Source organism: Ochotona curzoniae, unplaced genomic scaffold (genome assembly GCF_017591425.1).
Source record: "Ochotona curzoniae isolate NIBS_2020 unplaced genomic scaffold, NIBS_Ocur_1.0 scaffold_3208, whole genome shotgun sequence".
Taxonomy (NCBI): domain Eukaryota; kingdom Metazoa; phylum Chordata; class Mammalia; order Lagomorpha; family Ochotonidae; genus Ochotona; species Ochotona curzoniae.
Window position 1 is genome coordinate 17232235 of NW_024467106.1, and position 285421 is coordinate 17517655.

Here is a 285421-nt window from a genome sequence, read left to right on the forward strand (position 1 = left end):
TCTAACAAGAGAGACCTGAGGATCCAGTAGCTTAGCTCCAACTACACAGAAAATGAGACCCTTTGATTACACATGAAAACAGACTGAAACAGTGTGTTTAGCCATGGATTACATTCTAAGCTTAACAGACTCCAATAAAGCCAGCCTCTCAACAGTAAAGATTTGGGGGCAAGCGGCTGGCACAAGTGGCTGAGGTGCTGCTTCATGTGCTCACATCCCCTATGGTTCCAGTCCTGGTTACTCTGCTGATGTACATCCTGGGAGGCAGCAGGTGATGGTTCAAGCGCATGGTTCCCTGCTATTCACACAAGAAAGCTTGACTGAATTCCAGGTTCCTGATTTTGGCCAGGGCCAGCCCTGGCTTTGTGGACATCTGGGAAACAAACTAACAGATGGAAGATGTCTCATACCAAAAAAAAAAAAAAAAAAAAAGAAAAAAGAAAAAAAAAAGGGAGGCAGGGCGTTATTTGAATGCCCAAGAGAGAATCACCATATCAACCCTTAGTTTCTTCTTCCAACCCTTGCTTTAGTGTGTACTTATTACTATGTAATTCTGACATTCAGGAGATGTATGTTTATGGTGGGAAGAGGTGAAGGTAACTGATGAATGACAGTCCAGACACACCTCGCTGGCAGTCTGGCCTGCATGCAAACAGCTGTCTACAACACTGCTACAGAGGGCTTCTGGAGGGCACAGGACTGGAGCAATCCACACTTTAAAAAAGATCTCTTTGGGCCAATGACTGGGATTCGGAAAATATTTAACCTGAGAAAATAAACCTTTAAGACAGTTTTCAGAACAGGCTTTTACTCTTAGCCATGAGTGAAGTAAAGAAAAAGATATTTATGCTCAGGACTAACCATTAGGAACTTTTAAAATTAGCTTGACAGAAAGTCCAGTCTAATACATGAAACACATCCTTTAAATAACCAGTAGTAAGACTGTACAATAGAGGCACCACTTTGCTTCCTAAAAACTTCACTGACCCCTGATGCAATAGCCTCACTTTAGGGTTAGTACAAAGGATGCTGAACTTCAACGTGAAGTCGAAGAGACTTTCTGACCAGGCAAATGTTCAGTTCTGAGTTTCCTGCTGCTTCTGACGCGGCTGGCATTGCAAGTGAGCTCAGCAGAGTGAGTCACTTCTTTATTGCCTAAAGCATCGGCACAGCTGTGTCGGCGGCTATGTCTCTCCCACTCTAAGGAGAGGAAGGTCGTCCGTTGCCAGGCACCTTCTGCACGTGTCTAGCCAGTGCTGTGGGGAGCGGTGCCTCTTCGAGGGCTCCCAGACTACAGTCCTGGCACTTTGCTCCCTGGTCACATGTGGTCCTGAAACATGGACCATGCCAAAAGCCAAGCTTCATGAATTAACGCACGCAAAGAGTCAGTCACAATCCTGAGTGCTACCAGGGAGATCACAGGGCATTTGAACAAAGGATTAATAAATGTCTACATAGTGTGTGGCAGGGCCTGAGTGTGACAAGTAATTCTCAACAGTGAAATGGGTGCACCTGCCTGCCTACAGTGGAAACTGACACGTAAATCCCATTCTACTGCAGGTCTACACATGGTAATTGGCAGGAAACATGATAGAACAAAATACATTAAAAAAAAAAAAAAGGCTCCTTAAGAGCTTCAAGTTAGAGTCCTTTTTCCACTGTTCTCTGTCTATTCAGCCATCCAGAGCTTGAAGGTCCTGTCATATGAGCAAGTGGCTATGAGCTGCCCATCAGCAGAAATGTCTAGGCCCATCACTTTGCCTTCATGTCCAGCCAGAGTCTTCAGTGGGGACCAGCCGGGGTGGGTCCAGATCTTAGCTGTGTTATCATAGGCACCGGTGAGCAAGAAGTTCCCATGGATAGCTGCAGGAAAAGAGGGGAGACAGTTGAGGGATTTGAGAATTCAAAAGAACCTAGGAAAATAAAGGCAAAAACAACTGTGAAAACATAAACTTTTGCAAAAGGCTATTTCTGCAACCAGAAAAACTCCATGTTGCTTCTGCAGTCACACTAGACTTTCAGACAAACAGGCAGGTGGAGGGGCACAATAACAATCATAGGGTCTTTTTCAGCTCTTTTCCTCACAATCCTTTCAGAATCCTACAAAGGATTTGGTGCTCAGAATAGCCATGGACAAAGAAGGGAAAAGCATTCATGGAGTTCTCCCTTCCTCCCCACCAGCAAGGGATATGCTTTGCCACACCCCTGAGGGCCTCAGGAAGGGAAGCTTCTCCTCCAACACAAGACAAACGCTCTCCTGGGTGAAAGCATGGCCTTGCATCCCTCTGGAGTTCCTTCCTTGTCTGTGTGTCTGATATTTAGACCTAAAACAGGAAGGCAGCTTACGCTCAAACTTGACACCGGTCACCAAGTTCTGATGGGCAGGGATGGTGTAGACACAGCGCCGCTGTCGCAGGTCCCACACTTTGCAAGTGTTGTCACCGCTGCCAGTTGCAATGTGGTAGCTGTGGATCAAATGCAGCACTGCGGTTGGAAACCAAGAGTACCTTCTGACCAAAAGCCCTTTCAGCCCCCTACCCAGTGAGTTTATTATACCCATTGGGGGAGAAATTTATTCCATAGATTTCCTTGAGGTGGCCTTCTAGGAACATGATACAACGTCCTGTGCGCAGGTCCCAAACTCGACCAAATGCATCCAGTCCCCTGTAAAAGAACAGTTTGAATCCAGTTGTCTATGGAACAGGACTATGTATGAGGTGAGCCCACTGTGCTGCCCTGGCCAGGTGGAGAAGGCTTACCCAGTGCCAGCCAAAGAGCCATCTTGATGGAAGGCTATGTCGTACACACCCATGCTGTGGCCTTCCTGGTGCAGGATCTCCTCCTGGGCCTCCAAATCCCACAAGCGCCAGGAACGGTCATAACTAGAACAAAACCAAAAAGAAAATATCAGCAATGAATCAGCAGGTATTTATCCAATTTCTAAAAGGTACAAAGTACTATAAACAATTGCAACTAAAGTTATTCTGTTGAAACTAATCACATAACCCTCTCAGTAAGACTCTTGTTTTTGGCATAAATAATGCCTTAACTCCTAAGTGTTTCTGTTTAGGGGCTAACTGGGAAACCAATGATTATTTTAAGATCAGACTTTTGTTAAGAATAACCCAGTAAAGATTTTTGGTTTTTCTTTCTTCCTCCATTTCATTGTTATAGCCCCACATTCATCAAACATTTATACATTAGTTGGGCTCTAAATTAGATGTTGGAGCTATAATCAATCAATCATACATAAAGAAGCAAACGAATAGAACAGAGGAGGAGATGCCAGTGTTCCCAGCAGGGCACCAAAGCCCTCAGTACATGGTGGGAGAACTGGCTGAACCAGTTCTAAAGTCAAGCAAAGACATACTCACTCAAAGGTTTCTTGGAAGTTTTTAAGAAATTCTACATGGATCTACCCCATGACTAGCAAGTTACTCCCAGGTATTTTACTCAAGAAAAAAGAAAGAAAAGCTGTGTGTACACTGACTAGCCAAAACCTGGAAACATGCACACATGCCCACCACCGGGAGAATGGATAAATGAATGATGGCACAATCTTTTAATTGAATACTCCTCAGCAATAAAAAGGAACTACTGACACATGCCAACAGTAAGAACTGATCTTGCAAATGCTAGAAGCCCTTACAAGTGAGTTCATACCGTATGAACAGAAAGAATTCACTTACGTTGATGAAAATCAGGTCACTGATTGCTTTCAAAGGACAAGAGAAAACTTACTGCTTACTTACTACTGTCTAGTGTTTAGGCACATTTGTCAAGACTCAGTGAGCTGCATACTGAAAACCCACTCCCCTGTATGTGAATTAAACCTCAATGGAAATCCTCTTCAGCAGATGCTGGCCTCACAGAATTTACAGCACCAGAGAGGGAGTCTCACTTATTGGTAAGGACTGTAACACAATGTGTGGCAAAACAACAATAACGAAAGAAACAACCAATTTTAAAAAAAGCACCTCTGGTATCAGTTAAAAAAAGAGAAGCAGCAGAGAAAATTCTAGTTTTCTAGAAATGATGACTGAATTTCAGATTAATTGCAGTCTAAAAGCAATTATTCTTTGCTCAAACTATTTCATAGACTCTTTAAAAAAACTTATTTTAAGACTTATTTAGATGGTATTTGAAAGGCAGGGGGAGATATCTGTTGGTTCACTCTCCACAGTTGCAGTAGCTGCTGGGTCAGATTGTAGCCAGGAGCCCAGACTTCCATTTGGGTCTCCTATGTGGGTGGCAATAACTCAAATACTGGAGCTATTATCTGTTGTTTTTCCAGGGGCATCAGCAGACATCTGGACTGGCAGTGAAGAGCAAAGACTCAAACCAGCACTCTGATATGGTACGCCAGCGTCAAAAGTGGTAGCTTAACCTGAAGTGCTACACCACCCACACTGCACATTCTTTTCTGCTTCTGATTCACTGCAGCCCAAGAAACCCTACATGAAGATCTCTGTTCTTAAAAATTTACCTTGCAGATGATAGCCAGAAAAGGCAAACAGGATTCCATATGCTTGGATGGACAAAACAATAACAGGATGGCTTACCAGGTAGTGCCCAGAAAACGTCCTGATGGATGCCACATAACTCGGGCCACACGCACTGTGTGACCTTCAATATCTGCCACTGGTTCATCACTGAAAAGAATACATCATATGCAAGTAAACAATTTTAGCATATTTACTGTTTTTTGAATTTACTAACTTGTGCATCTCTACCCTTTTTGCACAATTTAAGAGGCTAAATTGTAATACCTATAACTTAAAACTTTTATGTTAGGGCCCGGTGTGATGGCCCAGTGGCTAAATCCTCATCTTGCGTGTGCTGGGATCCTAAATGGGTTTGTATTCCATCTGCTCCACTTCCCTTCCAGCTCCCTCCCTGTGGCCTGGGAAAGCAGTCGAGGATAGTCCAAAGCCTCAGGACCCTGCATCTGCATGGGAGACTCAGAAGAAGCTCCTGGCTTTGGATTGGCTCAGCTCTGGTCATTGTGGCTACTTGGGGAGTGAACCAGCAGATGGAAGATCTTCCTTGCTGTCTCTCCTTCTCTTTGTAAATCTGACTTTCCAATAAAAATAAAGATCTTAAAAAACAAACAAAATAACACACACAAAAAACCCAAAAACAAACTTCTAAGCTAAGAATAATTTAAGCCACTTCCCAAGGTTTTTCAATGATTTGGGACTACTTCATTTGTCCAAAGGACAAGCTGACCACCACCTCACTTTGCCATGTTCATAAATTCTTAATGCTGTAGCATTTAGGATTAGGGAAGAATTATACATTTTAGCCTGATAATTAAAGCAGTCACTCTGCAACAAAGCAATGCACAGATTCGGGAAAGAAAAACATTGTAGTGGACGCCTGGCAGACATTCCAAGAGAGACACAAAGCAGAGGACCTCCTGTGTACGTGCGAGAGCTGTATGCAGGTCGGGAGTCATGAAGACCCGACCCCAGTGTCTGATGTTTTGCTGTCTCTTGGAATGTTGCCTGATCTTCTTCTTCCCACAGGAGAGCTACTTATCTGCCCTGTGCTTGGAACTGCTATACGCCATTCTGACCTTGTAGAAACAGCGAATCTGTACTCTGCGCACCTGCTTTCCCATCACTTGTACTATGTTTTTGTAAAAGTATAAAAACTCACTTTCTTGTTTTGGTATATCATCTTGCAAGATGATGGCTACCCTGCTACAATAAACAAAATTCAGTTCCGCACGACCTCATGTTCTCTGTTTATTCATTTCTAACAAAACATACTTTGGGCAGAGATGTGGGGATACATAAATCAAGCAACTTTCTCCATCTGTAGCCTGTCCAAGGATTCAAACGGAAACAGAAATTCCTAAATAGACAAAGGCTTACTTTCCTTTTGGTGACCATTAAACTGGTACCCAGTAACTACACAAAAAAGGTCTGAAACAGGGGAGAAAGGAAATAAACATAAACCTAATGAGGGCAATTAAGAAGGGAACTTTATCAATGTGCATACACAGAACCAACCAAAGCCCTAAGGGAATAAATACTGCTAAGTATTACCAAAGCCAATTAAAATGTGCAGTGCTCATACTTGAGACCCTATCTGGCAAAGATACTAATTAGCTCCATTAAAAAATCCTGGGATCAAAACCTTCCTGTGTGTTCCCAAAGAGGAAAAGCAGCAACTGATTTCAAATGGCAACAAAATGCTCCTAAAATTTGGAGGGCAAGCAGTTGTCATAACCACACATCTTCCCTGTTGTGGCTGGAAAATATATCCCAGGTAAAGGGCACCCCCACTGGGAGGAGACACCACTTCCTTGGCAACAGCACCAGACAGAACCTCACTTTCCTCTCCCCTGTGGCCATGCCGTAAGAACCAACAGGCTGCCAAGGGGATTATCTTTCCTTCACTGACCAAACAGGGTATTTCTGTTTGGTTAATCTATCCTGTAGGGGGTTAGTCTGGATCCTTCCAGACTAACTGGAGCCAGGAAACAGGGGTCACTTTGCCAGAGGGAAAAATTGAGGCCCAAACTTCATGTCTGATGAAAACTAGTGAGAGAAAGTCTAAGAAATCTTCCATGCCATCTTCATGCTGAGTTACCTAGACTCTCTGGCAGCTGACGTTACATACCAGCTTTTTAACCCTGTGCTTCCAGGGGCCAGCCCAGCAAGTGCTTCGGTGGCGACAGACTGCAGAAGAGAAACCTACCTCTCCAGGCTCCAGAGCTTCACTGAACCATCGGCAGCACAAGAGGCCAGATTGACATCCTTCTGGTCTAAAGACACGGTGGATTTGGGATGGAATACAATAGCTCCTACATTTGTGTTATGGCCTAAAGGAGTGTAAGAAATGAGAGATAAAAGTTACTGCCTCTTAATAACTTGTGTGCAAATTCAAACCATGATGAATAACAGAGAGAGAAAATATGCATGACATATTAGGGATCACATGACAGTAAGTGACTAAAGTATTGAAAAGAACTGCTAATTTAAACCAATATTTAAGTTACATTAAAAAAATTGCTCTTCGGGGTTCAGACACTGTGAAATGCTACAGTACAAGTGGACACAAGAAAAAAGTTACATGAGTATTTGAAGTCATTTGTATTTCAGCCCAATGGTCAGAGAAAGCCAAGCTAATGGAAATCACATGAATTAACAGTGTGTCTCTGTGTGGCAGACAGAGGTCTACACATACTGGGAACTAAAGTGAGATTCAAGCAAGAGTCTCTCTTACCTCGCAGTGTGTGGAGGAGGTTGCAGTCAGGAACAGACCAGAGCTTGCAAAGCCCACTCCTATCAAATACAAAGGAAAGCATCTCAGCCTGGGTAGGTCTGGGAAGGAAAAGGCATCTTGGTAATATCACTAATGGACAAAGTCTTTCCACCCCCAACACACTTCATAGTGGTAGACAGAAAACTTAAGGCTTACAATGCAAAGGGTTATAAAGGAAAAACATGCAGAGCTAGGTCTTACACAATCAGACCATCAGTTTGCAGTTGGAAAGGAAGACAAATTCTGCTAATAATGATACTGTTTTCAGTGTGAATATTGTCTTACCAATACAAACTTTTCAGTTTTTTAAAAAGATTTTTTATTTTAGGAATTTTCCAACAAATGACCTTTCTACTTCCGCTTTATGTCAAACAGACCCTGTAACAGACCTAGGAGGGGGACAAGGCAGGAATGACCATGCCGGTTTTGCAGTGCTAGTGCTTCAGGCTCAAGAACCAGAACGAGTGCTGAGGTTCCTTGGCTTTCTCCTCAACCTGTGTTCTAGTCATGTGCTTTCTGTGTGCTTAATTAAAGTCTCCTCTCTAGACAGCCATGCCCCGCACTGCATGATACGACAATGTGGTTATATCCTAAGAGTTTTCTGCATGTGTGGGAAGTAAGCAGAAAGCAAAATAAAGACAAATGCAACAACCAGCTTGTACGGAGTCCTTACCACAGACCGGGCACTTAGGGGGCAAAAGGCTTTGCACAAACTGCCCAGCGCTTCAGTACAGCTTTTTTTTTTTTTCCCAGTTATGTGACTCCAATGAAGTACTGAATCCCACAGGCTCTGGGCTCCTTCTGTGTGGAGTGGGTGACAGTGTCTGCAGAGCACCCTGCCTTGAGGTGTGGTGACTGTTATACAAGCTGCTCCAATATGCTGGTGTCAAGACCACGATGACCACGACAGATTGTTACGTGTCATGGCTCTGAGGGTGCTAAACAAGGCTTGAGGTGACTTACGGTGGGCTGAGCTCTAGCATCTGGGTTGGCTATGGTCATGCAGGTAGAGGAAGAGGACACAGTGGACAAAGTATTAATGTTTCCTACATATGTTCCCCTCCCCCAGGAATATGTCACTGCAAAATGGAACTTACCAACAAGCTGTGGCCAGCATTTTAGAATTGGGACTAAAGTGACAGTAGGAGATAGGCCGGTCATCTCCAATCTGACTGCAGAAATTATTCAAAGACTTTCAAAAAGAGAAAAAGAAAAAGAGAGACAAACAATGATTATCATTAATAGGCTGCCTAAGGAGTTCCTTGGCTGTTCTACCATTAAAGAAAAACAACCCTGCAGCTTCATCCCATGCCAGACTCTACACTTGGTTGTTCAAAGTCGCTTGTCTTGAAAGGGATCAAGGCTTTGTCCTGCCCCGTTTCCTACAGTCTCAGCAACAGGAGTTCCTGTGTCACAGATAGATCAGTGTGCGACACTGACATATTAAGAGGGAGAATCGTGGATGGAACCATGGGTCTCAGCTGAGTTCACGACAAAGGAAGTTCCTGCCATCTTAAACGAAGGCTCTCCCACAGCACAAGAGCTCAGGTCCGGAGGATTAACTGTAGCTGCCTTGACCTTCACAGAGGTAGGCCCAAACGGAAAATCTACTGAGTGTGGGGGCCCTGCACTGTAATGGACTACCCAGAGGACCTTACCCGCAGAGACTTGTGCAGCTCTTGCATCTGGGAAGTCCGCGTTGTCTCTGGTATCTCTTTATGGAGCCGAGCCTCTTCCAAGCGTTTCATTGCCCTGTGCCACACAAATGACATCATGACGACAAACCAACAGGCTGTAAACAGATGGCACACCTGTGTCCATCCCACTCAAAGGCAGGTCATGCCCATAACCATCATAAAGCAGGTGGTCAGTCCACTGAAAAGGAACAAGAAAAACAGTGCTGCTCTCTTCCCCCAGAGGCTGTCCTCACCTGGGCAGGGAATAGTTGGCGATCCACAGCCTGGCCACCTTGAGGCTGTTGGGTCCTTCGTGGTACCATGTTTGCTGATACTGAAAGCAAATTAAGGGCAGAAATGTTAGGTGGGAAGCATTTGCTCCTGTCCCATGGCTGTCAGTTCTCTATCCTAACTGCCCAGAAAGGTGGTGAGCTGGTTTAGTACCAGGAAGAAGTCTGGCACACATGCTTTCTACAGTTCCTTCTGCTCTTGACAACTTGTTACATGGTCTCTCATTCCTCGGTAAACTGCACAAGAAACACCAGAGCTGTTTTCTTAACCAAAAACTCACTGAGCTCCAGGTTATATGACACATGAACCAGAAACTATCACAACAACTATTTCCAAAAGTTGAGGGCTCAAAGACACTCCTCCACCCCATCCTAACAAAGGAAGTCATTACAAAGTAACACTACACATAGACACTGTGAGGTCAAAGGCAAACATAACTTACCTCTTCCTTGGATTTTTTGGACTTCTCATCATCTTTTTTGGTCTTTTTTAAGGCATCAGTACCAACCACTGAGAGAATATTTCTTAATCTGCAAAACAAAAAGAGCAAAATTCATTTTTAAAGATTCAGGGCCCGGTGTGGTAGCCTAGCAGTTCAAGTCCTCACTTTGCACATGCTGGGATCCCACACAGGCGCCAGTTCTAATCCTGGCAGCCCCACTTCCCATCCAGTTCCCTGCCTGTGGCCTGGAAAGCAGTCAAGGACTGCTCAAAGCCTTAGGACCCTGCACCCATGTGGGAGACCTGGAAGAGCTCCTGGCTCCCAGCTTCAGATCAGTTCAGCTCCAGCTGTTGTGGCCACTTGGGGAGTGAACAAGCTGATGGAAGAACTTCCTCCCTGTCTCCTCTTTTCTCTGTATATCTGACTTTCCAATGAAAAGAAACAAATCTGTTTTTTTTTAAGGTTATTTATTTGAAAGGCAGAGTGACAGAGAGGGAAGAACAGAAGAAGAGAGAAGGGAAGACGGAGGGAGGGTGGACAAGATAGAGATCTTTCGTTTGTCGGCTCACTTCTCAAATGGCATAACAGCTGGTTCAGGCCAAAGCCTGGAATTCCACCTGGGTCTCCCACACAGGTGACAAGGACCAAGAACTTGGCCATCATCTGCTGCCTTCCCAGGTACATTAGCAGAGCTGGATCACAAGTGTGGGTATTCAAAATGTCTATTTAACCCACAGTACCTCAGTGCCCACCTCCAAAAGATCAACACTTAACCATGACTGAGATATGGCCGTAAAAATGTACCGGACGCCTCTCCACTTAAGAATGAAGTACATGTATTCCAAGACCACCAGTGGGTGCCTGAGGCCCCTTCTAACACTGAACGCTATACACATTTTTTTTCTATTTATTTTTTTTCCTATTTATGCAAGGCTCAATTATAAACTAAAATTAGACATAGCAAGAGATAAACATCTGTAAGTAATAACGAAACACAACAACACGGTCTGTCTCCAAACATTTTACCGGATGCTGGATGTCTGACATTGTCTGTATCAGCAATGTCAGGACACACTTCAGCAGCAGAATGATGAACTTAGGACTGCTTATAAAGGACTATACTATTGTAATATTATGGGGGAAATCAGTTGGGGGAGGAAATTTCAGGAAGGGGTAAGGGAAATCCCAGAGCCTATGGAATTATAACATAAAATTAAAAATAAAATAGAAGGGGGGAAAAACTCCTTACTGTACTGTATATGTTAGGTGGATGGCATTTATAGCAAGGACAAACGATTCATGTCTCAAGCAAGATGGAGCAGAACCAATTTCAAACTTGTAAATTTCTGGATTTTGTACTGTAGCTGATGATGAAAAACTACACCTTGAGGAACCATATGATGCAAAACCACACAAAAGGGGGAATTATCATTATACATCTAAGAAGGCAATAATCCACTACCCAAGGGACATAACAATGAATAAGACAGACTTGCTGGTGGAGAAGACAAACCCTAAATGACAATAAATGCATCGTCTTTTAAAAGGCTAATCAGAAAATAAACTGTGACAGAAAATAAAGGACAGGCTTTCTTTGCAAGGGGTCAAGATGCTAGGAAAGGCTGCATTGAAAAAGTGGCATTTATGCTGTAACAAAAGATAAGAGGTAAGAGGGAACAGTAAAAAGAGAATAACTGAGTGGAAATACAAAAAGAATCTGTGTATCTGAACAGGACCAATGTGGCTTGTCTAGTGATTGGGGAAGAGTGCCACAGGTTAAGGCTGAAGACCTTACAGACTGATAATCACAGTGGGAAGACACTGCAGGTTTTTAAGAAAGCAATTAACGTAACACCTTTGAGGTTATCACACCAGTCTTGATGTGAAAGACACAGATGCAGCAACCAGGACAGACTGCAGGTGTATTTCCTAAATAGCACGGACCAGACTTTGCTGACATATCAAAGGAGGCGACATAGGGGTTGCACTGTGGTACATGGTTGCTTGTGAATGTCAGCTTGAGTTCCAGCTGCTCCACTTCTGATCCAGTTCCCAGTTAATGTGCCTGGGAAGGCAAAATGATAGTTGAAGTACTGGCTCCTGCTACCTATGTGGGAAAGCTGGAAGGAGTTCCTGGTACATCTTCACGAGGCCATTTGGAGAAAGGAGTCAGTGGATGGAATATCTGTCACTCAGTCTTTCAAATAACTAAAAAAAAAAAAAAAAGGCAAGGGAGGCTTTTTTTAACCATAAATTGTGTGAATGGTAGTGTGAGGAGACTTGGAGAGGAGTGGGGCACACATTTCAACGTTGGTACCTTAAGTCTGATTCTCCTGTAGGATCTTCAGGCTACAAAGAAAGTTCTAGGAGTCATCAGAATATACAGGGCAGATGATGTTGCGGTAGTGAACTTGGTCACCCAGGGCAAGTGTAGATAAGGGCAAAGAGCTACAGAGAAGGTTAGGCAAGGATCAAAGAGGCTTAGAAGTGTGAGAAACGAGCTGAAGAAATCAGACAAAAATCAAAAGATTTCTACCAGCGAAGAAAAGCCAGTGTTTCAAGCACGGAATGACTGGGGCTGTGGGCTGGTGAAATTAATCAACAACAATTTTATCCTCTGGGTGTGAAGGGTTGAAGAGAACATGAGTTAGGACAAGTTAGGACGTTAAGAGAATAAGCATAAGCAGCCTTTCAAAGAAACTTGAGAAGGGATGAAGGAAGAGATGGAACAGTGGATGAGGGAGTCTTCTACTTGCACATAGAAATGGTCCATCATCAAGAGACTAAGGGGGTTGGCGCTGTGAAGCAGCTGTGAAGTAAAGCCACAGCCTTCAGCACAGGCGTCTCCTATGGATGCTGGTTCAAGTCCTGGCTGTTCCACTTCTGATCTAGCTCCATGCAAATGAACCTGGGAAAGCACTGAAAGATGGCCAAAGTCCTTGGGTCCCTGCATGCATGTGAGATCTGGGAAAAAACCTCCTGGCTCCTGGCTTTTTTCCTGACTAGTCCAGCTCTGGCTGCTATGGCAATTAGGGGAACAAGCCAGGGGATGGAAGATCTCTGTCTTGCTTTTTGTAAGTCGGACTTTCAAATAAATAAATCTTGGGCAAGAGAGAGAGAGAGAGAGAGAACAAAACTCTGCAATCTTAAAATCCAAGAGGTCACGCCTGAGGGTAGTACCCCTTCGGACAATATCCAAAGAACACTTATCATTATGTTTTGTCATTGATATGAAATGCATCTGCTATTTAAAGTTTTCAAAGATCAAAAACAAATGTTTATCCAACTTAAAACTTTACACTGGACAGGGAAGTGTGTGTTAGTACCCTCCTCACAGTCTACACAGAAGTTAGTAGTAGATTAAAAACTGGCCCAAGATTTAGATCATGGGCAAACTATACAAGCATAATTTAACTAGATACTGTTAACACTACTGGAGACACTCTACCGAAGAGTCCGTTAAAAGATGAATGGAACTTTGAAATGAGAACCTTGGGATAGATAATAACAAGAGTCGATATTCAGAAAGGGCACCTTTCTCTTCTTTCAGCTGGGCCCTCTCCAAAGAGTGTGATGGGCTCCCCCAGGGCTCGCAGGCAAGCCTTGACCTCCGAGTCGTCTGTGGAAACATTGATCTGCCGCGCTCGCTTCCTCCTTTCAAACTCGGCCAATACTTCTGCCTGTCGCTCACTGATGTGCTCTTCAATTTCAAATACTTCACCTGTGAAGAGAACAGGCAACACTGACGTAACTACCAGACCGCCTACACACAGAGAGACGGCAAGAATTTCTAACAGAGTCTGCATACATCCTCTCTAATCTACTACATACATTTGATATGGTGACTTTTCAGGGTTTTTTTGGGGGCCACCTTAAGCCTACCTGAAAATATAGCTTAGATGTGCTCAGAATGAAAGAGTACAGAACATCTTTTATAAATGAAATGAATGAAAAGGAAAAAGTTCTGACAGGGGTTGCCACTGTAACGAAGCAGGTAAAAGTAGCCACTGGTGACACTGGTGCCTCCCAGTGGTCCTGGTTTGAATCCCAGCTGCCCTATCAGATCCAGCTCCCTGCTAAAGTGCCTGGTTAAACAGTGGAAGATGGCCCAAGGACCTGGGCCCTTGCCACCCACATGGGAGACCCAGAGGCCATTCTGGGATCTTGGGATAGGTCTGGACCAGCTCTGGCTGGCTGTTACAGCAGTTTGGAGAATTAACAGCAATGAAGGATCTCTTTCTCTGTGACTTTTTCAAATAAATCTTACAATAAAACAAAGAATTATTGTAACAATTGCCAATGGTATTGTCTAAAACAGTTCCAGACTAGAGACACTTATCAAAATAAATCAATTAACTAAAAATAATTACCATGAAAATGAGATTTGCGTTACCATGAGGTTCTGTGTGTTTTTTAAAAAGTAATTTAGCAACTAGTGTTAAAACCCTACAAATAGAATCATTTGCATTTTTAAAAAATGAGAGGTATGGTTTTAAAAAGTTGTTTAGAGGCCCAGCACAATGGCTTGACTGGTTAGTCCTCCAACTCCAAGCGCTGACATCCCACATTCACACTGGTCCATGTCCCAGCTGCCCCATTTCCCATCCAGCTCCCTGCTTACGGTGTGGAAAAGCAGTGGAGGATGGCCTGAAGCCTTGGGACCCTGCACCCTCATGGGAGACCCAGAAGAGGTTCCTGGTTCCTGACTTCAGACTGGCTCAGCTCTGGCTATTGTAGCCATTTGAGGAGTGAGCCAGAGGATGGAAGAGCTTTCCTTCTGTGTCTCTCTCACTGTAAACCTGCCTTTCCAATAAAAATAAATATATCTTTTTTTTTTTTAAAAGAAAGCTATGTTTAGAAACAGCTTAAAAGGTTTAAAGCCACTGATTTAAACTGAAGGGGAGTCTCCACTTTACGCCTTCCTCAGCACCTTAGTAGGACGCATATGATTTTTACTTAGAAAGTAACAGTAGGGGCCGGTGCCATGGCCTAGCGGCTAAAGTCCTCACCTTGAACGCGCCAGGATCCCATATGGGTGCCGGTTCTAATCCCAGCAGCTCTACTTCCCATCCAGCTCGCTGCTTGTGGCCTGGGAAAGCAGCCTAGGACGGCCCAAAGCTTTGGGATCCTACACCCGAAGCCGGGAGACCCGGAAGAAGTTCCTGGATCCTGGCTTTGGATTGGAATGGCATCGGCCGTTACGCTCACTTGGGGAGTGAATCATTGGACGGAAGATCTTCCTCTCTGTCTCTCCTCCTCTCTATATATCTGACTTTCCAATAAATAAATAAATCCAAAAAAAAAAGGTAACAGTAGACTGCTTGTTACTGACATGAGAAGATATCCTTAACAACACATAGAAAAATGCAGGTTACAAAACTATTAATGCATCACAATTTCATTTATGGAAAAAAGCTACGTATTTTATAGCTGTATTCACAATTCCCAGAAGGATGTACACAGACAGATACCAGGAATCCAGGACTTTTTACTTCACACAGTCATACACTGTATCATCTTCTTGCCTCTAGTTTTTAATTTTTATTTTTCCTTTTGATAGGTTCAGAGACAGAGAGTGATCTTTTTCGAGCTGGTCTGCCCTCTTAACAGCCTGAAGCAACTGGGCCATGTCCCTGGAACTCAATCTGGGCATCTCACACTGTTGCAGGAGTTCAAGTACTTGAGCCATCACCTGCTGATGTCCAAGGGGTGGACAGCATTAGCAGGACGCTAGAATCCAGAGTGGAGCCAGAGTGGAGGTGGGAGCTGAACCCGAGTACCCCACTGTCCCAAGTGGCATTGTAACCACTAAGCCACACACCTGCTTACACTGCTTAGCCTATCAGAACGCGAACCATTCCGGCTTCAAACCAAAGCCAGAATTATGTTAGATGTCCATAGAGATAAATGTGATCATTTAAGAAAAGATACATTAAAACTTGTATCAAAGGCTTGGCGTATAGGAAAAGTATGGCTGTACAGATGCAAGTTGCAAGATCAAAACCTTTAAGTATAAAACGAGAACTGTGCAACTTCTGGAAGGTTTTCGCTACAGTTAAGTTGAAGCATTAAAGGTGAAGGCATTCTCAAAACTGTCGTCTTACCGGAGGCGATATTAATATTTCCTGCCTCGATTCCTGCTTTGAGTCCTTCTTTTCCTAAAATTCCGGCTTCTCCTTTGGCCAGGCGCTCCCTTTCCTTCTCCTCCAAGCTTCCATAGTAGATGTGCGGTTTCTTTACCACGGGGGCCACGAGGTCATCAGGTGCCTTCGTCTTGGTCGCCTGTCAAACCCAACACTCAGATGAACTTACAGCTCACTCCGAGATATTCACGAAGCTGGCCCCCAGGACGGGATTCACCCAGTCAATGCTCCCCTAAACAAGAAGGCTGCACGGGGACACCCGGGTGGGCAGGGATTCCGGTCCTTCCATCCCCTAGGTGTGGTAGGTAGGAAGTGAGGTGCCTAAACCTATTGAGGTCCGCGGGGGGGGCATTTTCTCCCATCCAAGTACTAACCAGGCCCGACCCTCGCTTGGGGCATTTTCTTTCCAAGGAATACGATTACTTCCTGCTGCCAGAGTGCAAACTCCTGGGTTTTGTGATTACTTCCACCTCGGAGGCAATACTAAGGGTGAGCGAAAGGGCCAAAGCAGTGCTAAGGTGTTATTAGCAAGTTACAACGTCCCTGCTCTGTCCATCTCGGGCGTTTTCAGACCTGGGGTGCTACAGCAGGTTAGGGGCTGCGAGGCCTCATGCCGCTTCCGAGAGCTGATAAAGACAGCATCCTGGGACAAGGAGGGCTGCTTTTGCACTAGGGGGAGGCGGCGATGCTGCTCGGGGATGTGGTCAGATACCTGCGCACAAGTTGCAGCACACGGACCCGCTGCAGTACCAAGAGAACGCAGCTCTGCCACCTCAAGACCGAGTACCGCAGCCGTCCTCTCCGCCCACCACCCTACGAGCCCAGGCGGATGCTTCCCTTCGGGCACCGTCCCCACCCATCCTCTCGGCGCTGCCTGCACGAGTGGACCGAGACCCCGAGCTCCCGTACCGTGGAGGAGCTTCGTGACGAAGCCATGCTGGGGCTCCAGACCCGCCGAGCCCCAGAAAGAGCCTGGCTCTACGCTTCAGACCATCCACCGCGCGCGCGCCCAGCAACACGGAACTTGCGTCAGAGGCCGGAAAAGAGTCGAGCGGCGCGAAGCAGGATGGGAGTCGTAGTAGTTAGCATTCTAGTCGCGTGCAGGGGCGAGCCCTCGTAGAACCAGCGAGGAAAGCTCGCGGGAGCCGAGGAGCTGCGGGCAGAGGGGGCTCGAGGCATTCTGGGAAATGTAGTCTAGTTGGCCTGGCCATCGTTTCGTGGTGGGTGCCAGGATTCCTTCCGGGAAGGGGCTGAGCAGGCTTGGAGAGAGGTAAGTGAGTCGGGTCGCGAGGCCCCGGGCTGAATTCTGGAGCGAACCGAGGCCTCTGGGAGGCTTTACGGCGTCCCGCGGTGGAGGACCGCGTTGCCATGGAAACCCGCGCCCGGCCCGGAGAGTGTCGTCCTGGTGCTGGGCGAGCGCGGCTCTCGGGCAGGGAAGTCCTGCGCCCAAGGGCCACGTCTGAGCTGCGTCCGATTACGGTGGCAGATGCGGCTCAGAGAGCCCTCTAGCGTCCAAAGGGAATGAGGACGAGGGGAAAGGTTCGGCCTGGTTTTTATTTTGTCCTCTTCAGCCGCGTCTTTGTGCCGGACTGAGAGAGAGAGAGATGAGGGCCAGGAAGGCGCCGGATAGACTGCAGCCGGTGCTTTGCTGCAAAGCCTTGTGTCCCGCTGGGCGCCGCGGGGCCTCAGCTGAACAAGGCATGTGGTGGTGGGTGGGAGATCAAAATATTCCAGCTCCCGGAGCTGGACAGACCCTCCCTCCCCATCCTTGTCTTCTGGATCCTCTACCGACCCCCCCACACCCCCCAGAACAACAGCAATAATAAATAGCTGTTACTTGCTGAGTGTTTGCTAAATGCCAAATTGTGGATCAGGAGCGTAAACTGCTTTAGGCTGTTGAATTCAGACAGCAACAGACGAGAGGGCAGGAAATGAAAGACTAGTGAGAGATAAAGTGGATTATTAAAAATCGGTAACTTACTGGGCCGGCGCTGTGGCAGGCAGGTTAAATCCTGCCTGCCGTGCCATAAGGGCACCTGTTAGAGTCCAGGTTGCCCCACTTTGAACCCAGCTCCCTGCTAATGCACCTGGGAAAACAGCAGCAAAGGATGGCCCAACTGTCTGGGCCCCTGCATCCGGTGGGAGACCCGAAAGAAGCTCCTGGCTCAGGCTCTGGGGGCCTTTTCATGAGTAAACCAGTGATGCAAGACTTTCTCCATAATTGTGACTTCCAAATAAATAAAATAAGTTAAAAGAAAAAAAAGGTTCCATGACTTAATGGGATTCGAGCTTCTATCTTTTTCTTTCTAGAGCCAGCACTTTTACTGTTCCTCTGTCTGGCTTCCTAGCACCAGCTTTGCATTGTGCAGTTTTTCTCCACCGTGTGTTGACCTTGGAATCCGATAGATAGCGTCTGATTGAATGCAGAGCAACTTGAAGTGTCCTGTGCCACTGTAGTGTGACCACCGTGTCTGTCGCAAGCTTCAGGGGAGAAGGACACATCTTGCTTTTCATATGTCTCAATCCCTGGTTTCATCTTAGGACCTCCACTTGCCTTCACTCATGTCATTGAATCCTCATGACTTTAATGAGTGCATAATTGTTCACAGGAGGCCAAAATTATGAACCAGACTGAACAGTTTGATTTCTTTTGTCTGTAAAAGAGGGATGAATTTAGCTTCACAGGGGTTTATATCAAAATCAGAAGATAAGGAAAGGTAATGGGAAAATGAGCAGCAGATTGCCACTCACACACATTCATTTGTATTCAATCTCTCCGTTTTTCAGCATTTACTAATTGCTTAATAGTAATATAATAAAAAATCTGATTAATAGTAGATAGACTCTGTGGGACAGCATGAAGAGATGCAAATCGATGTCAAAAGTTTAAATAAGGTGCCGTTACAGGTATTAGATGTGATTGGGACGGTCTTGTTTGCTCAAGGAATTTTTTTTTAAAGATTTATTATTTTTATTGGAAAAGCAGATTTACAGAGAGACAGCGAGAAAGTTCTTTCATCTGTTGATTTACTCCCCAAATGGCCACAACAGCCAGAGCTGAGCTGTCCCGAAGCCAGGAGACTCTTCTGGGCCTGCCACATAGGTGCAGGGTCTCAAGACTTTGGGCCTTCCTCCACTGCTTCCCTAGGCCACAGACAGAGAGCTGGATGAGAAGTAGAGCAACTGGGACATGAACTGGTGCTCCTATGAGGTCCTGGTGCTTACAGGTGAAGTACTAGCCAGTTGAGCCGCTGTGCCAGCCCATGAAATGATTTTTAACGTTGTTTCCTAGACTCAGACTGTTCTCTTGAGCTTCTTTATACGTTTTTTCTCTGTGTATGCTCTTTCTACATGGACTAAGACTTCATTTAGATGTCAGTTCCTGCCTCGTGCTGTGCTGAGCATCCCTGGCCACCACGGCATGCCGGCATGCTCGCTCCAGATCTCACGCTGGTGTGCTTGCCAGGGTGCTACCCACAGGGATGGTCTTACTCCATAGTTATCTCATCCCTTGCCTGTTTTTCCCACAGGTTGTGACTGAACCTTTAACTTTGTAGCAAGAGCACAAGAACTCTTTGTCCATGAATGATTTGCCTGGTTGATTTAGACACTGAAGATAATCTTGTGTATTGGTGAGTTGGCAGGAATTTCATGAGATTTAATGAATTCAGCGCTGTGATGGCTCTCATGTCATGGCTTTTACTCTTGCCCCAACCACTGAATTAAGATGTGATTATTCCAGTGTTTTAGCGAAAATATTTCTTTGCATATGACTGGAGCATGGAGTTCATGATTATTGCCTAAAATTCTTTTTTTTTTCTAAAGATTTATTTTTTTTTATTGCAAAGTCAGATATAGAGAGGAGGAGAGACAGAGAGGAAGATCTTCCATACAATGATTCACTCCTCAAGTGATTGTAACAGCCGGTGCTGTGCCAATCCGAAGCCAGGATCCAGGAACTTCCTCCGGGCCTCCCACACAGGTGCAGGATCCCAAGGCCTTGGGCTGTCCTCGACTGCTTTCCCAGGCCACAAGCAGGGAGCTGGATGGGAAGCAGGGCTGCCAGGTGCCCTGGGATCCTGTGCCCATATGGGATCCTGGCATGTTAAAGGCAAGGACCTTAGCTGCTAGGGCACACCGCCGGGCCCTAGAATTCTCTTATAGGCAGCTTGCTGGTCTAACTTCTTTCAGAAAGAGGTTTTTAGAATGACTGAGTGTGGACCTGTGTCATGTAACATAAGTATAAGAACTGTACAGCTGAGGACTTCAGGAACTTTTGTGTGAAGCCAGCACTGTGCTTTAGAGGGTTAAACCCAATCTTGCAACATGGCATCTTGTATCAGTTGTGGCTGTTCTGCTTCTGGTCCAGCCCCCTGCTGATGTGCCTGGGAAAGCAGCAGATAATGGCCCAAGTATGTGAACCCCTGCCACCCATGTTGGAGACCTAGATGGAATTCCTGACACCATCTTCTCCCTAGCCTGGCCCCAGCCACCATAGCTATAGGAGTAGTGAATGAGTGGATGGAAAACCTCTCCCTTTCAGTCTATTTCTCTGTCACTTTTTTAAATTTAAAGATTTATTTATTTTTATTGAAAGGCAGATATATAGAGAGGAGGAGAGACAGAGAGCAAGATCTTCCATCTGTTGATTCACTCGCCAAGCGACTGCAGGTGGTACTCCCCAAGCGATGCTGAGCCGCTCTGAAATCTGGAACCTGGAGCTTCATTCAGGTCTCCCACGTGGGTGCAGAAACCCAAGACTTGGGACTGTCCTTGATTGCTTTCCCAGACCGCAAGCAGGGAGCTGGATGGAAAGTGGGGATGCTGGGATTAGAACCTTGCATCCTGGTGCATGCAAGGCAAGGACTTTAGCCACTAGGCTACTGCACCAGGCCTATCACTCTGCTTAAAAAAAAAAAAAGCCAAATGATCTATGTGTGACTCCAAGTGAGTTTTTCAACTGTCTTCCTTTAGCATATATGCTTACAAACTGACCTGATGTTTGTAATTGAAACTAATCCCATCTTATTTTTAACTTTTCTTTGTGCTTTTTAATAGCTTGTAGTTTATTGGCTCCAGTTCTTAGTGTGCATTTCAGTATGCTACGACGAAAACCCACGCGCCTGGACTTAAAGCTTGATGACATTGAAGAGTTTGAGAGCATTCGAAAGGACCTAGAGGTAAGAGGACAATTTTGCCCAGGGACTTGGACCATCTTCTGCTGCTTTCCTGGGCCATAGCAAGGAGCCGGATTGGAAATGGAGCAGCCAGGACATGAAACAGTGCCCAAATGGGATGCTGGCACCATAGGTGGAGGATTAGCCTGCCATGTCACTGTATTGAACCCCAGACTCTTATACCACGAGCTTATTTGAAATTCCTGTTTGGATGCTCTATAGGCATCTCTAACTTTTTCTGTTAGTTTCTTGTGGCCGGGATAACAAACTAGCATGAACTCAGGGACTTAGGACAACAAGTTTATTCTTGATTCTACAGACCAGAAATGGGAAATCTGTTTCACTGGGCACAGATCAACGCACTTTTGGCTTCTCATGGCTACTATATCCCCTGGCTTGTGGCCACATCAGTTTGAGAGGCAGAGAGAAGCACCACGCACACACCACCACTACTACCATCACCCCCACACTCCAAGGTGGATTATCCAGAATTTTTATACACACACACAATCACGCCACTCCATGATTCATTATCCAAAAGTCTTACATACACACACATTTTATCCAAGTCTTACACACCTGCATACGCACATAGCACCACTACACGGTTCTTTATCCAAAAGTCTCAACAGCTGGGATTGAAGCCTGGCCGTAGAATGTAATCTATGTCCCCCATGTCCCCATGTGCATGGCAGGAACCACAGTTAGTTGAGCCATTTCTGTTGCTTCCCAATTTCTATGTTCTCGGAAATCTGAAGTGAGTTTAGCTGGGATTGGAACACGGGTTTGCTATGTGGATTCCTTGTTTTGTTTTGTTTTAAGATTTATTTATTTTCATTTGAAAGGCAGATTTTTAAAAAAGGTTATTAGCTTTTATTGGAAAGTTAGATATACAGAGAAGAGGAAAGACAGGAAGATCTTCTGTCCAATGAGTTACTCCCCAAGTAACCGCAACGGCTAGAGCTGTGCTAATCTGAAACTAGGAGCCAGGAGCCTCTTCCAAGTCTCTCATGCAGTTGGAGGATCCCAAGGCCTTAAGCCATCTTTGATTGCTTTCCCAGGCCACAAGCAGGGAGCTGGATGGGAAGTGGGGCCACTGGGATTAGAACCAGCGCCCATATGGGATTTCTAAGCATGTAAGGCGAGGACTGCTAGGCTACCGCGTTGGGCTTTGAAAGGCATATTTACAGAGAGAAGGGGAGACAGAGAAAGATCTTACATCTACTGGCTCACTCTCCTAGTGGCCACAGCGGCCAGAGTTGAGGTGATCCAAAGTCACTAGCCAGGAGCTTCTTTCTGGGTCTCCCACGTGGGTGCAGGGTCCCAAAGTGTTGGCCATCCTTGACTGCTTTCCCAGGCCACAAGCAGGGAGCTGGATGGGAAGTGGAGCAGCCAGGACATGAAGTGGTGCTCATTTGGGATGCCAGTGCTTGGAAGTGGAGGATTAGTCAGTGGAGCCGACACATGAGCCCTTATGTGGATTCCATTCCCTGCTCCTGCCATGTAAGAAGTGGGTGTTGTAACCGCTAGGCTAAGTGCTTGCTTCCCTGTACCTTTTTAGTAGGGTCCTAAATGGTCCTTCTGTTTCCTTTTTTGTCTCTTCAAAATACCTGATGATATTTTGAATGAGCCTTAAAAAATTTCAGGACATGTCATTTCCTTACTTAAAACTTCCCAGTGGTTTCCTGCACTTACAATAAAATCACAGCTTCTTACTGGGGCCTGCAGGGTTTGGTCCAGCCCCTCATGTTCCACCTCAAGCCTCTGTCGCCTTGTCCTCCACGCTCTCACCACAGTAGCTTTTTTTTTTATTCCTTTTCATTTACTGGTACATGGAAAGTATTGCCTCAAGACCTTGGCACTTCCCCTGGCCTGGAGCGCTTTTCATTTCAGCCAGCCCTCAGTGACATGTCACCTTCTCAGTTCCAGAGGCTCTTTCTTACTGTATCTGAGTTAGCTGCCTCCATCTCCTAGGCTCTTAAAACATTTTTCTCATAATGTGCATGATAATTTATGATATCATTTATTTATTGTAAAAATCATTTATATTGTAAAATCATGTCTGCTTTACCATTGAATTCCCAGTAGGAGGTATGAACTCAATATCCATGTTTTAAAAAAAATATTTAGTTATTTTTATTGGAAAGGCAGGGTTACAGAATAAAGGAGAGACAGACAGCTCTTCTATCTCCTGGTTCATTACCCAAATGGCCACAGTGGTTGAAGCCAAGCTGATTGGAAGCCAGGAATTTCTTCCTGGTCTTCCACAAGGTTGATAAGTATGCAGTGGAACCAGAGAGCTGTTCCCCTCCTTCCTTTTCTTTCTTTTTAAAAGATTTATTTATTTATTTGACAGGTAGAGTAACAAAGAAAAAGAGAGACTTTCCATCCAGTGGTTCATTTTCCAAATGGCTGCAACAGCAGGGGCTGGGTAAGACTAGGGGCCCCAGTGCAAGGCTGAATCCTTACTTTGCACATGCTGGGATTCCATAGGGTGCTGGTTCATATCCTGGCTGCTCCACTTGCCGTCCAGATCCCTGCTTGTGGCCTGGGAAAGCAGTCGAGGATGGCCCAAAGCCTTGGGACTCTGCTCCCACGTGGGAGACCTGGAAGAAGCTCTTGGCTCCTGGCTTTGGATTAGCTTAGCTCTGGCCGTTGTGGCTGCTTGGGGAGTGAACCAGCAAATGGAAGACCTTTCTCTCTGTCTCTCCTTTCTCTGTGTGGATTTGCTTTTCCAATGGAAATGGATAAATCTAAAAACATATTTGTTTTTTTAATTAAAAGACTGAAGCTAGGACCCAGGTACTTGGACCATCCTTGCTTTCCCAGGTGTGTTATCAGGGAGCTGGATTGGAAGCGAAGCAGCCAGAACATAAACTGGCATTGCAGGTGGCACCTTAATGTGCTATGCCACAATGCTGGCCTCTAGAGCTGTTTGTAGAGAGCAATCTGTAAAGCCTGGTGCCATCCAGCAATGAAGAAAATTCTTGTTGTTTTATTAAAGAAGACACTAGCGAATTGAGAGTCTGCTTTGAAAAGTATGGCATGAGTAAAAGTATAGAAGACAGGCAGAGAGGTTAACGCTCATAAATTTTGATGATCATGATGCAGTTGATCAGACTGTTCAGAAATCACACTGTGTTGGTGCCGGCATATGCAGTAGGTTAAGCTGCACTGCATGTTATGTTGGCATCCCATTCAGAGCACTGGTTACTTCTGGCCCAGCTCCTTGCTAATGCATCTGGGAGAGCAGCATATGATGACTGAAGTGCTCAGACCCTTTATCCACACAGGAGACCCAGATGGAGTTTCAGGCTCCTGGCTTCTGCCTGGCTCAGCCCTGGCTATTGTGGCCATGTGGTTAGTGAGCCAGCACGTGGAAGATCTCTCTCTGTCACTCGGCCTTCAAATAAATAATTCAATCTTTTTCTAATCAAAGGAATACCAAACTGTTAATAGGCATAGTTGTGAAGTGAAAACGGCCCTTTTTTAAAATAAGAGATGCGGTCCACTGTATCAGAGAGGTTGTAGAGGGCAACCTTGGAGGCAGTGTGGGTAATCGTGGCTGTCCTGCAGACTTTGGTGTGAGAGGCAGGAGCAGCAGGACTGGTTATGGAGGTGATGGTGGCAGTGCCAGCAGTGGCCCTGATTATAGTAACAGAGAGGGGATATGGTGAAGGTGGCCAGAATATGGACGCCAGGGCAGTAAACGCGGAGAATATGGGCAGTAAAGGAGAATGTGATAGCTAGAGTGAAGGAGGAAACTTTGGTGTTGGTGACCATGACATACGTAGAAACTGTAATGATGTTGGAAATGACAGTGGAAACAGGTTCTGTGGACAGAGTGATGGCTAGCAGCGGCCTGGGCAGTCATTGTGCTAGTGGATGTGGAGCTGAGGGTTTCAGAGCAGGAGCCGAGGCCTACTGTTTCAGCTGGACAGAGGAACGCACTTTCAGGAAAGCTGCCGCCTCCTCGGAGACAGCCATCCCAGATGCATTGGGGAACAGCTGACTAACGATTTTATTGGTTATAGACCCCGGCCCAGGCCCAACATCCACTTCCATTGGGAAGTTCTGGATTTTAGAGATGGATTTTCTTGCCTGCTTGAGCACTGGAATGGAATAAAATGCCATCAAATTAAAACATTCCCCGGAAAGAACAATGATCACAGGACAGTCACTACAGCTTCAGACAGGAAACGCTTCTGGGTTGGGACTGTAAACTGGATGTCCTCCCCCAAGGAATCTGATCTGTTGTAGCTTTTCACTCTAATTATGTCAGGAATATGGCTTTGTAAGTTGTGGCAGGAATAAAAAATTGGATAATGTTTAACCTTAAAATAAGCTCCACACAAAGAATTCGCAAAACTCAGATCTTTTGATAGCATAAAGCTTTCTGACTAAAGGATTACTTTTAACCTTAGGGGGCAGCCAGGCTGTAGGTTTGGTAGCTATTGTTCTCTTCCCTTGACTGCTATGTGTCATCTACTCTTGCGTGCCTTTGCAGTCACAGCTCTCTGCACCCTCAGCCTCTTTGAGTTTCTTTGGCAGTATAGGCTTCCCTCTGTCATAAGCTCAATCACCCTATCATGGTCTGTTTTCTCATTTTGTTGCTGGATGATCACATCCTGGAGGGTAGGTTAAATCTTTTATTATTGTATCCCCATTGTCCCTGTAATTTCCCTAAACCTAGGACTTCAGTCTATCATTCACTACATTCTAACCTATCCCCTACCTGATGCTTAGTATGTACCTGATAGGTACTACATGAACATTTGCTCATTGAAAGAATGTTGCCTTAATCCTAAACCTTTTCTACTTTCAGACCCGTAAGAAACAGAAGGAAGATGCGGATGTCGTGGGAGGCAGTGATGGAGAAGGAGCCACAGGGGTCAGCAGTGACCCCAAGAGCCGGGAACAGATGATGAATGATCGAATTGGTTACAAACCCCAGCCCAAGCCCAACAGTCGCTCATCTCAGTTTGGAAATTTTGAATTTTAGAGCTGGATTATCTTGCATGCCAGAGCCCTGGAGTGGAATAAAATGATGGCAGAAGTACAAACCAGATTTAGAGAATGGTGCTTACAGTGAAGCAGAATGTTTTACCTCCTGCAGAGAGAAATATTTCTGTAGGAGACTGCTGATTCTTAACTTTTACTCTAAGCTGGAATCCAAACTCTGATTTGCCTCTGGAAAAGCTGACTATAAAAATCACCTGATTCTTGTTTTTAAAAATAAATATATTTTTGGAAAATTGTGGGTATCCTTAATAACATATATCATGGTTGACTCTGGCTTTACAAGGCAACATCATTCTTGTATGTTTACTAAACAATTCTTAAACTAGGAATCCTTCCAGTTGATCTTTGTCACTTCCATTCCACTTATTCGTATTATTAAGTACCTACCAGATACCAATCAAAAAGATTTCCATTCTCTGATTCTCTGCTAACCTGAACAAGCTGTAGGTGCTAGAGCTGTTTATATAATGGCTCTGTAACTAGTGGGGGACAACTTCAAGAGGACAGACCATGGAAAGAAGCAGGAGGAATGTTCCTGGTAGTAGTGTTGTCATACTGGTTTCCCAGTGTGCTCAAGAATTTTTCCCAGTAGGAACCAATGGGAGAAGCAAGTCAGGGCTGGTTAGGAACAGGCCCTATAGTTTTCACTGCTGAGTTCAACGACAGGGATCCCAAGCTGTAGTAGTAACTTCTGAGACCACTAGTTTGTAAAGAGATCCCCTTAGAATCCTACTCAGCTTTCTTGAGGGGATAGCTTAAGGTCTGAGTAGTAAAAATGGGAGAAGCAGGGATAGAAGGGGATATATAATTTGTGCTCCAGTCATTATTCCAGTTCATCTAGATAAGCCTGCTGTCTTGCTGTTTTCATGCAGGTTGGGCCTTTGCCTATGATCCCAGCATCCCGTATGGATACTGGTTCAAGACCTGACTGCTCCACTTCTGATCCAGCTCCCTGCTAACGCACCTGGGAAAGCAGCAGTAAAGACTAATGCTAGAGATACAGAAGAAGCTCCTGGCTTCATCCTGGCCCAACCATGGTCTTAACAGTCACTACCTGAATAAACCAGTAGATAGCTCTGTGTCTCTCCTCCTCTCTAAAACTCTGCCTTTCAAATAAAAAAAAAAAGAAAAAAAAAAAAAAGAAAGCCTCTGAGTCCAGTGCAATAGCTCAGTGGCTAAATCTTTTCCTTGCATGCACTGGGATTCTTTATGGGTGCCGCTTTTATGGCCTGGGAAAGCAGTAGAGGATGTCCCAAAGCCTTGGGATCCTGCATCAATGTGGGAGACTCGGAAGAAGCACCTGGCTTCAGATTGGCTCAGCTCCAGCTGTTGTGGCAGCTTGGGGAGTGAACTAGCACTCAGAGGATCTCTCTCCTCTCTGTAAACCTGCCTTTCCAATAGAAAAATAACAACCTTCAAGAATTAGGCTCCAAATGGGAAAAGCATGTTATTTTAAATGGAAGGGCCAAAAACCAAGCGAAGAGCCAGACTCTGCCTCAGTCTTTGCTTCTAAACTGCCCCAGCTTGAACAGGCACAGACGCAGGTGAACCCTGAGCCCCCAGTCCCTGCTAATGGCAAACACCCCAGGGCTGCTCGTGACTCTATACTGAGTATTTTATCCAAATTATGTCGCTTGATTTTATAGAAGGTAAAATTCGGCAATTATATGGTAGAGCTGAGAATGGAGCCCAGTCTGGTTTTTGAACAAATGCTTCCAAACCTCTTGCTACGTGGCTTTTAATCTTCATGGCTGTCCTACCCAATGGCTAATAGAAAGGCAGGCTGGAGCTGCTTTCTGCAGGGGTAGGAAATGCCCATGCTGTTTTATTCGCAGAGAATGAGACAATTACTAGATCAGTAAAGAAGAACTTATTGCAGCTGCAAGACTTTTTTTTTTGCACAACTGAAGTCACATGCTGTGTTTCTTTGGTCTTACTGTTCACTTCTAGATTACCCAACCTGAGAAAGTTGGCTAGGGACTTGTAAACTGATACCAGCCTTGTCCAGAAGAGCGTACCCTGTGTTTTCCTGCAAGTTGGAGTAACAATAAACATCCTTCTATAGCTGTGATGCCCACTCTGTGCTGGGTACCTTTTTCATATAACTGTCACTGCATGACAATATTTAAGTCAGCAGTGTACTGGGCAGATGACAGCAGACCCTGGGATTTCATCACCCAGTGACTTTTTGGCCATTTTAGCTTTACACTCTACAATGTTAAGTATAACTTCTGGTGTTCAGATGACAATATCCTACTGACAAAGCAATTCTCTGAACACATGCTCGCATTAAGCAACCTGTGACTGTATGTTCTCAATTCAGTGTTTTATTAAGAGGCAGAGGAGGAGTTCTCCCATCTGCTGCTTCACTCCCCAAATGTCAGCAACAGGCAAAGCTGGGAGCTAGGAACACAGTCCAGGTCTCCCATATGGATGGAGAGACTCCTCCCTTGGGTCACCACTGTCGCCTTTCAGGGGCTGCACAGGCAGGAAGCTAGAACCAGGGATCAAACCTAGGTGCTCTTATATGGGAAAAGGGTGTTTTAACTGTTAGGCTAAAAACCAACCCCATACTCCTAACACAGGTAGGTACTATTGCTGCTATTTTTGAAATGAGAAAACTAAGGCTCTTAGGAGGGACTGTTAGAATAATTTCCTAAGATCATATTGCTAATAACTGGTGGAGCAAGATCCAGTTCCACTGACTCCAAAGTCTGGGCTCATCCTGTTACATTAAATGAGAGCACAGAAATGGTGTGGGGTGGCAAAATGCTTACCAGAGGCCAGCAGGAATAGAAAGTAAGTGCCAGTTCTCAGGTACCACCAAATACAAAGGCAGCCACACTGACTTTGGGGAAGCAGATTTCCCAGAGGTTCAGCTCAGAGTCTCCTTCCAGACAGCGTGAACTGAGAAAGGATCCTGGTGTAACAAAAATCAGCTTTCAAGTTCTGGAATCAAGGGCCAGTGCTGTGGTGTATCAGGCTAATCTGCCTGTGGCACCAGTGTCTTCTATGGGTACTGGTTTGAATCCTGGTTGCTCCACTTCCCATCAGTTCTCTGCTAACAATCTAGGAAAGCAGGGGAAGATGGCACAAGTCCTTGAGCCCCTACACCCCACATGGGAGACAAAAAAAGTTCCTATTGCCTAGCTTTGGAGTGGCCCAGTTCTGGCCACTGTGACCATTTGCGGAGTAAACCAGCAGATGGAGGATCTGTCTTTCCTCTCGCTCTGCAACAATGGTTTTCAAGTAAAATAAATCTTACAGAAAAAAAAAAGTCTGGAATTCTTGGTATACTGAAATATTTGCTGCTTCTTGAAGATCCCATCTGTTATGTAAAAGGTCCCAAAATTTCTGGCATGGACTAACTCACCATGTAGGTGGTGGATGAAGGTGAAATAAACATAAAGTGATCAGGGCTGGTGTTGTAACCAGTGCCCATATGGGTGTCAGTTTAAGTCCTGGCTGCTTCACTTCCAATCCAGCTCCCTGCTAGTGCACCTGTGAAAGCAGTGGAGGATGGCTCAAGTGCTTGGGCCCATGTAACCACACAGGAGACCAGAAAGAAGCTCCTGATTTTATACTGGCCTAGCTCTAGCCAATGTGGCCATTTGCAGAGTGAACTAGCAGATGGAATACCTCACGTTTTTTTCTTCTCTCTCTCAATTCTGCCTTTCAGACAAACACATATATCTTAAAACAAACAAACATAAAGCGATTGTACCATATAACATCTTTGACATCTTAGAAACAGGTAATGTCTACATTCTGTGGCCTGTGAAGGGACTAGCTTATTCTGACATTCATTTTGGGTGGAAAAGGATGACATACAATCACAAAATCAAAATATTTATTTTGTTCTTTTGCACATGACACTGTTAAAACATTCTTACTACAGCAATACTGCTCTCCAGGAGCTTACAATCTAAACTAGTCAACATTAATTGTAGACCCAGTGATTAAGGCATTATAGCAAACAAGCCTGGAGATGTGTCTTTTGAAGAAGCAGCTAGAGAGGGCAGAATCAAAATTAAATGACAGGAAAGGGTACCCAATGCCCTCTCTCCTCCAGCTGCTTTTGCAAGGAACATTTTGGGACTAGAGCCCAAGAACAGTCCCCACCGCCTGGAAGGATTTCTGGATAACCCTACTAAAGAGTAGTGAAGAAACTTCTAACTTCTAATCCCATGGCAGATAGAGTAAGGGTTCCTGGTGTGTGGGCAATGAGGGTGTTGAGTTTTCCTCCATCATAGACTGGAGACAGCACCTAGGAGTCTATAACTCTAAGGAGGGTACGAGGTAGCCCTTTTCCCAGACATACAGAAATTTGAGTAGGGCAACTGCTTCTTAAAGCATGCTTACGGTCTCTAACAGCATTATAATATCAACTTCCGGTATTTACATCAATGACGCTGCAATGCCCACTGCATCAGGAGGGCTAGGGTACATCAATAAACTAGACTATGGAGCCGGAGTAGGAGGAAAAACTGAAAGCCAGGAAGGGAAAAGCAGAGCAGAATAAGAGGTCAAAAAGAGGAGGGAGGAGTCAGTCCTCTAATAGTTGTAAATAGGGAAGGAGGAAAAGAGACGTTTACAAACAAAATGAACAAAGACATCAGGCCTTAAATTTCAAAAGAACAGGAATACAAAAATGAATGTCAATGAGATAACTGTACTGATGGCAATCCAATAAGTCAAGAAAGATGAAAAGAATTTAAATATTTTTTCCTTCACTAGTTGCCTCCTTTGGAATCTCTACATTTCAGGTTTCCAGATTATCTTTGTTAGTTTCAGATCTTTAACACTCTTAACTGGCCTTGATTTTTCTTACCTTACTGATAAGGTCCCATTATAGGAAGGGTGTTTTACAGCAGCTTATGCTGAGACGTCTAGAGTCACCACCAACCACTGATTCTTACTTGTTTCTCAGGGTTTTATTAATCCCTGGCTTCTGAGACAGCCACTGGCTAGTTACACCTTGCTGCTGATCTGTCAGCACCTGGCATTCATTCCGCCCATGTTGAGGATCAGCACTTCAAGTTGATGAACAGAGAAAAGCATAAAGTTCTATAGATTGGTTCTTGCATTTTTTTTTTACCCCCGATCTAGTAGGCTCATAACCCTTTCTTGGTTCAAAGCCATAGAAGTACACATTCCTCACTCTCCAATATTTAACTGGCACCCACAGAGAGAGAGAGTACAAACTTCAAAACCATAACACAAACCAACAGCAGAGCTGCATTTTGTCTCCTCTGTCCGAGGCACAGATGGGCCTGGCCATAAGGAAGGTAGGGTTTAGCAGACCAAGCACTGAAGAATCACTTTACCGAGGTAGTTTGGACTGGAACAGGACTGCAGTGTAGATTAACAATGAACAGAATAAAGATCCAATGTGATTCTTCATTGAGAAAAGAGATTTTTGGCCACTTGTGGTCTAATTAAGCCCCCAGGAGTGACAAAGATGGTCATATAGAGGATGAGGTTCTGCCTGGTATGGACCTGGATGTTGGGAACTGACAGAAATTTGATCAGCAGCAGACCACACCCTAGGTCTCTCCAAAGAGAAAGTTGAACTTTCACCCCTCTGCCCTAGGACCAACTGGCTGGTTTACACTGCATATCAAAGATGTCTCTCAATGTTTGAACCCTTCCAAGAAATCACAGCTCTTTAAATATAAGGAGTAGTGATAAAGTACTACTTTATGCATGCTGATAAAACTACTCTGGCTGCAGCCCTTCCTGCAAATGTGCAATGGTGCAGGCACACACAGTTGGAACTGCATGCAAATTTTTGGAATGCTTAAATATTCACCAGCAGCATTTATGACATGAATTACTGCCAAATGTACAATCTACCAATCTGCAATCCAAATGTGCCATGCCTAATACCAGGTGATTCTTCCTTAATTTAACGCAGAGATTCTCAAAGTGTGGGACTCCTGACCATCAGCAGCAATTAGTGTTTCAACGATCCTTCTTGATAATTCTTATGCATTTAAAGCTTGAAAATCACTGGTCTGAAGACAGAAATGTGAAAACAGTAATTGGAAACAATTTGAACACTTTGCTTCATTTGGCTGAGATGAACCAAGGTATAAAGTCAAAGTAAAATGGCAATGTTTTACAATTTTCTTTCTGTTTTTTTTTTTTTTCAAATTGATTGTCTTTTTTTTAAGGGGGGAGATCAAGAAATTAATTCTAATCAAAATGATAAGTGCAAATATCAATGGATGAGTCAGCAACCAAGAATACACACTCTGTAAACCCCTGGGCCTGAATTTCATCTCAACCACCCCTTTGCACACTATATTACATGGGGAGAAAGGCACAGTGTAATTCCCACTTCTTAAGTCCAAAGACTGGAACTGATTTTCTAATGTCAAGTGCTGAGCTCTGGGTTTAGCTGCTATCAACCCTGCTGAAATTCCAAATCTTTCCATCACTGACTCGGGGAAAAAAAAATCACTACCACATTCTTATGTTGTTTGTTAAAAGAAACCCAGAAGATAAGAAAAGGAAGTAGATGGATGATTATGCCATTGAATAAAAAGCTACCCAGACTACACGAGAACATATAACTGGGATCTAAAATGATAAGGGAGAAGACATCTCGGGCAACTTTTCGTTAAGAAAAATGGGAATCTCAACTTAGTAGAAAACAGTTTAGGAGGTTGTCACTTTACTTCAGGGACTGTAAACTAAACCTCTGTTGATCAAGGTGTGTGTATGTGTATATATATATACGTATATATATATAAAGAGGAGCAAGAAGAGATGATTGGAGCAGGAACCATGTCTTCCAGTCTCAAACTGCTTCCCACTGCAATCGTTAAGGCCACGCTGAGAGTCTGCCATCAATGGCAATGCTCTGTGATGTCCACAACCACTGCTTTCTTCCAACTGAACAGAAAGTATCCCGTCCCGGCCCCTGCTGCCACTGCAATGCAGAGGTACCCGTTGTAGGTCATGAAGATGAGCATGAGGAAGTAGCTGATGACCACCTGGATGATATGCAGCACTGTCTGCAGGAGGTGAGGAAAGCTCAGCATCTGCTGCCTGCAGAGCAAACGGGGACATAACAATCAGACTCCTGCAGCTCTGAGAACAGAAGGACAACTCTTACAGCCAGGAAGGCAGCCTCACAGCTCTCCTGGCAGCTCAGGGGCACTTGTGTTTATGGACATTGTATGGTTCCTAAAAATGAAATGCCATAGGCTGCCAGGTTACTAAGCATTAGCCAGATACGGTTATATGCCTCATCAGGAGCAGGATAAAGGAAAGAGTAATCTTGGATCCTGAAAGAGAAGGTTTAGGGAATGCTTGGCCCACAAAATCATTTGGTCTGGCCTTAGCAAGGCAACAACAGATGGGACTAAAGGTCAATATATCCACAGCAACCTGATTTTTAAGTGGATCATTTTGTATGTGAATGAAATAAACATCAAAACGAGCCTTGGCAGAAAAAAACATTGCCAATCATTGCAAAACTCTTCTACACTAATTATCTGAATATTTTTAGGGCTTCCATCTTGGCAAAGTTCATGTTATACAAAAATGGAAACAGAAGAGAAGCCTGGGCAGTACGATAGAAACAACCAAATTAGGGATCAGGAGACATGGCTACTCATTTTTTGTCACCTTTGGTAAGTCTCAATCATTCTGGGCTTTAATAAGATCATGACTGCAATGGGAATAAATAACAACTCAGGAACTTGGTCTTTAGGATTTCTTGAGGTCCAAGCTAGTTTTAAAACCTATGTTCCTATCAAAAGCTCCAAAAACAATACCAGTTTATGGGAAAGCCAAGTCATCCAAATACTTCCTCCAAATACAGACTTCAGTAGAGTTTTTAAAATTATAAACAAAATAAGGATAAAGCTAATTGATGACTTTTATAGAAAGTCATCAATTGCATTCTGTTCTTTTATACCTGAACAAATTTCTTAACTTCTTCACTAGTATTTCAGTGAATATTTGAAAATGTGAGTCAGTGCTTATCTTCTTCTAAAGTGATTACTACTTAGAACAAACATCCATGTTTCCGGACAGGTTCCTATCTTTTCTTCTTGGCCTGCTCATAACCCACAACCCCAAACTTTCAAAGACAGTTTTAATCAAGGTCAGATGGAACCATTAAATCAAGAGCATGGCTGCTGTGAATAAAGTAACTGTTCCGCTGCTTAACTAATCTAGCTTTCTAAAACTTCCATCTGGACCTGTTCAACCGTCTTACCCAACAGTTTTGTGTGTCTCCATAAGGATGGTTCCATTTGGTCCTGGGACAGGCATGGAATTGTAGCGGATGCTGACTTGTGACTTCCGTAGTAGGCCTTCTCGGGCTATCTTGAGTCCCTCATAGAACATTGCTAGAAGAAACACTGCCACAAATGCTCCAGCCATTTCTAGGCAGAAAAGGAAAAGATGGTGATAATATCACACATGTGCAAAGTCACTGACCACTGTAGCTACAAAAACAAGGCAGAACAAGTGCTACCCTCAATTTCTCAATACATTAACATTACTACCTCTTCACCTGCCCAGATGCAAGAACAGCTAAGATGGGGTTGGTAACCACCATCACCTCTGAGAAAGAGATGTACTTTTTGACTGAGATATAGATGAGCATCTGAACAATAACCTTTTGGTTTAGTCATTAAATTAGCTATGATATTGAAAGATGATATAGAATATGGAAATGGAGAATAACATTTTTGAAGTACTAACTATGCTTCTGGAATGGCATTTCAATATTTTCACACTGTAAAGTGCTGGTATGGATGAGAATCTATTTAGATGACTGTTTTTAACATAGTACCTGAACTAAACATTCCCATTGCTCACAAAACAAATGAATTTTGTGGATACAGATATACCGGGAACTACAGCAGTCCAACTAATCATGGATATTGTGTAATTTTAATGTAAAGCTTTTTGTTGCAACAAAATAGACGCATTGATATGGGTAAACAGCTCCTTGCAAACCAGGAGTGTTTCTAACACCGGGCATGCCAAGACTCAGGAAGGATATGGACCACAGTTTGGTACTCTAGTAACAGCACTGGAGGAGGCATCTCCATCTCCTGAAGGCTTGGGTCCTGGACCTTGCTGACACACTAATTTATGTTATTTAGGCCATGCCATTTCACTATTTGAGGCTTAGTAAAATAGACGGAATTGGGTTAGATCAATAGTTTTTTAATCCTTAGGGTTATTCTGTAGTATTTGAATCAGAAAAGTTTTATGCCTAGGAACAACAGCTTATCATACAAGAAAATATTTTGGAAAAGAATAAAAAGAAATTGATTGCAAAAGACTTCTATCAAGCATATAAATTATTTTTCATGTCACTGAAAGGAGGTTTAGTGGAAGATCAAATATTGTATATCCTACCTTCTAGGTGGGAAATTAGAACCAAGATGGTTATGCATTGTGACCTACTGATGCAGTCATTTTGACAGAAAGAGGTGCTGGAATCCTGGCACTCTTGTTACCATTTTTCATAAGACTGACGCCTTCAAACATTGGCTGATGGCTTACTCACCTCCTTCTGTATTGATCACCAACCCGGAAAACAATAGCTCCACATTCTTAAAGCCAAAGTAGAAGCTCATGGGCTGCCAGGAAATCAAAATAAGTCAATTAGAGTTGAATCAAGATCCTAAGTAGGGGAAGGAGGTTAACAACATGAAAAATAGCAGATTTGGGTAAGTAGCAGGAATCTGGGAGAAAAATTCATTGAAGTGGGAGGCTTTCTCCCTCATTTAGCATTCATTCATATCAAAGGCACTGTGCAGGAATTCTCTCCTAGAGCTCCCCTGCCAATTTCTCTTTTCTACACAAGGCACAAAGACCACAAGTTCATTCAGAAAAGACTTAATTTCAAAAAAGAAGCCGGAGAAGCTAGAGTCTGACAAATCCTGGTTTTGATGTAACTCTGCAGCTTACTTGCCACATGATCTTGTGCAAGTCATCTGACTTGATTGCATTTGCTTTTTAATTTTTCCTTGTGGATAAGCTGACCTTTAATGATAATAAACTTCCAGTACTGAGCTTCCATGATTTCTGAAGCCTGAGTAAGAGGGAACAGCCCTGTGTGGTGTCACTCACCATCATCATCATCATGTTGTCGTCTCCTCCGCCATGGGAGTGTGAAGCCGTGGTGGTCATGTGGTCCATATGGTGGGAATGATTCATTTTTCCAGGAAAAGTTCAGAGTCAGCAGAAGAGTTCTCTTAAAAAAAATAAAGAAAAAATGACATATAATAAAGAACATAAAAAATACAATTTTTTTTTTTGCAAATTTGTAAAAGCTTTGTCTATACGGAATTTCATCCAATGAAGTTTACCTGTAGAGTGAAAATTAACTTGTTTTAACTAGGATCACTTTTAGAGACTGTAGCATTTCAGCATCAGATACCTGTCTTCCTTCCTTATTTTATAAAACTGTACCTTCCAGCATTGTGGTATAGGAAGTTAGGCTTCTGCTTGTAATAGTGGCTCTACCTCTGATCTGTCTCCCTGCTGATGTACCTGGGAAAACAGTGGAAATTGGTCTAAGTACTTGGGCCCTGCCATCCATCTGGGAAGACCCGGATAGAGTTCCAGGCTCCTGGCTGCTGCCTGGTCTAGTCCCAGCAGCTATGGCTATATGTGAGATGTACCAGTGGATAGGAGGAGGTTTTTTTTTCTCTTTGTGCCTTTCAAATAAAATAAACCTTTTAAAAAAAGTGTTCCTTTAAGAGACAAGCTTAACATATTCAGGCTCAAAGATAAGAAGAAATGCAGCTGTTATGAGGCACAGGAAACAGACAATGTACAATGTACAAATGGATGTCATTAATATAATTTAAGAGCTCTAAGGCTTTTTAATCATAAACATCAGCAGATAAAAAGCAAGCACTTCAGATAACCCACCTAATGCGCATGGCCTGGGTTTAATCAGGAAATTCAGTTTGCTTATGGACAAGCAACCTTCAGCTAACTTAAATTTGAAAAAGGTCTGCTGCCGCCCTAGGCAAGCAGTATGCTCAGGCCTTGGACACAGCTTCAGCTCTGCAAGGATATTATAGTTGAGAACATGAGAAACAAGATAAAAATTAGATATTCTACATTAAATTAGGTCTAGACACTGGATAATCAGCTTTGTGACTGTTGTACCACATCCAGGTGGTACTATAACAGTCAATGTGGAACATAAACCAAGGAGCATTACCTCCTATGCAGGAGCTGGGTTGGGAGAGTGGGAAGTTGGGGAATATCTGGAAGAGAGTTGTGGCGGAAACCCTATGTGTTCCTCAACTCTAATTTGTGAAAGAAAGAGTGACTTCTGCAATTCCAAGCAGGTTTTCCTGTTCATGAGCCTGGGTATGCTTCTCATTATTCATTTACTTATTCAAAATAAATCAAGCACCTGTTATGTAAAAAAGTCTGAGCCAAGCAAAGAAAACAATCTCACGGTGTGGTTAATGCTGAGACAGAAAAAAACAGGTTGTTGACATAGCAATACCAGGAAGTGAAGGAGAGATACAGTTTAATGGGAAACTTATATATAGTCATGAGTGTCTAATTCAAGATCATAAATATTCAAGCATCTATTTTCCCATCTTTAACCCTTATACTAGTGGTTCTTATTATAAGTTCTTATTTCCAGTGGAATATAAAGCTAATGTCAGATATATTCAAAATTCAAACTTGTTTGTTTGCTTTTTAAGATTTTTTTTTTTTGATAGTCAGATTTATAGAGGAGAGACAGAAAGATAGATGCTCCATCTGCTGGTTTATTCCTCAAATGGCCACAATTGCTGGAGATAAGCCCATCTGAAGCCACGAGCCAGGAGATTCTTCCAAGTCTCCCATGCAGGTGCAGGGTCCCAAGGCTTTGGCCCATCCTCTGATGTTTTCCCAGGCCACAAGCAAGAAGCTAGAATGGAAGCGGTGCAGCTAGGACATGAACCATTGCCCATATGGGATCCTGGTGCTTGCAGGGAGAGGATTAGCTAATTGAGCCATCACGCCAGGTTCCAAAATTCAACTTTGAATTTAACCGGCTGACATTACATTATTCTATAATTATAGATTTTTCAAAAATCTGGTATTATTAATACCATTGTCATAAAAAAGAGATATTTAACAAGGTCTTTGTCCACAGATTTTTATTTTTAGGAGTTTTTTTATCTGAAGGTAGCATTACAGAGAAACAGGTACAATGGAAAGATGTTTGGCATCTCATTGATTCTAAATTAGAATTCCGAAGTAAGCAGATGAAGTGAATTAAGAATGAAAAGACTTTATCCAGCCAGTATATCCTCATGCAGTTAAAGTCACAAGTTTAGGCCAAAACCTAGAAGGGGAAATCGAATGGTCATAATTTTCACTTTGGGACATATGATTTTACATGTACAGGACCATTTAAGAAGCAAGAACACTGTGCCACAAACTATGTAAGAATTGTACCATGCGGCTCAGCATGATAGCCTAGTGGCTAAATCAGCCTTGCATGTGCCAGGATCCCATATAGGCACAGGGCAGTGTTCCGGCTGCTCCACTTCCCTTCCAGCTCCCTGCTTGTGACCTGAGAAAGCAGTGGAGGATGGGCCAAAGCCTTGGGACCCTGCACCTGCATGGGAGATCTGAAAGAAATGCCTGGCTCCTGGCTTTGGATCGGCTCAGCTGCAGCCATTGTGGCCATTTGGGAAGTGAATATGTCATATGTATTTGAGTCATCAATCTCACCTATCTTATTCTCTATAGAATAAATTTACAGGAGGTAGGCTGGTTAATTTTGGTCTCTTTCCTTCAATAACTATTATCTAAAATGACCCACACTCAGTTTCTCTCAGAATAAAAAGGGGGTACTGACATAAGAATAAGTTCTGTATCCAGCGGCACACCAATAGTGTTTTCTCCCCCAGTTTATAACCTGAAGAAAATGGTGTCATCTCATGGTACTAGAAACTATGCTAGTCAATCGTTAGCCTATTCAAGTTTCTCTAAGCTCTACAGCTGACTTCAACTACAGCTGTCTAAGAACTGTTTTCTCTAATTTAGCCCCACCCAGCATCTTTTTCTATGAACAGGGTTCAAGGTCCACAAAGTAGCTGGACTGTACTTTTATGGACCCGAAAATGCAGTTAAAGCTAATGGAATTCGTGGAATAGTAAGTCATGATTACAGCAAGTAATGATGGGTGGAACCTAAGCAAAATCTTTCGCAGAAAGATTTTTGAAGGAAGAAATGTTCTGATTACATGACCTGCAAATGTCACTTGGCCTCTCGGGAGCTGGCTTTCCAGATAAAGGAGTAATGAAATCACACCCATAAAGCACTGAAGCAAAGTGCCTGACAAATGGTAGCTATTATCTTTACTTAGAATAAACCTTGAACAGGGAAAATGCAGTGGGTGCGCTTTGTGGGAGAAGACACTGCTCAGCATGCTAGTGGTTTGTTAGCTTCTCTCCTCCAGAATAGCTTAGCTGACACCATTTTCAAGAAGACCTCTTTCTGCCTTACCCATAAAGTGGTTAATAGCACTTGTGGGTTATTAGTTGTGGGTAACTCACAAGAGTTGCTGTTCCTGGATTTTTAAGGGAAAACATGAGAAAATGGTCCAGGAATTGACGATTAAAATAACAATCATCAAGACCAAGCATGAATTTGTATGGGAGTTAGTTCCTTTAACCGGGAGTTAGTTCCTACGAAACAGTTAAAGAACTCTTTCTCTTGGGTCCAGCATGATGGCGCAGTGGTTAAGGTCCTCGCCTTGCACGCCCGGGATCCCATATGGGCGCTGGTTCTAATCCCGGCGGACCTGCTTCCCATCCAGCTCCCTGCCTGTGGCCCAGGAAAGCAGGATGGCCCAAAGCTTTGGGACCCTGCACCCACGCGGGAGACCCGAAAGAGGCTCTTGGCTTCGGATCGGCATAGCATCGGCCGTTGCGCTCACTTGGGGAGTGAATCATCAGATGGAAGATCTTCCTCTCTGTCTCTCCTCTCTGTATATCTGCCTTTCCAATAAAAATAAAATAAATCTTTAAAAAAAAAAAAACTCTCCAGATTGGCACTCCACTATTCAGTTTCTGGAGAACTTATATCTCATGTCCAGGTAGGTACTTGAATTTGGCCATGTACCAACTTGTTTCTAATGTCCTGCATCCAATCAGATAATGGGAACTGCATTTTGGCTTTGTATTTCTACTTCCTCCTTTCCCACTTAATAAGTATGGTACAATACTTACACAGCTTACTTTAAAAAAAAAAAGATTTATCTATTTTTATTTGAAAGGCTGATTTACATAAAGAAGAGACACACTGAGAGAAAGAGAGAGAGAGGAAGAGAGAGGGATTCCATCCACTGGTTCACTCTTCAAATGGCTGCAAAGGCTGGAGCTGAGCTGATTCAAGGAGCCGGGAGCTCCTGCACCAGCCCCAAGCAGCTACTCGTCTATCTTGTATTTAAGGGTCTAATTCTTTCATGGTCTACATCTGTGGATGATCGGAAAAGTTACCTTGAGTCTTACCTCATCTCATTTATTACAGACTGATTATAAAGCTCAACGGGAGGCCAGGCTCTGTAAAACCTAGACTCTCTAGCTAATAAATATGAATTCTTAACAGCAGTTATGAGATTAGAACAAAGGCTAAATGTAATACCTATGCTGGGTTTTAGCACTGACTTTACTTCTATTAGGTTTAGTCTGAACTTCAAATGCTTTGTTATTTTCCCAGCCTTGCACAAGGATTGGTAAAACATCATAATCCATGGGGACGCAAGAGATTAGATTGCAAAAAAGACTACAAAGAAGTGGTACTACATCTTCCACAAGGCCTCTCTCCTGTAGTTCAGACAGATGTAATCTAGACCTCGGAAAAATCTTTTGGAGACTGCCTACAATCTTTCTTAACTTTGGTGATATGGAAACCAAGGAGGAAAGTTTTCACCCTTAAAACGATTAGGTTCATGGTCCCATCTAGATCTTTAAAAACATTAAGCAAAGAGAAACGCATCAAGCTGTCCTGCTTTCTATAGTCAGTAATTATGATGGATGACACAAGCTTTTGGTAAGCATAAATATGGCAAATTCAAGATCAAAGACAGTACACTATCATAAACAAGGATACATGCTTATGGACTATGTTCACATCATCAAGCAACCCGTTTTACTGGGCTAATTCCTCCTACCTTTTGCTCACCTGTACTAGGTCTGTGTCCCAGCTGCTCTACGCCCAATGAGCTCCCTACTTATGGCCTGGGAAAGCAATAGAGCAAGGGCTCAAGTCCTTGGGTCCCTGCACCCATGTGAAAGACCTATAAGAAGTTCCTGGCTTCTGGATTCAGATCAGCTCAATTCCAGCCATTGTGGAATGAACCAGTGAATGAAAAATCTTTCTTACTGTCTCTCCTTCTCTCTGTAAATTTGCCATTCAAATAAAAAAAATCTTAAAAAATACAGTAAGTAATAATCAACAATAAGAAAACAGATCAGTAACAACAAAAAACTGTAAAGAGGTCTTAAAATCACACACATTCAAACACCTTAGTCTCTGCAGACCGTTGGCACTGCTGAGAAATCGTAAATCACTGTCTACAACTGTAAACTTAGGTGAACAACTGGCAAAACTCACACAATTGTTACCATACATACTTGCACATAGTAAAACCTTTTAGATTTTACCATTTTTAAAAAGTTTTATTTTTTTTTAATTGGAAAGTCAGATTTACAAAGAGAAGGAGAGACAGAGAAAAAGATCTTCCATCTACTGAGTTACTCCCCAAGTGGCCACAATGGCCGGAGCTGAGCTGATCCAAAGCCAGGTATCAGGAGCTTCTTCCAGGTCACTCACGCGGGAGCTGGGTCCCAAGGCTTTGGGCTATCCTCAACTGCTTGCTCAGGCCACAAGCAGAGAGCTGGAAGGGAAGTGAACCAGCCAGGTCACGAACTGGCGTTCATATGAGATCCCAGTGCATGCAAGGTGATGACTTTAGCCACTAGGCTACTTTTGAAAAATTCTCCAATAAAAAAATGGCTGCCATTCACCCTCCTACTTCTTGCCTTTATTGACTATAAAAATAACTTCAAGGGATTATCTACAACAAATTCTCACTTGATGTTTTGCATTGTAATAGTTGAGGTGAGAAAGATGTTGACAGAACTTGCCAAGAATTAATGTAGTGATGATCTGCAGATTTCAATAGTCCTTTCATTTTTTTTAAAATTTTCTCTCTCTCTTTTTTAAATCATAGTCTACACAGGGTTCCGCGAAAACACTTCTCACAAAAAGAAACCAAATTATGCAGAGTCTACAAATTCAAGTAACAGCAGAATTTACGCGGCTGCATTACTCATACATTACAATAATGGGCTGCATCAAAAGTAACCGGCTGCCAGACATATAAAGAGGAAAACTACTTCAAACAATTTCACCTTAAAACTTAAAGAGCCTTCATTTATGAGTGGCCGATGTCCTAGGCAAACAAGAAATGCTGCACCGATTGACAAGTTTCTGAGAGAGTAAAACAGCAGCTATGAATCAGTGCGCAGCTCCTTCGCTCAGAAGTTCTTGGCTAAGACATCGCTTTTAGCCCAAAGGATAAGTCAAGAGCCGCCCTAAGAACCTAATTGTATCTGTATTAGTGCAAAGACAGAAAGCTATGCTTAATTTAAAATGTAATCAGAAAGAGACAAAATCCATTTTGTTCACAGTTCAGTTCACTGTCACCCCTTCTGTCATAATTTCATCTGACTATCTCATGCTATTAAGCTGCTCAGACTAAGCAAAAAACGGGAGAAACCAATAGGGGCAAGACAGATCCTGAAGGGACTGATTCAATGATGAGTACACCATCGAGGGCCATCACTTTGATCAAACTGAATTTTTAAAAAAGATTTATTTATTTTTACTGGAAAGGCAGATATACAGAGAGGAGGAGAGGCAGAGAGGAAGAGCTTATGTCTGATGGTCCACTTTCCAAGTGACTACAAAGGCCGGAGCTGAGCCAATACGAAACCAGGAACCAGGAGCTTCTTCCAGGTCTCCCACGCGAGTGCAGGGTCCCAAGGCTTTGGGCCGTCCTAGGCTGCTTTCCCAGGCCACAAGCAGGGGGCTGGATGGGAAGCAGGGGTGCTGGGGTTAGAACCAGCGACCATGTGGGATCCCGGTCCGTGCAGGGCGAGGACTTTAACCGCTATGCTATCGTGCTGGGTCCCAAACTAAGTTTTTAAAATCCCCATTCTCCAGTCCCTAAATCACCCATGTGAAATATGCCATTACCATATAATGACAACTGTAAGTGAAATATGCCATTACCATAAAAAAAACAGACATAAATGAAAAACAACTGGCTTAAACATGAAAGAGATCATAAATACAATAAAGGGGAAACAGTACTGTAGGGTATTTTCTTTGGCTGTAAAAACAATGAATTATATGATTAATAAACTCGTACATAGTTAAAACCTAATTCTATACTTCTTTCAGATTCATTCCCAGAAGAGCAGAACGTCTCTTTCCCTATCCTTACTTGCTATTAGGCTGTCAGCTCCTTGAAGATCCTGGTATTTATCTTTGTACTCATTCATTTCCTCATATATTGCACACAAAAATAGTAGGTCACAATAACTATTTGAAGAAATAAATTGCTTTTTTCTACATTTCTCCCCCGTCACTTCAGACATGAAATAGTAAACTAAACCTCCGTTATCTTTTAATGACATACTGGGCAAACCTCAATTTCCTCAACACTATCTTAAAAGTCTAAAATGAAAGCTGGGGAAGGGCCTGGCACAATGGCTCAACAGCTAAATCCTCACCTTGCAACTGCCAGGATCCCATATTGGTGCTGGTTCGTATCCTGGCTACTCCACTTCCCAGCCAACCTGGGAAAACAGTGGATGATGACTCAAAGCCTTGGGACCCTGCATCCACATGGGGGACCTGGAAGAAGTCCCTGGCTCATGGCTTGAGATCGGCTTAACTCTGGCTGTTGTGGCCACGTGGAAAGTGAACCACTGGATGGAAGATTTTTCTTTGTCTCCCCTCTCAGAAAATCTGATCTGCCTTTCCAATAAAAATGAATAAATTGTTTTTTAAAAAATGTCACATGGAAGGACAAAAGAGAATACCACAAACTGTGGCATAAGGTCACTTTAAAAAGTTTTCACTTCCTACATTCAAAAGATGAGTATGTGCATGGAATCTGAACAAATGACACTGTAAGAAACACAGCTTGACCATTTGATCTTATCCTTGCAACATCTCTTTTATTCTATTCTTGCAAGCGTTCAAGTAATCTGATCAATAGTATATTAGAAAGCTGAAGAGGCAGACGCCCTTGCTAGGTATCTAGGTATAGTCTTGGGCCATGTTTAGTCTCAATTAAACCTGTTTTACTCTGTACCCAATGTTATACTTTTTTTTTAAAGATTTATTTATTTTTTTTAAAGATTTATATTTTTATTATTTTTTTATTGGAAAGGCGGATATACAGAGAGGAGAGACAGAGAGGAAGATCTTCCGTCCAATGATTCACTCCCCAAGTGAGCGCAACGGGCCGATACTATGCCGATCCGAAGCCAGGAGCCTCTTCTGGGTCTCCCACGCGGGTGCAGGGTCCCAAAGCTTTGGGCTGTCCTCAACTGCTTTCCCAGGCCACAGGCAGGGAGCTGGAAGGGAAGCGGGGCTGCCGGGATTAGAACCGGCGCCCATATGGGATCCCGGGCGTGCAAGGCGAGGACCTTTAACCACTTGCGCCACCGCGCCGGGCCCAAGATTTATTTATTTTTATTGGAAAGGCAGATATACAGAGGAGGAGAGACAAAGATCTTCTGTCCGATGATTCACTCCCTAAGTGACCGCGACAGCCGGTGCTGCGCCAATCCAAACTCAGGAGCCAGGAGCTCTTCTGGGTCTCCCACACGGGTGCAGGGTCCCAAGGCTTTTGGCCATCCTTGACTGCCTTTCCAGGCCACAAACAGTGAGTTGGATGGGAAGCAGGGCTGCCGGGATTAGAACCAGCGAGGACTTTAACCACCATGCTATCATACCAGGCCCCCAAATGTTATATTTCATATCCAATACTTGTCACAATTTTGGTGAATTTTCTTAATCCCCAGCAAATGAAAAGCCTTACCCAGTCTGTGCCTGGATTTTCACCACTGGTAGGTCTATTACTAAGGGTACCCTGCTCTCTGTCCATACTGTCCACACATAGATCAGTAACATTCTACTCCCTGTTAACTTTTCCATTGCCTTTCAACCTCCTTGGTCTGCAATCACAGATCTCTAAAATAAAGGTACCAACTGAGATGTTTCTACCTACTGGAACTTTGTGTTCCAGACAAATGAGTCCACTGGCCAAAGTTTCCAGTATTCTTTGGTACCCCACGCTGTTCTGTCTGATATCTTTGCTCTGTTACTTTCTTCAGCCTGGAATGCCCTTTCCCACAATCTTGAATGTGGCAAACCCTCCCCAACTTCCAAGGTCTGCTACAAACTTGGAACATTCCAGCACCTTGGGCCTTTACTAATAAGCTCTGACTGGGACCAGGTCTTACCAATACCCTGAAATGTTTTTTTAGTGTCTTCACAGTCCATGCCTGCTTCTGTCATTATGCTGATGAAATGGTTTTGAGGAATGAAGAAACAGTTGAATGGGGTTTCCTCCCACTTTCATTAACTGTAAACATCAATGAGCCCTCATGGATGCTACTCCTTCTTGAACCAGCTCAGGAGAGATGTGTGGTTACCACTAGGCCTGGAAGGCTACAGATGAGTCATTTCTTCATCTATATGTAGATGACCTGAAATGGAGACCTGAGCATCCTGCTGTTAATTTATGGGTCACATAATTTCACAAAGAATTGGAATGACCTCAGAAGTCATCGTGTGGATCTCCTGGGTAACATGAAATCCTATAATAACTGAATAACTCCAGGGACTTCCCAGGCAAACATCCCGCTCCTTTCCAGAATTATATAGAAGCGAGTGTTGTTTCCAGTCTAACCAAACACAAAAGATGCTCCACAGGAATCTGAATCTTGCCTTTGATGGTGGTGATGGACAGAAGGACCAACACTCCAAGTTAAACCACTATTTGTCCTCCAAGTACTATTTCCATGTATCTCTCAAGCTGCAACTTGCTTTCCCAGGAACTAATTTCTGCCTGCAAACACTACGAATCTTCATTCCATTGGTGTATTGATATAGAGATTTAAATATCCAGTATTTAAATATCTGGTATTTAAATCTCTCTGTTACAGACTTATCTTGCAGCCTTATCTCGGTCTAAACCTCCTTACATCCCTATCTTCTACTAACACGATCTACCCACTCTTTGTGAATAGGTTTACAGCTTTAAATATTTGTATATTTTGGAGGAGATGGTGTCATTCCCTAGAATTCTTTATCTTCCTCCCATTTTGTGTTATTTACAAATCCTGGCTACTATTTATTTAATATTTCTCATGCACTAGAAACTGCCCGAATTATGAGAAAGCGGCAGCACGGCCCTTGTTATTCAAAGGTAACAATCTAATTTATTCTTTGCTTTGATTAAAATTCCACGTGTTCCATGAGAATTTTCTTGTGTTCCTAACAGAAGACTTCTCTCTTCTAAAGTTCCCTAGTAATTTTCTCATGAAAAATTAAACTTACAGTTCTTAAAATATAAGCTTATATTACGTATACATAGCAAGTTGCTTGTGGTCAAGGAACTTCGTGATTTCTGTTTTAAAAGGATTTATTTATTTGCTTGAATGGTAGAGTAACAGAGAGAGGAAGAAAGGGAAAGAGAAAAAGAAAGGGACAAGGAGAGGGAAAGGGTCACATACATACAGAGAGAGAGGGAGAGAAAGAGAGAGAGAGAACCTGCTGCTTCATTTTCTGGATGGCTGCAACAGCCAAGGTTGAACCAGACTGAAGCCAGGATCCTGGAATTCCATCTGGGTCTTCCACATGTGTGCCATGGGCCCAAGCACTCCGGCCATCATTTGCTGTGTTCCCAGCTACAATAGTAGCGAGCTGGATCAAATTAGAGTAGTCAGGACTTGAATTGGCATTCACATGAGATGTGGTCTTCTAAGTGGAGGCTTAATGTGCTGTGCCACAATGCCAGCCCCAGGAATGTTTTTATTTCTACTTCTTTATAGCATCTAGAATAACATTAAAAGTATTCACTTAAAAATGATTCACTCTTATAAAATCTATGTACATTTTAATCATCTAGAAGGATCCAGATGCAAAAGGGTAAGGCATTTATCTTTGTGAAGTTACTCCAGAGGATGAAATTCTCACTAACTACACAAACAGATAAATATATATAGGTATATGTGATTTCAATTTGTGGTAATTTTCATGGTACCAACCTAGAGAATAATGAAGTAATCTAAGTGGACATGGGGAGAGAGAGACGACAAAAGAGGTGACATTTAAACAGACTGACAACTTATTGGATTTTGATAAAAGGGCAAGGAAGTGCCCTTGAGGTAAGACAAGAAGTAAGGAACAAAAGCAAATATCCTGGTAAAGACAAGAAGAAAAATTTACCCCCAGATTATAAGAGTTTCTCAAATCACATGCCACATTTTACAGGTAAGCACTAAGCTCCCCCAATGCTATTAAGAATTTGGATTCAGATGGTCTTCAATTCTGGCTCTAGCTCAGTCTGTTGTTAACATTTCCTATACAAGCCCTCTGGGACAACAGATTGGCAATACGTCCTACCTAAAGTGGCTACAAAAGGGACTGTATTGATTTCAATAACACTTGGGTAAATGACACAAGTTTGGTATTTGCTCAATGAAGAAATATATAATAACCTCACTTTTCATTGTACCTCCTTCAAAGCAGTAGTCATTAATCTAGGATTTATGTAACTCAGTGTTTAATGCCTTTGCTCCAAGGAAAGTGGAAAACATGAGATTGAGTCCATGATGCATCCTGGCTACAATGATCGCAGTGGGCTCTTGCGTTGAACACCTGCTAAGGTTTCTCAATCTCGGCATTACTGACAGTGTGGGCAGCATCAATCTGTAGTATGAGCCATCCTGTCTGTTGCAGAATGTTTAACAAACATTATCTCTAGCCTCTTCCCATTAGCCATTAGCACTGCCCCAGTAGTGACAATAAAAATGACATTTTCAAAGTCTCCCCTGGGGTTGGGAGGGGAGGGGTAAACTTGCCTCTTACCCTGTAGAGAATCACTTTTGTTATTTGAGTTGTAGTGTCTTGTCTGAAACTCAAGGAAACACGGAGATAATATGTTTTGTCTTCCAGGATTGTTACATAACTCAAATAACATGGGAAAAAAGAAAGATGGAAAAAGGCCACATGTGATTTAAAAGCATTTTTATTACTTTGTAAATCATTTCTTATTTACAGAAAGTATTACAAGATTTAGGTTAAGGCTATGTCCAGTCTAACAGACTTTCAGGTAGGTACTCAATTAATACTTACTGATTAAAGTCTGGGTCCAATCGTAACTTAATTTACTGTTGTGATCTATTCTCAGGCACAATTTTTTCCCTAAGAATTGAAGTACAGCAGTGTAGTGTAGTATGTTCCCAAGTCTAAGTCCATGTCTACTTATAGGTTGGGCCTGGATTAAATGAGTCTGGCCACTCATTTTACAAATAGAAAAACCAAGGTTCAGAGGTTGAGTGATCAGCCAAAATTACAGGGTGATTAGCCCAGTGGTAATCAGTCATTTGAATGTCACTTCTGATACCAAGTCGCATGTTTTCCCTGATATCTGTAGTAGGCGCTTCTATCTGCCTTGTGTCCTTGCATCTTAACACTATATTGGGTTTTTTGGATTTATTTATTTATTTACTTACTTATTTTCCTGGCGATAATCTTGAAAAACTAAGGAAGGAAATACAGCTGCAGTTTCGACAAAAACTTAGAAATGCAGATCTTTTCTATGAAGAGGCACAGTGAGGTGTTTTGTTTTTTGGTTTTGTTTTCAAATTACCAAGCACCCTGACCAGCCTAGGAAATCCTATTGAGTTGTCCAGGAGGAGCTCAGTCTGTTACCTACATTCTGAGTGGCTGTGTCTTGTAGTGCCTTACACTGTGCCATGTCAGCAGACCATGTGTGAAAACTGTTAACTACAGTGTTCTGGATGGCTCCATCTCTAAGGAGCCCTACAGGAGGTGAAGAGAAACTTCTTTATAACTCCAAGTTCCATGTCATATTTCTTCAGCATCTGTTAATAATTCACAGAAGCCCTAAATGCCATTTGACTATACATTTTCAGCATCAAAAACAGAATTTTTGAGAATAATTCATGAAGTTATCATTTATTCTGATCCTTTGGAATACTGGATCACCTCTGATTATTATGCCTTGTGTGAGCTTTCAAACGCTAACTGTCTCAAGTGGCACCATTCCCAATCATCGACACAACAGTTTTCTGGATAATTCTCAGGCAATGTATGGGTTGGAGCTCACCTTAACTTTTATGATGATGACAATTTGAAAAGAACACAGGACTAAAATTTTTAGTTCTAGCTCTAGTTTTTCTATTATATTAAGTAACCTAGCTTTTCTGGTTACAGTTCTTAGTCGATGGATGGAATAATCTATCTTACGGCCTATTTCAGGTACAACAATTGGGTGTATATAATCATTTGATGAGCAACAGATGCATACTTGTCTTTTCTGGACACCGTTAATAACAGAATACACTTTAAACATTCTAGCATTGCAGTGGCTTTCACACTTATCAAACACTCAGCAGAGCACACTGCTCATATCATTTGCTAACATTTTCCTATTCACTAATCTTACACAGTCATCCCCTCTCAGAGGCACGTTGCCTCTCAGAGTTAAACAGTAAGAACAAGAGCTTCCCTATTCCTGGAGTTAGACTGCTGGCTACTGTAGGGGCCTGCCATCGTTGGAACTCAGAACAAGCTACTAAAACTTTGTGAGGATGACACATACACTTACAAGTGGGACGACAAAATTGTACAATATTGTAATATCAAATGTAAACAGACTTACAAATATAATAAGTGCGAATTACTTTCCTCCTAACTCAAGTGTTCTCAAAGTGTGGTCCAGGAACTGCCTGTAGCAGAAGCATCAGGGATGTCTGGCTGAAAATGAAAACTTGTGGAAATTACTTCACACTACTGAATTATCTCCCAGGAAGTGCAGCCTGAAAGCTTGACTATAGGGACAGATATTGTGCCACTGTGTTAGGCTGCTAATTGGTGCTTGCATCCCAAATCGGAGTGCTGGTTCGAGTCTCAGTTATTCCCTGTTAATCCACCTGAGAAGCAGCAGATGATGGCTCCAGTACTTGAGTTGCTGCCACTCATGTGGGAAACCTGGATTGAGTCCCTGCCTCCTTCAGCCTGGCCTAACCTCAGCTGCCGCAGCTAACTGGGAAGTGAAGTGGTAGAAGGACCTCTCGGTCTCTCCTACTCTCTGTCACTCTGCCTTTTAAATAAATAAATCACTCTTTAAAAAAAAATAAACTTAGATATAAATCAAGTGAATAGCAATTCTTGTATATTCTAAAACCTGAGGACTACAGTTCTCAATTATAGAGCTGTATAACACAGTTAATAGTACAGTAGACCTCCCTTGCCCACAATTGATTATCCGGACTAAGGTGAGTGTACTACAGTAAAATACTTTGATAAAGCATATTCATTTACTGTCTATTACATTGCTCCATTTTACTGCTACTTACTGTAATCTCACACTATGTCTAATTTATACATTAAGGATGCACAGGAAAAAACATAATATATATATGGCTTTGGCACTATCTATAGTTCCAGGCATCCATGGGATTTCTTTTCTTGGAACAAATCTGTAGTTAAGCTGTGAGGGAAGCTACTGTGCAAAGAACGCAAGAATTGGTCATTTATCAACTGAGAACTAAAAAAAAACCAAAAAACAAACAAACAAAAAACCAGGAAAAGAAAAAAGCCAAGATTCAACCAAGAACTAAAATAAAGTGTTTATTTTCAAATGCCAAAAAAAGCACACAGCTAGCCTGGTCTCACCTTACAGTTCCACATACCACTAACTAATAATGAAAAGCACTTTTGAGCTAACACTGAGTTCATCACTGAAGTATTCATCTTCAGGATTTGACTGAGTTTCTTTTTAAACCACTGTGTGGGTAAAGTCCGTAAGTCCCAGATGAAGGGGAAACGTTATATTTTTGGTAGTCTTCTTTTTCTAGATTTGTTGTAAAATGCAGGGATTGTATTTGAAAGGGAGATTTCAAACAGGAAGCTGCTCTTTTGCCAAGACTTTGAAATCCGATGTGAAGAAATGGTACTTACAATTCCCAACATGATTAATGAGTTTAAGACTTGTTGTTAGCAGACTGACCACTTCAGGGTCTTTCCCTAACCAACTGCCTTTTAAAGATGACGTTGAGTCCAAAATCCTGCTTATCTCACCCCTAAAAAAAACAAAAACACGCGTGGGTTCCAAAGATATTGTCCTTCTTTATTATGGCAACTTTCCAGACACACAAGGATCTATACTTACCCTCTAACTGGTAAAACTGTACTTACTGGTTGTGGGCCCTTGGGCAAATTACTTAATACCTCTATGCCTCAGCTCTAAACTTGGATAATAAAAGCAACTTATCTCATAGGATTGTTTTGCAAATTATTATCAGGAGTTCACTGAGGCAACAGTGCAGTGGTGCAGAGGGCAAGTTTGTTCCCTCTAAAGCAGGGATGACAAGAAGTCACCTACGTCATGACAGCACGTATATTAAACACTTGCTTAAGCACACAGCCTCAAGACAGTAAGTCCTCAGTGAATACTAATGCTACTTCTTGACCTAATGAGGGTTTTTTTTTTTTCTTCTAAATCTGGCATGGGTACAATCTCCCACATCCATTTATTTGTCCTCTACCAGACACTCCGTAGCTAACCTTTCTTCCTCATCCCTGCTGTTCTCAACACGGGGGTTTTCAGGGCAGTGCTTCTTACTCATGCCCACTTATCTTTACAGGCAGCAAAGTCCCTCAGCTATGTTAAATCATGATCAGTTATTTCCTCCAACTTCCTTCTCGTCTGCATTGTATTTTTCTGCTTGCTTTCTAATTACAAAAAAGATCTGTGTTTTTTTTATCCCCCTGATGTATTTTTACAGTAGTTTCACTGGAATTTGAGGATTTAAAAAATGCCATGTGGAAGAGCAGAAATCATTCTAAGCTATAACATAGCACCACATACCCTGCGGTACTGCAGAAATCACAGCAAACAAACATATTTTCACAGTTGATTTCCAGAAACTTTGTGAGCCTTCTCAAAAGTGTTCAAATAAAGACTTTGTGAAATCTGAAGGCAGAACAAGCCCTGGAAGGCACTCGGTTTCAACCAGCCGGCAGCAATTTTCTATGAGAATCCGACAAGGTGAAAGCCATGACTACTTAGATTTTCTGCATGGCGGAATTTATAATTCTGTTCTGTATAACTTATCAGGATTATAATCCACAAGTGGGTCTGGTTATCTCATATCCTTCCAAGATTATCAGCACAGGGAATTTATGAGTGCTGAAAGCATACCTGGCAGGTTTTTTTATTCTAAAATCAGAAAAACCACCACAGTCACATTGTGCTTTGTAAATGTATACCTTCATTCATTTATAACCTGGAGTTCACATTCATCTATTACACTTTAGTATTTATGATCTGAAACACACAAAATGAGATTTGTGGGAATCACGTTTGAGTTGGATGAGTATATCCCTATGCTGTGCCTATGCCTACTGAGTAAACCTAACATCCATGGGTATCACTAGTGTGCAATTAAATTTAAAAAGCTATTAAAAAATTCTAAAAAAAAAATTTAAATGTATGTGTCCGAAAGCACTAGAGAAGTGGGGGGAGAGATAGAGATATTTTAAAAAAACACAATTTCATTATTTATTTTTATTTCAAAGTCAGATATACAGAGAGGAGGAGAGACAGGAAGATCTTCCATTCACTGATTCACTCCACTAGGGGCTGCAACAGCTGGAGCTGAGCCAATCCAAGGCCAGGATACTGGAGCCTCTTCCAGGCCTCCCACATGGGTACAGGGTCCCAAGGCTTTGGGATGTCCTCCACTGCGTTCCCAGGCCACAAGCAGGGAGCTGGATGGGAAGTGGGGCCGCCAGGATTAGAACCGGCACCCATATGGGATTCCGGTGTATTCAAGGAAAGGACCCTAACCGCAAGGCTACCACACTGGCCTGAAACAGAGATCTTACATCCTCTGCTTCACTCTCCAAATGACTGTAACAACTAGGTCTGGATCAAGCCAAAGCCTGGAGCCAGGAATTCCTTCCCGGTCTTTCACATAGATGGCAGGGGCTCAAGTACTTGAGCCATCTTCCTCTGCCAACCCAGGCCACTTTAGCAGGAATCTGGGTTACAAGTGTAGTAGCCGAGACTTGAACTGGCACTCTGATATGGGATGCCAGACTCACAAGTGGTGGCTAACCAGTTACATCACAACACCAGTCTCAATGGTACAAATTTTTATTGTAGTACACAAAATGGCAGTGGAAGCTAGAAAGATGATGTATACACACTTACAAAAATATATACCATTTTCAAGATCTTTACTTGGTATCTCATCCCTTCCTGTTCTGTATTCTTTTAAAGATTTATTTATTTTTATTGGAAAAGCAGATATACAGAGGGGAGGAGAGACAGAAGGAAGATCTTCCGTCCGATGGTTCATTCTCCAAGTGACTGCAACGGCCAGTGCTGCGCCGATCTGGAGTCAGGAGCCAGGAGCTCTTCTGGGTCTCCCATGCAAATGCAGGGTCCCAAGGCTTTGGGCCGTCCTCTACTGCTTTCCCAGGCCACAAGCAGCGAGTTGGATGGGAAGCAGGGCTGCCAGGATTAGAACCGGCAACCATATGGGATTCTGGTGTATGCAAGGTGAGGACTTTAATCACTACGCTATCGCACCGGGCCCCCTGAACTGTATTAAGTGGGCAAAGGGATAGGTGGAGAGGTAGGTCAGAGCTGTGCAATCGGGCCTGGCGCAGTGGCGCACTGGTTAAGGTCCTCGTCTTGCACGCCCAGGATCCCATATGGGCGCCAGTTCTAATCCCGGCAGCCCCTCTTCCCATCCAGCTCCCTGCCTGTGGCCTGGGAAAGCAGCAGAGGACGGCCCAAAGCTTTGGGACCCTGCACCCGCGTGGGAGACCCAGAAGAGGCTTCTGGCTTCGGATCGGCATAGCATCGACTGTTGCGCTCACTTGGGGAGTGAATCATCGGATGGAAGCTCTTTCTCTCTGTCTCTCCTCTCTGTATATCTGCCTTTCCAATAAAAAATTAAAAATAAATCTTTAAAAAATAAAATAAAAAAATAAATAAAATAAAGAAAGCTGTGCAATCAAAAGAAAGGATATGGGCCTTGTAGGGTAGCACAATTGAGGCTAGGTCCATTTGATATCTACTGTAACTCAAATCAACAAGTATTAACTAAATACCCTCTGTGCCAAGGGCGGAAGAAAGGTCCTAGATGAAAAGGGTGAAGTTCTGACTTAAACTTTCTATCAGACAGAACAAACTTCACAATTTTTTTTAAAAAAGATTTGTTTGTTTTTATTGGAAAGTCAGATTTACAGAGAAAAGAGGAGACAGAATAATAAAAATGCTTTTTAAATAGAAAAAAGAGAGAGAGAGAAAGACCTTCCATCTCCTGGTTCACTCCCCAAGTGGCTGCAATGGCTGGAACTAAGCTGATCCAAAGCCAGAAGCCAGGACCTTCTTCTAGGTCTCCCATGTGGGTGCAGGGTCCCAAGGCTTTGGGCCGTCCTCGACTGCTTTCCCAGGCCACAAGCAGAGAGCTGGATGGGAACTGGAGCAGCTGGGACACAAACCGGTGCCTATATGGGATCCTGGTGCATGCAAGGCAAGGTTTTTAGCCACTAGGCTACCACACCAGGCCTAAACTTCATAAATTATAAAAAGAGAATACCAGAGGGACAGCAGGTTAATAGGATTAGTTAAGAAAGTAGAAGGGAGACTGGTATTGCGATGTAGCAGATTAGGCTATTGCCTGTGACACCACAATTCCTTACTGGAAGTGCAAGTTCAAGTTCCTGGCTGCCCCACTTCCAATCCAGCTTCCTGTTGATATGCCTGGGGAAGTAGTGGAAGATTGCCCGAATATTTGGGCTTCTGCCACCTTAGGTGGGAGACCCAGATGGAGTTCTGGACTCCTGACTTTGGTCTTGGCAACTCGGGTCACTGCAGTCATATATAGGGTGAATCAGTGGGTGAAAGATCTCTTTTTATCTTTCTCACATTCTCAATGTCAGTTTGTCTTTTAAATAAATGAAAAATTTTTTAAAGGTATGGGAAGATGACACAATTCTGACCTGCTTTATGAGCACCTCACCTCTCAAAAGCAGAAGTGACTGTGATGGTATTGCACATTTATCTGATGATCACTAGAGCTTTTGGAAGACAGATACTGGGAAGCAGGGTTGAGAGACAATCTCCTTTTGCTCTAAGTTGAAAACATTCACCTTGCAAATCAGCTCTTGAGTAACATCATACTGAAAAGCACTACACAAATCTACAGGACTGTGACACAGGGGACCTCAGTGATGTCTACAATTAACATAATTTTGATGAGGTTACTTGCCACGCCCTTATTTAAGATTTGGTCTCTGAACAAAAGATAAAAACTAAGATGCTTCCAAGTAAATGATACTTCGTCACTTCTTTCACTCATCCTTATTTAAAGCCTCACAGAACTTCAAGTGTCTTTAGTTCACAGTCTGATGCACATATCCTTGGATCCAGCAGTTCTACTTCTAAATATACTGGCACATATGTGAGTGGTTACATGTTGTTATTCATTACAATACTATCTAAAAGAGTAATATGCTGAAAATGCAATCTAATTCTTAATTAATAGGTCTCTGACTAAACAAATTGTTGTATTTATGTACACTAGAGTACTTTATGGAATATTTTGCAGATAAAAACAAGAATTAGAGGGGCTGGTGCAGTGGCATAACAGGCTAATCCTCAGTCTGTAGTGTGGGAGACCCAGAAGAAGCTTCTGCCTCCTGGCTTCGGATCAGTTTAGCTCTGGCCATTGCAGCCACACGGGGAGGGAACTAGCAGTCACAAATCTTTCTCTTTGTATCTCCTTCTCTCTCTAAATCTGCCTTTCCAAAAAGAAATGAATTAATTTAAAAAATGAAATGATCAAGTTCAACTCCTTTACTTCACAGACGGGGAAACTGAGATCCACATTACTGAACAGCGACATAATACATTTTTTGATCAATGGAATCTATAACATCTGCTGTTTTGATCTACATCTTGCAACACCAATCTAACCCCATTCTTCGACCTTCCTCCCATTTCTCTAGATGATTTTCTGGGAAGCAGCCAAGCAGGAGGGGTTCCTGAGCATCACAAATCCTGTTTTGGTGGCAATAACATAGAAGCTCCTATTTCTCTTATCCACTCCCACCTTCCTGTACAAAGAAGATCAAGTGTACAACTACATTCTTCACAAAGGCCTTTAGAAAAGTTTTTATTTGCCTGGGCCGAATAGGACAACTCAAATTTGATATGTCAAACAAACACACTGAAAAGGTCTTTTAGTTATGCAATGATAGAAGGGCCTAAGTCCAACGGGGAGTGGATCTCTTAGCTACTATATTTCTCTGATATCTCGTGTTGCTGGCTAAGCCACAGCCTGGAATAATGCAATCACGGGATGCACCCTTTCATTTGTCCCTTGCTGGATCTTTGTGTGGTCTTGACACTATTCTAATCTGCTGAATTCAGATTAGACTTACATAAAGGTTTTAGTGTGCTGTATCAGCAGTATGATAAGGGAAGCACTGTACAAGGTGTTACAGGCTGGGAGTTCCAGATTGTTTTCTTCAAGAGAGAGAGAGAAAAATATCTGCCCTGCTAATCTCATGGCATCTTAAAGATTAAGAAAATGTATCAAATACTTTCTCATCTAAGGTATAGTAAATGTAAGCTATCATTAATACCTTATTTGCTCATTAGATGAGAAAAGCAATCTTCAAAAAAAGAGATGTATAAATCAAAGGGATGTATAAATCACTTCCATGTCATCTGCAGTATGCCTCTTAGATCTCATTTAAAGAGTACTAGCTCTGGGCCCAGTGCAGTAGCCTAGTGGCTACTAAAGTCCTCACTTTGCATGTGCCAGGATCCCATATGGATGCTGGTTCGTATTCCAGCAGCCCCACTTCCCATCCAACTCCCTGCTTGTGGCCTGGGAAAGCAATTGAGAAGGGCCCAAAGCCTTGGGATTCTGTACCTGCACAGGAGACCCAGAAGAGCCTTTGGGCTCCTGGCTTCAGATCTGCTCAGCTCCGGCCACTGCAGCCAGTTGGGGAGCAAATTATTGGACGGAAGATCTTCCTTTCTCTCTCTCCTCCTCTGTGCATATCTGACTTTCCAAGAAGGCAAAATAAAACTTAAAAAAAAAAAGTACTAGCTCTGTACATTGGCAATGCATTATTTCATCTGCTTTCCTATTACAATCAAAGCTCCTTCATGCTTAAACTTGCCTTTAGTTATATAAGATTTCAATTTTCAGGTTGCAATGTTGTTTGCCTCATTAACAATATTGGGGTTCATACAGTGTAAGGCAAACACTAGAAAACATTTGAATTATTTTTTTAATTCAGTAGGAAATTGCAATTAAATAAAATGTGAAAGACAATCACCACGAATTAATAAAGCTGTTCTTCAGGTAGAGGTTGTAGAGTAAACTGAGCTAGCAGTTGAGACCTAGCATCTTAGCCTGAGTCTTCAGACGCATTAGCTGTGCGGCTCTGAGGAGCCCGGCTCACTCAGACCTAAATATTTACTGCATAGCTGTGGAACGAAGGCCCTACAGGAACGCCTAGCCTCAAGAAGCCCAATCTGGGTAAGAGGAAAACAGGTGGATAACTGAAGTTCAGCGTGAAATGTACTAAGATATAGGTTATGTGAAGGGTTGTGAGGCAGCTGGCTAAAAAGCCATCAGAAAAGGTAGAAGGAATGGGGAGGGGCACAGAGTTACACAGCATTCTTCTGTCGCATCAACTGGACGATTACCTTCTAGGCATTCCAAACCGCTTCAAACTTCGAAACTAATCAAGTTGGACAACAGCTCTACTACTGATTTAGGGAAAGATTCCACTTGGCTAAGAAAAGTCCTCTAACTTGTCACTGGGTGCTCTCTTTATATGCTTCCTTTCATGTTTACCTTTGAGATAAAGACTTCCATCTCCTTATGCTGCATTGCATAATGTCCCCAGCCTGCAAAAACAGGTTGTATACAAAAGCCTAGAGCCTTTGTGTAAAGGAAAAGAGGTAGGGTGGACCCTACACAACCCTTTCCTTCTCTGCAGGGCTTTGCATTCCTAAGGATGGGCCCCTCCTCTGCTGGGGCATGTTACCTAAATCATGAAGTGATGTTACTCAAAGTGAAGGGACTTCAAAAGCCTTTCCTTCCCAGTCCCTACTATAAGACTTCTTTTGGCAGAGACAGCTCCTTGTAACTGATTAAGTGTCAGGCTTTTGATGACCTGTCATACTCAGCTGCAAACTACAGGGGGCTTTGGAGTTTTTAGAAGACATTGTTATGTTTAGAGCTGAAAGTGGGAATAGAGGCTTTATTCTACTTCCCCCTTCCAACTCCCAATCTGACCTGTTTTGCTAACTTTAAATAGCAGTTATCTGGAGCTGCTGGGTCACTACTTGTCTGTCATCTCTTCACGCAAGTCATCTTGTCACTGCAAACACTTTGCTGGTTTCTGGTGATGATTATTCCATCTTTTTTTTCCCTTGGGGGTAGTTTTGGTGGGGAAGGCACAAGGGAGAAGCACAAGTAGAGGCAATTCAAAAATAAGAGAGAGAAGTGAGAGAAAGGGTGGGGGAGAGGCAGAGATCTGAAGCATCAGATTTTGAGTACAATGGAAATTGCTGCTTTCACAGTAGTCACATCACTTAACTCAAACTCAATCTGGGACCTTTGTTTTTCTCCATTCAAACACCGAGATTATAAGAGGGCATTTAGCCTAGCAGTTAAGTTTCCCTAGTCCCATATTAGAGTACCTGAGTTTAACTCCGGACTCCAGCTTCTCCATAATAAAGACCTTGGGATGAGCAGCGATGGTTTAAGTAACTGGGTTCCTGTCACCCACGTGGGAGATCTGGATTGAGTTCCTGGCTCCTCGGTCTGGCTGGGCCCTGTTCCAGATGGTCTCTGTGGGCATTCAGGGAGCAAACCGCTGATGGGAACTCAGTATTTCTCTCTCCCTCAAACAAATGGATATGGATTTTTTTTTTTAATTTGAAATTGACATGATAATCTGAAGGAAAACTGAAGTTTTTAACAGATGCCCTATGTAGTGTTTAAAATGCCTTAATCTTATTCAACCTTCAAAATAACCCCTATGTTCTAAGAACACGACAAAATGAAAAATGAAGAGGCTACTTACAGCGAGTGGAGGTAGGCAAACTTTTACTTCTTACTTCATATGCTTCTAAGCCATTTGAGATTTTTTTTACATCGTGTCATTTAGCAAAAATGTTCCATTTTCTACAGAGCTAACTACAAAGTTGTCACCGTGCCTTCAAAGTATTTGACAAACATAACTCTACATTCCTTTTCAGTTCTAACCAATTACTTCTTTATGTGTGTTGTTGTCTCAGACTCTTGGCAAACTATCCCACACAATTCTCTTAGCCAACTTGACTGACCACACACTGGTAGATTATTCTCCAACATGAAGGGTGTAACACTTCCGGTTCTCCTTGGTGAAGCTGTGTACATACCAATGATATTAGCTTGTTTGTTCACAAACCAATATATGCCAGTTGAGCTTATTATCGTAAATCTATAATCCAATTAAATCTTATGTAAAGCCAGGAAGTACAGATGAGAAGAGAAAAATGATAGGAGCAGCTAAAACTAAGTTCTTACTACCTGCCGGACACTGTTCTAAATGTTTTCTATGAACTAACTCGCATACTCTTGACAAGAATCCCAGGAAAGGGATACTGTCATCATTCCTATTCTACAAAGGAAGAAACTGAGCAGGATGCCATGGCCTACACAACTTACAAGTAGAAGAGCAATCTGGCTTTCGGGCTTAAGAATTTGGCTACTAAACTTCATAGCCTCTCTGGTTTTTATATTAAAACCGGGTCCATTGCTCTGGATAGATAAAGGCCAGTCAGGTGAATATACACACAGGTCTGACAAATGTAGGGAGGATAACTACACAGGTTGAAAGGAAGTTTAAAAGCACCTAAGAAGATTCTGCACTCAGACTGCTTTGTAAGCGACTGTAAGCATCCACTCTATGTCAAAGAAATCAAACATGATGTAGATCAAAGTTGGCCAACTTTATGGAAGGAGTCAAATAGTAAACATGGGAAGTGTGTGGGCCATGTGGTTTCAGTTGCAACTATTCAGCTCTGCCTTGTGGGACAAAAAGCAGTCAGCGACAATAACACAGTTGTGTTCCAATAAAGCTTGTTTGCAAATACTCATCAGCCAGGCTGAGAGTCCACTGATTCCGGAGACTTACTCCTGAAAAGTCTGAAGCTTTATGTTAAAATAAGGAAGGACATCTGTATTTTAAGGAAACATAAAACGCATGCAACTAACACCCACAAGATTTCCTGCTTTAACTTACGTTTCAATCAACTAATGGCCATAACTGCTAAGAGGGGAACTCTGGCCTAGGAAGAGATGTGTGCCTTCTTTCCTGCTTCACATGTTTGCGGTGCTTACCCCCTCAATTTGGAAACCTTTGATTCTCATCTTCACTGGGATCCTACTCATTTTCAAAGCCCATTATCTAAGAATACAATCTCCTCCAAACAAGATCAGATCTCTTCCTCTTTGGAAATCCCACAATAATTAATTTCTCCTTCTCGTGGGACTGTTTCTATTATAGTTATTTATGTTCTTTAATTACCCCTACTACTTAACTACAAGGACTTCAAGGACAGGAATGCTGACTTAATCATTTTCCTAGCCCTCACAACACCTAGCACAGTGTCTTAAACATAGCAGGCTTCTAGATATCTTTTTAATTGAATTTTCACATTTTTCTACTTTGACTGTGTGAACAAACATATATTCAATTGTTACCCCTTATCATTGTACCAATGATACACAACTTGGTCATAATTTTAAACTATTAATTTTACAATGCATTTCCCAGTACAGATTAGTATGGGGGCACTTGTGCATAAAAATTGTCTTCCGGGTTCGTGAGCTCCGGGGGTGGGGGATCCAACAGGGCTCGAGTCGCTTAGCCCTGGTCCCTTGGCTCACCTGAGTGGTGGGTACTGGTTTTGTGAGCCACCGGGGGTGGGAGATCTGGCGGGGCTTGGGTTGCCTGGCCCAGGTCTTGAGGCCCACATACAAGGTGGGTGCTGGGTTTGTGAGCCCTGGGAGTGGGGCACCTGACAAGGCTCATGTCACCTGGCCGTGGTGCTTAATTCTGCCCATGAGTGAAAAAGGCATAGCTGTAGATGCTGAACCTGATATATGGAGACTATGGCAGTCCATTTGGTACCATCACAGAGGAAGGAGAACAGAGCAAATTGGACAACTACCCCAGCAAAACACGGCAGCAAAAATTTGGGTGAATGGAGACTTGAGGTCGGCTATGGCAGCCAGTGGGCACTGGGAGGACTGCCTTACCTTTGGATTGGTGAAATCGGTAGCAGTGCAGAACTATCCAAACCACTTGACCAGAACCCTCGGAACATGCTCTCTAGTGGGACCCTGGGCTGATATCGGGTGACAGTTCCCCATCCCTGGGTACTAGGACATTTGGGAGGCCAAGTGTGCCTTTCCCTTTTATTTCCCCCCTTCCCCTCAAAGACAAGAAGAAATGGAGAATCAGGAGGCAATGATTTCACCCACTTTTCCCTGATCCTCAATTCTTCCCACCCTGGTCAACCCTGTAATTACCATCAAATAAGTAAAAAACTTAAAAAAAATTGGGGGAGGAAGGGGAATGGAAAAAAAAAAAACAACCTGTCACCTCTGCTGCAAAACTGCTCATCATTTGAAAGGAACTGTTCAAACTGCTGCTGCCCACTCAGACTTCAGGCATTCAATTCATTGCATAAACACATCAAGCTGTGTACTTCAGCAAAATAAATAAACAAAAATGCTGACTTCCAAAGCGCTCGGTCAATGTCTAGGTCTAATCTACTAGTATGAAGCATTTAGAGAGCTTGGCTCAAGCTCAGGGTGTGTTAAAAGAAGGGCTGGGACATGAACTTGGGTTTCTGGATTCCTAGTTCAATATTTCTAGTTGGGAGCTATTCTGATGTTGGAAGGCAATGGCTTTTTCAGGTGCACATAATGATGCGATCCAAGGCTGAAAGCTGAGGCGCACTCACCACATCTCCCTTCCTCAAACTGTCCAGAAAGAGCAGCTGTGTTCCCACTAGTCTGGCTATGCCTCTTTGTGGCATTCCACTGCCCAAAGGTCTGGTTTTAGGCTTTCTATTGTGTCTAAGAAGGCCACTTATCCACCCTGGATAAAAGACCTCCACACAAGAAGGCAAGATAGGTACAATCCACGTTTCCCCATGAAGGACCTCGGTTTGTTCTAGAAAGTGGGGTCAGAAACAGCTATGGTACTTTCCCACTGCATTTTTCCTCTGGAGAGATGGCCAAGTTCACATGCTCTACAGAGCTATGGCAACAGGGTCCAGTTCTGGTGGTGCTGGATTCCAGTTGCGTTATTGCTTTCGCACTGTCAGCTTTCACTGCCTTAATTATCTTAATCCGTAAAATAAACACAAGAAGCCAACCAGCAGCCCCATCCACAGAGGGCTCGTTTACTGAACAAATTATTGTTCCATACAATATTTCTCACTCTCCTTGTCCCTGCTGCTCCAGCCCCTCCCCAAGAACTTTGGACAATAACACAATCACTTGCACTTAAACAATGCAGGCCAAGCAACTCAGATGGTTCACAGCCTGGATGGCAATTCTAATATTTCTAGAAGTTACCTATAAAAGGCAAGAGCCATCTCTGGGATCTCTGAAAAACAATCCTAAGCGAGTAAACTAAGTATTGAGGCAACAAGGATGAATTTGTTGTGTTTGTTGTGTTGTTCCTCCCCACTCCCCCACTCTAAAAGAACTTATCAGATCCCATTATGGACAAGAAGGCTTATCCCTAAGTAGTATATCAACTGCAATAAAGAGCAGAAGAGTGGAAGTGCCCAGAAGTACAGAGTTCTCAGGGAAGGAGTTATCTACTTCCCTTCCACTAAATAATGTTAGCAGATGAAACCAATCACATGAGGGCTATCTGTAGTGCCAACCCAAGGGAGAGAAACCTTGAGTAAAAACAAAAACTCCAGCAATGACATCCACAGAAATGGATACTGCACCTGCGTATTCACACCTGGGCTATGCCAGCGCTACTCCAAGGTTGATTCAAGAATGAGACCAAAGGCAGACTTGTGTAAGACTCAGAGAGGGAGGAAACCGGAGGCTCGCGAGTAGGCAGCAATTGATTTCGACTTAAGGACAGTCACGGGAAGGTTTAGAAAACCTCGGGGCTGGGCTGGGGATTTTCTGGCTCCCAAATTGTCCCCTTGCCATCACTCAGAGCACTCTCGGTCTCCTGCACCTCACCTGCATGGAATACAGGTGGAATACGAGAGGACTTGGCGCAAACTGCATGCCACAGTCTAGCAAGAACCACTCTGTCAGGGCAGCAGTGCTCGAGGCGCTGTCATATTCTCGCGCGCCCCTCAGCTCAATGAATCCTGAATCGAAGGACCAGAACCCAGCCCTACTCTGCCCTTTGCTTCATGTGACCTCGGACCAGTCCCTCTAGAGCTGAAGTTCCTTCGTTTACTTCGCTGGAAACCCTGGGGTTATGGGGAGATCTGAATTGAAATAGCCCCTGACGTTTACAGCTTCTTGACCAACTAGCACGCGAAAGCACTACCAAAACGACCCGTTGCATAGCCGGGGAAACTGAGGCAACGCGCACGCCTGTCCCAAGGTCACTCCGGCTCCGTGGCTGCAGGGGACAGGCCAAAGCTCAGATCCCCAGAATTCCAGTCCTGGACTCGGTCTCCTCCGCTGAGCCGAGTGCGGCGTGGAGGGTCCTTGACCCGCAGAGGACGGCGCCCGTGATTGGGCCCTAAGAGAGGGGCGGGGGAGGCCTTACCTTCCCAGTTCGAGTCCCGCCGCCGACGCCTTCCGCTCAGAACCTTAGCCGGTCTGCCCTCAGGATTCTTCACAAGCCCCCTCCACTGGTGCCCGGCTCGACGTGTCCACCGCAGCCCGAGGCCGCGGATTCCCGCCCCCGCCCCGCCCCCAGGCCGCCCGGTCCAATCCCGACTCCAGACTCGCCAACTCCGCCCCTGGAGAGGCCTTGCGTCACGGGACGATCGCGCCCGCGCCAGCCTCTCATTTGCCTTTGCCCCACCTTCCCGGAGTCGAGTCTCCTCTGGGCCTAGTTACCGTGCCAGAGTTCGCCCTGCCGGAAAGCAGCCCGCCCCCGCGCTGCGGCCTTTTGCGACGGCGGTGGTGACAGGACCCGGGGGGCGTCCGGCTTCCTCTCCGCGCTGCCGGGAGAGAACGGGCGCGATGTTCGGTGCGGGGGACGAGGACGACACTGACTTCCTGTCGCCCAGCGGCGGGTGAGTGGCTGCGAAGCCTGCACTAGGGGGACGTGACTGAGAGGCGGACTGGCGGATGATTGCAGGGGCGGCTGGAGCTCAGGCCTTTTCCGTACTTCCGGGTCCAGAGGATTTTATTTTATCATCATCACCATCATTATTTACTTGTTTATTTTGACCACTTCCTGCGGCCCCACCTGTCTCAGAATCTGGGCCGAGATGACGGCTGTGCTGAGTCCACCGTTCTGGGTTCCGGACTCACCATCTCCTCCTGACACACCTCGTGATCCCGGGGTCCGCCTTTTGCTTTTTGGGTCGTAGTTGCTCAGGTGGAATGAGGCTGATTGCGGATGGGAGTAGGCTTGCCGTGGAGTTTTTACAGGAGTCCGCTGTCTCTGTGGACCTTGGAGCTAGGCCCTGGTGATGCCGCGCCAGCATTTTTCAAGACCAGGCTTGGATGTCACTTTTTTTTTTTTTTTTAAAGTGCTCGCTTTCTCTTCCTTTTTTCCCACGGCGAAGCTTTGTCCATCAAACCTGCTAGGTGCTGAGCTCCGACAGGACAGGAAACCGCAGTGTTCATCCCACAGATGAACAGGTCGTGCCTGTTGAATGAATTTTAGCCACGGAGTTTGACTTTGTCAACCCTCAGAGAGAAGGGTTGTTATCCCCTGTCCTCAGTCATACTGTACGCATGTCTGGTAGATGACTTCCAAGGAGGATGGGGCATTCATCTCTAAAGAATCAGGGTAGCTCTTTTCATGTGTTACAGTACACGCCTTGACTCGTTCCTAACTGGGGACTTTCTGAGCTCCTGTCCTTGTGGAGACTTTCTTTGACACCTGTTCCATAAATTTTGTGCAACCTGAAGCATGCAGTAACGCTTGCACCAGCGTGGGTCTCTAATTCTGCTAAATGCTGAAAAGTTATACTGGCAGTTAAATTACCGTGCCGCCCTCATGTGGCACTGCTGTTGCAGAGTTTGAGACATGAGTGAAGGTATATTCAGTATAGTCGTTGACATTGCTTGGGATGACCATATTCCATATCAGAGTGTCTCCCTGGATTTCGGCTTCCTGTTTGTGTGCTAGTGGGAGGCAGCAGGTGATGGGTGGCCCAGAAGGTTGGGCCCCTGGCACCCACATGGGAAACACTGGGTTTCTGTCTTAGACATTTGAAGGAGTGAACCAGCAGATGCAAGAGCTCTCTTTCTTGCTTCCTCTCTTCCTCTCTCCCTTTCAAAAATAAGAAGATTTTAGGGCCAGCACTGTGACATAACAGGCTAAGTTGCTGCTTGCAAGGCTGGCATCCCATGTGGGTGCTAATTCAGGTGTCTGCTGCTCTGTTTCTGATCCACCTGCCTGTGCATGGGCCTGGGAAAGCAGCAGCAGAAGGAAGTCCTTGGACTCCTAAATCCATGGGGAGATCTTGATGAACTCCTGACTCTTTGCTTCAGCCTGGCCTGGTCCAGGCCATGGAGGCCGTTTGGGGAGAAGACCAGTACATGGGATAGCAATCCTTCTGTCTTTAACTCTGCCTTTCAAATCAAATCAAATCAAATCAATCTTTTTAAAAATGGGAAATGTTAATGAGATCTTTGGACATTTACTGGCTAGCTCTATGTGACATATTTGCTTTTACTTTCCCTGCTGTCTTCCTCCTGTCCACACTTTAAATGGCTTGCTTGGATCCACCTAGTTCTGCTTTGAATCCCATCCGTTGCTCAATTATCTTGAAATTTAGCCATGCTTGTTCTTTCTTCCTGTTCTACCCACAACATTCACTAACATTTTTGTACAGTCTAACTTCTCTGCTTTTGCTGACTGTATATATATTTTTTGAGCTATATTTTGCATTTTTTGAAAATTTCTTTTGAATGTGAATTGCACTTAAAACTCCTGGCTTTGGGGCCCAGCGCGGTAGCCTAATAGCTAAAGACCTTGCCTTGCAAAAGCGCTGCCATCCTATATGGGCGCCAGTTCGTATCCTGGCAGCCCCACTTCCTATTCAGCTCCCTGCTTGTGGCCTGGGAAAGCAATTGAGAACATCCCAAAGGCTTGGGACCCTGCACCCACGTGGGAGACCTGGAAGAGGCTCCTGTCTCCTGGCTTCGGATCAACACAGCTCCTGCCGTTGAAGCCACTTGGGAAGTGAATCATCAGATGGAAGAGCTTCCTCTCTGTCTCTCCTCTGTGTATATTTGTCTTTCCAATAAAAATAAACGACTCTTTAAAAAAAATTCACATTCTAAACTGTGTGAATAGGAATGCTACAGCTTCCATCTCTCGGGCCTCAAGAGGAACACTGCCCACTTAGTGTTACAGAGCAAATGACAGAAATGTGCTCTTTCCCTGCGCCAAGAGAAGTTCCTTAGTTCTTTTTTTTTTTTTTAATTAATTACATTGCATTATGTGACACAGTTTTATAGGCTCTAGGATTCCCCCATCCCCTCTCCGTGCCCTCCCCCATAGTGGATTCCTCCACCTTGTTGCAGTATTGTAAAAATATGGAACGCTTTCATGAATTTGCGTGTCATCCTTGCACAGGGGCCGTGCTAATCTCTGTATTGTTCCAATTTTAGTATTTGTGCTGCTGAAGTGAGCACCCTAAGTTCTTTTAAAATATTTTTTTTTGTTTCTTCCCTTCTTCCTTCCTTCCTTGTTTTTTTTTGAAAGACAGATAGGCTTTCCACCTGCTTTACTCCCCAAGTGTCCACAAGAGCGAAGATTGAGCCAAGCCCAGCTGAGGTCCCAAAATCTAATCCCGGTCTCCTGTGGGCTGGCAGGGGCCCAAGCACTTGAGATACCACCTGCCCCTCCGGGATGAATATTAGTTGAAAATGGGGGAACAAGGTCCTGAACCAGACAATCCCGTATGAGATTGGACACCCCTTGTGGCGCCATTAATCTTTGTGCCAACTGCCTTCCCCTCCAAGAGAAGTTCTTAGTGGCTCCTCTTCTGCTTTCATGAGCCTGTTTATGAAGGCCTGAGATACTTTTTAATTCTGGGCATGTGACTGTTCTCCCAGGCAGAGCTAGCAGCTAATTTGATAAAGACTTAGTACAGAAAATGAAGCAAATCATTAGTTATTGTTCTCAGCTATAACAAGGAAAATGGAATCAGCTTTAAGATCGAGACTATAGAAGGTTTTATCAGCAGCTCTTTCTTCCAGGTTTTTCTGAGGAAGTAGGACACATGACAGTGAACACTGCGGCTGCTGCTCAGTTCCTGTTTTTTAGCTGTAATTTACTATGAATATGCTTGTATGATTTTCACGTCTCTTGACTGAAAGGCATAGTTTACATTATTCTAGTTAGGATATTCAAGCATAATAGAAATAAGAGTATAGGTGCCTTGGGTGGCTGACTAGATGACTGATAATAGGTCTTCCAAGACTGGTTAGTGTTGAGGTAGCAACCAAGGGACATATTTTTTTCTTTTGTTGATTGTGATTTTAGTCCTTTCCTTACCATTGTGACTTGAATTTTTTTTTCTTTATTTAAAATGCAGAGAGAGGAAGACAGAGAAATGTCTTCCATCTCTGGTTCATTCTCCACATGATCACAGCACCAAGGGCTGGGCCAGAAGGCAAGAAGCCTGGAACTCACTCTGGGTCTTCCATGTGGGTAGCAGGGACCCAAGTCCTCGAGCAGTCATTGTCTGTTGCCTGCCAAGATGCACATTTGCAGAAAGCTGAATCAGAAGCAGAGCCAGGAAGGGATGCCTAGAAATAGATGCCCAGATGGGATGCAGGTATCCCAAGTGCGCATCTTAACCACTGTGACAAATGTCTGTTCCCATCTTAACTTTAAAGTGGATGCTTGCTAAGTGCATGTTATTTGGCTTTAGATAATAAAAGTGTGTATGACACAGCTTGTGCTCTAAAGAAACGTCCATTTAAAAAAAAGATTTGTTTATTTTTATTGGAAAGGCAGCTTTACAGAGAGAAGGAGAGACAGAGAGAAAGATCTTCTGTCTGCTGGTTCACTACCCAAGTGATCACAATGGCTAGAGAAACTCATCCAGGTGCTTGGGCACCTGCTGCCCATGTGCGGACTCATGGCTCCGGAGTGGCCTGGCTACTTTGGGAGTGAATTAGCAGGTCAACCTCACTCTCTGTCACTCTGTCTTTCAACTAACTAGATAAATAAGTAAATCAGTAATTTTAAAGAGACTTGCTTATTTGAAAGGCAAAGTGAGAGGGAAAGAAGGACAAGATTCCAAACTCTGGTTCACTCCTCAAATGGCTGCAGTGGCTAGATCTGGGCCAGGCTAAAGCCAGAAGCCCTAGAAGTTCCCATGCGGGTTTCCCATGTGAGTAAAAGGACTCAAGGTCTTGAATTCTGCCACTGTCTCAGGTACATCAGCGGGGAGCTGGATGGGAATTAGAGCAACCAGGACTCAAACCGATGCCCACATGAGATGCTGTGTTTTATGCAGCAGTTTAACCTACTCTGCCACAATGCTGGCCCTTCCATACAGTCCATTTTAACGTATTAACAATACATAGAATTAATGTGTTGACCTGACTTTCAGGGCATCTGTGGAAACACAGATTGCCTGAAATACTTTTATCTTTGAAAAAGGACATTTCTGCAAAATAGCAAGGCTAATACTCTTGGCTCCGGGCTTTGGATTGGCTCAGTGCTGGCTGTTGCGTCCACTTGGGGAGTGAACCAGAGGATGGAGGATCTTTCTGTCTCTCTTCTGTGTAAATCTGATTTTCCAATAAAGATAAATAATTTAAAAAAAAAAAACACTTTTTTCTAAAAAGAAAGAAAGCTGGAAAACGAGAGGTAAAGTCTTTTAAAAATATATATAACACACATATACATTGTATATACGTATGTATGTATATGCATACACACATACATAAACACACATACACAAATGTATTTTATTTGAAAGGCAGATAGGGAAAAAGACCAAGAAATTTTCACTCCCCAAATGCCTGTAGCAGTCAGCTGAGCTAAGGCAAAGTCAAGAGACCAGAACTCAGTCTGTGGCTGCCATGTGGATGGTGTGGATCCAAGCACTTGATCCATCACCTGCTACCTCCCAGGGTGTGTATAACAGGAGGCTGGATTAGTAGTAGTGTAAGGTGTGAATCAAAACAGTCACTCTGATAGGGTATCTAAGAATCTCAAGGAGTGTCTTAGCCACTGTGCCAAATGACTGCTCTGTGGAGAGGTGAAGTCTGTAAAACTGTTTTGTAGAGTTTGAATTATTGTCTTGATAGTATTGAAGAGTCGTTGGTGTTTAGAAAGTTCATGGAGCCAGAGCTTGGCACAGCAAGTAAAGTCTCCAACTGTAGTACCTCCGGCATCCCATACGCTGGTGCTGGTTCAAGTCCTGGCTGCTCTCAGTTCCAATGCAGCTTCCTGCTAATGCATCTTGGGAAAGCAGTGGAGGATGGTCCAAGTGCTTGGGCCCCTAAGCCAATGTGGAGACCAGGAAGAAATTCCTGGCTCCTGGCTGCAGACCAGCCCAATTCCAGCCTTTGTGGTCATTTGGAGAATGTAACAGCAGATTGAAGATCCCTCTTTGTCTCTCCCTTTCTCTCTTTCAAATAAGCAAAATAAATATTTTTTTATTTTATAGAAATAGGAAGGAAGGATGATAGATACATCATTATGGGTACAGTAGAGAGACATAACTTGAAGCAGACAAAACCAAAGCAGATGAATCGGGAAATTGTTGCAATAATTCAAAGTAGATAGAAATGTTAGTGGTCTGAACTAAGGAAATGACTGGATAAGGAGAAGTGAATGTGCTTGCAAAACATTTAGGAAGTAAAATCAAATGGATGTGGAGATTGGGCCTGGCCACTGTGGGGTAGGAGGAGGCAAGGATGGTGCCTGGATTTCAGTTTTGGTTGTAGATATTTGCAAAAAATAGTTAATACACCAGACTCAAGACTGTCACCTTTAGAAAGGACTGCATATGAATTTGGCACTTGGGTGACAACAGGGAACTTACTGCAAACTCTCTACATTGATATAGGAATTTTTTAAATGTTCATAGAAAAATGCATATTGTAAAAAGCTATGCATGGAATGAAAAAATCTTTTTGCACCAAAATAAACATTTGCTTGCCTGCCTTCTTTCCTTCTCTCATTTCTTTGTTCCTTCTTTCCTCCTCTCTCTCTTTCTGCCTTTACCTTGTCCCAAGTTAATTTGTGGACAATGTAGGAGGACACTGGCCTCATGCAGACAGCAGCAGCACAGGAGACACACAACAATTATGTCCTCTCGTTGGCAGTCAGAGGCTGTTACTGTGGAATCTTTAAGGAGGCCAGGGAGAGAGAAAGCAGACAGAGAGATCCTCCATCTGCTGGTTCATTCCCCAAATAGCCACAACAGGCAGAACTCAACTGATCTGAAGCCAGGAGCCTCCTCTAGGTCTCCTATGTGGGTGCAGGATCCCAAGGCCTGTGCTTTCCTAGGCTATCAGCTGGGAACCAGATTGAAGGTGGAGCAGCCAGGACTGAAACTGGCACCAATGTGAGATGCCAGCACTGCAGACAAAGGATTAGCTTCGTCTGTTCCTACCAAATTCAAATTCATCATCACCCCAAATAACCCCCCCCTTTTTTTTTTTTTTTTACGAAAAGATTATTTATTTTTATTTATTTGAAAGACGGAAACGAAGATCTTCTGTCTGTTGGCTCACTTCCCAAATGGCTGCAATGGCTGGGCCTAGGCCAAGCTGAAGCTAGGAGCCAGGAACTTCTTCCAAGTCTCCCATGTAGGTGCAGGGGCCCAAGAACTTGGGTTGTCCTCGATTGCTTTCCCAGGTACATTAACAGGGAGCTACACTGGAAGTGGAGTAACTAGGACATGAATTGGTAACAAGATGGGAAGCTTCTGTTGTAGGCAGTGGCATTATTCACTACATGAGAATGCTAGTCTTCCAAAAACTTTGCAAAGCAGAGTGACAAGAGAGGATGAAACACACACGCACACACATCCTATATTCACTGGTTGACTCTCCAATGCTCATATGTAACAGCAGGTACTGGGTCAAGCCAAATCCAGGAGCCGGTAACTCTGTCTAGATCTCCCATGTGTGGTGGCAGAGTTCCAGAAGAAGCTCCTGGTTCCTGACTTCGGATCAGCTCAGCTCTGGCCATTGCAGCTGCTTGGGGAGTGAAATAGCGGATGAAAGATGTTTCTCTTTGTTTCTCCCTTTCTCTGTATATCTGCTTTTCCGATAAAAATAATAAACAAATCTTTTTAAAAATGAAACAAAATTTTAAAAAAATGAAACAAAATGTCAAAGTCAATCAGCTCACCCATATTGAATGTTGATGTTAGATGTGGTAACGTAGCCTACTGTACCACAAACAAGCCCTCAAACTGGATTTAGTCACAAAGAGGTTATTGGTGACCTTAGCAAGACCAGTTTCTATGGAATGGTGAGGCATAGAATTCCTTGCAGGGAGTGAGAAAAGAATGGTAAGAAGGTCCAGACTTACCCATAGGAAGGTAAGTTTGCAGTATAGTTTTATTCAATGTTTAGTAAGCTAGCAAAAAGCAGGAAGGGGGAGTAATCCGTAGAGATAACTAGAAGCCATGATTTGCTAAAAGGAAGAATGTATGGTTTGAAGAAACTGCAGGTGGCATCTGAACTAAAAACGTTAATTTATAGGTGGAGGAATTCAGTGTAGCAAGAAGACATTACTTTGGCCGGTGGCTCTGCAAAGTTAACTTGTGATGTTCATACCAGAAAGATACAATTTTGATATCAAGGAATTTTTAAAAAGATTTATTTTTACTGGAAAATCAGATTTACAGAGAGGAGAGACAGAGAGAAAGATCTTCCATCCGCTGATTCACTCCCCAAGGGGCCACAATATCCAGAGCTGAGCCGATCTGAAGCCAAGAGCCAGGAGCTTCTTCCGGGTCTCCCACGAGGGTGTGGGGTCCTGAGGCTTTGGACCATTCTCTACTGCTTTCTCAGGCCATAAGCAGAGAACTGGATGGGAAGTGGAACAGCCAGGACACAACTGGTGCCCATATGGATCCCAGTGCATACAGGGTGAGACTTCAGCCATTAGGCTACTGTGGTAGGCCTGATTTCAAGGACTTTTAGCTGTAATTCCTGTGTTGAATCCTGATATCTAGTCAGAGAGCTGTGTGGGTTATCAGGATTCTTTTTTTCCGTAAGATTAGTTTATTTTTGCTTGAAAGGGAAAAATAGAGGTGAAGGGGAGAGATCTTTCATTTGCTGATTTACTCCCTAAATTTCCACAGTAGCTGGGCTGGGTCAGGCAGAAGCCAGGAGCCAGGAACTCCATCCAGGTCTCTCACATGGGAGGCAGGAACCCAAGTACTTAGGCTGTCATCTGCCTTTCCAGGTGCATTGACAGGGAACTGGATTGGAAGCAGAGCAGTCAGGACTGAAACCTTATTCATATTGGATGCTGGCATGGCAGGCATTGGCTTTTCCCATTGTGTCCCCAATACTGACCTCATTTAAGGAGCTTTTATAATGATCCCACATTTAGGTTATAGTAAATGACATTTAATTTTCATTTTCAACAGTACTAGATTGGCTTCACTTTTTGGACTGGACCAAGCAGCTACTGGCCATAGCAATGAATTCTTCCAGTACACAGCCCCGAAACAGCCTAAGAAAGGCCAAGGAACAACAACAACAGCAACAACATCAGGTAAGTTTAAGAGGCATTAGGACTGTGCCTTAACAGTTTAATTTGGCAGGTGAGCATCCTTCCAAAAGTGACTTGCCCAGTCATCCAACTTTGGTCAGTCTGGCCGAGTTCACTGATAGTGGAGGATGCCTCTCTAGGCTCTGCAGTGCTGAATTTTAGCAGCTAAGTAGTATTGGGGACAATGGAAAAGGTAGCAGGCAAACTCTGTGTACACTGTGAGCATTGCCATCCAAGGCGCTCTTAACTAGGCATTGTCAGATGTTTGAGAAAAAAAAAGGAGAATACTTTCGCTTCTTATACCTTATTGACCTAACTGTATACCAGGTGAGTTTTCCCCAGTGAGACCTTGACACATTTCTGTAAGCCTGTACCTTTATTGTGGTGAACATAGGATTCGTTGACTGAGTGAACGTTTGTTAAATGAAAGGAGAAAAATGGAAGCTAGTATTCTGAAATGCCTGTTGCTGTGTGTCTAGTCTCAGGTGCTTTCTATAGGCTCTCTTGCTCTATCCTCGCAGCAATTCTGTGAAATAGGTGGAGCAACCAGCACCATTTTATAGGCCCAGAGGATTTTAGAGGCTTGATCCAAATCATCCAGTGGAGACAGAACTTGACCTGTATTCTAATCTAATTCCAAATCTTTTATTGCCTCTACATTTTGCTCTTTGTGTGAGAACCCACATAGGAATGAAAGACTGATAGTAATAACTCTGGGAAAAACAGCTGACTGGGCACATTGCACTCACATTTGCATTTGTGAAAATCGAAATATTTAGTGCCTTTTACATGCTAGGCACTGTGTTGGCACTGAGGAATTGTCAGGATATTTAGAGTTGAGTCATTCTAACAGATACCGTATAGGCCCACACAAGAGGGAAAAACAGCCATTTCCTTACTGTCTGTTTACTTTCTACATACTTCTGTGTCCCTAGATGAGAGTGAGGTTTTTCCAACACACTCAGCAATTCTCCAGCACAGGCCAGCCAGGCTGGTCTATAATTCAATTAAATTCTGCTACTGTCTACCTGGATATAGTGTTAGATCTCACAGTGAGGTAGGTCCCTCAATCAACAAGTTTTACCCTAGTTCAAGTCTTTACTACCTTGGCTTCTGAATTACTGGCTATACACATGGGTCCTACAGTTCCTTCCCTGATAGGATGGCTCCCAGAACTCAGAGAAACATTTCTTATGTTTGATTTTCTCTTACAAAGATGCAGATGAGCAGCCAGATGCAGAGATAGTGTAGGGCAGGGTTTGGGGAAAGAATGCATGGAGCTTCCATTTTGGGGGTGCTGCATTCTGCCAGCACCAGCCCATGTTCAACAGTGCAGAAGCTTATCAAGCTTTGTGGTAGAAGAGTTTTTACTGAGCTTGATTTCCAGCCCTCAGCTCCCTTTCCTGGAAGCGGGGGTTTGGTGGGGGGAGGTGGTTGAGTGGAAAGTGCCAACCCCTTTGAATCCTGTTTTGGCTTGGTCTTCTGAGTGACTGCCTCCCAGCCTGAGGCTTTTCAGGGGCCCCACCCTAAGTCGCCAAATTAGAGCAAATTTAATTTTAAGACATGATTTGCAGGGGTTGGGAAACACCTCCTTCTATAAAGTAGAATGTTCCAAGGAGTTGAACAGAAGCAGGCTGACTTTATAGACAGTAAAAGGATGAAAAAAACAGAAACAAGAGAAAGTGGCTTGGTTGTTTGAGAATTAGTCTCATTGACAAAGAAGGGGCTTCCTTAGTATGTTGACACGAGGCTGGTTTGCTTGGGGTTGCAAGTGCATTTTCATTTTCTTTAGGCTTTTCTGTATTTTCTACGTTTTCTACAATGCTCTTAAAAGCCAGAAAAAAAAAAGTCCATATCAAAAAACTCTGAAAAGGATGCTTCTGAAAATAAGTTCTTGATTTTTATGTGTATGTTAATATTATCTGTTATTCTTCCATGAGGGCATTCCTTCAAAGGAAATATGCATCTTATTTGCTGTTTTAAAACATTAATATTACTCTACAGATATGCGAAGTCATCCTAATTAGTATCTGCAATCCTAAATTTCCTACCCTCGAAAGTAAAAAAAGCGCAAGAGCTTTATTCTCATTTATCATAGTGATCAAAACATTAGAAAGGAGAAGATAGATGCGCTGTGACCTTGCTGTTTAGATAATGTGTCTTGTCCAGCCTAAAGTCTTAGTTTGAGGAGTATGATTGGAAGTTGAAATTATGAGTTCTAGTAATGAGTAGCTTGCTACTGTCAATGTGTAAGGCACCTGGCTTAAAGCCTGTTCCCTCACCCCCACATTAGATCATAGCAATTCAGTTTTTGCAACATTAATGACAGGGTATAAAAAAGAATTTTGAAGCTACTTTAATTGTTAAAAATCAGTTTCAAGCAAGAAATGCATGATACTTTTATTTTTTTCTTCCTCTTCAGGAAATCAGGCACCACCCAAAGCAGCCCCAACCGCCACTGGCACTTCCACAGTTCTGGGTGCAACAGCAGTGCATGCCTACCGATAGTAAGTGGCTAACAGGGAGTGCCTTCTCAAGATTTTTAGAGGGGAGAGAGGCTGAACTCATACCTTTTCTCAAAAAACAAAAAACCTCTGTATGTTGAAGAATGCTTACTTACCTATTTCACAGGGAAAGTATTTTAATTTTTCAATCTGAGATTTCTGCACATAAAACTTGAAGAGCTGTTATCTGTTGTCTGTAAGAAACATGTGTGTGCCTTTAACAACTCTCTTTTTAGGTTCTCAAAACCACTGCATACAAGTAAGGTATCTAAAAAGTAAAGAAGTAGAAGAGTTTAAATTATAAACTGTTCACCTCTGTTCCTTTCTGAAGGCTGAATAAATTTGTCCCTTCTTTGTGCCCAAAAGGAAAGCTGACTCTGTGGAGCCTATGAGAGTATTAATACCTATTGTTTTTCTTACGTCCATAGCACTAATGGTCAGTATGTAAAGCAGGGGAAATTTGGTGCTGCAGTCCTGGCAAACCACGCGGCCAAAGAGGTAAGCATGCTTTCTTCGCTCATGCTTATTCAGGTGACCCAAAGATTGCCGTGGAGCTGTTTTTGTTTCTTTGTTTTTTATCTGGGTTTGCCCTGTGTCTCTTGTATTGGAGGATTAGGACTATTATTGAATGTGATTTTGTAAATGAATGTGCATATAGTAAATGATCACATGAGTGCTGTAGTGCATGGAAATAATCCAACTACTCAAAATTTTTAAATTTGGCTTCTGTAATATCTTTAAAATTTGTAGTTTTAGAGTAAACCATTCATTAAGAATGTCCTTTTTTCAGGTAGTTAATGAACAGAATGTATTGTGCTACTCAGCATTATCTCTTTTAGCTTCACTAATATCCAAAGTCTATCCTTTAAAAGTTTGTTAAGTTTGAGCAGATGATCACGCTGTAGTATTGATTTGGCTCAAAAAACGAGTTGTGATTAAAGACCCTGAAATTAATTTCTTTCTGTGGATTGTATTTAGCTTCAACTACATAGAAGTTTGGAGAATTGTTGAAATAAGCATAAGAAATTTTAGAATTACAGAGGATCCAGAGTCCTAGAGACTCCAAAGCAAGTAAGATTAACTTTCCAAAGTAACTAGTATAATGGGCAAGATTCATTGCCCATAATAAATAATAAATATACAAATTATATAATATATTCAATGATATAATAAATGTACCACATATAAAATATGTTATGTTGTTATATGTTAACTATATATTAACATAAGTATAATGAAGCAGTAAATAATTCATTAAAAAAGTGAAACACAGGTAAGAAAAGTTGGACCTAAATATTGAGTCCTGAGCTACCCAATAATAGGATCCAAAAGTTATCAGTTTTATTTACAAATTTGCCTTCTTTTTCTTTTATCACTCAGATTACAATGAACAAATCTATTCTATATACTATTTTAATTATAAGCATTAGTATGTTTCTGTAATTTTTAAAAAAAGTTTATTTTATTTGAGTTGCAGGATTACAGAGAGAGGAGAGACAGAGATCTTCCATCCGCTGCTCTACTCCCCAAATGGCTACAATGGCCAGTGCTAGGCAGGTCCGAAGCCAGGATCCAGGAGTTTACTCTGGGTCTCCCATGTGGGTGCAGGGACCCAAGAACTTTAGCCATCCTCTGCTGCTGTTCATGACCATTAACAGGGAGCTGGATTGGAAATGGAGCAGTCAGAAATCAAACTGGTATATGTGTGGGGTGCTAGCACTGCAGGTAGAAACTCAGCTTGCTATTCCACAATGCTGACTCCCAAGTAATTTTTAAAAATAAAACTATTATGCCATTATCACACACAAACAACTCCTTGGTTTTATTTACTACCAGTTAGTGTTCAACTATCCTGGTTACTGTGTATTTCTCTCTCTTTTCTTTCTTTCTTTTTTTTTTACAAATTGTAGATGCAATTATGGTTGGTTTCTGTGCCTCATTATCCATCAGGAGGCAAGCAACATAATTGTCTCTCATTTTACTAATAGCCATCTATGATTACTATCTAGATTGATTAATTCATTAGAGGTTGTCATTGGATTCTTAAAATCTGATATCAACAGACAGCTGGAATCAAAAGGGAAGGAACAGGAATTCAAATCAGGACTCTCATGTGGATGACGGGCATCCCAAGTGATGACTTACCCTCTGTACCCACTGGCCTCTCACAGTCTAGCTCCACTTGTAATTCTGGTTGTCTTACTGTTTCTACCACAGAGCTTCCTTCACTGAAAATTTTTTTTTAAGAATCATTTTATTTTATTGGAAAGACAATTTTACAGAGAGAAGGAAATAGAGAGGGACCTTCCATCTGTTGGTTCACTCTCCAAATGGCTGCAACTGTTGGAGCTGTGCTGCTTTGAAACCAGGAGCCATGAGCCTCTTCCAGGTCTCTCACATGGGTGCAGGAGCCCAGGAACTTGGACCATTCTCAGCTGCTTTCCCAGACCATAAACAGGGAGCTGGGTCAGAAGTGGAGCACTGGGACTAGAACCAGTGCCCTTTTGGGATGCCAGCACTTGTAGGCAGAGGACTAGCCTGTTGAGCCAACATACCAGCACCTTGTCACTGAAATCTTAAACCTTTAAAGTCATCCATGAGGATTGGAATCAGCTTCCAAACCACTGGTTTTATTGGTATTTTCACTTCTTGCTACAAAACATAAATGTTTAGTGGGGAATCTTTTGCAAAACATTTCCAGATCCATCAGAGAAATCATCTCTGGCAGCCAATATGTATCAGTCTAATGGGGGTGCAGTTTGAGGTGCGTCAAAACAGTAACATCAAAGATCATTGATCACAGGTTACCGTACAGGTAGCTAATAATGAGGAAGTGTTAAGAATTACCAAAATGCAATGTAATGTACTGCATTTTTCTCTTGGGAAATAAAGCAAACATACTTGCTCAACACATGCTTACAGAAACTGGGAGATTATCCACAGGGTGTGACATGAGGGAGCTTTTTGGGTGTTGGAAGTGCTCTATATGTTTTCCTCCTCAGTTTTCTTGGTGGTCACATGGGCATTAATGTGTGTAAAATTTCACTTACTACTTACACATTTAGGATTTGAATGAAGTTCTGTATATTCTCCCCCACTTATAAAAAAGTTATGTTTTCTTAAGTAAACAATCCCTGTCTTTTTTAGTCATCGCTCATATAAATCAAAGTACCAAAACAATCAAGACATTGTCAATTACTGTTACGAAGAAAGACCAGGTGTAGACATTTGGCCAAGTGGTCAGGCAGTTAAGATGCTGGCATTCTGTCTTGGAGCGTCTGGGTTTAATACCCAGCTCTGACTCCTGCCAATGCAGACCCGGAAAGCAGCAGGTGATGGTTCATGTGACTTTTTCCGGACACCCATGTAAGAGAACGGGGTGAAGTTCTGTTTGATTGTATCAGGAGGTAAACTATGATGGCAGTCCTCCCTCTCTGCCTGTGTGTGTGCACGTGTATGTATGGTGCTAGTGGTGGTGGTAGGGGTTTCTCTCTCTGCCCCTAAAATAAATTAGTTAAAAATTTTAAAAAGGTAAGAGAAAAACAAGGAGAGATGAAAACAGTGAGAAGGGATAATTTAAAGCATGAGCTGTAAGGGGTTGAATAGACTTACAGCTGTATAAAGCACAGCTTCTGTGACCTTTTGTTGATTTTGGATTGCATTTTAACTTCTGCTCTCTCTCTCTCTTTTGGCCATGCTTGTTTGAGTACAGTATAGGATTCTTCTTTACATCAGTCAGCAGCAGCCAGTCACTGTTGCCAGGATTCATCTGAATTTTGAACTAACGGTAAGACTTCCCCATAATTATAACCTGTAACTGCTCTGGTATAGATTCGCAGGAGAGATTGGTCTGAACATGTTTGATGCAAACTAGCCATTGCCTCAGTTTTGGGTGTCAGTATGAGTATCCGAAAGAGCTAGCTACTCAGAGTGGTCTCTTGTCCACCGTCTGGGAATGTGGAAGAAAGGCTGGTTGGTAGAGGCTGTTGGAAGGGAAGAAATGTCCTTGGAATGGCTCAGTCATGTCTGCTGTGCTACTTATGGTTGAATTTTCTGAACATTTTTCCTTTTCCCAGGTTCGGCCCAATAACTACAGCACCTTTTATGATGACCAGAGACAAAACTGGTCCATCAGGTTTGAGTCTGAAAAAGCTGCCGTGGAGTTCCTCAAACAGGTGACCCCATATCACATTTATTGTGTAACTATTCCAAGAGAAATGTTTGGATTTCCCTTAATTTCAGAAACACCCTGCTGTATTTGCTAGAGACTAGTATGAAAATAACTGTTACACTTGCCACTTGAGCCTGTTGTATGGGTTTTGGAAAATATGAGGATTTGTCAAAATACTCATGAAAAATTAATAACTAAAAAAATTTTAAGATGCATGTGTTTCTTTCATACATGCATTTCTATTTTTTTTACCAACATAAGCTCATATTTTTAATTTCCATATTCTATGAACTTTTTGAAATTCTGTATTTACTCATATTACTTAGAAATAGATATTTTTTAAGATTTTTTTTATTTTTACTGGAAAGTTAGATATACAGAGAGGAGGAGAGACAGAGAGGAAGATCTTCCATCTGATGATTCACTCCCAAGCGACCTCAACGGCTGGAGCTGAGTCGATCTGAAACTAAGAGCCAGAGTGTCTTATTGGTCTCCCATGCGGGTGTAGGATCCCAAGGCCTTGTGCATCCTCGACTGCTTTCCCAGGCCACAAGCAGGGAGCTGGATGGGAAGCAGGGCTGCTGGGATTAGAACCAGTGCCCATACAGGATCCTGGGCGAGGGCTTTAGCCACTAGGCTACCGTGCGGGCCTTTAAATTTTCTTTTTATTTGAAAGGTAGAGTTGCAGAGAGAAAGAGACAAAGAATGAGATCTTCCATCCACTAGTTTACTCCCTAAATAACCAGCACAGCCTGAACTGAGCCAATCCAAAGCCAGGATCCAGGAGCTTCTTCTGTGTCCCCCACATGGATGCAGGGGCCCAGTGACTTGAGCCAATCTCTGCTCCTCTCCCAGGCCATAAACAAGGAACTCCCAGACCAGAAATGGAGCAGCCTAGGACATGAGCCTGTACCCATTTGGGATGTCAGCACCCTGGGTAGAACCTTGGCTTTCTACTCCACAGCTCTGACCCCAAGAACAATGTATTAAAAGAATTTAAGTTACTAAATATTCATTGTAAGAAATTAAAAATTTTACAGGCATTCATAATCTTAATACCTGCAGCAACCACTAATAACATGTTGCCTTTTTTTTCTATGGTAGCACGTAGAAGTAGATGCTCTTTTAAGATTTTTGTATTTTACGTATTTTATTTAACAACGTGTGATGCATCTTTTTCACCTCAAGAAAAAATTACTTGAAAGTGCTTTTGAAAGCTGCACTATGCGGTTGTTGTTTGGTTTCTTTTTGTTTGGTTTATTTGAAAGGCAGAGTAACAGAGAGAAAGAGAAGGAGAGCCCCAGAGAACTTCCATTTGCTGATTTATTCTCCAGATAACCATAAAGGCCAGAGCTGGGCTGATCCAAAGGCAGGAGCTGCTTCTGGGTCTCCCATGTGGGTTCAGGAGCCTAAGTGCTTGGGCCATCCTCTGCTGCTTTCCCAGGTGCATTAGCAGGGAGCTGGATAAGAAGTGGAGCACCTGGGGCTCAAGCTAGTGCCCCAATACACAAAATAACATGAATCTTTCCAAACGTATTTGCTGAATAACATTCGGTATGCTTAGTGTTAGAACAATCTTGTCATTTAGACAAATCAGTGCTGGTGCCTAGGCATCTGAAGCTGGCTTGCTATTATTAGTTGGGGCTTGTCTTGGTGGGTTTCTTATTTTGCAGTTTTATACTGACAACATCAAAGATTTATTGTGATGAGCTGTGCATTAAACTATAAGTTTATGGGCCCGGCGCAGTGGCACAGTGGTTAAGGTCCTTGCCTTGCACGCCCCAGATCCCATATGGGCGCCGGTTCTAATCCCGGCGGCCCTGCTTCCCATCCAGCTCCCTGCCTGTGGCCCGGGAAGGCAGTCGAGGACAGCCCAAAGCCTTGGGACCCTGCACCCGCGTGGGAGACCCAGAAGAGGCTCCTGGCTTCCAATCGGCATAGTATCGGCCGTTGCGCTCACTTGGGGAGTGAATCATCGGACGGAAGATCTTCCTCTCTGTCTCTCCTCTCTGTATATCTGCCTTTCCAATAAAAATAAAATAAATTAAAAAAAAAAAAACTGTAAGTTTAGATCCCATCACTCTAGTTCAGTTGATGCTCACACAGAAAGAATGCCCTCTGTTAAGATGACAGTCTGTGATAGAAGTTTATTAGTTTGTGGGCTAGAAAAGAGGCAAAAGAATATGCCTGGTTTAGCTGTTTGTCTACTTAAAAGTTTTTATTAGTAATGAAATATGGTTCTAGGAATTACATAGGGAAAATTATGTTCTCTTTATGATATCCAACTATGTTTTTTCTGAAGTGGTATTTAATGTTCGTGTTAATTGTATCTAGGAGGTAGGAAATATGTACTAATTTTTTACTTCTTTGCCTTTCAGTACTATTTATTTGTAATAAGCACATATCATTTTCACATAACTTGTATAAGATAAACTATATTAACAATATAAAAAATTATTATATCATTTGATTAGAAGAGCCTATTCTACCCCTAATTTTATACTTTCTTATTTTACTTAGTGATTGTAAATTTACGGAAAAAGAATGTATTTTATTATGTTAAAGTCTTACAATACTAAATTACTTTAATAAATAATTTGTTTTCCTTACCTAAAATGTAAATTTCCAGTACATAAAGTATAAATAATAGTCCAAGTGTGGAAGCTCCAGTGTTTCACTTATGGAAGAGGTATAATATGGTGGTAAGGGTTTTGTTTGTCTTAATATAAAGCACTCTACAACATGAATCAGATCATTATTATTTAAAGCTCTACTCATTCAGTTTCTGTATTTGAGTAGAAGCTCATTAATTTCTGCAGGTTTTGGCTGTGAGACCTGGGAGAGCTTGAATATCTAGAAGTTGTTTGAAACTTTCAAGACTCGTGTGGTTGTTCATTTGATGGTATCCCATAAATCTCTAACACTGTTTTTGGTTTTTCTATTTTCTTCTTTCTTCCTTCTTCCTTTTTTGCTTATTTTTTTTATCTTCAGAAATTTGCCTTTTAGCATAGATATCTTTCTTTTGTCTCACCAAGTGTTTTGTTAAGGCTTTCTGTTTTCTTATTTGACATACTGAATCCTTCACTTCTAATATCAGTTTAATTTCTAATTTCTATTCACTACCTTTATCTTGCAGCAGACCTTTTCAATCATGTCCTGATAATCTTGTGATTATAAAGTAAGGTCAGAGCATGTCATTATTAAAATTAAACAAAAAATAGGGCCCGGCGGCGTAGCCTAGCGGCTTAAGTCCTCGCCTTGAACACGCCAGGATCCCATATGGGCGCCGGTTCTATCCCGGCAGCTCCAGTTCCCATCCAGCTCCCTGCTTGTGGCCTGGGAAAGCAGTCGATGATGGCCCAAAGCCTTGGGACCCTGCACCCTTGTGGCATACCTGGAAGAAGTTCCTGGTTCCCGGCTCCAGATTGGCATAGCACCAGCCGTTGCGCTCACTTGGGGAGTGAATCATCGGACGGAAGATCTTCCTCTCTCTCTCCTCCTCTCTGTCTATCTGACTTTCCAATAAATAAATGAAAAATAAATAAACAAAAAATAAGGGAAGGATGAAGGAGGATAGGGTGGAAAGTGTTATTATGCCTTTAAAACGGTATATGTAATGAATCAGAGCCATGACATATCAAATGAAGTCTCTGTTCAGGGTGCCAGCATCATAGGGATATGGGTTCATTTCCCAGCTGCTCTGCCTTTGCTCTAGCTTTCAGCTTATGGCCTGGGAAGACCGTGGAGGATGGCCCTGGGCCCTGGGCCCTGGGCCCTGCACACATGTGGAAGATCTAGAGAAAGCTCCTGGCTCCTGGTTTCAGATGGGCTCGGCTCCATCCATTATGCACATTTGGATGGAAGATTTTTTCTTTTTTTTTTTTTCCTCTCTGTAACTCTGCCTTTCAAATAAAAATAAATACATTAAATAAAATTAAATCTTAAAAAATGTATAAGAAATATGTGAAATTTATTCCATTAAATTAAATAAAGATTATGTATATATTTTAAAAAGTCATTTAGCTACAAAAAGTGTTTTCTAAGGACTTAGAGCCTGTCATTCATCACTTTGTGCATTCCTCAGTTGAACTGCTTTCCTGCAGTCCACAGAAAAAGTGCAAGATCTGGGCTCTGGAAAGGAATTCCTTCAGATGCCTGCGGGCCTTCTGCCTGCCTGCCTGCCTGCCTGCGTGCCTGTTGAGGCTCTCAGATGCCTGGAAGACCTCAGGCCTCTGCATCCACCTCCACCCTGAGTTGCTCCACCTGCACCAAGGGGGCGATCACATTGGAATCTGGGGAAGCTGGAATCTGAGCTGGGCAGGACTAGGCTGCAAGTGCCACCCCCCCTTCCATAGTTGTCTCATAATACACATTTTTTAGTGTGTTTTAAAGACATGTCCTACACATGAGTTTCAGAATAGTTTTATACCAAATTAGGCATTTTTAATTTCGATTTTCATGAACTCTTATAGGTATTCTTGTGTAAGTATGTGTTCTTTTTTTCCTACAAAATCCTTGCTTATTATTTCTAGAAGTGAATGATTCACTCAAAGAGTCAAGAGATTATTTAAAAGTTTGAACACTTCGGCACACTGCTTTTCAGAAAGGCTATACTATTTCATATATAGTCTCTCACCAAGTCTTTGCTGGCATTTAGAACAATTCGTTTTTTTTCTTCTGGTCTTGCTTGCTAAGAAGCAATGTCTTGTTTTAGCTAGCATTTGTTTGATTACAAAAATGAAAATTTTTAAAAAAGTAGCAAATTTCTATATATACTATATTAAAACCCTGAGTTCAGAATAATTGCTCATGAAGATCTGTCTGATGGGCCCTAGCACGGTAGCCTAGTGGCTAATGTCCTTGCCTGTGCCGGTTCGTATTCCAGCTGCTCCACTTCCCATCCAGCTCTCTGCTTGTGGCCTTGGAAAGCAGTTGAGGATGGTCCAAAGCTTTGGGACCCTACTCCCATGTGGGAGACCTGGAAGACGCTCCTGGCTCTTGGCTTCAGGTCGGCTCAGCTGTGGCCGTTGCAGACACTTGGGGAGTGAGCCAGTGGATGAAGATTCTTTTTTCTGTCTCTCCTCCCTGTAATTCTGACTTTCCAATGAATAAATAAATGAATCCTTAAAAACAAGAGATCTGTCTGACCTTGTTGAGGATTTTTGTTAAGGTAATATGACCAAACATAGGTGGTGGTAATGTGAGTTCTGGGACTGCAACAGGGTACTGTTTTTAGAAGTGCCTTTTGGCATTTTGAGAAGCTCCATTTTATTTCATAGGTTTCCAAATGCTGGAACAGTAAATCAATATAGTAATCATAACTAATGTTTATTGAATATTTACTGTTATTTCACAACTTTGTTGCCAAGTGCCATACTTGTATAAACTCATTTGATTTTCCTAAGCACTCTTTAAGATGTGAAAAGCTGATGTTTTGCTAATGGATTTAACAGTTTGAGAATTATAGCAGTTATTAACAGTAATAGAATGAGAATGATTTATTCTGATGGGGTGTTTTGTCTTACAGGTGTGCATTGCCAAGTGTAACAGCACCTCTTCCTTGGATTCAGTGTTGTCACAGGACCTAGTCGTGGCGGAAGGCCCTGCCATAGAAATTGGAGATTCTTTGGAAGTGGCCTACACTGGCTGGTTCTTTCAAAATCATGTGTTGGGCCAGGTAAGAAAATGTACCCTATAATTCCTTTTGAAATTAAAATGCTGTGAAGGATATTGACATGGAAGGCACTACTGCATATTACTGCTGTTGTAAAGTAGAAATCTTTCAGGAGCCCTGCTTGAGTCTCTTCAGCTGCTCTTGGGGCTTCCCTGTGAAATATTAATGTGTAAAATTGGCTCACTGCACTGCATCTCTTCTGCTTAGGTAAAAGTAGAAATCTATTTTCAAGTATTATTTTTGCTAACTTCATCTGTATATCTTGTTATTTATATGTTTTGAATTTGAATATATTCTTAGTGGATTGAATTTTTCAACTTCTTTGTAGGCAATCATCATAGATCCTATTATGGTAGATACTGTCAATATGCTGGGCAGGTTATATTTTAATACTATTAAACCATCAAAAGCAATATTAAATGATAGATTTTTAGAAGTTTAAATTTTCTACTTTAATTTTGATTAAGTCATTTAAGGTTGTAGGTTTTTGTTTTTTTTCTTATTTATGAGTGAGAGTTAATGATCCTTGCTCTGTTTACCAGCCAAGCTGTTTTTAGTGCCAAATGAGTTAATTTTTGAAAAAATTTTATAGGTGAAAAATGCTTAAATACACTTAAATTTTTTTTTAATTTTTAAGTAAAAATTTAAATTTTTAAATAAAAATGAAAGTGTATTTTATTTTTATCAGAAAAGCAAATGTACAGAGAGGAGGAGAGACAAAAAGGAAGATCTTTCATCCGATGATTCACTCCCCAAACTGCTGCAGTGGATGGAGCTGCACCAATTCAAAGCTAGGAACCTGGAGCCTCTTCTGGGTCTCCAGCATGGGTGCAGGGTTCCAAGTCTTTGGGCCATCCTTGAGTGCCTTCCCAGGCCACAAGCAGGAAGCTGGATGGGAAGCAGGGCTGCCGGGATTAAAACCAGCGCCCATATGAGATTCCAGCAGATACAAGGAGAGAATTTAGCCACTAAGCTATCATGCTGGGCCCTGTTTTTTCTTTTTAAATTGGCTGACCTTATTTACTTTGATGAAATTGCAGGTTTTTGACTCTACTGCTAACAAAGAGAAGCTGCTTCGATTAAAATTAGGATCAGGAAAAGTCATCAAGGTAAAACTCAACTGCTTTTGTACAGTTTTGTATCGGTTGAAATGGACTTAATTTGGAACAAAATTTGTGGCATTTTTAGCCTTTATATATATTGTCTAAGCATCTGGACATGACTGGTTGACAACATGGAGGGGTCAGTATGTTGCATTATCTATGCTCTGAGATTATTACCTATGAGACAGTGCCATGAAGGTGGGTACCTTTGCTTTCTGTAGTTCCCTCCGTTTACTCTTCATTATGTGACTCTGAGGATATTATTACATCCTTCCGTTAGCCTGACAGGGAAGGACATAAAGCTGTTGCATCTAGATGTAGGTCTAATTGGTTAATTCTTATCTGGGTGGCTTTGAATCAGCACTTCCCAGTCACCATAGAAGACAACTGTGACATAGCAAGAGAAGCATTGTAACTGGAATCTGAAGACTTTAACTCAAAGATACAGATTGTTTTTGTACCAACTGTGTAAGTTTTATAAAGGGTATTTTATACATGTTGGTAATCATGGTGTCAGGAAGTGTTGATGCTTTGTGCTGTACTCACTCATCTGTGTGGCTTAAAGGGTTTCTTCATTGCTTTGTTTATGATTGCTCTTCCCCAAATCCCTTGGAGGCCTTAGCAGTGAAGGCATGACCCTTGAGGTTAGATCTAGTGTTGACTCTTAGCACAGCCACCTACATTATGATCTTGGGCAACTTACATAACCTCCACATGCCTTAGTTTTGTCATTTGTAAAATGAAAATAATGCTATCAGTTTTATGAGGTATTTAGGAGAATTAATTAGATGGTGCATGTGAAGCACTTCACATAGGAAAATGTGCCCGGTAAATGATAAATGAATGATAGCTTTTGTTTCTATCTAATGAGAAATTTTTTGTTTTCCAGCTTTTTTAAAACAGAAATTAATTTTATTGATGTTTACAAAGTCCATCAGGGTGGGAAGGATTGAGAGTTAAGGAAAAGTGGGTGTGCTCATTGTTTCCAAATTTTCTATTTCTTCTTCCTGTTTCTGGGGGAAATGAGGAGATTGGGAAAGAGCCATACCCAGTCTTCCAACCATTCCAGTCCCCTGGAATGGGAACGGTCACCCAATATCAACCCAGGGGCTCGATGTGGCACACCCTCCAAAGGTTCTGCCCAGGTGGTTTTGATAGTTCTGAAATGCTCTCCCTCTCCCTGATCCAAGGATGAGGAATCTCTTCCAATGTTCGTTGGTGACATAGTTAACCTTACAGTCTCCATTCGACCAGATTTTTGCTGTTATAGTTTGACTGGGGTCTGCTATGATAACAGATGTCCTCTGCAGGACCCAGTGGGCTGCCGTATCTTCCGTGTGCATCAGAATTTGCCATCCACTGCTCCATCTTTTCCACTGGGGAGGATCAGTTTTCACAGGTGAACACAAGCACCCGGGCCCCACTGGACCTCTGCCTCCGGGGCTCACAGACCTGGCACCTACTGTGCAGGCAGGCCCAATATTTTCCCATTTTCTCTCCTCATCATTTAAGATTAAAGGAGAAGTATTTTTCATCTAACCTCAAATATGCTGGTTTTTGCAGGCAGGTTAGAAGTTGTGTTCTCCATCGTCTGCTAACATTGTGGAATAATAGTTGAGCTTGACCTGTAGAGTCTCTATCTAAACCTGAAAGTGTGGATAAATGAAACTGTGTGCCACTGTACTTCACTCTGGCCTATTAGGTTCTTCTTGCATAATGAGCTTTTGCCCATCTGTTTCCTGAAGGGCTGGGAAGATGGAATGCTGGGCATGACCAAGGGAGGCAAGCGATTGCTTTTCATTCCTCCAGCTTGTGCAGCTGGCTCTGAAGGGATGATAGGCTGGACTCAGTCAACGGACATCCTCGTGTTCGAGGTGGAAGTCAAACGGGTGAGTCTTCTGAGTTAAAGAAAATGAATAAATAGAAATTATGTTTGTCAACCAGATTTTGAAGATACAGATTTCTTAAAGTAGAAATTGTACAGTCAGAAAGAGCAGCAATTTTGGAATCTGAAGATCAAGGTTTATGTTCTTCCTGGCTCTCTATTGAGACTCTAAAAAGCATTGTGACTTCGAGCAAATCACTCCTCCACACTGAGCTTCTGATTATGTGTATAAATAGTGGTTCCCACCCATTGTATATACCTTTTGATGCATTGATTCCATGATTGCAGATTTGTCCTATGTGTATTTTATATGATTATTCAAAGATGCAATATACACATATAAAGGCATATTAAAGAATTCATGCAAACATGAATTAAAAGACAAATTTCTTTTGGTGCCAAATGTTTTTTCCTTTGGTGCCAAATTTTTTTTTTAAATCCGAGCATGCTAGGATATCTGTGGGTAGGTATGTTTTCCTTCCTCTCTCACGTTATTTGTAATAACCAGAAAAACTGTCCATTGTTCAGAGACTGATTAAATTCTGGTATTTTTATAGAGTGGGTTTTTTTTATAGATCTTGAAAAATGCCTAAACTCTATTGTTAAAGAAGCAGTGGCAGAACATTATGTATTGTATGTTCTCATTCGTGTGCCTGTGTACATGAATAGTCATATAAGCATATATGTACACATGTGTGTATATATGTATGTATATATGTGTGTGTGTGCACACACATGTGTCTGTATATTCATAGAACATTTCTGAAGGCTTTAAATGAAATGACTGGAGGGGTGTTGTAGGATATTGAGGTTAAGCTGAAGTCCTTTCTGTTCCACTTCTGATTCAGCACCTTAATAATGTGCCTGGGAAAGCAGCAGAAGATGGCCTAAGTACTTGGGGCCTTGCCACCCACATGTGAGAGCAGAACTCCTGGCTCCTGACTCTTGTTTCAGCCCAGCCCATGCCATGTGGAGTATCTCTATTTTCCTCTCTCTGTAACTCTGCCTTTGAAATTAAAGAAATGAATAAACAAATAACTAAATAAATAAATAAAGGAAAGGTATGGCTAGAAATGGCTTTCTCTGCAGTTCAGAGCCTTTTATATCCTCCTCTTTTTAATTCCCTTTGTGCTATCTAAAATTTTATCATGGGTATATGTATTTCTGTAATATAATAATAGTGACTTACAGAAATTGAATTAATACTACTCCCTTACCCCATGATTTTCTATTACAACTTCATTTTTAGGTTCAACTGTGATGCCATTTGTTACTGTAAGTGATAAAACACGTGCAAAGAATGAACATTTGGTGATAGTCATTTTTGTTTTAGCTATTCTTCCTACAAAAAAAGAAGGAGTATGTTTTCCTACTCAGTGACTCTCCTAATTGAACACTTTTTAAAAAAGATTTATTTATTTATTTGAAAGGCAGAGTTAGAGTGAAATAGAGAGCTCTTTCATCTGCTGGTTCACTTGGGCCATTCAGAAACCAGGAGACAGGAGTATTGTCTGGGTCTCCCACATGGGTACAAGGGCCCAAGTACTTCTTGAGTGCATTAGCAAAGACCTCGATTAGAAATGGAGCAGCTGAGACTTGAACCAGCACACCTATGGATGCCAGTGTCACAGGCGGCAGATTTATCCATTATACCACTGCTCTAGCCCCGCCCCAGAAGACACTCTGCTTAGTTGGACTGACCTAGTCCAGCTTGCTGTTTTCTTCCTCCTTCCCTCCCTCCCTTCCATCCTCCTCTTCTCCTCCCTCCCTTCCTCTCTCTTTCTTTTTCTTTAGCAGTTCTTATATTCTTTTCCCATCTTCCTGTGAGTTTGAAGAATTAATGGCTGGTAATAGATAACAATTCAATTAGAATCTATCAAGATTGGCATTTTTGTGAACACAGGAAAAATTTTCTGTTTTACTAGTAATCAAAGAATTACAAATTGATATTTATGTTAAATTGACAGGACTGATAGGAAATGATAATGCTCAGTGTGGCAAGAGTATTGAGAAAGATTTATGTACTATGTGTATAAGCTAATTTATTCTCTCTGGTAGGAAATTTCAAGGTCTGTATTAAATGGATTAAAATGATCATACCTTCTATCAAACAATTTAACTTATGGAAATTTATATTTTGGAAATAATGAGGATTACATGCAAAGATATAGATAGAAAGATATTTGTAGGGCATTGATTATGAAAGAATTAAGGTGAATGTTTAACAATGAGAAATTTAGGGGGCCTGGCACAATGGCTCAATTGGCTAATCCTCTCCCTTGCAAGCACTGGGCTGCCATTTGGGTGCCTGTTCATGTCCTAGCTGCTCCACTTCCCTTCCAGCTCCCTGCTTATGACCTTGGAAAGTAGTTGAGGATGACCCAGAGCCTGGGGCTCTGTACCTGCGTGGGAGACCTGGAAGAAGCTCCTGCATCCTGGCTTTGGATAGGCTCAGCTCTGGCTGTTGTGGCCATTTGGGGAATGAACCAGCAAATGGAAAATCTTTCTCTGTCTCTCTTTTTCTCTGTAAATCTGCCTTTTTAATAAAAATAAATTTATCTATTTAAAAATAACAATGAGGAATTAGGGAAATCTATTTTGTAATAGGTTGGAAATTTATGACTTATGTCCCCACAATCCATATGAAACTTTTTCCTACAGATCTTAGCAGTAAGGGCATGGTCATTAAGCTTAGACGTACGCCTCAGTAGTTTAAGATAATATTGTAACTTAATATTTAGTGACATGGAACAAAAGCAGGTTATAAAAATATGACTTCATTTAAAAAAATACACATACATGGTGGTTGGATTTCAGATGGTTATCCTTTTCCTACATTTCTGATTTGCCTTCAATGAACATGTGATGGATTGTGTAATAAACAGTAAGTAGAATGGAAGGAGGGCAGAAGGGGCAGGATGTGTGTAGTCTATTCCACCTGTGCCGCCTCCTTCCCTAGGTGAAGTTTGCCAGAGATTCCGGCTCGGATGGGCACAGCGTTAGTTCCCGGGATTCTGCAGCCCCTTCTCCCGTGCCTGGTGTTGACAGCCTTTCTTCTGATCCTGCTGTGTCTATATCCACATCAGTGCCTTTCAAAGCAGGGTAAGATACTGCAGTTATATCAAGCTCCTTTATTGTTCAATAAAATGATTCCTTTTTGTTAAAAATATCTGTTTATTGATTTGAAAGACAGAGTGGCAGAGAAAAATCTTCTAGCTGCTGATTCTCTCCTGAAATGGCCACAATAGCCAAGGCTGATTCAGGCCAAAGCCAGGGTCCAGGACTTCCATTTTGATCTTCTACATGGGTGATCTGTCACATGATGACAGGTGCCTTAGTACCTGGACCATCCTCCACTGCCTTCCAAAGTGCAATCGCAGGAAGCTAGATTGGAAGCAGAGTAGCCTGTACTCCAATTGGCATTCCAGTATGGGAAGCTAGTATCCTATCAGCCTAACCCTCTGCATTACAACATTAGCCTCAATAAAATGTTTCTTGAAGGGATTCACAAATAAGGATATAATTGAAATGAGATAATTTAAAGCAATGGAATAAAACAGTAGGATCAGAGAGTGGGCAGGGTACTTCATCTGATTTTTTTAATGAGAAATTAATATTCAGTCTTTAAAAGCACTAGTTCAAATAAAAATACCTACAGAACTCTGAAAGAAAATTGAGAAAAGAGCATTCAAAGATTATGCAAAGAAGAAAAATCAAAATTGTTTTTTACAGTCATCAAATTGAAGAATAGTTTTGCAAACACTTTGTTTATCCATTATAATCTGCAGTTACCATTATGAAAATTATGCCGATCTCAAGTATGTCTGTTTGCTTTCAGGGAGCCGGCTCTTCGTACCAAATCTAACTCCCTAAGTGAACAGCTTTCAGTCAATGCAGTAAGTGTAAGAGTCTTTGTTTCTCACTCCTAATGTGTTAAGGTTTCATGTGCTTAGGATACAGTAAGTTAGAGAAAAAAAATATGGATTTGGGCAGGAAATCGCTGATTACTCAATTCCTTGTACTTGGGAGTCAGTGTAGGTTAGTTAGCTTTGCTGTCTGTAGGTGGAGCTAGGTTTAGTCATTATTCCTGTATGCATGTGACCTTGAGAAAATGAGCTGATTTCTGTGATCTTCAGTTTCTTCATTATTCCAATGGAAACAATTCTCTCAGCTCCCTTATACAATTCCTTGAGATTAGAGGTATACCTAAGTCTCTGTGCCAAGATCCTGGTACAGCATGTCTTCAGAAAGTGGTAGTTATGATTATGGGGGATGGTGTCAGATTCGGGGAGACCTTCAATTAAAATGCACTTACTAGAGGACTGTCTTTAGTGGTTAATTTTAGGTTCCCTCTGCTACTTATTTTATGTGACTTTCAACATCTTAGCTCCTCTAAACCTCACATTTATTCCCTTGTAAGGTGGAGAAATTTTCTGTCTCAAAGAAAAGTGTATGACTTTCAAATAGAATAATACCTATGGAGCTTTTAGTGTTGTATCTGGCATATTACTCAGTGAATACTGGCTCTTGTTAGTGTCACAATCATGGTGACCCTGCATGTCTTCATCCTTCCGTTCCATCAGAATACTTCTGAAAAGGTCAATAGCTGCTGTGTCTCTCCACAGATTACATGGCCTACATATATTCTATCTTAATAAAATTTAAACTTGAGTGCCTCTAGGAAGGGTGTGTGGGCTGGTTTACTGCTGCGCTGTCCGCTCCCTTGAAGCGTTCTGGGTTTCCTGCATGGGGGAGCCAGAGGCTATTTCAAGATTTTTTTTCTTTTTCTTTTTTTTTTTTCTGTAATATTTATTTATTTCAGAAGCAAAGAACCAGAGAGAAGGAGAGGGAGAAAGAGAGCAAGCACTCTCATCTATTGATTCCAAACTGTGAACTCAGTCTGGGTCTTCACAGGTGAAAGGAAACCAATTATTGGAGTCATCACAGAGCCTGCGAGGTTGTGGATTAGCAGGAAGATGAACTAAGAAGTAGGAGCTGGTTTTTGAATCCAGGCATTCCAATGGGGCCTCAGGTGTCTTGATTGGCATCATGTCTGCTAAGCCAAACATCCATCCCCATTTCAAATTGTAAAACCCTATGACTTAACCTACTGCAGTGGGAGACAGGTACATGTAAGTGAAATTGGTGCTTAATTTCCAACTCTAGTTTTTTTGTTTATATTAAACCGAGTGCAGGACTTATTAAGCAAATAATTGATCTGATATGTATAAAAGACTACTTCCTAAACCTAGATGGTTAAGCCAAAGAGTCAGAGCATTCAAATACTTTTTAAATAATTATAATATTGGATCTTTGAACAACTACAGAAGTTGTTCAGTTTTAGGGCTGGTGTTATGACACACTGCCAGCATTCTGTGTGGGTTACAGTTTGAGTTCTGGCTGTTCCGTTTCTCATCTGATTCCTCTGCTTAATGTGCCTGGAAAAGCAGCAGAGGATAGTTCAAGTACCTGGGTCCTCGCTACCCACAGGTGAGACACAACTGGACTTCTAGGCTTCTGGCATCAGCCTGGCCCTAAGTGAAGCAGCAGATGGAAGGCCTCGCTTCCTCCGTCCCTCTCCCTCTGAAACTCTGCCTTTTAGATAAATAAATAATTCTCAAAAAAAGATTTAAAAATAATCCCATTGTTCCATTGTACTTTCTAATCATAGCTACCCTTGTACCTATTTCTAAGCTTTAGTAAGTTTTGCTTTAATTATCTTCTTTCTCTTATTTTAGACAAAATTTACAGCACACATTAACTGTTTTTATTTTTACTTTTGAGTTTAATTTTTTTACTAGATAGTTACAATCATACAGTTATCAAAAATATATAATAAGATACGTTGTGAAGACTTTTAGTCCATCTCACATCCCTTTGTCACTGCTTTCTTTAGTTTGCTTGTATGTTTTTTCAGTGTTCTTTATACAAATACAGGTCAATAAAATGGATATTTTATTCCTCCCTTTTTTCACATACTCACAGAAGCATTCTTTCTACATTGTTCAACTTCCTCTTTATGTGTGATAGTTGTTTCCATGTTAGAATACAAAGAGCTTCCTCAATGTTTTTGAAAATCTATAGATCTTGATATTCTATTTTCTGGACTTGGTTGGTTCTTTAACCAGCTTTTTTTGTTGTTGTTGTTTATGTACCCATGTAAGTTAAACATGTAAAAATGAGCGCTTATTCCCAATATATGTCTGTTGACAAACTATGCACATGGAGTACTCTGTGTAAACAAACTTAATAATTGTAGTTTAGCAACAGAAGTTGTGATCACTTCTCTGTATATGTTGGGTAGCATCTTGTGTACCTGTAGGCATAGGCACACGCCATTCTAAATACTGCCCTTTGTATTAGTGAGTGGATATTACGAAGTCAGTGCAAAGTCAGAGGTAAATGAACCTGAGTTTAGAACACGGGGATCCTTTGTCCTTCTCCCCACAGCCTGTTCCAAATATCTATACTAAATTGCTATATGTTTGAGAAGACACTGTCATGTTAAAGCTTCCTTTCTTTAACATCTTTTTCAATGTTACATATTTTATTGTGTGCGTTATCAGTGTATATAAGATAATTACTCTTGTGAAGTAGGAATTGATTAAAATTCAAAGGCAGTTGTTAAGAACTGACAGGAATTTATGTATTGTGGCATGTGTGTTGTAGGGAAGCTTTTGCATAAGCTTCAGATTTGGCGTTCCTGACTATTCACTGGTCAGGAGAAGTGATTTGAGAAATTTAAAAGATTCATATGACTACAAAAAGGAACTGACTCTAGTATTTGCAGGGATTTGATTTGAAGGCCTTTCAGTTAGTTAGGAGGCCTTGTGGAGCACTGTACAGAGGACACCGTTTCAACCCTGCAGCTGCCTGGGAAACCTTGATGAGGGTGAACCTGGCCTCCAGCCAGTGCAGTCAAGCTGGTTTCATTATAGCAGCAGTGCTGGAGGGGCCAGAGCTGGCACCCCTAAGAGCCAGTCCGTTTGTCTGCTACCTTAGCTTTTCATCTGTAAATTGAGAATAATTATGCCTGGTGGGGAGATTTGATTGAAGTGAAGTAATATGTATGAAACTACCTTGTCCATTCCAAACATGTAGGGAATTATTTTTGCTGCTATTATTAATTGTGACCTATGCCAGAAATCTTTAAGTCTTATTCTGTGGAGGAAATGGTTTCATATGCATAAGGGAAGAGGGCTCGTTCAAGGATTTGTCATAAGAGCCAAAGGAATAAATCTTACTAAAAGGAATAACCTTAATCGTAATGATTCAATTTTTTTTAAACCTCTTCTCTTTTTAGAGTTCTGATACAGTCAAGGCCAAGTTGATCTCTCGAATGGCTAAAATGGGCCAGCCCATGCTGCCCATCCTTCCACCACAGCTGGATTCCAATGATTCAGAAATTGAAGTATGTCTCCCCTCATTGTGTTTGAAAGTTTGCTGTTCAAAGCTTGATGACTTCTGTTCTCTTGATTGAAATGATTGCTTATTCTACCTCTGGCCCAAAATCACTAGTTAAAATACTTCTATGTAAAATGATGCAGATCGGCATGATGCAGTATTTCTACTTTGATGCAAACAATTCTGTTGTAGTGCAATTGTAAGTAGTTAAGTTAGCCTCCATTTACTAGAACCTGTGCTGTTTGACTGTGGCAGCATGTCAGAGCAGCTGTTTCATTCCTCGTTGTTGATTGGATGATTAGAACCTTTTGGGAAATGGTGATTTTCACACTAGTATTACTACAGGTCTATCTGTTATGTCTTTTGATCTTATGTTAAAATAAATAATACAAATAGAGCAAATCATTGTGTTGAAAAATAACTCAGGATATTAGATTCGTTTGTCATAATTACTCTTGCCCTGTTTCTTGAAATTTAGAGTAATTTAGACCTGTCAGGAACTACAACTGGAAGACTTTTTTTGGAAAAGAATATTAGGGGAAGAAGGGAAGATCTAAAAAGCAGTCAGTGACTTCAGCCCTTGAGCTGCAGTAGAGCGGATCTCAGATGCTGAGTACTGTGTCACAGGATTTTCTGTTTGAAGTGACATGAAGAGTAACCTTGGTTAGCCGTATTACTGTGATTTTATGAAAAAGAAAGGGAAAAAGCAGTCTGAAACTTTGTTATCCAAAACCAGCATGTTGATGAGATGCAGTGAGTCCTGCTCTGACTTTCCTTGAGTGGTGTGAGGCGGGTGGAGTTTATCTGGCCGAAGAGAAGAGGCTGAACTATCCCCTGAGAGAACCCCTCCTCCTTGGTGAGAGCAGATTGAGTCAGTTTTAGAGTAACTGCTGGTTTGGAAAGTGCTACGTTTCAGAAAGCTGTCAGCTTCAGACAATAAAACATTAACAGCTTAGAATGTTTGTGTAAGTTAACTGTATTTAATTACTTGGTATGATTAACAGGGAGCAGTCTTACTCTCATCTGTAATTGAGTGTTTTCTTTCCACAGCCCACACCCTAAACTCTGGGCCTTCTGCTTGCCTTTCCTTTCTCTTGTCTGTTTAGAAACCACGTGCTGAAAGTGGGTTTAAGGCAGACAGTCAGTCGGCCTCAGTCTTCAGTTAAGATCCATACATGGTAACCAGAACCCTTGTGCCTCTTGTAGGAGATGAATGCTGTGCGAGGAGCTGGACAGCCCATGGTGACTCCATCATCCATCCATCCCACTCCTCAGCCAGCCCATCCAGTGTTACCACAGATGACCTCACAGGGTAAGGAACCTCTCGGAGGCTCCGTGGCTTTGAATCGGTTGAGCGCTGATATGATCAGCATTGTCCCTCAGTGTGAATTTACATTGCTTTAATACTGAGGTCTGGACCAGAGTGTTAAGATTCCTCATTTTGTCTTGGGTAGAGCTTCTTCATAGGTGAAGATATGTTTGGCCTGCTACTGTGTTGCATTGTCAGTGTGTGAAATCTGCACTCAGCTATTGAGACATCTCTCTGTGTGTTGTTATTCTACCCTTCTTGTCAGTGGATGGGATCGCGGGTCTGAGTCACATGCATGAGAGATTGCCCAGTTTCCTTCCACTGGCACATTACTGAGACTCCAGCAGAGCTGGTTTTAGGATAGTAGGCGAGGAAAATAGAGGAATCTAAAACATGGCGATGTGTAAGCTGCTAAGTCCAAACTTAGACCAGGAAGCCAAGAATGGATAACAGAGGAAATGTCTTCCTTTATCTTAGCACCCCAGTCATCTGTTTCTGGGCTCCATGCACCCTCTGCTGCCTTAATGCAAGTTGCACCTCTTGATTCCCACTCAGCCGTACCTGGAAATGCCCAGTCCTTTCAGGTAATAATATATTAAACTGTATCAATTATAAACTATCATGTATTATGGTTCTTTCTTGTACAGTTCATACAGCAGCATTTTCTCAAAGTCAAAACTTGTAGTTTTTTTTTCCTCTTTGGATCACTGCTTTTTCATCTCTAAATCAGGCAAAGGATTGCTTATCTTGCAGGTTGTTGTATAGTGGTTGAGTGCAAAGCCAACACAGTGCCTCTTTGATGTCTGGGCCTGGCATATGGTAAAGGTTCAGTCAATGTTCATTTCATTTCCTTTTCATTGCACATACGTTGTCGAGGCATACATGTTCACATCATCTGTGCTGTTTCCATCTAACAGCAGATAACAGGCGGTGTGTATTGTACTCAGCAGGATTACCATCCTGGCTTGAGGGTAGACGCTGGGTAGAAAATACCCATGACCTCTGCTGTGTGAATGTCCTCTAAAAGTAAGCTTGTTTCTTCTTCTCATTGAAGGCAGGGCAGCCACCTGCCTACCTCTGTGGCCTGCTTGCTGCTAGGCAGACTCTCTGTCCTCAGCTTACTTGGTGGTGAGACCAGGTGCTCACTTCCTTGAAGGGAGAGATGGTGGGCAAGCCGGGCCCTGTTAGGGTGGAGAGCGTCAAAACTGAACAAAGTCCTACCCTGTCCTTTTTATGTTTCCTCCCCATTTCCCCATGAAGAACTATGCTACAGACTAGATTGTTGTTGTTGTTTTTAATGGATGTATAGTTGTATCTTTTCCTAGAAACGAGGTGGTTTGCCCTAGTTCAAGGAAAAAATGGTCATCCTCATTAAAAATGATAGCTGTTTATTTAGCATTTACTTGTTGGCAGGTACTTAACTTACTGGCTCTTAAGAACTTTATTATGTCACTTGTTTTACTCATATAGTACCCTATGAAATGATATAATTATCCCTGATCTACAGTTGAGGTGATTGAGTTTCAGAGAAAAATGATATCTTTCAGTCACATTAATAAGCATCAGAATCTGACAGGAGAGAATCATTTTTTTGAAAGCCAAAATATTTAGTTTGGGATTTCAGTAAACACTTCCCCTTTAATTCAGTGGAAACTATTCAAACTTTAAAACTTTGTTTTAAATTTCTCAGACAATGTGCTTGCTAGTAGGGAATGAATTCCTGCTTAATTAAATCGTAACACCAGGGAACTGGGTAGTGACCCAGGATCTCTTTCCTCAATTTCTGCGCAGGGCTTCAGTGACCAGATGCCACGGGATACAGTGACAGCCCTAACTCTGCCGTAGTTCTTACCCACTGCCAGACCACATCTTAGCTGTCTGCAGTTTGGGTCTTTTCCCAGCTTACCAACTTTGTTGCACCAAAGGAGACTACTAAGCAAAAAAAGAGACAGCAGAGTGTTTGTGAAGCAGTGGTAACTTGTCACTCTCTCAGCCCTATTCAGGAATGCAGGGCTACGCATATCCCCCAGCAGCTGCCGTGTCCTCACAGCTACAGCCTGTTCGACCCTTGTACCCAGCGCCACTCTCACAGGCTCCCCATTTTCAAGGTAGGAACAAATTCCTTCCATTTTCCGCCTTCTGCCCTTGCTGTGCTCTCCTTCCTCCCATTTCATTTTCATTTTTGTCCTTACAGCTCTCTGGCCTTTGCCTCTTTCCTTTGTAGCAGCTTTAATGAGGTGTAATTTATGTACCACACGGTACACCCATTCTAAGACTGTTTTTTTTAGGAGAAATCTTATGGAATTGTACATCCATCATAAGGTGAATGTAGAACATTGCCACATCCTCAAAGTTCCTTGATGTCTGCATTCTGTGTTTTGTTTCTTGTATTTTTTTTTTCTAATTCCTCTGTTAGAGGGACTAAAGTATAGGAAATAATAGAAGAGCAAAACATTGGAGGAAATTGGGAGAAAGCATGAACACTGCAATAGTTCAGAATCTCAAAAATGAAAGCCGAGGAGTTAAAACTTTTGAATTCTGAAAGTAATATACTTTATAAAAACATCAAGAACTGTGAAAATATCTACAGGGCAAGGTTATTGTCTTCCTTCGCTAAACCCCAACCCTAGGAAACCATTGTTGACGGTTACTTGAGTTACTCTTCAGGTGTTTTGCATGCACATACAAGTGTGGGTACCTTACAAGAGAAAATTCAGACAGTTGTAATGGTATCCTGCCTGGTCCTGCCTGGCTTGTCCTTTGCTAAGTAATCACCTTTGGTATTTGCACGGTGCTAGGAAGAAGCAAAGATATCCTACAACATGATTTGTGTTCTGAAGTGGTAGTGGCTTCCTGCACACAGCTTTTTTTTTTTTTTCCTGGAAGCCCTTTGCCATCTCCATCCAGAAAACTTTTTATCCTTCTGTGAAGCTTTCCCTAAACTGGTATCATCCTCCTTTCTATCCTCCAAGACCCAACTTTGTGTATTATTAAAGAGTTAATCATGCTCTTCTTTTTAGTGCTTGAGTACCTTGTACCTGGTCCCCTTTTTTTTTTTTTTTTTTGCACTTGGAATATTCTGTTGTAATGATGTGTTGATGTCAACATCTTGATCAAACAGCTCACTAAGTGCATGCTTGTTGATGGCAGCTGATATAATGCCTGGCAAGTTGGATGAAAGGGATGGCATTTCAAGCTGCCAGTGCCATAGCAGCCCAGAGTGAACACGTTTGTGTCCCTGAACCACACTGTAAATCTTGGTCATCTTGGTCATTTTGCAGAAACATGGTTTAATTGTTAGCTTTGGGACTCTGTTGCTTCTACCATACTGTCCTAACAGGGTTTCCTGGCACATAGTCTCCCGAAACATTTCCCAGTACATGCAGACATCCATTCCTTTCTTTTCTTGGCTTGTAAGACTTAGTGACTTTTCCTTAGATCATTTCTTTTGCTCCAGTATTTTTAAGTTTCTTATTGGCTTTTATATGTCTAGGATCAGGTGACGTGGCTACATTCCTTATGACAGAAGCCCGGCAGCATAACACTGAAATCCGAATGGCAGTCAGCAAAGTAGCTGATAAAGTGGATCATCTCATGACTAAGGTAACTGAGTGAGGGTGGGGATACTGTTGAAAAGGAGGGTAAAAAGGGAGTATCCACAACTACAAGTAAACTCTTGTTTGGTAGTAGTCGCTATTTCACCCAGAGGAGGTGTTATTGGGGGATCTAGTGAGTAGGAGTAAACTGTAGCTTGCATTTAGAGATGACCTCAGAAACTCCTTAAACCCCTCACAACGGTAGTCAGAGCTTGAGAAAGTTGCATTTCTTCATATTAAACTTCCTCACAAGATCTGTCTGGCATCCCTTTTGTAGGTTGAGGAACTAGAGAAACATGGTCCTGCCAATTCAATGCTTCTTCCGAGCATGTCAGTTACAATGGAAACAAGCATGATCATGAGCAACATTCAGCGGATCATTCAGGTGAGGGGAATCAGAAGAGAGCTCTCAGTTTGGACATTGCCCTTACTTTCCCCTTTAAAACTTCTACGCCCGAAGTAAAGAGCTTGTGGTAAATGCTACACAGGAAAATCCACTGTGGCTTAATTTGGTCTGAAGTGAGAAATGAGAAGGAAACATTGCATTTTGATTATATTTCAAAATTACAGTAAGTCCATTAGATCTAGTGATTTCAATCCATTGGGAATAATTTGATATAATTTTAACTATTATGTCAATGTGAACATAAGTTAGAGTTTTTCATCTAAAAATAGTGTTGACTATGTCAAATTGACTCCCTTTTCTTTGGCATTTTTTTCTCAAGGCAATTAAATTGCACATTGTGTATTTTGAATTTAGGAAAATGAAAGACTGAAGCAAGAGATCCTTGAAAAGAGCAGTCGAATAGAAGAACAAAATGACAAGATTAGTGAACTGATTGAACGAAATCAGAGGTAATAACAGGTATGGGGCCTGACCAGGATGGACAGAAGGACCACATGTGTAGAGGCCCAACTTAAATGCACGTGTTTGTTTAGGGTAGCTGCTGTTTGTCTCAGGCCTGTCTTGTGAATTACTGCCAGATTTCTGAGAGGCACTTTTGGAGAAAGAGCTCAGGGGGTTGCAATATAAGCCTGTTGAGTATTTGACTCCTGGCTCTCCCCTGATGGATTGCATGACTTTATTTCCACTATCTCTAATTTCTTCATCTGTAAAAATGATGTTAGTGCTTGAAAATGTCTGCTGTCAATATTTCTGTCTTCAGTATGGGCTCACTCTATTTTATCAGCTTGAACTCAGCCAGAATCTCACTGACTACCATATAAAACCCGCATTTAATAAAGGTTCTTTTGAAGCCTTAAGGGGTTGGGAGAACATGCCACGGAACGTGAAGAAAGGCTCATTCTCTTGCATTTCTCTTCTCCAGGATCTCTTGTCTCCCATACGGCAGGATTGGGGGAGTGACATTTTTCTCTCTCCCTTCCTTCTAGCAGCGTTCTTACTCCTGGCTCTCTCCTCTTTTATGACTTGTTAATCACACACTCCTTGCATTGCTCTCATTTTTATTATACAGAGCAACTCACCCGGGTTCCTGCCTCCAACCTTCATTGCTATAGATCGAAGGAAAATAAAATGCTTTCAGATCATTTTTGATGAAACGATAGAGCAGTATTGTGAAGGCTGAACAGATACTGGCTTGTGCTTGGCAAATATTCTTTGCTTATCAAATGTTTTCTTTTTCTATATTTCTTTCAAAGGTATGTTGAGCAGAGTAACCTGATGTTGGAGAAGAGGAACAACTCACTTCAAACAGCCACAGAAAATACACAGGCAAGAGTATTGCATGCTGAACAGGAGAAGGTAAAATAACAGGGGAGAGAAAAGCCCAGATCAGGATGTGCAGTGCTAAGGTGTGGCCCCACATACATACATACCAGATGAGCTTTCAGCAGAATTTTTGCTGTCAGTGGACAGATAACTAGAAATCATTCAACGGATTTTTATATATTCATTGTCCACATATTGCTCTTATAATATGCTTTGTAATAAGTTGACTCAAAAATGATCAGTATACCTCGCAACTTCTGGAGTTTACTTACTTTCTCATGTTCTAGTAACAGTGAAGCTTCCTCATGTATGCCTCATGTATGCCTTATGCCTTATTCCTCATGTATTCCTTATGTATTCCTTATGTATGCCTTCATATTCTCCTGGCCATCGTGTCCAGGCAAATTCTGTCTGACTGATGACACAGACAGGGCCTTGCCTAAACAGCATTGTCCATTACTAACACTTTTTTTTCTTTTGTTTTTAGTATTTTTTTTTTTAAATTGGAAAGTTGAATATACAGAGATGAGGAGAGACAGAAAGATCTTCTGTCCAATGATTCATTCCCCAAGTGGCCGCAATGGCCGGAGTTGTGCTGATCCTAAACCAGGAGCTTGGAGCCTCCTCTTGGTGTCTCATGTGGTTGCAGGGTCCCAAGGCTTTGGGCCATCCTTGACTGCTTTCCCAGCCCACAGGCAGGGACCTGGATGGGAGTGGGGCCACCAGGTTTAAAACCAGCGCCCATATGGAATCCTAAAGCATTCAAGGCGAGGACTTCACCCACGAGGCTACCGCAGCAGGGCCCACTAACCCTATTTCTTTTTATTTTTTTTTTTTTACTAACCCTATTTCTTTCCAATTGCTATATTATACCAGTTTGTTGGTTGTGCTCATTGTAATGCCTGGTTCAAGATCAGCAACCTGTGACATTGATATAAGCCAGTATTGAAGTTACTTACCAATATACTTTTTACAGTTTCTCCTTCTTCTGCCTTTATTTTATGTCTCCTTTTTATTTTTTCCTACCTCTCATGTTGTTCTTTCCCCCCCCCTTTTTTCCTTAGACATATTCATTATCCTCACTGATACTTTTCAGAGAGAAAATGATAACTATAACCACTTTGGTTGTCCCCAAACCCTGGCTGGCTACTTCAGAATCATTTGGGGACTTTATTAAGCTTTACCTGCACAGATTCTAATTTAGTATGTCTAGCTGAGGTTTGGGGTCTGAACCTGATTCCAAGATAGAGCCATGTATAGGAATCACCATTGCTGTTGGTGATTTTACTGTCTCTCTCTGGAGGTTGCAGCTGGACGCCTTTGTTTTCAGTGAAGTTCAGCATTTGACTTGAAAAATGACCATCACTCTTATGTAATCTAATGATACTTTTGTTTACTAAAACAAGTCACAAGTCAGTGTGGCCTATAGGTTGTAGTTAGCTGACCCCTGAATTAATTAGCTCATTTTTCTATCAGATATTTGCATGTTGACAAACTCCAAAGATATCTGGTGTAGTGCTTTGAACCTGGTGGGTGCTCCAGTTATACTAGCAAAGGAAGCAGCAGAAGTGCCAATAACAGCCATAATCATAACCTATGTCAAGTACTCGCTGGGCTTGAGAGATTGTGCTTCAGACACACGAGTCTGTGGGAATCTCCGTAGCTGGTGCTGGTATTCTTGAAGGCTTGAACACTTAGTACCATGTACTTGGCTTGGTCACCTTTTAAGCCTCAACTCTTATCTGTCTGTTACTTAGTGAAAAACCTTTTCCTCATGGTAGTCCATTTAAAGAAAGACAAGCAAGGTCCTTCTAAGTGTGGAGGCAGGTCTATCTTCAGACACAGCTCAGAAAGGTACTGTTAAGAATTCAATCAGGGAGAAAAGGGAAGTGAAGGATTCAGGGAGGTAAGAAACCCTATAGCTATAAAACTGTATCGTGGTAAATAATAAATGTACTTGAATTAAAAAACAAACAGACAAACAAAATTCAGTGAGGGGCTGGTGTTGTGGCATAGCACCTTAAGCTTCCACCTTGGTGCTGGCAACCCTTATGGTGCCATTTCGAGTCCCAGCTTCTCCACTTCCAATCTAGCTTCCTGGATGCTTATGGCCTGGAAAGGCAGCAGAAGATGACTCAAGTTCTTGAGGCCCTGCACCCAGGTGGGAGACCTGAAAGAGGTTCCTGGCTCCTGGCTCCTGGCTCCTGCCTTTGGATTGGCTCAGCTCAGGCCAATACAAACATTTGGGGAGTGAAATCAGTGGATAGAAGAGCTCTCTGTGTCTCTCCTTCTCTCTGTATCTTTGCCTTTCAAATAAAACGAAATTATTTTTCCCGATGATAGGATTAAGAGAGACATGCAGAATGATGGAATAATTGTTGAAGAAATAGTAGAGGTTACTTAGTTTAATCTTGTTTTACAAAGGGACAAATTGAATTCAGCCCAGAGGGTGAAAGGTGACCTGGGATATCACTTCCGGGTAGCTGGATTCTTTTTCCCATGTCAAATGCAATCTGTGTTCAGTGTTGTTGTGTTGTTTTCCTGCTCCTAACTGCCCTTTTCACTTGCTTTTTTTTTTTTTTTTTAACTTCTAGTTCATCTTGTCATTTTGTTTCCCCAGCATTCCTTGTCAACAGTAAAACTTCATCTATCTGGAAATCAGGGAGCCATTGCACCCACTCTAGGTGTTTGGTGTGTTTTTTTTCCCCACTCAATATTGTGTACCATGACTTAAACCACTATGGTAATATATAAACACACAAATGTGTATACATGCACATATTTTTTTCTCTTTTTATAGACTTTTTAAGGATCGACCTTAATGTCGGTTCATTCTAGAAAATTTGGAAAGCCTTAGCCTCCTTCCTGTTTATTTAGTTACACCAGTGTAGGGCTATGTGAGGTTGAGTCATTACTTACAAAGCACCCATGTTTAAAGTGACATTGTCTTTGTTACAACACAGGCCAAGGTGACAGAGGAGTTGGCAGCAGCGACCGCACAGATCTCTCAGCTGCAGCTGAAAATGACTGCTCACCAAAAGAAGGAAATGGAACTGCAGATGCAGCTGACAGAAAGCTTGAAGGATGCAGATGTTCTCAGGTGCCAGCTTGCCAAAGCACAGGCAGAGCTCTCAGGTGTGCCCTCACTGGGGGATGCTGGTGGTTTTAACATTGAAACTAAGGAGTTCATGGATTTTCCTCCTCTCCATCCTTGTGCAGCACCGTTTATGAAGTTTGGGAAGTGGGGAGCCAAAGATTAAGACAGATCAACAGGATTGTTTTAACCTAAAGGAAAACGAAAAAACTGTTTGGGATTGAGTTGACACAGTCTCCCTTTGAGCTAATACCACCTGCAATTTCTTTGGTATCTGTGGTTGGCTTCATATGCCTGGAAGAGTTGACGTGTTGAGTCACAGTTTCCATTGTGCATTTCTACTTCTTAGAGGATGCTGACAGATCCTCAGCCTGGTCACTCCAACTTGGCATATCTTCCATTCCGTTGTCCAGATCATCCTGGCTCGGATTGTGGATCTCTTTGGATCTTGGGCCTTGAGATGTGGGGGCACTATTACATTAAAAAGACACAGGGAACCAAGGGGATAAGGATTTCCAAAGCAAAAAGTATTTTGTGAGCTTACCTTCTGTCCGTTCTATGCAGCTCTCTAAACAACCTTCAAGAACAGACAATCCAGGAGCATTTTGGCTACAAGGTCACTTGGTCTTCAGTTAGACGTAATTTGCACAGTGCAGTAGTTATGACCATGCAAGGGGGTATTCCAAATGCGTGTCTTAGTTCTCATGAACTTGCATTCTTTTTCTAAGCTACAGTTGTTTTCCAAGGATAAAAACAAGCCCATGTGGGAATGGGCCATGAAGTGCTGGAGCAGAGCCTGTTCACTAGGCAACACTCCAAGGGGGCCCACCTGCAGGCACTTGTCTCCAGGCCTTCCCAAAGACTGAAGGCACTCCCAAGGGTCATGGCAGTGGAGGGGGGCGTGCTAATCAGGGCTCAGCACACACTCCTCTGGCCCCTCAGGGTTATATCTGACCATGTCTACAAGCTTGCTGACTTCGCTTACTTTTTATCCAAGTATATTCTTGTATTCTGTGGGCCTGTGGGCTTGCTGTGTTGCTATCACCAATATTTGCTTCCACTCCTCCCCAGAATATGCCTCTTAAGCTTTCTCAGTTTTTTCCTAGAATATTCTTTGAGACCCCTTTATTTCTGTTTTCCCCTTTTGAATACAAGCCCCTGGAAGGAATGGGTGGTGTTTTGCTTGTGTTTATGAAGTTCTTTCCTCCAGGTTAGTATTAGTTCAGTAACTAGCACAAAGGTAGTACTTAACATGGTGCTTGGGTGGAAGAGTTTTGAAGACCAGTATCTTGATTTGTCTTCCTCAGTGTATAGAAATAGATGTGGAAGGCATGATGGGACCACTGGGTGAGAGGAAACTAGTGCCCTAAGAGCTGGATAGAAGCACAGTTCACTTGCCTAAGAGGGAGCTACAAACACTGTCAGTTAAGATGCGTCTCTTGCCCTTCAGCGCATCATATGAGGCAAGCAGGTGCTGGACGGTCTTAAATTTCAGTGCTGTGTAATTTTCTTGTTTCTTCTTTGTAATGTGTTATAATGATTACCTCAAGTTTTTCAACCAAGTGCTGGTGTGCTAAATTTTAAAAATATATATCAAATAGCTTCATATTAGAAGGCATGTTTTGAAAGTAAGCTCTTTGTAGAAGGGCCTAGCTATAAAGAAAGTTGAGAGCATTTTACCTGGGTAGTGAGAAAGGGCCCAGATTATTAAACAAACATCTGGCTGGTGGCATAAGATGTGACCAACATGGAATTGTGGGAGTGCTTGGTTCCAAAGGTGATCTTTGACCGCTTGGACTATTTCATCTTGTTTTGACCTGTCTAGAAGGGCCACATATGTTGCTCTCAGCCTTTTGGCTAAGATGAAGTGTAGAAGGGCCACATACATATAGAGATGGCCAGTCCATAGAGAACAAATGTGGTCTAGAAAACCTTACTGTTGGCCTGCGAAATGATGCTGGGAGAAGCGAGCGGAGGGTGTTTGTGTGGTGATTGTGAGGGATGGAGATGTGCACCTCTCACAGAGCTGCCGGGCTGCCATGGTACCCCCTGCAGCTCTGGTTCCACAGCCCCAGCTCTGCTCTGACATTCCAGAGCTCCAGGACACTTCTGAACAAGCCCAGACCAAATTCAAAAGTGAAAAGCAGAGCCGGAAGCAACTGGAGCTCAAGGTGACATCCTTGGAGGAGGAGCTGGCTGACCTTCGAGCTGAGAAGGAGTCTCTGGAAAAGGTAAATTGCACAGAGTTTCTGTGTTGGCCCTATATATCCAGAGATAGCTGTGAAATAGATGGCATTTGTTTTTCTTTTAAAAATTGTAGTAGTATGTGTTCATTGTACAACATTGTAATACAAGTAATACAGAAAAATGTAAGGTATCTTACCCTTTTACTCTCTAATCTGAGGTGTCGATTATAAACAATATGTGATCCTTTCAGATTGTTTTCTATGTATATGAAATCTCTCTCTGTCTCTCTGAAAAGATTTATTTATTTGAAAGGCAGAGTTACAGAGAAAATGAGAGATCTCCATTCTCTGGTTAACTCCCCAAATGGCTACAACAGCCATGGGTAAGCCAGGCCAAAGCCAGGAACCCAGAATTCCATCAGTGTCCCAGATGGGTGCAGAGGCCTGAGCACTTCAGCCATCTTCTGCTGTTTTTCCAGGCACTTTATCAGAGAGCTGAATCACAAAGTGGAGCAATAAGGAGTTGAACTAGCATTCATATGGGGTCCTGATGTCACAGGTGGCTGCTTAACCCACTGCGCCACAACTCCAGCCCACTTTTCTCATCCTATTTAAACCATTTCATAGCGGTCTGCTTTGAGGTTGTGCCATAATTTAATTATTTACCAGTTTTAGATTTATGTTTCTCATTTTTCATTATTTCAAGTATTACTGCTGTGAATTTCTTCATACTATGTAACTATTTTTGCTAACATACGTTAGGATAAATTGCTTGAAATTATGGGATGTAAAAGAATCCTATAGATTCACATTTTAAAATAAATATTACAGTTTATTCTCCAAGAAGAGTGTGCTAATTTATACTTTTAGTACTGTATCTCTCTCTGCAGTTTTCTAAACTCTACATGTTACATTTTCTAATCTTCATTAGTCTGACAAGTAGACAATATATTGCCTTGTTTTAAGATTTTTTTATTAGTAATAATACTTTTCTATACTTAATATCTTGTTCTTATTCTGTGACTTTTCTCTTTAAAGTCCTTTGCTCTCTTTCTCATTGTTATATTGTATATTTTATTTGTAAATTGTGTTCAGGATATGAATACTTTGTCATACATGTTGGAAATGTTTTCTCTAGTTGGTTATAATTTTACTTTATCAGAAATTTAATATGAAGGTAATACTAGCCCAGTTGAACTGAGTGGGAACATTTATATATTTTTCTGTGTCATAGTGATTTAAATATGAAAAAAGACAAACTGTTCCTGAGGTTTTAAGTAAAACTTTACTTGTAAAGCTGTTTCGATCCAGTCCCTTTTTAGAATGTTAATCTTAGTCTGTGTTTACATTTTCATCTGTAGTTTCTTCAGTTCATTTTAAGCAGTTTCTTCTGATTTGGGGGGTCATTTGCAGCTTTTCATTGTAATAGACACTACGTCAGTAACTCATTGTAATATGTTCTTTATGAATATCACTTACTACTTCCTTAAGATAATTGATCATTTATGGATTTTCTGGGTGTGCTGATTTTTAAAGGCTTTGCGTAGACTCGTCCCGAGATAGCATATGCATTTGTTTCCTACCAGGAAAATGTTGGGGTGCCTGTGCTCCGTACCCCACTAAGGTTAGGATGTTCCCGTCTGTCACTGGACTAGAGACAAAGCTCTTCATGTTTTCATTCTCCTTATCACACTTTCTCTCACCCATTAGCCAAAGATGTTAAATATGTAGGGATAACTTCAGCTAAAAAGTGAACTATTTCCAGAAATGGATGAAGGACCCCGTAAGGTCTTATTAACCGTCACCACCATCTCCATTGTCTTTTGTTCCTAAGAACCTCTCAGAAAGGAAAAAGAAGTCAGCTCAAGAGCGTTGTCAGGCTGAGGAGGAGATAGATGAAATGCGCAGGTCATACCAGGAGGAGTTGGACAAGCTTCGACAGCTCTTGAAAAAGGCTCGCATCTCCACAGACCAGGCTGCTGCAGAGCAGGTGATGGGCGGCTCAGGCACTGGGGAATGATGGGAAGGGTGGAGGACTCGGAGGGAAGAGCTGGTTTCTCCCATTAGGTATATGTGCTGCCCAAATGAGCACGGTTTCTCCTGATAGGATAACATTTCTCATAGCTGGCATTCTAGCCTTGGAGAAAGGTGGGGATGGGGATACACTTAGATGCAGGAGGACCAGGAACTAAATGGGGATGCTTCTTTCCTTTGGGAAACATGATAATATCATAATAAATAAAACATAGAAAAAAATCTCTTTACAAAAAATTCCAAACATGGTAAGGCCAGATGCCATTCTTCAGGTGCCAGATGCTGTTCTTCAGATGCAGACTTTGAAAGAAAGGAGTTACTTACGGTGATCAGGAGTGGCAGCCAGTGATAGTGGCAGGGCACAGTGGGATTTTTTTTGGGGGGGTTAAGATATTCTATTTAATTTTTTGTTGTTATTATTATTTTTTTAAATTATTATCATTTTATGATACAGTTCCATAGACTCCTGGGATTTCCCTTATCCCAGCCCCAATTCCCTCCCCCCCCACCTAGTTCCTCTGTATCATTACTAAAGTATAGTTCTTCATACACAGTCATATGTCCATCATTGCGGGCATGGTCAGTGGCAGAGAGTTCAGCATCCTATTGTGAAGATATAGTAAACAGTTTCATTGTAAGTCCATCTGTGTCTGGAAGTAGAAATGCATACTGCATTGTATCCTCATCTGGATATGTTAGTCTCCATTTCACAGCTGCTGTACATCCCCTCAAATGAAAAATCATAATACAAAATCAACAATAGAAAGAAGAGTAAAAATTTACATTGCCATAGTGGGATCTTTAGTCCATTTGACAAGAAACCATTCTAAGTTTACAATTCATAAGTGTATGTATGTTTAATTAGAGTGCCTCATTCCTTTATTTGATTATCTCTGGGAATTTTGTTTAAAAAAAAAAAAAGAAATTCTGAGCCTATAAAGTGGATGGTCCAGACTCTGAAAAGTGCTGATCTCATCATGGCCTTTCATGGATCTGAAGCTCTGGAGTCATACGTTTGATTGGAATGCCTTTTGGAGTCCTGACAACCAGTGTACCTTCCTGCCTACATATTAATTTTTTTTTAAGATTTATTGTATTTTTATTTGAAAGTCAGATATACAGAGAGGAGGAGAGACAAGACAGAAAGAAAGATTTTCTGTCCGTTGATTCATTTTCCAAGTGGCTGCAATGGCTGGAGCTGCACCGATCCAAAGCCAGGAGCCCAGAGACTCTTCCGGGTCTCCCACGTGGGTGCAGGGTTCCAAGGCTTTGGGCTGTCCTTGACTGCCTTCCCAGGCCACAAGCTGGGAGTTGGATGGGAAGCAGGGCTGCCGGGATACAAACCGGCATCTATATGGGATCCTGGCGCATGTAAGGCAAGGACTTTAGCTGTTAGGCTACCGCACCAAGCTCTACAGTTTTTTAAAAAAGACTTATGCATGTATGTATGTATTTGAAAGAGTTAGGAGGAGAGACAGAGATAGAGATCTTTCATCTGCTGATTTACTCTTCTAGATGGCCTCAATGGCCAGGGCCAGGCCAGACTGAAGCCAGGAGCCATATATGTCTGACACTTAGGTGGCAGGGACCCAAACACTTAGGCCATCCTCTGTGATCTTTCCAAGGCCACCAGCAGGAAGCTGGATTGGAAGTAGAACAGCCAGGATACAAACCGGTACCCATACAGGATGCCAGTGTTGTACATGGCAGTCTTACCTGCTATGCCACGATGCCAGCCCCACTACTAACATTTTAAAAGTACAGTTGTTTTAGATATTAAGCCTAGCAGTCAAGATGACCACATCCAATAGTGGAATGCATTCCCACCTCCCTGCTTTGGCTTAAACTAGACCTCATTGTTGTGGGCATTTGAAAAATGAACCAGCAAATGGGGGCACTCTCTGCCTGCAGTTGAAGAAATAATTTTTTAAGAAGCACACTTCCTTGGAAAGTAATGAAGATCTTTCAAATAGTATTTCTCAGGTCCTTTCAGGTGGGTAACTTATTATTGTGCCTTGGGAAGGACAGGTCTCTCTTCATAGCATAACATTGTTTCCTCTTGACAGCTGTCTGTAGTGCAGGCCGAGCTCCAGACCCAATGGGAAGCAAAATGTGAGCATCTGTTGGCCTCAGCCAAGGATGAGCACCTGCAGCAGTACCAGGAGGTGTGTGCACAGAGAGATGCCAACCAACAGAAACTGACACAGCTTCAGGAAAAGGTAGAGCTTTGTCCTGGGCCATGCATCTTAAACAGTCCAGTTAACTTGAGGCAATGAGCCTTTTGAGTCCAGAGGATATAAATGTCTAGAAAACAAAACCACACTTGTTTAACCATCTATTTTGTTAGTTATCCTTCACATGCTTATTTGAAATGGCTGATCATTGACCTGGAGAAAGAAGAAAGAGCACCAGTGTTCTGGAACGTGTTTCTCATTATTATTTGATTCTTCCTTTATATAAAAAAAAATAATGTGTCAGGTGCCAGTTGTGTCTCAGCAACTCTGTTCTGGAAAGGGCATACAAAACACTCTGCCCTCAAGAATCTCAGTCAAGAAGAGAAACAAAGGCATTCATTAAGTGCTGTGAGTCCCAGAAGAGGAAGTTCTTAGGGGAGTCAGGAAGGCTTTCCAAAGGTGGTGACATTTGAGCAGAAGCAGGAAGGACCAGAAGGGTTGATAAGGTAGAGAAGGAGGTGGCATGTCCTGGGCCAAGGCATTGAGGTGGAATGGAGACTAGGGTATGCTGGGATCATCAGACGAGAAAAGGAGAGAGATGGGACATGGCTTAGGGTCATGGTGGGAATGTCCTGTAACTGGAGGCATTTTATCTCAAAGTGTCCAGCTGAAAACCACTGACCCAGAGATCTGGGAAGCAGGCTTGTGGATGAATAATTTGTTGCTATGCTGAATGTTTACATCTTTGTGATGAGGACTATTTCCACCATCACCACTCTCACATTTATTTCCTTGTTTCTTGATCTGATTAGAAACCAGGCAAGTGACCATGCGGGAAAAGAGAAGTGAAGTTGTGAGTTGAGGTAGTGTGATGAGGAAGTAGAATACTGGATGGCAGCTGATATCCCCACAAAGCCATGTGAGGATCAGGCTGGAGAGTTAGGACAAATCCCCTCTCCCTGGGTTTCCTGACCTGTGACATGTAATACAGGTTCCCCAGGCCCACAGTCTGTTCTTTTGCAGTGTCTGGCCCTCCAGGCCCAAGTTGCAGCCCTCACCCAACAAAAGGAGCAGCACATCGAGGAACTGCAGAAGAACAAGTCCCAGCTCTCTGGGGATAAAGCTGCTGCTAACCCCTCAGAAAAGGTGAGCTGGCATTTCAAAGCAGCAACAAGCCATATCCGTTCAAGAGATGAACTGTACCAGTCACACATTCACAGTGAGGCCAATTCGTTGTGTATGTAGTAGCTATTTTCCTAATGTTAGTGATACACCACTTTTCTGACTTCAAGTTAACCTTTTGGAACTTGACACCCAAATGGCAGACCCAAAAGGTCCCTGTCTGAGACTTTGACATGTTTGGAAAGTGCCTGTAAATCACAGGAGAGAAATAGGTGGAGAGGCTGTACTAACCACTAATCTTCTCAGTCCATGAAGCTCTTAGTGGGACTCCAGGGGCAGCGAGGTGGGGGGTACAGGGAGAGGCACCAATAAATAGTCTTATTTATTTATTTATTTGCTTATTTATTTAAAAGGCATAGTTCTAGAGGGAAAGAAGGAGAGACAAAAAGATTTCCCATCTATTAGTTTATTCCTCAAATGTCTGCAACAGTCAGGGCTGGGCCAGGCCAAAGCTAGGAGCCGAGAGTTTTTTCCAGTCTCCCATGTGGGTGCAGGGGCCCAAGAAGTTGGGCTATTTTCTGTTGTCTCCTTAGGCACATTAGCAGGGAACTGGATCAGAAGTGGGGAAGCCCAGCCTTGAACCAATGCCCATATGGGATGCTGATGCTACAGCAGTAGCTTAACATGGTGCGCCACAATGCTAGCCCCCCAATAGTCTGCAATCAGTCTTGAGCACATATGCACAGCTTCCCTGCCCCTAACAGCGATCTCTCAGGGCTAGCCCTGCCTCCGAAGCACTGTTCATTATTTAATGTCATCCGCTCCCCAGGACAGCCTTCTGTGTTTCCATTCATGACAGACTGTCCTCCCCCTATCGAGATCCAACACTATTTCATTTTAGTTTTCCAAACCTCTTCAGATTTAAACTCATCTCTGCTGATTTGATTTTTGCAACATATATTTTGATCTTCACACAGGTCAAGAAGATCATGAACCAGGTATTCCAGTCTTTGCGGGGAGAGTTTGAGCTGGAGGAATCTTACGATGGCAGGACCATCTTGGGGACCATCATGAATACGATTAAGGTAGAGCTAGCCGGCTCTCAGTTACTGCTTTACAATGGGTGTTCTGTTGTTTAAGTACCTTCTGAGGGAGTGACTTGTGTGAGACGGGCAGAAGCAGTCATTTGAAGGAACTGACCCACAGTTATGCAGATACCTGAGGAACCGGGAATGCCGGCGCTGTTCCTCTCAGTGATCCTCTCCTCCTTGGCTTTTGGACAGATGGTGACACTTCAGCTGCTAAATGAACAAGAGCAAGAGAAGGAGGAGAGCAGCAGTGAAGAAGAACAGGAGCTGCCACCTCCGGGACTCTGCCAGGAGCAGTTGGGCTTACCCAGTTCTGCGCCGTCTCCAGCACCACCGCACAGGGAGAGGCCGGAGTCCCCCAGGGGGCCGTCAGAGCAGGTGCAGCAGGAGGCTGACTCGTTGCTGCCTCAGGACTCCCCCACTGCCCAGAATGATGGACAGGAATGGAAAGGGGAGATCTCAGAGGTGAAAGATGGCTCCCCTGCTCCTGAACAGTCCTGCGTCCCATCCCACAGAGTCCCTGGGCCTCCAACTTCTATTCCACCTCAGCCTCCAAGTCACGTGATTATGGACTGTGAAAGTGAGGGGACCCCAGCCGCCAGCCCTGTGGCAGCAAAACCTGAGAGCTCGCTGGGAAAAGTCCACACTGGGGAAGTAACCTCAGATGGCCCATTGTCAGACAGCCCCACGAGATTACCCCTGACAACCGACCCCAAAATGGCAGACCCACTGACCTCAGGATCTGAAAGCGCAGAAGGCAGGCCGCAGCCTCCAGGTTCCAGTGAAGGAGAGGATGTTTCCATCTGTACTGGTTCCTCAGAGGAGCCGACAAGCACAGAGGCAGGTTCTGCAGGTGCAGCCCTCGGGCCCAGCCCTTGTTCTCGGCATTCCAGGTATGTTCCTCTGAGCACAACAGCTCCAGTACCAGGGCAGCTTCAAGTGGAAGTTGTCTTGGTTATTCCCAGGGCTGCCACCTTACCCTTCGGTGTATTTAGTTAGTTATGCCTACTATTATGAGGCTCTGTGGTAAGAAAGGTGGATTTGGTTCTTGAATTTGGCGAGCTTATGTTCTGGTGGTGTTTATATATTACAAAAGTGTAAGTGCCCAAAATATCAGGGTGGTCTGATGGAGAGTAGAGGGAGGTGCTCTAAAGAGCTGGTCATGGGAAGGTTCTGAAATTGACACCCAAAGCTAGAGAGGAGCCTTCCATACCAAGAGTAGGAAGAAGAGGTTGCAGAAGGAGAATAACACATGGTAAAGGACCCCCTGGGAGGGGCATGACACAGCCAGTGAGCCGAAAGAAGACACTGTGAGTAGGAGAGACATGGTGGTAAGCTGAGGCGGGAAAACTAAGCAGGGGCAAGTATCATGAGATTTTCTGTTGCTCTTACAAGTTTGGATTTCAAGATCAGTGAGATCTATAAAAGGAATTTAGACAGAAAGAGTAATCGTGGTCTGGTTTGTTAGCTTTTTTTTAAAAGATTTATTTATTGGGCCTGGCGGTGTACCCTCGTGGCTTAAGTGCTCACCTTGCACGTGCCAGGATCTCATATGGGCACTGGTTCTAATCCCTGCGGCCCCACTTCCCATCCAGCTCCCTGCTTGTGGCCTGGGAAAGCAGTGGAGGACAGCCCAAAGCCTTGGAACCCTGTACCCACGTGGGAGACCCAAAAGAAGCTCCAGGCGCCTGGCTTCAGATTGGCACAGCTCCAGCTGTTGCGGCCGCTTGGGGAGTGAATCATCGGATGGAGAATCTTCCTCTCTGTATCTCCTCTCTGTATATCTGAGTTTATAATAAAAATTTTTTTATTTATTTGAAAGGCAGGATTAGAGTGGCAGATGGGAGGACTGGGGAGAGGGAGAGAGGAAGGAAGATCTTCCATCCAATGGTTCACTTTCTAAATGACTGCAGTGCCTGGGACTGGTCCAGTCTGAAGCCAGGTGCTTGAATTCCATCTGGGTCTTCCATGTGGCTAGTGAGTACTGCGTACTCCAGACGTTTTTGGCTGCTTTCTTATGTGCATTAGCAGGGGGCTGGGTTGGAAGAGGAGCTGCAAGACTCAAAGCAGTGTTTATATGGGATGTTCATGTTGCGGGTGGTGGCTTAAGCCAATGTGCCACAAATGGCAGCCCCTGTTTTACTGCTTTAAAAGCTTGTCCTAGCTGTAGATTGTGAAGGTTCCCGCCTGCATCAGGAAGCCAGCACAGGGTACAGAAGGAAGAAATTCCTTGGTGACCACTGTAGCTGTGGGATTTTTCCCCCTGTGGCCCAGCGGCCCTCACAGCTGGTCGGCACAGCTGGCCTGGAGCAGTAACAACAGCACTGTCCCTGACTTCATTTTCCTTCAGCCTCTCTGGGGATGAAGAGGATGAACTGTTTAAAGGAGCAACTCTGAAAGTTGCGAGACCTAAAGCACAGCCTGAAGAGGAGGATGAAGATGAGGTGGTAAGGAAATCCCAGACACTGCCAAGTCGCCACACCACCACCTGGGGGCCTTTTTCCACAGGTTCTCAGAAGAGAGATGGAGTATGTTGGTGGCCTACTCCCTGGACTCTATGTGCAGGGACCTGTGGGACCAGGCTACAGGCTGGGAAGAGGCCACTCTGTAAGCAGGGTGGGGATGGTCAGATACCACTGTACTCTTGAAAAAGAAATATCTCTACCCGCAAAAGAATTATTCCTCCATGAAATAAGGCAGGTTGGGCTGCCAAGCCCTGCCTTGGTCTAGCAAAGTTCCCATTTCAGATTAGTTAGGATATTTATAACTGAGAACTGGAAAGGACTTTGTAGGTCCTCTTGTCTGGCATCCATATTCATAGACAAAAAAGACAAAGGCACAAAAGCAGGATTTACCTAATCCCCAGAGGGGGCTCCCAGCCGAGCTAGTGCTAATCCAGGTTCCTGTTAAGACCCCTCTGTGCATTCTCTGCTTGCTCAGCCTGCTTTCCACCTGCTGTCCTGTTTTGTTATCACTATGCCCGTGGCTTAGCCTTGCCTTACAGAACACTACAGAAGAGGCCGGGAAAGGAAATTGCTGATAGAGCCTGGCTTGGATCTACCATCCCACTGTGCTCAGTTGGGAAATTTCTGGCTATCCCTAGGCAGTTTTGACTGCCGCAGTGGGAATTGGCTGTGAAATGTGTGGAGAATACAGATGAGCTTCAGGCTCAGCTCATTCTGGGGACAGAAGGATGGATCTGAGGCTGAACGAGAGCCGATTCCATCCCCTCAGGTGGGTTTTACCTTTGGCAGAGGCCTTGAGAGGCCGCCTGTGACCTGGGATTCAGCTTGCATGTCCCAGAGCCTCTCCCTCTGCCTGCAGGCCATTGGGAATTAAATTTTCATTTGGGAATTCTGAATAGATTCTGCACGAAAAACAAGCGAACACAAACAGTGACTGACTATCCCAAATGATTGTCCTGAATATAACTGGAACTTGGAAGCTTGTTGTATATTTTTGGTATTAACACTGCTACTGCCGACTAAACGTATTTCTTAGGCACCCTGAAGATGACTTCACATTCTCCTTTAATCCTCTCTTAGTCCACTGAGGTAGACACTTTTAATCTTAGGGGATAAATAGGACTGAGCTCAGGAAGAATAATGGAACTAAGGAGATCCAGCTGGTAAATGTCCAGTCAGAGCTTTAACTAGGACAGAGCAATAGCTGCAAGCCACACTTGGAAATCCCATCATGTCAGAGTTTAGAGATCACATAGGTGACACCAGAGAAAAATTGAAGTTCTGCTCAGTGAGTCATGGCGGTGAGATTAGCCCCAGACCTCTGCACACACCATGATGCCTTCCCGGTGGCCTGGCCTCAGGAGGCTGTGGCTCACAGCGCAGATCAGACCCAAAGAGAGCCCCTACCTGTTTCTAGTTTCACTGCTGCTAGCCCCATGATACCTGTTCCCCCTCCAGTCCGGAAGAAAAAGGCCAGGAGCTCATCAGGAGAATACAGGAAGACTCCCAAATCCTCCTACTTGGTAAGAATGGGAGAGGGGGTCATTGAGAACAGGAGCGTGAGAACCTGGAGCCCCATGTTCCTGGGCCTTCTTCATCGCTTGCAGTTCTCCACTTGGGGATGTAGCCCAGCTTCTATGTTTAGCTCAGCTGTCTCAAACGATGAGGTCACATCCAAAGCCACTCTAGGCCATGGCAGAGTTTTTCAGCGCGATTGTGTCCTTCCCAACCTCCTTCATGCTCCCGCACCCTCTCTCGGACCACTCTAGTTTGGTTTCTCCTGCTCTCATTTCTCCTTTTTGGCCCTTCTTTCCCACCTATGTATGTTACCACATGAGAATACCTTTCAGATCAATATCCATGCTTCACAAATAAATGACACAATTAGCCAAAGTTGGTCTTTTGTCTCTGTTAAAAGATGGCCTGCCTTTTCCGCACTCTTGTCTCTGTTTTACCTGGAAGCCTAGCTTTGCTGGCCTCAGGACAGTCCTTTCAGTACAACCTCCTCTCCAAGCCGGAACGGCAAACTGACAGACATGGGGTCCTTCACCTCTCAGGCAGAAAGCCCAGCTGGTGCAGGGACAAGCGAGGCTGACTCCTCTTTCCTGTTTTGTCAGAGCATGAAGGGACGCCCACCCCCAACACCTCTTTTTGGAGATGACGATGATGACGATGACATTGACTGGTTGGGATGAAGACCCAGAAAACATGCAGATGTTTCTCTACGGACCCTTCCCCAAGCATGATTTTGCACAGCCATCCTTGGGTGTAGGTGAACCACAGGGTGAGGTTAAGGTGAGCATTCGGAGGACAATAGTTAAAGTAAAGGATCTGAGCAGCCATGTTTCAAGCCCCTGCCTGACCCTGTGAAGAGCAGCAGCAGGACCCTGTCTTCAGAAGCAGCATTTCCTGTGGCCCATGGTGGCTCTACCTCTGAGGCCGCACTGGAGAAGGGCTCAGAGGTAGAGCCCCAACAAGCCAATCTACTGCAGGAGTCCTGCCCTCTTCCAAGCTTTGTCTGTGTGTGTGTGTCTTCTTCAATGGTTTTCAGTTGGCCTGAGAACCCTCCTCCATCCACATCCAGGGCTCAGCTGTGTCCCAGCAGCAAGATCTGTCACCTGGGGCACATTTTCTTGGGGACAACCACGAAGATATTATCTCAGCCCCTGTTAACATGTTTGTTTCTAGTCCTGGAATGTGTTATCTTTTCCTTTGCCTTAAATCTGATACAAGAGGTCAGTGCATATTTGAGACTAATAAAACTAAAATACACATCTCTTGTAAAACTTGACTTGAGCCCTTGGGGTTTAGTTCCTTGGTTCTATGGGTTTTCTGTTGTCCTCTTTGGGAATCTCGGGGTGGGAACTGCAACTGATTGGGATCAGTTAGCAGGCACAAAAACACTGTGGTATGTCCTTTGATACCTACCCTGGAACTTTCCGGCTTTCAAAGAGTCACTTTCTGTGCCCTCTAGGCTAGAAAGCCATACAGAGAAGGTGGAAGAGTCTCTACTTCTCTCAAGCAGGGAGCCCCAGTCCCTCAGAACTCAGAGAGCCGTGACTAATGCAGAGAATATCAGTGAGAAAATAATCTGGAGAAGTTTTATTTACTCAAAAATCCTTCAGAGACCCTGCATGCATCTAGTCTTCAAAAGGTAGACTAACGTTAGCTAAAATGCTCTCCAATTGTAAATGTTTATAAAGTAGGATGGAGTGGGCACTGAGGTCACAGGGTGAAGCTGCCACTTGGGATGCATGCATTTCACATCGGGTACCTGCGACCAAATTTCACCTCCACTTCCAACCCAGCTTCCTGGTAATGTAGATAGATGATGACATAGGTAGTTGGGTCCATGTTATGCAACTGGGAGATTTGCATGGAATTCTTTGTTTCTGGCTTTGGTCTTGTGCAGGTATTTGGGGAATGAACCAGTGGATGAAAATGCACTTTTTCTCTCTTTCATTAAAATAACTAAGAATAACTAACTGGAGAAGAAGAACTTGAATTCTACTCTATCCAGCCTGACATCATCTCTGCAGGCTTTTTGCCTGCCTCCCATATGTGGGCCTGGGAGGCAGACAAAACTACCAATTACTAAGCTTGTCATGTAATAAAAAGGCACTGCTGCCTGGCACTTTACACAAACTGTCCCATCTCCAGCCAGCACTGCAGAAGACCCTGAGCCTGGAGAGCTAAAATGACTTGTCCAATGTCATACAGCTGGGAAGCAGCAGGACAGGAGTTCATTTCGTAGCCATCTGCTTCCAGACCCTGGACTCTTGCCTACCACCCTTGCCAGATTGCTACTGGGTTAGCAGAAAGAATGGTGATGTTTCTCAGAAATATAAGTTCCTGCAGTCCACTTCGGATCTTCTGCTACAGAATCTTTGCTTAAAGCTCTCTCGGCTAGAAAAGCCTCAAATACATCACACTTCAAGAGAACATATGAGGCCAAGGGGGTGAGTGCGTATCCATGCCAGCGATGTTCAGAGAAGGCAGGAGCACCAGCTGGGCAGGGTTTAAAGATGGGCTGAAAAAGCCCTACCAGCACAAGTGCACCGAATGTCTGACATCTGACACTGTTGAGACGCTGGACTGGCCAATGCCCTGCACTCACTCCTGAGGAAAGTGCACGGAGCAATTCTAGTGGCATCACACTCTCCACTCTGTGACAGTTACTTCTTCCTGTACATGAACAAGTAAGTTGTGGTCATGATGTTGCTTCTGCCTCCTGGAGACAAGGTGCTAAGAATCATGCCCACATGGGTGTTGACAGTCTGGGTGAAGAAAAGCAGCCGCTTTTCTTAAGAGCAGGGACCAACTGATGCTCATTACCTGAATGAGAGAATGGCTGTCAGTGCTAGGCTGGCCAGCTGTGGGCACAGTGTTTCAGGGCTCGGTGTCCTTGGGCACATAGCTGTCACCATTATGGCAGATGAACACCCTCAGACCTGAGTGAGCACTGTCAGCTGCCTCACCAGCTCAGCTCCTACAGTTGTTTAAGAGTTACATTACTTCATGTTGGAATGAGGAAAAACACAAGATCAGTCAGAGACTGTACAAATATATATTTATTAAAATGGATCTGTTTATAATCCCCAAAGCTGAAGACCATCTATACTGTAGCCCATGAGGTACTTGAGCTTGGACTTGACACTCTAGAGCAGTGATTTTCCTCCCCCTTGGGTCACCTTGCTTTGCTGTGAAGTGAAGAGGTTCAGAGTCATCCACCTCATTATAAACAGTCCTGGATTTGGTTTCACTGCTTATTGCAGCTTCCATTGAGACACCCTAAAGTTTACTCAGTATTTAAGAGACCAAATCCTGCTTCCCAACCAAATTGTCTAGAGTAAGCAGTAAGAAATAAAAAAACATTAAGTGCTGGGTATTATGAAATGCAGTTCTCTGTTCTGTATAAGGGAGATGTTAGATCCTAAAGAGCTTCCCAGACCCGTGGCCATCAGACTCTTCCTCCTGCGGGCACTGTTGTCTGATGCCAGGAGCCTTGATAACAGCCCTGCATCTCTGCTTTCAGTCAGCTGCCACTGATCCCCCACTGCCGCCCTCGAAGGTTTCAGCAGATGCTATTGTCCATCAAGAACAAAATAAAATAATTTCTTTAAAAGTTTTATATGTCTGTGCAAAATTGCTAGCCAGAAATTCAATGGGAAGATGACAAATCTTGGTTTGTCAGCATGGGCCACAGAAGAGACAAGCTTCATGTGTTCTGAAGGCAGAAAAGTGAGAAAAAGGAGCTGGCTTGGTTTCTGTCCCCTAATGACAGAAGAAGAAAGTCCAGTGGAAGACGTTCCTGTAGATAAGGCACAAAGCAGGAGGAGACGGTCTGCAGGTGTCAGGCCCTGCACCCAGAACCCATCTCCTGCTTTCAAGATCTTTGGAAATGCTAGTCTTAAGTCACACAGCTGCACAATCATTGATTCAACAGCCCTTCCCTGGGGTTCTGTTTTCTCCATTCTCCCTGTGGTCACAGCAGCCTTTCTAAGGCACAAGATGAGGCCTGAGCCCGTGCAGGCTGTCAGGAGGGAGATACATGTAGTGGCTAGGGAGCAAGTGCAGCTGTAGCTTTGTTTCCAAGAGCTGAGAACAAGGTAAGGAGCAGCGACCAGAAGAAGAGGGGAACCTCAGCTCCTTCCAGTGCTTAGTGCTCGTCCATCTCTTGCCAGTTATACCATGCCGAGAAGCGGGTAGGCGATGTAATAGCCCACAGCGGAGCCCAGCACCACGCCAAGGAAGATCCAAGTGTTATAGGACATGACTGCCAGCATCATGAAGTAGCCAATGACCACCTGAATGATATGGACTAGAGACTGGCCAAAGTGGCACAAAAACCACCTAGAGGAAAAGGAGAACCAAGTTAATGCCGGTAATAAGTTGAGTATGGGGAGTTGATTCCAGACAGTAGAAAGACACTGAGTTACATGGTTCTATATAACTTAGATGGTTAACCCCAGAGAGATTTTTTTTTCTTGTAAAAAGACATATCTCTATCACCATTAACCCTGAGCTTCCTGGAATCCCGGGAAAAAGGGAAAATGACATTGGGGTAAGAGGCAGATGTAACCCTGCATCTGCTGCAGGAAACTACCTGATCATGGAGGTGGACTTTGGCATCAGATCAGTTCCTAGCTCTGTCACTGGCTAAATGCCCAGAACCAATGTGTGAACTACTCTGAACTGCAGTGTCTTCAGCAGACCTGGAGTAAGTGCAACTCATTGGGGCATTCTAAAGATGTAAGATTCCCTTGGACAGTGGCTGGTGACAGCAGACACACTCATTAGGCAGATGGGAGACTGCAGGGGGAGAGGGCAGAATAGAGACTAGTAACCTGCTCAGAGTGGGAAGGGAGGCAAAGGGAAAAGAGGGGGACTCCTTCCCTCGCCACGTGGGCTACACTGTTGGCAGCACTCCCTAGGGAAGCCTGGTGAGACTCGGGGAGTACTGGGTGACCATCCTGTGCCTGGTTAGGCTTCTAGCAGTCCTGAAGATCACAGAGCCTGTTGCTATCCTGAGTTCCCAAGAGGAGGTTCCAGGCACCAGGAGATTGTGGCTCAGGGTCATCTTAATAACTAACTGCTCCATAATTCCTTGTCCTTTCCATTTCCTTTCTGAAATGAGGTTGCTGCTCTCTGTGGCCCACCTACCTCTCAGGGTTAACCTGAGGCCCCTGCCCATAACCCACACATGGCGTCCATACCTGAGGCGAGTTCTGCCAGCTGGAGGTACATCTGAGCTCGCTGAATCCCGGTCTGTCTCCAGGATGAGCTGCTGGTTGAGAGGGGTAGACAGGCTCGCCAGTGCCTGGTAGAGCAGCTTGGCTTTGCCAACCTTTATGCCTTCATACAAGATGGCCAGGAGCAGGACTACCAACACCGAGAGGGCCATGCCTGTCAAAAGAGGCTGAGCTGGAGAGACCAGGCAGGGGAACAGCTGCTGCCCTGGGACCTGACCCAGGTGACGGGAACACTGCCATCTAGTGCTTCCCAATCCACTCTGTCCATCTCTCCTTCATGCTCGCTGAGCATAGCTTCTTCCCTGTCTCTCCCATTCCAGGAGCCTTTCTAGGTAGGGTTGGCTAAATGTGTGTGGCTTTCAGATCAGCAGAAGTTACCTGGAGAACCCAAGGGTGAAGAGACAAAGAAGTGACGATACCTTGGCCCCAGCCACTCGTCTCAAGGGACGAGTAGGCCCATCCAGGTCCTGTTTATGTGCAGGTATAACAGGTGCACCCAGGTCCTGTTTACATGTAGTATGGAAAACAGCCAGGAAGAAGGGCATGCTACCAGGGAGTAACAGTTCCCATAGCCAAGTACAACACAAGTGGTTTTTATTTTCTTACTGACATCCTAACATTTCTAATCTGAGACTACAAGAGGTCTTCAAAGCGTTCATGGAAAATGCACATTATGAGAAGACTTGCATGGATTTCAAAATCGTGGACACTGACAACAATAAGCTCATCTTTGAACCCCATTTTCCACGAATGTTCTCAAGAATCCCTGTATTACTTTTAATAAAGGCGGAAAGGCCAGTAAGTTATTTTGCAGAAAACATTGTGTTCTAGAGCCACTGAATACAATTAACCACCGATATAACACCTGTTTTACAAGTAGAGGGATAATAAATGGTTTAGCTAAAGCATGTCATCAGATTCTGTGACACAGTAAGAAATATGTCCCTAGTCTCTTTCCTAGGGTTCTTGGCACTCAGCTTCTGAAACCCTCCCAAACTGCCAAGTGCTGACTTATATGCTAATGAGATAGCTGGGGGCTCCAGGGGAAGCAGCCATGTGATCAGAGCGGTGGAACTGGCAGCTCCATCCCAAAGGAAGGGGTAGGAGAACTTCCAGGTAGCGATGTATGCAAGTACTTAGAGGGTGGCGTACCAAGAGAGGGCACAGAAGAACAACATCCCTTCTCACACACCTAGCCCTGTGCAGCTCCTCCAGCTGGTTGTTCATCCATATATCCTTTATAATGAGCAAGAAAAGTGTCTCCCTGTGTTCCTGCAAATAACTTCAAAGAGGGTTCATGTGAACCCCAATTTATAGCCATTAACTTGGTCAAAAGTACAGCAGCCAACTCCAGGACTTGTGATTGGTGTCTGAAATGACTAGCCAAGAGTGGGCAAGCAGTCTTGCAGGACTTTGTACTTAACCTGTGGGTTCTGAAACTAGGGATAATAAAATATCCCCCTTCCCAGGCTTAACAGCAAGCTGCTCTTAGCTGCCTAACACACTAACAGCCCAGACCAGTCAGTCACCTGCTTATTGTGTAGGTGTATATTACCCCATAATAGTTGTCTTTCTTACGGCTCCACTAAAGTTGCTTAAGGGTCAGTGACCCTTAAAAAGGGTCCCTTAAGAAGGGTTAGGCAGGTTAAGCTGCTGCCTGAGGTGCTAGCATCCCATATGGGCACTAATTCAAGTCTCGGCTGATTCACTTATGACTCAGCTCCCTGCAAATATGCCCGGGAAGCAGCATAAAAAGGCCCAAATCCTTCAGCCCCCTACACTGGTGAGACCCGGATGAGTTCCAGGCTCCTGGATCCAGCCTGGTACAGCCTTGGCTGTTGTGGCCATTTGGGGAGTAAACCAGAAAATGCAAGATTTCTTTCTCTCTATCCTTCTCTCTGTGTTAACTCTGCCTTTCAAATAAATCATAAAAAAGAAGTAAAGCATGTGACTTCCAAGGCTAGGTCTTAAGTTTTCTATGAGCTATGTTTTAGTTCATTCTCTTGGGACACTCATTCTTGGAAACTAGCTACCCTACCACAAGGAAACCCAGGTCTTAGGAGCCTCTACATGTAGAAGTTCAACCAACAACTCCAGCTGAAGTCCAACCTAACAATAAGCATCAACCACTAGACATAACCATAAGTCTTTAAAACAAAGAGGTCCAGCTACTGCCCAATGACCGTATCTGCTGAGGCCTCTAGGGAGGGCTACTAAGCTAAGCCCAGTCAAGTCACAGAACCTTGAGAATAACAAAACAATTGTTTTAATTCACTATTGGTCAGCATTAGGTAACCAGAATGGGAACTGCAGTGTAGAGACAACCATAAGTTACTGGATCTATACTTACACCAATGGTTATTTATTTATTTTTAAGGATTTATTTGGTTTTACTTTGAAGGCAGACTTTACAGAAAGGAGAAGCAGGGAAGTCTTCCATCTACTGCTTCTCTCTCCAAATGGCCACAGTGGCCAGAACTGAGCCGATCTAAGGCAGGGGAGCCAGGAACTTCTTCCAGTTCTGCAACATGGGTGCAGGGGCCCAAGGACTTGGACGTAGCAGGCTAATCTGTCTGTAGAGTTAGCATCTCTACTTGTGGTCCAGCTCCTTGCTTATGGCCTGGAAATAGGCAGAGGATGACTCAGGTCCTTGGGCCCCTACACTCAGGCGAGAGACCTAGAAGAAGCTCCTGGCCTCCAGCTATGGATCAGCTTATCTCTGACCATTGTGACCATTAAGAGATTGCACCAGCAAATGGAAAACTTCTGTCCCTCCTCTCTCTAATTCTTTCAACTAAGATAAATAAATCTTTTTTAAAAAGTTATTAAAGGTGAAAAAAATGACCAGCTGAGTTCATGTCAAGCTCTGCCTTTTTCAAATCAAAGCAATATTCTTCCCTTTCAAACTGGTTTCTCATCTGAGGGCCAAGGCTACAGCTGCAGCTACAGAGGACTTCTGAGCTGGGCCTGACAAAGCACCTGGATGAAGGAGATACCAGGAGATGCCAAGTGACCTTGATCTAGTTGAGGCTCTGAAGCTTCCTTATTACACAACCCTACACATGCGTCTTCCAGTCTCCAGACTTCAGTTCCTTCCCCTGCAATAGAAGGGAACACTCCCTTGGCGAGGACCACTGTGAGAAGCTGGTCCTTTGCAATCTGCAAGGTCGTGATTGCAAAGGGAGTTACAAAGGCCAAGTTCTTGCCTGAGGAGTCACCAACAGATAAGGAAAATCCAAGTTCTCCACTGCCTGGTGGCAGCAGGAGGCCCAATCTACAAGTCTCCCAATTCTTACCTGCAGGACTGTGAACATTCCAGAAATCGAAGAGCAGCACCACCTCCTGTGAGAAGGTGAAATGCATCTGCAAGACAAGGGAACCTGTATCATAGGGGGCTGGGACAGTGGGTGTGGTGGGCCCCTCCTCTGGATGTCCACAAAATGGGATCCTAGAACTGAGAAGACCATTAAAGGGCCATCCAGGAGCACACGGAGCAGGGACTGGTCTAAGCATGTGGGCAAGAGAGCTATCACTGAGCTGGCCCTTTCCCTGTGGAAGTGAGGGTGGGAACCAAGTGAGGGTGGGCAGTGCCCATCCTCACAGGGTCAGCCAGATTCGAGATGCTGCAGTACACGCAGGCCAAGGGTGCATGTCTCTTTTATGCCTTTTAAACCCAATGGAGAAGCGCTAAGCCAAGGACTCCCTGCCCCATCATATCCCCCAGGCCCTCTGCTTCAAACCAGGAGAGGATCCCAAGGGAAACAAAGCAAGGGGAGCACAGAGTCCTCTCTCCATCCTGGCTTGTCCCAATCTGAAATTCACATCGATCACTCCCTCACTAAGCATTGCTGGGCCCCATTCTGTCCCCAGCACTTCAGAGGAAGGTCTCTGTCCTTGATGAGCTGGCAGCCTTACAGGAAACAGCAAAGCGGAAAGCAATAGCTATACACTGCCTGCCTGAATCCCATCCTGGTCCACCTTGCACTCAAGGCGAAGGCATCCAAGGTGTGTAAGACAATGTTTTATTTCAGGATCACAACAGTCCTCTGTATGACAGGAAAGACAACGGTGGAGACTAGGCTAAGAGAAGGGAAGAGTTTGCTGGAGGTTACAAAGCCACGAAGTCAGTCTAGCTAGGTTTCAGACCCTGTGCCTTCCTGGACACTGTGAGCTTCCCACTCTCCAAGAAAGCAGAATCATAAAAGCTGGATGGCGATATTTTTTTTTTACAAAAAAAGTTTGTTTATTTTTATTTAAAAGGCACAAACACAGAGGGGTAGAGAAATCTTCCATCCACTGGTTCACTCCCCAGATGCCTACAACAGCTAGGGATGGTTCAGGTGGAAGCCGGGAGCCTGGAACTCAAGGTCTTGAGCCCTGACCGGTTACCCCCTAGGGTGCACATTAGCAAGAAGCTGGAACCAGGAGTAGAGGCAGGGCTCCAACCCAGGCACTCCAATATGGGATGCAGGTGATGCTTGCTGGGCTGTGTGGGGAACCTAAACTCTTGGAAGGCAGGGTCACAGCCTTGTCTGTAGATGTGCTGACCTTCAGTGGGCAGACAAAAGCCCTAAAGCACAGGCCATCCACACGGCAGCCGTCCCTCGCCTCATCATCTAGGACTGGGGGAGGCAGTAAGAATGGAAGATTGATGTGGAGATACAGGATGAAATGCCTCAGTCTCCCTCTAGCAGAGATTGAAAAAACACAGCAAAGTCATCCACACTATGGGAGACCCAGGGAGGGCTCAAAACCTACACTGCCCTCAAAGCTGGAAGGGTATGTCTCAGTAGCATCTGGCAGGAGAGCCACACCTTGTCTGCCGAGGGCACATTTAGGGCAACCTCATATCTGGGGAGGAAATGACATTGAGTATTTCATGCCAGGTGCTATTCCAAAAACATGGTATGTCTCAATTATATAAGGTGGTTATGAGGATATTTCAAAAATGCTCATGGAAAATGGAATTAAAAGGTAAGCTTATGTTGGACCAAACATTTTGAAATCCAGGTGTAGTTTTTTCATGGGGAGAGGAAATGGAAAGTATGAGGGAAAAAAGTGTGTGTAATTTGCATAACCATGCTTAGACCTTTCCAAGGATGTCCAACCGGTGCCTTGGCTGGTGTCTCCAAGAAAAACAGCAAGCTCACATTAAATAAACAAAGAAGACAGACAAGAAGCAATATGAAGACTGGGAAGGAAGGCCAGAGTCCGGGAGACTACATCCGGAGAGCAGGATGAAGATGGACAGCAGCAGAAGAGGGAGGGAAGGACACTTGAGCAGACACAGGTGTGGGTGTGCCTATGCGTGGATTACATGAGCAGTGTAAGCTCCAGACTGATCGCAAGGCAGAGTGGAGCATGGCCAGGCCTGGGAGAAACCGGCTCCCTGGGAACCTTGTGCTGGCAAGCAACTTAGTAAAGGACTGCAGCGCCTCCTTGGATCTGTGGGGGGTCTGATTAAAAATGCAGATGCCTGGGCCTTCTCAGGGCCCTAACCCAGAAACCAAGGGCAGCACCCAGGAGGCAGGGGAGACTCAAGACGCTAATAAGCTCCCCTTTGCAGAATTCTGATGCTCTTTCAGTTTGTTACAGTCTGAACACAGCTGGCCATACCTACCAGGTAAGGACACAGAATCCAAAGGGGAAGCCTGGTTCTACCTCCCAGCTCCTCCCAGCACTGGGAAGCATCAGTGTGCCCCAGAGCTGCTGACACACAGCAACCCGCCTCTGGGTCTCAGGCTCCTGGCTGGTAGAATGGGGGTGGGGCTTCAGGAAAACCTCAGCTTCCCTTTCCCAGGCACCCATTAACTCAGCACAGATCTCATCTTCAGCTCTAAACTGAATCCTGAGTCCTCATAATAGGGAAAAAAAATGAGTGTGCCTCTGTGTTTCAGGGCTGGGTTGGGAACCATACCCATACACCTGCTACATCCTCGAGTTTCCAACTTGGACCCTGCACTTCTAGGTTTGGTGTAGACCTGGCTATTCGGCTCAGCAAACATGCCTCTTCCACCCAAAAGGGGTCTGGCCTGTGTCACCAACCCCTCCCTGCCTGTGCCCATGCTGGAGTTGCTAGATTTGTAGAACAGAAAAAGCCATGTGACACCAGCTGACAGAGCAGAACAGCTGAGCGGCCAGTGTTGGCTGGCAACCCGCATGTGCATGCACTGTGCTTACCTTCCAGCCTTGTTAAAAACAATTTGTCAGGAAGAGAGATCTCCCCGACCTGATGCTTCATTCTCCCAATAGCTTCTGGAACACACACCCTGGGAGGCAGGGGAAGCCCCAAGGGAGTCCCAGGCTGCTGGCTTCCACCTGGCCCAGCCCTGGCAGTTACAGGCATTTGTGGACTGAACTAGCAGATGCACTGTCTGTGTGTCTCTGTTGCTTTGCCTTTCAAATAAACAAACTTTGTTTTAAAACTCATGTTGAAGAGTTTCTAAATGCTTATCCCCTTTGTAGGAACTTGTTCAACAGAAAAAACTGAGACAACACCAACAAACAGGTAAAAGTTATGATTCTTAACTCCAGAAATCTCTCCTGTTAGGATTTTTAAAAGAATACTTATTGACATCACAAAATTATTAATATGCAAAAGCAAGCAGATCCTGAGAATCACATGGAATTGATTATACTGGAATTGGACTCAATTTGAGCAGAAGCCGCTGGCTCCACCTCTGCCAGGTGGGGGCCAGAACTGTGCCCATCACTCCTTCTCTGAGTCCAGCTGGTGAGGCAGTTGGCATGAATGGAATGTCTTCCGGTGGCTAATTAATCACTCGGGGAGTTTCCATAACTGGTTCTCTGCTATCATCCCTAGGCCTAGGCCAACCCATACACCTACCTGCTGTGGATCTGAATGCCCACAGAAGAGTCAAACTGATTCAGACAGCCAGCGCAGAGCCCAGAGATACAGAGACGAACAGAAAAAAGCCCTGAGCCAGTGTAGAGCTGACCACAGGGAGGACAAGAGAGATGGCCAGGCATTAACACAGCTGTCTGCAGAGAGCTAGGCCACCTGGGGGCTGCCTGCTGGGTGCTCAGCCACCTGACCTAGCCCAGGGGAGCAGGAAGCAGCTGGGAAAGACAGCCTGGAGAGTGTGCTTGGAGAGAGAAGTGGCCACATTATGCAGCTGGTACTCCTTGCCAGGCAAAGACCCACCTGTCAACTTGGCCTTTCCTACCTCTTTGCTAGAGGAAAAGATTCAAATCAGCGACTTGCAGGGAGGGAATTCTGGACTGCCATTTCCAAGTACACAACGTTGTGTGGTCAAACCGGGGAGGCACAGAGGCCCAGTCTTGTTGTCTACTGGCATTGGACAAATCTCTGGCTCCAGTCATTTATCTGTGCCTCCTCCCGAGCCACACCCTGGGTGGAGAGGACCTTGTTTTGCTCTAGATTTTCTCTCTTGGGGTTTCTCTCATTTTAAAACCAAAGATCGCAGGAGATTAGAGTCCCAACACCACGTCTGACTGACTGGCAACTTTGTCAAGGGCTCCCATCTAGTTCTCCTTTTACAACAGCCACAGGAAGCCGGAGGCCGGAGGCCCTCTCACTAAATGACTTCTACATATGAGCTTCTTGATTCTGAAATTCCACCATATTCTTCATGGGAAAATTTAAAAAAAAACAGCTCCCACTTCCTCAAAGACCAGGCGTGCAAGCTGTCACCTTCTCCTGCCCACGGGAGCCCGAGGCAAGAAAACCAGCTCATTGTAAAAAGGTTATTTTCCGACCCAAAGGGCAGGGAAGATGGGCAACAGCTGGGACTTAACGCCCTGAAGAGTAAGATTGGGAACTCGCCAAAGGCAGGGCCCCGGCTGGCGCGTGCGGGCTGGAGTGCATTGAGTTTTCTCCTTCGTGGGAGTCCTCCGGGAATGTCCCCCAGATGACTGCCCTGCCGCCCTCGCCGCCGTCCAGGGCTCCCCGAGCCGCCTTCACCCACGCGCCCGCGCCCTCTTGCCGACCACGCTCCGTGACAGCTCTTCCTGCAGGACTGACTCCCAGCAGGAGGGACAGAGACGCCTAACCATACCGCTCCTGCTGCGTCCCTCCACCTGATGCAGCTGTCCGGGTGCCCCCTACACAAAGCCAGCCACCCTCACCAGCTCTCGGCCGGAGCGGCGAGGATCTCGGGGTGCCCTGGGCGCCCATTCCAAGGGGATCCCGCCCCCGGCGACCACCCCGCATGGCCCTCCGGCACTCACCGCCATGGCAAGAGCGCAAGGCGAATGCCGGGAGTTGACTCCGTTCTCTCGGGTTTCTGTGCGAATCAGTCCCGCCGCCGTCGCAGGAGCGATCGAGACCTGGGCCGCGGGAATCACATGGTCCGGGAGAGGCTGCGCGCGGGCGCCTGGGAGTTGTGGTCCCCACGCGCGCCCCACCCCGCGGCTGCAGTTGGGACCGGGACAGGACTACGCGCCCAGTCCTCCGGCGTGCCTGCGGAGGTGTCTGCGAGCGATCGCCCGAGTGTTTCCGTTTCCCTGATTGTTTTGTGTTTGACTTTGACTTGGCAATTACAATAAAAAAAAAGTTTATTGCTAAGTGTAATAAGCACATGGGAGGTGGACAATGGAAAAATCCGTTCTTATGGACACAATCACAACAAATTAGTGTAAATTAAATGAGATGTGCCCCTGACTTCGACTTGTTTTATGGTAAACACTTATTTGGAAGACAGTTCAAGGGGGAGTGGAGTGGATTGAAGAGCTTTTCAATTGGCAGGTTCACTCCCCAAATGTTCTAAACAGCCAGCTGGGACCAGGCTGAAGCCAGGAGCCTGGAATTTCTTTGAGGTTCCCCACAGGGGTGGCGGAAACCCAAGCCCGTGCTGCCCCAGACTTTTAAAGTAACCATTCTTTTCAAACCTTTTCCAATATGATAAACTTGGAGACACGGTTGTGATTTTTATTTGTATTTCTTTGACTACCAGGATGGGAAACTTCTCTTTCTTACTAGTATTTTCATTTTTGTGTATTGCCTGTCTATTTCATAGATCCATTTTTGCTGCTGTTTTAGTGGGGGGTGAGGGTGTTTTAATAGTGTTTAGTTGTCAGATATATTTAGTAACCCTTTGCCGGGTCATTCTGTAAGTTCGGAGGCTACTAAGAGAAACCTTTCAGCAAAGAACCTGAACTTGGATTCTGATCACAGCCCAAATCCTGAGCCATCTGCCATGGGACCTTGGGCAAATAGCTTTGCTTTCCCTGAGCCTTGGTCTCCTGGTCAGTAACATGAAGATAATAAAATAACAGATACTAGAGTCTGTGTCATAGAGATACGATACAGTTTAAGTAGAAATTAGGCCTCATTACGTGCCCCAATCCCTGAGTCCTAGTCTCATTTTTAAATTAAACTTGAAGGGCAGACTTATAGAGAAAGAGACAAATCTTGCATCTGCTCATTCACTCCCTGAATGGCCAAAACAGCTGGGGTTGAACTGGTTAGGAGCCCAGAGCCTGTTCTGGGTTGCTCATGTGAGTGTGGGGGTCCAAAGCCTTGAGCTATCCTCTGTTGCTTTCCCAGGCCATCAGCAGGATGCTGGGTCAAAAGTGGAGCAGCTGGGATTTAACATGGTGTCCATATGAGATGCTGGCACTGCAGGCAGCAGCTTTACTCTCTATGCCACAGTGCCAGCGCCCCTGACTCGTTCTCTCAGCATGAAACTTGGCAGTGGGAGCTTCTACAGTAAATGACAGAACTATCCCCATCTGGTGGGAAGAAGCCAGCTGCAGAAGACCACGCCAGTTGTTCAAGGTTGCCCAGGGAGCCTCAACTTGAGGGTTAATGGGGGGTGGAATGGGTGGGGATCATGGCTTGTGGTGGAGTTTGTGGGAGGGTGCTGCTGTCAGGATATGCTGTGCATTGCGGAGGCTACCAAGAGAAGCATCCAGGCCCAGAGAGTCGAGGAGCAATGAGGGGATTTGGAGGTTCTTTGTTACTTCTCTGGGCCTTGCCTGCAAAGCAGGAGTGAGAAGATCCCAGCTTCCAGAGGCGGCTGCTGTGTGCTGTAATCCTCCTGCCCCTGGACAGTTCTGCAACACAGGCTAATTCATTTGGCTGCTTTTGTGGGCTTTGTCACAATCTGATGACCTTCACACTTCTAACTTACAGCATTTAACCCTAACAGCGCTACAGTGCCCCATTTCTCTTGCACCGATACGCCTTCCTCCTCTTCTAGCCCCGCCCCGAAGAGAAAACTAAGTGCAAAGCATAGAAGCCTAGATTATAAAAATCATACTACAACCACCCACTACTTGGTCCATAGCAAGAAAGTGATGAAAGAGGAGCAAGGAGAGGAATGTTATGGAGTGCAGCCAGTGATTGCTCCTCCACCTATCCTTGTATGCTCTTCCACCCCCGTCCTAATTCAGATGTTGGACGCAGATGAGTCCAATTAGTCTTTTTAGCTACAAGCCCAGTTCCTGTTCCTGCCTATCCCAATGAGTGCCAATTAACTCCTTAACTCACAACACTTAGGTATTCGCTCCTACCCACCTGTGATTCATCTATCAACTGAGAGGGGACGGTATTGCATTGTTGTGTAACCATGCCCCTCACAAGCCCCTTTAAAAGGCCCACGAAGCAGGGGCTCTCTCTCTTTCTGGTCAGGCGTTTCTGTTACTCTGGCACCTTGACTGTTGGCTGATCCAGGACAGGTAATCCCCTGAGCATGGTCCCTGTGTACTGCTTTGACTGGACTTGTGATCTGCTATTTTAGTATGTTCTGTTATCACCAAGCTTGGTTAATAAAGACTCCTTAATAAAACCCGCACCCCGTAACAAGGAAGAGACCAACCGACAGAAGGGATCACCACTCAAGCACATGCAGCCATTGGGGCTGGTCCAGGCTGAAGCCAGGAGGCAGGAACTCAACTCGAGTTTTCCCTTGGAGGCACCGGGATTGTCACAGGAAGCTGCGATCAGAGCTGGGACTGGAACTCAGGCACTCTGTGATTTGGAGGGTAGGTGTTCCAAGCAGTGTCTTACTCTCTGCCCAGCTCCCCAATTCTACATAAAAGGAAAAAAAAGCATTTATTTTTATTGGAAAAGAATATTTACAGAGAGAAGGAAAGACAGGGATCATCTATCTTCTAGCTCACTCCTAAAATGGCCGCAATGGCCAGAGCTGAGCGAATCTGAAACCAGTCAATAGGAGTCACCCAGGAGCTTCTTCTGGGTCTGCCACGTGGGTGCAGGATCCCAAAGCTTTGGGCCATCCTCTACTGCTTTCCCAGGCCATAAGCAGGGAGCTGGATGGGAAGTGCAGCATCCGGGATAGGAACCAGAGACCATATAGGATCCTGGCACTTGCAAGGTGAGGATTTAGCCACTGAGCAATCATCCTGGGTCCAAGATTTTGTGTTTTGATAGCTCATGTAAGCCCCTTGAAAACCATACTCGGAGACCAGGGATTGGCTCCCCAGTAAGAAGAGATGGTGCTGCTCAGTGGGTGCAGAGATCAGCAACAGGCAGCCTAGTCAGTTGGTGGAGGAAAGGAGGGTGGGGGAATCAGAAAGGTCATTTCTCCTTCTGAGGTTCAGTAGAGGAACTTGAGGTCTCAACTGAGAGATCACATTTGTGACATGTCATTCCTGCAGAATAAGGGACCTTTCTGTGCATGCAGATAAGACTAAGTGACCCCAACATGGCAACTGCCCTCTTGTGGCCCTGGTTTCCCCATCTACCCAGTGAAGTGGAGCAGATGGCTCGTGGTTGCCCCTTTATGTGGTGATGACTTGCAGTCGTCAGGGTGCTTACGGTGGAGTCACACAGCCTCTGACCAGCACCCTTGCACACTTGCCATGGTGCTGCATGTAGCCAACCTCCTGTTTTTCCTTGATGCAGGGTGTGTGCTCTGAATAGCATGGTTAGTGAGGGAACTGCAAGCGGTTCATAGAAAAATATCTATTGGAAGAAAAGCGATGTATGTCTTTGAAACATGTTTTTTTGAATTAGAAGAAGTTTATCTTTGAATTCCATTTTCCATGAACTTTTTGAAGTAGTCTTATATCTAAGTATGAGGTATAGGGAGAGTGTAGGCATTCAAGATTGGCCAGAGCATGGAGACCGTGTGTGTGTGTGTGTGTGTGTGTGTTTAATGGGCTTTGTGCATGTGAAGCTAGAGAAAACAGGAGGCATGGCTCTGCCAACTCAGGGGCCATGTTAATCATTTGAAATTTAGGGGCCAGTGCCATGGCAGAGTAAGCTAAGCTTTGGCCTGTGATGACAGCATTCTATATAAGGTTCTGGTTCCAGTTTCTCCACTTCTGATCAACTTCGCTGTTATGGCCTGGGAAAGCAGCAAAAGACAGCCTGAGACCTTGGGCCCCAGCACCCATGTGGGAGACCCAGAAGAAGCTCCTGATTCCCAGCTCTGTACTAACTCAGCTCTGGCCATAGTGGCCATTTGGGGAGTAAACCAGCAGACAGAAGATCTCTCTCTAACTCTGGCTTTCAAACAAAAACAAACTAAATTTAAGTAAAATTAAGACTTTATTAGGACAATGGGAGGGACCACTAAAGAGTTTTAAATATATATTGTGTGCCCTGTACTTTCTTCCTTTTCTTTTCTCTGAATGGGACCACCCTAAAACTGCCATTTCCCTTATCACCCTCATTCCTACTCTGCTTTGTTTTTGTTCCCATAGCACATAATACCTTATAGCATATAGCTTCGTAGGTGGGGTCTTCAAAAAACTCAAGAAAAGGTGAAAGGTGGTGGGCATTGTGACACAGTGGGTTAAGCCAGTGCTTGCTATAGCAGCATCCCATTTAAAAGTTCTGGTTTGAGTCCTGGCTACTCCATTTCTTTCTTTTTTTTTTTTTTTAACATTTTATTTATTTATTGGAAAGTCAGATACACAGAGAGGAGAGACAGAGAGGAAGATCTTCCGTCCAATGATTCACTCCCCAAGTGAGCGCAACAGCCGATGCTATGCCGGTCCAAAGCCAGGATCCAGGAACTTCTTCCGGGTATGCCACAAGGGTATAGGGTTCCAAAGCTTTGGGCCGTCCTCGACTGCTTTCCCAGGCCACAAGCAGGGAGCTGGATGGGAAGTGGAGCTGCCTGGATTAGAACCGGCGCCCATATGGGATCCTGGTGCTTTCAAGGCGAGGACTTTAGCCACTAGGCCACGGCGCCGGGCCCACTACTCCATTTCTGATCCACCTTCCTGTCAATATACCTGGCAAGCAGCTAGGTGATAGCTCAAGAATTTGAGATCCTGCTATCCAGATGGGAGACTCAGGTGGAGTTCTGGGCACCTGGCTGTGGTCTGGCCCAGTTTCAATTGTTTGGGCATTTGAGGAATGAAACAACAGGTGGAAGACTTACTCTCTCTAAATAAACAAACAAGCATATAAATAAATATTTTTGAAAATATTACTGCCAAATTTATGCATGAATTTAAAAAAAAATTGGACTAAAATAATCAAAACAGATCTTATTTCCACTTTTTTTCCTAAGGACTTTTGGCAGTGTCCCTACTTGCTGATTTATTATTTCTTTCTCTTCACTCAGATGGAAATCTTGTGAGAACAGGGTGTTCAACTACACCCCTCAGTCCTCACTCAGTGCGTGTCCCATGGCTGACTGTTGGCTTAGTTCCCTTCTCGTTACTCCAGTGAGCATTACCTGAGAAGAGGTTCTATGGGAAAGCAAAGGTTTGTTTTAGCTGTCAGCTGGAGGACACTCTATCAGGCAGCCACGTAGCCTACAAAGCTGCTGAGGTCAGGTGCAGAGGTCCATTGGATGATGAGGCAGAAATGGGGGCAGAGAGCCCCTAGGCTGAGCTTGAATTCAAATCATCAGATGTCTCATGAGACCCCTCTTCAAAGGCATCACCCCCACCCCAATGGCTCAATAATCGCCCACGGCCCACCTCTTGGAGACCAATGTCCCATCAAACCTCTGCCCTTCACACAGCAGCCATTAACATTCAGACATCTGAGTGAGAACAGTTAATTGAGCTTCAGGGAGACAATTTCACTGTGTCCAGAGCATGGTCCCTGGATATTTGCTGAACAAATGCATGAAGCCCCGCAGGCAGCCCCTCTGTGCTCATTGCTTTGGAGCAGAAATGGGAACAGAAGCAGCTGTTGGGACATGAGAACTGTTTCCCAAGCCAACTCTTGCTGATTTGCGGCAATTTGAGGAAGAAGGGAGAAACCAACTCATGGAAAAAGCAGGAGGAAGAGCAGCTTCCTCACCCCATCCCCACCCCAGCAGTTGCCTCCACTCAGAAGAAAAAGCAAGAACTGAAGGGTCCTTGGCATGCTGGTCTGGAGTCAGCCCTGGGCAGGGTCATCATGGAGAGGGGTCAGGAGGATGGCACCAGGGCTGGGGTTGGCAGACAGCATGATGCAGAATATGGTCCAGTGTGGGGAAGGGGAAATGGCTTGGGACAAGATGCCAAGTCGTTCAGGGATGCAGGTGCACAGGGTACAGCCAATCAAATAAACAGATGATCTATGTAGAGGGGGTGAAAGAGGATGAGGCTCTTTTAGGAAGCCCAACCTGGGTGTGACTAATTCTTAGGAAAACTCAAGCAGAAGGGAGGTGGTGGGTGATGAGATTTCTAGAATATTGTTTCTTCCCTTTCTGTTTTTCTGTTTTCTGAGCTGTGAATAGATTTCACTGTTTATCAAGGGTGCTGGGATTGGCCTGGTTTCTCTTGTGAAAGCATCCAGCTGGGTCCATACTGATAATGTCCCCACTTCCCTCCCTGCACCTGTTTTCCCTGAATCTGCCAAAGCTGCCACTTACAATAGGCCAGGAACCAGAATGGCACATGTGAACACCTCAAGGAGAGGTGTGATTTATCCAGGGTCTACCACGAGGCAGAGGCAGATCATGCCCGGCACCTTGCTCCTTGCACCACGTGAGAGCCAACTCTGGAAGTCTGTTGCAGCCTCAGCTAGGATGAAAGATAAAGATGAGACCCAAACCAAGCTCCCCAAAAAGAGAGTTTCTGGTCTGGAGAGGTGCCGACATTCTTTTTTAAAAAAATTCATTTTAATAATCTTACATAGTTACTTAGGGTACAAAGGGCTCAAGGGCTACAGGAAAGTGGGTAAGACCATTGTTTTCACACTAATATCATCATTTTTTCCCCCTGTATCTGGGGTCAGGGGAGAAACAAAGGAAAAAGTCCCATCCAGCCTCCCTCCCATCACAGGTCCCTGATGCGAGGTGTGCTCCAAGGGTCCTGCTCAAACAGTTTTGATAGCTCAACAGTTTTGAGTTCTGCCAATCTCGCCATTCCAATCGCAATGAAATCTATTCAGAATTACTGGCTGACATAGTCTCTTCATGTTGGGGTTCTGAGATCAGCGGTTTAGTTGGCGGGATCTCCAAAGAAACTTCATCTGAGGTGATCCCAGACCTGATTCTTGTGTTTGCTTGTCAGTACAGGGTCTGGCACCGTCCGTCGCCCCAATCAGCTTATGCACATACTGGTCATTTCAATTGCTGGGTCAGTTCTGTTTCCAGGCCTGTCTTCCAGGTGAACTGATGGGTGTTGCAGTCCAGCCGGATCCTGCCCACTTCATTCTCAGCCTTCAGGCAAATCAGTGGGAGTTGCAGCCTAGAGGGGGCGGCTCCCCATAACCCCCACCATGCCTGCCCCCAACCCTGGTTCCCATGCTTGCCACTATGTACTGCAAACTTGTTCAGTCTCTCCCACATCCCATTCAGCTCTCATACATGTCAATGGAGACATTCTACACAAATGTATCCAGAGACCCTTGCAGGGATAACTAGGCTCAAACGGGACCTGGAGAGGCCAGACCTCACTTGCTTGGTTGCTTAGAAATCACGAATTACTTGGCACTGTTTCTACCAGGAGATTGCATTTCTCTTTGGTCTAGGTCAACCTCAGTGACTCACTCCCACAGAGCATGAAACCATGCTACCCAGGCAACCCTTTAGGTCATAAAAGGCAGTGCAATTGTGCAAGACAAAAAGAGTTCAGGAAGCAGATTGCACACCTACGGGAATTTGCTTAATCCTGCTGAGCTCTGCACTGCCACATGGTTACAAGGATCAATTTTGGTTTATGTTTAGTTGGTTACAATTACAAAAAGTCATTTATCACACATGGAACATGACTCCACCTCCAAAATGAGTGAAGTTTTGATGCATACTACAACGTGCGTGAGGCTGGAAACAGAGGCTAAAAGGATAAGAGTCAGTAACCAAAGGCCATGTGTTACATGCCCACAGACACGGAGCATGTGCAGAGAGGCAAATGGATGGAGGCAGGAAGTAGACCACTGGTTGCCAGCGGCTGGAAGAATGGGGCGTGATTGGTCATGGTATGAGTTTTCTTTGCGGGTGATGCAATGCTCTGAAAGGAGACAGTGGTGATGACTGGATACATCTAGCAAAGTGTCTACACCTCCTAAAATTGGCCACTTTGAAAGGGTAAGTGTTCCGACAAATGAACTGTAAGTTGATAGAGTTGTAATTTATCAGGTTACAACTTGTGTATTAGCTCTTTCATTCTTTGGATCTCTGCACTGCCAAGGATTACAAACTGAATTCTGAGCTACCAGGCTGTGGGACAGCCCAAGTCATGTGCAGAGGGTCTAGGAAAGTGCCCCAGTTCAGTGCCTGCTGAGTCTCACACTGTCAGCCGGCACCAACTGCCAGCCCTGTGAGTGAAGCCATGGTGGGCACCCAGTCCAGTCAACCCCTCTGGTGAGCCTGGCTTCCACCAGTGTCTCAGTGAAATGACCTGAAACACCGTGGCAAGCGGGGCATGTTGGGCTAAGTCCTTCCCAAATTCTTATTTCCCAGTGTCGTGGGGGGTAAAAATGATTGGTTCCAACTGTTAGAGTTGGAAGTATGAATGGGCAACAGCTAGCTGACTTCCTCATCATGCTTTCAGTTTGTTCATTGGAGGTAAGATGAGGCCAGCGGTGGGGCGTCTCTAGCATTTGTTGATGGATTAACATTTCCTGCCTAAATACAAAGGCTTTGAGGCAGCTCACAAAGCGACTTTTGAGAGAGGATGGCAAAACCTGACATTGGGGGAGGGCGTTTGGTGTGACAGTGAAGGACACTGCCTGGCAAACCTGCCTCCCAAATCATGATGCTTGGGTTCAGGCCTCAGCAGTGCTGAGATCCCAGCTCTCTGCTAGTGCCTCCTTGGGAGGCAATAGGCAGTGTCAGCAGTCCTTAGATATTTGGCACCCTGTGGGAGACCCAGATTGGTTTCCTGGCTCCTGACTTGGGCCTGGCCTGGCTCTTGTGGTCCAGACTGTATTTGGTGAGTAAGCCAGCAGATGGAAAACTGAACTCGATCTCTCCCTTTTCCTCTCTGTCTCCATTTAAAAAAAAAAAAAAGCCATTTATTCATTTTGATTTACTGAGAGGAGAGATAGAGAATAAAAGATCTTCCATCCTCTTGTTCACTTCTCAAGTGGCCACAACAGCCAAAGCTAAGCCAATCCAAAACCAGGAGCCAGGAGCTTCTTCCAGATCTCCTATGAGGATGCAGAGTCCCAAGTGGTCATCCTCCACTGCTTTTCCAAGCCAAAGCAGAGCTGGAAGGGAAGTGGAGCAGCTGGGACATGAACTTATATGGGGGAAGGACTAGCCAACTGAGCCAATGCACTGGGCCCTATTTCTGTCTTTCAAATAAAAATAATAAATACTGTGAAAATGAAGCAAGGAAAGGATTCATATGATCAGAAAAGGGCAGTGTCAAGTCATCACATCCTGCCAGCCATGCATAGCTTCATACCTGGAGGCTTGGCCCCTTTCTAAGGGTGGGAGTGCTGGCATTAGAGCCTGCTCTTTCTAAGAATGCTGACCACAATCTGAATTGCTTGCAACATGAGACCTCTGGGCCTCAGCTCTGCCACTGCCAACATCCTGATGGTTTTCTTTGCTTCTGAGCATGAATCTGCTCATGCTGGCTGGCTGAATTCCCAGAGGGTAGCTCCTGGGATTTCTGCTGTAGGTGTCTCAGTTTTCAGGGGGCCAAGGCTATACTGGGGCTTCCTTCTTCCTCCTTGGCAACTTCCCATGCTTCATGACCCAGACCTCTACTCTGCTACATTCAGGAAGGGATTCCAAGGATGGTAAGGGGCTCTTGCACCCTTCCATTCCTGCTGTCAGAACTTTGCCTCCACTACCCCCTGGTGGTACAGTCTGCTAGGCTGCGGGAGGGCAGGAGACAACCTGCCCATGAGCTGGCAGTAGTGTCCCATGACTACTGTGACAAATTACCATAAATGTGGTGGTGTGACAGCACATGCTTGTGCTCTTACAGTTCAGAGGTCCAACATCAGTGTTCTTAGGATGAAATCCAGGTGTCACCTGGGCTGTCCTCCATCCAGAGGTACTGAGGCATGCTTGTTTCCTGGTCCTTTCTCATTCCAACTTCTAAAACTGTAAACCTTGGCTAGGGAGTGGGAGTATCCTCCTTCTATCTTCAAATATCTCATTTCTATCGCTTTTCCACATCATTTCCTTCTGCCCCTCTCTTTTAGAGACCCTTGCAATTTTACCCAAGACCCACCCAGACAAGCCAGGCTTATCTCCCTGTTCCATTTAAGATCCTTACTTGAACCATATCTGCAAAAAAAAAAAAAAAAAAAAAAGACAAAATCTCTTTTTGTCTTTTGAGATAACATAGCTTGGAGAAATTAGAAACTATTTATTTTGGGAGATCCATTATCCAGCCAATCACAGAGCACATCAATGTTTATCATTTTTCTGCCTTTCTAGAAGGGCTGGCTGCCAAACCACAGTCAACAGCAGGATGGCAGACAGCTGAGAAGGAGAGAAAGGGGTTTGTTGAAGCTTCATTGGAAGATTAAGTTCTGTGTGGGTCAGGTCATTATTGAAGGAGGGTGAGACTCCTATGAATTCACAGGTGCAGACCTGTTGCCTGAGTTGCCTATCCATCCAAAAAACTAAGTAATATCTATTTGAAGGTGGACAGACAGAGCTTTTCCATCCCCAACAGCCCACAGCAAGTAGGGCTGGGCCAAGCTGAAGCAAGGAGTTCAGATCTCAGTCCAGACTTTCCCGTGGGTACACATGGATGATAGACACTTGCACAGTCACCCACTGCCTGTGCATTAGCTGGAAGCTTGGACTGAGAGGGGAGCTGGGGACTTGAACCCAGGCACTCTGATGTGGAGTGGATGTGCTATGCCAAACTCTTGCCCCTGCTGGAGCTGTTGTCACAAGCTCCTCTATATCCACCATCACATAGTCCATCCCAGCTGCCCAGGACTTTCAGGAAAACTGCGAGTTCGGAAGAAATCACACCAAAGCTATCCTTAGCCCTGAGGGCTAGCCTCTCAGCCTGTGCCACATCTGCATACTACACAGGTCTGGATAGCTGCGTTGTCTACACTCCATTCAGCTGATGACAGCAGATTCATAATGTATTAATTTTTTTAAAACATGCATGGAACATAAAATTTACCACGTTATTTTTAAGTGTACCCTTCAGCATATGCTCATATTGTTGGGCAAACCATCTCCAGAACTCTGTGCATATTGCTGAGGAAGGTTTATACCCATTAAACTATAACCCCGTTCTCACCTGCCCCAAGTGCCTGGCAACCACTGGTCAGCCTGATATCCTTGTGGCTTTGGCAACTCTAGGTAGCCTTCTATCAGGGGAGTCACACAGACTCTGTCCTTCTGTGATTGGCTTCCCTCAGTGTCCTGCATGTGTCAGAGTCTCCTCCTTTTTTTAAGGCTTGAACACGTTTTAAAAATGAATTAATTTTAATTAATTTTGTTTTTTTTTTAAAGATTTATTTTTATTATTTTTTATTGGAAAGGCGGATATACAGAGAGGAGAGACAGAGAGGAAGATCTTCCATCCGATGATTCACTCCCCAAGTGAGCCGCAACGGGCCAATACTATGCCGATCCCAAGCCAGGAGCCTCTTCCGGGTCTCCCACGCGGGTGCAGGGTCCCAAAGCTTTGGGCCGTCCTCAACTGCTTTCCCAGGCCACAGGCAGGGAGCTGGAAGGGAAGCGGGGCTGCCGGGATTAGAACCGGCGCCCATATGGGATCCCGGGCGTGCAAGGCGAGGACTTAACCACTTGCGCCACCGCGCCGGGCCCAATTTTAATTAATTTTGAAAGGCAGAAAGACAGACACCATTCCCATCTACTGGTTCATTTATCAGATTTCTGCAACTGCTGGGGCTGGGCCAGGACAAAACTAGAATCAGCAGCACAACTCAGGTTTCCAACATGGGTGCAGGGGCTCAAGCACTTGTGTCATCCTCCAGTATTTTGCTAGGTGAATTAGTAGGGAACTGAATTGGAAGTGGAGCAGCCAGGACTTGAACTGGAGCTCATCTAGGATGCTGGCATTTCAGGCAACAGCTTGAGCCACTGTACCACAGCGCCAACCTCTCAGAGCCAATCTTGAATATTTGTTCCCTCTTATACTGACTGTCTCCACCTGTGGATCCCTGTCTGCAGAAGGCTGTCAGCTTCCAGAAAATAGTAGGGACTCTAAGCTGAGCTTATTTGCATAGGGTTGGGTAAGCAGGTCACTAAACCAGTCTCTCCAGTCCCTGAGAGAGGGTGAAGCCCAAAGGAATCCGAAAGACAAGAATGTAAGGTTATTTCCTCCAGAGGGGTACCCTGCAGAGTGTCTCCCCACCCTGACCTGGCATTCAGGAGGCCCCACTCCACTCTGTGCTGGCTCTCTGAAAACTCAGGTGAGTCCTCGTCTTCTCCAGGCTCCTGTCAGGATTTTCTAGTGCTCAGACTCTACATTTCCTCTCTAGTCCAAGTCATTGGCACACGATGGTACTATAATCACCTCCAACTTGTCTGTCTCCAATACTGGCACATGGAGCTCCTGCCAAATTTCCAGGGTCTTCCTATGTCTGGCGTGCATGAAAGAAAGCAGTATCAATGCTATCCAGCAGTTACTGTGAGCGTACCATATGCTTCATTCTAAACAACTCACTTCATGTGGATTCGTTTTTTTAAAAAAGATTTATTTGTTTATTTTTAAAAGCGGCCTGTAGACATCTTTTAAAAAAATATTTATTTTTATTGCAAAGTCAGATATATAGAGAGGAGAAGAGACAGAGGGGAAGATCTTCTCTGATGATTCAGTCTCCAAGTGATTGCAACAGCCGGAACTGAGTCAACCTGAAGCTAGGAGCCAGGATCTTCTTCAGGGTCTCCCACACAGGTGCAGGATTCTAAGGCTTTAGGCCGTCCTCTACTGCTTTCCCAGGCCACCAGCAGGGAGCTGGATGGGAAGTGGGGCAGCCATAATTGGAACTAGCGCCCATATGGGATCCTGGTGCAAGGCAAGGACTTTAGCCGCTAGCCTACTGTACCAGGTCTCATGTGTATTCCTTTTTCTAGTTGGTAGAATAGCCAATGATGGTTGAGCTCTGTCTGAGAGAGGCCAAGTGACTTGATGTGGGCATATCTGAAGGCCCCTTTTAGAGCTAAGCCCATGGCCCTGCTTAGGAGGTGGGTCAAGGTGTTCAACAAGCAAAGATTATGCGTGTTAAAATAGCTGTTCCCTAAGGACTAGCATTATGGTTAAGACACTGCTTGTGATGCTGGCCTCCCACATGCCATATTGGTTTCAGATCCAACTGCTCTTTTTCTGATCCAGCGCCCTGCTAATGCACTGGGAAGGCAGCAGATGACTCAAGTGCTTAGGCTTTCACCATCTACTTTGGGATACCCACATGGAGTTCCTGGCTCCTGGCTTTGGCCAGGTCCAGGCAGACCTGGCCACTGCCTTTCAAATTAGCAAAACCATTTTAAAAAGAAAAACCAAAACAGAAGCTACTCCTTTGGCCCCATCAAGTTGTATTTTCAATGAACGTATTGAAGTATGTGTGTGTAATCACTGATCTAAGGAATTCTATGTAGAACAAAGTGAGACATAGGGTAAACACAGTTTCTAAAAAGCAGCTAGTACCCTTCCCTCCGTTTGGATTTTAAGACATGCTGTAGGGGTGGGTGCTTTGTACAATGGCTAAGTTTTGGGTTGAGATGTTCTTATTTGAGATTGGATTACCTGCTCTGAGTCTCAGGAACCTCATTTCTGATCCAGCTTCATGCTAATGTGCAACCCGGAGGCAGCAGACGATGGCTCAAGTTCTTGGGTCCCTCACACCTACATAGGAGACTTGGACTGAGTTCAAAGCTCTTCACCTTAGTCTGGCCCATCCCTGGCTGATTTGTGGAGAAAGCCAGTGGGTACAAGATCTCTCAGTCTATATCTCTGCCCACCTTCTCTGCCTTTCAAATAAAACAAAAATAAATAAATAATAGAAGTTGGAATACATGACATAAAATATACTAAAATGATGTAATCATTTGATGAGGTGTAAGTTACTATTCCATGAGTTATGATGTGTGCTTTGGTGTTTTTGACAAGTGCACGAACCTGGAAAGCTATTACCCCACATAGAACATAAACTCCAGAAGGTTACCTTGTGTGCTTTTCTAGGCAATTCTCCTTATCATCCTCCACCCCACTCTCTACAATCATTCCTTGGACTTTTTATCATTGGTTTAGCTTTGTTCTAAATCATCATCTAAATGGAATCAGACAGCACTTATGTTTTTGTGCCTGGCTCCTTTTGGTATACCTAATGTCTCTGAGATTTATCTATGCTTTTCACATGGTCAATGTTTTTTTTTTTTTCTCTACAGTGAGCAGTGTTTCACTTGGCAGATTCATTATTTTTTGTTGATGTGTGTTTGAATTTTTACAGCAGTATTAACCTGGCACAGACAAGTGCTTTTGTGAATACCTGCTTTTGTTTTTATTGAGTAATTACCTGAGCATGACCATTTTCTTTGATACCAAAGGTCCTTCATAATTGATTACCTGAGATGACAAGCTGACCTGGCGATCAAGGGGTCTGGCCTTTTCCTGGAGCACAAATATTTGTGATCTATTAATTATGGGGAGGGATTCCATGCCTGCCCCATAGACAGTGTATTTACAGCTCGGTTGCAATTTGCTGCTAGCTCAGAGCGGCCCCTGAAAAAGAGAACAAGAAAGGCCATGACCTTCACGACGAGTGCATAATGTTCCTCAGAACATCTATGGTTTGAGCAGGCAGCAGGAGACACTAACATCTCTTCATCAGTGCAGCCTGTGGAGAGAAGACTTGGACAGGCTAAATAGAGAATTGAAGACTTGGCCAGTTTCTCACTTGTAAAGTGGAGGGGTACGTCTTGTGGAGTGATAACAGTCTCTGGATGTTGCAAGGGTGAGCCAAGACAACAATCTGACTCTCACCTGTGATAAACCCTGGAAGTGCTGTGAAATGGGAGATGGTGGCAGGTGAAGAAAGGCCAGGACACACACAACTCACATTGTTTTTGCTGGAACTGGCAATCACTGCCCTAATAGACTCAATAGCCCTTCTCTCATGGGACTTGAGCAAGGTCAGACCAGAGCGACAATAACTCACTGTGAGCTGCCAGCTGGACCCGGATATCCCTTCTCATTGCATTCAGCTCTGTAACCGGGAGCTCTCAGGCTCTGTGTTCTGTGGAAGAAGGAGAATCATTCCCAATGGCACGGCTGCCTTTGTACCCTCCCCAACTGGATGTCCTAAGCTCTTCGGGTCCTCACTGATCTCAATTTACCTAACTCATTCCCTGTTCACCTTTGCAGATGCCAAAAGGCTGAATATTTTGTGAAAAGTCTGTTTGGAGTAATTCCAAGTCAAAGAAGCAATGGATAAATCTTCAATGGATATAAAAGTGCTGGCACAGTGGTTCAATTGGCTAATCCTCCCCCTTAAAGTATTGGGATCTCATATGGGCACTGGTTTATGTACCAGCTGCTCCACTTCCCATCTAGCTCCCTGCTTGTGGCCTGGGAAAGAAGCAAAGGGTGGCTTAAAACCTTGGAACTCTACACCTAAGCGGAAGACCCAGAAGAGGCTCCTGGGTTCAGACTGGCTTCAGACTGGCTCAGCTCTACCTGTTGCAGGTACTTGGGCAGTTAACCAGCAAATGGAAGATCTTTCTCTGTGTCTCCTTCTCACTGTAAATCTGCCTTTCCAATAAAACTGAATAAGTCTCAAAAAATGTTGAGTGCATGCAGGATTCCATAATAGATGGTATTTCCTGAAAGCTCATTTCTCAGGGCTAACTTTTCACAACAACCACTTGAGCTGGGGATCATTCTTTTCTTTTTCTTTTTTTTTCTCTCTCTCTTTTTTTAAAAGATTTATTGGTATTATTTTTATTGGAAAGACAGATATACAGAGAGGAGAGACAGAGAGGAAGATCTTTCGTCTGATGATTCACTCCCCAAGTGAGCGCAACGGCCAATGCTATGCTGATCTGAAGCCAGGAGCCTCTTCTGGGTCTCCCACACGGGTGCAGGGTCCCAAAGATTTGGGCCGTCCTTGACTGCTTTCCCGGGCCACAGGCAGGGAGCTGGATGGGAAGCGGGTCCGGACCTTAAGCACTGCGCTACCGCGCCGGGCCCAGAGCTGGGGATTATTCTTATCCTTAGTTTACAAATGAGGTAATAGGAGTGTTCAGCCGTGGGGCTGGGGTGAAAGCAGCTCCTTGCAGTGTGGTGGCTGTGGGGATTGCCCCAGCCAGACCAGACCCAATGATGGGGACTCCGGCCAAAGTCACTACCGACAGGTGGTGACCGAGTCCTAGGCTTTCTCCAGGCCCGAGAGACCTGTTGCCTCAGGGTAAGTACACCATGAGGGAAACTTGGGAATTGGATTAAAGTCCTGGCTCTGCCTTGCCACTATCATCTTGTGGCAGGAAGAGCTGGAGCAGTGTTCTGCCATGGGGCTGAGGCAAAAGCAGCTCCCTGCAGTGTGGTGACTGTGGGGGGGGGGGGGTGCCCCAGCCAGGCTGGACCCAATGCTGGGGACTCAGGCCAAAGTCACTGCCAACATGTGGTGACTGAATCCTAGGCTTTCTCCAGGCCAATGTGCCTATTGGTGCCAGGCTCTGTCTGCTGGCCACTCAAGGGAGAGCTCTGGGGTTTTTAGGATATGTAATTGCTGCCTAGGGACATCCATGGATAAGGCCAGTGTGAGTGTAGGTGAGGGATCAGTTCTGGGTGATTCCCAGCAACGGGGTCATGGAACTTTCTGGCAAGCATGGAGACTGAGACCTGGTGGTTTGGAGGGGAGTGTCCATAAGATCTATTTGAGCCAGACTGGTTCACCAGCCCACATGGGACTCCTGAGATGGGCTATTAGTGCAGAGCATCACTGACTGCCACACACCAGTCCACATAAAAACTATGGATGGAAGCCTGTCTGGCAGGGCTAGGTACCAGTACCTGACTGAGTGGTGGAACAGTGGATGGGTCACACTTGGCAGGATCAGAACATTAACCAGCACGCAAGAGAACCAGGTCTGGGGGTAGATTCTGTAGGAGAAGTGTGGGTTGAATCCCATGGAAATACAAGTTCCATTGGTTCGCTCATGAATTAGGGTGGTGATGGGTTGAGCTAAGTGTGACTAGGGAACTTGCCATCACTTACGGGTAAAGGGACTGACAACAGTCTGGTCAGGTCAAGGCAGCACCAGAATGTACATCCTAAAATAGGATGTGGGGTTGGCTGAGCTGCGACTGGAAGACAACAGACCGGGCAGGGCCGAGCAAACCTCAACTCACAAGGAAGAACAGAAATCAGGATGGAGCACAGGTCATGCCAAACTAGGCTCTTTTTTTTTTTTTTTTTTTTTCCAAACTAGGCTCTTACACCAACTGGTCTGCATGAGCCAAGAAGACTAGGCCACAGCATCAAAGGCAAAGGCTGAGACAGATGAGGAGCTAAGCCAACTGGGTCAGAGCAACCACTGGCACATGCATAATCTAGGGCTGAGAATAGGCTTAGTTGGGGAACTGTGAGAGTACACCCTTGCTGGGTTGGGATTCCCACGGGAGAGTCGGGGCGGGGTGTGGAGTAGGGGCTGTGTTCTGGTCTGGATATGGCTGCGATCTCCCTTGGCACAAGTGTGAACTGAGGCTGGGCGCGCCTAACAGGGCTAGACACCAGCACCATCTGGTGCTCTGGGGAACCTGGGTAGATGTAGGATGAACTAGGCTGGGTCTCTGCCGCCACTGAGCCAGGTGTAAACACTGTCTGAGTTGGCTTGGCTGAAACATCCAACAGTAAGAACCAGAATGGCTTGAAGGCCAGCAAGGAAAGGCCACTGTTCCTACCAGGACATGAGGTGGACTAAGTAGGGCTGGCCCACGGATGCACCAGTATGTGCAAGATCTGACACAGGGAGAGGTTGACATGTATGAGAGCTGAATGGGATGTGGGAGAGACTGAACAAGTCTGCAGTACATAGTAGCAAGCATGGGAACCAGGGTTGGGGGCAGGCCTGGTGGGGGTTTTGGGGAGCCGCCCCCTCTAGGCTGCAGCTCCCACTGATTTACCTGAGGGCCGAGTATGAAGTGGGCAGGATCCGGCTGAACTGCAACACCCATCAGTTCACCTGGAAGACAGGCCTGGAAACAGAACTGACCCAGCAATTGAAATGACCAGTATGTGCATAAGCTGATTGGGGCGACGGACGGAGCCAGACCCTGTACTGACAAGCAAACACAAGAATCAGGTCTGGGATCACCTCAGATGAAGTTTCTTTGGAGATCCCGCCAACTAAACTGCTGATCTCAGAACCCCAACATGAAGAGACTATGTCAGCCAGTAATTCTGAATAGATTTCATTGCGATTGGAATGGCGAGATTGGCAGAACTCAAAACTGTTGAGCTATCAAAACTGTTTGAGCAGGACCCTTGGAGCACACCTCGCATCAGGGACCTGTGATGGGAGGGAGGCTGGGTAGGGCTTTTTCCTTTGTTTCTCCCCTGACCCCAGATACAGGGGGAAAAATGATGATATTAGTGTGAAAACAATGGTCTTACCCACTTTCCTGTAGCCCTTAACCCTTTGTACCCTAGTCAATTATGTAAGATTATGTTTTAAAAAATGAGGAAACAGTCTCAACCTTTTTTTTAAAAATGATTTACTTATTTATTTTTTATTTGAAAAGAAGATTTACAGAGAGAAAGAATGGCAGCGAGAGATTTCTATCCACTGGCGGCAATGGCAAAAGCTGGGTTGATCAACACCAGGAGCCAGAAGCTTATTCTGGATCTCTCATGTGAGTGCAGAAGCTCAAGCATTTTAGCCATCCTCTACTGCTTTCTAGGCCATAAGCAGGGAGCCAGATTGGAAGTGGAACAGCTGGGTCTAGAACCGAGGACCACATGGGATGCTGGGGCTAGAGGGCAGGATTAGCCTGAGAAGCCACTGTGCAGGTCTCAAAGTCACAATTTGAAGGGGAGCTCAGGAGTAAGAATCCTGGAACTTCAGCGTTCCACTGTTCACTCCTGGAGCCTCAAGTTCCTTATGGGTTAGAATGACAGTGGGTACTATTTCCTTTAGTGTCTGATGTGGTTTTTTTGTTTGTTTGTTTTCTGCAGTAGTGACACACTGAGACTCCATTCTTGGGTTGGAGAGTGATATAGCCTCTCTGAAACTATGTCTTGATCTGTGAAATGGGGAGAATGGTCATCACCACTGCCTGGCTAGTCCTTCCCCCAGGGCTGCCTTGGCATTGTTCGCAAGAGGGACTTGTGCTGAGACACACGTGTGTGTGTGTGTGTGTGTGTGTGTGTGTGTGTGTGTGTGTGTGTTGTCTCCCTCAGGGGTCTCAGGACCTCAGGTACTCCTTCCTTCAGGGATCCTCACTTCCTGGGACAGAAGTGGAGAATCAGCAGAGACAGGGTATTTTGCCATGAGAAAGCCTCAGGGAGCAACTAGATAAACACTTTCCACTAGATGGACGAGGTAACTGGTGTCAGTGAGGCTAGCACTTTTCCAAGGACACCTTGAGAGCCAGAGGCAGGCTGAACTAGCAGCACTGGGTCCGTGGCTCCAGGCCAGCTGATCCGCAGGCATCCAGGGGCTCTGGGCGCAAAAGGCTATGCCCCTCCCTGGTTTGAAGCCTGCCTCTGCTCACTGGCTGTGTGAGCTTGGGTAAACTATTTACATTTTATGTGGAGGTAATAGTACAGTGCTTCAAAGGGCGGTTGTGAGACTTTGATGTAAACAAAGCTTTTAGAACATAAGCAGGCATATGTAAACTCTGTGTAACGTGAGTCATCTTAGAGTGGAGATAAGAATGATGGGTAGGATAATCTCAGTCACCAGTCTGTGCTACCCACCCACAGCCCCTCCCAACCAGTTCCCTGCACCTCCCATGCTTTCAGGCTCACCTGGGTTGTTCAATGAGCCTCCATGTGTGCTCCCTTCCCCCATTCTACTCCAGCTTGCCCCCTGCCCTGCCCTCGCAGTTCCCATCCTGCCACCGTGGCAGGAGATGTTTCTTTTCTTGTTCTTTCCCCCTCTGACCCTGCTCCTATTCATACCCCGTTGGAATAAAGGACTTCCTAAGCACCTTGCTGCAAAAAAAAAAAAAAAAAAAAAAAAAAAAAGAATGATGGGTAGGTCCCGGTTCTCTGCTAGTTTGTCTCCTAAAGTACTAGCCATACAAAACAGGGTGTTTCTCATGAAGCTCTTGTGGATGTGAAATGATGGTCAAGAGTGGGCTGGGGAAATCAAAGGTCACTTCCTGGAGGAGGTAGGACTCTCAGTTGGACCTGTGTGCACTGAAATACTCAGCAGAGGTGTGAAGGCAGGAGAGATGGAAATCCTAGAGATGTGTATGTGTTTATGGCAAGGGGGTGGGAGGAGCTTTCTGGAAAGCTGGGGAGGGTTTGACGTGGCTGGAGATAGGATTATAATTTGGTGACAGGGGCAAGAGCAAGCGTGTTTTAGTAATTTTGTTTTTTTGTTGTTTAAAGGAACCAGAATGGAGTGTGCTGTTTGTGACTAAAAACCAGGAGGAATAAAATCAGGATGCGTTACAAGGCCGTGGGAGGGCTATGCATTCCATATCTCTGTCTTATTGAACCCCTTTAAAAGGCACTGCCATGTAGGGCCAGCTCTTCCTCTTGGCTGCAATGCTATCCACAGCCTGGCCTAGACTCATCTTCGCACCTGTTCTCCCACTATCCTCAGACATGGTTGCATCATCAGGTCATGCTTGTGTCATCTTGTCTCATCTCCATGGGATCAAATCCTTAAAAGCCCAGCTCAAAGACTGCCTTTCCCATCACATCATTCATTTGATTCCAGGCAGATTCAACCCCTAGTCCCTAAATCTCTAGATCCTTCTATCTCATGGCTTCTCACAGCCCTTTCTGAGCATTGGCCCCTGAGCAGAGGTGCACAAAAAAGTGAAACCTTTTCAAGATCTCAATCAAGTGATGGATGAGCTCATTGTCCTGGTGCTGGAGATGATTTCAGATATGTACACATGCCAACATCATACAATTCAAACAAAAGCAGTGTAGTATGTGTCAACTATGACTCAATAAACCTTTTTTTATTTTAAAGCATCAGTATTTAGGAATTTAAAGAACACTGCAGGTAACTGCAAAGATACTTTTTCAGTGGTTCTGGGGTGAAGCCCAGGTATAGAGATCTTGCAGAAGCTTGTAGAAGATTCTGATGTGCAGTCCTGGCTGGGAACTACTAAATAATGGGAAGAAATATCTGCATCTGCTTCTCCCACGAGGGTAAGCGAGCTTTCTAAGGGTCCCTACTGGCTCAACCATGTTCAGCAGTGGCAAGAGTTTGGTTCAGCAGCTGCAGCTTGAGGAGTTTGGTCCAGTTATCCCATCAGGATCAGACAATGGTTTCTGGGTTGCATAATTAATTCAGAAGCCCCACCCATTGAGGAGGAGTTGGGTAAACCTGATAGAGATTACAGTGGGATTTGCTAGGCATTTCAAGTTTTTGAGCAAAACTAACATGAAACAAAGGACCTCATTCCTGACCCTAATCCTCATGGGAAAAGATGCTAAATGCACATATTCAGAAATAGATGCAGTTGCATTTATTCTGAGCTGTGCTGTTCAACAGAAATATGAGTCCCAAAGGCAAGCTGTATATACTTTAAAAATTTCTAGTACTCACATCACAAAAGCAAGAAGAGGTGAAGAGGTCCTGGTTTGAGTCCCTGCTCCCCCAGTGTGGATCCAAACTCTGTGAGACACTGAGTTTTGGATTCCTGGGTTTGGCCTGGTCCAGCCCTGGCTGTTCTGGGCACTTCAGGAATGAACAGATGGGAGATCTTGCTCTGTGTCTCTCTGCATTTCAAATAAAATAAAAACAAAGAATAATTTAAAAAATGAGAAGCAGATAAATTTTATATTTAACAATGTATTTGACAAAACATACTCCAAGTGTATCAACATGTAATTCACATGAATATTGATAAAATATTTTCAAACATCTTCTTATGCTAAGCTTCTGAAGTTCAGTGAATTTTACCTTTACAGTACAGCTCAGTTCAGACTAATTGTGCGTCACAAACATGGCATATAGAGGCTGGCATTGTGATCTCAGAAGGCAGCAGAAGATGATCCAAGCACTTGGACCGCTGCCACCATGTAGGAGACCGGGATGAAGTTCCTGGCACTTGCTTCAGCCTGACTCAGACCTGCTTGTTGTGTTTGGGGAATAAGTCAACAGGTGGAACATCTCTCTTTCTCTCACTCTCACTCTGCCTTTACAACAATAAAAAGCATAGCATATCTCAGAGGTTTTCCAGGTCTGGTTCCAGACCATTACAATAACACAAACCATATGAATGTCTTAGTTTCCCAGCATGTATAAAAGTTACATTACACTATAGGTATTAAGTGTGCAATAGCATCATGCCGCAAAAGCCAATATACAGATTTTATTTTTTAAATGCTATATTGCTCAAAAACACTAATGATATCCTGAATGCTCAAAAACACTAATGATATCCTGAACTGGTGAAAACTTGCGCCGCCAGACTTGCCACACAGGGTTGTCACAATCTTTAACTTTGTAGGAAGTGCAGTAACTGTGAAGTGCAACATAATAAAGCAGAGTATGCCTGGAATTGGTAGTCACACACTGCTAACCGCTACCTTTCCAGGCTGGCCGCTTTCAAGGAAAGTGATGCTGCTTTAACAAGACCGGCCACTAGGTGGCGCTGGTACTTGAAAAAAGTCTAGGTACACCAGCAAGGCAATTTACCAGTCTTGTCTTTGCCCCACCTCTCTCCATCCTTACAAGACTCTGCCACTAGATTTTTTGGGGTGCAATGGATGACCTCTCATAGCTCCATCGGAGGCTGAAGAATGCCTGGGTCATTGGGCTAGCAGCAGAACCAACACAGATTACACAGGAGAGCTGTCTCATGGCTCCCAAAATTCATTAGGGAGTTTGGATGTTGGAGAAGGTACGGTCCAAGCCCTCTTAGGGAACAGCATAGTATACACCTGTGACTCATTTCTTACACCAAAGAAAACATTTGGAAGTAATCATGGAGCTATTGTGTGAAGAGTGATTAACAACCCCATTGTTTGTGTCCCTCATACACAGGTGACATGAGTCTTGGGAATGAGGGGGGCAGTGTAAATGCACCTCCCCAATCAAGAATCTACTCTGTTAGCTATTACCCAGTGTTCAATTTCCCTTGTGATTTCCTTTGATTTTTTATGTGACTGATGACCCCACGTCAATCTGTATTGTTTAGGCACGGTTCATTGCTTCCCCCATGCTGTAAAGGAAAGAACAAAACTTGTAATCAAACACAGACTTGCAGAACAGCCATCTCAGGCAACCCTGGTTATTTATGGTTTTAAATCCTCAGTCTGAGGACCAGTATGGTGGTGTAGCACACTAATTCTCTACCTGTGGTGCCGGCATCCCATATAGGTGCTAGTTTGATCAAGAATGCTTTACTTTCTGATCTATATTCCTATTTACGACCTGGAAAAGCAGTGAGGATGGCCCAAGTCCTTGGGGCCCTTCACCCACACAGGAGACCTGAAGAAAGCTCCTGGCTCATGGTTTCAGATCAGCTTAGCTCTGGCCATTGCGGCTATTTGGGGAGTGAAACAGCAGATGGAAGATCTCTCTCTTTGTCTCTCCTTCGTCTCTGTATCTGCCTTTTCTTTCTTTTTTTTAAGATTTATTTTATTTTTTATTGGAAAGGCAGATATACAGAGAGGAGAGACAGAGAGGAAGATCTTCCGTCCGATGATTCACTCCCCAAGTGAGCGCAATGGCTGATACTATGCCGATCCGAAGCCAGGAGCCTCTTCTGGGTCTCCCACACGGATGCAGGGTCCCAAAGATTTGGGCCGTCCTCGACCTGCTTTCCCGGGCCACAAGCAGGGAGCTGGAAGGGAAGCGGGGCTGCCGGGATTAGAACCGGTGCACATATGGGATCCTGGGTGTGCAAGGCGAGGACCTTAACCACTGCGCCATTGCACCAGGCCCTATCTGCCTTTTCAATAGCAATAAATCCTCAGTCTGACTAGCAGAATAAACTTCAGCTTTGTTTTTCCCAGTGGACTGATGATGGCTGTTGATAAAGGTTAGACTCACAATTTCCCTGGTACGTACCCAGGTCCACCAGAGCCAGAATATCCCACAGAAAGTTCCTTCTCAGCCAAGACAGCCTGGTGACGGTGTCCCAAGTATGGCTATCTCAGCTACTTCACAGCAGTGTGGGAAGTGTGCACTGAACAGAAAGGTTGAGGCCACAAACCCATCCAGGCACTACCTCTGCATTCTGTCTGCAGGGAACACTCCCCTCCAGACACGGACCCGTGCATTAGACCTGAATCCCCAACAGCACATCACACTGGGGTGGCACTACATGGCAGGAGGCTGATGGGGACCATTACATGTCGCTCTCTCATTTCGAGGTTGCACAGGAACACCTGTTACCTAGTAGAAATGAGAGCCCAGCGGGAATTCCCACCACCAGCACTGGGACCCTCCTCTGAGCTTCCTGGACTTGCTGGGAGCTCCTTCTCAAGCTTTGCCCTTTTTTAGGTGACAGCCGATGAATGCCCTTGAGTGTGATGCTCCCAAGCGAGCCCAGGGTGTGATACAGTGGAAAGGAGGAGGGGCCCTGGCCAGAGATCCACAGACAGGGTTTTTGTTGTTGTTGTTGACTTGTTTCTTTGTGTTTTAAGGTTTTTTTCTCTTTTTAAAATTATTATTATCATTTTATGGTACAGTTCCCTAGGCCCTGGGATTTCCCTTATCCCTTTCCCTAGTCCCTCCCTACTGAGTTCCCCTATATTATTATTATAGTATAATTCTTCATAAATAGTCTTATGTCCATTATTGAGGGCAAGTAGAATGGTAGAGTCCAGCATCCTGTTGTCAAGATATAGTTAACAGCTTCATTGGGAGTCTGTCTTTGATTTGGAAGTAGAGATGCATACTGCATTGTATCCTCACATTTGAATATGATAGTCTCCATTACACAGTTACTATACATCCCTTTAAATGAAAAGCCACAAAACAAAAACAACAATAGGAAGAAAAAGAGAAATAAAAAATGCCATGAAGTTAAATATCATGCTACTGAATGACTAATGTGTCGCTGAAGAAATGAAAAAGAAAATCAAGAAACTTCTTTAAGAAAATGATGCTACTGTATGATCTATGAGTCAGTGAAAAATTTAATAAGAAAGTGTTTTGAAAAGATGAAACAGAAAAAATCAAAATCCAGTTTCCGCTGATCTTTGTTGGTGAAATGTGTCTCCTGTAGGCAACACATAGATGGATTTTGTTATTTTTTTTTAAAGATTTATTTTTATTACAAAGTCAGATATAGAAAGAGGAGGAGAGACAGAGAGGAAGATCTTCTGTCTGATGATTCACTCCCCAAGTGACTGCAACGGCTGGAGCCGAGCCAATCTAAAGCCAGGAGCCAGGAGTTCTTCAGGGTCCCAAAGCTTTGAGCCATCCTCGACTGCTTTCCCAGAGCACAAGCAGGGAGCTGGAAGGGAAGTGGGGCTGCCGGGATTAGAACCGGCACCCATATTGGATGCTGGCGTGTGCAAGGTGAGGACTTTAGCCGCTAAGTCATGGCTCCAGGCCCCAATATTCTCTTTTATTTGGTTCTTACGCATCACTGAATGTTAGTTCATAGTGGAACCAGCAAGTATTCCTGGATTGAAAGCATATTGAGAGAATCAGAATGGCAGAATAGAGTAAGGACTTATTAAACAGACGAAGAATCATTAGCCAGTGAGAAGCAGAGAGGGTATGAACAGAAGAGGACAGGCCAAGGACAAAGGGACACCTGGAGACTCGTGGACATGGGGAAGCAGAGGATACAGTGGAGCATTGTTGCAATGACCAGGTACCCCATTGGTGGTTGGTAATTGGTGACTGGAGCTCCACCAGCAGCCAGGTGGGAAGATTTCACTGGAAGCTAAGCAGGTAAATCCAGGCATTAGACTGTCTGTTCTGCTGATTTGTTCGACTCAACCACAAGCAGAAGCAAAGTGACAGAGCCCAAATAGGCAGGTGTAGGAACAGGGTGGATTTCACAGCTCAGCCCCCCCCCACCAGCTGCCATTTTGTGTACTGGGTCAAAGGTGGGGGATGGACGGACCATAGCAAGCTGCACATTCACTAAAAATGGAGCAAGCTCATTTCAGGTTTACACATTGCACTGTTTTCCGTAGGAAAAACAGTACTGATTTGACATTCAGAGGTTCTGCCCAAAATAGGTCTGAGTGGCTCACAGACCTAATGGCCAGCAGACCCAGACCCCCGCCAGTGCTACACTGGGTGCCATTTTGTGTACTAAGGAAAATGCTGTGGGGCTGAAGGAACAACAGTGAACTGTGCAGGCACTGATCCATGAAAGAACTCACTTCCAGGTCAACACATTGTACTGGTCTCCAGGGAAAATAGTACTGACTTGGCATTGTGTGTGTTCCACCAAAAATAGGTTCAGGTAGGCCTCAGAACTAATGGCCAGCAGGTTCCAACAAGACCAGCATCACTGACAACCTAGTGATTTAGGACAGCTGATGTCTCCCTAATCCCTGGCATTGCTCAAACTGGGAGTGGGAAAAATCTGTGCAGGCAATAGTGTGCCACAGCACAGGAACACAGTGGGTAAGAGTGGTGAGCCAGAAGCTGGGGTACAGAGACCATGGTGGAAGGCTAGCACAAGAGCCCAGGTCTGAAACTTGCTGGAGGAGAGTGACATGAATGATTGCCAAATGAAGAATCAAGTATTGAAGTAAAATCAACCTATGGACCAGTGGGCAACACAGCTTAGAAACTGACCCTATGGTGAGGAATTGGATAACCAGAATACCAATGACCAAGAGCAAAAGAAGAGAGAGGCACAATGAATATTACTGATGCCTTCCCTGAAAAGGAGCAAAAGCCTTTGTCAACCTCAGAGTTGTCTGAGGAAGATACAGACAGACGGGGGATAAAGAATTTTAAAAATGTATTATAAAACTTCTTAACAACAATGAGAAGCACATACAAGAGTTCAAGGAATTTGAAGAATTCTTCACGCAGGAAATAGCAACACAAACAAAATCAAGCTGAATTACTGCAACACAAACAAAATCAAGCTGAATTACTGCAAATGAAGGATACAATGGAACAAATTTAAAAGTGAAATGGAGCACCTTACTAATAGAATGAACAAAGCAGAAGAAGTAATCTCAGAACTGGAAGACAATTTCTTCAGCTAGGGAGGAGAAATTAAAAAGCTGGAAGAGAAACTGAGTCAAGCTATGAAAAGTATTCAACAATTAAGGGACACTAATAAAATGCTGAATATAAGAGTTATAGGAGTTCCAGAAGGCCTGGTTGGGAACCAAGGGGATGCCCTGGCTGGGTTGTGGTTCTCACTGGTGAGCATGAGAGTCAGAATGGGGACAGCAATCTGGGCTGGACATGGCTGCAATGTCCCTTGGCATGGTGTGGACTGAGTCTGGGGCACGCCAGACTGGGCTAGACTCCAGCATGCACTAGTGTTCATGGGAGCCAGGGTGGATGTAAAGTGGGCTGGGCTAAGTCCTGGTCTCTCCTGAACCACGTGAGAGCTGTGTCTGGGTATGTACCGACTGTGGCTGGGCTGCAACACCCAATAGTAAGATCCAGAATGGGTGTAGGCCAGATTGGTAAAGACACTGTTCCAGCCAGGAGATGAACTAAGTCAGCCTAAGACAAGGACTCACCAGTGTGCATGAGATATGCGATTGAAAGGAGACCTGATAGAGGAACTCAGAGAACTCTTTGTCAAGAACCAGTCCCTGTAGGTGAGCACAAGAAACAAGACTGGGGGCAGCCCAGACCAGACCAGGTGACAGTACCTACCGGTATACATGTGGGTCAGGTCTGGGGGTAAACCAGGCTGGGCCAGTTCATAACATCCACTGGCAGAACTGAGAGATAGGACTAGGTGCAGGACAGGCGGGATTGGGCCTCAGCAGCAGCAAGTTCACGTTAGGGGCGGGATTGGGGGCTGGCAGCGCTGGTAGGGCAGCGGTACCAACAAATGCCAAGGTGAGACAGGCCATGGGCAGACTACGCCACAGCACCCTCCTGTCCACATGAAACCTGGGGGAGGGGTGTGAGCCTGGCAAGGGGTCAGTGTGGGTTCCCCTGATGGGTCACTGCTCCAACTGGAAAGGGTGGGAACTGAAACTTGAGGAAAATCAGGCTGGGCAGGGCTACAACACCTATTGGCTTGCATATAAACTGGGTTGGGGTGGAGCCAGGTTGGGCTAACTGTATCCACAGGTGCATACACAAGCCAGAGTAAGTACAGGCTAGTGGGGCTTTATTACACCATTGGCTGGCAAGTACTGGGACTAGGGGTAAATCTTGTCAAGCTAGACTGCAGAATCACCTGATGAGTGCAAGATCCAGGATCAGGAGTAGGGAAACTGGGCACCTCTCTGATGGGCTGCAACTCCCACTGGAGAGCATGAGAAACAGGCCTGGGAAAAGACCTGGCTAGATAGGTGGTGGCACCCATTGGTATGAGTATTGGCTGGATAATGGGATCAGTTGGGTCGAACAAGGCTCCAATGCCCATTGATGTGTATATGAGCTGAATAAGATGTGGGACAGACTAGACCAGTCCACTGCGCGTACTGGCAAGTACAGGAACCAGGGCTGGGGTGGGCCTAGGGAGATTATTGGGGGTTGTTCTGACTAGGCTGCATCTCCCACTGGTGTATGTCAGGGCCAAGTGTAGTGGGCTGATTCGGTCTGGGCTTCAGCATCTGTTGGTTTGTGTAAGAGATGGGGCTGGAGACAGAACTGATCCAGGAATCACAATCACTAGTATGTGCAAAGACTGATGTGGGTGATGGACTGAGCCAGACTCCGTAAAGGCAAGCACACATAAGATTCAAATCTGTGATCATTTCAGATGAAGTCCCTGTAAGGATGCTCCCCAACTGACTCTCTAGACTCAGAACTCCAACCATGAGGAAAACTGCAGGATCAGCGGACTGACTATAGAGTGTATGTGTCAGAACTGGGCCTCCTCAGTGCAATAGAGGGAGCAGTGGACAACATGCCCAGAAGTACATGAAGGATATGGCAGCCCACTGGGACCTGCAGAAGACATCTGGTACCAAAACAGAGGGAGGAGGGCAGAACAAATTGGACAACCACATCAACCAAGTGATGACAGCAAATACCTGGGTGAATGGAGACTCTAAGGTGGAACTGTCAGCCAATAGACCTTGGAAGGATTTCTTTATCATTGGATTGGCAAGATTGACAGTATTTCAGAACCATAGAAACCACTTAAGCAGATCTTTCGGAGCATGTACCACACTGGGGACTTTGGTTGACACTGGGTGGTTGTTCCCCATCTCTAGGTACTGGGGTGGTTGGAGTGTGGTTTCTCCACTTGTCTCTCTCCTTCCCCAAATATAGGAGGAGGATAAAGAGGTTTTGGAAACAATGATTTCACTCAGTTTCCCCTGACCCTCAATCCTTCCCACCCTGATCAACTATGTAAACTCCATCACAAAAAAGGAACACACACAAAAAAGGCTGGATATAAGAGTTATGGGAGTTCCAGGAGGCATAGAAAGAGAAGCTGGGTTTTAAAATGTACTCAATGAAATAATAAAGGAAAACTTCGCTTATTAGGAGAAAGAATTGGGAAACAAAATACAGGTGGGACATTGAACTTTCAATAGTATTGATAAAAAATCAATCTTCACCACAACACATGATATTCAGGGAAAAGATCCTTAAATATGCACATATTAATTATGCAATCAACATACAGAAGAACCTCATTCAGACTAATTGCTGACCTCTCAGAGGAAACTCTTCAGGCCAGAGGAGAATGGAGTGACATACTGAAGATTCTAAAAGAAAAAAAAAAAATTGTCAGCCCAGAATAACTTACCCAGCAAAACTTTCCTTTAAAAATGGAAGAAAATTTTTCCACAGTAAAGAAAGACTCAAAAAATTCACCTCTTCTAGACCTGCCCTACAAATGATACTTAAAAGATATTTTATTGACATAGAAAAGCAGTAGTAGCTAACAAAATCAAAGGCAAACATGGAGAATATTCCAACAAAACACCAGAAGAAGATTAAATCAAACATTAATCAACCCATTGCTAAAATGACAGGACCAAATTACTACCCGTCAATATTAACTCTGAATGTAAATGGCTTAAACTCATCGATCAAGATTCATAGATTGGCAGACTAGATGAAAAAGCAAAACTCAACTGTTTGCCTACAGGAGACACATCATACCAACAAACATATGTGGAAACTGATAGTGGAAGGATGGAATAAGGTATTCCAAGTTAATGAAAAAGAAAAGTGAGTTGGTGTAACTATTTTTGTATCAAATAATATAGACTTTCACGTGAAAAGTATTAAAAGAGATTAGGAAAGACATCATATAATGATCAGTGGATTCATTCAACAAAAAGAGATCACCGTACTAGTTTCTTAGAATGTTTACTTTTTCATCTCTAATTTTACTTGGCTTTTCTCTCTTGCTTTTCTTTGCTAGTGCAGCTAAGAGTTTGTTTTGGTCATCTTTTTAAAAATGACTCTTTCATGTTATAATCTGTAGTTTTTAAGTTTCAAATTCGTTTATTTTACAATTTCCTGCTTCCTGTTCATTTTTTTCTTATTAAATAAGTTCTTGAGATGCATTATTAGATAATTTATTTGAGATATTTCTATTTTTGTAAGTATCTAATGTTATAAATGTCCCTTCAAATACTGTCTGTGCTACATTTCATGGGTTTTGATATTTTTATTTCTTTAAAAAAGGATTTTTTTCTTATTAACTTCCTCAGTTACACATATGTCATACATAGCATATTTTCTTCAAGAGGGTTTTTGATTTTCGTTTGTATTTCTTCAGCAACACATTGGTCATTCAGCAGTACGTTATTTAATTTCATGTTATAAATTTTCTATTTTTCTTCCTGCTGTTGATTTATACTAACTATGTAATAGAGACTATCATATCCAAATGTGAAGATGTAATGCAGTATGCATATCTACTTCCAAATCAAAGATGGACTCCCAATAAACTGTTAACTATATCTTGACAACAGGATGCTGAATTCTCTGCCATTGTCCATACCTATAATGTCAGGATGTGCTTAAATAGCAGAATGATGGACATATGACTGTTTATGAAATATTGTATTATTGTAATAATATAGATGGAATGAATTGGAGGTAGGAATTTGGGGAGAGTGTGGGGAGGAAATCACAGAGCTTATGGAACTGTTTCATAAAATAATATTAATAAAAAGATATGCAAAGTAATATGCACAGATTTCAATTTTTTTTCATCAAATAAATTTATTTTAACTCTTTTTTTCAAAATATATGAAATCAGGTTGAGTTAAAACTAGCAGGGGCTTTGAAGTCAATTAGTCCAGGAATCTAGACATTTATACATAAAAAATGAGGCTCAAAATAGTGTAGTGACTTACCCAAAGTCAGTATTAGTAGATCCACAATCTTCAGCTAGACCTTAGTGTGTCCAGAAAAGTTCTAGTCTCCATCCTAATATCTTTAATTCTATAGCAAAATTTCTCAACTACAAGACTATTGGAGTTTTTTTCATTTCCAGGGACTTCCCCATACACTGTAGAATATTTAACATCAGCCATGGTCTTGATTCTCTAGAAGCCAATAGTGAAGTTTCCTTAGCCCTATCTATCTATGAGAATGCAGCAACCAAGAATATCTAGACATTGACAAGTATTCCCTGGAGAGTAAGATCACTGTTCTAGCAGGCAGTGTCAGTTGGGAAGAAGTGAGGTTGAACAAATGACAGAGTTCAAGAGATATCTGTGCTTGCTGCAGTCATGCCTCTGGCTGAGATGCAGGGAACATTTCAGACTCAGGAGAATGACACCTGCAGGCCATCTAAAGATAGAGCAATAAGCTTAGGAGACACCAGCACCACAGACAGCTCCAAAGGGTTCCTGGACTTTTAGACGCTAGATGGAACCAGAGGATTCCTTGTAAGAACAAGTGCTTTGTATGTCAATATCCTTTTCCTTTGTTTATCCTCTCCAAGAGGGACTGTCTGCTCTCTACTGACAACATTATGTTAGTAAAGTGGCCTTCACCCTTACACTATGATATTGCTATCATGTTCTCAACATTAAAGATCTTCAAACAGACTGGATGTTCTTTAACCCAGTGTTAATACAAGTAAAAAACATGGGCTTCAACGCTGAATGGAGGATGCTGGTTTTAACATCTGCTCTTTTCCCAGTGTCTCCACCAGGCAAAAGTGAAACATCACATTCTCTATGAAGAACTTCAGGAATCTTGCTATCCTCAGCAGAAGTGATCACTCTCTTTTCTGTCCTCTACTCCTTCCCACAGAGCTTACACACACTTTGTACCACCATAGCTTCTGTTACACACTACAATGACTTACACACCTTTTGCTGTTATGCTGTGCACCTACTTAAGGTTAGGTCATGTTTCTCCAGTTAATAACATGGTGTCTGATGTATAAAAGGCAGTCAATAAATGTTGAATAGATTCAGAGAATCTGTATGAATCAATAATGTGGGGAAATTCCCATGATAATACTTGATATAGCAAGATCTAACTTCTAATACTGCAGCCTTTTCTTACAAGGTCAAAGAACAGCACCAAAGTGATGATTTTAGTACAAGTGAGAAACAAAGCTTCTTGGCTCCTGGTATTTTTTTCCTATGTTATTCACATTGTTAGGCTAACAAATAAAAGCAATTTACTAGGAAATGCTGCAATATAAGGGACTAAGACTTTTCATTATTTTCAAGGCTGGAGAAGAACATTTAAATCATGAAAAAATGAAAGGGTAGAATTAGTCTCTAAGCATCTTTTAAAAGCAGGAAGTTTAAGCTTTGGAGAAGATCAGACTGATATTTGGAATTGAATGTGGCTCTCAAAAGCATGTTAAAGATTGCTACAGACTAAGAGCAAGGTCTCCTGGTTTACAGAGCAGTAATCTCATGTTTACTCACTTACCGGATTCTTGGCCCCTGGATAAGGTTTCCACCCACACAAACACTATTTTGTCTTCAAATTAAGCAGCATAGAAGCAATCGAAGGGTCAATGGTAACTATGTGGCACTACTCAGACTGTATTGGACAACTGCCTCTATTTTCTTAGCGGATCTCAAGCCAGAATCCTCCAACAAAAAACGAATGTCTCCTAAACAAAACATTAATACTGTAACATTAAGAATGTGGGACTCATATCACATGATGGAGTGAAAAAGACAGAATTGAGTTAGGAAGAAAAAAGGTTTAAATGCACAGCTGCCAGGACTCAATATATCCAACTGAGTTCACACAGGGAAACTCTTTTAGGACATGGCTGATAAGACATTCAGGCAGAGCCACAACCCCAGCCTATAAAAATGTCTACATGAGTGAAAAGCTATATAAAGGCACCAGTGTTTCGCCTAGATCTTGAAATAAAACAACAACAAGAACAAAAAAGACATTAAGGATAAGGTAATGCATAGTTTGATAATTGAAACTAGATTTCAAACACAGTAACCTGGCAGTGAAATCTTGGAAGGCAGCAGATGGTAGGTCACATAGCTGAAATCCAATTACACACATTGTGGTCTGCACTGTCACATGGTCAAAGATATGCACCTGGAGAAACCACAGCTGCTGCAGGCATTGGGTCAGTATATATCAGATGAGAAAATCCCTTGTCCAGTCTTTGGAACACTAAAAGAATTTTCCTAATTTGAAAAACGATTTACTTATTTCAAATGATCACAGAGAAAGAGACACAACTCGCTGTGCTTCCAGCATGTCGACAGCAGGGCTCCAACTGCCTGGGAGTGAGTGAGTTGAACACGGAGCAGGGCAGGATTATATAGGTGCTGGGCCCACCCTCTTCTGGTATGCATCCTGGGATTGCTGAGGAGGGCACCGCCTTCTTCAGAGAGGCAGAGAGAAGGGATTACAGGGGCCTTGTGTGTCTGTGTGGGTCTAAGCCTTTCTCTGGGGCCTTTCTTGTTGTTGTCTAAGCCTTGGTGACTCCTGGGTGCTGAAGCAAGGGACAGCGTGCTCTAGGCTGTGTGCATGTGTCAGAAGAGCATTGCTCTGGAGTCTGCGTGGGGGAGGTAGGGGGTGCCTTCTTCGTGGCTCTTGGTTTGACTGGTCTCTGTGCGTGTGTGCTTCTGGTCAGTGCACCTGACAACTCTGCTGGGGACCAGAGAGCTCTTTGGTCAAGGGCATGAAGACATTTCTGGCTCGTGCAAGTTTCTTGGAGGTGTACCAGCAGACCAAGTCAATCCATCAGCCCATCCCTCTCCCTTTCTCTTGTCTCCCTCGGCAACTCTTCCCCATGTGTGTTTGTGTATGCATATGGAGGTACTTGCGTATTTAAATCTCTCTCTATGTTGATGTTCAGAACCATTTACAAACAAGCATTTAAATCTCGAAGGATAAAGTAAAAGACAAAAACGGTCTCCATCCATTCCGGGGACATCGGCCTTGTTCTTCCAAGAGGTGTGCAATGCATGCAAGGGCCGAAAAGGAAAAGGTGGCGAGCCCAGGCAGGCAGGCAGTTCTATGAGAAATCCCTGTGAGATTTCGAGTCTCCCTGACTTGGACACCCAAATTGAGTTCAAAGGACAAACCTGATGAGTGTAAGAGGAGAAAGAGGGCTGGAGTTTGGAATAAGGACACAACAATATAGAGAAAGAAAGCAAGAAAGCAAAGCAAAGCAAACATGGTTCTAGAAGAGCAAGCTAGCCTTAGAAAGTCAGCAAGTGTTCCCGAAGGAAGGAAGGACGGACAGATTGGATGAACGTCTGAGCCATGACTGAGAGACCAGCCACTCAAATGGCAGTGGAAGCCACCTGCTCCGGGCAGATTCTGGAACCCTAGCTAAGCTAGTTGCCTTGGAGAGCAACCAGGTCTCAACAAATCTTGAACTCCTTCCTCAGGTACCAAATGTCCTCCCTTCTGAGTTGGGAAGGATGCTTTGGGAATCTGCGTGTGATGATGCCATCTCAGAGATGAGCTTTCCTGATCTCATGATGGAAGTAGCCCATCTGATTGTGGTGCAGGTGCCACCTTTGTACTTGAGTACGTGTGTGCATATTTGTGTGTGTGTGTGTGTGTGTGTGTGTGTGTGTGTGTGTGCAGGCACTGAGTCTCACTGAATGTAGGAACAGACAGCATGTGCATGGCACCCAAAGCAAGCAACTTTGCACACAGTCACGAATGCTCAGGTCATGCTAAAGAGGGCTTGAAGTGAGGAAGGTGGGATTAGGAAAAGAAATGGATGCACAGGGTGACACATTGGAAGGTTCAGGACATTTATTGGCTCGTGGAACAAAGGAACATGTTTCCCTCTCAACAGTGTAACTGGCCCCCCAAGAACGTAGTTTGGTCCGTGCACATCCCAGTGAATCTGCAGAAAGTCTCGGGGTGCATCACAGGAAGACAGTCCCCTACAGAGAAAGTCATCCCAGTGCAACCAAGAATCAGTCTCTTGCATGGATCGACCTAGACAGCGACTGGTTCTGAGTGGTGGAGGGGATTCAGGCATTGGCTTGTCCAGGCGGCTTGGCGCCCTCCATCCTTTGCAGTCCATGCACCTTGCAAAGGTCAGAGTGACTGCAGCTGTTCTCTGGGCCCTGGCATGACTTGAGCTGCCTCCTGTGCGCCCCTAAGGCCACGCAGGAGCTGCGGGAGCAGACCAGGCCTGCCACTGCAGCAGGCCGTCGAGAGTGGCGAGCGCCCAATGCAGGGAGGCTCCGGCGTGTGCCAGCTGCCAGGAGAGCCAGGCGCGCTGCGAGGCGCTGGGCTCGGCACTGGGCTGGGCGCTGGGCTGGGCGCTGGGCTGGGCGCTGGGCTCTGCACTGGGCTGGGCGCTGGGCTGGGCGCTGGGCTTGGCTCCTGGTGGGCTGGGCAGCCTCAGGAAGGCGCCCCCTGGAACCTGCAGTTCCTCCAGAGCCACCTGGAGCGCGCCCAGGTGTTTGGAGAGCCTTGCAAGTACCGGGCAGTGCGGGGGCGAGCCGGCTGTTGGTGGCTGGTCTGGGCGGCAGTGGCGGAGACGCTTTGGGGACGGCTCGGGGTGATCTCTGTAACTTCGGTAGTGGTGGCGGCGGGGGCGGCGTGCCGAGCCGGGGATCTTCGCTGGCAGCGGCGGCGGCGATCTGCTCTGAGTGTCCTGTTCGCGGAGCGGCCAATGCCTGCGGGCAGACACTGCGCACAAGGGAATGTGTGCGCGTGGCAAGCGGTCAGTCCAGGGAGCTCGTGCGCACCAGCGCGTTCATTTCCCAGGGCACGCCCTGCCCACCCGACTACTCAACCCCCTGCCGCTGATCCCCGCAGCAATCCTCTGGCGTCCAGCTCTGGCGTCCCCCTCAAGGCCTGGAGTCGTCGTCTGCTGGGCCCCGCAGGGCGGGAGCCCCTCCACCAGGATCAGACCCTCCCCCTGACGACGACTCCCTCAGCCCGGGAGTCCCAAGTCTCTAAATGCCCCGCCCAGCGCAGCCCAGCGCCAAACCTACCTCCTCTGCAGGGATGCCGCCACAGGTGCTTGTCTCGGCCTGGGGCCGCGGGTTGCGCTCGCTGCTGGCGGTCTTGGCGGGCACCACTTGGTTGGTCCCGCTGCTGCCCAGAGCAACCACTGGGGCTTCTCCTGCGTTTCCTGCCCCTGGCCTCGCTCCTGAGGGCTGTGGCCTTCTCAGGCTGCTTAGAAGTGGCTGTGGAGGAGATGAGGTAGCAGTGAGTGCGAGTGCCCGCCTGCACCCTAACCCTGCTCGCTGGCGTCCTGGCGTCCGGGCTGTCTGCCTGTCTATGTGTGTGTGTCTCTGAGGGAGGGAAGGCAAAGGTCCTGTTCCAGGAGCCATGCAGTCAGAGTTGGCTCCACCCCAGCTGCGCCCCCGGACCCTCCCTCCTGCTCTCCAGGGTTCTGGGGGGACAGGCTCAGCCTTCCTTGGGGACCAGGAGGGTGAGGAGGGGACTTCTGGTCAGCTTCCAGGGCCGCGGGCAAGCTCCAGCAAACACTCCTTCAGCTGCCTCCGCCAGCTTTCCTCTGTGCCTTGGCTTCTCCTCTCCCCTTTCTCAGGCCAAGACACCTGCTGCCTGCTTGCCTGCTTCAGCCCTCACTCAGCAGGGCGTCCCAAACCCTGTGGCCAATGGCGTTCAAGAGAGCTCTTGGAGCTGCTCAAAAGTGTTTGACTTCCATGCATCCCTGTGAGAATTCTCCAGAAAGTCCGTGAACATGACATGGCCCAAACGTTTGACCAGCGCCTTGCCAATGCTTAGGGGAGCCAATCAGGTGATCTTTGGGGTCCCTTTCCAAAGCCCTTTTGGGAAGTGCCTCCCACCCCCCATCCCATCCCTCCACCCCATCCCCTCACCCCTCCACCCTCACCACCCCCTGTAGAAGGGTGTGTTCCCTGGCCACACAACCAAACCCCACCTCCAGGGGTTGGCAAGCAGCAGCTAGAATCCCACCTGTTCTTCTGTGAGAGCCGGTCCGGGGTTCAGGTTCAGGTTCAGGTTCAGGTTCAGGTTTGGCGGCATTCATTTGTGTTTCCAAGGGAGACCCATCTTCTCCCTGCTCTTGCATGGATGGATGTCCCTTCTCAGCGAGGCTTTCAGAGCCTGTGCAGGGGCCGCTGGTCCCGTGTGAGTGCTCCTGGCCAGGGCTCCTGCCTGTTGCAGCTGCCTGTGCTTCCAGCATGTCGACAGCAGGGCTCCAACTGCCTGGGAGTGAGTGAGTTGAACACGGAGCAGGGCAGGATTATATAGGTGCTGGGCCCACCCTCTTCTGGTATGCATCCTGGGATTGCTGAGGAGGGCACCGCCTTCTTCAGAGAGGCAGAGAGAAGGGATTACAGGGGCCTTGTGTGTCTGTGTGGGTCTAAGCCTTTCTCTGGGGCCTTTCTTGTTGTTGTCTAAGCCTTGGTGACTCCTGGGTGCTGAAGCAAGGGACAGTGTGCTCTAGGCTGTGTGCATGTGTCAGAAGAGCATTGCTCTGGAGTCTGCGTGGGGGAGGTAGGGGGTGCCTTCTTCGTGGCTCTTGGTTTGACTGGTCTCTGTGCGTGTGTGCTTCTGGTCAGTGCACCTGACAACTCTGCTGGGGACCAGAGAGCTCTTTGGTCAAGGGCATGAAGACATTTCTGGCTCGTGCAAGTTTCTTGGAGGTGTACCAGCAGACCAAGTCAATCCATCAGCCCATCCCTCTCCCTTTCTCTTGTCTCCCTCGGCAACTCTTCCCCATGTGTGTTTGTGTATGCATATGGAGGTACTTGCGTATTTAAATCTCTCTCTATGTTGATGTTCAGAACCATTTACAAACAAGCATTTAAATCTCGAAGGATAAAGTAAAAGACAAAAACGGTCTCCATCCATTCCTGGGACATCGGCCTTGTTCTTCCAAGAGGTGTGCAATGCATGCAAGGGCCGAAAAGGAAAAGGTGGCGAGCCCAGGCAGGCAGGCAGTTCTATGAGAAATCCCTGTGAGATTTCGAGTCTCCCTGACTTGGACACCCAAATTGAGTTCAAAGGACAAACCTGATGAGTGTAAGAGGAGAAAGAGGGCTGGAGTTTGGAATAAGGACACAACAATATAGAGAAAGAAAGCAAGAAAGCAAATCAAAGCAAAGCAAAGCCAAGCCAAGAAAACATGGTTCTAGAGGAGCAAGCTAGCCTTAGAAAGTCAGCAAGTGTTCCCGAAGGAAGGAAGGACGGACAGATTGGATGAACGTCTGAGCCATGACTGAGAGACCAGCCACTCAAATGGCAGTGGAAGCCACCTGCTCCGGGCAGATTCTGGAACCCTAGCTAAGCTAGTTGCCTTGGAGAGCAACCAGGTCTCAACAAATCTTGAACTCCTTCCTCAGGTACCAAATGTCCTCCCTTCTGAGTTGGGAAAGATGCTTTGGGAATCTGCGTGTGATGATGCCATCTCAGAGATGAGCTTTCCTGATCTCATGATGGAAGTAGCCCATCTGATTGTGGTGCAGGTGCCACCTTTGTACTTGAGTACGTGTGTGCATATTTGTGTGTGTGTGTGTGTGTGTGTGTGTGTGCAGGCACTGAGTCTCACTGAATGTAGGAACAGACAGCATGTGCATGGCACCCAAAGCAAGCAACTTTGCACACAGTCACGAATGCTCAGGTCATGCTAAAGAGGGCTTGAAGTGAGGAAGGTGGGATTAGGAAAAGAAATGGATGCACAGGGTGACACATTGGAAGGTTCAGGACATTTATTGGCTCGTGGAACAAAGGAACATGTTTCCCTCTCAACAGTGTAACTGGCCCCCCAAGAACGTAGTTTGGTCCGTGCACATCCCAGTGAATCTGCAGAAAGTCTCGGGGTGCATCACAGGAAGACAGTCCCCTACAGAGAAAGTCATCCCAGTGCAACCAAGAATCTCTTGCATGGATCGACCTAGACAGCGACTGGTTCTGAGTGGTGGAGGGGATTCAGGCATTGGCTTGTCCAGGCGGCTTGGCGCCCTCCATCCTTTGCAGTCCATGCACCTTGCAAAGGTCAGAGTGACTGCAGCTGTTCTCTGGGCCCTGGCATGACTTGAGCTGCCTCCTGTGCGCCCCTAAGGCCACGCAGGAGCTGCGGGAGCAGACCAGGCCTGCCACTGCAGCAGGCCGTCGAGAGTGGCGAGCGCCCAATGCAGGGAGGCTCCGGCGTGTGCCAGCTGCCAGGAGAGCCAGGCGCGCTGCGAGGCGCTGGGCTCGGCACTGGGCTGGGCGCTGGGCTGGGCGCTGGGCTGGGCGCTGGGCTCTGCACTGGGCTGGGCGCTGGGCTGGGCGCTGGGCTTGGCTCCTGGTGGGCTGGGCAGCCTCAGGAAGGCGCCCCCTGGAACCTGCAGTTCCTCCAGAGCCACCTGGAGCGCGCCCAGGTGTTTGGAGAGCCTTGCAAGTACCGGGCAGTGCGGGGGCGAGCCGGCTGTTGGTGGCTGGTCTGGGCGGCAGTGGCGGAGACGCTTTGGGGACGGCTCGGGGTGATCTCTGTAACTTCGGTAGTGGTGGCGGCGGGGGCGGCGTGCCGAGCCGGGGATCTTCGCTGGCAGCGGCGGCGGCGATCTGCTCTGAGTGTCCTGTTCGCGGAGCGGCCAATGCCTGCGGGCAGACACTGCGCACAAGGGAATGTGTGCGCGTGGCAAGCGGTCAGTCCAGGGAGCTCGTGCGCACCAGCGCGTTCATTTCCCAGGGCACGCCCTGCCCACCCGACTACTCAACCCCCTGCCGCTGATCCCCGCAGCAATCCTCTGGCGTCCAGCTCTGGCGTCCCCCTCAAGGCCTGGAGTCGTCGTCTGCTGGGCCCCGCAGGGCGGGAGCCCCTCCACCAGGATCAGACCCTCCCCCTGACGACGACTCCCTCAGCCCGGGAGTCCCAAGTCTCTAAATGCCCCGCCCAGCGCAGCCCAGCGCCAAACCTACCTCCTCTGCAGGGATGCCGCCACAGGTGCTTGTCTCGGCCTGGGGCCGCGGGTTGCGCTCGCTGCTGGCGGTCTTGGCGGGCACCACTTGGTTGGTCCCGCTGCTGCCCAGAGCAACCACTGGGGCTTCTCCTGCGTTTCCTGCCCCTGGCCTCGCTCCTGAGGGCTGTGGCCTTCTCAGGCTGCTTAGAAGTGGCTGTGGAGGAGATGAGGTAGCAGTGAGTGCGAGTGCCCGCCTGCACCCTAACCCTGCTCGCTGGCGTCCTGGCGTCCGGGCTGTCTGCCTGTCTATGTGTGTGTGTCTCTGAGGGAGGGAAGGCAAAGGTCCTGTTCCAGGAGCCATGCAGTCAGAGTTGGCTCCACCCCAGCTGCGCCCCCGGACCCTCCCTCCTGCTCTCCAGGGTTCTGGGGGGACAGGCTCAGCCTTCCTTGGGGACCAGGAGGGTGAGGAGGGGACTTCTGGTCAGCTTCCAGGGCCGCGGGCAAGCTCCAGCAAACACTCCTTCAGCTGCCTCCGCCAGCTTTCCTCTGTGCCTTGGCTTCTCCTCTCCCCTTTCTCAGGCCAAGACACCTGCTGCCTGCTTGCCTGCTTGAGCCCTCACTCAGCAGGGCGTCCCAAACCCTGTGGCCAATGGCGTTCAAGAGAGCTCTTGGAGCTGCTCAAAAGTGTTTGACTTCCATGCATCCCTGTGAGAATTCTCCAGAAAGTCCGTGAACATGACATGGCCCAAACGTTTGACCAGCGCCTTGCCAATGCTTAGGGGAGCCAATCAGGTGATCTTTGGGGTCCCTTTCCAAAGCCCTTTTGGGAAGTGCCTCCCACCCCCCATCCCATCCCTCCACCCCATCCCCTCACCCCTCCACCCTCACCACCCCCTGTAGAAGGGTGTGTTCCCTGGCCACACAACCAAACCCCACCTCCAGGGGTTGGCAAGCAGCAGCTAGAATCCCACCTGTTCTTCTGTGAGAGCCGGTCCGGGGTTCAGGTTCAGGTTCAGGTTCAGGTTCAGGTTTGGCGGCATTCATTTGTGTTTCCAAGGGAGACCCATCTTCTCCCTGCTCTTGCATGGATGGATGTCCCTTCTCAGCGAGGCTTTCAGAGCCTGTGCAGGGGCCGCTGGTCCCGTGTGAGTGCTCCTGGCCAGGGCTCCTGCCTGTTGCAGCTGCCTGTGCTTCCAGCATGTCGACAGCAGGGCTCCAACTGCCTGGGAGTGAGTGAGTTGAACACGGAGCAGGGCAGGATTATATAGGTGCTGGGCCCACCCTCTTCTGGTATGCATCCTGGGATTGCTGAGGAGGGCACCGCCTTCTTCAGAGAGGCAGAGAGAAGGGATTACAGGGGCCTTGTGTGTCTGTGTGGGTCTAAGCCTTTCTCTGGGGCCTTTCTTGTTGTTGTCTAAGCCTTGGTGACTCCTGGGTGCTGAAGCAAGGGACAGTGTGCTCTAGGCTGTGTGCATGTGTCAGAAGAGCATTGCTCTGGAGTCTGCGTGGGGGAGGTAGGGGGTGCCTTCTTCGTGGCTCTTGGTTTGACTGGTCTCTGTGCGTGTGTGCTTCTGGTCAGTGCACCTGACAACTCTGCTGGGGACCAGAGAGCTCTTTGGTCAAGGGCATGAAGACATTTCTGGCTCGTGCAAGTTTCTTGGAGGTGTACCAGCAGACCAAGTCAATCCATCAGCCCATCCCTCTCCCTTTCTCTTGTCTCCCTCGGCAACTCTTCCCCATGTGTGTTTGTGTATGCATATGGAGGTACTTGCGTATTTAAATCTCTCTCTATGTTGATGTTCAGAACCATTTACAAACAAGCATTTAAATCTCGAAGGATAAAGTAAAAGACAAAAACGGTCTCCATCCATTCCTGGGACATCGGCCTTGTTCTTCCAAGAGGTGTGCAATGCATGCAAGGGCCGAAAAGGAAAAGGTGGCGAGCCCAGGCAGGCAGGCAGTTCTATGAGAAATCCCTGTGAGATTTCGAGTCTCCCTGACTTGGACACCCAAATTGAGTTCAAAGGACAAACCTGATGAGTGTAAGAGGAGAAAGAGGGCTGGAGTTTGGAATAAGGACACAACAATATAGAGAAAGAAAGCAAGAAAGCAAAGCAAAGCAAACATGGTTCTAGAAGAGCAAGCTAGCCTTAGAAAGTCAGCAAGTGTTCCCGAAGGAAGGAAGGACGGACAGATTGGATGAACGTCTGAGCCATGACTGAGAGACCAGCCACTCAAATGGCAGTGGAAGCCACCTGCTCCGGGCAGATTCTGGAACCCTAGCTAAGCTAGTTGCCTTGGAGAGCAACCAGGTCTCAACAAATCTTGAACTCCTTCCTCAGGTACCAAATGTCCTCCCTTCTGAGTTGGGAAAGATGCTTTGGGAATCTGCGTGTGATGATGCCATCTCAGAGATGAGCTTTCCTGATCTCATGATGGAAGTAGCCCATCTGATTGTGGTGCAGGTGCCACCTTTGTACTTGAGTACGTGTGTGCATATTTGTGTGTGTGTGTGTGTGTGTGTGTGTGTGTGTGTGTGCAGGCACTGAGTCTCACTGAATGTAGGAACAGACAGCATGTGCATGGCACCCAAAGCAAGCAACTTTGCACACAGTCACGAATGCTCAGGTCATGCTAAAGAGGGCTTGAAGTGAGGAAGGTGGGATTAGGAAAAGAAATGGATGCACAGGGTGACACATTGGAAGGTTCAGGACATTTATTGGCTCGTGGAACAAAGGAACATGTTTCCCTCTCAACAGTGTAACTGGCCCCCCAAGAACGTAGTTTGGTCCGTGCACATCCCAGTGAATCTGCAGAAAGTCTCGGGGTGCATCACAGGAAGACAGTCCCCTACAGAGAAAGTCATCCCAGTGCAACCAAGAATCAGTCTCTTGCATGGATCGACCTAGACAGCGACTGGTTCTGAGTGGTGGAGGGGATTCAGGCATTGGCTTGTCCAGGCGGCTTGGCGCCCTCCATCCTTTGCAGTCCATGCACCTTGCAAAGGTCAGAGTGACTGCAGCTGTTCTCTGGGCCCTGGCATGACTTGAGCTGCCTCCTGTGCGCCCCTAAGGCCACGCAGGAGCTGCGGGAGCAGACCAGGCCTGCCACTGCAGCAGGCCGTCGAGAGTGGCGAGCGCCCAATGCAGGGAGGCTCCGGCGTGTGCCAGCTGCCAGGAGAGCCAGGCGCGCTGCGAGGCGCTGGGCTCGGCACTGGGCTGGGCGCTGGGCTGGGCGCTGGGCTGGGCGCTGGGCTCTGCACTGGGCTGGGCGCTGGGCTGGGCGCTGGGCTTGGCTCCTGGTGGGCTGGGCAGCCTCAGGAAGGCGCCCCCTGGAACCTGCAGTTCCTCCAGAGCCACCTGGAGCGCGCCCAGGTGTTTGGAGAGCCTTGCAAGTACCGGGCAGTGCGGGGGCGAGCCGGCTGTTGGTGGCTGGTCTGGGCGGCAGTGGCGGAGACGCTTTGGGGACGGCTCGGGGTGATCTCTGTAACTTCGGTAGTGGTGGCGGCGGGGGCGGCGTGCCGAGCCGGGGATCTTCGCTGGCAGCGGCGGCGGCGATCTGCTCTGAGTGTCCTGTTCGCGGAGCGGCCAATGCCTGCGGGCAGACACTGCGCACAAGGGAATGTGTGCGCGTGGCAAGCGGTCAGTCCAGGGAGCTCGTGCGCACCAGCGCGTTCATTTCCCAGGGCACGCCCTGCCCACCCGACTACTCAACCCCCTGCCGCTGATCCCCGCAGCAATCCTCTGGCGTCCAGCTCTGGCGTCCCCCTCAAGGCCTGGAGTCGTCGTCTGCTGGGCCCCGCAGGGCGGGAGCCCCTCCACCAGGATCAGACCCTCCCCCTGACGACGACTCCCTCAGCCCGGGAGTCCCAAGTCTCTAAATGCCCCGCCCAGCGCAGCCCAGCGCCAAACCTACCTCCTCTGCAGGGATGCCGCCACAGGTGCTTGTCTCGGCCTGGGGCCGCGGGTTGCGCTCGCTGCTGGCGGTCTTGGCGGGCACCACTTGGTTGGTCCCGCTGCTGCCCAGAGCAACCACTGGGGCTTCTCCTGCGTTTCCTGCCCCTGGCCTCGCTCCTGAGGGCTGTGGCCTTCTCAGGCTGCTTAGAAGTGGCTGTGGAGGAGATGAGGTAGCAGTGAGTGCGAGTGCCCGCCTGCACCCTAACCCTGCTCGCTGGCGTCCTGGCGTCCGGGCTGTCTGCCTGTCTATGTGTGTGTGTCTCTGAGGGAGGGAAGGCAAAGGTCCTGTTCCAGGAGCCATGCAGTCAGAGTTGGCTCCACCCCAGCTGCGCCCCCGGACCCTCCCTCCTGCTCTCCAGGGTTCTGGGGGGACAGGCTCAGCCTTCCTTGGGGACCAGGAGGGTGAGGAGGGGACTTCTGGTCAGCTTCCAGGGCCGCGGGCAAGCTCCAGCAAACACTCCTTCAGCTGCCTCCGCCAGCTTTCCTCTGTGCCTTGGCTTCTCCTCTCCCCTTTCTCAGGCCAAGACACCTGCTGCCTGCTTGCCTGCTTCAGCCCTCACTCAGCAGGGCGTCCCAAACCCTGTGGCCAATGGCGTTCAAGAGAGCTCTTGGAGCTGCTCAAAAGTGTTTGACTTCCATGCATCCCTGTGAGAATTCTCCAGAAAGTCCGTGAACATGACATGGCCCAAACGTTTGACCAGCGCCTTGCCAATGCTTAGGGGAGCCAATCAGGTGATCTTTGGGGTCCCTTTCCAAAGCCCTTTTGGGAAGTGCCTCCCACCCCCCATCCCATCCCTCCACCCCATCCCCTCACCCCTCCACCCTCACCACCCCCTGTAGAAGGGTGTGTTCCCTGGCCACACAACCAAACCCCACCTCCAGGGGTTGGCAAGCAGCAGCTAGAATCCCACCTGTTCTTCTGTGAGAGCCGGTCCGGGGTTCAGGTTCAGGTTCAGGTTCAGGTTCAGGTTTGGCGGCATTCATTTGTGTTTCCAAGGGAGACCCATCTTCTCCCTGCTCTTGCATGGATGGATGTCCCTTCTCAGCGAGGCTTTCAGAGCCTGTGCAGGGGCCGCTGGTCCCGTGTGAGTGCTCCTGGCCAGGGCTCCTGCCTGTTGCAGCTGCCTGTGCTTCCAGCATGTCGACAGCAGGGCTCCAACTGCCTGGGAGTGAGTGAGTTGAACACGGAGCAGGGCAGGATTATATAGGTGCTGGGCCCACCCTCTTCTGGTATGCATCCTGGGATTGCTGAGGAGGGCACCGCCTTCTTCAGAGAGGCAGAGAGAAGGGATTACAGGGGCCTTGTGTGTCTGTGTGGGTCTAAGCCTTTCTCTGGGGCCTTTCTTGTTGTTGTCTAAGCCTTGGTGACTCCTGGGTGCTGAAGCAAGGGACAGTGTGCTCTAGGCTGTGTGCATGTGTCAGAAGAGCATTGCTCTGGAGTCTGCGTGGGGGAGGTAGGGGGTGCCTTCTTCGTGGCTCTTGGTTTGACTGGTCTCTGTGCGTGTGTGCTTCTGGTCAGTGCACCTGACAACTCTGCTGGGGACCAGAGAGCTCTTTGGTCAAGGGCATGAAGACATTTCTGGCTCGTGCAAGTTTCTTGGAGGTGTACCAGCAGACCAAGTCAATCCATCAGCCCATCCCTCTCCCTTTCTCTTGTCTCCCTCGGCAACTCTTCCCCATGTGTGTTTGTGTATGCATATGGAGGTACTTGCGTATTTAAATCTCTCTCTATGTTGATGTTCAGAACCATTTACAAACAAGCATTTAAATCTCGAAGGATAAAGTAAAAGACAAAAACGGTCTCCATCCATTCCTGGGACATCGGCCTTGTTCTTCCAAGAGGTGTGCAATGCATGCAAGGGCCGAAAAGGAAAAGGTGGCGAGCCCAGGCAGGCAGGCAGTTCTATGAGAAATCCCTGTGAGATTTCGAGTCTCCCTGACTTGGACACCCAAATTGAGTTCAAAGGACAAACCTGATGAGTGTAAGAGGAGAAAGAGGGCTGGAGTTTGGAATAAGGACACAACAATATAGAGAAAGAAAGCAAGAAAGCAAATCAAAGCAAAGCAAAGCCAAGCCAAGAAAACATGGTTCTAGAGGAGCAAGCTAGCCTTAGAAAGTCAGCAAGTGTTCCCGAAGGAAGGAAGGACGGACAGATTGGATGAACGTCTGAGCCATGACTGAGAGACCAGCCACTCAAATGGCAGTGGAAGCCACCTGCTCCGGGCAGATTCTGGAACCCTAGCTAAGCTAGTTGCCTTGGAGAGCAACCAGGTCTCAACAAATCTTGAACTCCTTCCTCAGGTACCAAATGTCCTCCCTTCTGAGTTGGGAAAGATGCTTTGGGAATCTGCGTGTGATGATGCCATCTCAGAGATGAGCTTTCCTGATCTCATGATGGAAGTAGCCCATCTGATTGTGGTGCAGGTGCCACCTTTGTACTTGAGTACGTGTGTGCATATTTGTGTGTGTGTGTGTGTGTGTGTGTGTGTGTGTGCAGGCACTGAGTCTCACTGAATGTAGGAACAGACAGCATGTGCATGGCACCCAAAGCAAGCAACTTTGCACACAGTCACGAATGCTCAGGTCATGCTAAAGAGGGCTTGAAGTGAGGAAGGTGGGATTAGGAAAAGAAATGGATGCACAGGGTGACACATTGGAAGGTTCAGGACATTTATTGGCTCGTGGAACAAAGGAACATGTTTCCCTCTCAACAGTGTAACTGGCCCCCCAAGAACGTAGTTTGGTCCGTGCACATCCCAGTGAATCTGCAGAAAGTCTCGGGGTGCATCACAGGAAGACATTCCCCTACAGAGAAAGTCATCCCAGTGCAACCAAGAATCTCTTGCATGGATCGACCTAGACAGCGACTGGTTCTGAGTGGTGGAGGGGATTCAGGCATTGGCTTGTCCAGGCGGCTTGGCGCCCTCCATCCTTTGCAGTCCATGCACCTTGCAAAGGTCAGAGTGACTGCAGCTGTTCTCTGGGCCCTGGCATGACTTGAGCTGCCTCCTGTGCGCCCCTAAGGCCACGCAGGAGCTGCGGGAGCAGACCAGGCCTGCCACTGCAGCAGGCCGTCGAGAGTGGCGAGCGCCCAATGCAGGGAGGCTCCGGCGTGTGCCAGCTGCCAGGAGAGCCAGGCGCGCTGCGAGGCGCTGGGCTCGGCACTGGGCTGGGCGCTGGGCTGGGCGCTGGGCTGGGCGCTGGGCTCTGCACTGGGCTGGGCGCTGGGCTGGGCGCTGGGCTTGGCTCCTGGTGGGCTGGGCAGCCTCAGGAAGGCGCCCCCTGGAACCTGCAGTTCCTCCAGAGCCACCTGGAGCGCGCCCAGGTGTTTGGAGAGCCTTGCAAGTACCGGGCAGTGCGGGGGCGAGCCGGCTGTTGGTGGCTGGTCTGGGCGGCAGTGGCGGAGACGCTTTGGGGACGGCTCGGGGTGATCTCTGTAACTTCGGTAGTGGTGGCGGCGGGGGCGGCGTGCCGAGCCGGGGATCTTCGCTGGCAGCGGCGGCGGCGATCTGCTCTGAGTGTCCTGTTCGCGGAGCGGCCAATGCCTGCGGGCAGACACTGCGCACAAGGGAATGTGTGCGCGTGGCAAGCGGTCAGTCCAGGGAGCTCGTGCGCACCAGCGCGTTCATTTCCCAGGGCACGCCCTGCCCACCCGACTACTCAACCCCCTGCCGCTGATCCCCGCAGCAATCCTCTGGCGTCCAGCTCTGGCGTCCCCCTCAAGGCCTGGAGTCGTCGTCTGCTGGGCCCCGCAGGGCGGGAGCCCCTCCACCAGGATCAGACCCTCCCCCTGACGACGACTCCCTCAGCCCGGGAGTCCCAAGTCTCTAAATGCCCCGCCCAGCGCAGCCCAGCGCCAAACCTACCTCCTCTGCAGGGATGCCGCCACAGGTGCTTGTCTCGGCCTGGGGCCGCGGGTTGCGCTCGCTGCTGGCGGTCTTGGCGGGCACCACTTGGTTGGTCCCGCTGCTGCCCAGAGCAACCACTGGGGCTTCTCCTGCGTTTCCTGCCCCTGGCCTCGCTCCTGAGGGCTGTGGCCTTCTCAGGCTGCTTAGAAGTGGCTGTGGAGGAGATGAGGTAGCAGTGAGTGCGAGTGCCCGCCTGCACCCTAACCCTGCTCGCTGGCGTCCTGGCGTCCGGGCTGTCTGCCTGTCTATGTGTGTGTGTCTCTGAGGGAGGGAAGGCAAAGGTCCTGTTCCAGGAGCCATGCAGTCAGAGTTGGCTCCACCCCAGCTGCGCCCCCGGACCCTCCCTCCTGCTCTCCAGGGTTCTGGGGGGACAGGCTCAGCCTTCCTTGGGGACCAGGAGGGTGAGGAGGGGACTTCTGGTCAGCTTCCAGGGCCGCGGGCAAGCTCCAGCAAACACTCCTTCAGCTGCCTCCGCCAGCTTTCCTCTGTGCCTTGGCTTCTCCTCTCCCCTTTCTCAGGCCAAGACACCTGCTGCCTGCTTGCCTGCTTGAGCCCTCACTCAGCAGGGCGTCCCAAACCCTGTGGCCAATGGCGTTCAAGAGAGCTCTTGGAGCTGCTCAAAAGTGTTTGACTTCCATGCATCCCTGTGAGAATTCTCCAGAAAGTCCGTGAACATGACATGGCCCAAACGTTTGACCAGCGCCTTGCCAATGCTTAGGGGAGCCAATCAGGTGATCTTTGGGGTCCCTTTCCAAAGCCCTTTTGGGAAGTGCCTCCCACCCCCCATCCCATCCCTCCACCCCATCCCCTCACCCCTCCACCCTCACCACCCCCTGTAGAAGGGTGTGTTCCCTGGCCACACAACCAAACCCCACCTCCAGGGGTTGGCAAGCAGCAGCTAGAATCCCACCTGTTCTTCTGTGAGAGCCGGTCCGGGGTTCAGGTTCAGGTTCAGGTTCAGGTTCAGGTTTGGCGGCATTCATTTGTGTTTCCAAGGGAGACCCATCTTCTCCCTGCTCTTGCATGGATGGATGTCCCTTCTCAGCGAGGCTTTCAGAGCCTGTGCAGGGGCCGCTGGTCCCGTGTGAGTGCTCCTGGCCAGGGCTCCTGCCTGTTGCAGCTGCCTGTGCTTCCAGCATGTCGACAGCAGGGCTCCAACTGCCTGGGAGTGAGTGAGTTGAACACGGAGCAGGGCAGGATTATATAGGTGCTGGGCCCACCCTCTTCTGGTATGCATCCTGGGATTGCTGAGGAGGGCACCGCCTTCTTCAGAGAGGCAGAGAGAAGGGATTACAGGGGCCTTGTGTGTCTGTGTGGGTCTAAGCCTTTCTCTGGGGCCTTTCTTGTTGTTGTCTAAGCCTTGGTGACTCCTGGGTGCTGAAGCAAGGGACAGTGTGCTCTAGGCTGTGTGCATGTGTCAGAAGAGCATTGCTCTGGAGTCTGCGTGGGGGAGGTAGGGGGTGCCTTCTTCGTGGCTCTTGGTTTGACTGGTCTCTGTGCGTGTGTGCTTCTGGTCAGTGCACCTGACAACTCTGCTGGGGACCAGAGAGCTCTTTGGTCAAGGGCATGAAGACATTTCTGGCTCGTGCAAGTTTCTTGGAGGTGTACCAGCAGACCAAGTCAATCCATCAGCCCATCCCTCTCCCTTTCTCTTGTCTCCCTCGGCAACTCTTCCCCATGTGTGTTTGTGTATGCATATGGAGGTACTTGCGTATTTAAATCTCTCTCTATGTTGATGTTCAGAACCATTTACAAACAAGCATTTAAATCTCGAAGGATAAAGTAAAAGACAAAAACGGTCTCCATCCATTCCTGGGACATCGGCCTTGTTCTTCCAAGAGGTGTGCAATGCATGCAAGGGCCGAAAAGGAAAAGGTGGCGAGCCCAGGCAGGCAGGCAGTTCTATGAGAAATCCCTGTGAGATTTCGAGTCTCCCTGACTTGGACACCCAAATTGAGTTCAAAGGACAAACCTGATGAGTGTAAGAGGAGAAAGAGGGCTGGAGTTTGGAATAAGGACACAACAATATAGAGAAAGAAAGCAAGAAAGCAAAGCAAAGCAAACATGGTTCTAGAAGAGCAAGCTAGCCTTAGAAAGTCAGCAAGTGTTCCCGAAGGAAGGAAGGACGGACAGATTGGATGAACGTCTGAGCCATGACTGAGAGACCAGCCACTCAAATGGCAGTGGAAGCCACCTGCTCCGGGCAGATTCTGGAACCCTAGCTAAGCTAGTTGCCTTGGAGAGCAACCAGGTCTCAACAAATCTTGAACTCCTTCCTCAGGTACCAAATGTCCTCCCTTCTGAGTTGGGAAAGATGCTTTGGGAATCTGCGTGTGATGATGCCATCTCAGAGATGAGCTTTCCTGATCTCATGATGGAAGTAGCCCATCTGATTGTGGTGCAGGTGCCACCTTTGTACTTGAGTACGTGTGTGCATATTTGTGTGTGTGTGTGTGTGTGTGTGTGTGTGTGTGCAGGCACTGAGTCTCACTGAATGTAGGAACAGACAGCATGTGCATGGCACCCAAAGCAAGCAACTTTGCACACAGTCACGAATGCTCAGGTCATGCTAAAGAGGGCTTGAAGTGAGGAAGGTGGGATTAGGAAAAGAAATGGATGCACAGGGTGACACATTGGAAGGTTCAGGACATTTATTGGCTCGTGGAACAAAGGAACATGTTTCCCTCTCAACAGTGTAACTGGCCCCCCAAGAACGTAGTTTGGTCCGTGCACATCCCAGTGAATCTGCAGAAAGTCTCGGGGTGCATCACAGGAAGACAGTCCCCTACAGAGAAAGTCATCCCAGTGCAACCAAGAATCTCTTGCATGGATCGACCTAGACAGCGACTGGTTCTGAGTGGTGGAGGGGATTCAGGCATTGGCTTGTCCAGGCGGCTTGGCGCCCTCCATCCTTTGCAGTCCATGCACCTTGCAAAGGTCAGAGTGACTGCAGCTGTTCTCTGGGCCCTGGCATGACTTGAGCTGCCTCCTGTGCGCCCCTAAGGCCACGCAGGAGCTGCGGGAGCAGACCAGGCCTGCCACTGCAGCAGGCCGTCGAGAGTGGCGAGCGCCCAATGCAGGGAGGCTCCGGCGTGTGCCAGCTGCCAGGAGAGCCAGGCGCGCTGCGAGGCGCTGGGCTCGGCACTGGGCTGGGCGCTGGGCTGGGCGCTGGGCTGGGCGCTGGGCTCTGCACTGGGCTGGGCGCTGGGCTGGGCGCTGGGCTTGGCTCCTGGTGGGCTGGGCAGCCTCAGGAAGGCGCCCCCTGGAACCTGCAGTTCCTCCAGAGCCACCTGGAGCGCGCCCAGGTGTTTGGAGAGCCTTGCAAGTACCGGGCAGTGCGGGGGCGAGCCGGCTGTTGGTGGCTGGTCTGGGCGGCAGTGGCGGAGACGCTTTGGGGACGGCTCGGGGTGATCTCTGTAACTTCGGTAGTGGTGGCGGCGGGGGCGGCGTGCCGAGCCGGGGATCTTCGCTGGCAGCGGCGGCGGCGATCTGCTCTGAGTGTCCTGTTCGCGGAGCGGCCAATGCCTGCGGGCAGACACTGCGCACAAGGGAATGTGTGCGCGTGGCAAGCGGTCAGTCCAGGGAGCTCGTGCGCACCAGCGCGTTCATTTCCCAGGGCACGCCCTGCCCACCCGACTACTCAACCCCCTGCCGCTGATCCCCGCAGCAATCCTCTGGCGTCCAGCTCTGGCGTCCCCCTCAAGGCCTGGAGTCGTCGTCTGCTGGGCCCCGCAGGGCGGGAGCCCCTCCACCAGGATCAGACCCTCCCCCTGACGACGACTCCCTCAGCCCGGGAGTCCCAAGTCTCTAAATGCCCCGCCCAGCGCAGCCCAGCGCCAAACCTACCTCCTCTGCAGGGATGCCGCCACAGGTGCTTGTCTCGGCCTGGGGCCGCGGGTTGCGCTCGCTGCTGGCGGTCTTGGCGGGCACCACTTGGTTGGTCCCGCTGCTGCCCAGAGCAACCACTGGGGCTTCTCCTGCGTTTCCTGCCCCTGGCCTCGCTCCTGAGGGCTGTGGCCTTCTCAGGCTGCTTAGAAGTGGCTGTGGAGGAGATGAGGTAGCAGTGAGTGCGAGTGCCCGCCTGCACCCTAACCCTGCTCGCTGGCGTCCTGGCGTCCGGGCTGTCTGCCTGTCTATGTGTGTGTGTCTCTGAGGGAGGGAAGGCAAAGGTCCTGTTCCAGGAGCCATGCAGTCAGAGTTGGCTCCACCCCAGCTGCGCCCCCGGACCCTCCCTCCTGCTCTCCAGGGTTCTGGGGGGACAGGCTCAGCCTTCCTTGGGGACCAGGAGGGTGAGGAGGGGACTTCTGGTCAGCTTCCAGGGCCGCGGGCAAGCTCCAGCAAACACTCCTTCAGCTGCCTCCGCCAGCTTTCCTCTGTGCCTTGGCTTCTCCTCTCCCCTTTCTCAGGCCAAGACACCTGCTGCCTGCTTGCCTGCTTGAGCCTTCACTCAGCAGGGCGTCCCAAACCCTGTGGCCAATGGCGTTCAAGAGAGCTCTTGGAGCTGCTCAAAAGTGTTTGACTTCCATGCATCCCTGTGAGAATTCTCCAGAAAGTCCGTGAACATGACATGGCCCAAACGTTTGACCAGCGCCTTGCCAATGCTTAGGGGAGCCAATCAGGTGATCTTTGGGGTCCCTTTCCAAAGCCCTTTTGGGAAGTGCCTCCCACCCCCCATCCCATCCCTCCACCCCATCCCCTCACCCCTCCACCCTCACCACCCCCTGTAGAAGGGTGTGTTCCCTGGCCACACAACCAAACCCCACCTCCAGGGGTTGGCAAGCAGCAGCTAGAATCCCACCTGTTCTTCTGTGAGAGCCGGTCCGGGGTTCAGGTTCAGGTTCAGGTTCAGGTTCAGGTTTGGCGGCATTCATTTGTGTTTCCAAGGGAGACCCATCTTCTCCCTGCTCTTGCATGGATGGATGTCCCTTCTCAGCGAGGCTTTCAGAGCCTGTGCAGGGGCCGCTGGTCCCGTGTGAGTGCTCCTGGCCAGGGCTCCTGCCTGTTGCAGCTGCCTGTGCTTCCAGCATGTCGACAGCAGGGCTCCAACTGCCTGGGAGTGAGTGAGTTGAACACGGAGCAGGGCAGGATTATATAGGTGCTGGGCCCACCCTCTTCTGGTATGCATCCTGGGATTGCTGAGGAGGGCACCGCCTTCTTCAGAGAGGCAGAGAGAAGGGATTACAGGGGCCTTGTGTGTCTGTGTGGGTCTAAGCCTTTCTCTGGGGCCTTTCTTGTTGTTGTCTAAGCCTTGGTGACTCCTGGGTGCTGAAGCAAGGGACAGTGTGCTCTAGGCTGTGTGCATGTGTCAGAAGAGCATTGCTCTGGAGTCTGCGTGGGGGAGGTAGGGGGTGCCTTCTTCGTGGCTCTTGGTTTGACTGGTCTCTGTGCGTGTGTGCTTCTGGTCAGTGCACCTGACAACTCTGCTGGGGACCAGAGAGCTCTTTGGTCAAGGGCATGAAGACATTTCTGGCTCGTGCAAGTTTCTTGGAGGTGTACCAGCAGACCAAGTCAATCCATCAGCCCATCCCTCTCCCTTTCTCTTGTCTCCCTCGGCAACTCTTCCCCATGTGTGTTTGTGTATGCATATGGAGGTACTTGCGTATTTAAATCTCTCTCTATGTTGATGTTCAGAACCATTTACAAACAAGCATTTAAATCTCGAAGGATAAAGTAAAAGACAAAAACGGTCTCCATCCATTCCTGGGACATCGGCCTTGTTCTTCCAAGAGGTGTGCAATGCATGCAAGGGCCGAAAAGGAAAAGGTGGCGAGCCCAGGCAGGCAGGCAGTTCTATGAGAAATCCCTGTGAGATTTCGAGTCTCCCTGACTTGGACACCCAAATTGAGTTCAAAGGACAAACCTGATGAGTGTAAGAGGAGAAAGAGGGCTGGAGTTTGGAATAAGGACACAACAATATAGAGAAAGAAAGCAAGAAAGCAATCAAAGCAAGCAAGCCAAGCCAAGAAAACATGGTTCTAGAGGAGCAAGCTAGCCTTAGAAAGTCAGCAAGTGTTCCCGAAGGAAGGAAGGACGGACAGATTGGATGAACGTCTGAGCCATGACTGAGAGACCAGCCACTCAAATGGCAGTGGAAGCCACCTGCTCCGGGCAGATTCTGGAACCCTAGCTAAGCTAGTTGCCTTGGAGAGCAACCAGGTCTCAACAAATCTTGAACTCCTTCCTCAGGTACCAAATGTCCTCCCTTCTGAGTTGGGAAAGATGCTTTGGGAATCTGCGTGTGATGATGCCATCTCAGAGATGAGCTTTCCTGATCTCATGATGGAAGTAGCCCATCTGATTGTGGTGCAGGTGCCACCTTTGTACTTGAGTACGTGTGTGCATATTTGTGTGTGTGTGTGTGTGTGTGTGTGTGTGTGTGCAGGCACTGAGTCTCACTGAATGTAGGAACAGACAGCATGTGCATGGCACCCAAAGCAAGCAACTTTGCACACAGTCACGAATGCTCAGGTCATGCTAAAGAGGGCTTGAAGTGAGGAAGGTGGGATTAGGAAAAGAAATGGATGCACAGGGTGACACATTGGAAGGTTCAGGACATTTATTGGCTCGTGGAACAAAGGAACATGTTTCCCTCTCAACAGTGTAACTGGCCCCCCAAGAACGTAGTTTGGTCCGTGCACATCCCAGTGAATCTGCAGAAAGTCTCGGGGTGCATCACAGGAAGACATTCCCCTACAGAGAAAGTCATCCCAGTGCAACCAAGAATCTCTTGCATGGATCGACCTAGACAGCGACTGGTTCTGAGTGGTGGAGGGGATTCAGGCATTGGCTTGTCCAGGCGGCTTGGCGCCCTCCATCCTTTGCAGTCCATGCACCTTGCAAAGGTCAGAGTGACTGCAGCTGTTCTCTGGGCCCTGGCATGACTTGAGCTGCCTCCTGTGCGCCCCTAAGGCCACGCAGGAGCTGCGGGAGCAGACCAGGCCTGCCACTGCAGCAGGCCGTCGAGAGTGGCGAGCGCCCAATGCAGGGAGGCTCCGGTGTGTGCCAGCTGCCAGGAGAGCCAGGCGCGCTGCGAGGCGCTGGGCTCTGCACTGGGCTCTGGGCTGGGCTGGGCGCTGGGCTGGGCGCTGGGCTCTGCACTGGGCTGGGCGCTGTCCTGGGCGCTGGGCTTTGCTCCTGGTGGGCTGGGCAGCCTCAGGAAGGCGCCCCCTGGAACCTGCAGTTCCTCCAGAGCCACCTGGAGCGCGCCCAGGTGTTTGGAGAGCCTTGCAAGTACCGGGCAGTGCGGGGGCGAGCCGGCTGTTGGTGGCTGGTCTGGGCGGCAGTGGCGGAGACGCTTTGGGCACGGCTCGGGGTGATCTCTGTGACTTCGGTAGTGGTGGCGGCGGGGGCGGCGTGCCGAGCCGGGGATCTTCGCTGGCGGCGGCGGCGGCGATCTGCTCTGAGTGTCCTGGTCGCGGAGCGGCCAATGCCTGCGTGCGGACACTGCGCACAAGGGATTGTGTGCGCGTGGCAAGCGGTCAGTCCAGGGAGCTCGTGCGCACCAGCGCGTTCATTTCCCAGGGCACGCCCTGCCCACCCGACTACTCAACCCCCTGCCGCTGATCCCCGCAGCAATCCTCTGGCGTCCAGCTCTGCCGTACCCCTCAAGGCCTGGAGTCGTCGTCTGCTGGGCCCCGCAGGGCGGGAGCCCCTCCACCGGGATCAGACCCTCCCCCTGACGACTCCCTCAGCCACGGGAGTCCCAAGTCTCTAAACGCCCCGCCCAGCGCAGCCCAGCGCCAAACCTACCTCCTCTGCAGGGATGCCGCCACAGGTGCTTGTCTCGGCCTGGGGCCGCGGGTTGCGCTCGCTGCTGGCGGTCTTGGCGGGCACCACTTGGTTGGTCCCGCTGCTGCCCAGAGCAACCACTGGGGCTTCTCCTGCGTTTCCTGCCCCTGGCCTCGCTCCTGAGGGCTGTGGCCTTCTCAGGCTGCTTAGAAGTGGCTGTGGGGGAGATGAGGTAGCAGTGAGTGCGAGTGCCCGCCTGCACCCTAACCCTGCTCGCTGGCGTCCTGGCGTCCTGGCTGTCCTGGCTATCTGTGTGTGTCTCTGAGAAAGGGAAGGCAAAGGTCCTGTTCCAGGAGCCATGCAGTCAGAGTTGGCTCCACCCCAGCTGCGCCCCCCACCCTCCCTCCTGCTCTCCAGGGCTCTGGGGGGGACAGGTTCAGCCTTCCTTGGGGACCAGGAGGGTGAGGAGGAGACTTCTGGTCAGCTTCCAGGGCCGCGGGCAAGCTCCAGCAGACACTCCTTCAGCTGCCTCCGCCAGCTTTCCTCTGTGCCTTGGCTTCTCCTCTCCCCTTTCTCAGGCCAAGACACCTGCTGCCTGCTTGCCTGCTTCAGCCCTCACTCAGCAGGGCGTCCCAAACCCTGTGGCCAATGGCGTTCAAGAGAGCTCTTGGAGCTGCTCAAAAGTGTTTGACTTCCATGCATCCCTGTGAGAATTCTCCAGAAAGTCCGTGAACATGACATGGCCCAAACGTTTGACCAGCGCCTTGCCAATGCTTAGGGGAGCCAATCAGGTGATCTTTGGGGTCCCTTTCCAAAGCCCTTTTGGGAAGTGCCTCCCACCCCCCATCCCATCCCTCCACCCCATCCCCTCACCCCTCCACCCTCACCACCCCCTGTAGAAGGGTGTGTTCCCTGGCCACACAACCAAACCCCACCTCCAGGGGTTGGCAAGCAGCAGCTAGAATCCCACCTGTTCTTCTGTGAGAGCCGGTCCGGGGTTCAGGTTCAGGTTCAGGTTTGGCGGCATTCATTTGTGTTTCCAAGGGAGACCCATCTTCTCCCTGCTCTTGCATGGATGGATGTCCCTTCTCAGCGAGGCTTTCAGAGCCTGTGCAGGGGCCACTGGTCCCGTGTGAGTGCTCCTGGCCAGGGCTCCTGCCTGTTGCAGCTGCCTGTGCTTCCAGCATGTCGACAGCAGGGCTCCAACTGCCTGGGAGTGAGTGAGTTGAACACGGAGCAGGGCAGGATTATATAGGTGCTGGGCCCACCCTCTTCTGGTATGCATCCTGGGATTGCTGAGGAGGGCACCGCCTTCTTCAGAGAGGCAGAGAGAAGGGATTACAGGGGCCTTGTGCGTCTGTGTGGGTCTAAGCCTTTCTCTGGGGCCTTTCTTGTTGTTGTCTAAGCCTTGGTGACTCCTGGGTGCTGAAGCAAGGGACAGTGTGCTCTAGGCTGTGTGCATGTGTCAGAAGAGCATTGCTCTGGAGTCTGCGTGGGGGAGGTGGGGGTGGCTTAGTGGCTCTTGGTTTGACTGGTCTCTGTGCGTGTGTGCTTCTGGTCAGTGCACCTGACAACTCTGCTGGGGACCAGAGAGCTCTTTGGCCAAGGGAATGAAGACTACAGGTTTTTATGTATTTGGGGTAAATTTTTGTGGGTGTTAGTTTAATGGCGAATCCCATTGTGTATAAAATTTTACCACATTATTAAAAAATAAAATAAAGTATTTTAAAAATTTAATTTGTGTATTAGTATAATTTTTTAAAAATTTTGTTAAAGAATTATTTTTAGTATTTTTTTATTTGAAAGGGTGATATACAGAGAGGAGAGACAGAGAGGACGATCTTCCGTCCGATGATTCACTCCCCAAGTGAGCGCAATGGTCGATGCTATGCCGATCCGAAGCCAGGAGCCTTTCCAGGTCTCTCATGTGGGTGCAGGGTCCCCAGACTTTGTGTTGTCCTTCACTGCTCTCCCGGGCCACAGGAAGGGAGCTGTATGGGAAGCCCGGCTGCCGGGATAGAATTGGCGACCATATGGGATCCCAGAGCGTGCAAGGTGAGGACCTTAACCACTTGGGCCCGTCTTATGATAATTTTATGAAACAATTCGAAGACCCTTGAATTTCTCTTAATACCACAACTTAAAATCAACAACAGGAAGGATAAAGAAATCGACAACACCACGGATTTATATATCGTGCTACTGAATGGCTAATGTTTCACTGAAGAAATGAAAAAGAAAATCAAGATCTTTCTTGAAGAAAATGATGCTACTTCAATGATGAGTCATTGAAGAATATAATCAGAATATAATGTTTTGAAGAGATGAAACTAACAAAAAAATCAAATCCATAAATATAATTTCCCTGATCTTTGTCTGAGGTATGTCTCTTGTATAGAACAAAGAGATGGGTTTTGTGTTTTTATCCCTTCTATTACTCTATATTTTATTGATGAGCTTAATTCATTTACATTTAGGGTAATATGAATGGGTAGTAATTTAGTCCTGTCGTTTTGGCAATCGGTTTTTCATTGATTTAATCTTCTGCTGTCATTTTGCTGGGATGTTCCTCACATTTGCGTTTGGTTTTTTAGGTGCTATTCCTTTTCTCTGTCAGGAGAACATTTTTAAGTGTCATTTTTAGGGTAGGTTTGGGAGCGGCATATTCTTTTAGCTTTGCTCTAGAAGAATTTTCTTTCATTTTCAAAGACAAATGAAATATTTAAGTGTTAATTATCCTGGTCTGACAATTTTTTTCTTTTAGAATCTGTATTATGTTTTTCTATTATCTTGTTGCCTGTAGAATTTCCTGTGTGAGGTCTCCTGTGAGTTTAATTGGCATTCCTTTATATGTTAATTGATTTTTTTCATGTGCACATTTAGGGATCTTTTCCTTATGTTCAATTGAAGAGAGTTTGATGATCATGTGTTTTGGAAAAGATTGCTTTTGGTCTAAGCTGTTAGAAAGCTATGAACTTCCTGGATGTTGTTTCCCAATTCTTTTTCCAAATTAAGAAAATTTTTCCTTATTATTTCTTTAAATACATTTTTAAACCCAGATTCTCATTCTGCACTGCCATAACTCTTGTACTTGGCCTTTTAATAGTGTCTTTCAATTCTTGAATACTTTTTTTTGGCTCAACCCAGGTCTGTTTCCAGCTTTTTATTTCCCACTGGTGACAGAAAATATCTTCTAATCTTTCGGATTCTTCTGCTTGCTTCATTCTATTTTGGAGACTTTACACTGTACTTTTAATTTGCTCCACAGTATTCTTCATTTTTACTAGATCATTTTTCATTTGGTTCATTGCTATTTCCTGTGTAACATACGCCTTAAATTCCTTGAACTCCTGCTTTATATGCTTCTTGTTGTTGATAAGAAACTTTAAAACAAATGTTTTGAATTCTGAATCTTCCATTTGCTCAATGTCTTCCACAATGAACTCTGAGGTTGACAAAGGCTTTTGTTCCTTTCAAAACATTCATTCATAATATTCACTGTGCCTTTGTCTCTTCTTTTGCTCTGGTGGTCATTGTACTTCTGGCTTTGGGACCCTGTACCTATGTGGGAGATCTGGAAGAGACTCCTGGCTTCAGTTTGGCTCAGCTCTGTTGTGGTCACTTGTGGAGTGAAATAGCAGGTGAAAGATCTTTCTTTCTCTTTCTCCTTCTCTCTGTAAATTTGATTTTCCAATAAAAAATAAATCTACGAAAAAAAAAAAACCAGTGAGCACACACTTGCACTCATGGAGCCTGCACTATTAGATGACGCATTTGTGTTACAACAGTCAGCAAGTTTACCAGCCACAACATGTATATTTTGACCCATGGCATTAAAAATTGTTTACTTTTGCATTTGAAAAACAAACTAGGTTCTGCCATGGTAGCCTATTGGCTAAAGTCCTCGCGTTGCACACACAGGTGTCCCACATGAGCACCAGTTTATGTCCCAGCAGCCCCACTGCCCATCCACCTCCTTGCTTGTGGCCTAGGAGAGCATTCGAGAACAGCCCAAAGCCTTGGTACCATGCACCTGTGTGGGAGGCCCAGAAGAAGTTCCTGGCTCCTGGCTTCGGATCAGCTCAGCTCTGATCATTGTGGCCATTCAGGGAGTGAATCAGCAGACAGAAGATCTTCCTCTCTGTTTCTCTTCCTCTCTATATATCTGACTTTCCAATTAAAAAAATTAATCTTTGGGCCCGGCGGCATGGCCTAGTTGCTAAAGTCCTTGCCTGGAACGCACCAGAATCCCATATGGGGGCTGGTTCTAATCCCGACAGGTCCACTTCCCATCCAGCTCCCTGCTGGTGGCCTGCGAAAGCAGTTGAGGATAGCCCAAAGCCTTGGGACTCTGCACCCATGTGGGAGACCTGGAGGAAGTTCCTGGTTCCCGGCTTCGGATCAGTGCAGCACCGGCCGTTGTGCTCATTTGGGAGTGAATCATCTGACGGAAGATCTTTCTATCTATCTCTCTTCCTCTCTGTATATCTGACTTTGCAATAAAAATACGTAAATCTTTTAAAAAAATTAATCTTAGAAAAAAAAAGAAAACCAAAGTTATCTAGGTAGCAAGAGAGGTGGAGAGCCTTGTCTCTGATTTTTCACACATCCAAATCCCTGCAAGGGTAAGTTGTGGGATAGGTATGCTAGGACATCCAGGAGTTTTACTCGTGTCCATATTGGATGCCTGTAATACAGCAGAAGCTTAACTTGCTATGCTACATCAGTCCCTTTTTTTTTTTTTAAGATTTATTTACTTTTATTGCAAAGTCAGATATACAGAGAGGAGGAGAGACAGAGATGAAGATCTTCCATCCAGTGATTCACTTCCCAAGTGGCTGCAACAGCCGGTGCTGTGCCAATCTGAAGCCGGAGCACAGACCCTTCTCCGGGTCTCCTATGCCAGTGCAGGGTCCCAGGGCCTTGGGCCATCCCTGACTGCTTTCCCAGGCCACAAGCAGGGAGCTGGATGGGAAGTGGAGCTGCCAGGATTAAAACCAGTGGCTATATGGGATCCTGGCACATTCAAGGTGAGGACTTTAGCTGCCAGGTCACCGCGTCGGGTCCTACATCAGTCCTTTTTTTAATATATATATAAACAAATTATTTTTATTAGGTGACTACTTCAGTCCTTACATTGACTTGCTTTAAAAATACCAGTTTAAAAACATATTATTGAAAGTGAATACATACAATAAATAGAAAATAGAGATGTATAGTACCAGCAACACATCAACCAACTTTTCTTTATTTGTTGCCTACTGTTCTATATTAGCATTAGCTAAAGAGCAACCAACATACCTGGAAGAAGGTTGCAAACTACTGGAAAAGCAGCTGAAACCTCTGGACCACTCATCCCCCCAAAATTTTTTCACTGTTATATTTGGAGCCAATCTCCTTATAGCACCAAATGATCTTCTATACCCATAATAATTATTTGAAATACCAAAGGTGCCAGGGAGAATCCATTAGCAGTACCTATAAGATAAAGTTTTTACTTACTTGGTGATAACCCCTAAGCTATACGTTAGGTTCCATATAATAAGTTATAAATAATCTGAATTTAATATCTTAAACATGATATGGTTAATATATACATAATGACTGAGTATATCAACTCACTGGTTAAATTTACATATTCAGTTTCTGCTTAGAAGAGATACATCATTCTAGCAATAGTAACATGGTTAAATGCAGAATATGCTGATGTACTTAGTACTCCAAATTACATAATGATTGAAGAAATAATTCCATATACAAGTAGGGTCATACTCTACATGCAAGTTTACAATCAAAGTTAGGTGTACTAAATGCTTTCTGACGTCTGGAAACCAATCACAAAGGCACCTCCCCAGGCTAAAGGTCCAAGCAGGTGACACCAGCTCTCCTTCATGTGTGATGAACTTCATGAAGCACTGGTTCCCGAGGTGTATTTGTTTCTGGACGATGCAGCTTGCATGCTCTTCTTTCAAAGGCAGCAACCATCTGCTTTACAACTTCATTAAACAACAATGTGGCAATGTGAGAGTGTAGGAGTGAGCGAAATTTAAAAAAGATTGAAAAATCCAAGGTACAAGTTCTTGGATACCCAGGAGGGCTGAAACACCAACTAGTCTCCAAATGATTAAAAAGTCTCCCATCAGTATGAGATGCCTTCATCAAATGTGGTTTCACCAAGGTCACAACTGATGTATAATGTTCCAGCACAGGTGGAAATCCAATTTCTAATCATGCTTTACAATATCCAGATCTCCGTGATATTACATCCAATTTTTTGCACCAAGGAACAAAGTACTTGCAATCCTTCATTCCTGACACCACATCATACATTTCCTGCACGGAATAACCTATAATTCTTTGCTCTGAGAATTCTTTCTTTTTGTTTATTAATGGTGCAGTAATTTTGTAGAAAGTTCTTGCATGTAACTCCTCAGGCAGCCCTGAGGCATGCAATGTAAGAGATCTGCTCATCAGTATGCCACAGGAAACCACGTGTCTGACCTTCCGTGCAGGTCCCTGAACCGGAGCCAAGGCACCAGCCACCGTCACTGACTTCAGACAGCATCCCGACACTACTGTGGTCAAGGCTTAGGACCGGCCTGGGCTGCCATGCTACATCAGTCCTTTTAAGAACAGATTCTTTTTTGACAACTCCATTGAGCTTAATATCTCAATTTGTTGTGCCTACTCAGAAAAAAATGTTCTGTTTTTGCTACAGCCCAGTGACAGTGCTCAATCCAGTATCTAGGAGCTCCATCCAGGTCTCACAACTGGAGCCCACAATTAGAAAAGCTGGAGGAGAAAAGCTGAAATTTGGCCTGGTGCAATGGCTCACCGACTAATCATCTACCTCCAAACCCTAGGATTCCACAGAGATGCCAGTTCGTGTCCTGGCTGCTCCACTTCCCATCTAGCTCCCTGCTTATGGTCTGGAAAAGCAGTAGATGATGGCCTAAAACCTTGGGACCCTGCACCTGTTTGGGAGATCTGGAAGAAGCTCCTGGCTCCTGGCTTCAAATCTGCTCAGCTCTGGCCATTGTAGCCATTTGGGAAGTGAACCAGCAGTTGGAAGAACTTTATCTCTCCTTCTCTCTATAAACCAGTCTTTCCAATAATATCTTTAAAAAATAAGTCTTTAAAAAAGAAAAACAGAAAAGCTGGGCTTGCACGTGGGTCCAGACCTGTTATCCAGTTTCTCTAGTTTCTTTCTGTGATTCCATCTCTTCCTGTGAGACTCAGGTTTGCTTTCTGCTACTTCCATGGCCTATAAAAATCTGAAAAATCTCTCAACAATTCATCCTGATTTTCAAACACTTCTTTAAGGACACCTTTAAAAATAGTACGACAAAGGGCCAGTGCTATGGTATAGCAGGTAATCCTCCCCATTTTTGCAATTAGGAGCTTTGTGCCCTCTATAGTTTCATGGGCCAATGTGCCAAGTCCCACGACACATGTGTTTATACCTCTTTATCCCACCGGCTCTGCTTTCCTAGAGAGTGCTGACTGGTACAGGTGAGTATTCTGTTCATGTCCCAGGAATTTTAAATCAAGGTGTTAGTTGAATTGCAGCCTAATCTGGAGACTTAGCAAGACAGGCTTCCACGACCACTCAGCTTGTTGGCAGATGCCATTTCCTTGCAACTGTAGGACTCAGGCCCTTGTCAATTAGTATTCCGAACCCACTGTGAACCCCTAGAGGCTGCTGTCATGGACCCTCCACGCAGCCTCTTTCCAGGCCCTCCCACATTGGACATCTCTGACTCTAGGGAGGATCCAGTGTCTTTCAGAACCTTACCTGATCGGGTCACATACATTCAGGAAAATCTACATTTTTTTAATGAAGTAAAAGTCAACTGATTTGGAATGTACCCACATAAGTGATAATCCTATAATCTAAGATTCTCACCACTCACCAAATAAGAGGCAAGCCAAATAGCACCAAACAGGGAGCAGACCTAACGTGGGTCATATTAGGACTTTGTGTACCACGATATGTCTAACATATTTTGCTAGGTGTTGATGTCAGGGTCTAGGAAGAAGCATTCCTGGGATTGCTAGAATAAATGGAAAACATGCCATTGCTCTCCTTGGGACTAAGAAAGCATTATTGTAGGGGGCAGGGAGAGAATCAATTAACAGGACTATAAATTATCTTGCAGATAGGCAGTCTAAGGAAATCTTTCCTCTGAGCTCAGAAAAGAACTGTATCAGACAAAATGTTGAGAGGTCAAAAACAACAGGCACATGGGACTGGCATTGTGGAGTAGCCTGATAAGCCACTGCTTACCACACTGGCATCCATATTGGAGTGCTAACTTGAGTTCCAAGTGCTCCAGCTCCATTCCAGCTCTCTATTAATGCATCTGAGAAAGCAGCAGCTGATGGCCCAAGTACTTGGGTCTCTGTCATCCCTTTAGAAGACCTGTATAGAGCGTCTGGTTCCTGGCTACAGCCTGATCAGTCTGTGTTGTTACAGTCATTTGGAGAGAGAGAGCCAAAGGATGGAAGATCTATTTGTCTTCCTTTCTGTCCTTCAAATAAACAAATCTTTCTACTTATTTTTTTATTGGAAAGGCATATCATATTAATGGAGAGAAAGAGAAACAGAGAAAGATCTTCTATCTGCAGGTTCACTCCTCAAATTGCAACAGTGGCCAGAACTGAGCCAATCTGAAGCCAGGAGCCAGGAGCTTTGTCTGGGTCTCCCCATGCAGGTGCAGGGTCCTAAAGCTTCAGGCCATCATCTACTGCTTTCCCAGGCCATAAGCAGGGAGCTAGATGGGAAGTGGAGCAGCCAGGACATGAACTGGCATCCCTGTGGAATCCTAGCGTTTGCAAGGTGAGGCTTTAGCCACTGACCCATAGTGTCAGGCCCGAAATGAATTTTTTTTAGAAAAGATTTATTTATTATTATTGGAAAGTCAGATATACGGAGAGAAACATCTTCTGTTCACTGATTCACTCCCCAAGTGGCCACAGTGGCCAGAGCTGAGCTGAGGCAATGCGGGAGCAAGGAGCTTCTTCTAGGTCTCTCATGTGGATTCAGGGTCCCAAAGCTTTGGGTCACCCTCTACTGATTTTCCAGGCCACAAGCAGGGACCTGGATGGGAAGTGAAACAGCTGGCATAAAAACCAGCATCCATATGGGATCCTGGCAGATGCAAACCAGAATTTAGCCACTAGGCTTTTGCCAGGCCCCTGGCAAAATACATTAAGAATAAATAAATAAAAACAGACACAACCATGGCAGACTGACAGATAACTAGTTGCTTATTTGTGTCACTGTTTGAATAGTTCATTGTTCAGCGAACGCCGTGAACGTGTGAATTCTGCATATGGGGAAATGACTGGATCCAACTGTGATTATTCTACTGAAATTCTTTTCTCCCTTAGACCTAGGCTCTCATCGAGGTGGAGTGTGCTCGCTTACCTTGCTGCTTCATGTTTTCTCACTGTCTTCATACTATAAAAGAAACGAATTATCCTGCATTTTCAAGACTAACGTCCTGTGGCCAGACTCCTCCCATACTCCCTCCAATCATTAGGCACTGCGACTCAGCTGACCGCACCGACTTATTCAGGGAAAAACCAAACACACATAACTCCAGATTCTGTCAACGATCTTTCCAGCAGTGGGGGCATCAGGTACAGCCCCCTGTCAGCCATGTGTAACATCACGCCGCCCCTTCGCGCCCATCAAAACCCGGACTGTTCAGTGACTGACCACCACCGTCAGCCCCGCCTCCCGATCGCGTCCCAGAAGCCCCCTCGGCTCCGCTGTACGGCTGGCCTTCTTCAAAATGGCCGCGCCCAGGAGGCGATTACTAACGGGTACCGCCATTGCTGCTGCGGGACCCTCTGCGGTCGCGCCCTGGGTGTTCGCCATGTCTGCCTATGTTGCGACCAGCTCCTGACAAAGCCCAAGACAGTGGACCTGAGGAGAAATACGGGAATGGTCGAAGAGGCCCGGCGTCCGAAAGAGATGGCTGAGACCGAGCCCGGGGACAGCGATGTTGTAAGGATGATGATGGCGCGGGACTATTCTGGCATTCAGCAAAGGTTTTAATTGGGGTTAATGATTAGAGTTAATGATTAGAGTCTGTGGAAGAACGACCTAGAAAACGGGTGGGGGGCGTCGCTGCTAAGGAGAGAATGTCTCTCGGAGAGTCGGTGTTCGGGGAGATCTGTGGGATCGGGGATTGGTGAAGCTGTAGGAAATCGGGGCTTTAAAGAACCTACCGAGACAGTGATGTAGTGATGAGAGTTTGGAAGGCTGTGGGGGAGAAATGGAGGCTTTTGAGAAGCGACTTGAGTGTCTGTAGGGGAGCGCAACGTCTGATGTCTTTGGCGATTAGTGGATTGTTAAAGAGGGGCTGTGCTGGAATTGAGAGTTCTCAGACTGAGAGTTTGAGTGGGGATCAGCAGATTGAGACATGGGGTTCGGTGGTAGTGATGTTTGTGGAAGTGCCCTTAGCAGTGTCGTTGAAAGTCAACATTAGTGTGTTATTCTGGGCACTCGGGGACTCTGGAGGCCAGTGGAGTGTGGAGCAGAGTTATAGTGTTTCTGGGGATGGTGGATAATTTTGTCATCATAGGAGAAGAGGTGATTAGTGGTTGCTGTAGATTGATGATGATGTGGTGTCCAGGAGTCCTGTGTTTTCAGTGATTAGGTGATTAATAGAGATTAATGATGAAGGATCCACTATGATTTCTTGATTCGGAGCCCGAGGAAATCAGGACTTGGGGGAGATTACAGGGGTTGGTGACAGGGTTCTGTAGGGATCCGTGATTGGAAGTCTGTGGAGAATGGTAATCAGGAAATTGTTAGAGTTCTGTAATTGAGGGAAGTTTGCAAAAGTTACTGACTGAGGAATGTTTGGGTATCAGTGATTGTAAGTCTATAGAACCTGATAGTAAGATGAGTAGCTGTTCTATGCCAGAAGGTGTTTTTTTAAGAACTAAGGGCATACCAGAAATCAGGGTCAGAGTCAATTCCTCAATGTCTTTATACTTTAGCAATAGGAAAAAAAAATAAATAAATAAGACAATTCTGGGCACCAATATGTGCTTTTGGAGAAAGTAATAAATATAGTAGAGAGTGACTTAGGGTAGGCAAAGAAATTTAGTCATGGAAAGATCTTAATAGTAAAGTGGCAGTGGAGTTGAGGCATACACAATGATAGGGAGGTAATCATACAGAGATCTGAAGACAGAGTGTGCCAGGAAGAAGGAAATCAATTGTATAAGTCCAGAAGTGGGAGTGAACTATACCCTTTTAAAAAGGGGTGTGGGCATTTAGCCTCATGGTGAAGATGCACCCGTTCCATGTTGTAGTGTCTGAGTTCAGTGTCCGGCTCTGACTCCTCACTCCAGCTTGTTGCTAACGCAGCTTCTTGGAGGTGGCAGTGATTGGGTGTCTCAAGTGATTGGGTTCCTGCTAATTGTGGAGGAGACTTGGATTGGGTTCAGGCTCACAGCCTCAGTCTGTTCCCTCCCTGGCTGGCTGATGCAGGCATTTGGGAAATATGTCAGTAGATGGGAATGTCTCTCCCCCTTTCTCCCCTAATTTTTTTCCACTCCCTTTAAATAATTTTTAACATTCCCCCTGTAAAGAGGATCGGTGTGATTAGAGAATAAAGGAAAAGAAGAATGTGAAATCAGAGTGATGAAAAGGGATCAAAGCATGCAGAATCTCATTGGTTAAGATACGGATTTGGATTTTATTCTACTTGCAGTGAGAAACCTTTGAGTTTAAGCTAGGGAGTGACTGGTCTGATTGATGCTTGTAAAGATCACCCTGACTACTCTATGGAAGATAGACTACAAAGGCACAAGGTCCAGGGAGGTGAGTTAGGGGTTTATAGCAATAACTGAAGGGAATAGACGATGATTTATGAAAGGGTTGTAGCAGTAAAATAAAACAAAATCAATTTCAGAATACATTGAAGGTAAATCAACAGCAGCAAGATTTTTATTTAGACTTTTGACCTGAGGACCCAGTTGGATAGTGTTCTTCTTCATCTTCCTGCAAAATTCCGTGCAGTCAGCCATCCAGAAGCTCTCTGAACCCTGTCTTCCTGGTTATGGAGGTTTCATGGCATAGGAGGACAGAAGCATGAACAGTGATGTAGAAATATGATTAGACAAAAGGGATATGATATGACCTAATGGAAGTAAATGGAATGAGTAAATCCTACGTGGTATTAAGGTACAAATTTTTTGGTTTTCTTCTTTTTTTCTTTGTAAGATTTATTATTTTTGGGCCTGGTACAGTGGCCTAGTGGCTAAAGTCCTTGCCTTACACACGCTGGGATCCCATATGGTTGCTGGTTCTAATCCTGGCAGCTCCACTTCCCATCCAGCTTGCTGCTTGTGGCCTGGGAAAGCAGTTGAGGACAGCCCAAAGCCTTGGGACCCTGCATTCGCATAGGAGACCCAGAGGAGGATCTGTGCTCCTGGCTTCGGATTGGTGCAGCACCGGCAATGGCGGTCACTTGGGTGTGAATAATTGGACAGAGGATCTTCATCTCTGTCTCTCCTCCTTTCTATATATCTGACTTTGCAATAAAAAAATTTTTTTAAAAGATTTATTTGTTTTTATTGGAAATTCAGATTTACAGAGAGAAAGATCTTCCATCTCCTGGTTCACTCAAAATGGCCACAATGGTTGGAGCTAAGCCAATTTGAAGTCAGGAATCAAGTGTTTCTTTTGGGTCTCCCATGCAGGTACAGGTCCCAAGACTTTGGGTTACCCTCCTTTGCTTCCCAGGCCATAAGCAGAGAACTGCAGGGAGAGCAGAGCAGCAAGAACATGAGCCAGTGCCCATAAGGAACGCCAGCACTTGCAGGCAGAGGATTAGCCAGGTGAGCTGGCACCCATTTTTTGGTTTTCACCCATGACTACTGACTCATGATTCTTTCCCCATGATGGGCTGTAGAAAATAGAATTTGTCTTTCTCAAGTCAGTTCATACAGACAAAGCTTCCTCCCCTTTCTGTCTTGGGCCTGCCATACAGAAAATATCTGATGGTGACAAGCCAAATGTGTCAGAAGGGGTCCTGCTGCATACTTGGAAGGTAGAAATGCCAGTTAGGCCACAAAGAACATGAATATGCAGGCCTTGCTGGGTCTTCCCATCCAGTCTACGAACATTGGATCATATTTTTATTGTCCATTTGCAATTCTATACAACTGCCATGTTTCAGCCATGCCTAAGCCCTATAAAAATCCCAATGGGTAGGGTTCAGAACACCTGAGCATGAGGAGGTTGCTGGAAGGTGGCACAAGAGGAGGCATGGAAGCTCCATACCCTTTCTCCTATATCTCACTCAGTGCGTTTCTTCCTCTTCATATCCTATACCATCAATCAGTAAAACAGTCTATGAGCCACTCAGACAAATTAATCAAACCTGATGAGAGGATTGCGGGAAAAACTATTTATAGCTTGTTAATCATAAGTAAAACAAGCTGGGAGGTACTATTGGCTTCCAACGAGAGAGGTGCAATCCTGGAGTGTGAGCCTTCAACCTTGTGGGGGAGTCTAATGATATCTTCAGGTAGATTGTGTTAGCACTAGGTAGAATTAGAGGATGCTCAGTTGGGGCCTGCTACCTGCAGCATTGCCTGATGCTTGCTGGGGTTTTTTGCTCTATATCAGAACAAAAAACCCAAACACATTGGATGCTGGAAGTGCTCTCTGTGTTGTGATTTTGGAGTGGAAGAAACAGATTGAGTTGATTTCCCTTTCTACATATGTGTGCTCGGCAAGGCTCTCCATCCAGTTTCTCCTTGTTCTCTCTCTGTAGCACATTTCCCCCTGGGAAATAGGGGTATTATCTATTATCAAACAAAGTAAGCCAGAGAATTTCTCTTCATGGCTAGTTTCTCTTGGAAAGGTGGAGGAGGAAAAATTTCTAATTTCTACGGTCTACCTTAGGGCTAAAAAGAGCAAGGGCCCATGGGCAGAAACTGCCCTGTGCAAAAATACATATCACAGTATACTTTCTGCAGTTTCACATACCTAAAATGTCTTTTTTTTTTAACTTCCAAACATAAATGATTTGAAGAACTTACTATCAAAATTAAGGCTTTTAATTCTACCTCTGAACTCTGTAAATACTGCTCCACAGCCTTGTAGCATCCATTGATTATCACAAAAGTGAAGATTTAATCTATTTGCTTCTTTGGGGGTGGGGGTTGTTGTCTTTCTATTTTATATTTGTATGATTTTATCCTCTTGAATAACCAAATCCACATTAGGGACAGTCCCTAATATGGATTATTTCTTTAAAACATGCAAAGTTCAATACAGTATAAGCATCATGACCAATAGTGAATGATCGATGTAAGAACAAATCATTACTTTGTCTGAAACATCCGCTGAAAGTGGAAAACATTAGACTAAACAGGAGTTTTTTTGTTCTAGGGATCAGTAACATTCAAAGATGTCACCATGGCCTTTAGTCAGAAAGAATGGGAGCAGCTGAATCCTGCACAGAAGAACCTGTACAAGGATGTAATGCTGGAGAACTATAGCAACTTAACTTCAATGGGTGAGGACAACTACTTCATAATTTAAAATATGTCCACTATTATACCTCATCTCTGAAGTCCCGAAAGTCTGGCCTTGATTTCATGAATTAAAGGCATTTAACCTTTTTCGTACCTCCAAAATATAAGACCTATTCTGTTGAGGCATCCACATTGTGAAACGTTAAAAGAGATGTACAGTTAAGCCTTTTAAGACCCTGTAATACAAGCCTTGGGGCTTGATTCTCAGGGTGATTATTCTAACACCCAATTTCTACTATTTTTCTTAAACAGGGTGTCAAACTTCCAAACCAGAGATGATCTCCAAGTTGGAAAAAGGAGAAGAGCCATGTTTAGGAAGGAGGAAAAGACCCAGTCAAAATCGCCTGAGTAAAATAGCAAGATCCAAGAAAATAAAAGCAGACAGAAGTAAGTTCCTAGTTTCTTGATGGTACCTTAGGGATTTTTCAAAGGATAATCTACTGTTAAATTCTTCTTAACCAATGCAAGCCCTTCTTCCTTAGCCAGAAAGTAGGAGTGAAGATAATCAGGGTCTCCTATGAGAAAGATTCTCTAGTCTTGGAGAGGAGATTACAATCTTTCTTCTTTATCTGAGCCTGTCAACACTGGGGGTTCTCATGTGAGATTCATTACAGAAGAGAGCCAGTGTTTATGAGAGTTTGGCTAAACTGTTGTATCTACCAGCATAGACTAAGTTTTGCTCCATTAAGGAATTACTCTAACATCGTAGTGTCTTATGACAAGAAAGACATATTTCTTGCTTGATCTGTGTCTCTGTTCCACATTATCTTCATCTGGGGACCCACACTGAAACAGTGTTCCTTATCTAGAAGATTCTAGTCTGATAGCAAAGGAAAAAGAGGGTGATTAGAACTCATGAATAACTTAGAAGTTGTATATACCCTCTCAGTTCAAACTTTATTAATAAGAGCAAATCACATGTCCAGTATTTTAGGGTCTCGTACATATACACACAGACATACAGAGTTCCCATCTTCTATTTCAGTCCTCAAACGCCTGCGATGGTTGAGACTGGGTGGAGGTCACAGTCACAAGCTGGGAACTCAATCCAGGTGCCTCGTGTGAGGAACAGAAACTCAATTACTTGAAATATCTCTTGCCTTTTAGGATCTGCACTGGCAAGAGGCTAAAGTCATGAGCTAGAGCTGGGAATTGAACTCAGACCCTAGATATAGGCATCTTAAATGCTAAGCTAAATATCCTTTGTTTTCCCTAGAAAGAAAATTTCCACAATCCTTCTTTGGGTATTAGAAAACCCAGCTTTGTCATGCTGTCTAGCAGGTCCTACTATGCTCCTTCTCCAAGGGTGCTGCATCACTTAAATTTTTCCAAATGAAGAAGCATCCAGCAACTCTACTTGTTTAGGCTTCCTGCTATAACCATGCTTCTTTTTTTTTGAAAGGCAGAATTATAAAGAGAAGGAAAAAAGAGAGAGAAAGATTCCATTTGGGGTTTCGCTCCATAACTGGTCACACAGCCAGAGCTCAGACAGCCCAAAACTAGGAGCCAAAAACTTCTTCCAGATCTCTTATGTAGGTGAAGGGCTCAAGGACTTGGACTATTCTCTTTTGCTTTCCTAGGCCATCATCTGGATCAGAAGTGGAGCAGCCAGAACAATAACCAGTATCCATATGGAATGCCAGCTCCATTGGCTGAGGCTTAGTCTACTGTACCATGCACTGGCCCCCATACTTCTAAAAATTGACCTTTTACTACATGAGAACTGATCTCTTCACTATCCTGCATAAAATACTATTTTTTGGCTCTCTGTTCAAATGTCATAATTTAGTTTCTCCATGTAATGCTCTTTTGCCTCATTCTTTGTCTTTCTTTATGGGGTCATTGGGAATTCTAGATCTGTTTCTCTCTTTGCATCTTTTAGAATCTCATGATGAAGTTTTTTTTTCCTGTTTCTCCATCCTTGTAAATGAGCCAGGCTCCCACCAACTGGCAGACTTAACTCTTAAAATTCATGGATTTGTACACATGTAGTATCCATACATATCTTTTAAAAAAGTCTTTTGAATTTCACTTTAAATTCTTAGGGGAAATAATACTGGACTAGTTGTGGCCTTGTGTTTGTCACTGTTCAATCGATTGTTCAGATCATATGGTTCAAATATGGCTGCCTACACTGGTCAGTGTGGATGGTGTCTCAGAAAAGGGAAATTGGTTGTGAGAAAACATTTCAAAATTGTGTTATGTGTAGAGGAAAGAGTGAGAAACTAGGGATAAGCTTAAAATTTATTATTGACAATTGGAATGACCCAATAAAAATAAAGTTATATTCCCATAGCAAACTGTTGGAAATTAAAGGATATGCATGTACTGTAAATGCAGAGATTGTTTGTGAAGCTAATTACAATGCATTTTATCACTTGTTACAAGTATCAGGGAACATAAAGAAACTTTTTTTTAAACTAAAGGTATATCATTTTGATGTTGATCATGGGTGGTAGCAGTGATATACCCTTTCCTGGTGATTCCTACAGTCACCTATTAGCTCTTCTATATATCTATCCCAGCTCTTTTACATACAATAGTAAAAGTTCACTTTAACCTAAGTAAATAAGAGGAACTTATGGTAAGGACTTGTGTGTATTTTATAACCAAAGAGTATAGATTTTAACCAGACTTCATCACTGACTAGGACAAGAAATTAGGAAGCCATTAGAATTGAAATTATGTAAGTAGATTCTTCTCTCTCTGTATATGCTTCAATGTTAATATTAGTGAGCTTTCTGTTTGCACAAAGAAGTAAGACTTCATCAGTACCAGCCTTATATCATCTTTGAATATAAGCACAAAGAGATTAGCTAGAACCTAAATTTTTAGGATGAAGAATCTTATTGAACATCATACTTTGAGCTAGAGTAACATAGCACAGTTGGAGCCAGTTGTATAGGTCAAAAGTTACCAGAGTGGAACAGGCAGGGATAAAGGGAGAACTCGAAAAGTGTCAGATACAATCATAAGGCCTTTTGACTTCACCCATTTCCTATTCACTGACATTTGTGTTTCATTTTCTATCCTAGATGGAAAGGTCATATAAAAGCTGTTTCTAATTGCTGTTGTCAATTTTCCTTTACTTGTTTTACTACATTTTACCCCCTGCCTTCACCAAGTCCAAAAATATAAGGGACATTTGTCCTTGATGTATATTTTACTTTGGGATACTATGATTGAATAAAGATTCAACCTTGAGGCTGGACATAGTATACTAAGCTTCTGCCTGTGGTGCTAGCATCGTATATGGACACATTTGTGTCCTGGCTGCCTAGTTCTGGTCTAGCTCCCCACTATGGCCTTGGAAAGCAGCAGAAGATGGCTCTAGTCCTTAGACTCCTGCTCCCATTGGGAGACCTGGAGGAAGTTCCTGGCTCCTGGCTCCTAACCTTGGATCAGGCCAGCTCTGGCATTGCAGCCATTTGGGAAGGGAACCAGCGGATAAAAACTATCTTTTTCTGTATCTCTTATTCTCTCTGTAACTCTGCCTTTCAAAATAAAAACAAAAATGATCTTTAAAAAAGATTCAACCACTTAACAGGGTTTTTCTTTCTTAGTTTTATTCCAAAATACGAGCACAAAAATGAATTAAATGTTTCATTTTAGAAGAAGTCCAGCAAGATGATAATCAGCTAGAAGATAACCAGGAATCTCATAACAAAGTCAATGGAGAAGTTGCATGGAAAAAGAAAACCCTGCAAAAAAACCCCAATGAATGTGGTTCACTGACGGAAATAAAGAACACGAGCACAAAACTTCTTCCTTCAAAAAAGAGGTTGCATAAGCTTGATTCACATGAAAAAAGTTCAAAACAGAATTTAGACCTACCTGGTCATATAATAAAGTATACAAAAAAGAAACCTGTTGTGGCCAAAGAACACAAGAAATCATTCAACAATAGCATATGTGATACAAAGAAAAACAAAAATCAGCCTAGAAAGAAACATGAGAAAGTACTCAATGATGACCCATCTGAAAAATGTGACAAGCCTGAACCTAGTAAGAAACATGAGAAATTAAGCAGTCGTAGTTCATCCCATTCTAAGCGAGACAAAATTCATGCTGGAAAGAAACATGAGAAGCTATCCAGCTTTAGTCTACCTGCCAAGCATGACAAAACTGACACTCCAGTGAAGCCCTATGAATGTGACCAGTGTGGAAAGGTTCTCAGTCATAAACAAGGACTCACTGATCACCAGAGAATTCACACTGGAGAGAAACCATACGAATGTGATGAATGCGGTATTGCCTTTAGCCAAAAATCACACCTTGTTGTACATCAGAGAACACACACTGGAGAAAAACCATATGAGTGTACTCAGTGTGGCAAAGCCCATGGTCATAAACATGCACTAACTGACCACCTGAGGATCCACACAGGAGAGAAGCCCTATGAGTGCACTGAGTGTGGGAAAACCTTCAGACATAGTTCAAACCTCATCCAACATGCGAGATCTCACACAGGTGAGAAACCCTATGAATGTAAGGAATGTGGGAAATCCTTCAGGTATAACTCCTCTCTTACTGAACATGTGAGAACTCACACAGGTGAAATACCATATGAATGCAGTGAATGTGGAAAGGCCTTTAAGTATAGTTCATCCCTTACAAAGCACATGAGAATCCATACAGGTGAGAAACCACATGAATGCAGTGAATGTGGCAAAGCTTTCAGCAAGAAGTCACACTTAATCATACATCAAAGAACTCATACCAAGGAGAAGCCTTACAAATGTGATGAATGTGGAAAAGCCTTTGGACATAGCTCATCTCTCACTTACCATATGAGAACACATACAGGTGAAAGTCCCTTTGAATGCAATCAATGTGGGAAAGCCTTTAAGCAAATCGAAGGCCTTACTCAGCATCAGCGAGTTCATACTGGGGAGAAGCCCTACGAGTGTACTGAGTGTGGGAAGGCCTTCAGCCAGAAGTCACACCTCATTGTACACCAGAGAACTCACACTGGGGAGAAACCCTTTGAGTGTAATGAATGTGGAAAAGCCTTCAGTGCAAAGGCACAACTCGTTATACATCAGAGATCTCACACTGGGGAGAAGCCCTATGAATGTAATGAGTGTGGGAAATCCTTCAAACAAAGTGCATCACTTACCAAACATGTGAAAACTCATTTGGGAGAGAAATCACCTGAGTGACATTGATATAATAAAACTGTTAGAGCTGATGGTTTTGTTTAACCTTAAACATAATCTGAATGTCAAAAGCATTAGAAAGTCTTTGAAAAAAATCAGATCATCTGTTACATTTGAATATGGATATTTCTGCAAGAGCAATGAATGGAAATACCAACCCTTTCATAGAAAATAATTTCTAAAATACTTAAAATGATTTATATATTGCAATTGTCCATAAATCTTTAAAAATTATGACTGAGTAATCACAGCAATGATGAAGCAAATTACACATTCTTTAGTTGCTTGGATGTTGTGTACTTAAACACAATGTTTTGGAATTGAATTTGTGTGTCTATTGCCTTGAATAAGTGGCTATAGCCATTTATCTAAGTCCTGTCTTTCACATTATCACCCAGCTCTTTCTTAGTATCTATATTACCTCCTGCATTAGCAGAAAACATTATGAAAATATTATTTATGTAGAAATATTGACGTGAAATTGAAAGAAAATTCAACAGAGTTGAAGATGCAAATGTGCTAAAAGAGAATGATGTTCAAGATGTATTAAGCGTGAAAAAGCTGACTGCTGAATTGTGTATACAGTGTGTTTCCATTTGTGTACAAAAGGATGTGTGTATTTGTCTTTCATTCAATACTTCAAAAGTTGGTAGAATATGAAATTCAAAGATATATTTATTTTAGCACAAAGGTTTTCAAAATGTGTGGTGCTCATTTGTATATGAGTAGATTTTGAAAAAGTACAAGAGAAACTTAGTGGTGTTTTTTGTTGAGGACAAGATGGGAGTCTAGGAATTTAAACACTCGTGCACATGTATTAGCTTCACAACTGAAACTACTTTGTAATATTAATAAATTCAATACTATTCAGTGTTGTCACTGAGCCCGCTCCACAATGTTGTTTGACAAAGTAAAAGGTAAAAGGGTTTCTATGCTTATTTCATGCTTGTTAATGATATGGTGAATTGCAGCTATGTGATATTAAACTTCATATTTCATTTACCAAGACTCTTTTATCAAACACTTTTTTTCATTCACACCATGTGTTCCAACTATGATATATGTTTCTATTTCCCATTTTTAAAGATTAAAGATGAATTATGATTGGAGGTGAGTGAAAGTGATGATATTCTGAACAGTTCATTTTATCTTATATCCAAAGGACTAGGGTAAAACACCTTAATCAGAGATTTCAAATATATTGCAACAAGTGAACACCACTTTTTATTTTTGCTATGAGTAGCCTACATTGCTAACGAATCTGGATTCTTTTTGAGTGAACCATAGTTGGTCACACATTCTTCAGCATGAATTCCAGAAGATGCTATGAATCAATTTACATTTGCACATGAAAACTGTTTGCATTGTTTATCTGGATTTTGTTTCTGTCCCTGAATCACAGACAAGAAGTATACGTGACTGTTTTAAAATGTCCATTACTCCGCAAAGAGAGACATAAGTACAAAGATGGTTTTGCTTATTTTGTCATCTGGCATGTATGTTTCCTTTTCTATTTTTCACAGCACATTTACTACATGTTCTTATTTATTCTTCAATAGAAATATATGGCTTCATCATGAGGACTTGCTGAGTCTTGTTCAGTTCTGCTCAATAAACATTTTTCCTAGATGGTAATTTACTATAATGATGAACCCTAAGCAACTGTGCAATACACAACATCTTTACAAATGTTTCCCTCTCAAGTTCCTACCTTCCTGACTTCCTCATTTCAGAGAATTGTAGAGTAAATATTGGGGATGGCATGTGTGTATGTACACATGAATGTACTTGTGTTTTGAAAAAATCAGCTCATGGACATCATAGAAGAGGTGACATACTTGCCAACAGCATATTAGAAAGGCTTCTTCAGGCTTGCATGAAGAATTTGTCCAAACACAGAGTGTAGGAGTTTTATTTCTGAGCCCAATCACACACCCACTGAATCAGACACCCTGTGGGTGGCATTTCAACATTTGCATTTTTTTTAATTGTGGAAGTTTTTAAAAAATTTATTTTTATTGAAAAGTTATAGTTACAGAAAGATGGGGAAACAGAATGATCTGCTGGTTCACTCCCAAAGTGGCTGCAATGGCTGTAGCTGAGCCAGTCTGAAGCCAGGAGCAAGGAGCTTCTTCCGAATATCCCATGTGGTCCCAGGGCGCAAGGTCCCAAGGCTTTAGGCCACCCTCAACTTCTTTCCCAGGCCACAAGCAGGGAGCTGGAAGGGAAGTGGAGTAGCTGGAACAACACGACCAGTGCCCATATGGGATCCTGGTACATGCAAGGCAAGGACTTTAGCCACTAGGCTATCCTGCCACGCCCCAACTGTATTTTTAATAAGGTTCTCTGGTAATACTAATATTGCTGACCCAAGAAACCAGACTCGTGAAAATCACTGCTCTACATCACTATTAGTTTAAATTTAATAAATTATCATCAAATTATTTTGATTGTTTTAGTATAAATGGAATGTATATTCATAGTGTAAATATTAACAGATGTGAAATACATTTTTCCCCAAGTGACATGATCGTATATATATATATATTCCAGGCACTAATGTAAGTGTTAGAGATAGAAAGTAGTCAGCAAGAAGGAAAAAATCCTGCTCTTACACCCATATCTTAGTGACCAAAAGGTATTAGAGAATTTACAAGGCAGGCAGGTTAAGTAAAAAGAATTGAAACTTGAAGTAAGGGAATGGCAAGTTATATCACATTTTTATGGCTTTGGCCTGAGGAAAGGTTGAAGCTGCAATGAAAGACAGGCAGCATTTGATAGGGACATGCACCCTTTTAAACATGGCAAACCACAGGATGGAGTTCAGGGCGATCACAGCCACCAGGGAGTTGGTGATAGGGAGATCAAGAATCCCAGAAAGGAGAGACCCAAAGAGTGGGCCTCTTGGTGGCGCGGGGAGGTGGGGAGTGATATTTGACCTCACAGTGAAGAGAACAGCCGTGATGCTCACATCTCACATTGGAGTTTGACTCCCAGCTCTGATTCCTGATTCTAGCTTTTTGCAACTAAGAATTTTGGGAGGTAGCCAATCTTGGCTTAAGGCCTTGGGTTCCTCCCAGCCAGGGAGGAATCTTGAATTGAGTTTCCAGCTCACAGCTTCAGCCTCCTAGCCACAGAGAGCATTTGGAAAGTGAGTCAACAGATGAAAGCTAGCTCCCCTCATTTGCTCTCTCCTCTAACTCTTCCCCTCCCTCCTGTCCTCTCAATACTTTTAAAGAGATCAGCACCCTAGTGTAGTAGGTTGCAGCACTGGCAACCCATATGGATTCCAGTTTGGCTCCACTGCTCCACTTCTGAACCAACTCCCTGCTTATATGTGCTTAGAAGAGTGGCAGAGGATGGCTCAAGTCTTTGGTTCCCTGTACCCAAGTGGCAGACCCAGAGGAAGCTCCAGGCTCCTAGATTCAGATCAGTTCAGCTCTAGCTATTGCATACATTAAAAGAGTGAAACAGTGAATGAAGGACCTCTCTGTCTCTCCTCTCTGCAATTCTGTCTTTCGAATTGACACAAAAATGTTAGAGAAGCATAAAATAATTTTTAAAATAAGAGTGGGTAACTGAAATTCTGTGCATAGAATCTGCTCAAGTCTCTGGCTGGCATGTAATTGTACATGCATAGCACAAGCTAAGCACAGAAGAGCTAAACTTTCATGTATGCTATTGCCCCAGAGACCATCTGAAGTTCTAGTTTACAGAAGTTAATTGATTAATTTTTAAAAAGGATTAATGTTCTCCAGAAACCTATAACAACCAGAACCTCCACAACTGATCATTCCTGACATCTAGAATGTAGTAAAAAGGAAAAAAAAAAAGAGATTTAGTATTCAAATAATAAAATGTGACTTCAATTAAAGAAAACAACTAACCTAGACACTTAAAATGAGCAGGGTCTTAATAGGGAACTTCTTTCTTCTTCATCATTCCTACAGCTCCCATGTCTGTTGACCACAGAAACAGGATTTTAGGCCCTTTTCGGACAGGAGTTGCTGGTCTTACAAGACCATTTACAATACAGTCAGGCAAGGGGTACTTGGTGGATCATTGCAGGCCACATAATTTGCTCCCTTCCCTCATTGTGTGAGCTTTCCATTGATACCTGTGTCATCTGCCTCTATGAAGACAGTGACTCCTTTTCCATTTTTGTACCAAGGCTGGACTTGCAGATGTCAATGCAGCGGATATGTCCAGGGGTATGGGATAGACACTAAGGATTCTGAGCTACAGAATGAAGGGATCTCATTGATTGCCATTTATATATTTGTGCCCTGGAGCTGTCTAGAAAAACAGGCCCCTCTTGTGCACAGAAATCCATAAAGTGAAAATTAGAGCCAATACCTGTGGCTCCATTTGTCAAAATTATAGAAGGACCAGACTTCCATTTTTATGAGCTAGTATGTGTACCAGGTCTATGAGGAATTCTGCTCAGTTTCTCCAGCTGATAATTTCAGATTGGATTTATGTGGACAGCTATAGCTGGGATAGAGGTTGAAAACCACAGAACCCACACACCTCCCATGCACAAAGGAGAAAAGAAAACCCAAAGTGACACTGCCAAACTTCACCTGTGCCTGTGCAACGCAAGGCAGCTCTTTTCCTGCCAGTAGGGGGCAACCCTGCACTTTCTCATCATGGTAAAGAGTCAATTCTCTCAGCCAAGCACAGGGAGGCGGCTCACTTCTAAGTTCAAGTGCATTCCAAGCTGTTGAAGCAAACTTCCTTTTTCACCTGCAGATGAGCTGGAACAAATCCAAGCATGAACAGTTAGAGGCCTCTGGGAAGCTGCTGTTCTGTCCTCATGTAGGAGATGGCTTAGACCAACACCAATGGTCCTGTGTTTTAATGCTTATTTTGTTGGATTTGTCAACAAATGTCTCTTTCAATTTTGAGTTGGTTAAATTAAAAATTTGATGAATAAAAATTCCTTTCAGGCCATGCAATTGGATGAGCTACACTACTTGCCGCTGAATGTTGAGTCACTGAATATCTTACAACTCGGTGTTTTTTTTTTTTTTAACAACTTGGTTTTTTTTTAACAGCTCAGTTTTTCCTTGCACAAAACTGACTACATGTCTGTTTTATAGTAAACAAAATGTAGATTTCAGGTTTACAACTAATGTATTTGAACAAACTGCAATGTTCTTCAAAGCATGTGTTTCATACAAATCCATTCTTTGTAATAATTTTAAAGCCACTTCAGTTTCTTTTGCATTCTAAATGAACCCAGTTTTGTCACCACAACAAGTTGATTCTCAACACTATAGCTAATATATTTCCACATATCTTATTTATCTCTATAAATCTTTTTCTCTGGCTGCTTCTCCCTTGGCTAACATGATCTCCTGCCTGCAGATTGCAGTAGCTTCCTGGGCCATCTCAGCACCTTCTCCCTTGTTCCCACTGGGTGCCCATTGCCACCTGCTCTCCAAGTGCTGCCAGATGAGTGACACACCTCTGGTGTTACTCTTGTGTTTTTAAAACGTCCTAGCTGCTTCCCATCATTGTAAAGACCCAAGCCCTCAACAGCACCCTCAGAGATCAGTACCTTCTGGCCTGTTCCCTTCTGCACGGTGGCCTCTCAAAGGACATGTTGAAGCCCAAATGCCTAGCATCTAACACTGTGACTGTATATGGAGATAAGGTCCTTGAAGATATTTAGGGTTATAAGAAGGTTGAGGGTGGGCCTTACAAGAAAAGATTAGGACCCAGACACGCATAGAAGGAAGACTACAGGGAGAAGATGGCCATTTCATCCCTGGGAGAGAGACTGGATGGGGAAATCAACCCATGGACACCTGGATCTTGGGCTTTGAAGATCTGAGAAATCCTTGAAACTGTGTAAATGGGAGCTTCTTTTGTTTAACTTTCCCAGTCTGTGGGGCTTCAATATGACCATCCCAGCAAGCTGATAACCCCTAGCTCACTTTATTAGCCCTTCCCCCACTGTGTACCAGCAATACAGGCTTTCTCTAGTTCCTGACCATTTCACACTCATATTAACTGTGAGACCTTTGTGCCTACATTCTTGCCTCTTTCTGGAAAGCTCTTTGCCCATTTTTCTTCATCTGATTAATTCTTGTTCTTCCGTTTTCTCTTGGATTACTTCCTCACTTGTTCATGCAACCCATATTCCCTCAACTTTTTAAAAAATTTTTAGAGTTTTATTATTTTTTTATTGGAATGGCGGATATACAGAGAGGAGAGACAGAGAGGAAGATCTTCCATCCGATGATTCACTCCCCAAGTGAGCGCAACGGCCGATACTATGCCGATCCAAAGCCAGGAGCCTCTTCCAGGTCTCCAACACGGGTGCAGGGTCCCAAAGCTTTGGGCCGTCCTCAACTGCTTTCCCAGGCCACAGGCAGGGAGCTGGTTGGGAGGCAGGGCTGCCGGGACTAGAACCGGCACCCATATGGGATCCCAGGTGTGCAAGGCGAGGACCTTTAACCACTTGCGCCACCACGCCGGGCCCTCAACTAACATTTATGTAGCTAAATCTAGTACTAAAATTTAGATCTCTGAGTACTAAATCTTGAGTATGCAGCAGTGAGCAAAGCATGGTCTTTGCCCTAGGTTGGGTTACTGTTCTCCGCCAATGAAGCTGGAATGCTCTATTGAAAATTCTTATATTTCAGTGTTTTGATGACATTTTTGTATTTCTCCCATTATTGTAAGCTTGTAAGCTCTCATTTCCTTCTAAATTGTCTCCCTGTTGCTTCTGTAACATCACCATAAAACCTGTCGCTTCGAACATGTTTATGTTCTTACTATTTGGGGGACAGGCATGTAAAAGTCAATATCACTGAGCCCAAACCAAGCTGTAGATAAGGTTACCCTTCCTCTGAGGATCTATGAAAGCTTTAATCCAACATTGGCAGCTGCAAACGTTCTTTGGATTGTGGCCATAGCCCTTCAGTCTTGAAAGCCAGCATCTACTAAACCCTCTCAGCTCTATTTTCACATTTCTTCTCCTCCATATGTATGAAATCTCCCTTTGGGTTGGCATGGTTGTGCCATCAGGTTAATCCTCTGCCTAAACACCAGCATCCCGTATGAGTACTGATTCATGTCCCATTTGCTTCTCTATCCTTTGGTTCACTCCCCAAGTGGCTGCAATAGTCAGAGCCAAGCTGAACCAAAGCCATGAGCAGAATTCCACTCCAAGCAGAATCCTGGGCCCAGTGGATGTGAGTGAATATTTGAAAATTCCCTAAGTGAATGAGTCAAAGGAGTGGCAACCATTAGGAAAACTGTATCGGGCAGGAGGAAGACAAGTATTTAACGCAGCATACTAGCACAGAGCCAAGTCCTCACACAGTAGGTTCAAGGCTGCCCTGTTTTGCCCCAGGCCTGGGTACTCAATAAAGACCAGAGGCTTCCTGGCATACTTCCTGTAGAAACTGAATCTACTTGGTATGGCTGGCAGAGCAGAAAGAGTTGTCCTTCAGCCAAAAATGGGTCAACACCAATGGGCTGTGTTTCAGGGAAAAAAAATTATCTGACAGTTTCTAAAATGTTGGGAGATAAAATGTACTTTGTTTTCTTTCTGGTTTTTTTTTTTGAGGATTTCTTTGTTTTTATTTGAAAGGTAGAGAAAGACAGGCAGAGAGAGGGAGAGAGATAGGTAGAGAGAGAGAAAGAGAGAAAACAAACAATTGCAACAACCGGAGCTGGGCTGGTTAGAAGCCAGGATGATTTCGGGTGATCATTGTCATGCCTCTGAGAAAGCTGAGGCCCACAGAGGTAAGGTTGTGAAGTCATAAAGTGCACTTAGGTTTCCCTGAACCTAAAGCCAACTATCCTTTTTGCTATCACTTGCCAGCATATGTTCAACCACAGAAACCAGTGGTTTTAAATTTTTACAAGGATTGGGAGAAAAGTTTAAAAAGATATGTCCATTCCAAGTTACACAAAAGCACTCTCCAACAAACCCACATTGTGCCACCTGACTCTCCTGGCATCTGTGACTATCTTGATTTTACAATTTGCTGTTGTTGAAGGGTCAGACTCTGAAGTTTGTAAGTAGTAACAAACTGAGAACATGAGAATTATTTTTGTCTGGGAGAAAAGTAAATGATTTTGGTGTGGAGGAGGCTTCAGGCTCCAGGCTCTTGTCTTGCACAAAGATAAGTACACTAAGTGCTGACACAAAGAAGGTGCACAAAGTGATATAGCTTATTCGTAAGATGGGAAAATCTCTCTCTCTCTCTCTCTCACACACACAGGTGTGTGCACATATGAGCATGGGTTGCAACATACAGAGAAATACCCATCATAAGTGAGTGGTGAGCCAGATTGGCCTGAAAAAGAGGGTAGGGAAGGAGAGACAGATGAATACCTGCAGGCCACTGTTGTGATATAGTGGGTAAAGCTCCCACGCAAGTTCCATACAGAACAATGTCCATATTTTCCTGGTGTCCCCTTAGGTCCTGGATGAAGTATATGCTTCCAAAGAAAGGTGGCATTTTGATTGGCAAAGTGTCGAGTTGAATTAGATGGTGGGAGAGGGAGCGTGTCAGGTATTCCCAGCTAGCCATACTATACCAAAGTCCTGTCTATTTATCCCACATCAGTTCCTCTGTTCAATCAAGACGCTGTAACACGCAGTGGGGATGTATTGCCTCTAGGACATTAACCACTTTATCACTATTTGGCAATTTTATTCAGAATGTTTTTCTTTTCCAGTTTACATCCATTCCTTATATCTTCTTTTGAACCAGATTCTTCTGATTCTCCCAATAATTAATGCATTAAATCTTTGTAATGCTCACTATATATATATATATATATATATATATCTGTGTGTGTATGTGTATATATATAATATATAATGAATCAACTCTTTGAGGATTCTAAATTAATACTAGCATGAACCAATAAGTGATGGTGTGACAATGAAGCTGTCTGTATTACAAGGACTGTCAAAAGAAAAACTCCATGCAACTTAAATTGAACAGTTTAAATAGGTAAAAGAAAACTTGTAAAGTGGGTGGCCCTCTGAGCTAGATGATCCCTCTCCCACAATGTACACAAGCAGTATTTATGTACAGAAAACAGATGTGAGGTATGGAAACAGCCTGATTGATGGAAACATCTTACTACCACTTTCTTATTTGATGGATTGAAGGCCATCTTCTTTGATAGACTGAGCCTTAACTTTTACAAAACTATTCCCCTAAATTGGGCTTTTAGTTGAGTTATATATGAGGCTAGATTCTAGTTTATTAGGACCTGCAAGTGTGGTAGCAGCAATTTGACTGTAAGTTAAACCTGGGCTAACTTAACAGATTATTCAAAGGATGAGAAGTCTAAGTGCTGGGAGACACAAAGAGGAATTCTTGAGCTCAGGACTGGAGAAAAGAAAATGTTAGAGCAGGCAGATTAAGGAAATTTTTCCAAGATGGATCTCAGAACAAATGAAAGAAGAAATTGCAAGTTTTTGCAGAGACATCTCTATCGGTCTCATTCCTCAAGTTAGGGAGGGTCAGGATTAAATCCATTTTGATTAAAATGTGTTCTCCATGTGTAGACACAGTGGGCCTACAGTAGCTACTGTTTAATGAATAAGTTGATCAAAATGAGAGAATATAATTAGTTTTCACTAACTGAATACTTACTGCACACCAAGCACTGCCAAATTCTTCACAAATCCCTACACTGATGGTTTGAAGCAAATTTCTGGCACATGAATCAGCTAAGTTTGTGTGTCTTCCTATTCTTCTTGGCACTGAATATGCCTTGGCATTATGTAATAGGCCATTTGGTTGTTGCCATTGGCTTTTGTAATGAATTATTTGATTTGCTCAATTAATGGAAGGTGCGACTAAGGACAAGGTCATTAAGTTCATTCCCAATCAGTGAGTTGGTTTTACTCAAGTAAACTGCTCATATATGCATTTCTTACCTCCCTTGCCACACAGTGAACATTGACTTGGACTATTTTTCAACAACCAGGCAGGCTGATCCTCCTCTCTATATTTTGGAGTTGAGTAGGGGAGTCTCAATGGTTTTGGTGGGCGCATATGTAACTTGAAGAAGCCATGAATGGCAATAGCTCTTGCTTTTGGCTGTGGAGTTATCTTCTAAGTCCTTACTAGAAAACCTACCATCAGTAGTTTCAGAAAAGAGGTTTGATCCAGTGTTGATGTCTGATGGTGGGGCCGTTGGGAAATGGTAGGACTAGACTAGGTTGCTAGGCTGGAGCCCCATGGTCAGTCAGATCATAACAGTTTTCTAGGAAAGGATACATGGACATGGAGGGTGAGTGTGTGGTCTGTCTCTGTCTCTGACTTGTCATGGATCCTCTGCATACAATTTGCCATCCACCACCTCCATTAGATGACAGTACAGTGTACACAGCTCAGTTTTGGGCTGTGAACCTCCACAACCATGAGTTCAAATACTACTTTTCCTTTAAAGCAGTTTCTCTCAAGGATTTGCACTGTAGGGATTAAAAGCTGATTAACTCGGGCCCTGATTTACCTATGCAACCATTCTTCCATGAAATGTCTCTTGCACAAGAAAAACCAAGAAACTGTTGTTCATCCTTCATTGGGTCAACTCTTGCAGCTCCAGCCATAGTGCTGCATTTTAAGAGAAGTGCATACAATCTGTTTGGTAGTAACCACCAGGAAGTCACTTCTGAGAGTCTACTGCATTACTTACACCTGCCCTTTCTATTCAATCCTCTAGGCTTTGACTGGAAAGATTGAGCCCTGACTATGTAGTGTGTTCAATAAGAAATGCATCTGCATGGAGTATTAGGCAATTCATTACATCCTGCAGAGGACATGTGGTACCATAACAGGGGAAGGAGAGCAGAACAAATTGGTCAACTACTCCAAAGAAGCTTGACAACAAATTTCTGGGTGAAGGGAGATTCTGGGGTGGACTGTATCAGCCAATGGACCTTGGAAGGATTGATTTGGATCTGCAAAATCAATAGCATGTCAGAACTATTGAAACTGCATGAACAGACCCCTCAGAACATGCTCCTCACTGGGGACCCTGGGATGACAGTAGGTGGCTGTTCCGCATCCCTGGGTACAGGGGCGGTTAAGAGGCTGGGTGTAGCTTCTTCCCTTGTCTCCACCTCCCCCCAGATACATGAAGAAGATAAGGAAGGTGTGGAAATAGTGGTCTCTCCCACTTTCCCCTAGTCCTCAACCCTTCCCACCTTAATCAACTATGTAAACACCACCAAACATGGAATAAAAAAAATAAAAAAGACAAAGTGCATCTGGAGTCAGACAATCTCAACTCAAAAATAAATCTTTCATCTTACTGCCTGTGTGGCCTTGGTAAGATTACTTAACCTTTGCTGAATCCCAGCTCATGACACCGTAAAATAGGATAACGGTACCCAGTTTGCGGAACTTTCATGAGGATTAAATAAAGCAATGTTTGTGAAATGCTAATCTAACAATTACAGAGTTATTCATCTCCAGCATCAAAATATTATTTAATCTATCTGGCTTAATGAGCAATGAAGTTGCACAGCTAAAAAAACACATACTCTTATTCTTACTGCATTAGTTTCTCCCTTTAAGTGCACGCTTGCACAATCAACAGTAGGTGTGAAACTGCTTGAATAAATATAACTTTGAATATGGCTGGCTTTTTTTGATTACTGTGTTGTTCCTATGTTTTTTGATGAACACAGACTTCCAAACACAAAACAAGCTGTTGCAATGAATTGGTGAACATAAAATCTTAGATTCAAATGTCAATGTCATATTCTTCATATTTGTGGCTTAGGTGACCCTGAGAAGTTCAGCCTTCAATTTACTTTCCATTTTTGTAATTTTTAATTTGACAATTTTTATATAATGAGACACATGATACAATGTTCTGACATATGTGTACATTGAGGGATTCAGTCCTGGAATGACTCTTGACAAGAGTCATCACACTCATTCCGTCCCCTAAATGGACAGGTGTGAAGCTTAGCTGCCACACGTGGTGACAGATGACAGGGTAGACACAGGTTTGTCTTCTACTGTCATGCCAACAGAGACTCACTCCTCAAAGATATTGTTCCACCTTGAGAGTAAAGGAGATGACTTCTCTGGGCCCACAAGATGAGAGATCAACTCTACCATCACGCCTTGATTCCCACTGGAAATAGGCCTTACTCCTTGGAAAACCCACTTCCCTTCTACTAGGTCACAAGAGGTCCAGAGGCCATGAGAGCTTGCTTCTGTCCTGATCCCACCTTATCAATTTGCACCACTTAGGTTAAGCTGTGCCCTTCCAGGAGGAAAAGCCTCCAGCTCCATACCTGCAATCAAGTGGTCAGTCAAATTATGTTTTCCTTCTTCTTGTTTTATTCCCCATTCTCACATTGAGTTTCTTTCCTTTGATTTTCTATACATTCTTTGGTTCATTTCTGTCTTATTTCAAACCTAATCCTAAACAGTCCAGGATTTTTTTTCAGGATTGATCACCACATGATTTGTTCTACAACACACCAAGCACCAACTACAGACAACACGTGGGCAAGCATATCACAACGACAGCTAAACTTGGTGAAGTCATTATTCTTTGTAAATGAAGTAGTACCAGCTCCTAAAGCAAATTTCTGTACCACAGACTAACTTACTCCACAGTCAAGTGTTGTCCATGTCTACCTCTCTCACAATGTACATCAAGTTTATTCCTTGTAGATATTGGATAAATGAACTTTCATGAACTGAATCTGTTCCATGTACACATGATGCTTACATCACACTTTGTTTAATCCTTCTCCATCTCTCATCTGTCTACTTCTTCCTATCATTCCAAAACAAAACACAATATTTCATCTGAGTGTACTCTTTTTCACTCTTCTAAAATTTATGACAGTGGTTTCAGATTACTCACCCATGGCTCCTTCCACAAATACGTAGATGCAGTGCTAAAATAGTGTTTAAAGGAATTTTATTATAAATCAAAGCATCAATCCTGATTGACAGATTATTAATTCAGCTTTGGTTTCATACTGGTTTCTTTCATCAAACCCCTGGGTATATTGAGTCATGCCTCTTGTATATTTTGGAGGCCTTGACTGGCTATCCCACTGTTGACAGACATCATGGCCAGTAGTTAAGCCAATTACCAAAATGTAGTCGATTAGAAATGAACATGAATATCCAGAATGAGGAACAGTCAGCTCAATTCATAGTAGAGAGCATCATCTAAACTCGGGCTTCTGATCAGAGACTTCAGGCCTATGCTGTCCCTTTACTTCCATGACCTAACAATAGATATTAGATATGCCTCTCCAAAGAGAGCAGACCTATTCCTACAAATATTTTCTGTAAAATTTCTTCTAACAATCCCTGCTAAAAGAGAACATGAAAACAGAAACAAAAAGTTTCAATATGGTGCCTGATGAACACAGAGTTAGTGTTGACAGTAGGATGTCATAAGTAGTAGCTGAGTCTCCCATCAGCATGACAACCTGGAAAGAGTGGGGTTCCCTGGGAGGTTCACAGGCTTCTACCTGTTCTGAGACAGGATCAGTGGAGAAAATAACTTCAAGGCACCCAGCCTTCTGCACCAGATATCAAGCTCAGTTCTTCCATCTCAAAGACAGTGAAACACACAGATGCCTCTGAGGGGAAAGTAATATGGGCTCCAAAATAACAGTGACTGGATCTCAGGTGAGCAGGAACTGGGGAGTGTCCACCAAAGGTGTGGCATGGCTGTGTAAGGGGGCCACAGTTCCTAGGCTTAGTGCCTTATGCCCAACCCCTCCCATGACACCAGCCTCTTTCTGGCTTGGGGTGGGAGACACTAGGAGAAGGTGTTTAGCACAAGGCAAGTGTTGACTGAAGCTTTGAACAGTCCTGCTGGCAACACCAGACCCTGACTCTCCACATGGCTCTCACTCAGAGGGCTCTTCACACACACACATGCACTCCACACCTTTGTACCCTCCCTCACTCTCAAGGCCTTCCCAAGTCCTACCATATCCAGTAGCAGGCTGTGATCCCACCAGGTCCACATATGCCTGACACTTATGCTCATCAGTCCATTGAATCCCTACTGCAGCCTCCTCGGCAGGCATAACTGTCCTCAGGAAGAGGAAATGGAGAGGAATCCTCTAGGAAGGTAAAATATGTTCTCAAAGCTTCAAACTGATAGGAGCAGGAATGGAGCAGGCCTGCAGGACTCCAAAGCCTGTGCCCTTAAGCACATTCTACACAGTCATCATCCCTCATCACTCCCTTTACCATGGTCTGGGTTTAGCACCAGTAAGTTGGGCCATTGCATGTTCCTATATGTCACTTGTGTCTTCATCGTCAGTGTAAGTTATTTCAAAAAAGGGAAAATATCATTTTCAAAAGAAATTTGTTTCAGACTCTACATGTGTATGTTGACAGCAGACAGTCACACAGAGAGTTAGAGAGACAGAGTGAGAGAGAGAGCTTCCATTTACTCCCACATTGCCATCGTGGCCTTGAGTTCATTTGGATTTGCAGCATAAGTGCAAGGGCCAAAGCACTTGTGCCACCTTCAGCTGCTTTTTCAAGCCATTAGCAGAATTTCTGGAGTAGAAACAGACATCAAGGACTTGAAATGGTGTCCATATGGAATGCCAGTGTCACAGGTAGTAACTTTATCCATGGTAGCACAACACCTAATTCAGGGTTCTTATCTTGCATTGATGGACTCTTGAGTACCATGACATAGAATTATGTTGGTTGATTAATTCTTTCATATTCATTGTAGGGACAAAGAAGACCACAGAGACTGAATTCAGTGAGTAAAAAGAAGAGATGAAAATGTACTGAACAGCTTTGTTCAGCCCCTTTCAGTGCTTTGTGATGGTACTTTGTTTTGATTATTTGTTGGATTTGGAGACTTGGAAACCCTGGGTAATTCACCCATCTAAATTCTCCAAAAGAGTTGGGGGAACACTTGACATTCTCCACATGCCCCTATTTTCCACTTGTCTTCGTCTCTTTCCACACAGAATAAGCTTTGTTATTCCCTGCAAGATCCACAATTGAATCTGTTTCCCAGTGGCGGTATGGTTTCCCATCCCATATTCTCCTAGAGAACAGGTTTTAAGACTTGAAGGTCATTTTCTACATCTTAAGGAGATAGGGTGGTGAATGTAAAATGGGCAGGAATAATCCAGGCCTCCCTCCAGAGCTGGAAAGGCCATTTCCTGAAGGGGAGGGGCAGAGGAGAAGCCCCATAGAAAAACAATCAGGCCACGAGGTATAAATTCAGGCAAACTGGAAAGCAAAGAAACAGTCAGAGAAAGACTCCACCCTGGTGTGACAGAAGAAGGGATAACAACCTCTGCCAAGATGAAGATGCTGTGGCTGTGTGTGGCACTGGCTCTGGTTGGTGCCCAAAAGGAAGCAGCTGCTGATGTGTCTGAGGTAGGGTCTGAGGTACAGCGATATCTAACTGTGGTGGGTGGTGTGGAGCATTCCCTGTTTTGTCTGTTTACCTAAGAGACAGATGGATCCACAGGGAGCTCTACCTATTGGTTTATTCTCCAATTCTCACAGTGGCTTATGCCTGGAACCCAAATTCAATTTAGGACTTCCACATGGCTCACAGGGACATAACTACATAAGATATCAACCTGTTGCTTCCCAGTGTGCACAATAGCATGAAGTTAGAATTACAAGTTTGTCAGGGTCCCGATATGGGCTGTAGGCATCCCAGCCAGTATCTTAACTGTAGTGCCAACAGCCACTCCTGGACTGGAGGACGCTGAATTCAGGCAGGTTCTGGATGACCCGAGGGTCCTTAACATATGAAACAAAAAAGATGTGTAGCTATTGTACCACATTCAAAAACTGTGTTTGGTGATCTCCAACCCATGGGAGAGATGGTGATAAACACCACAGAGGTGGTGTCCATTGACCACAATTCTAATTCCATCAATACATCACCATTATGAGCCCTAGCCCAGGTTAAAGGGCAGAAATGTCCATGTGGCAAACCCTCTGCTATTCTCTTACCTAATTATTTTCCTTCTTCACTGTAGCTTTCTGGGGAATGGTATACTGTTCTGCTGGCCTCTGACCACAGGGAAATAATAGAAGAAAATGGAAGCATGAGAATGTTTGTGAAACACGTTGATATCTTGAAAAATTCTTCTCTTTCCTATATATATCATATAATGTAAGTGAGACTCTTTTTTGTAAGGAAGGAGAAAAGTGGAAACCTGGTATCATTGACACATAAGTCTGTGTGTTCACACATTCATACATGTGTGCACATGTTGCTTTGTGTGAACGCACACACAAACACACACACACACTGAGACAGAACCCAAAATCTGAGGATTTGGCACTGGTCCAGGAATTTGTGGACTCAAGACGTTTCTATTTCAATGGCAGAGTTGGTGACAGGAATTAATGTACCAAGAGTGGATAAAGAAAGTGGCAAAGGGACATCAGTCTTAAATATTGTCATGGCATTACACAGCATCAACGACATAGGGGATCAACAGCCTCATTGGGAATCTATCAATTACCACTTGCATGATAAAGAACGTTCAGATCTTTCCAGTTCCAACTCCCTTAGTAAAAATTTGATGGTGACAATTCTACCTCTGAATTTTTTATTCTGTTTGTTTTCTGCATTTTGATTTTTGATAACCAAACCTGGTAACATTTGTAAACCACTAATTTAAGAAATGAGCGTGTGGTGAACACTCAGTCTGCCATTCATAAAAGCAGGGATCTTATAATGGTAACAACTCTGGTGAGTGGTGATAACAGCAATGATGAACTAGTTGTGTGAGCTCTTCCCCAAGTATCAGATCAAAGGCAATCCTGTCAGTAAAAGCTCTTTGATCACTGTGCCAAAAATATTCACAAGTAGAATAAGAAACTGGAGTGGGAAGGAGAGCAGAAGGCGAGGAGGTCAGTCTCATTAATATCTCTTGGTCATCTACTTACACTCTTTTCCAGTGAAAACGGACAATGTGCTGCACATGAGTTAGTGGCTGATCCAACAGAGGAGGAAGGAGAATATTCTTTTGAGTGTACGTATACCCCAAAAGGCTTCCTCAATTCTGCTTTTGACTACAAGGTGTGTCTTACCAAGTCCCTGATACTTCATAGCATTTGTCAATGATGATTTAGGTCCCATCCTGGGGACATCTAAGAGTCAACATCCTAGTGTCTTCACTGTGGGAGAGAATTACAGGTCCAAGCAAATGCCTGGCACACAACACTGTCAGATGAGAAAGAAGGTGACATGATCTCATGTGCTGCTTGCCATGCAAGTGAAGTCTCAGAATAACAGCAAAGGGGCAGGACAGCTTCTTGTTCCTATGCCTTTCTGAGTAGAGCTGGTGCTCACTACTGTGACAACCTTCTCAGGCTGCGGCCTCAGTGTGTGATGTCAGTGAGAATTAGGAGGAGGTCAGAGGCACATCCTGGAGAGCTGCTGAGGGAGGTGGGCAGGTCTCAGAGAAGACCAGGGTGAGCGGCTGCTGTGGCTGCATGTTTGTACCACTGGAGGCCAACCTAGCAGCATCCCTTTCCACAGACACCACCTCTTATAGTCCAGGGAGGTGCATTACTAACCGACTTCCTTCTTGACTTTATTGTGTGGAAAGAACAGGCAAAGAATGTCAATGGCCTCTTTCTTGGTCAAACAAGTTCTGAGTCTTGTTCTTCTGCCCACAGATAATGGACACAATGTCTTTCGCATCCTTGACATAGTCTCCGATGAATACTTGATTTACATTCTCAAGAATGGAAACAATGGGGATGGCTTTCGGCTGATGGGACTGTACGGTACAATCTTATCACACCAGCTCCCATCTTGGAGGAGAGAGGGCTGGCAGGGTGGAAGGAAGAAATCCTGCACTCATTTTGTCTCATCCCCTGACGTTCTCCCCACTGTGAATACCAATGCTCACCCTGATTAACCTGTGGGTGAGGGGATACTGAAGTCTGGCATTGAGTCCCAAACATGCCCTGCTGGTGTCATATATCTCCCAACACCTGATTTCAGACTGAGCCCCACATGGTGCCATTTATTTTTCCCTCCACTGGGGAACGCTCCTCTCCTTATTCACCTCCACAAGTCAGCATACAAGACCCAGCCATGACTGCCACTCTTCTTACAGGCCGAGGACCTGATGTGAGCTCAGAAATCAGGGAAAAGTATGTGCAACTGAGTCAAGAACATGGCATCGTGAAGGAAAACATACTGGACCTAACCAAGACTGGTAAGTTCAGTCTTCTCTTTCTCTAACAAATGATCATGGAACAGAGGAGAAATCCAGGAATGGGTTCACCCACAGCCAGTCCCCTTGTTCCTAGGCTGGTGAGTCAGCTGCTTCCTTCCTGGCTCATGAACTGGGGTTTGGTGCCTTAACATGTTCTATTCCTCCTCTGCAGATCGCTGCCTCCAAGCCCGAGACCAGGCATAGGCCTAAGCCCTCAGGTTGGTGAGCTCTGAGAAGAGCTGGAGAGAAGGGTTGGGTCAACACCTTGTGGGAGGATCTGGGCTTTGTTCTCAGATTATTGGGAAAGGAAGCTGGGGGTGACAGTCAGGAAAATTTAAGAAGGCATCAGTCAGAGTAGAGAATCATTTGCTCAGTGCTCTTCACTCCCCTTTTTTTTCTGGAAAAAAAGCTAAATTGGAACATTCATTAGAAGCAGCTCTCCACCATTGCACTCAGGAAATATTTATTAAGTGCCTGTGTATTTGTTCCCCTCTATGTGTATTATGCACCAGGTAACTGCCTACTCACCTCAGCACCAGCCTCTCTGCATCCTGGCCATCACATCTCTCCAGGTCAAGTTCTAGGGCCTGATTCCTGTCCCTACTGCTGCATGTAAAGATGGTCTCCACACATCCTCAGGATTGTCCCTAACTGCCAGCACTCCCTCTGTAATCAAAAGTCCTTGTGGATTTCTGACTCTCTCTGTCATACCCTAAGGAATGTGAGCATGATCTCCCTCTACACTCGCAATAAACGATGCACCTTGCAGTGTTGTGCGTTGTCTCTGTGGCCATGAGAGTGTGGGGCTCATGGAGGTGAATGACTGACTCCCTTGGCCATGCATCAGCTATCGTCCTCTGGCTTCTCCAGACCTCTGCCACCTCCCAGGATTTTTCCTTCCCCAGTCCCCATTCTCCTACACTCTCAGATCTCTGGGAGTGTGTCTTGATCTGTGATTTGTCCCGTTTCTTGTGGCCTCTTAAGCCCTGGGCTCATACATACTCCGAGATTATAGGACATGGTTGCATGTAGTCTGACTCTGGTTTGATTGAATCCTGTTGTCACTGGCCCCCATTTCGAAGTAGTTTGTGCCTTTCCTGCTCTACCTCCAATATAGCATCTGCATATGCACCTGGGAATGTGTGCATGATGGCCAAATATTTGGGATCCTGCATCCATGTGGTAGAGCTGGAAGAAGTCTATGGCTCCTGACTTTGGTCTTTCCCTAGCCATTATGGACATTTTGGTTAAACCGTTACAAGGAGTATATATGACTCTCTCTTTGCTTCTCTCTCTCATTTCCTCACCCTCTTATTCTCCATCTTCCTCTGTAACTAATCCTTTCAAATAAACAGAATGAAACCTTTTTTATTGGAAAGTCACATATACAGAGGGGAGGAGATACAAAGGGAAAGGTCTTCTGTCTGTTGAGTTACTCTCCTAGGGGGCGCAATGGGTAGAGCTGAACCAATCTAAAGCCAGGAGCTCAGATCCTCCTTGGGGTCTCCCACAGGGGTGCATGGTCCCAAGACCTTGGGCTGTCCTTGACTGCTTTCCCAGGCCACAAGCACAGAGCTGGATGGGAAGTGGAGCTGCCAGGATTAGGACCGGTGCTCATATGGGGTTCTGGCGCATGCAACATGAGGACTATAGCCGCTAGGCTATTGTGCCAGGCCCAACATGAACCCTTTCAAAAAAGTTATATAAATCTTGTTCTGACCATTTTCCCACCTCATGAAGGTACCAAGAGAGACAAGCAGACATTGCTGGTGCTGAGGCCAGCTAACAGTTATCAAAAATGCATCTGCACATCCCATCTCCTCTCACCATCCACTCCATGAGATGGCTTCTATCTTTTCACACCCTTGATAAACCTTGCATTCTAGTGAGTCTGTGCAGTGGGGCCCCACCAAATGCAAGCAATACCACTCTTTAGCAAAAAGTGTTAGGCATAGGGAAAAAGAGCTTATGGCCATCAACCTTCTCTTTAAAACAAATTTTTAAGAAGGTTTTTTTTTTTTTTCTAATTGAAAGGCAGATTTTATGAAGAGAGAAGGAAAGACAGAAAGAGGTCTTCCATCTGCTGGTTCACTCCTCAAATGGCCACCATGGAGGGAGCTAAGCTGATTTGAAGTGAGGAGTCAGGATACAGGTTCACATGCACATGCTCCTGGGCCATCCTCTGTTTGTTTCCTAGGCCACAATCAGGGAGCTGGTTTGGAAGTAGGGCACCTAAGACACATGTAGAATGCCAGCACCCCAGGCACAGGATTAGCTTGCTATGCCATTGCCATGGATATGTATCAGGACTAGTACTTAGGATGCTGCTTGGGGTGCCTGTATCCCATGCCAGACAGCTTGAGTTCAAGAATAGTCTCTCCTATTCCAGCTTCTTATTCATGTGCAACAGGGAGTCAACAGTGATGTTTCAAGCGGATGGGTGCCTGCTTCACACATGTTAGATTCACGTTGAGTTCCTAGCTCCTAGCTTTGACCCCCTTTTATGCAGTTGTAGGCATTTCAGAGTGAGCTAATTACACAGATGGGTGGTGAAAGCATGCACACACACTCTCTCTCTCTCTCTCACATACACACACACACACACAGACACACAAACACAATCACACATATCAGGTAAAGAAAGTAAGTAACTTTTTGGTAAAATGCTTTTAAAATTATAGTAGATAATGCATTGCCTGCAATGCCAGAATCTCATATGGGAGCTGGTCCCTGCCCCGGTCACTCCATTTCCAATCAACCTCTGTGCTAATACCTAGGGAAATGCAATAGAATATGCCACAAGTGTTTGGATATCTGCCACCCATGTGGGAAACCCAGATGAAGTTCCTGGCTCCTGGTTTTGGTTATTCAACCCTGGCCGTGGTACCCATCTGTGGAATAAATAAAGTGATACACAATCTCTCTCTGTCTGTCTCTTCCTCTGACCTTCAAATAAATAAGTAAATGTGGGATTGTGTTGTTCTTGTTCTTGTTGAAAGGTCAGTGAGCAAAGATTCTGTAGATACTTGAAGTTCCCTAAATTTTGCTCTTCTCTCCATGTCATGAAACTGAATTCAGTTCAGGCTTGGTACCCCAGACCTGGTATTTGGTTTACTTTGCTGAACTGTGGCAAGAACCATGTGAAAGCCAACTAATCATGCTAGGACCTCTGATGTGCAGCTCTGCCATTGAAGGGACAGAGAGTTGGTACCCTGGAGGACATGTATGTCCTTGAAGACACTTAAAAATTAGTCACAATTGAGGCCATGTTTGTGATGGGCTCAGGCTGCATCGCACCATGTGTCAGGAAACAGCTGTCTAGCAGGAGACACGTGAGGCTCCCAGCTCAGTCAGGATATCAACTGAAATCCACACTCAAACCCATCCCTCCTGCTGCCAACTGTTTATGCAGACAAGGCCTGGATCCTTAAGAGCATTCAGAGGCTGTAGAGAAAAGCATGACTTCTTTCCCTTGCTCTGACCTTTACCCTTAATTCTATTGATTGGGACGATGTGTCCTGTGTTTCCCCCAAATCAACAAATGCATCCCTCAGAGGCAAGAAGGGTGTGTCTACAGAACAGAGCACTGCATCTCTTCAGAGCAGGCAAAGCATCAAATTCGACAAGTGGATGGCAAGGGTGCTTCCCAGCTCTCAGCCCTGCTAGCTCCTGGGGAGTGCCTGAAGCAAGTGAAACAGGAGTGGTGCTTGGAGGGGACTCACTCTCCATCTGTGATTTTGATTACTGTCATTGTTTAAGAGCGGATGTTCAGTGATAGACTGGGAGAACAGGACAAAAGAATCTTTGGGGCTTCTGGGTAAGGGAGATTTGACTCTTCCTTTCTGCTTCCTACTTTTCTTTCTTCCTTTCTCTTGAGATGCATTTGAAGGGCAAGGTGGCACAGAGATGGAGAGACAGCTCTTCCAACCTCTGGTTCACTCCCCAAATGGCTGTAACAACTGAAACTGGGTCAGCCTGAAGCCAGGAGCCAGGACTTCAACCCAGGGCTCCCAGCAGGTGAGAGGGATCCAACTAATTGGCCAACATCTACTTCCTTTTGGGTGACATTAACAAGAAGCTGGAAGTGGCAGCAGAGGTGGGACCAAGGCCATGCACTCTCATTGTGATACGCAGGCATAACTTGATGGCATCTTAACCACAGCATCAAATGTCCTCTCTGAAAGAGCTTATTTGTGCAAGTACTCAGGAAAAACAAGGAAAATTTCCATAAACCAAAGGCACTGAATGCAGTATTCAGACTTTTATTTTAACCTCAGTAGAGAGAAATTACTAGTCCTAGATTTTATGCCCCACTCAGCAAACATTAAAAGCAGGACCAAAATGGATCAAACAGATTACAACTCATCTAATTCTGTCCTAAAATAAGAGTCAAGAATATTGGTACAATCAGAGTTGATGTAATCACATGACATTTAACAGATTATTATCTCACAATGGGTATGCAGTCTTAGTGTGTGCAGGAGTACTTTAGATGGCAAAATAAAGCAAAAGGCACAAGAGACAAGGTAGACATATCCTACTTAAGGTGCTTGGACTACACATGGGGAGCTATTACATTGTCCCCTGAGGGTAGATTGCCACAAGCCAGTGATGTGTTGATAACCACAGAGGATTTTAAACAACAGAACCTTATCTCTATATTAAGGATTGGAATACTGTGACCTGAATGCCAAATCCATTCCATTTCCTCTTTATATAGTCCATGAGGCAAAGACATTGTTGATGTGATGCCAAGAACGCTAACTTTCAACCTCATTGGGACAAATATTAGTTTAAAAACACAGTTCCATTCTCACAAATAGACCTCACTTCAAAAAACACTATAGAATTGATATATTTTAAATAGAAGTCGAGCTAAAAATGTGGAAATAGGCTCTCTCTATCACTATATCATATTCTGTTGAATTTTGCCTCTTGGCCTGAAAGGTCCAAAATACTTACCATCTACTCTTTGTCAAAATAGTGCTTGAGTATCAGTAAGTATATTGATTGATTGATTGATTGATTGTAGAGTAGCCAATCGGGCAGGGGAAAAAGAGACAGAGAGAGAAAAGAATCTTCTATATGCTCCATATTTTCTCCCCAAATGCCTGAAATACCAGGACTGGGCCAGGATGAAGCCAAGAGCCCAGAACCAACCTTGAGGGCCCATGTAACTGGCAGTGACCCATGCCACTGGACCATCACCACTGCATCCCAGGGAGCGCATTAGCAGGAAGCAGGAACACAACATACAGCCAGGACTCAAACACAGGCCCTCTCCTAGGTGACACACGAGTCAAGCCACGGCATGACCTCTGACTTATGCCCGTCCCAGGCAGCCCTTTACTCCCAATTCTATTTACTGTGATTACGTGTTCTGTGTTTCCCCCAAATAACCATATTTGTCACACTAAACCCCTGAGAATGCCCTGAAGATGGGCATTCAGTCATATGACTTTGTGAGGCCCAAGTTACTTTGAAGCAGTCCAGTTACTGTTCTTTAAATATCATGTATGATTTAAGCCTTGTTGCAAGAAAGATAAATGTCAAATAAACTCCCAGAGGAAATATTAAACCGGGACACCCCGAGGCACTCTCCTTGGCTTAGAGTGTGTGCCATTTGATGTTCTGATCCAGAGGAAATTTCATTGGAAAAAATCTCTCTGTGCCTGGAAATGGACCACAGGGAATCAGAACCACAGGGAATCAGCTGTTGTGCTTACAAGTTAGCATTTCAGAAATGTTGTTCCACTGGTTTTAAAAAGCTCATGATCAGGAATCAAGATGGCAGCATAGGGTACCAACACGTTTAAACAGCCGGAGAAACAGTACCCAGTGTGAAGCAGAGAGGGAACATTTTAGGAAACAGGAAAGGACCGAACAACAGCAGAGAGGTATTGGAGACTGACAGACACAGCAAAGCAGTGAACACAGTGGTGTGGTGTTGTACTGGCCAATGCCCCAGCAGCATTCAGTGAGCGGCCATCTGAATTGCAGCAGTAGCCAGAACTACCCCAGCAACAAGGTTCCATCCAAAGTAAGTCCGAGTAGTTCTTAGACCTGGCAGCAACAGATCCAGAGCACTAGTAGTGGCACATCAGGTGCCATTTTGTACGGTGTGTCAAAGGCTTTATGACTGCAGTGACAACAGTGAGCTGCACATGTGTTAAGTTTGGTGAGAACTCACTGAGTTCAGTGCAATGAACTGGTCCCACACATAAAATAATACTGACTTTGTCATCATACTGTTCAAAATAGGTCCATGTGCTTCAGACCTAATGGCCAACAGCCTCCGGCAAGAATTTCACTACCAACAACCAAGATATATAGGACACTTGGTGTCTCCCTAATCCTGGGACCTGCTCCAACTGGAAATGCGAGAAAGGTTGTACAATCGTGCAGCTTCAGTACGGTATTACAGAAGGTGATGAGTGGTGAGCCAGGAGCTAGGACTACAGAGACCTTGGTGGAAATCTAACATAATAACTCAGACTTGGAACTCGCTGGAGGGAGTAGCACAACTGAATGCAAACAAAGGCCTTGTACAAATTGCAATAAGCAAAATCAAACTGTAGACCTGTGGGTACCGCAGCTTAGAAATATGCCTCAAGGAGAAGAATTTGGTAACCAGAAGTAAAATGACCAAGAGCAAAGAAGAGACAAAGGCATAATGAATATTACTGAAGACTCCCTTTGAACGGAACAAAAGACTTTGCCAACCTCAGAGTTCACTGAGGAAAACATCAAGAAAATGGTGGATTCAGAATTCAAAACACTTGTTATAAAGCTCCTTATCAACAGCAAGAAGCACATAAAGCAGGAGTTCAAAGAATTTAGGAATATAGGACACTGAAATGAATCAAATGAAAGCTGATATACCAAAAATGAAGAATACTATGGAGCAAATTAAAAGTACAGCGAAGAGTCTCCAAAATAGAATGAAAGAGCAAGAAGAATGAATGGGAAATAAACAAAAAGCTGGAAGCAGAGCTGGGTGAAGCTAAAAGAGGTATTTGAGAATTGAAAGACACTATTAAAAGGCTAAATGTAAGAGTTATAGGAGTCCCAGAAGGTGCAGAAAGAGAAACTGGGATTAAAGTTGTATATAATGAAATATTAATGTAAAATTTACCCAATCTAGAGTAAGAACTGAGAAACAGCATCCAGGAGGGGCACAGAACTCCCAACAGGTTTAATCAAAAGTGAATTTCACCACAAAACATGATAATCAAACTCTTTCTTCAATCAAACACAAGGATAAGATCCTTAAATGTGTATGTGAAAAAAAATCAATTGACATATAAAGGAATATCAATTAAACTCACAGGAGATCTCTCACAGCAAACTCCTCAGGCCAGAAGAGAATGGAGTGGCATATTCCAGATGCTAAAAGAAAAAATTGCCGGTCTAGGATAACATGCCCAGTAAAGCTTTCCTTTGTCTTTGAAAATGAAAGAAAATTCTTCCACAGTCAATAAAAGAATATGCCTCTTCTAAATCTGCCCTACAAATGATACTTCAAGATGTTCTCTTGACAGAGAAGAGGAATAGCACTCAACAAAACCAAAGGCAAATGGGAAGAACATCCCAGTAAAATAACAACAAAAAACTAAATCAATGAACAACCCATTCCTAAAATGACAGGATCAAATAAACACCTATTTGTATTAACCCTGAATGTAAAAGCATTAAACTCATCAATCAAACATCAGATTAGTAGACTGGATTAAAATAACAAAATCCTTCTATGTGTTGCTTACAGGAGACATAGCTCACCAACAAAGATCAGCAGAAACTATATCTCATGGATTTTGATTTTTTTGTTATTTTCATTCTTCAATACTCTCATAAAATTCTTCAGTGATTCATAGATCATACAGCAGCATCATTTTCTTCAAGAAGCTTCTTAGTTTTCTTTTTCATTTCTTCAGCGACACATTAGTCAATCAATAGCATGTTATTTAACTTCATGGCATTGTTAATTTCCTTTTTCTTCCTTTTATTGATTTTGTTTATGACTTTTCATTTAAGGGGATGTACAGTAACTGTGTAATGGAGACTGTCATATCCAGATATGAGAATACAATACAATACAATATGCATTTCTACTTCCACATCAAAGATGGACTCCTAATGAAACTTTGCTTACTATATCTTGACGATAGGATGCTGCACTCTCTGTCATTGTCCATGCCATGCCCACATTGATGGACATATGACTTTATGAAGAACTATACTATAGTAACAATACAGTGAAACTCAGTGAGGGTTGAGGGGATTGGGAAGGTGGTAAGGGAAATACCACTGCCTATGGAACTTTATCATAAAATGATAATAATAATAATTTTTTAAAAATGCATAAGAAAAAAAGCGCATGATCTTGAGTTCTGAGAAACCTATGCATAGCTCACACCTGTAATCGCGTGAAGTAACGTGTAGGACACAGGAGGATGGAGAGATATGGGATGGAGCCAGCAGCTCCGGGCCGCTAGGTTCCACACCTCAAACATCACTCGAGCTTCACACCCACATCCTCCACTTAGAACTGAGCTAGTCATGCACACAGCTTTTCTCCTTTGTGGATAAGCCTATGTCTGGATCCTTGTCCTTGCTGCTCCCTTTGGCTCAAAAATTTGTCTCTAAACAGCACAGGGCTCACACAGCCTGAGTGTCACCTTGCAGAGCCCTGAGTCTACACTGGTGCACTCTCTCTCCCTGCCCTTTCTATCTGTTCCTGGCAGGAACCCAATCCCTCTCCAGTGAGTGCTCCGTGAAGCCAAGGGCATCAGTGGTCTCCAGTGAGATGGAAGGTGGAAACTCAGGAGGTAGCTTTGCGTCCTGTCCCAAGCAGTTCCTGTCCACACACAGGGTCCCACAGCAGCTAAGCCTGTTCACACTGACTCACATCACTGCCCTGACACAGGCACCGTCACTACTCCACTTCACCAAACCAATAGCTCTGCCAGGTGCCTCCTCTCCAACAAGGCCAGGAGAAGGCAGTGCCAGGGGACTGGTTCAGAGCCTTCTCTGGGATTTGGCTCCTCAGTCCTTGCAGTGAATCAAGAATCTCCTTGGTTACATGTTGTTATTGATTTGCATTTTTCTATTTGAAAGCTGGACAGGAAGATACACACAACAGAGAGTGCCCATGTGATGCTTCACTCTCCAAATACCCACTACAGCCCAAGTGTGCCAGGATGCAGCTGGGAGACAAGAACCCAACCTGAGCCACCCGCCTACGTGGCAGCAACCCAAGGACTTGAGTCATCCCTTGCTGCCTCCCAGGGTGCACGGCAACAAGAACTTGGAATGGCCAATGAAGCCGTGACTCAAACACCTAATAGCCAGTATGAGATTCCCAGGCAGTATAGCCTAACCACTGTGGCAAATGCCCAAGGATCCATGTATTTCTTCTCCAGCTACAAAATGGGAACAATAAGATAAGCTAAATCACCTATTGTAGTGAAGAACAAATTTGTCGATCTTAAGACATTCTTGAAGCTGTGTCTGACACCATTTTCTATGTACTCTTTCCATTATTCTTTCCAATTCCATTAGCGGATAATCAAATTCAATTTTTAAATTATTTTTTTAAAGATTTATTTTTATTATTTTTTTATTGGAAAGGCGGATATACAGAGAGGAGAGACAGAGAGGAAGATCTTCCATCCGATGATTTTCTCCCCAAGTGAACGCAACGGCCAATACTATGCCGATCCGAAGCCAGGAGCCTCTTCCAGGTCTCCCACGCGGGTGCAGGGTCCCAAAGCTTTGGGCCGTCCTCGACTGCTTTCCCAGGCCACAAGCAGGGAGCTGTATGGGAAGCAGGGCTGCCGGGAATGGAACCGGCGCCCATATGGGATCCCGGGCGTGCAAGGCGAGGACCTTAACCACTTGCGCCACCATGCCAGGCCCTCAAATTCAATTTTGACATGTGCTTTTTGACTTTAATTTAGGCTCACCACATCATATTTTGCCTTGTAAGCCTTGGCATATTTTTGTTTGAGGGTAGTGCTGACCTCAGGAAATACACAGGGATGCTTTCTACCTGAAAAGTCTTGAATGAGCTCTTCTTTCAAGACTACAACTCCAATGACAGAAAATTTACCCACAAACCACTTCTCTCCTTGGTGTATCCTGGAGTCCCACCTTTCTGGCAATGAGATCTGTGTAGTGTTGTTGTGTTATATTGTCTCGTGTCATCTACCCAAACACTGGTCGCTGAAGTTGGATTTAACCTTTGCACCTTAAGTCACCAACACTCAAGGCAGGAAGATTCCCCAAATCCCCACATGATTCTAAGCCGCAAGCCGCTGGTGTAATGTGGGGGAGACAGACCGTGGGTAGCATCTCAACCCTGGAACCTAGAACTGCAGCCCTGGCTATGGATTCTGCCCTGGCTTTGGACCATCTGGGAGGACATGTCCACGATTCCTGTACCTCTGCTTCACACCTTCCCTGCGTTCTTTCCTCTCCCTTTCCTCTCTTCCTTCCTTCTTGTGTCCTTGCTTTCTCCCTTTCTTTTCCCCCAAACTGGCCATTTTTGATCCATTTGGCCCCTGTGGGAAACCAATGGAACAAATGAGTCGCAAAAGGGCAGGCTTGGAATGCTGGCTACTTTAAGAGGTGTAGGAGGGGAGGCAGCTGCTGCACCCTGTCCAACTTGCCAAGGATATGGGCAGAGGGATCCTCCTTCTAGTGGCCTCCTGCGTGCCTGGCATGCTCCCTCATTTGCTCAGCCCTTGCTTCCTAAAGAAAGAAGGGCTTAGTCACTGCAGAAGCTACTTCCCTTTCCACTGGGCCACTAGTTTCAGAGGCCATTAGAGCTTGTTTTTGTCCTGACACAACCTTATGACATTTCTTTATGCAAAACTACTCTCCCACTCCAAGCAGAATCCCTGGCCCAGTGGATGTGAGTGAATATTTGAAAATTCCCTAAGTGAATGAGTCAAAGGAGTGGCAACCATTAGGAAAACTGCTATCAATCAAGAGGAAGACAAGCATTTAACTACGCAGCATACTAGCACAGAGCCAAGTCCTCACACAGTAGGTTCAAGGCTGCCCTGTTTTGCCCCAGGCCTGGGAACTCAATAAAGACCAGAGGCTTCCTGGCATACTTCCTGTAGAAACTGAATCTACTTGGTATGGCTGGCAGAGCAGAAAGATTTGTCCTTCAGCCAAAAATGGGTCAACACCAATGGGCTGTGTTTCAGGGAAAAAAATTATCTGACAGTTGCTAAAATGTTGGGAGATAAAATGCACTTTGTTTTCTTTCTGTTTTTTTTTTTTGAGGATTTCTTTGTTTTTATTTGAAAGGTAGAGAAAGACAGGCAGAGAGAGGGGAGAGACAGGCAGAGAGATAGATAGATAGATAGATAGATAGAGAGAGAGACTCTTTCATCCATTGGTTCACTCCTCAAACAATTACAACAACCGGAGCTGAACTGGTTAGAAGCCAGGAGCTTGGAGTGTCTTCCAAGTCTCCCGTATGAGTCCAAGATCCCAAGGACTTTAGTCATCTATCACTGCTTTTCCAGATACATTAGCAGGGAGCTGGATCAAAAATGGAGCAGCCATGTATCCCAACCCTGAAGACTCCCAGATCCTCACCAAGGACTATCAGTATGGACACCAAGGACTACATTCCAACTGCCAAGGAGACCACAGGAAATAGGAGTGCCTTCGGAGGCAGAGAACTCTGAGGTCATCCACCCCCATCTGGAGCTTCCACAGGGGATGGAAGAAGTACAAACTCTGCCATGCAGAAACCAGCATAATCAGAACGACAACCAGGAGCCCTTAGTGTTCTGCAGAAACAGAAGAATAATAAACTTCCTTCGGGACTAGGGAGGCGAGCTTTCTCTGGTCCTTGCCTAACTCCGGCTCTGGGTCCCCACCCTCTCTCACGATGACCATTAGGATCACTGCAGAAACCCCTCAAAACAAACGAACAAACATACAAACAAACAAAAAACCTAGAACAGACAGACAACAACAAGGAAAGCTTAGAATCAGACAGGAAATGATCAGCATGGATTCACTCATACCTCACTAGGTGTTCACAAAGATTAGTTATGCCTCACTGGGGTATTGGGGATTTCTCTGCATATCCCTCCTAAAAAAATGTCCTGTACCTAAACTGATGACACATGTCTTGCTAGAGTTATAAACCAGTTCAGACCATCTGAAAAGCAACCAAGTTCAGCAAAATCATGCTTCAACACTATAAACAGCTAAATACTAAAATGAAAATAGACACGAGACAGCTGAATAGTAATCAATAGCCATTTTGAGGTGTATAGAACCCGGTTGAATATAAACCAAAAATGAAATGTCTATGAAGAAGTCACAGGATGTAGTTAAGAACCTGCATTTTCCTATTAACATATTGGTTAATCAATACCATCTCAATTAATGCCACAATGCTGTAAATTGTTGTTGTGGTTATGTTGGGGTATTTAATTGATTGGGATGATATTTTGCTGGCTTTACCTTCAGACCGGAATTGGTCTCACCAAGAAATCGTTGAACTCACTAGGATAATAAGATGCTGGATTTATGCTTCGTAAATACTTCCAATGAAAGAACGTCAACTGAATTTGAACCGTGGTAATGCAACAAAGTGGACAAATCCACCATGGGGAGAGGCATCGAGGAGGTGTGTGTGGGGGGGAAATCCTAGTGCCTATAACACTGTGTCACATAATGCAATGCAATTAATAATAATTAAAAAAGGAAAAAAAAAAACCAAATCGGAGCAGCCAGAGCTCAAACCAGTGCCTATACCAAATGCTGGAACCCCAGGCAGAGCCTGAATCTAGTATGCCAGGGCACCAGCCTCAAAATATACTTCTCTTTTACCAAAAGAGGACTTCCTGGTGCAGGTGTTTGTCACAGTGATTATGCTGCCTGGAGTCTACATCCCATGTCTGTGCTTGGGTTCAAGTCCTACACTTTACTTTTGATTCATAGCTTCCTTCTAAGACACTCTGTAGCAGGAAACAGTGAGGATCCAGGTTCCTGGGTTTCTGCCAGCCCATGATAGACCCAAAATGAGTTTCTGGCTTGTGGTTTCAGATTGGTCGATCTCCAGGATATAGCAGGCAGACGAGCAATGGGGCAACAGATGGAAGATCTATCTATCTATCTATCTATCTATCTATCTATCTATCTATCTATCATTTATCTATCATCTATGTCTAACTTTTTCTGTCTTTCTGAGTCTCTGTTTTTTGAATAACATTTTAAAATACATTGTAAAGTAGCTTAAGAGGCTTTTTCCATGCATTGGTATATCTGCCAACCTTTGAAGGAAGCACCAGTGAAGCATCAACTTGTTCTCAATGACATCTGAAGTCCCATGAAGAAAGGGACACCTCAAAGGTGGTGTTCCTGACCTGTTGGACAACACAGTCCCATCTTGAGGGGACAGGACTGGACACTGAGGATGTTTGCCCTCCATGGACACCAGACATAAAGTATCAAGAGCACTCGCCAAGTCCTATGAAAAGCTGAAAAGCTCTCTCTGCCCCAATTTCAAACCCTCTTTTAGGACTATTGCCCTCCATCGTTAAGAACTACTGTACCATCTTACTTGTAGCAAAGGCTAAACTGAGATGCAGAAATAAGATGGACTGTCAAAATCATAAGCCAAATGTAACTAAACCAGTAAGAATTACAGCAAACTGATCACACAGAGCTCTGGCGTCCTGCTGGAGCTCCAGAGAAAGGGTGGCACAAGAAGTGCAAGGTACATCTCTACTTTGAACAGAAAAGAGAAAGAAACTAATATTTACTGGCACCCAGGGCATTCTTGCATTTTCTAAACTTTTCGGGTGATCATTGTCATGCCTCTGAGAAAGCTGAGGCCCACAGAGGTAAGGTTGTGAAGTCATAAAATGCACTTAGGTTTCCCTGAACCTAAAGCCAACTATCCTTTTTGCTATCACTTGCCAGCATATGTTCAACCACAGAAACCAGTGGTTTTAAATTTTTACAAGGATTGGGAGAAAAGTTTAAAAAGATATGTCCATTCCAAGTTACACAAAAGCACTCTCCAACAAACCCACATTGTGCCACCTGACTCTCCTGGCATCTGTGACTATCTTGATTTTACAATTTGCTGTTGTTGAAGGGTCAGACTCTGAAGTTTGTAAGTAGTAACAAACTGAGAACATGAGAATTATTTTTGTCTGGGAGAAAAGTAAATGATTTTGGTGTGGAGGAGGCTCCAGGGTCTTGTCTTGCACAAAGATAAGTACACTAAGTGCTGACACAAAGAAGGTGCACAAAGTGATATAGCTTATTCGTAAGATGGGAAAATCTCTCTCACTCTGTTTCTCTCTCTCTCTCTCTCTCTCTCTCTCTCTCTCACACACACACACACACACAGGTGTGTGCACATATGAGCATGGGTTGCAACATACAGAGAAATACCCATCATAAGTGAGTGGTGAGCCAGATTGGCCTGAAAAAGAGGGTAGGGAAGGAGAGACAGATGAATACCTGCAGGCCACTGTTGTGATATAGTGGGTAAAGCTCCCACGCAAGTTCCATACAGAACAATGTCCATATTTTCCTGGTGTCCCCTTAGGTCCTGGATGAAGTATATGCTTCCAAAGAAAGGTGGCATTTTGATTGGCAAAGTGTCGAGTTGAATTAGATGGTGGGAGAGGGAGCGTGCCAAGTATTCCCAGCTAGCCATACTATACCAAAGTCCTGTCTATTTATCCCACATCAGCTCCTCTGTTCAATCAAGACGCTGTAACACGCAGTGGGGATGTATTGCCTCTAGGACATTAACCACTTTATCACTATTTGGCAATTTTATTCAGAATGTTTTTCTTTTCCAGTTTACATCCATTCCTTATATCTTCTTTTGAACCAGATTCTTCTGATTCTCCCAATAATTAATGCATTAAATCTTTGTAATGCTCACTATATATATATATATATATATGTATCTGTGTGTGTGTATGTGTATATATATATATATATATATATATAATGAATCAACTCTTTGAGGATTCTAAATTAATACTAGCATGAACCAATAAGTGATGGTGTGACAATGAAGCTGTCTGTATTACAAGGACTGTCAAAAGAAAAACTCCATGCAACTTAAATTGAACAGTTTAAATAGGTAAAAGACCCAGCAATAGCACTCCTAGGAATATATCCAAAACACCTGTTTTACGACAAACCAACATGCATCCCTATGTTCATTGCAGCACAATCAGTAATTGCAAAAACATGGAAGCAACCAAAATGCCCATCAGCAGAAGATTGGATAAGAAAGCTTTGGTTCATCTACTCCATGGAATACTACTCAGCTATTAAAAAAAACAAAATGCAGTTCTTTGTGGCTAAATGGGCACAACTGGAAACTATAATGCTAAGGGAAATGAGTGAATCCCAAAAGATTAGATACCACATGTTTGCCTTGATTTAACGTGTAATTTTTGTTTGGTTGTTTGTTATTTTTTGAACCTGTCATTGATACTGTCTCAACCCAGATGTCTCGAAGAATGGAACTTGCATTATTTTTAACATATTGTTTACCCAATACTATGTCAATTAATTCCATAATGTTGTATAATGATACTGAGGCCTTGTTGGGGCTTTTAACTGACCGGATCTTTACTCTGTTAGACCTATCTTCAGACCATAGAAGGTCTCCCCAAGAGGCCACTGAACTTATCTGGACAATAGGACATGGAACTTTATGCTAGGCATGTGTTTGCAAGCAATGAATCTCAACTGAACTTGATCTATGGTTATGCAACAAGGTGGAGGAATCCACCATGGGGGGAGGGGTGTGGGAGGGGTGGGGGGAATCCCCAGCGCCTATGGAGCTGTACTACATAATACAATGTAAGCAACAATAATAATAAAAAAAAAAAAAGAAAACTTGTAAAGTGGGTGGCCCTCTGAGCTAGATGATCCCTCTCCCACAATGTACACAAGCAGTATTTATGTACAGAAAACAGATGTGAGGTATGGAAACAGCCTGATTGATGGAAACATCTTACTACCACTTTCTTATTTGATGGGTTGAAGACCACCTTCTTTGATAGACTGAGCCTTAACTTTTACAAAACTATTCCCCTAAATTGGGCTTTTAGTTGAGTTATATATGAGGCTAGATTCTAGTTTATTAGGACCTGCAAGTGTGGTAGCAGCAATTTGACTGTAAGTTAAACCTGGGCTAACTTAACAGATTATTCAAAGGATGAGAAGTCTAAGTGCTGGGAGACGCAAAGAGGAATTCTTGAGCTCAGGACTGGAGAAAAGGAAATGTTAGAGCAGGCAGATTAAGGAAATTTTTCCAAGATGGATCTCAGAACAAATGAAAGAAGAAATTGCAAGTTTTTGCAGAGACATCTCTATCGGTCTCATTCCTCAAGTTGGAGAGGGTCAGGATTAAATCCATTTTGATTAAAATGTGTTCTCCATGTGTAGACACAGTGGGCCTACAGTAGCTACTGTTTAATGAATAAGTTGATCAAAATGAGAGAATATAATTAGTTTTCACTAACTGAATACTTACTGCACACCAAGCACTGCCAAATTCTTCACAAATCCCTACACTGATGGTTTGAAGCAAATTTCTGGCACATGAATCAGATAAGTTTGTGTGTCTTCCTATTCTTCTTGGCACTGAATATGCCTTAGCATTATGTAATAGGCCATTTGGTTGTTGCCATTGGCTTTTGTAATGAATTATTTGATTTGCTCAATTAATGGAAGGTGCGACTAAGGACAAGGTCATTAAGTTCATTCCCAATCAGTGAGTTGGTTTTACTCAAGTAAACTGCTCATATATGCATTTCTTACCTCCCTTGCCACACAGTGAACATTGACTTGGACTATTTTTCAACAACCAGGCAGGCTGATCCTCCTCTCTATATTTTGGAGTTGAGTAGGGGAGTCTCAATGGTTTTGGTGGGCGCATATGTAACTTGAAGAAGCCATGAATGGCAATAGTTCTTGCTTTGGGCTGTGGAGTTATCTTCTAAGTCCTTACTAGAAAACCTACCATCAGTAGTTTCAGAAAAGAGGTTTGATCCAGTGTTGATGTCTGATGGTGGGGCCGTTGGGAAATGGTAGGACTAGACTAGGTTGCTAGGCTGGAGCCCCATGGTCAGTCAGATCATAACAGTTTTCTAGGAAAGGATACATGGACATGGAGGGTGAGTGTGTGGTCTGTCTCTGTCTCTGACTTGTCATGGATCCTCTGCATACAATTTGCCATCCACCGCCTCCATTAGATGACAGTACAGTGTACACAGCTCAGTTTTGGGCTGTGAACCTCCACAACCATGAGTTCAAATACTACTTTTCCTTTAAAGCAGTTTCTCTCAAGGATTTGCACTGTAGGGATTAAAAGCTGATTAACTCGGGCCCTGATTTACCTATGCAACCATTCTTCCATGAAATGTCTCTTGCACAAGAAAAACCAAGAAACTGTTGTTCATCCTTCATTGGGTCAACTCTTGCAGCTCCAGCCATAGTGCTGCATTTTAAGAGAAGTGCATACAATCTGTTTGGTACTAACTACCAGGAAATCACTTCTGAGAGTCTACTGCATTACTTACACCTGCCCTTTCTATTCAATCCTCTAGGCTTTGACTGGAAATATTGAGCCCTGACTATGTAGTGTGTTCAATAAGAAATGCATCTGCATGGAGTATTAGGCAATTCATTACATCCTGCAGAGGACATGTGGTACCATAACGGAGGAAGGAGAGCAGAACAAATTGGTCAACTACTCCAAAGAAGCTTGACAAGAAATTTCTGGGTGAAGGGAGATTCTGGGGTGGACTGTATCAGCCAATGGACCTTGGAAGGATTGATTTGGATCTGCAAAATCAATAGCATGTCAGAACTATTGAAACTGCATGAACAGACCCCTCAGAACATGCTCCTCACTGGGGACCCTGGGATGACAGTAAGTGGCTGTTCCGCATCCCTGGGTACAGGGGCGGTTAAGAGGCTGGGTGTAGCTTCTTCCCTTGTCTCCACCTCCCCCCAGATACATGAAGAAGATAAGGAAGGTGTGGAAATAGTGGTCTCTCCCACTTTCCCCTAGTCCTCAACCCTTCCCACCTTAATCAACTATGTAAACACCACCAAACATGAAATAAAAATAAAAAAGACAAAGTGCATCTGGAGTCAGACAATCTCAACTCAAAAATAAATCTTTCATCTTACTGCCTGTGTGGCCTTGGTAAGATTACTTAACCTTTGCTGAATCCCAGCTCATGACACCGTAAAATAGGATAACGGTACCCAATTTGCGGAACTTTCATGAGGATTAAATAAAGCAATGTTTGTGAAGTGCTAATCTAACAATTACAGAGTTATTCATCTCCAGCATCAAAATATTATTTAATCTATCTGGCTTAATGAGCAATGAAGTTGCCCAGCTGAAAAAAAACATACTCTTATTCTTACTGCATTTGTTTCTCCCTTTAAGTGCACACGTGCACAATCAATAGTAATTGTGGAAATGCTTGAACTTTGAATATGGCTGGCTTTTTTTGATTACTGTGTTGTTCCTATGTTTTTTGATGAACACAGACTTCCAAACACAAAACAAGCTGTTGCAACTTATTGGTGAACATAAAATCTTAGATTCAAATATCAATGTCATATTCTTTTTTAAAAAAGATTTATTTATTTTTGTTGGAAAGGCAGATATACATAGAGGAGGAGAGACAGAGACAAAGATCTACTGTCTGATGATTTACTCCCCAAGTGAGCACAACAGCTGGTGCTGTGCTGATCTGAAGGTTCGAACCAGGAACCTCTTCCAGGTCTCCCACGTGGTTGCAGGGACCCAAAGCTTTGGGCTGTACCCAACTGCTTGCCCAGGCCACAGGCTTTGAGTGGATGGAAAGTGGAAGTGGAGCTCACGGGATTAGAGCAGATGCCGATGTGGGAATCAGGGGCATTCAAGATTAGGATTAGCCGCTAGACCACGCCGCCGGGCCCCAATGTCATATTCTTGATATTGGTGGTTTTGGGGAGCCTGAGAATCTCAGCCTTCAAGTTACTTTCCATTTTTGTAATTTTTAATTTGACAATTTTTATATAATGAGACGCATGATAGAATGTTCTGACATATGTGTACATTGAGGGATTCAGTCTTAGAATGACTCTTGACAAGAGTCATCACACTCATTCCGTCCCCTAAATGGACAGGTGTGAAGCTTAGCTGCCACACGTGGTGACAGATGACAGGGTAGACACAGGTTTGTCTTCTACTGTCATGCCAACAGAGACTCACTCCTCAAAGATATTGTTCCACCTTGAGAGTAAAGGAGATGACTTCTCTGGGCCCACAAGATGAGAGATCAACTCTACCATCACGCCTTGATTCCCACTGGAAATAGGCCTTACTCCTTGGAAAACCCACTTCCCTTCTACTAGGTCACAAGAGGTCCAGAGGCCATGAGAGCTTGCTTCTGTCCTGATCCCACCTTATCAATTTGCACCACTTAGGTTAAGCTGTGCCCTTCCAGGAGGAAAAGCCTCCAGCTCCATACCTGCAATCAAGTGGTCAGTCAAATTATGTTTTCCTTCTTCTTGTTTTATTCCCCATTCTCACATTGAGTTTCTTTCCTCTGATTTTCTATACTTCTTTGGTTCATTTCTGTCTTATTTCAAACCTAATCCTAAACAGTCCAGGATTGTTTTTCAGGATTAATCACCACATGATTTGTTCTACAACATACCAAGCACCAACTACAGACAACACGTGAGCAAGCATATCACAACGACAGCTAAACTTGGTGAAGTCATTATTCTTTGTAAATGAAGTAGTACCAGCTCCTAAAGCAAATTTCTGTACCGCAAACTAACTTACTCCACAATCAAGTGTTGTCCATGTCTACCTCTCTCACAATGTACATTAAGTTTATTCCTTGTAGATATTGAATAAATGGACTTTCATGAACTGAATCTGTTCCATGTACACATGATGCTTACATCACACTTCGTTTAATCCTTCTCCATCTCTCATCTGTCTACTTCTTCCTATCATTCCAAAACAAAACACAATATTTCACCTGACGGTAATCTTTTTCACTCTTCTATAATTTATGACAGTGGTTTCAGATTACTCATCCATGGTTCCTTCCACAAATACGTAGATGCAGTGCTAAAATAGTGTTTAAAGGAATTTTATTATAAATCAAAGCATCAATCCTGATTGACAGATTATTAATTCAGCTTTGGTTTCATACTGGTTTCTTTCATCAAACCCCTGGGTATATTGAGTCATGCCTCTTGTATATTTTGGAGGCCTTGACTGGCTATCCCACTGTTGACAGACATCATGGCCAGTAGTTAAGCCAATTACCAAAATGTAGTCGATTAGAAATGAACATGAATATCCAGAATGAGGAACAGTCAGCTCAATTCATAGTAGAGAGCATCATCTAAACTCGGGCTTCTGATCAGAGACTTCAGGCCTATGCTGTCCCTTTACTTCCATGACCTAACAATAGATATTAGATATGCCTCTCCAAAGAGAGCAGACCTATTCCTACAAATATTTTCTGTAAAATTTCTTCTAACAATCCCTGCTAAAAGAGAACATGAAAACAGAAACAAAAAGTTTCAATATGGTGCCTGATGAACACAGAGTTAGTGTTGACAGTGGGATGTCATAAGTAGTAGCTGAGTCTCCCATCAGCATGACAACCTGGAAAGAGTGGGGTTCCCTGGGAGGTTCACCTGTTCTGAGACAGGATCAGTGGAGAAAATAACTTCAAGGTGCGCAGCCTTCTGCACCAGATATCAAGCTCAGTTCTTCCATCTCAAAGACAGTGAAACACACAGATGCCTCTGAGGGGAAAGTAATATGGGCTCCAAAATAACAGTGACTGGATCTCAGGTGAGCAGGAACTGGGGAGTGTCCACCAAAGGTGTGGCATGGCTGTGTAAGGGGGCCACAGTTCCTAGGCTTAGTGCCTTATGCCTAACCCCTCCCATGACATCTGCCTCCTTCTGGCTTGGGTTGGGAGACACTAGGAGAAGGTGTTTAACACAAGGCAAGTGTTGACTGAAGCATTGAACAGTCCAGCTGGCAACACCAGACCCTGACTCTCCACATGGCTCTCACTCAGAGGGCTCTTCACACACACACACACACACACTCCACACCTCTGTACCCTCCCTCACTCTCAAGGCCTTCCCAAGTCCTACCACACCCAGTAGCAGGCATTGATCCCACCACATCCACATATGCCTGACACTTATGCTCATCAGTCCATTGAATCCCTACTGCAGCCTCCTCGGCAGGCATAACTGTCCTCAGGAAGAGGAAATGGAGAGGAATCCTCTAGGAAGGTAAAATATGTTCTCAAAGCTTCAAACTGATAGGAGAAGGAATGGAGCAGGCCTGCAGGACTCCAAAGCCTGTGCCCTTAAGCATATTCTACACAATTTTCCCACCCTCATCACCCCCTTTACCATAGTCTGGAGTTTTAAAGTAAGTTGAGCCATTTCATGGGCCTATCAATTTCAACTGTTACTGAGTATTTCACTAATGTCTTCAACGTTATTGTATGTTATTTCAAAAAAGGGAAAATATCATTTTCAAAAGAAATTTGTTTCAGACTCAGAGTTACATGGGTATGTTGACAGGAGAAGTCTCAGATACAGAGAGAGAGAGAGCTTCCATTTACTCCCACATTGTCACCGTGGCCTTGAGTTCATCTGGATTTGCAGCATAAGTGCAAGGGCCAAAGCACTTGTGCCACCTTCAGCTGCTTTTTCAAGCCATTAGCAGAATTTCTGGAGTAGAAACAGACATCAAGGACTTGAAATGGTGTCCATATGGAATGCCAGTGTCACAGGTAGTAACTTTATCCATGGTAGCATAACACCTAATTCAGGGTTCTTATGTTGCATTGATGGACTCTTGAGTACCATGACATAGAATTATGTTGTTTGATTAATTCTTTCATATACATTGTAGGGACTAAGAAGACCACAGAGACTGAATTCAGTGAGTAAAAAGAAGAGATGAAAATGTACTGCTTTGTTCAGCCCCTTTCAGTGCTTTGTGATGGCACTTTGTTTTGACTATTTGTTGGACTTGGAGATGGAAACCCTGGGTAATTCTCCAAAAGAGTTGGGGGAACACTCGGCATTCTCCACATGCCCCTATTTTCAGTGGTCTTCCTCTCTTTCCACACAGAATGAGCTTTCTGATTCCCTGCAAGATCCACAATTGAATCTGTTTCCCAGTGACAGTGTTTTTGCCCATCTACCCTTCTCCTGGAGAACGTGTTTTTAGACTTGCAGGTCATTAACTACATCATAAGAAGATGTGAACGCCAGGTGTCAAATGGCAGTACCAATCCCAGGCCTCCCTCCAGAGCTGGAAAGGCCATTTCCTGGATGGGAGGGGTGGAGGTAAAGTCCCATTGACAAACAAACTGACCACACGGTATAAAATCAGAGGAACTGGGTAAGGGGACACAGTCAGAGAAAGACTCTACCCCGGCAACAGACGAAGAAGGGATAACAACCTCTGCCAAGATGAAGATGCTGTGGCTGTGTGTGGCACTGGCTCTGGTTGGTGCCCAAAAGGAAGCAGCTGCTGATGTGTCCGAGGTAATATGTGGGGGTACAGCAGCATATATTGTGAATGATTTTCATTTTTTATATACTTAAGAGACAGATGGACCCACAGGAGCTCTACCTATAAATTACTGCTCAATTCCCACATTCTCTCATACCTGGAACCCAAACTCAATTTAGAACTTCCACATGGCTCACAGGGACATAACTATATATCAACCTGTTACCTCCAAGTGTGCACAATAGCATGAAGCTAGAATTAGGAGTGGGTCCTGATATGTGCTGTGGGTCTCTCAGTCAGCATCAAAACTTGCGTCAAACAGCTACTCCTGGACTGGAGGATGCTGAAGTCAAGTGGGTACCACTGAAGGGCCAGAGCTTTTTAACATATAAAATAATGGTTGTTGTTTCAAACTTTGTGTTAGGAGTTATTGCATCATATGAAAATCTGTGTGTGTTGACCACAGAGGTGGTGTCCATTGACCACAATTCTAATTACTTTGTTACAGCACCATTATGAGTCCTAATCTAGGTTAAATGGCAGAAATGTCCATATGGCAAACCCTCTGCTGTTCTCTTACCTAACCCTTTTTCTTTTTCATATTAGATTTCAGGGGAATGGTATTCTATTCTGCTGAGCTCTGACGACAGGGAAAAAATAGAAGAAAATGGAAGCATGAGAGTGTTTGCAAGACGCATCGATGTGTTGGAGGATTCATCTCTGTCTGTCAAATTTCATGCAATGTAAGTGAGATTCTTTTATTTATTTATTGATTTTTATTGCAAAGTCAGAAATGCAAAGATGAAGAGACAGAGAGGAAGATCCTCTGTCAATGATTCCCTCCCCAAGTGACCGCAAAGGCCGGTGCTGCTCCAATCCGAAGCCAGGATCAAGGAACTTCCTCTGGGTCTCCAACGCGGGTGCAGGAATACAGGAATCCAAGGCTTTGGGCCATCCTTGACTGCTTTTACAGACTACAAGCATGGAGCTGGATGGGAAGCAGGGTAGCTGGAATTAGAACTATTGCCCATATGGGGTCCTGGCCGCTAGGCCACTATGCCAGGGCCTAAAATGAGATTCTTCTGAGTAACAAAGGAGAAAGTGGAAGCCTGTTATTCCTGATACATTAGCCTATGTGTGCACACATGCATATATGTGTGTACAGGTTGCTTTGTGAGAACACACACACTGTGAGACTGAGCTCAAAGTGTGAGGATTTGGCATTGATCCAGGACTCTGTAGACTAAGGACTTTTGAAGATTCAGAGGGAGGAGAGGATGGCAGTAATTAATTTATCAAGAGCGAAAAAGGTGGCAGAGCGACATCAGTCATAAATAGTGTGACGGCAACAAGGTGGAGGAATCCACCATGGGGGGAGGGGTATGGGAGGGGTGGGGGGGATCCCCAGCACCTATAAAACTGTACCACATAATATAATGTAAGCAACAATAAAAAAAAATAAAAAATAAAAAAAAAATAAATAGTGTGACGGTATTTATCATCTAAAACTTGCATGACCAAGAACATACAGATCTTTCCACTTCCGTTTTCCCAAGGGAGAAAAGCAGATGGTCATACTTCTCTCTCTGAAATTTGTTTGATTCTGTTTTCTGTATTTTGCTTTTGTGAGGACCTCACCTGGTAACATTTGTAAACCACTCATTTAAGAAATGAGTGTGTGGTGAACACTCAGTCTGCCATTCATAAAAGCAGGGATCTTATAATGGTAACAACAGTGGTGATAACAGCAATGATGAACTAGTTGTGTGAGCTCTTCCCCAAGTATCAGATCAAAGGCAATCCTGTCAGTAAAAGCTCTTTGATCACTGTGCCAAAAATATTCACAAGTAGAATAAGAAACTGGAGTGGGAAGGAGGGCAGAAGGTGAGGGACTCAGTCTTGTTATTATCTCTTGGTCATCCACTTACACTCTTTTCCAGTGTCAACGGAGAATGTGTTGCACATGAGTTAGTGGCTGATCCAACAGAGGAGGAAGGAGTATATACTGTTGAGTGTAAGTATACCCCCAAACAGTCTTCTCTCAATTCTGCTTTGACTACAAGTTGTGTCTTACCAAGTCCCTGATACTTCATAGCATTTGTCAATGATGATTTAGGTCCCATCATGAGGACATCTAAGAGTCAACATCCTAGTATCTTCACTGTGGGAGAGAATTACAGGTCCAAGCAAATGCTTGGCACACAACACTGTCAGATGAAAAGAAGGTGACATGATCTCATGTGCTGCCTGCCATGCAAGTGAAGTCTCAGAATAACAGCAAAGGGGCAGGACAGCTTCTTGTTCCTATGACTTTCTGAGTAGAGTTGGTGCTCACCACCGTGACAACTTTCTCAGGATGCGGCCTCAGTGTGTGATGTCAGTGAGAATTAGGAGGAGGTCAGAGGCACATCCTGGAGAGCTGCTGAGGGATGTGGGCAGGTCTCAGAGAGACCAGGGTGAGCGGCTGCTGTGGCTGCATGTTTGTACCACTGGAGGCCAACCTAGCAGCATCCCTTTCCACAGATACCACCTCTTGTAGTCCAGGGAGGTGCATTACTAACCGATTTTCTTCTTGACTTAATTTTGTGGAAGAGACCAGGCAAAGGATGTCAATGGCCTCCTTCTTGGTCAAGCAAGTTCTGAGTCTTGTTCTTCTGCCCACAGATGATGGACACAATGTCTTTCACATCATTGATGCAGACCCTGATGAGTACGTCATTTTCTATGTCAAGAATGACAACAATGGGGAAGGCTATCAGCTGATTCATCTCCTTGGTAAAAACCTTTCACACCAGCTCCCATCTTGGAGGGGGGAGGGCTGGCAGGGTGGAAGGAAGAAACCCTGCACTCAAGTTTATCTCATCCCCTGACATTCTCCTCACTGTGAACACCAATGCTCACCCTGGTTAACCTGCAGGTGGGGGAATTCTGAAGTCTGGCATTGAGCCCCAAACATGTCCTGCTGGTGTCATATACCTCCCACCACCTGACTTCAACCTGAGCCCCACATGGTGCCATTTCTTTTCCCCTCCATTGGGGGACCCTCCTCTCCTCATTCACCTCCACAACTCAGCATACAAGACCCAGCCATGACTGCCACTCTTCCCACAGGCCGAGAACCTGATGTGAGCTCAGAAATCAGGGAAAAGTTTGTGCAACTGAGTCAAGAACATGGCATCGTGAAGGAAAACATACTGGACCTAACCAAGACTGGTAAGTTCAGTCTTCTCTTTCTCTTACAAATGATCATGGAACAGAGGAGAAATCCACGGAATGGGTTCACCCACAGCCAATCCCCTTGTTCCTAGGCTGGTGAGTCAGCTGCTTCCTTCCTGGCTCATGAACTGGGGTTTGGTGCCTTAACATGTTCTGTTCCTCCTCTGCAGATCGCTGCCTCCAAGCCCGAGACCAGGCATAGGCCTAAGCCCTCAGGTTGGTGAGCTCTGAGAGGACCTGGAGAGAAGGGGTGGGTCAACACCTTGTGGGAGGATCTGGGCTTTGTTCTCAGATTATTGGGAAGGAAACGTGGAGTGTCAGGTGGGGAAATGGGGATTTGTAGGGAGAGGCTGGTGTTTGGAGTTAGAGGCCCAGTCTTGTATGGGTTGGAGTATGTCTTGGCCTGACACATGAACTGATTTGTTTTGGCTCTTCACCCTCCCCTTTTTTTTTTTTTTTTGGAAAAAAGGCTAAGTTAGAACATTCACAGAAGATTAGTTATCCATCATGTCCACCCAGAAGTTAAGTCCATTTTCCCTTATTCTTCATATAGTATTATGCACCAGGTAACTGCCTGCTCGCCTCAGCACCTGCCTCTCTGTATCCTGGCCATCACATCCCTTCAGGTCAAGTTCTGGGGCCTGATTCCTGTCCCTACTGCTGCATGTGAAGATGGTCTCCACACATCCTCAGGATTGTCCCTAACTGCCAGCACTCCCTCTGTAATCAAATGTCCTTGGGGATTTCTGACTCTCTCTGTCATACCCTAAGGAATGTGAGCATGATCTCCCTCTACACTCACAATAAACGTTGCACCTTGCAGTGTTGTGCGTTGTCTCTGTGGCCATGAGGCGTGGGGCTCATGGAGGTGAATGACTGACTCCCTTGGCCAAGAATCAGCTATTCTCTTCTGGCTTCTCCAAACCTCTGCCACCTCCCAGGATTCTTCCTTCCCCAGTCCCCATTCATTCACACTCTCAGATCTCTGGGAGTGTGTCTTGATCTGTGATTTGTCCCGTTTCTTGTGACCTCATAAGCCTGGGTTCATACATACTCCGAGATTATAGGACATGGTTGCATGTAGTCTGACTCTGGTTTGATTGAATCCTGTTGTCACTGGCCCCCATTTCGAAGTAGTTTGTGCCCTTCCTGCTCTACCTCCAATATAGCATCTGCATATGCACCTGGGAATGTGTGCATGATGGCCAAATATTTGGGATCCTGCATCCATGTGGTAGAGCTGGAAGAAGTCTATGGCTCCTGACTTTGGTCTTTCCCTAGCCATTATGGACACTTTGGTTAAAGCGTTACAAGGAGTATATATGACCCTCTCTTTGCTTCTCTCTCTCTCTCTCTCATTTCCTCACCCTCTTATTCTCCATCTTCCTCTGTAACTAATCCTTTCAAATAAACAGAATGAAACCTTTTTTATTGGAAAGTCACATATACAGAGGGGAGGAGATACAAAGGGAAAGGTCTTCTGTCTGTTGAGTTACTCTCCTAGGGGGCGCAATGGGTGGAGCTGAACCAATCTAAAGCCAGGAGCTCAGATCCTCCTTGGGGTCTCCCACAGGGGTGCATGGTGCCAAGACCTTGGGCTGTCCTTGACTGCTTTCCCAGGCCACAAGCACAGAGCTGGATGGGAAGTGGAGCTGCCAGGATTAGGACCGGTGCTCATATGGGGTCCTGGCACATGCAACATGAGGACTATAGCTGCTAGGCTATTGTGCCAGGCCCAACATGAACCCTTTCAAAAAAGTTATATAAATCTTGTTCTGACCATTTTCCCACCTCATGGAGGTACCAAGAGAGACAAGCAGACATTGCTGGTGCTGAGGCCAGCTAACAGTTATCAAAAATGCATCTGCACATCCCATCTCCTCTCACCATCCACTCCATGAGATGGCTTCTATCTTTTCACACCCTTGATAAACCTTGCATTCTAGTGAGTCTGTGCAGTGAGGCCCCACCAAATGCAAGCAATACCACTCTTTAGCAAAAAGTGCTAGGCATAGGGAAAAAGGGGCTTATGGCCATCAACCTTCTCTTTAAAACAAATTTTTAAGGAGGTTTTGTTTTTTTTTTCTAATTGAAAGGCAGATTTTATGAAGAGAGAAGGAAAGACAGAAAGAGGTCTTCCATCTGCTGGTTCACTCCTCAAATGGCCACCATGGAGGGAGCTAAGCTGATTTGAAGTGAGGAGTCAGGAACAGGTTCACATGCACATGCTCCTGGGCCATCCTCTGTTTGTTTCCTAGGCCACAATCAGGGAGCTGGTTTGGAAGTAGGGCACCTAAGACACATGTAGAATGCCAGCACCCCAGGCACAGGATTAGCTTGCTATGCCATTGCCATGGATATGCATCAGGACTAGTACTTTGATGCTGCTTGGGGTGCCTATATCCCTGTGTCCTTGAGTTCAAGGCCTGTTGCCTGCGTCCTTGCAGTAGATATGGATGACATCAAGGTGTGAACAGAACAGCTCCCCTGTTTGTCAGGGGCCAGGAGAGCTTCCAGCTCTTTGGCAGGGCCCAGGGGAGCTTCCAGCTGTTTGGCAGTTCCCAGCGGATTTCTCTCTGTCCACCTTGACGCAGTCTTTCCCCGTTTTTGAATGGACACTCAAGCACTCCACTAAGATTTCTGTAATCTATTGAAGCACTGTTGTTTGCTCCTGTGAGATGGCTTTTGCAACCAACATGAGCTTGATAATTAATGCTATTGATAATGTCTTCGTGGATGGGCCTTTAACAATTAGTCCCATGCCTTTTCTGGACTCCTTATTGTGGGCCTACCCTTTGCCCTGGAATCTGGTCCAGACATATATTATGCCCTCTGGGAAATGGCTTGATAAAAATTTTGCAAAGTAACAGAAATGATGGGAGTATGAGCGAAAATTGCTATGGCAAAAAGTATAGTTACTGCGGCCTCAAAATTTAGTCTGTCTTTGCAACTCTTTAGAACACAGAAAATGTAGTTTTATGCTGCTTTTATAATTTTTAAGTGTAGGAAATATAGGGAAATTGCATTAATATCGTAGAGATATGCTTTTGATTATTGTTTGAGTGTTTATGAGGATGTAGAACCTGCAGTTGTAGGGGGATTTAATGTTTAAAACTTTTTGTCTTGAGTCTCCATGCTTGGATCCCTGACTCCAGCCACCACGTGGTGAGCTGTCCCTGGGCAGGCAGCAACCCATTTGGTGCCAGTCTCCACCTGCTGCCCACCTGGCCGCGAGCTCTGGGGTTTTGGTTCTTTGAAATCTGCTTATGTAGGTCCATGTTGAACCCACTGTGCTTTTGGGAAGTGAATCAATCCCAAAACTTCCCAACAACAGAGTAACTTTTCCTTTGAAGAACTTGTAATCACTGAATAATGCTGACCACCGAACACCAGTCCATGCAAAAGCTAAGACTCGGGGCTTGTCTAGCAGGATCATATCCTATTACCTGACATGATGATGGATCAGGAGACAGGTCACATTAGTCAGGGCCATGACATTAACTATCACTCAAGAGAACCGTATATGGGGGTAGATTCTGTGGGGGATGTGTGGCCCAAACCCAGTGGAAATTCTAGCCCCACTGGTTAGCTCAAGAGTTGTGGTGATGATGGACTAAGCTAGGTGTGACCAAGGAGCCTGCCATCAATCACAGGTGAAGGAATCAACAACAGTCTGGACTGGTCAAGGCAGCAGCACCCGAATGTATATCCTGAATAGTGTGTGGGGTAGGCCGGGCTTCAATGTTCACCAGCTCATACAAGGCCAAATGGAAGGCCAGACAGCACTGGGCACTGGCCAAAACCCAATGGCATGTACGAGAACTGGGTCCGGAAGTGATCAAGTGGAGGAACTTTGGAAACTCCCCTGGCAGGTCATAGCTCCCGCTGGTGAACACATGACCCAGATTTGGAGGTCGGACAATCTGGGCAAAGTAGCTCCAATGGCTGGCTAATGTGTGAATTGGTAATGGAATGGGGTGTACCAGGAAGGACTGAGCAAACCTTAGCCAACAAGCAAAACCAGAAACCAGAATGGAGCACAGTTCATGCTGTGCTAGGCTCTTGCACCTACTGGTGTGCGTGAGCCAGGGTTGCTAAAACACAGTGTCTAAGGCAGAAATGGGGGGCAGGTGAGGGGCTGTGCCAAGCTGAGTCAGAGCAACCGCTGGCATGCGTGTGATCTATGGATGGAAACAGGCCCGTTTGGGGGGCTAACGGGATGCCCTAGCTGGGCTGAGGTTCCACCAAGGACTGTGGGGGCTAGAGAAGGGGCTGCGTTCTGATCAGGATATGGTTGTAGTCTCCCTTGGCACAAGTGTGGACTGGGACTGGACACAACAAGCCAGGCCAGACTCCAACACCGTCTGGTGTTCTGGAGGACCAGGGTAGATGTGGAATGGACAAAACTAGGTCTCAACCCCTATTGAGCCATGTGTGAGCTGTATGTGGGTATGAACGAGCTATGGCTAGGATGAAACACCCAACAGCAAGAACCAGATTGGGTTGAAGGCCAGGCAGGAAAAGCCACTGTTCCAGCTAGGACAGGACCTGAACTGAGTAAGGCTGGCTCACGGACCCACTGGTATGTGCGAAATCTGGCATTGGGAGAAGTTCTGATGGAGGAACCTGGGCAAGAAATCTGGCAGGACACAGACCCTGCGGGTAAGCGCAAGAGGCATGAAAGAAAACAGCCCAGAACAGGCCATGGAAAGTTTCCCACTGGCATACATTTGGCATACATCTGTCAGGGGCAGACCAGGCTGAATCAGTTCACGTCATCCACTGGCGAATCCGAGCACTGAAACAGTGTGTGGGTCGAGCCAGGTTTGGTGGCGACAAAAACCAGTGCATAATACGGAATGCCAAGGTGAGGCTACCTGTACAGTATGTGACAGCAGCGCCCAACCAGCATGCATGAGAATCGGGAAGGGAGGGGGCGGAGCCGGTAGGGGGAATATGGGAGGATTTCCTTGCTGGACAGTTACTCCCACTGGATAGCGTAAGCTGGGATGGGTGCAGACCAGATTAAGCAGGGCTGTATCACCTGTGGGCCTCATATGGAAGGATCAGGGAAAAGTCAGGCTGGGCTGATTGTTCTACTAGTGCAAACAAAATTAGAGTGGGTGAGGGTTGTTTGGGCTTAACCACAGCATCAGCTGGCAGAAGTTGGCACTGGGGGGCTAATTCTGTCAAATTAAACCACAGAACCACCTGATGAGTGCATAATCCAGGAGTGGGAGTGGCCTGGGAGGGAAATAGTGGGCTCCTCCCTCTTGGGTTACCACTCCCACTAGAGGGCAAGAAAACTAGGACAGCGGCTGGTGTGGCTAGATAGAGAGGCACCCAACAACATCCATGATGGCGGGATAGTTGAGCTTGTTAAATGGAATTAGGCTTTAATACCCATTGATATGTATGAGAGTCGAATGGGATGTGGGACATACTGGACTAGTCTGGTACACATACTGGCAAATCAGGGTAGGGGACAGGTCAGGTGGGGGTTTTTGTGGGTCACTCCGACTAGGCTGCAGCTCCCACTGGTTTATGTGAGGGCCAAGTATATGCTGGGCAGAACCAGGCTGGACTACAACACCTATTGGTTCCAGGGGAAGTCAGGGCTGGAAACAGAACCAACCCAACAATTGCAACCACCAGCTGATTGGGGCGATGGACTGTGCCAGGCCCTGTACTTGCTAGTACATACAAGAATCTGGTCTGGGAACATCTCAGACAAAGTTTCTTTGGGGATCTCCCCAGTCGAACTGCCAGGCTCAGAACCCTAACCATAAAAAGACAGAGGACAGAACAAGTTAACCAACCATCTCAGCTATATGTTGGCAATGAAAAAACTGGGCAAACGGAGACCCTATGATGGAGCATGTGAATCAGTGGATTCTTTAACAACCTCATTGTGCTTGGAGTGGCGAGATTGGCAACAATTCACAATTGTTGAACTATCAAAACCACTTGAGCAAAACCCTCAGAGCATACCCCACATCAGGGACCTGGGGTGGGTGGGAGACTGGGTTGGGTTTCTCCCTTAAAATCCCCCTTTACCTTAGAAACATGAAGGAAACAATGTGGAAATAATAGTCTTACCCACTTTGCTGTAGCCCTTCAACCTTTTAACCTTAATTAACTATGTAAAGATAGTTAAAAATATAATTTTAAAAATGGAAAAATAAATATGGGCCTGGCGGCATGGCCTAGCGGCTAAAGTCCTCACCTTGAAAGCATCGAGATCCCATATGGGCACCAGTTCTAATCCCGGCAGCCCCACTTCCCATCCAGCTCCCTGCTTGTGGCCTGGGAAGGCAGTCGAGGACGGCCCAAAGCCTTGGGACCATGCACCTGCATGAGAGACCTGGAAGAGGATCTGGGATCCTGGCATTGGATTGGCGCAGCACCTGTCCTTGAGGTCACTTGGGGAGTGAATCATCGGATGGAAGATTTTCCACTCTGTCTCTCCTCCTCTCTGTATATCTGACTTTGTAATGAAAATAAAAATAAATCTTAAAAAAAACCCCTTTTAAAGAAATTTTTAAAAATGTACCTACTCAAAAAAAAAAGAAAGAAATTGTATGGATAAGTCAACAATAGTTATGAGATTCAAGTCTCAATGAGATGTAGCAGTATTAATTGTGTTTATGTTACCTTTAAACAAACTTACTTTGTCACACACAAGCAAAAAATAAAGTAGAAGAAAACCAAGGCTTTCAAACTATTATTGTTTTGCTAACTAACACTGTTTTGGTGTTCTATAAAAATTTCAGTAGACTGAATGCTTAAGGAGCAGACATTAATTTTTCAGGGTTCTGGAAGTACAAAGCCCTAGCACAAAGAGCAAACTGGTAGATTTGATCTTCATCAAGTTACCTGCTGGTTTCTAGACAGCAGGCCTGCTTGGTGGCCTTGGCCTTCTTGACAAGGACAATGAATATCATTGTGGTGGATACACTCACATGTCCCCACCCCCAACAGTAACCTATTAGGCTTTAGGACTTCCACATGTGAATTTTGGGAGGCTACACACAGCAACCTATAATAATTATCCAATTCAATGAAGTGTATATGTATGTATTAGACAAATATATTTAAATCATTTTTATTGTCTATGTGTTGTGACTAAGATATTACATAAACATGTTGTGACTTAGATATTTTGCCATGTTTATAGCCTTAGCAAATAAAATCATTCAAGTCCTAAAAAAATGAAACTTTTTGTTTTGGATCTTTATTTTTTTTTCTCTTTTGATGTATTTCTTCCATTAAGTATAGATAAGTAGTAAAAATTAAATGTAGTAAAGATGCTTTATTAATTAGTAGGCAACCATTTGTGTTTTGGCTTTGGAGTTCTGGCTGTCACCTTAAAGCTACTAATGAAGAATGCATAATGGCTTGCCTTGAAGAAACTGATTTTAGTAACATACAGAATTATCTTTAAGAACATCCGGGTGACCATGAAGTAAAATTAATTGAACATCTGTGCAAGCTTGCTGGCTTAGTTCTGAAGTTAAAAATACTAATATCAAACATCTCTGCTGAGGTTTGTGATGTCTTTGAGTAAATAAAAAGGACAGTTTTTCTTTAGCTATTACATGAGGGCACCAAGTGACAGTGTGCATGTCTTATCTCCAAATACCTTCTCGAGCTCTGAACTCAGCTAGAGCTGGCCTCTGGCAGCCAGTCTCTCCTATTCCGACTTCTTGCTGATGTGCATCTAGGGGGTAACACATAATATTTCAAGCAGATGGATGCCTGCCTCTTAAATGTTAGATTCACATAGAGTTCCTAGATCTTGGCTTTGGCACCATATGGACATTGTAGACATTTGTGAGTTAAAAACACAGATGGGGGCAGGCTCTCTCTCTCTCTTTCTCTATCTCCCTCTCTCTCTGTTTCTCCATCTCTCTCCATTTCCCCTTCTCTATCTCTCTTTCTCTCTCACTATCTCACACATACAGACTCACATGTCAGGTAAATAAAATAAGTACTTTTTTAATAAATATTTTTTAAGCCTGTTTTAGAATATAGTAGATAAAGCCATTGCCTGCAATGCCAGAATCCCATATGGGAGCTGGTCCCTGCCCCGGTCACTCCATTTCCAATCAAGCTCTGTGCTAATACCTAGGGAAATGCAATAAAGTATGCCCCAAGTGTTTGGATACCTGCCACCCATGTGGGAAATCCAGATGAAGTTCCTGGCTCCTGGTTTTGGTTATTCAACCCTGGCCGTGGTACCCATCTGTGGAATAAATAAACTGATGCACAATCTCTGTCTGTCTCTTCCTCTGACCTTCAAATAAATAAGTAAATGTGGGATTGTGTTGTTCTTGTTCTTGTTGAAAGGTCAGTGAGCAAAGATTCTCTAGATACTTGAAGTTCTCTAAATTTGCTCTTCTCTCCATATCATGAAACTGAATTCAGTTCAGGCTTGGTACCCCAGACCTGGTATTTGGTTTACTTTGCTGAACTGTGGCAAGAACCATGTGAAAGCCAACTAATCATGCTAGGACCTCTGATGTGCAGCTCTGCCATTGAAGAGACAGAGAGTTGGTACCCTGGAGGACATGTATGTCCTTGAAGACACTTAAAAATTAGTCACAATTGAGGCCATGTTTGTGATGGGCTCAGGCTGCATCGCACCATGTGTCAGGAAACAGCTGTCTAGCAGGAGACACGTGAGGCTCTCAGCTCAGTCAGGATATCAACTGAAATCCACACTCAAACCCATCCCTCCTGCTGCCAACTGTTTATGCAGACAAGGCCTGGATCCTTAAGAGCATTCAGAGGCTATAGAGAAAAGCATGACTTCTTTCCCTTGCTCTGACCTTTACCCTTAATTCTATTGATTGGGACGATGTGTCCTGTGTTTCCCCCAAATCAACAAATGCATCCCTCAGAGGCAAGAAGGGTGTGTCTACAGAACAGAGCACTGCATCTCTTCAGAGCAGGCAAAGCATCAAATTCGACAAGTGGATGGCAAGGGTGCTTCCCAGCTCTCAACCCTGCTAGCTCCTGGGGAGTGCCTGAAGCAAGTGAAACAGGAGTGGTGCTTGGAGGGGACTCACTCTCCATCTGTGATTTTGATTACTGTCATTGTTTAAGAGCGGATGTTCAGTGATAGACTGGGAGAACAGGACAAAAGAATCGTTGGGGCTTCTGGGTAAGGGAGATTTGACTCTTCCTTTCTGCTTCCTACTTTTCTTTCTTCCTTTCTCTTGAGATGCATTTGAAGGGCAAGGTGGCACAGAGATGGAGAGACAGCTCTTCCAACCTCTGGTTCACTCCCCAAATGGCTGTAACAACTGAAACTGGGTCAGCCTGAAGCCAGGAGCCAGGACTTCAACCCAGGGCTCCCAGCAGGTGAGAGGGATCCAACTAATTGGCCAACATCTACTTCCTTTTGGGTGACATTAACAAGAAGCTGGAAGTGGCAGCAGAGGTGGGACCAAGGCCATGCACTCTCATTGTGATACGCAGGCATAACTTGATGGCATCTTAACCACAGCATCAAATGTCCTCTCTGAAAGAGCTTATTTGTGCAAGTACTCAGGAAAAACAAGGAAAATTTCCATAAACCAAAGGCACTGAATGCAGTATTCAGACTTTTATTTTAACCTCAGTAGAGAGAAATTACTAGTCCTAGATTTTATGCCCCACTCAGCAAACATTAAAAGCAGGACCAAAATGGATCAAACAGATTACAACTCATCTAATTCTGTCCTAAAATAAGAGTCAAGAATATTGGTACAATCAGAGTTGATGTAATCACATGACATTTAACAGATTATTATCTCACAATGGGTATGCAGTCTTAGTGTGTGCAGGAGTACTTTAGATGGCAAAATAAAGCAAAAGGCACAAGAGACAAGGTAGACATATCCTACTTAAGGTGCTTGGACTACACATGGGGAGCTATTACATTGTCCCCTGAGGGTAGATTGCCACAAGCCAGTGATGTGTTGATAACCACAGAGGATTTTAAACAACAGAACCTTATCTCTATATTAAGGATTGGAATACTGTGACCTGAATGCCAAATCCATTTCTTCATTTTATGTAGTCCATGAGGCAAAGACAATGTCTGTTAATGTGATGCCAAGAACGCTAACTTTCAACCTCAAGTAAGACAAATATTAGTTTAAAAACACAGTTCCATTCTCACTAATACACCTCACTTCAAAAAACACTATAGAATTCATAGGACTTAAATAGAAATCGAGCAAAAGATGTGGAAATAGGCTGTCTCTATCACTGTATAATATTCTATTGAATTTGACCTCTTGGCCTGCAAAGTCTAAAATATTTACCATTTACTCTTTCTCAAATTAGTGCTTCAGTATTAGTAAGTGTATTGATTCATTGATTCATTGATTCATTGATGTAGAGTGGCAGTGAGCGCAGGGGAGAAACACAGAGAGAAAGAGAATTTTCCATATCCTCCATATTTTCTCCCCAAATGCCTACAATACCAGGACTGGACCAGGATGAAGCCAAGATCCCAGAACCAACCTTGAGGGCCCATGTAACTGGCAGAGACACATGCCACTGGACCATCACCACCACATCCCAGGGAGCACATTAGCAGGAAGCAGGAACACAACACACAGCCAGGACTCAAACACAGGCCCTCTCCTAGGTGACACACGAGTCAAGCCACGGCATGACCTCTGACTTATGCCCGTCCCAGGCAGCCCTTTACTCCCAATTCTATTTACTGTGATTACGTGGTCTGTGTTTCCCCCTAATAACCATATTCATCGCACTAAACCCCTGAGAATGCCCTGAAGATGGGCATTCAGTCATATGACTGTGTGAGGCCCAAGTTACTTTTAAACAATCCAGTTACTATTCTTTAAATATCATGAGTGACTTAAGCCTTGGTATAAGAAAGATAAATGTCAAATAAACTCCCAGAGGAAATATTAAACCAGGACACCCCGAGGCACTCTCCTTGGCTTAGAGGGTTTGCCATTTAATGTTCTGATCCAGAGGAAATTTCATTGGAAAAGTCTCTGTCCTTGGAACTGAAACCACATGGAACCAGCTGTTGTGCTTACAAGTTAACATTTCAGAAACTTTGTTACACTGGTTTCTAAAGCTCATGAGTTCTGAGAAGCATAGACAAACCTTGGCTGATCACCTGGAGGACAGTATTTTATAGCACACAAGAGGATGACCTAAAATGGGATGGAGCCAGCAGTTCCCGGCTGATGGGTTCCACACTTCAAATGTCACTCGATCTTCACTCACGCATGTTCCACTTACTCCTGAGTCATGCACACAGCTTTCCTCCTTTCTCTATGGATAAGCCTGTCTCTGGGCCCTTCTCCTTGCTGCTCCCTTTGGCTCAAAAATTTGTCGCTAAACAGCTCAGGGCTCACACAGCCTGAGTGTCACGTCGCAGAGCCCTGAGTCTACACTGGTGCACTCTCTCTCTCCCTGCCCTTTCTATCTGTTCCTGATTGAAGCCTGACCCCTAACCAGTGAAAGCACCATGAAGCCAAGGGCATCAGTGGTCGCCAGAGAGATGGAAGGTGGAAGCTCAGGAGGCAGCCATGAGGCTCTCTTCAAGCAAATCACATCTCACTGCTGTGACACAGGCACAACCACCATCTCACTTCCCCATGCCAAGAGCTCCACCCACTAGCTCCCCTCCAACAAGACCAAGAGAAGGCAGGCTCCAGAGGCCTGGTCCAGAGCCTTCTCTGGGATTTGTTACCTCTGTCCTTATGCAAGAGCCTTGCAGTGACCAGGAATCTCCTTGGTTGCATGTTATTGTTGATTTAACTTTATTGATTTGAAAGCTGGACAGGAAGATACACACAACAGAGAGTGCCCACACTCCACATACCCACTACAGCCCAAGTGTGCCAGGATGCAGCTGGGACACAAGAACCCAACCTGGGCCTCCCACCCACGTGGCAGCAACCCAAGGGCTTGAATCATCCCCTGTTGCCTCTGAGGGTGCATGGCAGCCAAAACCTGGAACTGCCCATGAAGCCATGACTCAAAGCCCTACTAGCCAGTATGGGCACCCAAGGCAGTGTAGCTTAACCACTGTGGCAAATGCCCAAGAATCTACATATTTCTTCTGCATTGTAAATTTGGAACATCAAGATGACAAAATCATATTGTAGTGAGGACTGAATTGTGGATCTTAGACATTAGCGTTGTCAGAAACCATTTTCCATGCATTCTTTTCCATCATTCTTCCAGCATACATCTCGATTCCATTAGCTGATAATCAAATTCAATTTTGACATCTGCCTTTTGACTTGTAATTTAGGCTCATCACAGTGTATTTTGCCTGACTAACAAAAGTTACAATATGGTGCCTGATGAACACAGAGTTAGTGTTGGCAGTAGGATGTCATAAGTAGTAGCTGAGTCTCCCATCAGCATGACAACCTGGAAAGAGTGGGGTTCCCTGGGAGGTTCACAGGCTTCTACCTGTTCTGAGACAGGATCAGTGGAGAAAATAACTTCAAGGTGCCCAGCCTTCTGCACCAGATATCAAGCTCAGTTCTTCCATCTCAAAGACAGTGAAACAAACAGATGCCTCTGAGGGGGAAAGTAATATGGGCTCCAAAATAACAGTGACTGGATCTCAGGTGAGCAGGAACTGGGGAGTGTCCACCAAAGGTGTGGCATGGCTGTGTAAGGGGGCCACAGTTCCTAGGCTTAGTGCCTTATGCCCAACCCCTCCCATGACACCAGCCTCTTTCTGGCTTGGGGTGGGAGACACTAGGAGAAGGTGTTTAGCACAAGGCAAGTGTTGACTGAATTTTGAACAGCCCTGCTGGAAACACCAGACCCTGACTCTCCACATGGCTCTCACTCAGAGGGCTCTTCACACACACACATGCACTCCACACCTCTGCACCCTCCCTCACTCTCAAGGCCTTCCCAAGTCCTACCACATCCAGTAGCAGGCTGTGATCCCACCAGGTCCATATATGCCTGACACTTATGCTGAGGGTGTTATGCTCATCAGTCCATTGAATCCCTACTGCAGCCTCCTCGGCAGGCATAACTGTCTTCAGGAAGAGGAAAATGGAGAGGAATCCTCTAGGAAGGTAAAATATGTTCTCAAAGCTTCAAACTAATAGGAGCAGGAATGGAGCAGGCCTGCAGGACTCCAAAGCCTGTGCCCTTAAGCACATTCTACACAGTCATCATCCCTCATCACTCCCTTTACCATGGTGTGGGTTCAGCAGCAGTAAGTTGGGCCATTGCATGTGCCTATCAACTTCAACTGTTACTGATATGTCACACATTTTGTGCCTAACAGCTTCAACTGTTACTGAGTATATCACACATTTCTCCAAATTCACCACAGGTTTTATGAAGGAAGAGATAGTAACATTGAAAATTTATTTATGTGAGAGTCAGTTAAGTATTTGTTTGTGTATCTGCGATGAACACACATAAAGAGTGAGAGAAAAAGGGAACTTCCATTCACTGATTCACTCCCACGTTGCCACCTTGGCCTAGAGTTTGATCATGGTCTTCCATGCAGGTATACAGGCCTCTTATTCCCAGACCATTAACAAAATGCTGGAGCAGAAGAGGAGCAGCCAGGGCTTGATACACTGTCCCTACAGGATATCAGTGTCACAGGTAGTAGCTTTATCCACTGTACCATAATACCTAATCCACTGATCATGTCTTGTAGGTATGAAGTCTAGTGTACAATGACATAGAATTATGCTGTGTGATCAATACTTTCACATTCAAGTGGGGACAAAGAAGGCCATGGGGACTGAGTTCAGTGAGTAAGGAAAAGAGGTGAAAACATACTGAGCAGCTTTGTTCAACCCCTTTCAGTGCTTTGTGATGGTTACTTTGCCTTGAGTATTTGTTGGGTTAGAGACTTGGAAACCCTGGGTAGTTTGCCCAACTACACTGCACAAAAAAAGATGGGGGAAAATTGGCATTCTCCACATGCTCCTTTTCCCAGTTATTTTCCTCTATTCCCACACATAATGAGCTTTGTTATTCCCTGCAAGATACAAAGCAGAATCTGTTTCCCAATCGCATTGCTGTTGGCCATCCACTGTTCTCCTTGAGAGCATGTTTGAAGACTTGAAGGTCACTAATTACATCTTAAGGAGATGGGATGGCCAGGTCTCAAATGGGCAGGAACAATCCCAGGCCTCACACCAGAGCAGGAAAGGCCATTTCCTGGAGGGGAGGGGTGAAGATGAAGTCCCATAGACAAACAAACTGACCACAGGGTATATAATCAGGCAAACTGAACAGGAACGACATGCAGGGAAAGACGGTTGTGGCACGACAGAGAAGTGATAATGACTCCTACCGAGCTGAAGTCGTGGCTGTGTGTGGCACTGGTTCTGATCGGTGCCCAAAAGGAAGCAGCTGCTGATGTATCCGAGGTAGGCACAGCAATTTCTGACTGTGGTGGGTGGTGTGGAGGAGTCCCCATTTTTGTCTGTTTACCTAAGAGACAGATGGACCCACAGGGAGCTCTACCTATTGGTTTACTCCTCCAATTGCCACATTGGCTCATGCCTGGAACCCAAATTCAATTTAGGACTTCCACATACTGACATGGACATAACTACATAGGATATCAACCTGTTGCTTCCCAGTGTGCACAATAGAATGAAGTTAGAATTAGAAGTTTGCCAGGGTCCTTCTATGGGCTGTAGGCATCCCAGCCAGCATCTTAATTGTAGTGCCAAACAGCCACTCCTGCACTGGAGGATGCTGAAGTCAGGTAGGTTTCACTGGAGCACCCGAGGGTCCTTAGCATATGAAACAAAAAAGATGTGTAGCTATTGTACCACATTCAAAAACTGTGTTTGGTGATCTCCATACCCATGGGTGAGACACACCACAGAGGTGGTGTCCATTGACCACAATTCTAATTCCATCAATACATCACCATTATGAGCCGTAGCCCAGGTTAAAGTGCAGAAATGTCCATGTGGCAAACCCTCTGCTGCTCTCTTACCTAATCCTTTTCCTTCTTCACTGTAGGTTTCTGGGAAATGGTATTCTGTTCTGATAGCCTCCGACCACAGGGAAAAAATAGAAGAAAATGGAAGCATGAGGTTGTTTACAGAACGCATCGATATCTTGCAGGACTCATCTATGTCTATCAAATTCCATACAATGTAAGTGAGACTCTTTTGCGTAAGGAAGGAGAAAGTGGAAGCCGAGTATCACTGACACATAAGCCTGTGTGTTCACACATGCATACATGTGTGCACATGCTGCTTTGTGTGAACACACACACTGAGTCTGCACCCAAAGTCTGAGGATTTGGCACTGATCCAGGACTTTGTGGCCTCAAGACTTTTCAAGATTCAGAGGGCAGAGTTTATGGCAGGAATTAATGTACCAAAGTGGAAAGAGAAGGTGGCAGAGGGACATCAGTCATAAATAGTGTGATGATATTATATAGCATCATGATACGGCATCAGCAGCCTCACTGTTAATTCATCACCTACAGTTTGCATGACCAAAAAACATTCCTGTCTTTCTATGTCCATTTTCCCTTGGGAAATGAGATGGTGTCAGGTCTTTATCTGAATTTTGTTTTTGTTTTCTGTATTTTGTTTTTGTGAGGACCTCACCTGGTAGCACTTGAAAAGCACTTATTTTAGAAAGGAGCATGTGGTGAACACTCAGTCTGCCATCCATAAAAGCAGACATCTTATAATGGTAACAACACTAGTGAGTGGTGATAATAGCAATGATGAACTAGTTGTATGAGCTCTTCTCCAAGTATCAGATCAAAGGCAATCCTGTCAGTAAAAGCTCTTTGATCACTGTGCCAAAAATATTCACAAGTAGAATAAGAAACTGGAGTGGGAAGGAGGGCAGAAGGTGAGGGACTCAGTCTTGTTATTATCCCTTGGTCATCCACTTACACTCTTTTCCAGTGTCAACGGAGAATGTGTTGCACATGAGTTAGTGGCTGATCCAACAGAGGAGGAAGGAGTATATACTGTTGAGTGTAAGTATACCCCCAAACAGTCTTCTCTCAATTCTGCTTTTAACCACAAGGTGTGTCTTGCCAAGTCCCTGATACTTCATAGCATTTGTCAATGATGATTTAGGTCCCATCCTGGGGACATCTAAGAGTCAACATCCTAGTGTCTTCAGTGTGGGAGAGAATTACAGGTCCAAGCAAATGCTTGGCACACAACACTGTCAGATGAGAAAGAAGGTGACATGATCTCATGTGCTCCCTGCCATGCAAGTGAAGTCTCAGAATAAGAGCAAAAGGAGCAGGAGAATCAAGATGGAGGCATAGAGGATAAGGACACATTTAAACAGATGGAGAAACATTTAATCAGGATGAAGCAGAGAGCACACATTCCAGGAAACAGGAGAGGACAGAACAACAGCAGAGTGGTACCTGGAGACTGACAGACACAGGAAAGCAGTGGACACAACAGTGTGGTGTTGCAGTGACTGATATTCCAGCGGCATTCAGCTAACGGCAATCTGAACTCCACCAGCAGCCAGAACTCCACCAGCCACCAGGTGGGAAGAGACTTTCACTGGGAGCTTGGGAGGTGAGCTCAGACAAAGAACTGTCCATCATGCTGGTCCGTTTGATCTGACCAGAAGCAGAGACAGAGCAGCAGATCCCAGACGGGCAGTGCAAGAACAGCATGGATTTCACAGCCCAGTCAGCCCCCTAGGAGCAGAATTGGGCGCCATTTTCGTAAAAAGGCTAAAGCAAGGGAAACAACTGAGCATGCGCTGAGCAGACAGGGAACTCATTTTTGACTCAGAGAACGCAGCATTCTGCAGGTTCCTCCTGGGACACGTCTGGGTAGCCCTCAGACCTGACAGTCAATAGATCAAGAACTCTGGTAGGGGCATGTCGGGTCCATTTTGTACACTGTGCCAAAAGTTTAGGGCTGCAGGGGACAATACTGAACTGCACATGTGCTGAGCTCACGATAACTCACTGAGTTCCGTGGATTGCACTGGTCCCGCAGGAAAATCATACTGACTGTGGCATCATTTGGGTCAAAATAGGTCCATGTGGCACCCAGACCTAACGTCCACCAGGTTCCAGCAAGATTAGCTCCAAAAACAACCTAGCTATATAGGACACCTGCTGTCTCCCTAATCCTGCCACCTGCTCCAACTGAAAGTGCAAAAAAGGTGGCAGAGACAACAGTGCAACCTCAGCATGATAGCACAGGAAGTGGAGACTGGTGAGCCAAGAGGGCTACAGAGACCATGCTGGAAATCTAACCTAAGAACCCAGACCTGGAACTTGCTGGAGATAGTGGCACAATTGGCTGCAAGCAAACAGCTGTATACCAATGGCAATAAGTCAAATCAAACTGTAGACCTGTGGGTGACACAGCTTAGAAACCTGCCCCAAGGAGAAGAATCTGTAACCAGAAATACAATGAGCAAGAGCAAAAGAAGAGACAAAGGCACAATGAATATTACTGAGCACTCCCCTGCACAGGAGCAAAACCCTATGCCAATCTCAGAGTTAACTGAGGAAGACATCAGGAATATGGGGCACACAGAATTCAGAAAACTCACTATAAAGCTTCTAATCAACCATGGAAGCACATACAAGAATCCAAAGAATTGAAGGAATATGTTACACAAGAAATAGCAGCAATAAAGCCAATCAAGGCTGGTATATCAGAAATTAAGACCACAGTAGAGCAAATTAAAAGTACAGTGGAGACTCTCCAAATTAGAGTGAAGCAGCAGAACAAAGAATCTCAGAACTGGAAGATATTTCCTATCACCAGGGGGAAGCAAACACAAAGCTGAAAGCAGAGCTGGATCAGGCAAAAAAAAAGGTATTCAAGAATTGAAAGACACTATTGAGAGGCCAAAGATAAGAATTATGGGGTCCCAGAAGGTGCAGAAAGAGAAACTGGTTTTACAGATACATTTATTGAAATAATAAGGAAAATTTTCCCTAATCTAAAGAAAGAATTGGGAAACAGCATCCCGGAGGGGCACAGAACTCCCAACAGGCTTGAACAAAAGCGATCTTCACCACGACACATGATCATCAAACTCTCTTCAATCAAACACAAGGAAAAGATCCTTAAATGTGTATGTGAAAAAAAAATCAATTGACATATAAAGGAATGCCAATTAAACTCACAGGAGACCTCTCCCAGGAAACTCTGTAGGCCAGAAGAGAATGGAGTGACATATTCCAGAGTCTAAAAGAAAACATTGTCAGCTTAGGATAACATATCCAGCAAAGCTTTCTTTTGTCTTTGAAAATGAAAGAAAATTCTTCCACAGTCAAGAAAAGTTAAAAGAATTTGCTTCTTCCTAACCTGCCTACAAATGATACTTCAAGATGTTCTCTTGACAGAGAAGAGGAATAGCACTCAACAAAACCAAAGGCAAACAGGAAGAACATCCCAGTAAAATGACAACACAAGACTAAATCAATGAACAATCCATTCCTAAAATGACAGGATCAAATTGACACCTATTTATATTAACCATGAATGTAAACAGTTGAAACTCATCAATCAAACTTCGTAGATTAGTAGACTGAAGTAAAAAGCAAAACCCATCTATTTGTTGCTCAAAGGAGAGACATTTCAGGAAAAATGACCAGTGGAAACTGTATCTCATGGATTTTGATTGTGTTTTCTTAGTTTCATCTCTTCAAAACACCTTCTTTGGATTAAATTCCTCACTGACTCATAGATCATATAGTAGCATCATTTTTTAAAGAAGTTTCTTGATTTTTTTTTCATTTCTTCAGCAACACATTAGTCATTCACTAGCATGTTATTTAACTTCATGATGCTGTTAATTTCATTTTTCCTTCCTGTTGTTGATTTTGTTTTGTGGCTTTTCATTGAAGAGGATGTATAGCAGCTGTACAATGGACACTGTCAAATTTGGTAACATATTATTTAACTTCCTGGCACTGTAAATTCCTATTTTCTTCCTCTTATTCATTTTGTGTTGTGACTTTTCATTTAAAGGGATGTACGGTGACTGTGAAATGGAGACTAACATATGCACATGTGAGGATCAAATGTAGTAAGCATCTCCATTTCGAGACAAAGATGGACTTACAATGAAACTGTTTACTATATTTTGACACTATGATGCTAGACTCTGTCATTGCCCGTGCCCACAATGATGGACATATGACTGTGTATGAAGAACTGACTATATTTTAATACTGATATAGAGGATCGAGGTGAAGGGGTTTGAGGAGGATATGTGAAATACCAGGAGCCTAGGGAGCTGTATCATACAATAGTAATAATAACAAAAATAATGAAAAGAAAACCAGAAAAGGGGCAGGGCAGCTTCTTGTTCCTACGCCTTTCTGAGTAGGGCTGGTGCTCACTACCGTGACAACCTTCTCAGGATGCGGACTCAGCGTGTGATGTCAGTGAGAATTAGGAGGAGGTCAGAGGTACATCCTGGAGAGCTGCTGAGGGAGGTGGGCAGGTCTCAGAGAGACCAGGGTGAGCGGCTGCTGTGGCTGCATGTTTGTACCACTGGAGGCCAACCTAGCACAGACACCACCTCTTGTAGTCCAGGGAGGTGCATTCATCAACCTCTCTGCCTTCTTGACTTTATTGTGTGGAAGAGACCAGGCAAAGGATGTCAATGGCCTCCTTCTTGGTCAAACAAGTTCTGAGTCTTGTTCTTCTGCCCACAGATGATGGACACAATGTCTTTCGCATCCTTGACATGGTCTCTGATGAGTATGTCATATTCCATCTCAAGAATGACAACAATGGGGATGGCTTCCAGGTGATGGAACTCTATGGTAGGGTCTTTTCACACCAGCTCCCATCTTGGAGGGGGGAGGGCTGGCAGGGTGGAAGGAAGAAACCCTGCACTCAAGTTTATCTCATCCCCTGACATTCTCCTCACTGTGAACACCAATGCTCACCCTGGTTAATCTGCAGGTGGGGGAACTCTAAAGTCTGGCATTGAGCCCCAAACATGTCCTGCTGGTGTCATATACCTCCCACCACCTGACTTCAGCCTAAGCCCCACATGGTGCCATTTCTTTTCCCCTCCATTGGGGCCTCCTCTCCTCATTCACCTCCACAAGTCAGCATACAAGACCCAGCCATGACTCTCACTCTTCCCACAGGCCGAGGACCTGATGTGAGGTCAGAAATCAGAGAAAAGTTTGTGCAACTGAGTCAAGAACGTGGCATCGTGAAGGAAAACATACTGGACCTAACCAAGACTGGTAAGTTCAGTCTTCTCTTTCTCTTACAAATGATCATGGAACACAGGAGAAATCCAGGAATGGTTTCACCCACAGCCAGTCCCCTTGTTCCTAGGCTGGTGAGTCAGCTGCTTCCTTCCTGGCTCATGAACTGGGGTTTGGTGCCTTAACATGTTCTGTTCCTCCTCTGCAGATCGCTGCCTCCAAGCCCGAGACCAGGCATAGGCCTAAGCCCTCAGGTTGGTGAGCTCTGAGAGGAGCTGGAGAGAAGGGTTGGGTCAACACCTTGTGGGAGGATCTGGGCTTTGTCCTCAGATTATTGGGAAGGAAGCTTGGAGTGTCAGGTGGGGAAATGGGAAATTGTGGGAAGAGGTTTATATTTGGAGTTAGAGATCCTGGGCTCAGAATCCCAGTTTCATATGGGTTAGGGGATGTGTTGGCCAGGCACATGAACCCATTTGTCCTGGCACTCCCAAGACACACAATGGCGAGCCTTTGGAGTGTATCTCTCTAGCTAAGGCAGGCTCAGTTTGAAGCTGATCACTTACCATGGTCTGTGAGCTACCTGAGAAACATCAGGATGGTCCTGGGCAGGAAACAGCTTCCCTGGCCCTAGCAGCAATGAAGAGGAGATAGTGATGCTGAAATTACAGACTCACTGTGTGGCAGCCTGGCAAGGGGACAGAGGCACAGGCCTGAGAACCTCTCAGAAATATGGTTTGAGATGGAAAGCCTAGCGGGGCGGAGGGTGGTGTGAGGATGAGATGCCTGTCTGTGTCGAGGGGCCATGTTCCCATCCAGGAGGTCAGCTCGACCTCCAAGCTCGGCTACAGGGGCTCTCACGCTGCTGCTCTCCAATCTGGGAACAGCCCTGTCTGACCTCCCCTTTGGCCTCCAACTTGGAAAACAGACCTCAAGTTTCCCCATCTGTTTCCTGCCTCAGGTCAGTCACAGGGCTTCATTCAGGTGAAATCGGTATTCCCCTGCAGGACTTGCATAAAGCTGTCACTTACCTAAGGTAGCCGGCCTGTGTTAAGCTCCTCAACTTCCCACAAACTTCTAGAACATATCTTTGGCTGGAGTTAACAGAACCCACTGTGGGATTTCTTTCTCTCTGGCGCTCTTCTTTTTACAGAAGTCAGTTGTTTCAATGTAGGAGGCCTCAGTCAGGGGAGGGGAATCATTTACTCAGCACTCTTCACCCCCCTATTTTCCTGAAAACAAGCTAAGTTAGAACATTCATAGGAGATGCAGCTCTCCACCTTGTCTTCCGAGAAGACACTTATTAAATGTCTGTGTCCTCTTTCCCCTCTGTGTATTATGCACCAGGTAACTGCCTGCTCGCCTCAGCACCTGCCTCTCTGCATCCTGGCCATCACATCCCTCCAGGTCAAATTCTAGGTCAAATTCCTGTCCCTACTGCTGCATGTGAAGATGGTCTCCACACATCCTCAGGATTGTCCCTAACTGCCAGCACTCCCTCTGTAATCAAATGTCCTTGGAGATTACTGACTCTCTCTGTCATACCCTAAGGAATGTGAGCATGATCTCCCTCTACACTCGCAATAAACGATGCACCTTGCAGTGTTGTGCGTTGTCTCTGTGTCCATGAGGGTATGGGGCTCATGGAGGTGAATGACTGACTCCCTTGGCCATGCATCCTCTGCCACCTCCCAGGATTCTCCCTTCCCCAGTCCCCATTCATCCACACTCTCAGATCTCTGGGAGTGTGGTTTAATCTGTGATTTGCCCCATTTCTTGTGGCCTCATAAGCTCTGGGTTCATACATACCCCAAGATTACAGCACTTGATTGTGTGTAGTCTGCCTCTGGTTTCATTGAATCCTGTTGTCACTGGCCCCCATTTGGAAGTAGTTTGTGTCCTCCCTGCTCTACCTCCAATATAGCAGTCTGCTAATGTGTATGTGCCATGGTCAAGTATTTTGTGTCCCTACATTCATGTGGTCGAGGTAGAAGAAGTCCTTGGCTCCTGCGTTTGGTCTTGCCCTGGCCATCGTGTACATTTGGTAATAAAACACTGTAAGGAAGAACTCTCGCTCGCTAGCTCTTTTTCTCTTCTTCCCACCATTCTTTCCTCCATCCCTCCTGGGTTGCTTCTCTCTTTCTCACATTTTTTTCTCCCTCCTCCCTGTCCATCTCCCACTGAAACTCTATTTCAAATAAATAAAATGACTCCCTTAAAAAAGATCTATGTAAGTCTTACTGTTTCCCTCTCTACACCCTGGAATTACTGTGTGTCATGGAGGTCCCTAGAGATACAAGCAGGTGTTGCTGATGCTGAGGCCAGTTTGTGGCATTAACAATGAAACTCCATGTCCAAATTCCTCCCTCCATCCACGTCATGAGATGGCCTTTGTCATTTCACACCCTTGGTAAACCTTGCATTAACTGTGAGTGTGTAAAGTAGGATCTCACTGAATGCGAGCAATGTCTATCTCCATCAAATGGTACTTGGCAGGGACTAAAAGGTGTAACAACCATCAACCGTTCCTTTTAAAAATTTTTAAAGATTGGTTTATTTTTATTTGAAAGGCAGAATATACAAAGAAAGAAGGAGAGACAGAGACAGGAGGTCTTCCATCTGCTGGTTCATTCCTCAAATGGCCACTATGGTGGGAGGTAAGCTGATTTGATGCCAGGAGCCAGGATCTTCTTCCAGGTCTCTAACACAGGTGCAGGTGCCCAGGTGCCACAATTAGGGATCTAGATTGGAAGTAGGGCACCTAAGACACACATATAATGCCAGCACCACAGCACAAGATTAGCTTGCTATGCCATTGCAAGGGATGGACATCTGGACTAGTGCTTAGGATGCTACTTGGGACACCTGCATCCCATGCCAGAGAGCTTGAGTTCAAGGCCAGTCTCTCCTATTCCAGCCTCTTGCTGATGTGCAACTAGGGAGTCAACAAGTGATGTGTCAAGTAGATGGGTGCCTGCTACCCATATAGGAGACCCTTGTTGAGTTCCTAGCTCCTAGCCCTGGCCCCAAATGGCCCTTGTATGCCTTAGAGAGTGAGCCAACTCACAGAGCACTGATACAGTTCTCACACTTTCTTTGTATCTTAGTAGTAAGAAATTATTAGCCTTGGATTTCATGCTCTACTCAGCAGGCATTAAAAGCAGGAAAAAATGAATCAATCTGTTTCCAACTCATGTAATTGCATCCCACAGTTGGGGCTTGGGTGGAGGGAGCTCTCAGCAGCGTGGTAGCTTGGAGTGCCTGAGCCAGGTTGGACACAATGCTTGGGGCCCTAGCCCAAAACACCACTGCCAAATGGTAAGCAAGTCCAGGGGTTGCTCTAGGCCCGAGAGTTTTCTCCCTTCATGGTCAGTATACCGTGAAGGGATCTCTCGGGAACTCAAGTCAGTCCTTGGCTCAACCCAATGCCGCCATCTTGGGCTTGGCAGTGGCCAGAGTGCCAACTGATGCTGGGCTCTGCTCGTTGGGTGTGGTCACCCAGCAGTGAGCTCTGGAGTCCTGGGGATGTGGATTAAGCCACTGTACATGTAGGTGATGAATTAATCTTGAAGGAATCCAACTACAGGGTCACTGTACTTGCAGTTAAGCTAGGGGACTGAGACCTGATGTTTTGAACAGGAGAGATTGGAAGGTCTGTATGGGTCAGACTGATGCACCAGCCCACATTGCAGTCCTAAGTTGGGCTTGTTAGCATGGAACTTGCTGACCTCCACATGCCAGTCCACACAAAAGTTAGGGCTGGGGAACTGTCTGGCAGGGCCAGACCCCAGTAGCAGGGCCATGACACTAACCAGTATGCCAGAGAACCAGGTCCTTGGGTAGATTCTGTGAGTGATATGTGGGCCAAACGCTGTGGAAATACAAGTCCAACTGCTTAGCTCAAGAGTTGGGGTGATGGGCTGAGCTAGGTGTGACCATGAACGTGCCTACACTCACGGGTACAGTGACAGAGAATAATCTGGCCAGATCCAGATTGCAGCACCCGCATATGCATCCTAAAATGGTGTGGGGTGGGCCAGGCCGTAATATTCACCAGCTCATATTAGGTCAAGATGGAAGGGCAGGCTATGGCAGGCAAGGGCCTAACACTCCCTGACATGCCTGAGATCTGGGTCTGGGAATGGGCCAAGTAGGGGAAGGTGGGAAACTTTCCTAGTGCGTCGTAACTCCAGCTGGTGAGCACATAGTCCAGGCCTGGGGGTCGGGCAAGCTGGGCAAGGTAGCTCCAACTATTGGCTAATATGTGGATTGGAATTGGAAGGGGGCAGGTCAGGCAGGGCTGAGCAAACCTTAGCTCACTGGCAAATGCAGAAACCAGGCTGGAGCACAAGTCATGCTGAGCTAGGCTGTCATACCTACCAGTTTGCATAAGCCAGGGATGGGAGCAGACTTAGTAGCGCCAGGTTCCAGTACCTGCTAGCGAGAGCTGGAACTGGGGGCAGGCCAGGTCAGGCCAAGCTACAGCACCCAAAGCCAAAGGCCATGACAGGTGAGGCACTGTGCCAAGCTGGGTCAGGGCAAACCCAGTGACATGCAAGCTCTATGGCTGGGAACAGGCCTGCTGGGGAGCTAAGTGGATTTCCTGGCTGAGTTGTGGTTCTCACTGTGAGCACAGGGACCAGAGTCGGGGCTGCATTCTGGTCTGGAAATGGCTGCAGTGACCCTCGGCACAAATATGGACTGAGTCTGGGTGTGCCGGACTGGGATAAACTCCAGCACCTACTGGTGCTCATGAGAACCAGGGTTGGTGTCGAACAGTCTAAGCTAGGTCTTTGACCCTGCAGAGCCAGATGTGAGCTGTGTCTGGGTGTGGACCAGGCTTGGCTGGGTTGTAACACCCAACAATAAAAGGTGGAATGGGTTGAAGGCCAGTCAGGAAAGGACACTGTTCTTGCTCAGGACAGGAGGTGGCCTAAGTAGGGCTGGTCCATGGAGCCACCCACATGTGCGAGATCTGGCATTGAGAAAGGTTCTAATGGAGGAGCTTGCGGAACTTCTCTGTTGGGACACAGTCCCTGCAGGTGAGCACAAGAACCAAGAAAGGGAGCAGCCCAGACCAAGCCAGGGAACAATACCCACTGGCATACATTTGGCGCAGGTTGGGGACAAACTAGGCAGGACCAGTTCACATCCCCCACTGGTGAATCTGAGCACCAGCACAGAGTGTGGGTCAGGGCAGGTTCAGTCACAACACATGCCAGTTCACGTGAGGGCCAGGACTGGGGGCTGGCTGGGCTGAGCGAGACTGTAGCCCCCACCAACATGAGCTGGAACTGGGAGATGGGCCAGGCCCAACTAGGCTATAGCATCCACTGGCAAATGCCAAGGTGAGGCAGGCCATGCCAGACCAGGCCACAGCACCCAACCAGCACACGTGGGACACAGCGGGGGACGGGCTGCATGGAGCTCCCATGCTGGACTATCACTCCCATTGGAAAGTGAGTTGGGGTGGGGGCAGACCAGACCAAGCAGCGCTACAACACTTGTTGGCTTCGTGTGGGCTAGATCAGTGAGAAGCCAGGCTGGGTTGACTATTCCTACTGGTGCATGCATAAGCCAGAGTGGGTGTGGTTTGGTTGGGCTTTGCTGCAGCATCAGCTAGCAGATGCTAGCATAGGGGGCTAATTCTGTCAAGTTAACCTGCAAAACCACCTGGAGAATGAAGGATCCAGGAGTGGGATTAGTCCCAATAGGGAAACAGTGGGTACCTCCCTCTTGCGTTACCAGTCCCACTGGTGAGCATGAGAACCAGAACTGGAGCAGGTATGTCTAGACAGAGAATGGCACCCACTAGCATGTGTGTGGGTTGGATAGTGGGGCTGGTTGGATTGAACTAGGCTTCAATGCCCATTGACATGTATGAGAACTGAATGGGATGTGGAACAAACTGAACCAGTCTGCTATACATACTGGCAAGCACAGGAACCAGTGCAGGCGGTAGGCCTGGTGGGAATTATTGTGAGTCGCTTCGACTAGGCTGCAGCTCTCACTGGTTTGCTGAGTACCAAGTGTGGTGGGCAGGATCTGGCTGGGCTCCAACATTGGTTTGTGTAGAAGACAGGGCTGGAGGCAGAACTGATCCAGCAGTTGCAACTACCAGCATATACATAAGCTGATTTGGGCATTGGACTGTGCCAAACCCTGTACTGGCAAGCACACACAAGAATCATGCCTGGGATCACCTCAGATGAAGGTTCTCCAGGGATCCTACCAACCGAATTGCTAGTCTCAGAGCCCTATCCATGAAGAGAATTGCAGGTTCCATGGTCTAACCATGGAGTGTATGTGTCAAAGCTGAGCCTCCTCAGTGGCTTAGAAGGGGCAGTGGACAGCATATCCATGTGCACATGGAGGATATGGTAGTACATTGGAGCCTGTGGACGACACCTGGTACCATGACAGAGCACAGAACAAATTGATCAGCTATCCCAGCCAAGGGTTGGCAGTAAATATATGGGCAAACAGAGACTCTAGGGTGGATTATGCCAACCAGTGGATCCTGGAGCAATTTCATTGTGCTTAGAATGGCGAGACTGGAGGTAATTCAGAACTGTTGAACAATTGAAACCTCTTGAGCAGGACTCTCAGGCATGCAACACATCGAGGACCCTGAGGTGGTATCGGTTGGCTGACTTCCATCCCATGATGCAGAGGCCTTTGAGAGGCTTGGTGTGGCCTATCCTTTTGTCTTCCTTACATCCTCAGATACAGGAGGGAAAAAAGAGAATGTGGAAATGGTGATTTCATCCACCTTCTTGTAGCCCTTGACCCTTATCACCATAATCAACTATCACCCAAATAAATATAATTAATTTTAAAAAGACTCAAGAATATTGGTGTAACTACTGTTGACCCAACCACATGACATTTAACAACTTATTATCATAGCAATGAGTGTGCAGTGTCAAAATGTACAGGAGTACATTGGGTGGCAAAACAAAGCAAAAACAAAAGAGGCAAGGTAGACATATCCTACTTAAGGTGCTTGGACTACAAATGGGGTGCTAGTACACTGTCCCCTCAAGGTACATTGCCACAAGTCAGTGATGTGTCCTATAAACACAGAAGATTTTAAACAACAGAATCTTATCTCTATACCAAGGATTGGAATACTGTGGCCTACAGCGAAATCCAGTCCATTTCTTCATTTTATGTAGTCCATGAGGCAAACACATTGTGATACCAAGAACACTAACTTTCAACCCCAAGTGGGACAAATGTTAGTTCAAAAACACAATTCCATTCTCACTACTACACCTCACTTCAAAAAACACTGTAGAATTGATAGGATTTAAATACAAGTTGAGCTGAAAATGTGGAAATATGTTTTCTCTATCATTGTATAAAATTCTAATGAATTTGGACACTTGGCCTGAAAGGTCTAAAATACTTACTATTTAGTCCTTGTCAAAAAAATGCTTGAGTGTCATTAAGTGTATTGATTGCTTGCTTGATTGATTGATTGAATGAATGAATGATTGATTGATTGATTGATTGCAGAATGGCCATGAGGGCAGGGGAGAGACTCTTCCATATGCTCCATATTTTCTCCCCAAATGCCTGCAATAGCAGGACTAGGCCAGGATGAAGCCAAGAGCCCAGAACCAACCTTGAGGGCCCATGTAACTGGCAGTGACCCATGCCACTGGACCATCACCACTGCATCCCAAGGAGCGCATTAGCAGGAAGCAGGAACACAACACACAGCCAGGACTCAAACACAGGCCCTCTCCTAGGTGACACACGAGTCAAGCCGCGGCATGACCTCTGACTTATGCCCGTCCCAGGCAGCCCTTTACTCCCAATTCTATTTACTGTGATTATTTGTTCTGTGTTTCTCCCAAATAACCATATTCGTCACACTAAACCCCTGAGAATGCCCTGAAGATGGGCATTCAGTCATATGACTGTGTGAGGCCCAAGTTACTTTTAAGCAGTCAGGTTACTGTTCTTTAAATATCCTGAGTGATTTAAGCCTTGGTGCAAGAAAGATAAATGTCAAATAAACTCCCAGAGGAAATATTAAACCGGGACATCCCAAAGCACTCTCCTTGGCTTAGAGTGTTTGCCATTTGATGTTCTGATCCAGAAGAAACTTCATTGGAAAAAATCTCTCTGTGCCTGGAAATGGACCACAGGGAACCAGCTGTTGTGCTTACAAGTTAACATTTCAGAAACTTTGTCCCATTAGTTTCTAAAAGCTCATGAGTTCTGAGAAGCATAGACAAACCTTGGTTGATCACCTGGAGGACAGTAACATGCAGGTCCCCGGGAATGGCCAGAGATCAGACAGACACAGCAGCTCCCGGCTGACGGGTTCCACACTTCGAATGTCACTCGAACTTCACTCACATATGTTCCTCTTACCTCTGAGTTAGTCATGCACACAGCTTTCCTCCTTTCTCTATGGATAAGCCTGTCTCTGGGCCCTTCTCCTTGCTGCTCCCTTTGGCTCAAAAATTTGTCTCTAAACAGCACAGGGCCCACACAGCCTGAGTGTCACCTTGCAGAGCCCTGAGTCTACACTGGTGCACTCTCTCTCTCCCTGCCCTTTCTATCTGTTCCTGATTGAAGCCTGACCCCTAACCAGTGAAAGCACCATGAAGCCAAGGGCATCAGTGGTCGCCAGAGAGATGGAAGGTGGAAACTCAGGAGGCAGCCATGCGTAACCCAAACTAATTCCTGTTCACATAGGCTCCCTCAGGAGGCAGGCCTGCGGCTCACTTCAAACAATCATATATTACGGCTGCCATGACACAGGCACAACCACCGTCTCACTTCCCCATGCCAAGAGCTCCACCCACTAGCTCCCCTCCAACAAGGCCAAGAGAAGGCAGGCTCCAGAGGCCTGGCCCATAGCCTTCTCTGGGATTTGTTACCTCTGTCCTTACGCAAGAGCCTTGCAGTGACCAGGAATCTCCTTGGTTGCATGTTATTGTTGATTTAACTTTATTGATTTGAAAGCTGGACAGGAAGATACACACAACAGAGAGTGCCCACACTCCACATACCCACTACAGCCCAAGTGTGCCAGGATGCAGCTGGGACACAAGAACCCAACCTGGGCCTCCCACCCACGTGGCAGCAACCCAAGGGCTTGAATCATCCCCTGTTGCCTCTGAGGGTGCATGGCAGCCAAAACCTGGAATTGCCCATGAAGCCATGACTCAAAGCCCTGCTAGCCAGTATGGGCACCCAAGGCAGTGTAGCCTAACCACTGTGGCCTAATGCCCAAGAATCTACATATTTCTTCTCCATTGTAAATTTGGAACATCAAGATGACCCAAATCAGGTATTGTAGTGAAGTCTGAATTCATTGATCTTAGACATTAGCGTTGTCAGAAACCATTTTCCATGCATTCTTTTCCATCATTCTTCCAACATACATCTCGATTCCATTAGCTGATAATCAAATTCAATTTTGACATCTGCCTTTTGACTTGTAATTTAGGCTCATCACAGTGTATTTTGCCTGACTAACAAAAGTTACAATATGGTGCCTGATGAACACAGAGTTAGTGTTGACAGTAGGATGTCATAAGTAGTAGCTGAGTCTCCCATCAGCATGACAACCTGGAAAGAGTGGGGTTCCCTGGGAGGTTCACAGGCTTCTACCTGTTCTGAGACAGGATCAGTGGAGAAAATGACTTCAAGGCACCCAGCCTTCTGCACCAGATATCAAGCTCAGTTCTTCCATCTCAAAGCCAGCAAAACACACAGATGCCTCTGAGGGGAAAGTAATATGGGCTCCAAAATAACAGTGACTGGATCTCAGGTGAGCAGGAACTGGGGAGTGTCCACCAAAGGTGTGGCATGGCTGTGTAAGGGGGCCACAGTTCCTAGGCTTAGTGCCTTATGCCCAACCCCTCCCATGACACCAGCCTCTTTCTGGCTTGGGGTGGGAGACACTAGGAGAAGGTGTTTAGCACAAGGCAAGTGTTGACTGAAGTTTTGAACAGCCCTGCTGGAAACACCAGACCCTGACTCTCCACATGGCTCTCACTCAGAGGGCTCTTCACACACACACACTCCACACCTCTGCACCCTCCCTCACTCTCAAGGCCTTCCCAAGTCCTACCACATCCAGTAGCAGGCTGTGATCCCACCAGCTCCACATTTGCCTGACACTTATGCTGAGGGTGTTATGCTCATCAGTCCATTGAATCCCTACTGCAGCCTCCTCGGCAGACATAACTGTCTTCAGGAAGAGAAAATGGAGAGGAATCCTCTAGGAAGGTAAAATATGTTCTCAAAGCTTCAAACTAATAGGAGCAGGAATGGAGCAGGCCTGCAGGACTCCAAAGCCTGTGCCCTTAAGCACATTCTACACAGTCATCATCCCTCATCACTCCCTTTACCATGGTCTGGGTTTAGCACCAGTAAGTTGGGCCATTGCATGTGCCTATCAACTTCAACTGTTACTGATATGTCACATATTTTGTGCCTAACAGCTTCAACTGTTACTGAGTATATCACACATTTCTCCAAATTCACCACAGGTTGTATGAAGGAAGAGATAGTAGCATTGAAAATTTATTTATGTGAGAGTCAGTTAAGTATTTGTATGTGTATCTGCGAAGAACACACATAAAGAGTGAGAGAAAAAGGGAACTTCTATTCACTGATTCACTCCCACATTGCCACCTTGGCCTAGAGTTTCATCATTGTTTGCCATGCAGGTGTAGAAGCCCTGGTTTTCCCAGACAATTGACAAAATGCTGGAGCAGAAGATAGCAGCCAGAGCTTGAAACGGTGTCCCTACAGGATACCAGTGTCACAGGTAGTAGCTTTATCCACTGTACAATAATACCTAATCCACTGATCATGTCTTGTAGCTATGAAGTCTAGTGTACAATGACATAGAATTATGCTGTGTGATCAATACTTTCACATTCAAGTGGGGACAAAGAAGGCCATGGGGACTGAGTTCAGTGAGTAAGGAAAAGAGATGAAAACATACTGAGCAGCTTTGTTCAACCCCTTTCAGTGCTTTGTGATGGTTACTTTGCCTTGAGTATTTGTTGGGTTGTGGACTTGGAAACCCTGGGTAGTTTGCCCAACTACACTGCACAAAAAAAGATGGGGGAAAATTGGCATTCTCCACATGCTCCTTTTCCCAGTTATTTTCCTCTATTCCCACACATAATGAGCTTTGTTATTCCCTGCAAGATACAAAGCAGAATCTGTTTCCCAATCGCATTGCTGTTGGCCATCCACTGTTCTCCTTGAGAGCATGTTTGAAGACTTGAAGGTCACTAACTACATCTTAAGGAGATGGGATGGCCAGGTCTCAAATGGGCAGGAACAATCCCAGGCAACACACCAGAGCAGGAAAGGCCATTTCCTGGAGGGGAGGGGCGAAGATGAAGCCCCATAGACAAACAAACTGACCACAGGGTATATAATCAGGCAAACCGAACAGCAAGGACACTGCAGGGAAAGACGGTTGTGGCACGACAGAGAAGTGATAATGACCCCTACCGAGCTGAAGTCGTGGCTGTGTGTGGCACTGGTTCTGATCGGTGCCCAAAAGGGAGCAGCTGCTGATGTATCCGAGGTAAGTGCAGCAATTTCTGACTGTGATGGGTGGTGTGGAGGAGTCCCCATTTTTGTCTGTTTACCTAAGAGACAGATGGACCCACAGGGAGCTCTACCTATTGGTTTACTCCTCCAATTCCCGCATTGGCTCATGCCTGGAACCCAAATTCAATTTAGGACTTCCACATGGCTCACAGGGACATAACTATACAAGATATCAACCTGTTGCTTCCCAGTGTGCACAATAGAATTGGGAAGGAGGAACATAGAATTGGGAGCTTGTCTGGGTCCTTCTATGGGCTGTAGGCATCCCAGCCCATATCTCAACTGTAGTGCCAAACAGCCACTCCTGCACTGGAGGACGCTGAAGTCAGGTAGGTTCCACTGGAGGACCCGAGGGTCCTTAACATATGAAACTAAAAAGATTTTTGAATGTACCACATTCAAAAACTGTGTTTGGTGATCTCCATTCCCATGGGTGAGACACACCACAGAGGTGGTGTCCATTGATCACAATTCTAATTCCATCAATACATCACCATTATGAGCCCTAGCCCAGGTTAAAGTGCAGAAATGTCCATGTGGCAAACCCTCTGCTGCTCTCTTACCTAATCCTTTTCCTTCTTCACTGTAGGTTTCTGGGAAATGGTATTCTGTTCTGATAGCCTCCGACCACAGGGAAAAAATAGAAGAAAACGGAAGCTTGAGAGTGTTGGCAGAACGCATCAATATCTTGCAGGACTCATCTATGTCTGGCAAATTCCATACAATGTAAGTGAGACTCTTTTGCGTAAGGAAGGAGAAAGTGGAAGCCGAGTATCACTGACACATAAGCCAATGTGTTCACACATGCATACATGTGTGCACATGCTGCTTTGTGTGAACACACACACTGAGTCTGCACCCAAAGTCTGAGGATTTGGCACTGATCCAGGACTTTGTGGCCTCAAGACTTTTCAAGTTTCAGAGGGCAGAGTTTGTGACAGAAATTAATGTACCAAAGTGGAAAGAGAAGGTGGCAGAGGGACATCAGTCATAAATAGTGTGATGATATTATATAGCATCATGATACGGCATCAACAGCCTCACTGTTAATTCATCACCTACAGCTTGCATGACCAAAAAACATTCCTGTCTTTCTATGTCCATTTTCCCTTGGGAAATGAGATGGGGTCAGGTCTTTATCTGAATTTTGTTTTTGTTTTCTGTATTTTGTTTTTGTGAGGACCTCACCTGGTAGCACTTGAAAAGCACTTATTTTAGAAAGGAGCATGTGGTGAACACTCAGTCTGCTCTCCTGACTACTAGGGATCTTACAATAGTAACAACAGTGGTGAGTGGTGATAATAGCAATGATGAACTGGTTGTGTGAGCTCTTCCCCAAGTATCAGATCAAAGGCAATCCTGTCAGTAAAAGCTCTTTGATCACTGTGCCAAAAATATTCACAAGTAGAATAAGAAACTGGAGTGGGAAGGAGGGCAGAAGGTGAGGGACTCAGTCTTGTTATTATCCCTTGGTCATCCACTTACACTCTTTTCCAGTGTCAACGGAGAATGTGTTGCACATGAGTTAGTGGCTGATCCAACAGAGGAGGAAGGAGTATATACTGTTGAGTGTAAGTATACCCCCAAACAGTCTTCTCTCAATTCTGCTTTTAACCACAAGGTTTGTCTTACCAAGTCCCTGATACTTCATAGCATTTGTCAATGATGATTTAGGTCCCATCCTGGGGACATCTAAGAGTCAACATCCTAGTGTCTTCAGTGTGGGAGAGAATTACAGGTCCAAGCAAATGCTTGGCACACAACACTGTCAGATGAGAAAGAAGGTGACATGATCTCATGTGCTCC

General features: G+C 45.0%; 9 protein-coding genes, 1 non-coding gene and 1 pseudogene across 13 annotated transcripts in view; 6 read left to right on the forward strand and 5 right to left on the reverse strand.

Annotated features, from left to right (window-relative positions):
• Positions 1 to 787: 787 nt before the first annotated feature.
• On the reverse strand, positions 788 to 16827 carry PRPF4 (pre-mRNA processing factor 4). Its single transcript, XM_040962983.1, has 14 exons — positions 16737 to 16827; positions 15789 to 15966; positions 13219 to 13405; positions 9685 to 9772; positions 9206 to 9285; positions 8934 to 9027; positions 8373 to 8467; positions 7237 to 7295; positions 6709 to 6832; positions 4563 to 4652; positions 2760 to 2882; positions 2557 to 2664; positions 2347 to 2465; positions 788 to 1863 (listed from the first exon to the last, which is right to left on the reverse strand). Exons 1-14 carry the CDS (start codon positions 16761 to 16763, stop codon positions 1670 to 1672), a joined length of 1566 nt encoding a protein of 521 aa, XP_040818917.1. The 5' UTR covers positions 16764 to 16827; the 3' UTR covers positions 788 to 1669.
• Positions 16828 to 16927: 100 nt separating this feature from the next.
• On the forward strand, positions 16928 to 26259 carry CDC26 (cell division cycle 26). 2 transcript variants are annotated; one of them, XM_040963543.1, is made up of 4 exons: positions 16928 to 17097; positions 19358 to 19459; positions 20886 to 21007; positions 25830 to 26259. In XM_040963543.1, exons 3-4 carry the CDS (start codon positions 20927 to 20929, stop codon positions 26004 to 26006), a joined length of 258 nt encoding a protein of 85 aa, XP_040819477.1. In that variant the 5' UTR covers positions 16928 to 17097; positions 19358 to 19459; positions 20886 to 20926; the 3' UTR covers positions 26007 to 26259. The 2 variants fall into 2 exon arrangements, with proteins under 2 accessions (XP_040819477.1, XP_040819478.1); XM_040963544.1 differs by having other exon boundaries at positions 16929 to 17101.
• Positions 26260 to 29859: 3600 nt separating this feature from the next.
• SLC31A1 (solute carrier family 31 member 1) lies at positions 29860 to 64336 on the reverse strand. The gene is made up of 5 exons (XM_040962876.1): positions 64229 to 64336; positions 36134 to 36257; positions 35568 to 35640; positions 34260 to 34428; positions 29860 to 33082 (listed from the first exon to the last, which is right to left on the reverse strand). The coding sequence occupies exons 2-5, from the start codon at positions 36218 to 36220 to the stop codon at positions 32881 to 32883; spliced, it is 531 nt and encodes a 176-aa protein (XP_040818810.1). The 5' UTR covers positions 36221 to 36257; positions 64229 to 64336; the 3' UTR covers positions 29860 to 32880.
• A 179-nt stretch (positions 64337 to 64515) lies between these two features.
• Positions 64516 to 119680, forward strand: FKBP15 (FKBP prolyl isomerase family member 15). 2 transcript variants are annotated; one of them, XM_040963823.1, is made up of 28 exons: positions 64516 to 64703; positions 73227 to 73354; positions 75774 to 75858; positions 76284 to 76353; positions 79568 to 79642; positions 79932 to 80030; positions 85554 to 85703; positions 86741 to 86809; positions 88549 to 88692; positions 91648 to 91790; positions 92527 to 92590; positions 95992 to 96099; positions 97299 to 97404; positions 97879 to 97985; positions 99395 to 99509; positions 100895 to 101004; positions 101275 to 101382; positions 101758 to 101852; positions 102657 to 102759; positions 105690 to 105861; positions 107915 to 108051; positions 109841 to 109996; positions 112107 to 112259; positions 113238 to 113360; positions 114314 to 114421; positions 114620 to 115317; positions 116775 to 116871; positions 119007 to 119680. In XM_040963823.1, exons 1-28 carry the CDS (start codon positions 64651 to 64653, stop codon positions 119082 to 119084), a joined length of 3654 nt encoding a protein of 1217 aa, XP_040819757.1. In that variant the 5' UTR covers positions 64516 to 64650; the 3' UTR covers positions 119085 to 119680. The 2 variants fall into 2 exon arrangements, with proteins under 2 accessions (XP_040819757.1, XP_040819758.1); XM_040963824.1 differs by having other exon boundaries at positions 92527 to 92584.
• Positions 67180 to 67284, reverse strand: LOC121145200. The gene has a single exon (XR_005881981.1). It is a non-coding gene; the product is annotated as a U6 spliceosomal RNA (small nuclear RNA).
• A 1763-nt stretch (positions 119681 to 121443) lies between the features above and the next one.
• Positions 121444 to 131924, reverse strand: SLC31A2 (solute carrier family 31 member 2). Its single transcript, XM_040963261.1, has 4 exons — positions 131853 to 131924; positions 126938 to 127004; positions 123606 to 123795; positions 121444 to 122742 (listed from the first exon to the last, which is right to left on the reverse strand). The coding sequence occupies exons 1-4, from the start codon at positions 131856 to 131858 to the stop codon at positions 122574 to 122576; spliced, it is 432 nt and encodes a 143-aa protein (XP_040819195.1). The 5' UTR covers positions 131859 to 131924; the 3' UTR covers positions 121444 to 122573.
• A 61239-nt stretch (positions 131925 to 193163) lies between these two features.
• LOC121144707 lies at positions 193164 to 194555 on the reverse strand (annotated as a pseudogene).
• A 3178-nt stretch (positions 194556 to 197733) lies between these two features.
• On the forward strand, positions 197734 to 209308 carry ZFP37 (ZFP37 zinc finger protein). The gene is made up of 4 exons (XM_040962864.1): positions 197734 to 198084; positions 202495 to 202621; positions 202893 to 203027; positions 206253 to 209308. Exons 1-4 carry the CDS (start codon positions 197734 to 197736, stop codon positions 207800 to 207802), a joined length of 2163 nt encoding a protein of 720 aa, XP_040818798.1. The 3' UTR covers positions 207803 to 209308.
• Positions 209309 to 223058: 13750 nt separating this feature from the next.
• On the forward strand, positions 223059 to 273447 carry LOC121144807 (major urinary protein 4-like). 2 transcript variants are annotated; one of them, XM_040963350.1, is made up of 8 exons: positions 248550 to 248645; positions 249220 to 249356; positions 250554 to 250627; positions 251278 to 251363; positions 271591 to 271615; positions 271949 to 272050; positions 272223 to 272268; positions 273359 to 273447. In XM_040963350.1, exons 1-7 carry the CDS (start codon positions 248571 to 248573, stop codon positions 272252 to 272254), a joined length of 531 nt encoding a protein of 176 aa, XP_040819284.1. In that variant the 5' UTR covers positions 248550 to 248570; the 3' UTR covers positions 272255 to 272268; positions 273359 to 273447. The 2 variants fall into 2 exon arrangements, with proteins under 2 accessions (XP_040819283.1, XP_040819284.1); XM_040963349.1 differs by lacking the exons at positions 248550 to 248645; positions 271591 to 271615; positions 271949 to 272050; positions 272223 to 272268; positions 273359 to 273447 and adding exons at positions 223059 to 223194; positions 251725 to 251826; positions 252000 to 252092 and having other exon boundaries at positions 251278 to 251388.
• On the forward strand, positions 224519 to 226673 carry LOC121172513 (major urinary protein 20-like). The gene is made up of 6 exons (XM_041004568.1): positions 224519 to 224568; positions 224743 to 224816; positions 225466 to 225576; positions 225912 to 226013; positions 226186 to 226231; positions 226526 to 226673. Exons 1-5 carry the CDS (start codon positions 224519 to 224521, stop codon positions 226215 to 226217), a joined length of 369 nt encoding a protein of 122 aa, XP_040860502.1. The 3' UTR covers positions 226218 to 226231; positions 226526 to 226673.
• Positions 273448 to 283502: 10055 nt separating the features above from the next.
• LOC121144579 (major urinary protein 4-like) overlaps positions 283503 to 285421 on the forward strand; it is a 4499-nt gene continuing 2580 nt past the window's right edge. Inside the window, exons 1-3 of the mRNA XM_040962865.1 lie at positions 283503 to 283589; positions 284205 to 284341; positions 285113 to 285186. Of these exons, the coding sequence (XP_040818799.1) occupies positions 283503 to 283589; positions 284205 to 284341; positions 285113 to 285186 (298 nt within the window). The remainder of the gene's footprint in view (positions 283590 to 284204; positions 284342 to 285112; positions 285187 to 285421) is intronic.

What these genes read in the sequence shown, in the direction of transcription:
- PRPF4 (XM_040962983.1), bottom strand. Translation starts at nt 16,763, where the DNA reads ATGGCTTCGTCACGAAGCTCCTCCACG. An exon ending in AAATATTAATATCGCCTCCG is followed by an intron (nt 13,406 to 15,788) that starts GTAAGACGACAG and finishes TTCTCTTCACAG; the next exon opens with GTGAAGTATTTGAAATTGAA. An exon ending in CGTTTTCTGGGCACTACCTG is followed by an intron (nt 2,883 to 4,562) that starts GTAAGCCATCCT and finishes GTTTTGTTCTAG; the next exon opens with TTATGACCGTTCCTGGCGCT.
- CDC26 (XM_040963543.1), top strand. Translation starts at nt 20,927, where the DNA reads ATGCTACGACGAAAACCCACGCGCCTGGACTTAAAGCTTGATGACATT. An exon ending in GCATTCGAAAGGACCTAGAG is followed by an intron (nt 21,008 to 25,829) that starts GTAAGAGGACAA and finishes TTCTACTTTCAG; the next exon opens with ACCCGTAAGAAACAGAAGGA.
- SLC31A1 (XM_040962876.1), bottom strand. Translation starts at nt 36,220, where the DNA reads ATGAATCATTCCCACCATATGGACCACATGACCACCACGGCTTCACAC. An exon ending in ACAACATGATGATGATGATG is followed by an intron (nt 35,641 to 36,133) that starts GTGAGTGACACC and finishes ATTTCCTGGCAG; the next exon opens with CCCATGAGCTTCTACTTTGG. An exon ending in GGTGATCAATACAGAAGGAG is followed by an intron (nt 34,429 to 35,567) that starts GTGAGTAAGCCA and finishes TTTTCTGCCTAG; the next exon opens with AAATGGCTGGAGCATTTGTG.
- FKBP15 (XM_040963823.1), top strand. Translation starts at nt 64,651, where the DNA reads ATGTTCGGTGCGGGGGACGAGGACGACACTGACTTCCTGTCGCCCAGC. An exon ending in TCGAGGTGGAAGTCAAACGG is followed by an intron (nt 88,693 to 91,647) that starts GTGAGTCTTCTG and finishes CTCCTTCCCTAG; the next exon opens with GTGAAGTTTGCCAGAGATTC. An exon ending in CCAATGATTCAGAAATTGAA is followed by an intron (nt 96,100 to 97,298) that starts GTATGTCTCCCC and finishes TGCCTCTTGTAG; the next exon opens with GAGATGAATGCTGTGCGAGG.
- SLC31A2 (XM_040963261.1), bottom strand. An exon ending in GAATGTTCACAGTCCTGCAG is followed by an intron (nt 123,796 to 126,937) that starts GTAAGAATTGGG and finishes CTCTTTTGACAG; the next exon opens with GCATGGCCCTCTCGGTGTTG. An exon ending in GCTGGCAGAACTCGCCTCAG is followed by an intron (nt 122,743 to 123,605) that starts GTATGGACGCCA and finishes CTTTTCCTCTAG; the next exon opens with GTGGTTTTTGTGCCACTTTG.
- ZFP37 (XM_040962864.1), top strand. Translation starts at nt 197,734, where the DNA reads ATGTGTAACATCACGCCGCCCCTTCGCGCCCATCAAAACCCGGACTGT. An exon ending in AGCCCGGGGACAGCGATGTT is followed by an intron (nt 198,085 to 202,494) that starts GTAAGGATGATG and finishes TTTTTGTTCTAG; the next exon opens with GGATCAGTAACATTCAAAGA. An exon ending in TAGCAACTTAACTTCAATGG is followed by an intron (nt 202,622 to 202,892) that starts GTGAGGACAACT and finishes TTTCTTAAACAG; the next exon opens with GGTGTCAAACTTCCAAACCA.
- LOC121144807 (XM_040963349.1), top strand. Translation starts at nt 223,120, where the DNA reads ATGAAGATGCTGTGGCTGTGTGTGGCACTGGCTCTGGTTGGTGCCCAA. An exon ending in TCAGCTGATTCATCTCCTTG is followed by an intron (nt 251,389 to 251,724) that starts GTAAAAACCTTT and finishes CTCTTCCCACAG; the next exon opens with GCCGAGAACCTGATGTGAGC. An exon ending in ACTGGACCTAACCAAGACTG is followed by an intron (nt 251,827 to 251,999) that starts GTAAGTTCAGTC and finishes CCTCCTCTGCAG; the next exon opens with ATCGCTGCCTCCAAGCCCGA.
- LOC121172513 (XM_041004568.1), top strand. Translation starts at nt 224,519, where the DNA reads ATGGTAACAACTCTGGTGAGTGGTGATAACAGCAATGATGAACTAGTT. An exon ending in AGGAGAATATTCTTTTGAGT is followed by an intron (nt 224,817 to 225,465) that starts GTACGTATACCC and finishes TTCTGCCCACAG; the next exon opens with ATAATGGACACAATGTCTTT. An exon ending in ACTGGACCTAACCAAGACTG is followed by an intron (nt 226,014 to 226,185) that starts GTAAGTTCAGTC and finishes CCTCCTCTGCAG; the next exon opens with ATCGCTGCCTCCAAGCCCGA.